This window comes from Mustela lutreola, chromosome 13 (genome assembly GCF_030435805.1).
Source record: "Mustela lutreola isolate mMusLut2 chromosome 13, mMusLut2.pri, whole genome shotgun sequence".
Classification (NCBI taxonomy): domain Eukaryota; kingdom Metazoa; phylum Chordata; class Mammalia; order Carnivora; family Mustelidae; genus Mustela; species Mustela lutreola.
This window is the reverse complement of record NC_081302.1, coordinates 57,952,476-58,237,827: the sequence shown is the minus strand read 5'-3', so window position 1 is coordinate 58,237,827 and position 285,352 is coordinate 57,952,476. Positions and strand designations below refer to the sequence as shown.

The 285,352-nt window shown below is 40.8% G+C and overlaps 2 protein-coding genes and 2 long non-coding RNA genes across 16 annotated transcripts; 3 read left to right on the top strand and 1 right to left on the bottom strand.

Moving 5' to 3' along the window:
• Positions 1–28,792: 28,792 nt before the first annotated feature.
• ESD (esterase D) lies at positions 28,793–54,451 on the top strand. Of its 9 annotated transcripts, XM_059144121.1 has the most exons (12): positions 28,825–28,913; positions 30,760–30,925; positions 32,908–32,957; positions 33,738–33,894; positions 35,065–35,183; positions 35,866–35,954; positions 40,045–40,143; positions 41,816–41,940; positions 43,088–43,207; positions 44,681–44,779; positions 47,201–47,368; positions 53,545–54,451. In XM_059144121.1, the coding sequence occupies exons 5-12, from the start codon at positions 35,086–35,088 to the stop codon at positions 53,623–53,625; spliced, it is 879 nt and encodes a 292-aa protein (XP_059000104.1). In that variant the 5' UTR covers positions 28,825–28,913; positions 30,760–30,925; positions 32,908–32,957; positions 33,738–33,894; positions 35,065–35,085; the 3' UTR covers positions 53,626–54,451. The 9 variants fall into 9 exon arrangements, with proteins under 9 accessions (XP_059000101.1, XP_059000100.1, XP_059000105.1 ...); XM_059144118.1 differs by lacking the exon at positions 30,760–30,925 and having other exon boundaries at positions 28,793–28,913; positions 33,811–33,894; XM_059144117.1 differs by lacking the exon at positions 30,760–30,925 and having other exon boundaries at positions 28,793–28,913.
• A 12,024-nt stretch (positions 54,452–66,475) lies between these two features.
• On the bottom strand, positions 66,476–267,728 carry LRCH1 (leucine rich repeats and calponin homology domain containing 1). 4 transcript variants are annotated; one of them, XM_059144226.1, is made up of 20 exons: positions 267,112–267,724; positions 170,559–170,703; positions 147,955–148,081; positions 134,615–134,720; positions 130,274–130,410; positions 129,399–129,526; positions 128,027–128,090; positions 125,099–125,204; positions 123,125–123,252; positions 120,616–120,683; positions 118,471–118,557; positions 110,636–110,725; positions 110,501–110,537; positions 106,200–106,253; positions 105,444–105,516; positions 102,558–102,662; positions 93,927–94,036; positions 90,356–90,493; positions 85,932–86,009; positions 66,476–68,908 (listed from the first exon to the last, which is right to left on the bottom strand). In XM_059144226.1, the coding sequence occupies exons 1-20, from the start codon at positions 267,419–267,421 to the stop codon at positions 68,798–68,800; spliced, it is 2,202 nt and encodes a 733-aa protein (XP_059000209.1). In that variant the 5' UTR covers positions 267,422–267,724; the 3' UTR covers positions 66,476–68,797. The 4 variants fall into 4 exon arrangements, with proteins under 4 accessions (XP_059000209.1, XP_059000211.1, XP_059000208.1 ...); XM_059144225.1 differs by lacking the exon at positions 66,476–68,908 and adding an exon at positions 76,634–77,205 and having other exon boundaries at positions 267,112–267,728; XM_059144228.1 differs by lacking the exon at positions 102,558–102,662 and having other exon boundaries at positions 267,112–267,721.
• Positions 131,367–134,332, top strand: LOC131813764 (uncharacterized). Its single transcript, XR_009346957.1, has 2 exons — positions 131,367–131,789; positions 133,171–134,332. It is a non-coding gene; the product is annotated as an uncharacterized LOC131813764 (long non-coding RNA).
• LOC131813763 (uncharacterized) lies at positions 176,011–179,434 on the top strand. 2 transcript variants are annotated; one of them, XR_009346956.1, is made up of 3 exons: positions 176,011–176,207; positions 176,804–177,032; positions 177,861–179,434. It is a non-coding gene; the product is annotated as an uncharacterized LOC131813763 (long non-coding RNA). The 2 variants fall into 2 exon arrangements; XR_009346955.1 differs by lacking the exon at positions 176,011–176,207 and having other exon boundaries at positions 176,623–177,032.
• Positions 267,729–285,352: the final 17,624 nt, after the last annotated feature.

Below are 285,352 nucleotides of genomic sequence, written 5' to 3'. Positions count from 1 at the left end.
GCCTCACCTCTTCCAAACTCTACTTTTCCCTTTCCATATGCAAAGATGATCAAAGAAGGGCCCACTGCTCTATAGTTTATCTGGCTTATTTATTCATATAACCAAAAATATATTTAAATTGGTTTGAGAGACCAGTGCCACAAACTCACTTATTCTCTCCATGTGTTTGTTCGTGAGGGTCCACTATGTGTATCATACCTCAGGCATCATTAAGTGTGGGAAATCTTCGGATGAAATTGCTCCTTAAAAATATTAAAAGGACATGTTTGGTGGGGAATGATCCTATCCTCTTTACAAAACTCATGTTTATGTTGCTGAACCTACTGGCTTTGTCACAGATTGACCTAGTTGATATGGGGATGGATAACTCAACACACTTACCCAATGATGCTTCTTAAGACACTGCATCCGAAAGACGTCCCCGCCACAAGACCTCTACTCTCCTACTGATGTTTTCACAGCTGCAGATTCTAGTGAAAGCAGATTCATGTGGGTCAGTGGGAAAAGTGTTTAAAATATAGAGTTTGTAAGTTAGTTCTAAAGGGGGAAAAATCAGGGCGCCTGGGTGGCTCAGTGGGTTAAGTTTCTGCCTTCCCCTCAGGTCATGATTTCAGGGTCCTGGGATCAAGCCCTATATCAGGCTCTCTGCTCAGCAGAGAGCCTGCTTCCCCCTCTTTGTGTTTCTCTCTCTGTGTCAAAAGATAAATAAAAGTCTTTAAAAAAAATAAAGGGGGAAAAATTAAAATTAGATGTAATGTTCAATATCACTAACTCTAGGCTCCACTATCAATGTTCTGCTTTCGGTAACGCAAGCTCACATGGAATATATAAAGAAGAATATCCAAAATATGGGAATTGAGTCAACAGAGATAACCAAACCAAGAAGAATTTTTTTAAAAAAGAGGGAAAAAAAATGTTAAAAAGAAATAAAACAAAGTCATAACGAATTTGCTCAGCATGTACACATTTAATAACTTACCTCTCTGGGACACTGAATATGAGAAATATCTCTAAGTATTTAATTTCTAAAAATGAGATGGTGGGTTTTTTCCAGAACCAGCAGGAAACCGGAAATGTGACTTATTCATGAGTGATTATGAGTGTGACAAATTTAATTCAACTAAACATATTCAAGACTGAAGAGCAAGAAGAGCAATTTGCATGAAAATGTCACGCTATTCTGAGCCTTCGGTTCAGTTGTCTTTGATAAATTCATCCCTATACTTGTCTACGGTAGAATGTGGAAGCTCTGACTCACATTTGGTCCTCCACCTGTCCACCAGACAGACCTGACCAACTAGAACCAATCAAAAAGAATAAATCTTGTCAACCTTAGAACTATAATGATAATCATGATGCAGGCACATGTTATCTCAATTTATGTTAAACACAATAAATAAAACATTGGAACTAGAGGTACATTTAGGTAATAGTCTACTTTACGAAATTTACTTAATGAATTTGAATCTGAAATACAAATCTGAGGGGCGCCTGTGTGGCTTAGTCGGTGAGAGTGACCGGCTCTTAGTTTTGGCTCAGATCATAATCTCAGGGTCAAGAGATGGAGCCCTGCATTGACTCTGCAGGAAGTCTGCTGGATAGTCTCTCCCTTTCCCTCTCCATCTATTCCTTCCCTTGCTCACTCTCTCTTTCCCTAAAAATAAACAAATAAATCTTAAAAAAAAAAAAAAAGAAATATAAATTTGAATTTCCTGATAAATTTGAAAGACAAATAATTTCCCCCTTGGGGAAGAATATTTTTTACTTGAATTCAGTAATAACTTCTGTTGCTATTTGTCCTATTTGCCTCTAAGAATTCAGGCAAAATACAGCTAGCTACTTGTAGGTAGATGATAATGTGCATATAAACATAAATTACAATGTTCTGATATTTTTTTGAAGTAGTGAAATTAAACCCAGAACCATCCAATCTACCTTCCTTACAGAAAGAGAAATGTAAAAGGAAGACACTGATGTTACTATTTATTGAGCAACTATTTTATGCTAAGGGATTTCATATATGTAAGCCCAGTAATAGGTCTACCTGTATCTCATTGTAACTGGTCAAGAAACTGTATCTCAAAGGGAAATTTGCCCAATTTGCCTAAGCTAAGGAAGAGAACCAGAATTGAAATTCGGATCTGTATGACTGTTAAGCTTTAACAGTTTCCTAATTCTGTTTCCTAATTCCACTATGCCAAAGATTAGAAAACACTGTCTACAAAGGGTCAAACAGTACATATGTTAGGTTTTGTGGCCCATACAATCTGTCACAACCATTCAGCTCTGGTGCTGTAGTGTGAAAGCAGACATAAACAGCAAGCAAATGAGAAGACATGACTGTCTCCCGTTAAAACTGCATTTACAAAAACAGATGGCAGGCCAGATTTGGCCTCTGGGTAGTAACTAGCCATTTCTGGGCTACATTGTCCAGCATCAGTAATAATTACAACCAACACAACAACTAATAACATATTCTACCATCCCAATGATTCATTTGAACCCTTATTGAATGCTAAATATTTTACTCCATCTTTTAAGATACCATTTCATTTCATTGTTATGGTATCAACACTGCATTCTGTACAGAAGAAAACTAAAGATTAAGGGACTTGCCCAAGCTCACATATAGTAAAGTAAAGCTGGATTTTGAATCAACAGCCATGTTCTCAGCCACTTGCTCTGTTTCTTCCCTACCCCAGAAATGTTAGCGCACATTTCCATTATGCCTGCATTATGTCCAAGACTGCCCAGCCTAAGTTAACCGAAGAAAGAAGCACAACAGAACTTCAACCTTATTTAAGGGAGAGCTCCTCCTCCTAAATGCCCTAACCTACAGTGCAGAGTAGATTAGACATTGCTGAATAAACATAATTTTAACCTGTAAGTATAGTTCATCATAATATGACTAATTCTTTTTTTTTTAAGATTTTATTTATTTATTTGACAGACAGAGATCACAAGTAGGCAGAGAGGCAGGCAGAGGGAGAAGCAGGCTCCCCGCTGAGCAGAGAGCCCGATGCAGGGCTCCATCCCAGGACCCTGGGATCATGACCTGAGCTGAAGGTAGAGGCTTTAATCCACTGAGCCACCCAGGTGCCCCTTAATATGACTAATTCCTGATCTTGTAAGATATAGCCACCATATACGGATTGCTGTCTCTTCTCTTAGCTCATCTTTATGCACAGAAAATATATCTAACATTAATTTCCTCTTAATGAAAGCTAAAATGAATAAGCCTACGTCCTTCACACCAGTCAAATGATGCTCAAAAATCAATTTCTGATATTTCCTTTCTACTTCTTGCACTAATGAATAAAAGAACAAATTTGAACAGAGGAAAAAAATACTATTTAAATTGAGTGTTAGAGGGTGCCTGGGTGGCTCAGTCAGTTAAGCATCTGCCTTCAGCTCAAGTCATGATCCTAGGGTCCTGGGACTGAGTCCCGCATTGGGTTCCCTGCCCAGTGGGAAGTCTGCTTCTCCCTCTCCTACTTCCCCTGCTTTGTGTTCCCTCTCTCACTGTGTCTCTCTCTGTCAAGTAAATAAATAACATCTTAATTAATTAATTAATTAATTGTTAGGCATGTTGGTTCATTGAAAAAACTCCTCAAGGTCCTTCAGAGAATGCGGAGTTTATTATCAGGAGACAGTAAGAATGAGTAAGCAGTAATCACAAATATCAGAGACCTCACAGAAACCCAGAAAGAAAAGCCCAGTTTCATACCAATTCTAGGACCTAAGCTTACACATGCACTAGATCTTCCACTTGATCATCCATGGGACCCAGCTATGCCCTCTCAGTCTATTCCTCTCTGTGCCTCTTTTACTCTTCCTGTGTGTCCCACTTGGCTCCCTTCTGGCTTCTTTTTACTTATAACACCTTCACTCATGCTCCACCATGACCTCTCTCTACTTCATGGATTTCTATCTTCTATATCTGCCACTAGTTACTGGATCTTTGCTATATTCTTTGTTCAGATTTCTTAAAGACGGTGATCAAGTTGGTCCAGATTCTCCCTATTTAGGCAGAGATTTTATTCTGAGCTCCTCTTATAGTCCACTACCATAGTATGATGAGATGCCCTTCCCAATCCAATTAGCTGTGTGGTCTGTGCGGAATGGTCTGTGCGGTCTGTCTTCTCTCCCACCGGATCCTTGGAGAGAAGAAGAATTTTCACACAAGGGGTTAAGAAATGCTCAGCACTGTGTCTATCAGCACCTTATAGGACAAGGCAAAGAATCTATGGACTTACTATTCTGGTAAGAACAGCCATCTCTTTCAAATAGCACTCCCATTTCTCACCTTACATTATTTCCCTTGTAATACAACCATTTCCAATTTCCTATCTGTTACCTAGACTATAAAATACAGTAGTCACATTTTAAAGAATGTTACCACGAAGCAAGCCAGCCAATTTTCTTTTCTGGGGCAATCTGCAAGACAGTCATTGCTAAATAATACAGAAGCTTAAGTACGAAATCCAGGAAATACAATAGGCTGTAGATGAACCAAACTCAATGACGCTTTTCCAATACTTGCCCTGGGAACTGTGATGTGATGACCTCTACAAGTAACACCATGTACTGTGATTAGAATAGTCACGCTACAACCTAAAGAAAATTAGACAATTCAGAAGGAAAAATGTGCCAAGCCTCAGTAGAGGAGAAAATTACTTAGTAGCTGAGTTGGAAACATTTATGTTATTGGGCATCCAGAGTCCTCAAACCATCTGACCCCTATGTTATAAAGACACACCTAGGAGAAGAAAGGCACAGAACAACACAAGTAGCCTGCAGCCCCCAGTAGGATGCCCAGTTTATACCCGTGATCAGAGAAGAGCATGGATTTAATTATCTGTAAACCAGAACTCTAAGAAGAAATGAGGGAATTAACTACAGGATGTTAATAAAAATAAGTTAATATATATTTCCTGCAATGCAGCAAGAATTATTTGAGTTATTCCATATTTCTTAGATTCACAATAAGAAGTTACATTAGAGATCCTGAAGGCTTTATTTTATTTTAACAATTCCTGGTTAGGCCATTATGGGAGGCTGTATTTTAAATATAATGGTAAAAGATTCAGGAAAATATTAGAAAGGACATGGGCTTAGGAGCTACATAGACACTACTTTAGATTCTGCCTCTACTATTCACTGGCTATATGAGAAAATACTGAACCTTTGTGAGCCTCATCTGCTAAATGGGGATGATAGTATTTTGTGGAGTTGTAAGAATTAGAGATAGATCGTTGAACAGCACTGGACCTATTCTAGATGATGACTATTCACATTACTAGCTAGAGAACAAAGGCACAACTCTACTTGTTACAAGGACCCACCTGATTGTCTCCCACACAAAGGGGACAAAAATGAAGGCAAAGGGGCCTCCAGAGCTAATAAGTCATCGGCAAAACTTACACATGAGATCTGGCAAGCATCTCAATCTATTCTATCCCCATCTTGTGTTTCCCTTGGTGTTTATATAATAAGGTGAGTTATCAAGGAAAAAAGCAATCAACTATTGTTTGGGGCCCTCTCACCAGTACGGATTTAAAAGGAGTCATCTCCTTTCCCTACCTCCATGTCTCTAAAGGTCCGAAGGCTTCCTTCCATGAGGGGGCTGGTGAATAGGCCTGTTTCAGACACACCAACGTCATGTCTTTCAGAAGAAAAGAAGACAGAACTAATGCTTTAAACTGCAGGTGGGGATGATGGCCTGAACTACAGTTCCCCTGAGATTTGGAAAATTGCAGGTTGAGCACTTCTACAAGTGAAAAGAGCTGCCCTCTACCCCTTCTAGGACCCTGGGACTTGGTAAGTCTTCTGTGGGGCTGCCAGAAAAGCAGATGCCTTGGCAAGATGCGGGGGTGGAGGGCAGAACCTTCCCACTCTTGCTCCCCCTCATAGCCATAGCCATAAACATCTCCACGTTTCAGGACTATGACCTTTGGATTCTTACAAAGTAAAAGAATGGACTCCCTGACAACAGTGACCAAACAGACTTTTCTCCAACCTTGTGGGTGAGGGAGGACGGCTCGGGGAGAGGAACTCAGGCCCAGATTTATTTTTATTTAGAAAAATAAGTAACCGGGATTTGCTCTTGAGGTTCATTATATAAAGTAGCAATAAGAAGGTAGAATGAAGGAAAGTTCCATTTCCTTTTCCAAGTCTGTCCTTCGATGACATGAGAGACTATCAGTCTTGCCTGCCCGTGCAGAGAAAAGGCCTCACTCCGTTCCCAGGAAGCCATCCTTGGGTAGAACGATCCTGTCCTAACAGGGGAATTCGTGTACCACTCACTGACATTTGCTTGGCACCAGCTCTCCAGCAACCTCAGCTCTCCAGAACAGAGTTATGGAGAGAAACGAGTGGAAAGGGCTTCTGGGGAGCCAAAGTCACCTTCCTCAAGGCCATCAACACAAGTTTCTTCTTTATTGCATAGAAAAGGCCCTCAAACCGGGAAGCAGAGTCAGTCTGTTATGTAATAAGCAACATTACAGCCCTCACACTTTCATGAACGTTCAGTATCACTCAGAAGATGAAGCTCAGAAGATGAGGTGCTCTTGACTGTTGTCTGGTTTCTTGTCACAAAACTGATTAGGAACTGAAGAGGGAAATCGGGAGGAAATAGGTTCTCAAGAACAGCCCATGAATGTGACTAGATAGTCATCATCTAGGTCCAATACAGTCAAGGGGTAGACAGTAAAACCATAAAGTGGATAGTAGAAGAAAATCACCTTAGGTCTAACAGTTTCATTCTGCTACAAATCATACATGCTTCTAAGGCCCCCAAATAACAGTTTTCAGTGTTCAAAACACCTGGCAAGTTGGTTTAAAGTGCAGATTTCACTTATGAGTACTCCTGGAATTTTCCTCAGGGCCATCCAGGGTCCCGGGAACTTGAAGTTTTTTGGAGATTTCGGTATTTCTGTAACAGTAAGTCCTTGGACCACTCTGCAGAAATACGGACTGAAGATATGGCGGCACCCCCGGTATCCATTCCTTCAAAGGTCCTGAGCTGGATGCTGGGAATTCAGAAAATGATGGAGTCATCGTGTCTGTCCTCAGGAGGCCCACAGCCGAGGTGGAGATACAGACAGGTAGGTAAAATCTGCAATAATGGCATTGATGCTATGCTGATGCATATTTGTACCTACATTAGCCACACTGGCAACACACAGAGGACAGGAAACGACCTCAGTGGAGCTGGGAAACCTTCACTGGTGAGATGTATGAATTGCATCATGAACAAGTATGGAGTCAACAAGCTGACCTAAGGGAAGGGCATTTAAATCACAGATGAGCTCGGAGGATGAAAAAGCAATAAGCTTTTTTGGTGAACTGTAAGTCTGACCTTGACAGTGAAGGAGGAAGAGAGGAACAGCTGTTGAGGTAGAATTGGACAGGAAGGGGCTCGGTCAAAGAGAACCCTGAATTGCAAACTTCTCATGTGAGGAACCTCTCCTGTGGGCAGAGGGGAGCCATTGACAGAATGAGCAAAAAAATAACATGGAATCAGATTTGTACCTTTGATCTTTCGACACTGGTAGGGAGCCTTAAACGGTGTAAGCCTGAGCCTTATCTAAAGCAATTAAGCAATAAGGGTGGAGAAGCCCAAAATTTGAAATGTGCTAATGTAAGGAACAAATTAGAGACGGGAGGACTATAGCATCAAGCTCTCCAGGAACTCTTAACACAACATGCACACCATCTTTTAACTTTAAGTCCAAAGTCCTTTACCATTAATTCCAAAACCAAAAAGCTCTAAAAACTAAAAAATAATTCTTAGTACCTGATGTGGCCGCAACGCCTGACCTGACCTAGAGTTATTTGTGACAAAATCTTCCCTGACCTTATATGAGACTATGCATAACTTTTGATTATCCCACTTATTATATCTGTGTGTTTGCTGCAGAAGTATTATAGGATAGGATTCTGGGAAATTGCTAGCTCCCGCTGGTGATGTTATGGGATGTATGGTTCAGGGTCCAGACTTCCAGTTTAAAATCAGAACAATCTGAATTCACGAACACATTTGACCCTAAGAGGTTGGGGTAAAGGGCTGTGGTCCTATGAAACCAGAGCCAAGAGCCTGTTGTGGGGGCGCCTGGGTGGTTCAGTTGATTAAACATCTGCCTTCAGCTCAGATCATGATCCCAGGGTCCTGGGATCGAGCCCTGCATTGGGCTCCCTGCTCAATGGGGAGTGTGCTTTTCCCCCTCCCTCTGCTTGCTGCTCCCCCTGCTTGTGTCCTCTCTCTCTCTCTCTCAGTCAAATAAATAAATAAGTAAATGATCCTGTCCTGAAAAGCAGCCACAGCATCAGAAAGAAAAGGAGAGCAACAAGACTTAGACGTGATAGAGACAAAGAAATCCCATTTCTGGCTTAGGTCTTGGATAATAAAAACAACCACCATCCAGAATGAGGAAAAAGGAATCAAAATATTAAGGAACACTTTATAGGAGTTCAGAAACTTTCCAACTCAAATTATTATTTTTTACAGTGGGGCACCTGGTTGGCTCAGCGGGTCAAACCGCTGCCTTCGGCTCAGGTCATGAACTCCGAGTCCTCGGATTGAGCCCCGCATCGGGCTCTCTGCTCAGCGGGGAGCCTGCTTCCTCCTCTCTCTCTGCCTGCCTCTCTGCCTGCTTGTGATCTCTCTCAATAAATCTCTCTCAAATAAATAAATAAAATCTTTAAAAAAAAAAAAAAAAACAATGGTGTTTAAATGGGTACATTACAAATATCTGGACATCCATGTGTCTGGAATATTTCATACCTCTTCAAACCTAGATAAATGAATTCAAAGCGATTATTCCTTATATCGCTGTGTGCTTCAGAGTACACAGAGCACCACTCTATAACTATGGGACTTAGCCATCTGAGCAACCCCAAGGCATGTACTCATAGTCTTAGCTAAACTTTAATTTAAAAAAAAAAAAAAAGCAGTCAGTTTATTTTTGCATATGTAATGTTTCAAGACATATACTCAGTATCAGAAAGGCCTCTGTGGTTCAGGGAAAGGCCTGATAATATGGGGGGAAAGAATCTAGAGAGCCGCATGAAGTGTAATTAGTACCTCCATATCAGTGCAGAAAATGTTCAGATCTATTCTGAATTAATCAAATCGTACATGTAGCATTATGGGATTGCTATGGGAGAAAAAGAAGGCAGGCTGTACCTGTTTCCCCTCAAGCATCCTATCAGTGGGGTCTGATCACTATTTACTTTCAATCAGCAAATTTTTCTCCCTTCCAAAAAAATGGTTTATAATTGTACATCTATTAACCTCAACTGTATTTATATCTTAATCTCCTGAGTTAATAACAAATTGAGTTATTCATTCTTGATCGCATTTTTCTTTATAATCCTGCATTTATCAGATGGTCCCATGGCATTTTGCACTGTCCTTGCCAACTGTAGATGCTAAATATTTGTCTCAATTAATCTACATGTCTGATAAAGTTCATGTTAAGTCCACATACACCTTGCCTAAATGAAGGGAAATGTGTCCTTGACAAAAGTTGTCAGTCTCATCTGTAACTTTTTTTTAATGTTAAGCAAGTAACATAAGACTATTTTGTTGTTGTAAAAGATTCAAACATACAGCAGCACACAGCAAAGTGGGAAGGTTCCCTTCATGGCCATTTAGGCTCTCCTAGGCATGCTACTGACAATAGTTTGACTTAAGTCATTCATTCAGTTCAAAGGGAGAATTCAATTTTTTTTCTATTTAGGTTCTCATTCTCTCTATCTCTGTCTTTCTCACTCCCTCTGTCTCTCTCTCTCTCTTTCTCTCTCAGTACATTTAATATCTTCTCCATCGGGAAACCCTGTTGGCTCAATCTTCAAAATTCATCATCCCACACTGTTACCACCTTGGTCCAAACCACCATCATCTCTCACCTGGATAACTACAGTAGCCTCCTTCCTGGTCTCCTGGTCTCCTGGCTTCTGTTCTTTCCCCATTCTAAAAATCTATTCACAACACAACAGTGAGAAGGATCCTTATGATAGCATTCTGCTCAAAAGCCTCCAAAGACTCCTCACAGAGTACAGGTCTTGTCCTTTTGGAGTCCAGAAAGTTCCATACAATCTTATCTCTCTGAGTTCATCTTCTGTAACTCTCCTGCCTCTGAACATCCACACTGGCTTCCCTACTCTTCTCAAATGTGCCAGACCTGGAGCCACTTCGGGTCTCCGGAATGAATGCGGCTGTACCAACACTTGAATTTTAACCCTGGAGACTCACTGCGGATGTCTGACCTCCGGAAAGGAGAAGGCAGTAAATTTGTGTTGTTTAAGCCACTAAATGTGTGAAAAATTGTTACATAAGTACTAGGAAACTAATATATAATGTGCCTTTCTTTTATAGTAGTCCCAGGCAAGCACCCCTTCTCAACACAAATGGTGAAAGTACTTTCAACACTGAAAATTTACTAACTTCCCAGTGAATGTGTGGATTGCTTGCTTACTTATTTGCTTATGTATCTGTTTATGCTTGTATAATATATGGAAACTGGATACCTAGCCTATTCAGTAGACATAATGCATAGAAAAACAGTCATTCAAATAGAGAAAGGTTGGAAATCTAAAAAAAAAAAAAAAAAAAAAAAAAAATTCTATTGATCCAAAAGTTACTGAAAATCTCTCATGGGCCAGACATGGCAGGCAACTGTGTCCCTGAGAGTGTAAAGGACACTAATTCATTCAATGAACAAATCTATGACTATGATTCTTGATCACGTATAGGCCATCTAACAATTACTGGCTGATCATCTACGACACAGTACTACTGTAGATGCTGAGTAACACAAAGAAGTATCAGGACTCATGATTATGTAGGACCAGACTAGCAGACCAGAACCGGTAAGTGAACAATGTGAGGCGCTACAGAGTTTGCATTAAATCATAAGGATAACAGGAGAGCCCTGTATATGGACCAGAGTGAGGGCTGCATTCAGCAGGACCTAAATGGAGGACTGGCAAGATTAGAATAAGTGAAAAGGGAACATGAGGGCATCTTAGGCAGGAGAAACAGCCGGAGCAAAAGCGTGAAAGAGAAAATGAGCATAACAGAAGTGAGGGAGAGTGAGGAAATGAGCTTGGTTACAGCACAGGACTTGACAGGGAACAGTGGAAATCAAGCTAGACAGGTGTGGTGCAACTTTTTATTTCTGAGCTTTAAAAGCGATGGTAGAGGCCTTTGGACTTGATGTAAGAAAAGTAGGGAGCTGAGGCCTATGTTTTCCCATTTTACTTGGAAACCTTTCAAACATCAAAAACAGTTGAAAGAATTGTACATAAACATCTTCTATGCATCATGGGGTTTCTACAAGTCACCTGTTGACACGTGTGCTTTATTCTTATCTAAGCATCCCTGTACCTAATTATTAATCCGTCTCATGTTTTAGGACTTTTTAAAATTGATTGATCAATTTTTTAAATTGATCAATTTTAAGTTGATTTTTAATTCTTATTCTTCCAGATGAATCTTGAATCATTTGCCAAATTCCACAGGAATACCTTTGGAATGTTGAGGGACATTACACAAAATTTGTCAATCAATTTGGAGGGAATTTATATTTTTTAACTGTTTTCCTTCTCAGAAAACTATCTCAGTAACATTTTGTATTTTGTGCTTTTTCCTTGTATAGTTTTCACAAATCTATGATCAAGCTTGTTCTTAAATATTTTATCCACAATGTGAATATTCATTCCCCCATTTTATGTTTCTGATGGATGGCCCAGATCTTTTCTTTCATGGTCATGCTTAGCCATTCTTTGTTCATCTTGCATGTTCCTCTTATCTGAGACCACATTATACCCTGGGCTCACGGTGCCAGACACAGGGCAGAGAAGGGGGGGTACTGCTAGTCTTCTCAACAACCATTTAAAAAATATTCGTCAGATAAGACTTGCTTCTCAGTACTTCTACACTCTTTCGCTAACCTAACATTTGGGAGAACATTTTTTTCAAAAACATTTAAGAGTTCAGGGAATAAAAGACCTAGCAACTGATTAAAAAAGGAAATCTATATCCCTCTTCAATAGTTGGTAACATTCATTTCCTAAACAGATACTCTTCAGAAGAATCAAAAGCCAGGGTACAAAAGTGAGTTATTTGAAGTCAAAGAATTTGGTGGGTGTGATAAAGTGAAAAGTAAGTGGAAAGCTACATGGTACATACTTTCAGCAGCACAAGCCACCCTTCCCTGGACTCTTAGCCTTTGACTCAACTATGAATGAGCAGAACTTTTAAATAAATGATGGATTTATTTTACAGTTAACCACAGAGAATAAATATTTTTATTTTGCTTTAAAATTAATTTTATAGTTAACAGATTAAAGTGTTTCCAAAAAATCAAATGAATATAATTAGGAATCTCATGGCTCCCTGTTTGCTCATATCTAGACCCAATGATTTATTTATAGATAACATACTTTATTAGATTTGTCTATCCTCCCAGTATTACTTCACACAAATCCAAATACCCATTCATAGCTTCCCACCTTTATATATAAATGGTGGCATGCTGCACACATTGATCTGCACCTTGCTTTTTCCTTGAACTAGAGATCATGTCATATTTACACATTAAGAACTTCCTCATTTTCCTGAAGGCCTCATAGAATCCCATTTTGTGATGTGTCACAGTGTATTTAACCAGCCTTTTACTGATGGAGACTTCGGTTGCTTTCTTTGGTCTACTATTATAAACAATGCTGCAATTAATTACTTTGGATGTATAATATTTCATACATTTGCAGTCATATCATGGAGCTTATAATGTATGTAGATGAAATATTAATGATACAAGATCTAAAATGATGATGGGTTAGGAAATGAAATTGTGCTGTTACAAAATTACCATTTTCATAAAGTGGCATAATATTAAGTCATGGTAGACCATGATAAAATAAGAATGTATATTATAATTCCTAGAGAAACCAGTTTGAAAAATATAGAGGTTAAACTGAAAGGCAATAGGAGAATACTGAATATCGAACATAGAATACTACAAATATTCAATGAACCCAGAAGAAAGTTGAGAAAAAAAGATCAGAAAAATAAAAACTACAGGGGACAAATAGAAAACAGCTAATGCAGAGACCTAAATCTAATTATATCAATACTTACATTAAATGCAAACAGACTGAACATTCCAATGAAAAGACAAAACACTTCAAATGATAAACAGTCAATTCATCAAGAAGGAATAACAGTAACGAATGTTTACCAGAGCTTCAAAATACATGAGGGAAACTGGTGGAACTAAAGAAAGAAGGTAAGTCTATAATCACGGCTGTACATTTAAATACCCATCTCTGAAAAATTAATGGAACACCTTTAAAACCTCCTACACAAAAAATTAATAAAGGTATGGAATATCTGAACATTGCTGACCAACTTGATCTCACCAAAATGTATAGACCGTATTCTCTATGACCACATTATACATATTATTTTCAAGTGCACATGGAACACTCATTATACAGACATTATGCTGGGTCATAAAATGTCTCAATAAATTTCAAAAGTTTGAAACCCTTCACAGTATGTTCTCTCACAACAAGGAAATTACATTAGAAATCAATGACAACAGACAGCTAGAAGATGGAAAGGAGAATTATAAATATGGAAAGCAGGGAAGACAAGACTGTGGTGTTGGATAGGAATTGTGGGTATCAAGGTGAATGCATTAATTTTAATATGTACAGAAATAAACACAGGTATGTATACCTACAGGAATGTGTGTGTCCATCCAACTTTGGCCTCCTGAAAGGTCCCAGAAGCAATCACATGCCAGAAACAATTAGCACCCTTAACTCCCAGATCTTAAATTATAAAAATGGGCCTCCTTGGAGAAAAGCCTGACTCTAGCTCTGGGCCAGGGATAAGCCTACAGCAGCTTGTTGCTCCAAAAAGTAAGAAATAGCTCAAAGAATAATCGAAATATGTAAAAAAGACATGAGAGGCCCTGGCAAAACCTGGGACAACTCCAACTTCAAAATAAATAATCTTAGCAGTGGGTTACATAATCCATTAAAAGACAAAAATGCACGAGTACATTTTGATAAAAGTGAATAAATGAATAAGCAAACAAGAAAGGAAAGATCTTCCTTTTACTAGTAAAAGGAATAAATAATAGAAGAATAAATAACAGAAAGAAGATGTCCTAAAATAAACTGGCCTGTATTCTTCAAAAAAGATGAAGAAAACTTAAGGAACTATTCTAGATTAAAGGAGACTAAAGAGACGTGGCAGTTAAGTGCATAACCCTGAAAAGTGAGAGGTAAAATACACACACACTCCTATACACACACGCTTTGGACAATCAAAGGGAAAACTGACAAAATTCAGATAGAAACTGTAGGTTAGATAATAGTGTTATATCAATGTTAATTTCCTGATTTCAGTAATTATACTAGGTTATCTCAAAATTTAAATATTAAGTGCCTTTGACAGAGCAGAAGTGATAAAGGATGTATAAGAGTTATTTGTATTACTTTTTGCAATTATTTTGTAACCTTTAAATTAGATCATAATAAAATGTTACCCAAAAATGAATATCCTGAGCTTGATGAAATTCCTTTAAAATCTTTTCTACCATTCTTGTAATATACCTCCATAGTCTCCACTATCTGCTATTAAAACAAAATATAAAACCAGTTTAGATGTCCATTATTCTCTATGGGCAACATAGTTATCAATCTATCCTACACTAGTTAAAGTAACACACAAAAAGCAAACTTATTTGCCATATTGAAATTTTTACTATTGATATGCACTATGTTCATTCGAAGCATGCATATAGGCATTTTATATGTGGGAATAACTATGTGATTCAATGTTTAATTTACTTATGAATGTGGGATTTAAAAAGTTAGTGATGATTATCATCCATTCATGTAAATATATTCAATAAATGTTTCTTATAATTATGATTTTTTCCCTCATGTCATCCAGATTATATTTACTGAAATGCAATTTATACGTGTTGACTCTACTAATCAAAGTTGGAACTTATATTTTTGCCTTTGTGGTGGTTTTCTGTTTCATTTTTCTAGAAATTCATTTCTATTCTCTTGGCTCATGACATTGGAAGTCATGTGTGTGGTTATTAACCTCAGATAACTGAGGAGGCACTGGTTAAATTCATCTATAAACAATCAGCCTCCCAGAAATATTTGCTTTCTAAAAGGACCTGATCTATTTCACAAAGAGAATAAAGCATCCAATGGATTGGTAGGGTTTTTTTTTTTTAATTTGTTTGATTGATGCAAACAAGTATTCCCTCTGTAACTGAATTATGCTGTCACTGACACCCAACTTTTGGTAATGGAGGAACCCAAATACGTGGGTTTCATCTCTGAAAGGATCAGCTATCCTCACGCACAGAGGAATCATTCAAGACCACATCCTCATTCAAGAGCACACATCTTTACATCATCTCACGTCTGCAGTATGCAGTAATTAACAGGGGACTATACACTTAGCTCAGTATTTGGGCGCTGGGGGATGGAAATGGGACACCCTAAGGAGGTTAAAATCCTAACTAGCTATATCACGTGGAAATTTATTGTTAGTTGTGTTTAACTAGAAGTTTTTCTCTCATGTTCTCATGGAAAGCCTTAAAATTCCTTTCTTCAGTGGAACTATGCTAGGCCTTCACCCAGCAAGCTAAACCCACACAAATCCTTCTCTAGAAGTTACAAAACCCAAACATGTAGCACCACTGTAGAAACATAGTAACATGTAGTCCGATTAAACAAATACGGTCAGTGAATAATTATTTACTGATGAAAAAAATTACCCAATACTTAGAAATAGGCAAAGAGATTACTGGGAGTGCCCTTGGTGGAGACTGGGCATTGTCTAATGGACATTCTGAGTATTATCCGATTCTACAGGAGTGCGCATCTGTGACTGACTTTCTATTGACTAGGCTATTCTACAGCCCTATAGGGGTAAGTAATAGGAAATTTGCAGCAATCAATGCAAATTATTCCAGTTAATAGCAGTGCAAATTATTCATATTTATAGTAATGCAGATTAATTTTATCTAAAAAAGAATATAAATCTCTATAACTGAAGTTCCCATGTGAACCAATTTTAACATCTTACTAACCTCTTCTTTTGTTAATAAACTGAATAGTCTTTGATTCATGTGCACTTTTTATTTGTATAAGGATGATAAACATGACTTTTAAAAAAAAAGTACACTTAGCAGTACTGTCAGGTAACAATGTTTCCTCTAAGGAAACCAAAAAGGCAGCATGGTCAAAAGAAGAGGGAGAGGTGACACCTTGATCAGTAATGAAAAAATTTCCTTGGAGATGGGCGCCTGGGTGGCTCAGTGGGTTAAGCCTCTGCTTTCGGCTCAGGTCATGATCTCAGGGTCCTTGGATAGAGCCCCACATCAGGTTCTCTGCTCATCAGGGAGCCTGCTTCTCCCTCTCTCTGCAGGCCTCTTTGCCTCCTTGTAATCTATCTTTCTCTCTCTCTCTCTCTCGGTCTCTCTCTCTGCCAAATAAATAAAATCTTTTTAAAAATTTTTTTCTTGGAGAGAAGTTAGGTCTGTTGAATGTGCTGAAACAGCCTGGGCATGTGTTAATCAAAGCCCCCTCATAAGGATGTAAATCCAGAAAAATAAAAAGTGAGAAATATTTGTGAAATTATGGGAAGAAAATGCAGGAGGATTTTGCAATTGGCTGGGAAAGTAGAATAAAAAGCTATCAAATACATCATTGCTTGGAATTTCTTGTTTGAGAAATTGGTGATACTAAGATTATTAAAAACTAAGACACATCAAATCACTAATGGAATGTGAATGGTTAAGGACTTAGAAAAAGATTATCATGGGGTCTGATCCAATGGGAACATGACCAAGAGCAAACTAGATGGGTATTTCCCAAATTGTATTTCAGATGAAAAAAATCTATCAGAATGTTGTAAGACAAAAACAGTACTATATCCCCCAAAGGGAGATATTGTTTGCTAGCACCTGACAGACTCAGTGAAGTCCTTTGCTCAACCTACCATTCCTACATTTAATCTCAGAAACAAGAATCTAAATAATTTCCTAAGGAACTGGAAGTTTCTCAGGGTTGAGAAATGTGATACCATATTTATAGAGAAAGTCCATTTATTAAACAAGTTTTGTCAAGTGATGACAAAATTTAAAGTGAGATAGAAATTTTTATGTGACCTCTGACTTTACCTAAGTGTATTCCTGAAACATCCTTGCCTATGGTTTTACAGAACTACTTCATGAAAATTCCAGAAATCTGACAGTTTTGCAAGAAAGGCCTTTCATAATTCTAGGCAATTCAAGTATAACAATAAAATTATCACTGATTTTCTTACCATTTCCAGTAAGACCAAAATGATCTCAGTATTTTTTTCCATTCTTCCATTTTAAATCAAGTTCCAGTCTATAAAAATCTCTAATAGTCACACATTTATTCTCACATTCTTATTCTCCACTAACTCATCTTACTCATACTGTTTTAAAACTCTGCTCTCTCCTTCTCTTATGGATGCCAATAAAAACATTTTTAGATATGGCTCATTACCCCTGTCTCCTACTCGCAGCATAATGTTTTTTGAGTGTTTATATAACATCGGTGAATTTCAGGTCGTGTGGTTTAATTTAGTAGAAGGTAGAGTGGAAAAGACCAGAATTTACTAAGAATCAGGGGATACTGGCTATGTCTTCTCAAATTCAACCAAGCTTTACAGAGCTGAAACAACAGTCATTTACAAACTCATCAGATTCCATTCTATGGGACATGTGTTGCCTCTCTTGCAAACCCTGGTTTGGTTTAAGGAATTAGATTCACTTAGTATTTGAGTTGAAGTCACATTACTTGGGTTCATGGCAATCGAACCTTAAACTCAATTTCTAGGTATGCTAATGTCTTGACCCACGTCATTTGTCCCCTTATGAATCAGTTTGTACTCTGTTAAGACCAAATTAACTATATCCAGAAACTCTTGATTCTGCTAACTGAGTTCGTATGCAACAATTTGCTTTACTAATATAGAATAATATTTTTTAGGCTTCTAGAAAAAGTGCACTCTGTAAGAGCAGAGAGTTTGATTTGTCCATTTATGCATTTCTAGTACCTTAAAAGAGTACCTGGCCTATAGAAGACAAATAGTAATTATTGGTGTGTGAAAGAATGGATGAATGGAGGGCCCTTGAGTGGCTCAGTGGGTTAAGTCTCTACCTTCAGTTCAGGTCATGATTTCAGGGTCCTGGGATCCAGCCCCACATCCTGCTCTCTGCTCAGCGGGAAGCGTGCTTCCTCCTCTCTCTGCCTCTCTGCCTACTTGTGATCTCTCTCTGTGTCAAATAAATAAATAAAATCTTTAAGGAAAAAAAAAGAGAATGGATGAATGGATGACAGTATAAGGAGAGATCCAGAAGGTACAGCAAATGAGTTTACTCTGTCCAATGATGTAAAATAAACCCATGCCCTTGCACCTACTATCTTATATTTTAAAAGTCAATTCCTTATTGTTTTCATAAGATGTAGCTTGAGGATGACATTGGTTTGTTCAATCTACAATGCTTTGATAGCAAAAATAGAGTGTATAACACTATCTTCCTCATTATTATTACCATGAAGCAGTGTGGAATAGTAATTAAATACACACACTCTGGATTCTGACTAATGGAAACAAATCTCAGCTCTGCCCCTTACTAGCTCTTTGTCCCATGTTAAATAATTTATCTGTGTGTCATTTTCCTCATCTACAAAAACATAAACATAAAAATACTTATCTCATAACTTCATGGGTTAACGCATGTAAAGATCTTAGAATAAATAGTACTTGTTCGTAGGAAGCACTAGATAAGTATCTACTATTAATAATAATAGTACTGTGCACTCTTGTTAAAAGATTTTATTTATTTATTTGATAGACAGAGATTACAAGTAGTCAGAGAGGCAGGCGAGAGAGAGGAGGAAGCAGGTTCTCTGCTGAGCAGAGAACACGATGTGCGGCTCGATCCCAGGACCCTGAGTCCATGACCTGAGCCAAAGGCAGAGCCACCCAGGCGCCCCAGTACTGTGCACTCTTATCTTAGAAAAATGCAGAACAATTGTTAGAAACGTCAAAGGCCACATTTCATCCTCATCTTTAGGTACCAAAACACAGAGGGTCTCTGTTAGAGTAAAAATAGTACTGCATCTTTAGTATCCACCCTCTTAGCCTTCTTTCTTTTATGGAAGCCCACCAAGTCCCACCTCAGGGCCTTTGCACTAGCTATACCCTCTACTTAGAATGGTCTTCCACTGATCGTTACAGAAGGGAACTACCCCTATCATTCTGAGCTCAGCTAAAATTTAGTCTCCTCAGAAGTCCTTCTCTGACCAATGTTTCTAAAGTAGAGGCTTACTACTATATCCCTACTTACTCTCTAAGTAGTAGTTAAAATTAACTGAAATTTTCTCACTTATTTATTTATTTATTATTTTTATTTTACCTTCTGGATCCTCCTTCTAGGATTTAAGTTTAATAAGATCAAGAAACTTGCCTGTCTAATTCACCATTTTATCCCAATAATCGTACATGGTACATAAAAGAAAATAAATAAATATAGCCAATGCATAAGTGAATCAACCTCAAATTCTTTGAAATGACTCATTGCTGTCATCCGTAACTTTTATTCCAATTGTCTCATCTCTTGAAACAGCATTTTTGAGGATAAAATTACTGTTTAATTAGCTAAAATTGGAATTTATTTTACATAGTTCATAAAACATTTTATGAATTAACACAAGAAAATTAACTCAGTAGCAAAATAAATATATATGTAACTATGAGATATAAATAATATTTTCCCGTGACACTTGGAAACTTGACCAGTCTCCCATATAATATTTGCAGGCTTACATATAATAATAGAAAGCTAAGATACCGAACAGAATAATGTTTAAAAAATATAGAATCAGAGACATATATTATTTCAGATGTCAACCTAGGGTTGTTAGATCTATAATCTGTATAAATGTAAAATGTTAAAATGTGCAAAACTCTTTTCTATAGCTAGTTCTGTGTTATAAGAGAATCCATTAGAAGTTTTATTAAAAATAGTTTATAAAAATAAAATCAGATTAAGCTTAAAATAAAGCCTTTGATTACTCCCAAATTCCTAGTTTCTTTTGCCAGGCACAGAAAGGTAAATAGCAAAACAACTCACTCTAATTTTTTAAACTGCCTCTAGGTCATACACAGAAACTAATACAAATTTAGCCCAACCCTCAAATCATCTATATTACTAATTAAAGATATCATTTTTATCAACTGACATAATTTGAACTTTCCTCTCCACCTTCTAAAAATGATCAAAGTTAGATTAATTGTAGTAAAAACTGAATGTTCCCAAACAAGAGAGAGAAATAAGAAATAAAAGAGGAAAAAAAGAAAATTTGTATTTTAAAAAATCTTGCTTAAAGTGAACAATGCTATAGTAATTGTACAGAACTTAGCTCTTTATTCTGATCATCCTAAAAACCAGGATAAAGAAGGAAGTACAGTACGTAGCTCTCACCAACAGACAGAAGTGTATTAGTTTATTGGGAAAAACACACTTTTATCCAGATCCTTAGTGCCAAGAGAAAACTGTAGGAGATTTTGTAAAAGGGCATTGAACTGCTTTGTAAGTATTATAAGGAACTCCTTCAAATGTTACATGTTTTCATTTCTGCCATCTATATCAGAAAATAACACCGAAGCAGGGTTCCATCAATGCAGCCACCATGGAGGCAGGGAAATGTGGACAGATGGTGCAATGCAGGTATTGAACTTCCTATTTTAACACATAGTGCACTTGAAAAAGAAACTACATTCATCAAAACATCCCACTCCTAGAGAATTATAATTGGAGTCCTATGCTATGTGATTTCTGAGTTCACATTGGGAATCTGTAGTATATGTGCTTCAGGTTATACATCACAAAATGCAAAGTATCCCACTGAAGAACAGTGCCTAATGAGAGGATGTGTTGAAGGAATGTAAAGTAACATAAATGTCTGTTATTTTGCAAATATGTATCAGGCAGCTTAAAAAAGGGGGTAAATTTTAAATCAGCAATTCTACTTCAAGGACTATGTCCTTAGGACATAATTAAGAGGAGCACCTGGGTGGCTCAGTGGGTTAAGCTGCTGCCTTCGGCTCAGGTCATGATCTCAGGGTCCTGGGATCGAGCCCTGCATCTGGCTGGACATAATTAAGAAAGCGGGCAAAGGTTTACTTACTAAACACCCAAACAATACAAGAGTGGAAAAATACATTATATGGAAAACCATTTTTTTTAAAGATTTTATTTATTTATTTGACAGACAGAGATCACAAGTAGGCAGAGAAGCAGGCAGAGAGAGAGGGGGAAGCAGACTCCCTGCTGAGCAGGGAGCTCAATCCCAGGATCCTGGGATCACCACCCGAGCCGAAGGCAGAGGCTTTAACCCACTGAGCCACCCAGGCGCCCCTGGAAAACCATTTATTCATTAAAAATTCTTTGGCAGAAAAAATTTTATCCTGGAAAAATGTTCAAATACAGGTTAGTGTTAGGAAAATGGTAAGGAAGTAGCTTCTTTCCTATGATGGAGGGTGCATAGACTTGACAAAGTCTTCGGGAGAGATACTACATAGATGTACCAAAATTCTAAATGTGCATCCCAATGGAACAGCACTTCTATTTATGGGAAATATGCCAGGCAAGAATCTTCACTCTGTGCATACAGATATATGTATGCACAGAAAAATATCGTAAAAATGCAAATATTGCAAAAACTGCAATTTTCTGCAATATTTGAAAATGTTGCAAAAATTGCAAATATTATAAAAATTGCAAAAATGTATGCAAAGAAAATATAATATATTCTTATATCACAACAATATAAGAATATCTTATGTTGGGGCACCTGGGTGGCTCAATCGGTTAGGCGTCTGCCTTCAGCTTGGGTCATGATCTCAGGGGCCTGGGATCGAGCCCCGTGTTAGGCTCCCTGCTCAACGGGGAGTCTGCTTCTCCTTTGCCCACTTTGACCCTCCCCGCTCTCATGCCCACTCTCTTTCTCTCTCAAATCTATCTACCTATCTATCTATCTATATATATATAGTTGTAATGAGCAAAATCATAAATGGCCTAAATGTTCTTTTTTTATTTCTTTAAGATTTTTCTTATTTTTTTGGCAGAGAGAGACACAGCAAGAGAGGGAACACAAGCAGGGGGGGTGGGAGAGGGAGAATAGGCTTCCCATGGAGCCGGGAGCCTGATGGGCTATGGGGCTGGATCCCAGGACTCTGGGATCATGAACTGAGCCAAAGGCAGGTGCTTAACGACTAAGCCATCCAGGCACTCAAATGGCCTAAATGTTCTTAATAGGTGTGATGGTTTTATCCAAAGTCTGTGACCCTTCCCCCATCAAGAGATGGGGATCTCTCTGTCTGCTCTCCTGAAATCTAGGTAGGCGTGTGACTACTATGACTGAAGGAGTGCAACAGGGATGACACTAGGTCAAAAGGCTATGCAGCTTCTGCCTGATTCTCTGGGGTCATTCACTTCTAGGAGTTATTGCTACCGGGAAGAACAGTCTAAGGACACTCAAGCCCCCAAACTGTGAGGAAGCTCAGACCAAATACAGAGGTAAGTGGTCTCAACAAGAGCCAGCAACAACCACCAGGCATGTGAGGGAAAATGCTTACTACAGTGATTCCATTCCCCAGTTGTCCTCTGGCTGTTGAGTGTCCCCAGCTGAGGCCCCAAACACATGTATGAGAGTAAGTCATCTACACTGTACTAATTCACAGTGAATTTCTAAACCAGCGAAGCACAATGAAATGCTATTTCACATGATTAACTTTTAGAGTAGTTTATTATGCAGCATTGCTAACCAGAATGGTAAGGCATTGGTTAAGTAAAATATCCTACATCCATTGAATGAAACTCCATACAGCTGTTTAAAAATAAAAGATGGTGTTGTTTTTGAAATAATACATATAGGACCCTACTTCATTTTGTATTTTTTAAATTTAGTTTCAACCTTACTGAGGTATAATTGACAATTGTGATCCAGTTCATGAAAGAGAGAAATAAAGATAAACAAACATTGCATATGAGTCTTATGAACTTTCTAGAAACCAATTTAATAATATATGTATTTCAAGAGCAGTAAGAATCCAAAACAGTTGACCCAATAATACCTTTCGTAGGAATATATATTTTGTATTTTAAAACTACATATATAAATCTAAGAATGATTCTTTTAAAAGGTCAACTAAAAAAAAAAAATCCCCTTTGAATGAAAGACTAAAGCAAAAAGAAAAAGAATACAAACATTAACACTTAAAAAGGGAGAAAGTATGATAACCACAGGAGTGAAGATTTAAATTTTCTTAATGATACAAAAAATATAAAACCTGGATAAAATAGATAGCCCTTTTTTTTTTTTAAAGATTTTATTTATTTATTTGAGAGAGAGACAGTGAGAGAGAACATGAGCGAGGAGAAGGTCAGAGAGAGAAGCAGACTCCCCGTGGAGCTGGGAGACCGATGCAGGACTTGATCCCGGGACTCCGGGATCATGACCTGAGCCGAAGGCAGTCGTCCAACCAACTGAGCCACCCAGGCGTCCCTAGATAGCCCTTTTTAAAAACATAAATTTTCAAAAATTTTAAAAGGAATTTAAAAATCTAATCATGATAGAAGGTGAAAAAGATTTCACTGCTGCTTCCAAAAAATTGTCAGGCACAAAAAGTTTTGCATGCAAGCGTGTTCAAATCTTAAATGAACAAAAGCCCTATCAGAGAAATTAAATTAAATTCTCTCTTAGCCAATAGGATTACTGGTGATTTAATTTTCTTTTTCCATTATGCTCTATTTTCTAAGTGTTCTACTTTTCAAATGTATTTTTTCTATTACTAATATAATTAGTATTATATATAATACAACAAAAATGTATTAAAAATTTGGATGAATCTAACTGAAATCATGAGAATGGGAATATGTAATTTTGTATGCAATGTTGAAATCAGAGAAAGGCAAGGTGAAGGTGGTACTAACTTGGCTGGGGACGCTGAGATCTTGAGAAAGCAGTAAGAACAGAAATGTCGCCTGCTCCTCAGGCCAAAGCTCCTGGACCCAGAGATAGGCCCCTTTGTCCGAAAGACAAGGCTTCAATCAGTGCAGTGCCCTGGGGGTGCAAGTCTGGTTCTCTGGGCTCCAGAGCAGAGCCAGACAATCAAGAGGCTCTCCCTAGGCTGTCACTGCAAAAAACTGGGGCACCAGACCGTGTAAAAGCTCCCCTCTTCAGATCCTGAGGCTGTGGAGTGTGGCAGAGGGAGAGCTCCAAGACGGCACCCACCGAAGAAAGGTGGGTGCCAAGAAAGGTCTAGAGAAAAAAAAATCTTGGAAAATGGTGCCCACCAACAGCTCTGTCTCTAAAAGTATCCCAACTGGCCCTCGGGAGGTGCTTTAAAATTAGCACATAAGGGGTGCCTGGATGGTACGATGGTTGGATAGAGTCCCACCACAGGTTCTGCGCTCTGCACCCTCCCCCACCAACTCCACTTGCATGTCGGCGAGCGCACCTAAAATCTTTAAAAAATAAAATTAGCAAATGAATCCCCTCCCTCAAATTCTGGGTACTTTTCAAAGAGCTGTTTCTGCTCTGGGACCTGGGGCCCCTGAGTCTGTGGAGCCCATTTAAAGCCTGTTCTACCCGGCGCCTGAGTGGCTCAGCGGGTTAAGCCTCTGCCTTTAACCCAGGTCATGATCCCAGGGTCCTAAGATTGAGCCCCTCATGGGGCTCTCTGCTTAGCAGGGAGCCTGCTTTTCCGTCTCTCTCTGCCTGCCTCTCTGCCTGCTTGTGATCTCTGTCAAATAAATAAATAAAATCTTTAAAAAAAATAAAATAAAATAAAATAAAGCCTGTTCCTCAGCTCCATTCTGGCCTCATAGACTTGAGCCGGTTCATTTTCTAATCCAGATGTTTTGCGGGTTCCTTTCTCAGGTGCAGGTCTTAAAAGGTGGGGGTGCCTGATGTGGGGTAGAAACTCTACACTCCTAAGGGAGACACTTCCGGCTTGGGGGAGTCCTTCTGATCGGGAAGCGCTGTGGGAGGGAGGGGAAGGGTGAGATTGGGTCTTAGCCTCTCCTACCTGTTCCCATGTCTTCTTTTGGCCAAGTGAACGGAGTTGCTCAGCTTGTTTTCAGGTCTTTTTCAAAGGAAATTGCGCCATATGTAACTGCAGATTCCCTGTGTCTGTGGGCAGGAAAGGAGCTCAGGTCTTAATGAGGTCGCCAGCTTGAACCATTTCCCAGGACTTTCTCTAGGACTGGAAGCTTGTATCTTTTGATCCACTTCACCTTTCGCCCATTTGCCAGCCCCCAACAGCTTAACTCTGGCAACTACCAGTCTGTTCGGTATATCTATCTATCTATCTATGGGCTTGGGGGGGATATATATATATATATATATATATATATATATATATATATATATTTTAAGATTCTACATGTAAGAGTGTGATCATATGCATGTGAGACAGTCTTGGCCTTTCTCTGACTTATTTCACTTAGGATGATGCCCTCAAGGCCCATCCATTTTGTCACAAATGGCAAGATTTCCTTCTTTTCGAGGCTAATTAGTAATTCCATTGTGTGTATATATGCACCACATTTCTTTATCAATTCACACATGGGGCACTTGGGTTGTTTTCTTCGGGTCTTAGCTGTTACAATACTGTAATGAACACGACAGGGAGGGGACGGCAGGTGCAGCGGTGTTGCACGGTGCAGATATTTTTTCAAATTAGTGTGTTTCCTTTGGGTAAATTCCCAGAAACAGAATTGCTGGATCATAGGGTAGTTCTATTTTTAACATTCTAAGAAACCTCCATACTGTATTCCACAGCAGCTACACCAATTTACACTCCCACCAACAGCGCACAAGTGTGCCTCTTTCTCTGCCTCCTCACTAACACTTGTTACTGCTTGTCTTTGATTCTAGCCGCTCAAGCCTTGTGAGGTGGTATCTCGTGGTTTTGATTTGCATTTCTCTGATAATTAATGACATTGAGCACCTTTTCATGTACCTGTTGGCCATCTGTATGTCACTCTTGATCTTTCCAAGACAAATAAGGAGTAACAGGTACTTTGAATGTGTGGTAGAAAAAAAAAAAATACAGGTTTTAGGATGTAAGCAAGTTAAAAAATGACATTGGGAAATAAAAAGGAAAACGGTCTGTGGGATTTAGACATTTGTCAATATGAGCGTGGGAGTTAATAATCTTTGCTTAGGTTCATTTGTACTCATTCTACTGTACTGTGTGGTTAGAATTAAGAAAACAAAGTTGAGATGTGATTCTGGCATAGGGCTACACATTTGCAATACTGGGTTATGTTTCCCTGGTTCAAAATCTGTTCCTCAGTGATACACGTTTAAAAACTCAATTTTGCAAGGTGGGTATCACATTCAGAGGTGACCAGTCTCTTAGAGAATGAATCACCCCAGTTAGGTTCTCCAGAGACTAATGCATTTTTAACATAAATTCTGATTTATTAAATAATAATGAAGGCTCTTCTTCTCTAAAATGTCACTAGATGAGAACAGAATCAGAATAAAAGGAGTTTTGAAAAACGTTTATCTAGGCCAGCTTTTCTCAAATAGGAGCAAATTGTTTGGCAGTATCTAGAGACATTGTGGGCATCACAGCTTGCGGGTAAAGGAAGTCCTGTTGCCCTTTAGTGGGCAGAGGGCAGGGATGCTGTTAATCATCCTACAATGCACAGGGTAGCTCTCCACAGCAAAGAACTATCTGGCCCTAAATGGCAATTGTGTCAAGGTTGAGAAACGCTAATCAAGTCTGTGGAAAAGTCGTAAGAACACTTCACAAGTAGGACAGTGCTGATGCCCTATAGATTATACCATTCTTCGTGTATAGTGCCTTTTCCAGGCTCTCTAAAAATCATCTTCTTTCTCAAAGACCTTAAGCAGAATTGAGTTTTTCTCATTCATTACATTTCTTTATTGACTCCCTAAGATTACATCCTATTTATTTTAGTTCAGAGTCCTTAAATATTCTCAACCACATATTTACAGAGAATTTTTGGTCTATTTCTTTAAATAGTTAATATTCATCCATTTTTAAATACCAGATTCATTTTAGAAACATCAATCTTGATTTATTATTTCAGCTTAATTTGCCTCCATGCATACACATATATATGTGTATGAATATATAGAAAATATTCCAAAGAAGAAACAGAAATTTACTGGATCTATTGTAATAATATTTATGTTGAGCTAAAGAAATTTTAGTCCTGGTTATGATCATACTATATTTGTAACACAAGAACTCTTTCATAAAAGACTATATGCTCATAATTGTTAGGCTGGTCTGTATCCCACAACAATCATTTTATTAAATAAACACCCTTTAACTTTCTTCAAGTATATCTTACCAGTTCTAAATAATTTGCATACATGGGTATTCTTTTCAGTTATGAAACTCAATTTGAAGAACATTCCCTTTTCAGTGATTTATATTTAAAAGTAATAGAAAGCAAAAAGAAATTTTCACTTCAATAGTTTCTCAGAATACAATCTTTATTTTGAATAGTATACATTATTTTGGGACTAAGTCGCAACTGATCCACAGTTCCACAGGTTCAGGCCACAGGTTAGGTCAGTTCACAGGTCATTATGGCAAAAATGGGCATGAGCCACAGGACATTGTCTTGCATCCATGTTTATACTGTCAGCTCCCACAAAGGTCGTTTCAGCTACAAGTCCTTTCCTCCGGGTCAGCCCCATGATCTGCAGGGCTCAGTGCAATAAGAAAATATGGGAACACTTTGTTAAAAAATTATTAACAACGTGGTACAGGAAATAATTACACCAAGCAGAGAATTAAACCAAGTGCAGGGTCCTTCTGAGATAAGCACCTTGTTCTATGGCTTACACCCCCATGAAACCAGTCCTGCCTTTCAGATTGTATTATTTACACTCAGTCTAGCTGTTGGGTTTAAAAAAAAAAAAAAAAGTTTTTTGTGATCACATTTAATTTTCTCAAAAAGCAAAGTACACACATGATCAGTTAAATAAAGTCAAAGAATAAAAAAATTAAGCGATTTGCTGTAAGTTATCAACCAGCAACTATTAATTCAGAGAAGGGAGAAAAGGAAACATTGGTGGAGTGTGTCTCCTATGTATCTGCCACTGGAGATTTGAAAATGACGCTTCATGTGGATGCGAGGATGAATGAAATAGGTGAAGGGGATTAAGAGTACATGTCTCCTGATGAGCACCGAAGTATTTATAGAACTATTGATCATACTGTACACCCGAAATTAATATAACATTATGTTAACTACATTGGAATTAAAACAAAATAAAAAATTAACAAAAAATTAAAATGACGCTTGCTGAACTCCAGCTAAGTAGGTGAACTAGAAGGATTTATGGGTTGGGGGCTCCCAGACACTATAACATAATCTTGTTTTAAAATAATCTCAAAGACTACTTGGAAGTGCTTTCCACCACTTAACTGGGGCCAGACCTCAGGCCTCTGGGAAGAGCCTGAGCCCGCGGGGGCAGGCTGGTCTCCGACCGGGAAGTCCACACCAAGAGCAGCAGGAGGGGGTCTCGAAAGAATTGGGCCAGGAAGTGTTTGGTGAGGCAGGATGGAGCCTTGGGGGCGGAGCCGCAGCTGGGGCGGGGCCCCGGAGAAGGGACGCAGGGGGTGGGACCCGAAAGTGGGCGGGCCTTCTGGGGGCGGGGTCGAGACTGGGCGACCCCAAACGTGGGCTCCCGGCGGCCATGATGAGGCCCCGCCTTTCCGCGCCGCCTGGGTGCTGCTTGTTTTCCCCGTGCCACCAGTCGCCGAGGTAGGACTCTGTCGGGCTAGAACCCTGGGTATCCTTGGTTCGTCTGCGGCTCTGGCTGCACCCGGGACCCGGCGGGGCCTGGTCGGGGCTGGCGCTGAGGCCAGTGGCGAGGAGAGCAGGCTCGATCGCTGGAACTGGGGGCCGGCTCCCGATCGCGACCCAGAGACGCTGGAGGCCAAGGGCAGGGCGGCGAGGCCAGGATCTTGGCTGCAAGCGCAGGCCTCGGGCCGAATCTCTTTCCTTCCCTGAGCTTCCACATTGGTGTAACGCTGGGCGCTCGGGCCTGCGGTCTCCGAACCCGCTACGTTTATTTAGCTCTTTCCATTTTGCCCAGATTGTCCCGCCCTTTGACCCGATCGCCACCGCAAGAAGTAGCTCTGTACCCAGTTTAGTGAAAAACAGAGCCCAGGGCGGTCGTAGCACTTGCGGGAGCGCGTTTCAGGCCCCCGGGAACCGGGGAAACCCGCACCTGCTCACGCACGTGCATGCTCTTTGTTAGTCTGTTCGTGTTGTAAATGCTGTCCGAGTTCTGGTGGCGTCTGGAGGTCACTGCCTGATGGCGTCGCCGAGCGGACTGTGGGGGCATTCGAGGTTGCTGGAGTAATTATAACTAACATTTGTATGCGTAGCTTGCAGTGTTATAATCGATAATAAATTAACTCACTTAGTCTCGGGAGCAACTCTGTCATATTATATTCCCATTTTATAGTTGGGGAATGAGTCATAGAAAGATTACCTAGCTTGTCTAAAGTCATGTAGTAGTAGTAGGTGGTGAAGCCAGAATTTGAAACTGGAGGGTCTGGCTCTAGAACCTCCTCTGAAACTGTTAACACCATGGCATTGAATAGAGCTGCCCAGTGGAAACATCCAGACTATCCTTGGATTCTGCATAATTGAGTTTGAGTTACTTAAGGTAGTAGAACGTTTGGCCAGAAAAATAATGTGGGACCATTGGAGACAATTTTGAAAGCCAAGTTAAGGTGTTTGGTATTCATGGGTGCTATATTTTTTCCTCCATGGTGGCTTAAAAATTTCTCTATGGACCAGCCATGTGAATTTTTAGAAAGGAAAAGAGACACTGGCTTGAAACGGTTAAAATGTGACCAAAGTATATGTGGAGTTTTCTTCATCATTATCTTTCTGTCAGTTCTTCATAGTTTCAATTTTAGGAAGTTTCTATGGCATCACACCTGAAATAAAATTATAATTAGTTACCTTTCATTTCAGTGACTTTCATTCACATTAAATTTCATTTCAGTGACTTAGTGATTTTAAACCACTAGGTGAGTGGGATTCCTTCTACACCTATAGCAGCAGCAACAGCTTGGAGATGGCCAAGATTTCTCCTCTGCTGGTGTTGTGCGCAAGCTAACCACGTTTTTAATATTGACAATATACTTAACACCACTGAATTATACACTTGAAAATGGTTAGGTCAGTAAATTTTATATGTTTTTTATCACAATTTTTAAAAATCAAATAATAAGTCAAAATGACTTAACAATTGCATGTAGGCCACATTAGGCCTGAATATGTAATGTGTATAGGTATCCATTAAACGGTAAGCTTATGTGTATTAAAGCCCTCAGCTTCCATGCAGGATTGATTTTCGTGGGACATACAAGAGGCAAATGAAGTAGGAGCTGAAGTTCTAACTTCTTTTGTATAATTAGCATGGTGGCAGTGGGAATTCAAAGCAGTGGTAACTTTAAGAGATTTTACACATAGATTGGGCAAGACAGGCATGGATGAACAGAGAGGCAAGAAAAGGGAAGAAAAAAATGATTTGAAGGTGGGAGATAGACAATTTTAAATTTATTTTTTATTTTTATTTTTTGAGAGGCAGAGTGCGGGGAGGAGAGAGAGCATCTTAACTTAAGCAGGTTCCAGACCCAGTGCAGAGCCCTACATGGGGATGGATCTCAGGACCCTGAAATAATGATCTGAGCCAAAATGGAGAGTGAATCAACTGAAAGAGTGAAGAGCCGAAATCAACCAAATGAGCCACCCAGGTGCCCCCACACTTAGTTTTAGATGTGTTGAGTTTTACTAGCTGGTGGCATATCTTGGTAAAAGGGTGTAGCAAGACCTTTGAATTCTGGCACTAATGCATGAGCATGATTGGGTCTAGAGATGCAGATTTCAGTTCTTCCACTTAGGAAATGTGGTTGAAACATAGGGAATGGGAGTTAGGGAAGGAGTGCATGCAAAGAGAAAAGGAAAGGGAGATGGGAGGAGTAGAAGAACCCAGATCGTAAGTTTTCTGTGAAGAGAGGATTTGAACAGAGATGTGATGGTCAGCAGGGCCATAATCCAATAATGCTGGGGAGACCTGTGTAGGTTATAAGAGCTGGTGGAGTGAGACCCCTGAAAGTGAAGAAATGGGTCAAAGTCCAAGGAGTCAGGAAGAATGGGAACAAAACACAGAAAGAGACAGACACCTTCTGGGGCTCATCAAAAGAAAAAAACAAAAAAGAATGGATGAATATATAGAGAACACAGATTTCTGGAAGAGGATGGCATTTAGCCTGAATAAGGAAAGAAAAGAAAAACTAAGATTTTTGACAAGTTGGCCTTCTGGGGGAATAAATGCTTCATGAATAAAGATGGATTTCTCTTTAATATAGTATTTACCTGATTGGCTTGGCAGTGCACTTGAGAAAACCTTTCTTCTCTGAAAAATACTGCTGTTCATTTCATTGACTCTCTAGAAAAATTGTGTAACACCCGCTGTCATTATGAAGTCATTATTTGTTTTTGTTTGGGGTTTTTCTTGAGAAAGGGATTTGTTTGGTGTTTTGCTGTTCTGCCCCACTCTTTCAGTCCATTTCTCCTACAAAATATCCAAGAACCGAAATAAGACATCCAACAGACAAATGATAGTGACAGGCTTTCATATGTACTAAGTTTCTATTTCTTACAGTGTCGCAGCAGTCCCTTCAGTGTCGTTCATAAGCCCTCTCATTTTTCTCAGCAGTTCATCCTTTCTAGCCTGCCAGCCCAGCAGTTCTGAAGTCCTGTTCTTTTCCCTCTTTTCTCCCTGCACGACCTGTTCCATCTGCATGTCTTAGCCAGACAGCTCAAGGCTTTCTGTTTCTCTCTACTCTTCTAGCCCCTAGAACAGGAACAAAACTCCTGTTTTGTTCCCCCTCAGCGGTTGATTATATTTCATACTAATAAATGACACTTGAAAAAATTTTTTCTGTTTAATTAAAAAGGAAAAAACCCCACAGCTTTCTTTTTTTTTCTTTTCTTAAAGATTTTATTTATTTATTTGACAGACCTGTCACTATCCCCTTTGCTGTTAACTGGGAGCTGGTCATTCAGGGAGGTCACCTGACATTTTACACAACTTGACATGCACACATTGAGATGGATGGGCCTCTGGAAAAACATGTTTAGTCTTCAGAAGTAACATTTAATAAAAACTTCATCTTGGGTCACTGTAAAATGCCCTATTAGATGCTAATGGAATGTCCCAAACAGCTTTCTGGAATGATCATTTGAATCTGAAGATTATTATTATTATTATTTTTTAAGATTTTATTTATTTATTTGACAGAGATCACAAGTAGGCAGAGAGGCAGGCGGAGAGAGAGGAAGGGAAGCAGGCTCCCAGCTGAGCAGAGAGCCCGATGCTGGGCTCCATCCCAGGACCCTGAGATCATGACCTGAGCTGAAGGCAGAGTCTTAACCCACTGAGCCACCCTAGCGCCCCCCCCCCCACAACTTTCTTCATAGGGATCTTAGTCCAGCAGAAGTTTTTGACAGAATGACCTGTCAAAATAGGTTCTCAAGGTAGTTAGATTAGGGGCTGAGATAATGGAGTGATGCTGTTCCCTCAGCTTTTGCCACGCTGCCTTAGCCAGGGTAAAGACAAGAAAATGTCTCTGCTCAGAATGTGTTGTGCCCTGCACGTGTCTGTGTAACCTGTGTTGTGAAAAGTATGTCCTGTTTATAAGCCACTTGGTCTTAACTTTTTTAATTTTTTCAGGATCATCTATCCTTTGGTACAGGCAAATAAAGCAAATAGCAATTGATCAGGTAAATTTAAGTTTTATTTCTTAGGTGTTACTTTGACATTTGGATGAAAAAGCTAATAACTTGCTTTAAAATATGTTATTTTTCACATAGAAAAATTTTAATGAAGAAAGTAGTCACCTCGTATGTTATTTCATATATCATTTTGTGTCTAGTTCTTAGCTCATGTCATATTTTTATTGAGTGTGTGTTAAGTTTTTTCTTGATTTGTAATCAAAGGTCCTTTCTAAAATGGGTGATTAGAGGGGGAAAAGCTTCAAAATCTTTGATTTCATTTTTTTCAGCTTGTTCTATCAGTTGAACACACAGCATTTTAAATTGGTTTTCTCTGACCAAATGGGGAGTATTTGATTTTGAATTTTAATTAAAACACATTAAAAAAGTAGAAGTAGACTAATGCTTTACTAAAAAAGATAAATAACAAAGCATAGAACAGAAAAGATGAAGGACAAGCTGATTTTTAAAACTTTCACATAGTTGGTAGTCAGAAGTGAATAACATAAATTATTCATTAATTCAACAAATAATTATTAGTTATCTCTTAGGTGCTAGATATTTACTCAGTGTGCCATGGCTTGGGAAAGCAGACATATCCCTTACTAAAATTAAGAAAATAGGACTAATTTAGCAAAAAATTTCTATTCCTTCGTCTCATGTAAATATGTTAAAATTACATGTGTGTGTTCGTGAATTATTTAAGCCAGGATCATGAGCAAGAATAGCTGAAGTTTATAATAATTAGTCACCTGTGTAAGCAGTTTGTTACGAATTGATCTCTTACAGATTAAATGCATAAACCTGTGAATAGAAGGTAATTTCTCTGTAATCGTAAGCCCTAATCCTATGAATTTAATAGGATTTTAATAGTCCCTCTCAGAGCATCTAAAGAAGAGAATATGTAAAGACCCTCCAAAGAAGCAGAAGAGCACAGCAGTGAAAGGTAGGGGCTCTGATGTCAGGCTTCCTGGCTCAAATCCCAGCTTTCCAATGCAAAGCTAAATATTTAGATTTACTGAGTATTTAGTATTTAGATTTACTGAGGAACTTACTAAAATGTAGGCTTGAAACTAATCTTATTTAGAATTTCGCAAAGACATTTCCAAGATTAACTTTTTAAGATTATTGTTATGTATTTTTTTAAAGTAACCCTAACACCACAACTGGTCAATATACTGTTACTGAGAATGTCAGTAGAAATTGTGTGGAACTTATTCGTAGAGAAGACCACAAGAGTGGTAATACCTGTCCATAGTGTCTGAGGATTTTTCTATTTCGTGTGTACGACTAACTGATTTATAATAAGGAGGGGAAGGGAATCCTTCCTGAGGGATCCACATCAGAAACAGGCTGGTTCCTCTTTGCTAAGCAGGCACTTCTGGTAAGGATAGTTTACTGACCTTTTTTTGTATTATTAAAAATTAATAAAGAGTGGTATTTTAGCATTCACCTTTAAAATTATTTATGAACATTTAAAAGATTTGTCTCAGAGAAAAGAATTACCAGACTTCAAAATTTCCCATCGATAAGCTACACTTTTAATTCACCAATGTTTTACTTGTCGGTTCATTTTAAAAGGAGAGTTATTGAATCTAAAAGTTGGGCATCACTTTCTCAGAAACACTCTTATAGCACAAGGAATTCGATCTGGGTGCACATATAGCTAAATGGTGATCACAGTGTAGATGCCCAATAAATGTTACCACTTCTTGTTACCAGATCATTATGGTGACATCATTTTCTTCCCATTTTAAAAAATCAGCAATGAGTAAGACGAATTCTTTGATTCCTTTGCTACAGTTGACAGGTAAACTATTAACAGTTTTTGATCTTCTGAGCTATAGTAGTTAATTAGTATATATTCTCCCTCTTTCTGAAAAGAATTTGGGGTAGTCCACAAAAAGAAAAAGCTTGTTACACTACTGGATAAATTAGTATTGACATACTAAAGTTTCCTAAAATGCATAACAAGCATAAGTGTGTACACGAAAGTGAGTCAGTTTCTTAATGTTATTTATCAGGAAAAATTAGCAAGTGAAAAAAATAGTCTCAGTAGAAAACAGTTGTATGTTGGGTAATTCATCTCAAAACAGTTTTGTTTCAAAATTTTCAGGAACGAATATTCTAGAAATTAATGAGATTAATCTTTACTAATAAAGGAAGAATGGCATTGAAGGAGATTTCCAGCAACAAGTGCTTTGAAGGGTTGCAGAAAGTTTTTGAACATGACAGGTAACTACCAAGAAGATAAAATTTTAGGTATCTCTCGTTCTGCTTCCATCTATTTGATTTCTTAAATAGACCCATGGAAGATAATTGTTATACACATTACCATTTACATGGAAAAATACCTGTGGTTTTTATCAAAATTACCTCATTGTGATATTAATGATTATAGTAAGGTATTAATGGCAAAGAACAAATTAAAGATACGGTACATTTCAGTCTCCACGAACAAACATGTGATACAAGATCTTTAGGATTTATTTTTTATAAAACTGTGTTATTTCACACATCTCTTTATAAACAAAAGCAGTTTTTCTTTTAGTAATATTGGTGCTACATTGGGAGTATTATATTTGTTCTTTTAATTTATCTCCCCTCCACCCCCAAATATGTGCCATGCACAGCAAAGACCCAGGTTGGTTAATAGATCAGTATGCTAATTTGGCCCTATTTTTTCTTCAAGGGCCAAGGTATATTCCTTAAATGTTGATGGAATTACTGATTTTGGACATTAAATCACTTATTTTATGTTTCTGTCTTTAACCAGTGAGAGGCATTGTTTTTTTGTCATTAAAATTGAATTTATTAAGTAAATTAATAAAATTTATTAAATTAATTAATAATTATTAAATTTTATTAAAATTAATTTATTAATTAAATTAAAAATTTTTGGTTGTTAAAATTACAGTGTTGAACTGAGCTGCAAAATGAAATTTGGTATCTACTTACCACCAAAGGCAGAAACTGAAAAATGCCCTGCACTGTATTGGCTGTCTGGTAAGTGTTACACATTTGAGTTTTAGGAAGGAGTTCCTTTTTCTTTTTAACGGCCTTATCTTACTCTTTTATCTTGACTTACTGGTGTGCTTGCTGAGCCATTTGTAAAAGACGTTAGGAGCCACTTACAGTTTACTCTTACTTTATCCTGAGAATAATTTCAGACCTACTGAATTATATTTATTTCACTTCTTTTAAAATTAAACCAAGTAATTTAATAGAGAATAGAAAACTCTGGACTCAATAGCAAGAGCTTCGAAAAGTTAATTGGTACTTAGCTAAGAATTTCTGAAGTTTGTAGAGATTTTACCACTCAAATAGAACAATATTAGGTAAAACCAGAATACCCCTGATACGCTAATTAGAAACTGTAGACAGGTAACTTCTTATAGTCTTCTCTAGCATGTTTTAATTGGACTCCATCAGTCTTCTCTGGTAACAGTCAGGAAAATCACAGAAGAACACTAAAGCTTCTTAATCAGTGGTGAATATTAAAGACTGTAGAGTGAATTATGAGAGAGTTAGTTTTTGCCACCAGTAGTTTGAAGCTATCTGATAATTTTTTCACCAAACATTTTTGGCATTTTATCTTTAGAAGCAAACATAAGGAGAGACTTGATAGATACCAAATTATGTCATAGAGTGCTATTTGTGTTACTTTAAAATTGCTTATAGCTTGGATTTTAATAAATCCTCTCTTATGTGTGCTTTACCAAGGAAAAGCCCCAAATACCAGTCATTTAAAATGAGAATAAACATTTCTTTTTTTTTTTTTTAAAGATTTTATTTATTTATTTGACAGAGAGAGATCACAAGTAGATGGAGAGGCAGGCAGAGAGAGAGAGAGAGAGAGAGAGGGAAGCAGGCTCCCTGCTGAGCAGAGAGCCTGATGCGGGACTCGATCCCAGGACCCCGAGATCATGACCTGAGCCGAAGGCAGCGGCTTAACCCACTGAGCCACCCAGGCGCCCCTAAACATTTCATTTTAAAAGGTAAAAATTTTTTTAAAATAAAAAATAAAAATAAATAAAAGGTACATTGAGTATCTATCTGATTGTTACCAACAACCCACTTCTGTGATTGAAAAAAGCAAACTGGTTTTGCAGGAAGAGCATTGGGTATTGCCAAAAGTAACAAGAACAAAAGTGCATGCTTGTTTTAGAAACAGTATTGTGTAACTGATGGTGGCCTTCAAAGTCATGTAATCTGTAGAATAGGTAACGGTTTCACAGGCCTCGAGAATTTATGTATTGACCAGTATCACGTGACAGAGTGAACAAGTTTTCTGACTGTAAGTTTTCTGTCTACCTGGTGACAGCTGCTGGAATCCTTTCTCCTGGCTCTAAGTATAATAACCTAGATCAGAAGTACCAGGATATTGTGTAAGAGGTACTAGAATAATAAGACCTATCTTCTGAGCTTTGTGAGTAAAAAACAGAATTTGTGTTTGTTTATATCACATGACAGGACAGTTTCCATAGTGAGATTCTGAAGAACATAGACCTTGGAACCTAAGGCTTGATTTTCTTAAAAAAAAATAAAAAAAATTAAGGTTGTCAGACTATATACACTTGAGAAATAATAGCAAAAGAATTTCAGGATATTAATTTCCTGATAAGGTGAAGGAAAACAATGGCAGAGAGACTGACCTCAATTGTTATATTTCTAAAATTACTAAGGTAACTGAATTAAAGCTTCCAAACTGAAATTCTAAAAGATGGTCCTGATGGCATGGTTTGCATCTCCCAAGTCAAGGTGACCATCAGAGCAGCCCTTCCTTAGCCATATACCCAAGAGAATTGAAAATATGTGTCCATATAAAAACTTGTACAAAAATGTCCATATATTACGTTATACATTATTTAAAATAGCAAAAAAGTGGAAACAAACCAAAGGTCTGTCAACTAACTAAATAAGTAACGTGTGGTAACAGTGGAATTACTGCTCAACAACAAAAAGTAATGAAGTCCTCACAGATGCAACATGCATCATGGGTGAACCTTGAAACCATGCTAGATGAAAGAAGCCATCCACAGAGAGATGACATAGTGTTAAATTCCACTTATGTGAAATGTCCAAAACAAACATCCATAAAGTCTAATTACCTAGGGCTGAGGAGGCAGGAATTAGGAGAAAATAGGAAGTGACAGCTGATGGGTATGGGTTTTCTTTTTGGGGTGATAGAAATGTTCTAAAATTAGATAGCGGTAGTGTTCCATAATAGTCAGTATTCCAACAGCCATGCAGCCGTACACTTCACATGGATGAATAGTATGGCTTCTGAATTCTACCTCAGTAAACTGTTAGCCAAAAAATCCCCAAAGCTCTTCATATAAAGTAAGCTTAGTTGATAAAGATTAGTATACTAATACTAATATTAATTAGTAACCCTCTTTATATTTTTGAGAGTAATTCTGCTAGTAGAATTATCTTCATTTCTATGAGTCTGCAGTTCATTTCCTAATACCTTCATCAAGGAATTTGTGTTTTGACTAGGAAAAAAAGATGAATTTTTCTCTGGTTGCTAAACATTTACATTTCCCAAGTGTAAGACACTGTGCACTGGGTCTGAGACATGACTCAAGGCTTTTTACATTATCACATTTAGTCCTCATAGACATGCTATGAGATAATCATAACAATATTATCCCCATTTTACAAATGAAAGAACTGAGGCTCAGAATATTCAAGTTACCTGCCTGATTTTGGTTAGCCAGTAAGTGAGTTACAAATCTAGAACCAGATCCTGTCTGAAATCCAAAACCCATTCTTGTTACCCTTTTACCTTGCCTCTGAATACATTTACACTAAGGTCATCAAGACCACTGACCTTTTATCAGTATTTGGGGTAGTTCTTCATCATGATGAGGCATCTGTATCTCTGGAAGATGCACTAGGAAGGAACATTATGGACAACCAAGGACTTTGTTCTCCTGCCAGGACTCATGAAAGTATGTGCATCCTAACGTTAAACGTGAACACTTCATCCAGTGATACTTGTAACTTTGTATCTTGTAATCATGTATTAATTTAGTCTTCACTAGCAACCATTTCATCAGGCCCTGGCTGGCCGCTAGGGGATAAATGGAAACTATAAAAGTGTCTCATAGTTAATTCATACTGCATTGTGCATACTAGTAAGCTTTGATATCACTAATTATCAGATGTAGGGGGATATTTAGCATTGGCCACTGGGAAAAGGGTGTTGGGTTATGTGATACTTAGCTCATCCATCTATTGCTGGTTTATTCTTGGCCTTTCTGTAATGAGAGGATTCAGTCGTCTCATTAGGTATTAGGCAATACCTAGGGAAAAAGGCAGAAATAGCTGAAAATTTAAGGAAGGTATGTGGTGACCATTTCTCCTTAAAATAGCAAGGAATACAGAGATGATCAAGCTGAATTTTGTTGCTGAGGACTACTCATACATAAAAAAATAAAAATTGAGTCATTTACAGTATTATGATGACTTATCATGAATATTTATGTTTCGATGCAGGAATAGTGACGTGTTTCATTAGCATGTTTGACAACACTCCACTAGGCTTGAGAGCACATTGGCTTCCACACCATATTGCCATTCCACAGTTTGAAAATTTCTGAATTCCCAAATATCTCTGGTCCTAAGGATTTCGATAACTGAAACTTTAGTGAGTAACTTTGAAAGGACAGCTGTGGGAGCATTTAACGTAAGATAGTTTTCTTAGATTAATATTATTGTAAATTTTATGAGAAAGGGAACTTTATCGTCTCCTTTAGAATTATTATTTTTTTATTTTTTAAAGATTTTATTTATTCATTTATTTGAGAGAGAGAGAGAGAGCACAAGCAAGCAGAGAGAGAGAGGAGGAAGCAGGCTCCCCTCTGAGCAGGGAGCCCGATATGGGGCTCAATCCCAGGACCCTGAGATCACGACCCTAGCCGAAGGCAGAGGCTTTAACCCACTGAGCCACCCAGGCGCCCCTAGAATTATTTTTTTTAAGAAGTGTTTTAATAATACCAAATGAGCTTATTTTCCTGCATTATAAAAGGTTTACATCTTATAAACCATTCACAGGGTAGCATGAGATAACACTATTTCTGATCCTCAGGTTTGACTTGCACAGAGCAGAATTTTATATCAAAGGCTGGTTATCAGCAAGCTGCCTCCGAACATGGCCTCATCATCATTGCTCCAGATACCAGCCCTCGTAAGTGTTCTCAGTCCAGAGATCCTTTGTAGAAATAGCAATCTTTCAGACTAAGTCATAAGTGGTATAATGTAATATTGCCTTATTTTTTATTTATTTTATTTTTTGGCTACTATCTCTATTAATCTTTCAAATGATATCAGTACTCTAAAATACCATGCTTTATATTTTCCTCACTGTGAATCTTGCTTATGACATCACTCTTATGAGAGTTTTTTTGCTATTCCCATTTTGTAGATTAAGACACTGCAAAACAGACTGAGCAGCTTAGTTAATATATCATATTGGCACTAGTGCCAAAATGCATAAAAATATTTCTATTCCATAGGTTAACTCTCTTGTCGCATAAAAATTATGGTCTTTTCTCATCTGCTCACCAGACAGCTTAATGTGTATTGGCTTTAATATAAATAACTAGCATGCTTACCTTAGAGAGATGAAACTATCAAATATTTGAGAGCTCAGTCCATTAGAGAGTTAGAACTTACATTGTGACCCTAGAAGTCTCAGGAAATATAATTTATTAAGTGGGAGCTAAAATTATCTGGAAGATAAGTGGCTGGCCTTCGGAAGTAGTGCATTTCCTTCACAGGACATATACACCAATGCAAGACTTATCTCATTAGAAATGTGATAAAAAATTTAATTCTGAATAGCATCAGAATATTAAATGCCTAGAAATAAACTTGTAAAATGCGAAGATTTATTTTTTTTAAGAAATATAAAATTTGCTAACCGTCCTAAACGAAGACTTTAATGAATGGAAAAATGCCATGTTCGTGGATGAGTGTACTGAATATCATGAAGAGGTCATTTTCCTGAAACTACATATTACTGTAATTCTATTAATAGTCCTGATAGTTGGCTTTTTAACCACCTGCAAGCATATAAAATAAAACCTAATAAATTTTTAAAGATTATAAGAAAATCCCACTGAGGGATGAATAAATAGGGGAAATATAATGGAATGATTCCAAAGTTCATAGGAAGTGTTTTCAGTGCAAGATAGTGATCTGAGCACAAGCATTTGTCTCCCTTCCCTTCTAAGAGAAAAGAAGTTTTGGTAATAGTGGGGGGTCCTCAGGGAAGGAATCTCAACACATTTTAGAAGAATAGAGAGAGGGTATAATCCTTTGACAGGTAAACAGTGAAGAAGCAGATATTCAGAATACATAGGAGGGCACTTCATCAGCAAAGAAAGCCAACGTGCCTGACCTTAGTAAAGTGAATTCTCTGGCCTGGAAGGGTATTCCCTCTCACACCTTATTGGCTAGAACTAGTCACGTGGTCCCATTCAGGGACAAGAGGGCCAGGGCGTATGTGCCCCAAAAGGCAGAGAATTGCAATATTTGGTGAACAGCTCAAATACAAATGAACTGTCAGGTTCATTTATTTTATTTATTTATTTTTTTTTTAAAGATTTTATTTATTATTTATTTGACAGAGAGAGATTACAAGTAAGCAGAGAGGCAGGCAGACAGAGAGAGGAGGAAGCAGGCCCCCTGCTGAGCAGAGAGCCCGATGCGGGACTCGATCCCAGGACCCTGAGATCATGACCTGAGCCGAAGTCAGCGGCTTACCCCACTGAGCCACCCAGGCGCCCTGTCAGGTTCATTTAAAAGAGTGTTACTAAACGTGGAGTAGATGAGACCACAGGATATGTCCTTGCTAGGGGGCTGCAGTATTAAAGGAGAAGATGAGAGCTGGGACTTCGGCACCGGTGCTGGATTTTATGTGGATGCCACTGAAGATCCTTGGAAGACTAACTACAGAATGTACTCTTATGTAACTGAGGAGGTAATTTCATTGTATTTATTAATCGACGATTTCCAGTAGTTTGGTCCCTCTAGTCCTGAGAATTTTAAACCAGGGTATGGAACTGGTGAATCTATTTGGTACAGATTTATTGATTATGTTAGTGAACATTCCAAAGTTTCCTTGTATGGCAATCTTATTTACTATGGTTTAAATTAATATTAAGTACAATTTTAAAGAGGGTAATAATTATATTGATACCTATGTACACTACCCAGAGTATACACAGAAAACAATATATGAAAAAACTCTAGCGGCTGGTTTATTCAGATATATTTTATACTGATTAACCAAAGCTTATTTAGAAAGGGTAAAGGTAAATATTGCTTCTGTTAATAATATTTTTGTACAGTTTGTTCATTTTTCTAAGTTTTATTATTTTAATTATTAATATGTATACCATAAAAACCCAGAAACAATAATATAAAATTTTTTTAATTTTTTATTTATTATAAACATATATTTTTATCCCCAGGGGTACAGGTCTGTGAATCGCCAGGTTTACACACTTCACAGAACTAATAATATAAAATTTTAATCACACATTATTCCATGCCCCAAATAATAACTATGTCTTGGTATATTCTAGGCTTTTTTTTGTATGACCAGTTTTCATACAGTTGTAAAATTTTTTCATCTTGTTCTTTTTTTTTAGTTGTATAAAATAGATAATTTTGAGTACTCTACTTGTAACATAGCCATAATAATTGCATAATATTCTGTCATATGTCATACTTTAGTTTTCCCTAATGTAGGATGTTTACATATTTACATATATTTCTTATCACAATAAATTTTACTACAATGACTGTATGTATAATTCTTTTTCCCTATAGACTTTTCCCTTAGAATAGATGTCAGGAAATGAAATTACTAGACCAAAAGTTAAGACATTTTTAAAGGCTCTTTCTGCATCATCCTCTTTAATTTGCTTTCTGAGGATTCCTTTTTTCCAATGATATATTAATAATCCTTCTCTACCTGAGATTTTTTTTTTCATCTTTATTAGCTCATAGTATTTTGGGACTGTGATTTGGAAGTGTTAATTGTGTAATTATTTTATATGACTTTGAAAAAGTCTAAACTTGTTTCTTTCATACCTTTTGTCACACTATTAAATTCTCTCCAGCTTCCCCGGCTCATAAATGCCAATTTTCCAGTGGACCCCCAAAGGATGTCTATTTTTGGCCACTCCATGGGAGGCCATGGAGCTCTGATTTGTGCTTTGAAGAATCCTGGAAAGTACAAAGTAAGATTACCGAAGCTTTCAGTGACAAGTATTTCTCTTGGGTAATAGAAGTCAGGAACTTTCGAAGAGTGAAATTAAGATACTGTTATTTTATAGTACTGGGACTAAACTTTCCTAGCGTTGGGAGTTTCAAGGAGCTATAAGGGAAGAGTATAAAATTGGACCACACAATTCTATGCTCCAGAATCAGAAGTATAGGAATTCTATCACAGTTGGTCTACTAGAAATATGATAAAACAATTTTTGTTGCTTCTATTCAAACTGTAGTCTTCTAGGCTTTTTTTTTTTTTTTTTTTTTTTTTTTTTTTTTTTTTTTTTTTTCATAAAGTTGACTTTGATTTTCTGAGGTAGAAGAAGATATTCATGATTTGTAACAGTTTAATTATTCTCTCTTCTCATTGCCTCTGATGAAAATTGGATTGCAGCTTAACTGGAAAATAACACTCAGTCTTTCCATTCATTTATTTTAAACTATGTAGCTTTTCTTTTTGTTGTTTAAAGAAGCCAAGTTGGAATAGCCACCATATGTAAAATGTCCTCCTGGGCAGGGCTGCCTACAGTCATGTTGAAAAAGGAAACGATGAAATAGTGATAATCTCAGGATTGCGTCTGTCTTTAACATCCCAGGACTATCAGATAGCTCAAGATTTCTTTAATGCATTTCTTTCCCTTAGAAAGAACGTCTTAGCCATTTCAGGTGTGTCCTTGAGAAATGACAGTATTTCTTAGAGCAGTTTCTTATTGTGGCACCAGATATTTTTCTCTTAGTAGGCATTATTATAAAGTTGAGCTAATTCATGTCTTGACAGTAGGTTTTTAAATTAAGGCCTTATTTTCTATTTTTTTGTACATAAGGCAATTAGTTTATTACATCCAAGGGAGAAAATCAGATTTGGTTGTTTTTTGTCCTTTAAAAAAGTTAGTAGACATTGATAAATACATACTTTGATAAGCGCTCTGAAACTGAACGTTTCCATCTCTGCCACTTATCCAGTGAAAAACAGGACTGCATAGAACACAAACATTTAAGGGCTTTGCTCAGTGCTTTCTTGGCCCTGCTTAAGAGAAATAATGTGTGTCTGATTTAATAACATGTTCACAAAGGTGGTTATAAACGGTTCTGTAGTATTACTCATTAATTTTAGATGGAAAAAGTGAGTAGAAAAAATACAAACTTGTGTTTGTGTCTTATTTAATAAAAATGTAAGGTATTGCTTTACAGTCTGTTGGCACATATGGCTAATTAGCTCTTAACGGAACACACACAAGCTGTATAATGGAGAGGCCTGCAATCTGAGTGCTTCATCTAGCCAACAGAAAATTGTTCACAGGGAAGTTTTCATGGCAAGTCAGTTTATAAGCAAGATGCAGATGAACTTCTGAGTTTTTAAGTAAGTTGCAAATGTTCATTTTTTTTTTTTTTTTTTTTTTTGCAAAATATAACTTGTTTTTAAATTTCCTTTCTTTCTGAAGTCTGTGTCGGCATTTGCTCCCATTTGCAACCCAGTGCTCTGTCCTTGGGGCAAAAAAGCCTTTAGTGGATATTTGGGAACAGATCAAAGTAAATGGAAGGTAGGTACTGGGATGGCTGTCTTCATACTCATTCTTAGGTTTTCAAACCTGTGAAAAATCTACACACCACAGACATTATATTCCTAACTCACTGAAAGATCCAGAGCTAAAATAATTAACAAAAGCATATACATAGAACGATATCAACAACAAAAAAGCACTATTTTCTAGTTGTATTGAATTGTGGTGGATGTTCCGAAACTACATTCTTTTTTCTGAGAGTGATTAATGTTTATGTTTGTTTCTAAATTAACATTGCCAGAAAATACCACATTTTATTGCTGACTTTAGAATTTGCCTCTTATTAACCATGTACACAGGAAGCATGAGTCCTAGCCTTTTAATTATTTCACATATCTCTTTCAAAATCCAGCATGTCTCAGATTTGGATTTTAAATTCCAGGCTTTAAAGTCTTTAAAAATAGATGCTGTGTGATGTATATTTATGTGCGCATTCCCAATAGCAAGATTGCTTTTTCAAGCAGGGGACCAGATGCTTCAAAATGAAAATTAAAAAAATGGCTCTTTCTCTCGAGACCTGTTTGACTTTTGTGCAGAAATGCAAACATCGCCAAGAGTTTGAATATTTTGCAAATGCATGCATTCATCATGTGCATGTTAACAAGTAGAAAATACTTGAGTGGAAGGAAGAAAAAGGCTTTTCTGTCCTACTGTTGTGTGTTCAGGGTCATTCACACATGGATCCTAATTTTATTTAAGATGGGTCATTAAAATTCTTACAAATTGGAGGGTTAATCTTTAGTCACCACACTAGAATTCTATTTCGTGTAGGCTTAGATTTGTAGGGGCACCTGGGTGGCTCAGTGGGTTGAAGCCTCTGCCTTTGCTCGGGTCATGATCCCAGGGACCCAGGATCAAGCCCCACATCCGGCTCTCTGCTCAGCAGGGAACCTGCTTCCTCCTCTCTCTGCCTACTTGTGATCTCTGTCTGTCAAATAAATAAAATATTTTTTTTAAAAAAGTTTTATTATGTTTAGATTTGTATTATAGTGGAAGAATGCAGGAAGTGATTACTGTTAAGTATTTTGTGAGCTGACAGTGCACGCACTTGGGTGTTTAGGGTCCTTACCAACTGTGCAGAGCCTGTGTGGAGTTTGCAATGTTAGGTCACGAAGGTGATAACCTTTCTCCTTCACGTGGGGCTTAGGTTCTGATGGGAGTTGGGTAAAAGACCAACTGGTGGGGTCATTGGGTGGCTCAGTCAAGCGTCTGACTTGTGATTTCAGCTCAGGTCATGATCTCATGGATTATGGGTATAGCCCTGCATTGGGTTCCCCACTCGGCAAGGAGTATTCTTGGGATTCTCTCTGTCCCTTTGCTTGAACTTCTTCTCTCACTCTCTGTCTGTCAAATAATAAATAAATCTAAAAAAAAGGAGAAGAAAAAGAAAAAGATGAACTGGTTGGAAGAAAGGAGGGGAGAGGTAGAGGCACAGGTAACCTCTAAAGAAATCTAATTATATAATTTTTCTCTAAGGGACAGTTGATTTTACCATCTTAATTATGTTGCATTTAGGCTGTCATTTAAATTACTGTTGAAATAAGGAGGCCATGCAGAAGTATGAAATCACGGAACTTAGCACTAGTTGGACTTTATAGATCCCCTTCCATTGTCTCCTTATAAATAGTTTAAAGAAAGCAAGTCTTAAAAAAACAGAATACTTTAGAAGGGAAATCTGGGGTTTTGCCTGTCTTATTTGGTGCATAGAAGTTATGGGTACTGAATATATATTAATAATCAAGAATACTTAAAGGTGGATGGTAAAATATACACTTGTATCTAGTGGCAGCTCTTCAGATAACAAATGTGAGGAGCTGTTTATATGATTCAGATTATTTAAATTAAATCTTCCTGAAAGCTCACCGGGACAGCAGACATTTGGTGCTGTTCAACAGACCACAGAAGAGAAGGCTGAATGTATTTAAGTCTGGAATTAGAGCCAAAAAGAAGAGGCAACAAAATAGACTATTTGAAATCGATAATATCTGGAAATAGAAAAAGATATAAATAAAGAAGTTAGAAGAAATAGTCAATTTGTGGAGGGATTTATAAAGATACAAAATTACAATTTTGTTTTTGTTCTTTTTGGAGTGGAGAGGTGATTAAGAACCTCAAAGGTTTAGAAGAAAAAAGTTTATTCTGTGAAGAGTGCTGAGATACAGAATTCTTGCCACTAGCCCAGGACTGCTTAGAAGTAAAGAAGAGGCTGTTAGTGTGGGGCATAGATTTCTGAAGACCTTATAAATAAAAACCAGGCAAGACAAGAAAGCATTTTTCAGATTTAATCATCCTTAGAGCTTAAATAACATTAAATTTCTATTTGGTTTTACTGCAGTCTATTTTAAAGAACATCTTTCTGGGCACTTTCAAATTTATTTTTCAATATTTTTCTTTTTCTAGGCTTATGATGCTACCCACCTTGTGAAGTCCTACCCAGGTTCCCAGCTGGACATACTGATTGATCAAGGGAAAGATGACCAGTTCCTTACAGATGGACAGTTACTACCTGATAACTTCATAGCTGCCTGTACGGAAAAGAAAGTCCCTGTTGTTTTTAGACTACAAGAGGCAAGTACTAGGAAACCTCAGCTTGTTCTAAGTAACTATAAGACAGAACTCCAGGGGTGCCTGGATGGCTCAGTCAGTTAAGCATCTGACTCTGGATTTCAGCTCAGGTTATGATCTCAGGGTTGTGACATCAAGCCCCATGTCTGGCTTGTGCTCAGCTCCAAGTCGGCTTGAGATTCTCCCTCTCCTTTGCACCCCCCTCCCCGCACTCACTCATTCCCTTTTTCTAAATAAATAAATAAATAAATAAATAAGCAAGATTCCACAATACTTTATATTTCAGAATTTGAAAAGCTACCTCTAGTAAGGAATTTTTTAATTATAACAAGACACTTAAAGTGAAAGCCTTCTTACTAACCTATGATCGCATCCCACAGAAAGAGGAAAGCTTTCAGAAGTGAAAAGTATTTATAATTTTTTGTCCCACCATAGAACCAGTGAAAAACAAGAAGCTTCATGCTTGAATATGACTTCAAGAGCTTTACTGGCTGTGTCTGTCTTGACACAGAGCTGTTTACACAGTAAATAGCAAGTATAACCTTCTATCTTAATTACTCTTCACTTTATATACACATCTTAGCCTCAGGAACTGTGAACTGTTTGTCTGAGGAACACTTAGGCACTTTATACTGTTTGAGTTAGTTGCTAATCTATCCATTGTGATGCTTGGCATTTTTTGTGGTTTAAGAATAATTACTGAATTTCAATTGGTTTGTAAGTTTTCTTTGACTAAAAGACTCTTGACTCTCTACTACTTACGTACCTCAATGCTAAATCGTTAAATTAAAGAAATTCTACTTCTAGTTTTTTAAAATTCCTTATTCCCAAGCTTTGGAATATAATATAAACAAAATATTTCAGGATGAAAAAGTGAACACTGTAAATTACAAATGATTATGATTTTAAAAAACATTTTATTCATGTTCTAGGGTACTGTGTCAGGCACATTTATCTAAAATGTATAATTATGATATATGTCCAGCTAAATCTAGGTCAGTGTGTAGAGTGGTACATTTTGGTTTACAAAAAACGTTTTCACAGCATTAGCTCATTTTATCTTTATGGGACCAAATGAGCGACCATTGCTGTCCTGTCTATCTGGGGTGGTTTTTTTTTTTGTTTGTTTCTTTTCCTCAACATTTTTATTGTGTCAGAATTCTATACATAAAATTTACCACCTTAGCTTTTTTAAAAAAAGGGTTTTGTATGTTTATTTGGGCGTGGGGAAAGAGCACAAGCAGGAGCAGGGGTAAGGGGAGAGGAACAGGGAAAATCCTCAGACTCCCCTCTGAGCACAGAGCCCCACAGGGCTCCATCCCAGGATCCTGAAATCATGACCTGAGCAGAAATCAAGAGTTAGTTGCTTAAGAAATCAAGAGTTAGTTGCTTAACTAACTGAGCCCCCCAGGTGCCCCTCCGTCTTAACTATTTTTAAGTGTACACATCTGTGCTACTAAATATATTCATAATGTTCAGCCATCACCACCATCCATCTTCATAACTTTTTATTTTGTAAAATTGAAACTTTATACCTGTAAACACTAATTTCTGTTCCTTCTTCCCTGCTCCAACGTTTGGCAACCATCATTCCACTTTCTCTATAAATCTGACTACTCTTAAGTATCTCATATAAGTGGAATGACACAGTTGTTTTTATAACTTTCTTTTTAGATTGTTCATTGTTAGTCTATAAAAATGTGGCTGATTTTTGTGTGTTGCTTTTGTACCTTACTACTTTAGAATCCTCAGGGTTTCTGCATATAAGATCATATCACCTATGAACAGAGATGATTTTATAGGTTTCCAGATTGTATGCCTTTTATGTCTTTTTCTTGCCCCCCTGTTCTAGCTAGGACTTCTAGTACTATGTTGAACAGAAGTAGCAAAAGTGGCACCTTGTCTTGTTCCTGATCTTAGAGGAAAGGCTTTCAGTGTTTCCCCATTAAGTGTGATGTTTGCCGTAGGTTTGCATATATGGCTCCTCTCTGTGTATTTTATAGGCTCAGAAAAGTATTAATGTATCTAAGGTCACACAGCTAGTTTACAGTAGAACCAGAATTGGAAGCAAGATCATTTGAATGGGAATTCATGTCCTCCTGTAATCAGTCTAACCATTCCCAAGCAAGGTGAAGCAGTGTTCCTGAGGAGCATGGAATTCGCTAACACAAGGAGAATTCATATATAACCTGCAGTCTAATTTATACAACAAATCACAGCAGTCTCCCTATTTTTTTTAATTCCCCTAATATTTTGATCAAGTAAATAATATACATATTATATATAATAATATGTAAGATTACGTATATAAGATTATATATAATTATATATTATATATAAGATTATATGTATAATAAAATAATAAAATTTAATTTCCCTAATATTTTGATCATGTAAATAACACACACATATATATGATATATTTATTTACATATATGTTTACATGTATATATAATATTTACATGTATATGTGTGTGTGTATATAGATCATGTGGGAAAATATGTCAAAAACCAATATATTAAATTTATCTTATTTTCTCTGAGTGTCCATCTTTAAGTAATAGTATTTTCTTAGGTTAATTTAAACACTTACCAGAATTACAGGTTTTTAGTCAATAACCAACTTTGAGAAATCCACATTCAAATTTGATGATGAAGTAGTGTGTTATAACTACATTAACGATAGCTATACATAATGTAATAAACCGTTTTTCTTTCCGAGTCGTCTCTTGGCACCAGCAGTGTTGGATGCCTCTTCCTCCCCTGAGGCGGTGCCAGGAAATTCTGTTGTTACTATCAACAATCAAGTTTTAGCCTGCCAGCAAAGACTGAAAGATCTCTGGAGTTTGTTATAAAATCAGCATCGAAGTAAAATACTGATGAAATTCTTTGAGGGAGACAAAATAAATCAACTTATTTATATCTGAAATGCTTATATCCTAAGCAACTTAAAAAACACAGCTGGGTATATTTAATGAGTCAAGACAAAACATTCAGTTCTAAAAAAAAAAAAAGTGGGACAGTATTGAAATTACCAGTCACAATCTTTAGGTCAGACAGTTTGTTGTTCACTTTTCCTTCCAGCAAGTACAGGTTAAGAGCAAACCACACTGTCCAAAGTTGGAATTGAATGAGCAACTGAGTAGATATGACTGGGCATGGCTCCGGAGAGGCTGCCTTTAAGTTTTTCAGACCAGCTTTGACTGACTTCAGATGACCTCAGGTCTGAGAGTCGTATCTGCCATATCATTGACATATAAGTACAATAGAACTGTTTTTCCTTATGAAATAGGAGCAGTAGGGGAACCTGGGTGGCTCAGTGGGTTAAAGCCTCTGTCTTCGGCTCAGGTCATGATCCCAGGGTCCTGGGATCAAGCCCCACATCAGGCTCCTTGCTTGGCAGGGGTCCTGCTTCTCCCTCAGCTCTTTTGCCTCTCTGCCTACTTGTGATCTCTGTCAAATAAATAAATAAAATCTTTAAAAAAAAGAAATGGGAGTGGTGAAGCATTAAGTAGACTGAGAAAAACAGGGACTATATGTGAACTAAGGAGGAAGATCGAGAATTATTACAATCATGTACATGACTTACCAACTTGATTTATTTACCTCTTTTTGGAGTTAAGTGCTCACCGCCTATTTTTATACTCTACTGTCCGAAAAATAATTGAGAGGTAACTGTGGTGCATAGGGATATTTGTCTGTTACCTCATAGAATGTTACTTTTCCTGTTTTGGCTTCAGCAAACCTAAATTGAAAAAGCACTAGACAGCAGAATTCTGATAGCATTCAAAGATCAGATCTTACTTCGAAGCCTCATATGTCTTATTTCCAGTTAATTGAAGTTACATTGTGAGGAAGAGATTTCAGTGACCTGACAGAAACTTCCAGAAACAACACTGAAGCAAGGCTATCCCTCCTCTTCAAGTCTCAGGCCCTTTTCGAAGACTCAGAGACTGTTTTGGCCGCTGCAACACGTGTTAGAGAATAGTAGGAACATGGCTGAGAATTCTAGAAGTGCAAGGATCTCATGTGTCCCTGTGTGCTCCTGCTTAGCGCAGTCACCCAGCACATAGACTCTCAGGATGTGCTTATGAAATAAACAAGTGAGCACCTTTCAGGGGTCTTCTTTGTATCCTGAAGAAACTAAATAACCCAGGGATTCATATCGGAGCTTTTCTAACTGGGTCTAGAAAAAGTTGGGGGAAAACGTGGTTTGTTAGAGTAAGTGTTCATCATACTGCTGAGGCACTGCTGCTTTTTTTGAGAGCTGAGGGAAGATTGAAAGAATGTGTTCATTTATTTTTATACTCTAAGAGAGTTTGCTACTGATGATTTTTCCATTTAAAGTGGGAGGTACAAGACCAAACCAAGGCTCCCTCAAGGGTCAGTGAATCTATGGAATTGCACAAGCTGCTTAGCAAACACAGCATACCAGCTCAAAGAAGTCAGTTAAAGGACCTTAACCCATGTAATAATATCAAAAAATAGAACAGGAGAACCAATCAAGAATGACAAAATTAGCTCAAATTATATAAGCATCTTTTAGGCCAGTAGTTTAATGTGTTCTCCTGCCTTTAAGTTGACATTTTAAAAACTTGGGGTGCTTCAGTGGCTCAGTCAGTTGGGCGTCTGACTCTGATTTCAGCTCAGGTCATGATCTCAGGATTAAGAGGTCAAGCCCCCAATGGGCACTGTGCTCAGTGGGGAATCTGAGTTCTCTCTCTCTCTCCTTTTGCCCCACCCCCTGCTCACGTAACGCATGCGCACTCTCTTAAAAAAAAATCTTTCTCAGTATGTTAGGATAGGCCATTTGCTATTTTATCGTAAAAGTGGATCTTCTGTTAAATATCACTCTGGAAGTTATGGACAATGGCTTTGTATCTTAGATAAAAATATACCATAATCTTGGAGTACACTCCTGAGAGCTCAAAATTATAACTTTGTTTTATCCTGAGACTTCTCTAATAAAATAACAATAATAAATAATAACTAGAATAGTCGTAGCTATCCCTTGTGTGCCTGAAACTGTGCACTACATTAAACTGTGAAACTACATAAGGTTGGCAGACTCGGTCACGTTAGGGACTGTCGTGCACAGGTGTGGGGGCAGAATCCACATTTCATTGTGTTTTGGAAGGAGGCTGCCCCCAAATTACCTGGAGTTTAACCCCTTTAGGTTCTTCCCACCTTCATTTTTTCTTTTTCCTTTGAAAGTGTCTTCATATACTCAGAGGACACCCCAAGGAAGCATCTCCTCTCCATTTATTTAGATGTGGTTTTTATTAACCAGATAGTATAAGATGTGTTTATTACATTTTCTCTCTGTTTCAGAATAATTTTCAAAATAGTTAACTGACTTTACCCAGTGTGGTTTATTGCTAAGGGATGTCAGGGTTTGATGAATTATTCCTTTTTCCTTGAATAAAGATGCGATATGCTTTTCTTGTGTAGGAGGTGAAATTCCTAAGTAGACTTACGATGGCTGTGTTTGACTTCCCAAACAATGTTTAACCATTTTGGTGGATTTTTGCTCTTTCTCTGTATTGTCTTTGTTTGCTTTTTTTGTATTTTAATATTTTCCATCTTACCGATGTTAGTGTGTTTCTTCTGTGAGTTGAAACCTCTTGCTTATGTTCCTGACTTCTTTAAAGAATTTTTTTTTTTTTTTTTTGACAGAGATCACAAGTAGGCAGAGAGGCAGGCAGAGAAAGAGGAGGAAGCAGGCTCCCTGCTGAGCAGAGAGCCCGATGTGGGGCTCGATCCCAGGACCCTGGGATCATGACCTGAGCCGAAGGCAGAGGCTTTAACCCGCTGAGCCACCCAGGCGCCCCGTTCCTGACTTCTTTAAGTTATTTTATTCCTTGTTGATAAGATCACCTGTTTATACTGTACATTTAGCTGATGTGTTATTTCCTCTCTTTGCATATTAATGGCAGCATCCAGAAACTAGACTATGCCGTGTTTCTTTTTCTTTCTGTTTTTGCTGTTCTTGTAGTGTTCAGTGAAAATGTTGAAGTACAAGTACTTATAAGCTTGATTTTGATTATAAACCTTCCTCATGCTGTAATAATTTCAGGATTTACAAGAAATTCAAGTGACTTGAGAGATATATTTAACATCCTTAATATCGATGTTTCTGACTAGTAAATATCTTACCATTTCTTTCTTTTGTCTTCTAGGGTTATGATCATAGCTACTACTTCATTGCAACCTTTATTACCGATCACATCAGACATCATGCAAAATACCTGAATGCATGAAAAACTTCAGATAAGAAAATTTGTTCGAGATTACACAAAATTTGCTCAAGATTATAGAAAGGGAAAAATGATTTCAAGACATTGATTTCATAGTGCTAAAAATGCATCATTCCATAGTTGAATCACTTTATGGATAAATATGTAAAACCTGCTTATGATTTAAAAGTTATCCTACCAGTGTTTGTATGGGAAATATTTAATATTTTACAGCTTTGTCAAGGTCATTTGAAAATCATTGTTGTATTAACCTCAAACCACAGAACATATGAATATAATCCCATTTTAATCTTAGAATACTAATTCAGGAACAGGTGTTAGAAGTAATTTAGCCTAAACCCCTCACTTTGCCAGACTTGAAGTCTGTGAAAGCATGGTCTGTCTTCATTACGTTCACTGTTAGATCTCTAAGTGGTTAGCAACTAGTTGGCTTTTAATAGGCATTTAATAACTATGTCTTGTTAAATAAGGAAGTAGGCTCAGAAAGGTTAAGTAAATTCCCCATCATTACACATTTATTTGTGAGACAGCTAAGATTAGAAGTCAGATTTCCTAAACCCATTCCACTGAAATTTCTTATCTCTTCAACCAAACAGATTTATGGACCTTGATTTCTGGAATCTCCTAAGAGACAAGAATTAAACAATAAGATTCAATCTGAAAATAGCTATATAAGAAAAGTTGTTTCATATGTTACTGTAAACACAGTATTTTCCTTCAGTTACACGGAGAAATTTAGTTTGGTGAGTGCACCAAGAATAGTAACCAATCTCTGTAAGTACCCTATTGTGTTCCTTTAAGAACTTAATGAATAAACTTTTGAACCTGATGCAGTCTGATTATTTTAAAAAGATTTTTCTGTTGGAGACGCATGAAGATTATACACTTTTTAAGTTTTAATTCATGTAGTTAACATAAGAGTGCTATATTAGTTTCAGGTGTGCAATATAGATTCAACACATCCATCTGTTACTCAGGGCTCATCAAGATTAGCGTATTCATCTAGTTCACAAAGATTATACAAATTAAACATTCAATAAGACTGTCTATTGTAAAATAATTGAAGAAGCCATCAGATTCTTAAAGCTATAAAATTAGTACTATTTATTTATTTAATATATTTTTTAAGATTTTATTTATATTTATTTGACAGACAGAGATCACAAGTAGGCAGAGAGGCAGGCAGAGTGAGAGGAGAGAGGAGGAAGCAGGCTCCCTGCTGAGCAGAGAGCCCATGACCTGAGCTGAAAGCAGAGGCTTTAACCCACTGAGCCACCCAGGGGCCCTTGGTACTGATTATTTAAATTTTTTGTCATTTCCTCTAAAGGTCAAAGCAAAAGATTTCTTAGAATTTGTGCCTGCTTGGCAGTATAACTCCATTATTAAAGAACTAATCTAGGTATTGCTATTACTGGATTTGGCAGATATAATGAAAGTCCCTAATCAACTGATATTCAAATAAGAAGATGATCTTGTATACAGTGTGTTCTCACCCAATTAGGCCTTAAAAACAAGGCTAAAGCTTGCTCCATAGGAAATCCCACCGTGGGCAATAGCCTCAGCTCGTACCTGTGGTGTCCTCATCCTGTCACGAAACTTTCTGTTGGCCTGCCCAAATGCATGTGGGAGCTGTATAAACAATCTAAAATGCATTGGGCAGGCCAACAGAAAGTTTCGTGACAGGATGAGGACACCACAGGTACGAGCTGAGGCTATTGCCCACCGGTGGGATTTCCTATGGAGCAAGCTTTAGCCTTGTTTTTAAGGCCTAATTGGGTGAGAACCACTGTATTCAAGATAATCTTCCTTATTTGAAATCAGTTGATTAGGGACTTTAATTATATCTGCAAAATCCAGTAATAGCAATACCTAGATTAGTGTTTTAATAACTGGCAGTTATACCCTGCCAAGCTGGCACAACATTTTAAGAAAATTTTTGCTTTGCCCATTTGCAGGGAAATGCAAAAAAATTTAAATACTCAGTAAAGGGCACCTGGGTGGCTCAGTGGGATAAGCCGCTGCTTAACCAGAGAGCGGCATCGGGCTCTCTGCTCAGCAGGGAGCCTGCTTCCCTTCCTCTCTCTCTGCCTGCCTCTCTGCCTACTTGTGATCTCTGTCAAATAAATAAATAAAATCTTTTTAAAAATAAATAAATAGATACTCAATAAATAATTGCCAACACATAGGCAGTGATAACTCTAATAAAGACAAAGGCTTTCGGGGCACCTGGGTGTCTCAGTGGGTTAAGTCTCTGCCTTGGGCTCAGGTCATGATCTCAGGTTCCTGGGATGGAGCTCTCTGCTCAGTGGGGAGCCTGCTTCTCCCCCTCTCTCTCTGCCTGCCTCTGCCTACCTGTGATCTCTGTATGACAAATAAATAAAAAAGAGAAAAAAAAAAGACAAAGGCTTTCAATTTCAACACAGAACTGGCTGTCAAGGATATATATATAGGAAGCCAGTAAATTAAAGCTTGCTATTGGGCTGCAAAGACTAGCCTGGGAGGGGTGAATTCTTACATATGCCTAAATGTAATATGTTTCCCCCACCAGAAATCATTCTCAAAGTTAGTTATAAGGAACCACCTTGATTATTTCATAGTAAAAATAACCCCCAAATGACCTCCTAATAGCTCTGTGTGCTTCTAAATGGCACCTGACAGAATCAAATATAAAAGGAGGCAAAGGAATACACACACACTTCCTGGGTTATAGATGTTGTAAAATCCTCTTTATGATCCTCTTAAGAAAGAATACAATACATGGGCGCCTGGGTGGCTCAGTTGGTTAAGCTGCCTTTGGCTCAGGTCCTGATCTTGTGCTCTCTTTATCTTTCTCTTAAATGAATAAAATCTAAAAAAAAAAAAAAAAAAAAAAAAAAGGGAGTGGGGAGAAAGAGTACAATTCATTGAGGCCACCATTGAGGGTGAAAAGGCAAACCATGTAGTGGTTGAAGTTGCTTGCAATACACATACCTAATAATGAATCTGTATCTAGAATATTTAAAGAGCTCCCACAAATTCACGTTAAGAAAAGATATAGACCGGGGCGCCTGGGTGGCTCAGTGGGTTGGGCTGCTGCCTTTGGCTCAGGTCATGATCTCGGGGTCCTGGGATCGAGTCCCGCGTCGGGCTCTCTGCTTAGCTGGGAGCCTGCTTCCCTTTCTCTCTCTCTGTCTGCCTCTCTGCCTACTTGTGGTCTCTCTCTGTCAAATAAATAAAAAGAGAAAATCCTCATCTTACTTTTAAAAAAAAAAAAAAAAAGAAAAGATATAGACCAACAGGGAACAAAAAAATTGAATGGGTAGCTCACTAAATATGACGGAAGTATGCCTAACAAACCCACGAAAATGTGCTTCTTAAGACCAGGAAAATGCACATAAAAACTATAATAAAATACTACTGCACACTCACCTGAGTGACCGAAGTTAGGAGAGCAGGAATGCTGAGTGTTGCCAGGCTGAACAGTGACCCGCTAGCAGGAGTGGAACTGGCAGGGTCTGTGGAGCTGGAGCATGCATGCCCCTACCCACAGTTCCACTCGAGTTTCCCCCCGCCGTAGCACGTGCATACAAAGCCTGCCTGAGCACATCCTTAGCAGCACTACTCATAATAGCCAAGGACTGGAAACAACCCAAATGTCCATCTACATAGAATGGGTGAAACGGGCGTATTTTCAGAAGGCGGAATATTCTCCAGTAATGATAATGAGCGTGCTACTAGATGCGGCCACATGGAGGGTTTGCAAATGTCATATTGATAAAGGAATCCAGACAAAAAGTTACGTCCTGTGTAAATCATTTTGTGCCATCTCATGTAAGGTTCCAAGCCAGGCAATTTTCATCCGTGGTGTTAGAAGAGTCAGGATGGGTTTACCATAACGGGGAGGGGTGGGACCCTTGGGAGAGGTGATGGGAAGGTGGCACAAGAGGGAGCAAGAGAGGCTTGTTATTACTTTATCTGGGTGCTGGCTTCCTGAGTGTGTCCGCTCTGAAAATGCACCATGCACTTAAGATTTATATGCTTGCCAGGTACAGATTCATATACTTGCAAAGCCTTGCAGGATTGCTTGTGGTCGGGAGAATATGAAAACACCCCAAAACATTTATGAGTAAAAATGAGCCGCTGAACAACGCACGTAAATTCAATACTGTTAACATTTTTAAAACCACCGACACAATATGTATATTTTCTATAGATAGAAATATTTCCTAGGAAAAGGTACAAATGAAAATAATGGCCATTACTTCTGGAAAGGAGACGAGCTTCAGAACTGAGGATGATAGGCAAAGGGCTTTATTTTTGATGAATGGCATCATTTCTACAATCGGAAGTTATGTGTATATATGTTGAGTTGTAAAACATTTATTTTAAACCTTCATATTTAATAAATATTGGAAGCCAGAGAGAACCAACAGTGCAGACACCCAGCTGTGTCAAGGCCCAGAAACACACCTTCATGCCTTTTCCTTTCTTTATACTCCTAGGACTTTAAGTTCTGATTCAAAAACACTTTTAAAAAAATAGAATTATCATAACTTGCTCTGCGAAATAGTGAGATTTCCAGAATAAGAGAACCAGATGTAATTCCCACATCCACAGTGTACCTTGGACCTGATTCCTCATTTGCAAATAGGGCAGACTAGAGCCTGGCACCAGCTAACTCACGGGTCTGTGCCCTGTAGCAAAAGGGCACTTCGAGATCACCATCATCCCATTCAGCTGTTAGTGACTGGGCCATCAGTGGCGCTGGACTCCACAATGAGGTGTGCTCACCTGCAAAGGTGCATAAGACCATTCGCTGGAGTGTGAGAGAGCTTCTGTCTGTATTTTTAGCTCATCTCCCTCCTGTTAAAATGTATATTTTTGTGCGTTCTTTGTAATGCCTGTAGCACACTGCTGGGGTGATACATACAAGGATATGTGAATAGTTAGATATTGCAGATCATGTGACATGTGGGAGACCTCTCCAGCTGAAATTCTCTTAACACAGCTTTTTGAGTAAAAGGAAAGAATCATGGGGGTCAGCACACTGAGTACAGCTGTGCATTCAATGCCTACCCTGTACCAAGGCTGGTCAGCTGTGGAAATAAAATTGTCTCCACTTTCAGTGGCCCCAGCCAGTCCAGGAGAAAATGTCCTTTTGGTCTTCAGAGAGGAAATCAGAGGGATCTATACCCTCGTAGTATTTCGTCCGAGACCAGAACTCCAATCCAAGAGCATTAGATTTCCGATTTCATTCACGTCTCTTTGGCACCAGGTGCCAGCCTTCTGTCACTGGCGATGTTTAATGAGAGGTTCACTTTCTGGTGACAATAGGTAAAGAAGAGAATCCCAGCACTGTCTTTTTTGGATGACAATGGTATCTACTCAACCAGTCAAATATCTTAACATGTTTCATGTCATTGGGTTTATTAGGCAAATTCAAATACTATTAGAAATGGGGGCCTGGAGGTGGGAACTAGAAGAGGCAAGAGACTTTGATCAGGATGGTAGTTCTGGCATCCTGGGGAGTGTGTGTGTGTGTTTCAAACACTGCATTTAGAGTCATAATTTCACCACGGGCTGTTCCCATGGGGGATTGATGGTGTACTGTCTTTTTGTTCATTACTGGTTAAGCAGTAGTATTCTTCTCAGAAGACGGAAACCTACTGCTTTAGGGGCTCTTGTGAAATCATTTCAGTAAAAATACTGCCACCCAGTGTTTTCTCAGGACAATCACAATAGGCCACACACTAAAAAGTAAAGTTTTCTAGCGTGAATAGCAACTAACTCATTTTCTTAACTATATACAAAGAAGGCCTGACAGACGATAGAATGTTCTGGCCTTAAACGTAGACTAATCCAGCCCATACTTGCTGCATAGTGCAGACAGGCTATCCCAGCTGCTGGGATTATCATTTTGATTTTAAAATATGAATTCTAAAAAAGGAAATAATCCTGAACAAGCCTTATTCAGTTGTTCTATCCTGAGGGATTTCATAATTTGGTTTGTCCCACTGCCTTTCTGCTGCAGCCATATTCCACGCACCCCCACAAACACAGAGCAGTTCCCTCATGCGGGGTTGGGAGACTGTGTCTGGGGAAGCCTGTGTTCCGTCCGCACCCTAGGGAGGAGCACAGTTCATTCCTAGGGCAGCTCCCTTCTCTCCTCCCTGCCACCCCACAGGCCAGAGTTCAGATTCCAGGCCCCTGCATCAGAAACTCCAGAGAGCACACATCAGCCTTTCCAAATAGTCCCTGTATGCCCATCTACAGAGGCCTGAGGTTGATAGATAGAACACACTCCCCTTTCCCATGGCAGGGCAAGACGGGAAGTGCACAGCACCGCACATCTTTGAAAAACTTTGGCCAACTCAACTCTTCTTAGCCCCTTCACAGAGGATGCTAGACAGAGCTGGGATTCACATCCCTTTTGCGAGTGACCTAAAACCTCCCTTTCGAAGGTGACCGTACAGAGTACCCACTATTTGGGGCCCTCCATCAGAGCTGGAATATAAGGTAAATATAAGGTATAGCATGGAGGACAGTAGAGAAGGAAGGGGAAAATGAGCGGGGGGAGATCAGAGTGAGAGATGAACCATGAGAGACTATGGACTTTGAGAAATAAACTGAGGGTTTCAGGGGGGCTGGGGTGGGGGCATGGGTTAGCTCAGTGGTGGATATTAAAGAAGGCTCATATTGCACTGAGAGCACTGGGTGTTACACACAAACAATGAATCATGGAACACTACATCAAACACTAATGATGTATTGTATGGTGACTAATAACATAATAAAAAATAAAATAAAATAATAAAATAAAATGGTTGGAAAAAAAAAACTGGGGTAGAGAGAGCTCTATGACAACTTTTTGTTGCCATCATGAGCAAAAGAGGGATGATAATAATGGAACCTACTTCTAGGATCATTGTGAAGATCAAAGAAAATAACCCAAGTAAAGGCTTCAACTATTTACTCTTATTTTTATGATTGCAGGTATTTGGTCAAGGGCATTCAGGCAGTAGAGCAAGGATTAATAGTACCATGGAAAGAGCATGCGTTCTGAGACAGACTGCAGGGCATCTGAATCCAAACTACACTATTGCTTAGCACTTGGGGGGACCTTGAACAAGTCACCTCCGTGCAAAGTGGGAGTTATGGTTGAGATCATCTGGAGGGAGTGCAAAAAGCTTACCCCAAAAAGAAGACATTGACTGTAAGTCTTGAAAGCCAGGTAGCACTTCACAACTTTAAGAAGTAAGAGGACATTCCAAGCAGTCACCGCAGCACAGAGGACAGAGACATCAGAGACTGAAGCAAGGCCGAGGAAGAGAGGAGACAGGAGTGGTTGGCCCAGAGGGCATTAGCCGGCAAACCATGAACAGATTGTAAAGGCAGGTATGGTGCTGAAATCTACCGCATAAATAATGGTGAGATACTGAGGGTGTTTCCAGCAGGGAAGAGACACGAGATTTGTGTTTTATCAACATGACCGTAGTAGCAGGGGCAAGACGGTAAGGAGCGGGAGACAGCGAGACCAGAGAGAGAGCCCTGGAGAGCCATCGCAGGCTGGCAGTAAGGTGGCAGGGATGGAGAGGAGATGCTGGGGCTGAGATCTCCCCTTTCGGAGGGAAGGTCTACACGGCTTACTGACCAGCTAACAGGGACAGGGGCACACTGGTGATGAGCCTATAATGCCTAGCTCAGGAGACGGGGAAGGTGGTAAAACCACTGAGTCAGGAAATGCAGGAGAAGAAGACGGGATTTGGGAAGGTAGACAGGGAGTTAACTTGTAAATGCCGCGAGATGGAAGGATCTATAGGACTTCCAAGTGAAGATACCCAGAGCTACATCATGCTAGAGCTCAGATGGGAAGTTGGACTGGCAATTGCAGAGATTTGTAACATTTGTAAGTTACGACTGCTGGTGAGTGCCCCCAGAGATCTTCAACATGGAGAAAAGAGTGCCAAGTGCTCCTTAAAAAAAAGAACAAGAAGACTATGAAGAAAATGAAAAAAAGAACAGAGAGATAAAAATGTTACCAGAAGAAAACTCTTGGGTTTCAAGAAGCAAGTGTTCAACCATCCCATAGGTTTCCCTCCACAGGGATGGGACCCATGACTTTATTATGACTGTTTTCAATAGAGTGATAAGGATGGAAAGGAAAACGAACAGAAAGCAAAGGCATTTGTTCAACAAATATTTATCGAGCAGCTATTACATGTCAGCCACTATTCTGGGTCCTGTGGATACTATAGCAACAAAACATAGACCCTGCACAAAAGATGGAGCCCCTGGTTGGGCTCTGTGTTCAGCAGGGACTCTGCTAGGGATTCTCTTCCTCTCCTTCTGCCCTTCCCCCGCTTATGTGCACATGCTCGTGTGCCCTCTCTCTCTAAGAGAGAATCTTAAGCAGGCTCTGTGCTCAGCATGAAACAGATGCAGGGCTCAATCTCAGGACCCTGAGATCATGACCTGAGACAAAATCAAGAGCGGGGCCCTTAACCGACTGAGCCACCCAGGCGCCCCTTGAATATTCTTTGCAGAACATTCACTGAGGATTTGGGAATAGGAGACTAGACAATATTTTGAGGAGACAGGTCTGCCTGTATGGAAACTTACTCAGGCAGTAGCATGTCTTTCCCTATGTCCCCAACCCCAGCTTTAATGGCTCTAGCAGGTATTTATGTGGAAACCACATTCTAAGAGATCAAGAGCTTTCTTTTACTTCTCAAAGAAAAGTGATAGCTCTTAGGCAGCTTCTTGGTCAAGTCCGTTGACATTTCTACACAGTGGAAAGCAGGCAGCTTGCCCATCCCTGCTTCTCCTCCCTAAACCCACCACCACCTTACCCCCATGTGACCTTGTAAAATACCTAGTCTGCCCCCACTGCCCTCTATAAATCCTCAGCAGCTTTGTTTTTCCTGAGTGTTGCTGAGCCAATCGACCTTCAGGTCCTGCATACAAAAAGTACAGAGGGGCCAGATGGATTTTCAACGGTTAACTGCTTCCCATCCCTTTGGTCTCATCACCTCTTTGACCTTATCAGAAAAGTCCTCTTTACTGTCCTGATGACGTCTGTCCTGCATTCTCCATGACACTTAAGGCAACAATCCTCAGCCCCAGACCTGTTTGCCAGGACAGTGTCCACTCCCCACAAACAAGTGTACTTCTTAAGACCTTCTGGTTGGGCACAGCTGCCTCAGCCCTGGATGTGGGCTGACACAGATTTCCAGTCCCGCTCGTGGAAGATCCTACTTACCTTTTCAGATGGTTGTCCCCGAGTGCCTTTACCAAGTGGAACGCCTAGCCATTAGAAGGCAGAATGAAGAAATCTGAGGACATGTCTTCATTTTTTAGGATCGCTTTTACCGGATCACTACAGATCGAGATGTATTTTTACTTATCCTGCTTGCAATGTGTTGTGCTTCCTGAATCTGAGCATTCAAATGCTCTATCACTTTTGGAAAGATCTCAGTTACCATCTCTTTATATCTCGCCACTCCTGTGTTGTACTTACTTTCCTCTTAATATCACACTAAGATGATAAAGCCTTGAATAGCTTCCTACCAGCTCCAATCGGGTCTTGCCCGATTGCAAAAAAAACTTTGAGGCTTCAACTCTCAGAGCTTCTTTTGTAGTTTTGCATGGGCTGCTCGTACATGGCCGGGTGTCACCCGGGGAACCTGTGGGGCCTGCTTCAGTAAGGAACTGCTTTGTCTTCTCCTTGGTGTCCTGGAATGTGGCCAGCCTGAGACACTCTAAGTGAATATTCTTCATTTTGGGGGTTCCAGGCCACAGTTGCAGTAGAAATTCAAAGCACAGATCTGTGTGGATGAGAACTATAGTGACAGGAGCTAACATTTCCCACTTCCTCTCCCCCAAGGATGGCTACTCTCCTTGTCATCTCTCTTCGTAGACAGACTGCTTTTCTCTTTATCCTCTCCATGAAGACTCAGCCCTTGATGGAGGCTGGCTTTGCTCAGAGATTCCAGGTCCAACTCAGGACTCACCTTGACCGGGTCACAGTGTATTTGTCACCATCACAGAGTTCCTGTTAGTTAATACACTGTCTCTTGGTCAAGAGGATGGACTGGTGCTCCCAGCAAGGTCATGGCTTCACTTTCATTACAATGAAGTATTACACCTTCATTGTAATACTCTGACCTCTACCTCCCTCTCTCCTTAGGGTTTCTGGAGATTTCCTTATATTCTTATATAAGCAAAGCATTTAAAGGGGCATATGTTTATTTCTTTAAGCATTTCTAGGCATGATGTGGAAGGAGGTTTGGGGGGGATATAAATACTTCCTGGGACTTGGGCTGGGAGGATTCTGAGGTATGAGATGCTCTCTCCAATACTGAACTTCAGTCTTTCACTGTGGGGCTGGCTTAAAAACATACCTCCTATTGGCCACTTTCCCTTTTGAGGGGTATCTTCTGAACCCCCTGCAGACTCCCTTTGTCTTCCAAAGACCTAATGGCCCTTAACCTTATTTCTGGGTCTGCCTGCTTCTTTTAGGTACTGCCCACGTAAGACCATGTAATTCTAGCAATTAGATGTTTTTAGAGGGGGCTTCTAAAATATTATTAGGGAACTCCATTTTGTCGTTGAATAAACAGTATTACCTTGGGGAAAATGTACATACTTTAGTATTAACAAGGGGGGAAAAAGTATGTAAGGTTGTCCTGTGTAAAAATACATAGGAATGTCTCAAAGAAAAGATTTCAAAAGTTTAACAGTTCCCTATAAGATGGGATTACAGGTTATCCTCTCCAATCTCTTCATACTGTCAAAAATCTCTATGATAAATATGTATCACTTTGATAAACAGATAAAAATTCCAAAATTAAAAAAAAAAATCTATAGTAATGTTTTACCAAACTGGGAGAGAGAAATGGCAAAGAAACTGGAAGCATCCTCCTCAACCTCATTCAATGTGAGGAACACTTCCTCTCCACTGGGCCTGTTCTGTCAACCTCTTTTCCTGGCCTTAATCTGTCTTAGCTAGCATTCAAACCAGTCCTAATAGGCTCAGCTTATCAAGTTTTATCCCACAAATTTGCCTTCTCTTGTATCTCTAAATCCTAAAAATTGCCTAAGACCTTTTAAACAAACAAACAAGCAAACAAACTCTAGGAAATTCAGTTGGTCAGCTCTACTGGGATGCTCTCTGTACAGTGAAAAGGACACACGCTCTGAAAGTTGAACTTGAACCTGCCTTGCCTTCTATTTTACCTGACAGTCACCAGTCACCAGAAAAAGAATGAAAATCTTGGGGAAAAGATTTATTGGTCAATTGAGTAAGGAGGCTACTCTTGAATCAATAAACAACAGCCATGTGGGCAATGTCAGGTAAGAACCACAAACACCTCTTGGTATAGGAGGCAGGGTTAGTTCCCTGACATAGGTGGTATTGAGTAGATGTCCACAAGTCCTTTTCCTGATAGCGTTTTGGCAAGAATTTTGAAAATACTGTATGCAAAGTTCATTAACTCTTCTAACTGGCATCTTTTCAGTGCTGACGAGCACTGGTCTGGGCAATAAGGAATCAACAGAGAATAGACAAGTAGCCTTGTTTTAATGAGGTTTAGAGTTCAGAAAAACACTTGACCCACAGTAGCCATTCAATGAATGTTGGCCATTATGATGGCCCATTAGTATGTGGATGTGAGAAGTAAAGGTAGTGGAGCCCTGCTTTACACACAGGCCTCCCACACAAGGAGCACCAGCTCCTAAGAGAACTCCCTGAGTTCATACATCCCCTGAGACCAGACTCAACTGGATCTGGTCCCTCCGAGCTAACCTCCTGGGAGAGATGGCAGGTTAGTTAACCAGCCCCACTGGGGTCATTACTGCCTGGATCTCTTTGACTTGCCCAGGAAGAACTGGGAAGCTTCCCCATGCAACTGTTGGCCAGAACTCGGTCTCTGGGACAGTCCCCTGCTGCAGCCAATGCCATAGGGCTGAGCCGGATGGATGACCCCAGTGCAAATGTCCCCCACCCCCTCTGCCTGCCAGGTCCCCCCAGTGCTCTGCTCCTGTGGCCTCCCTTTTGCTTGCCCTTCACACGTTCCCCAGGTGCTCCAGCCAACTGACAGGGCCAAGTGTCTGTGAATGCTAGACTTGCGTGACATGTGACAGACCAAGATACCTAAGAGCTTGAGGTTGGGCACAGGAGTAGCATTGCCCATTGGAACATCGACGGCCATGCCTTGGTTTTCTCAACTCAGGAGGAACGGATCTTGAATGCAGAGGCCCTGACCCTGATCCCTGCTTACTTGGGCTGTTGGTGTCCTGTGTTGTGTTTTCACCTGAATTCTTCAAAGCAGCTACTCTTCCATCAGAGGCAGGCTGCGCGTGTGGGAAAAAACCTCCGTCTTCATGGGGGCACAAGCTTGTCAGCCACTTCACTCCCTGCTGGTCAGATCCCACTGGGGGCAGCTGAGGAGAGAGGACCAGATCCTGTGGTTCTACAACACGCACCACACAGCCCTCGCACTTCCTCAGTGACACCTTCTGGAGCCACCACCCAAGGGCCAGGTGGAGGGTCCTACGTCTAACCCCTCCACTCCCCCTCACCACAGCAATGCTACTTTTAACTGCTGTGTGTTCTCCGCTTCCAGGGAAGATTTTAGTTCGAGGAAAAAAAAAAAGGTTGGAAGATACATATATTATAGACGCACACACACTAGATAATTGCTACTCTCTATTTCAGCAACAACACTCTAGGATTTCTTTTGTGACTGGTCAACCTTTGCATTGGATGGGTAAGTCAGGCAGAAGAGGGTTTGTACAAATTCAAAGTTTTAATGGCTGTTAAATAATAAAAGAAAGGATATTTGCACTATGTACATTCTGTCCACTTACGGTACTCTCAGATGGCCATGCACATTTTATTGCACATATCAACAGTGTACAAGGATCTTGAAGACGTCTTAGCCATACAAGGACTGCATTTAAAAGGAAAAAAAGCCATTGCACAAAATATGGAAGCCATTTGTATTATACAGCCAACTTTAAGAAAAATACTGAAGATTAGTATCAAAAGAAATATTTTTAATTTGGAGGAAAAAAAATCTCTCAGAACAAGGATTACAGAGCTTCATGTTTGCCATATATACATGTAAAAAAATATTTCAGGACCCTGCGTTCTGAATGCCCATCAAGGTGCAGCAGTCAAAATTCCTATTTCTATATCGATCTTGGCATGTTGTTGACATTGAATACGCTCTTTGCCCAAGATGCCTTTCTCTTTTACATCATTATGCTGTTTGACAAAACAGGTATTTGTGCAGTACAGAAGAATATTAAAATATATTTTAAGTTAGGTTAAAGTGCACAGTACATTTGATAGGAAATAACTACTAGCTGCCAATCCAAATGACCATTTCCAGTGACTGCCCCCCATCTCTCGCCCAGCAGAGGGCAGTCTTGGCATTGACCGAGGTCGTCTGTGTTCACCGCTACGGCCCTCCTGCTGTCTTGTTTTGCATTTGCCCTTCTATTTCTCTTATGAATTGTGGCGGCTGCTGCTCTCAAAACTTACAGTGGCTTTTCACAGAAGTGAAGCTGCCGTCAGCCTTCACAAGACTTTGAAAGACGAATGACCAGGCTATCTGTAACTGCGGGGTCAACGCGCATGCATGTAACCATGTCTGTGACACCGTACGTGGCTGTCTCAAGCCAACACGGGCGGTCCCTTTCCTTTGCTGGCTCTTCTCCAGTCATGTGTTGACGGAACTTCCTCCTTCCTAAGCTACTCAGTCTTTCGGACACCACTTACCTAAGCCTTCTCCTAAGCCTGCCTTGGTGTAGCAGGCAGCTGCCCCACCAACTGGCTAACTCATTTCTGTGGTCTCACACCAGAGACCATGAATCTCACAGCGTTTTATGGAAGCGCCAACTAAATTACAACACAATGAGCACGTCTGCTCTGAATCGTTTCCTCTTTTAAGACTGGCGGGTGTGAGGAGGGCCGGTTTCCTGATCCAGGTCCCATGTGCCGTCCGCCATTCTCACTCACTCAGTCAAAGCTGTCCTTACAAAAGCTTTTGATCAAACAATGCACTTTTTATTACCTCTACTTACCTAGACCATTTCCTTGCTATCTACCTTTGGTGCTAGACTTTCTTTCGTTAGCCAAGTTACAGTGCAAAATTATACTTCAAGACACATGATGCTAACACTTACTACTTCTTTGTGTTAAAACGTGAATGTTTTGTGCATACCAAAATAAGTCTGAATCCAAAAAAATAATTGTTCACATTTCATCTTCAAGTTTAATATGCCTTTTTTTTTCATCACAGCTATTTACAAATAACTTTGGGGTGCTCTCTTGATTTCAGTCAGTTCGTTATATGAGAGGATAACAGGGCTGCTGGAATGTAGGAAACTGGATGGAATGCAGAAATATAAATAAAACCAATGTTCCATAAACCAAAGTGTAAATAATGCCTCCCCAGAAAACAGTTCTTGTTAAAGAAGCACCTGTTTTTGGCTTTTTTTTTTTTTTTTTTTTTGGCTGAGTCCCATACACCAGAAAACATGATTACTGAGACCTAGAACTACTGCACACCAAAGAGGATAGAAAATAATTCAATATTTATAATATTAAAATAAAGTGTTTAACCACAAAAAAGCAGTAATAAAATAGTTTCCTAATTTACAATTTGCATCCAAAGGATGAATAACAACTCACTAATAAATAATATTTATATAAATATTTTGTATGTCGAAAATAGTTTTTTAAAAGGCAATGGTCTCAAGAAACGTCTTGAAAAATTTGGTGGTGGAATACCTGATTGAGTCCCCCTCCCCCCACTAAATACACAAGAAGTTTGGTTGGAATAAAACGAGTGCATCTTGTTGCAAAAACGGTTGTGCTTGGTGTGTTGGTAATGGCAGTAGGTGAGCGGGGAAGGGATGAAGGAGGTTGTAAAAGGCATTGATGTGCTGCTCAGTCCTTCAGTGGCAGCTCCCTCACTGGCTTTAAGGTCAACATCTCTCAAATCTTAACAATGGAAGTCAGTTCTGAAAGGCGGAAAATCTTCCCTTCTGTCCTCCCCTCAATGCAGCCAGAGCCAGGGAGCTGACAGGCAGTGAGCGGGAGGGTAGGAGGAACAGGTGCTGAGAGCAGAGTTCAGGATCTCTGACGAGACAAGAGTCTGAACCGACCCAAAGGAGAGAGGAGCTGGTTTCATGTGAACAGAGTCTTTGTTACCGTTACATCTAGTAAGGCTTGAACGGTAATGCCCACTTTGACCAGGCCTTTCTCTTCAAGGATGTGGTGGGGTAGACACAGTTTTTCCTAAAAGGAAGAAGAAGAAAATGTCAATTTTTAGATGACCAGAAACATAATCATAAAATCTTAGAGGACACCACTGACAGGAGTTAAGTTGAGCTCTGACATAGGCCTGTCTGAGTATCTCGGACTGTGCTCCCTCCCTTGCTTTCAACCCATTGGCAAGGATCTTTTCCATCTTTGCAGAGAAAATGACGATTTTTCACAAGTGAAGGTTGTTTCAGAAAGTCTCCCAAGCATCTTGAAATAAGCAATAGTTGAAACATTAAAAAAAAAACAAAAAAAACAAACAAGGGGCGCCTGGGTGGCTCAGTGGGTTAAAGCCTCTGCCTTCGGCTCAGGTCATGATCCCAGGCTCCTGGGATCCAGCCCCGCATTGCATCAGGCTCTCTGCTCAGCAGGGAGCCTGCTTCCTCCTCTCTCTCTCTCTCTCTCTCTGACTGCCTCTCTGCCTACTTGTGATCTGTCAAATAAATAAATAAAATCTTTAAAAAATCCTTTAAAAAAAAAAACAAAAACAACCTGTATGCTAAATAACTGAGCTAAAGAGTCAGGTGGAAACCAAACACCAAGACTATATTAGATTACATTCTTGCAAAGCAAAATGGCACAGAACCTCTCACACGTTGTAAAGGAACTAGTACACTCATTTATACAGACCATGTGCCATTCTACTGACCATAAACCTTGATTTTATTTGCTGTGGTCTCTGAAATAGAGGTATGCTGGTAGCCTTGGTATCCTTTCTTCATGGCTTATGAACAGCCTTGTAAATAAGTAATTTTCACCACAACCTTCAACAGTCTCTCTTTTAGGACTCTTTCATAAAACTGTCAAAGACACGAATGTCTTGTTACTTTCTCATGTTGTATTTTTGCTCTTGGGAAATGGCCGGTATATATAAGTCAAGGAAAATAATCAACGCAAATCACTCCTTGGGTGGAGAACCCGCAAGCTCAACGAAGCAGTTTATAAAAGAACACAACCAAATAATCTCAGACCTTTGTCATCTGGCTCTGGAGTGAGGGGAGTCTCCTTGGCTAGGAAAACACTCCCCAGCAAATACTTACTCTTGTCTACAGATCACAGTCTGTCCTCCACAGCCCAACGAGTGCGGTTTTTAAGGACAGTTTAAATGAGACAGTTTAAATGAGATATGTGTCACACCCCAGGCAGTGGATGCAGGGTTTAACATGAGCCAGTTAGGGTCTTGGACACTTCTGCTTCATTTCATGTGACTCTTGCTTGAAGAACCAGATCTTCCTGCCTCCTCAGTGCAGAACTCTCCATAAATTACTGCAGATATAGGCATGCCGCTCTTAGAAAAATCTTCAAAGGACATGCCGTGACATCTCCAGTAAGTTGTTCCACCATCTGAAAATGTCATCTCCTGTACTCTTTCCATCACTTTATGACCCCTATCCCTCGTCCTTCCCTAACTTGTGGTAAATGCAGAGTACCTCAGACTCTGTCTGGCACCAGGTCTTAAGAAATGGCCACGTCAACATAAGGCAACTGATTCTTTAGAACACAATTTTAACCATTATTTTGCATGTCTGCTCTGTACCATAATAGGATTATCTTGTCAATGGCATAGTTGCTGGACACTCATTCACGCTGCTAGACAACCTAGTAGCCCCGTGTCAGCCTGAGGAAGAATGGGAGGCTCTGTGTGAGCTGGGCATCACGAGCCATGCAAGAGGCCAAGATGGGCCATAGCCAGATGTCAGGGTAGATCCTCTCCCCATGCCACCTGTCACAGGCTTGTGAAAGCACCTCAATCTGGCATTTCATTGCTAAGGTTGGTTCCACAGGGGCAGGGGTGTTTGTTTAACCCATTCTTATGATCTCCACAGCACCCCAGTTGACATCAGGCTTTGTTGGAAATTACAAATGGCCATTATTATGGTTAAGCTTCTGGTATGAGGCATTACTTGCGGGGGGGGGGGGGGATTAAAGTCTTCTATTTACATCATATTCTAAAAGCAATTCAAAATGAATTAATAAAGAGTTAAATGAACATCTCTCCTAATAAAACAGAGATGAATCGTTAGCATTCTCTCTTATAAATAAATGGAGAATTTTCTAAGCTAAAAAATGATCCAAAATTTACAAAAGATAAAAACAATTGATTGCCTTAAAGTTTAAAGCTTCTAAGTGTAAAAGAAAAAAAAAAAAAAACCCAGAAAAACCCAACCCCAAATTGGGGCTCCTAGGACGCTCAGTTGGTTGAGCATCTGCCTTTGGCTCAGGTCAGGATCCCAGGGTCTTGGGATTGAGCCTAGCATCGGGCTCCTTGCTCACTGGGGAACCTGCTTTGCCCTCTGGCTGCTGCTCCCCCTGCTTGTATACTTCCTCTCTATCAAATAAATAAATAAAATCTTTTTTAAAAACCCCAATTAATTAAAAGATAAACAACAAACTCTAAAGAAGTATTTGGATCAAATTACAAAGGGTTTTATGAGACATGTTGATTCAATGAATCATCGAGAAAAGCAGTAACAGATCAATAGAACGCTCGGTGAGGAACGCAAATAGAAATCTTAAAAGAATAAATACTCCCAAGGCATTTTGAAAGATACTTTGCTTTTTGACCACAGTGTTGAAGTCCTAAGTGTGCCTGAATTCACGAATTAATATTTCCACAGGGTCTAAACTCTGTGTACAGCATAGCTTTTATGGGGCTACATGCCCTAAACTCGGTCCTGCTTGAGATGCAACATGGCCCCATTAATGGCTGCACTGGTCCCTCTGAGGAGTGCTGGCTCCAGGGTTCCAAGCTAGTGGCCATGGTTGGGAAGGGTTGGGGGCTCCAAAGAGACAGGGAGGGGAAAGTACTGAGATCTCAACCTCTCACTGATAGGACTTCTGGAGACGACACAGACTGAGCTACCTTACTTGGCCTTTAGTTTTCCAAGTGGCATTTCTTACCTTCTTGGTCTCCTCCTCACTCCTAAATCCAGTGTGGAGCCCACGAGTCTGACTTACACCCTCAGAGCTGGCAATGAGAAGTACACAGAGGACATAAAAAGGTACTTCTCAATTCCTTTCTGCCTTTCTCCTTTCATTCAGATGCCCTGAAGAAACCCGGAAGTGCCCTCAGATTACTTGGATGGTGTCGGAGGTATCTACAAAGACTGGACTAAGGTAACAGAAACATAAAAACGCAGCAGTTCTGTTATTTTACCACAGGACTGGAATGAAGACTGATAAGAATGATGAGTTGAGGCACTGGCTGACAGGCTGAGCGAGGGGAGCCTGCTGGAAATGAAGAGGGTAGCCAGGATGGCCTGAAGGCCATCTTCCACCACACTAGTCCTGCCTCTGCATAGGCCAGGGGGTTTTGGGGGGAGGGTCTCAGAAGTGACCCAGAATTGGGAGAGAGAAGGAATGGCTGTACATTTATAATTGATCAGAAGTGACAGAGAAGGGCCACGTAAACCTGGATGAAAGGGATTTAAAGCAGAGATGACTGTACGTTCACACTGTCTTTAAATGCATTTAAATTTATCCATCGTTAGAGGAGCCTAGCGGCTTTCCTGGAGAACACAGCACCACTGCTGTGTTTCCTTTTAAAACACAGGGCAGAGTCATAAAGGAGTATCTTGCATAAACGCAGTGCTTCCCGTGGCCCCTGAAGAGCTCGTGCTCTGTGTTGCTTCTCCAATGGCGGAATCAGTAAAGGTTCCCTCACAGCCCGTCACCCAACTCTTTCTAGAGCCCCAGCAAACAGGGAAGCCATAAACAGTAAATGAGAACTCAGAAAGATCTCTGGGGCCCCTCCTACATGCTGGGGGCCAACACTACGGATCTGCACCCCGGGCTCTTTCTACAACATCAGGCAGCTGCCCAGAAATTCCTTCATCTGAAGGTGAATCTGTGCCCTGGGGACAGAAAAGGGCCTCTATCCTGAGAAGCGCCATCAAATTTCACATTGGGTGGGGGGGTCACAGAACCCTCGATTCGGGGACAGGCGTTAGCTCTGAGACCTGGTTTGTTGGGCTTCTTCTCATCAAGAGCAACAGACCTCTGGGCAGGGCGGAAGAGGCCTTTTGGGAGCATGGCCACCTGGCTCTCCTCTTTCTACAGTTCCTTGTGCTCCCACAGAGCCAGGGACTTCCTCCCGGGCCAACCGGTGGACTATGATGAAGTCACTGATGCATGCCGTAGTTCAGATCTGCCAGTCTGTTTCTCAAATGCCCGTTCCTGCCCTTGAAGTGACTGAACTTGAAGCAGGACCATCTATGTTATTTTCACATGAGCGAGCTTCAAGTTCCTGCCATCTGAGCATTCTGGAGTCGGTTTCTTCCCATGTAAAACAGAGACCACGTCCCACTCCTAGAGACTTGGCACCTTCCATTCAAGTCTCTGCCTTTCCAACCCTGCCACCACCTAGTGCGTCCTCCCTCGGGAATACTTCATTCTCCACACGTATTTACTCGTTTCCTCACTTCCCGAACCTGCACCCCTGTCCCCTGGCGATTCCTATATACCTTTCAGGTCTCGGCGTAAAAACATCACAGTTCCGGAAAGGCTTTGCAGACTCCCCAGTCCCCACCAGGTCTGATCCCCTGCTTTACAGAATCTTGTGTCACCCTGAATTCCCATTTGCTTTGTCCACTAGGTCAGGGGTCCAACACCCACTGCCTGCAGGCCAAGTCAGTTCACAGCCTGTTTTTTAAATAAAGTTTGACTGGAACACACCCATCCCTGTTCACAGGGGGTGCTGACGGCTGCTTTCAGACTGTTATCAGCAGAGCGGAGTGGCTGTCCCATAGACTGCAGAGCCCACAAAGCCTGCCATATTTATCATCTGGTAAAAATGTTGCTGACCCCCGGTCTAGACTGCAGGATTTTTGAAGACAGGGTCACGTATCCCCAAGGTCTATGACAGAGCCTTACTCTAAGAGTGCTCCTTTGGTATTAGAAGAACGAATAAATGAACACAAGCACAAATAAAATCACACTGAAGAGCCAAGGAACTGGACCCTGATGGTCTCAAAGAAGGAAAAAAGTGCACATTCTCTATATATCTGATTGTTTATTGAGAACTACTTCCAAATATGAATCCTAATTTTAAACCCAAATCCCCTGAAATAAAATGGTATTAAAATATTTTTCATTTAATCCAAAACTACTTTCAGGCTTCTGAAATTTTAATCCGTTGTCCAGTACTGGACCCTATAAGGTGAGACATCCTTTGCCCTTAGGATGTCTTGTCCTTATAGAGCAACATGGATTTTAGAGAGATAACCCTAGCCACCATGCACTGAATTTAATTTCTTAGTCACAAAAAAAGGTATCAGGGTATCAAGCACCTTTTTTTTTTAAAAACTTATTTTCATTGATGAAATTCCTACTTGGTTGTCTTACTCACATTCTGTGAGTGTCTTGCCCCGAACACTGAGCCACATGTGAATCATAAATCCATAAATAGAAGGAATGAATAGATATTAGCTGTGACATATTGTGGAAATCCTTATACTGAGGGGCGAGCTGTCACCAGTTGGAGGAGCTGGAGAAAGAGAACTTTCTCTTTCAAATAGATCTTTCTATCTCAATGACAGAACATAAATAAACAATGGGTTCCTTTTATCAGGCACTGAAGGTACTGGAAAAATGGTCCTTCTTGTGTGAGGAAGGAGATTTAGGATGCACATATAAATCATGGAACTAAATCCCTGCCCACCGCTCAGATGACACACACGTCAGCTTACATCCCCAGTTACGTTGTAATGGCGGGCCTCATGCGAGCATATGGGTTGGTGTGCGGGTACCTCAGGGAAGAACCGTGGAGAAGCTTAATATTCTAAATAGAAATGAACAGCCTGACAATGGGCAAGACAGTTCATTCCAACTTTTGCCTAAAGGGCTAAATTAATTGTGTTCTGCTAGTTACCATACCACTTGATTGAAAAAAAATATATATACCACCCCACAAATCCCAAGAGGAGCAGCACATTAGGGAACAGACACATTAATGGCATGAGAAATGAAAGCGCATCCAAAGGATCCTTTGATGCCAGGACTGAAATATGAACACAGCCTAAGAATGCCATCAGGTCAGCACTGAAAATTAAATCTGATCTCACATGATTGCTCTACTCGGTTTTTATCGATAGAATTTTCTTTTAAGTGCCACCCTGTAAGTCATAACTCTTCTTCCCTTTTGCCTCCCCACCCCTCCCAAAGAAGAAGAAGAAGAAAAAAAAAACCCAAACAGGGATCATTAAGGGAAGCCACAGTGCACTGCAGAGCTGGGTGGAGACCCAGAGAGCTGCTCTGGGGTAGGGGGTGGAGGCACAGGTCAGGGCATCAATGGGCTGATTGGAACCTGGAATAATCACCCGCAATGTGTTTATTAAACAACTTATGGCTCAGGGTGCTCATTAGGCTTTGCACAAAGGGCTTTTATTGTGTTACAGATTGAAGAGTACAAGATAGCACCAAAGCAATTCAGTACATCTGTGGGTTATTTATACACAGCCGAGGTTAGCTAAATGGCGTCTGCATACCCTGTATTTCACCGATCCACACAAAATCAGGAGGGAACAGCTCAGGTAACTCAAGGTATTCTTATGTAAAGAATATTCCCATTAGAAAATATAATTTAGCAACAAAGAATATTTATAAATTTACTTTTCTGTGTGGTTCTTCCATATTCTCAAGTTCCCTGGATTCATGGAAACATTCAGAAAAATAAAATTATCTTCTTAGAAGCCATTGATGTAGACCGTTTGCATCTGAGTAAACTAGAAATTTATCTTGAGGAAGTTAATGTCATCATCTCCCAAATTTAAGAAACAGTATTTGGCAACCAGATGTAATGTGAAGCCTAGGGGAAGCTGTCTGAACCATGGGGCAGGACGTTCTCATATTAGAGAAAGACATCCCAGAACCAGGAATATCTTGGCCAAGAAAAGATTCTAGTGGGTTTTTTCTTTTAGTTATAAACTGATCACATTGCTCCAAAAGTTATATATTAACTATATATAATCCTGTAAGCTCACTTAAGGTAGAAGCAGCTTGCTAATGTCACTGGAAAACAAAGGCTAAATAGACATTTCAAGTCATTAGGGACACTACATTCTTCTAAAATAAGAGTGTTCTTATTGTTGGCTTCTGCCATAGTAACCCAAGTGCTAGGGCCAAGATGTTCCATGACTCATGGCTTTATTTGAAAGCAAATACAGTCAAATCCATCACATTCTTGACCTGAAGTTATGATGTGATGTAGCAAAAAAGAGAAACGACCCATTACATTATTTAAAAATATAAATCCCTTCTGGAAAATGCTTTCCTAAGAGCTCAGAGTAGACCTAACGGAGCAAAAAGTAAAAATATGCGCCAAGTGATGTGCAAATGAATCCTCCAGGTGGCGCTCTAACAGCGATGGACCCTCCTTCCAGCGACCCCCTGCACAGCTAGGTCTCATGCGGCTGGGCAGGGCAGAGGGGCTTCCTCCCTGTGGAAGTGGGCAGCAATGCTCCCTGGTGCCCCTCACAGCTCCCATGGCAAGCAACAGGGAGGAAGCCAACTGCATGGCCAGCAAAGCAGTCATTTGCCGATGGCATTTTTCAACTTGGTCAATAATGGTATTGCTAAAGACTTTAATAGGCCAAATAGGGCCCCAAATGCCAGTTTTCTGTCTCCTCTGCAAGGTAGCCCTTCTACACAATTGCCCAGTCCCGAATTAGGATCTGACACTGACCCAAAGGAAAGATTTCCATACCCTAAATCCCCTCTGCTCCTGTTGTAGAATCTTCCGCTCTACCCAGGGCAGAGGAGCTCCCTGGGAGAGAGAGAAGAACTGCAGTGCACTGCTGCCGGCACTATGGGAATGAGAAAGCGTGAGGTCTAGATACACAGGTCGCTGTCTTCCAGTAAGTGGGAGAAATTCTTTAATGGCAACTGCGTTCTATGAAATAGTTTGTGCTTTGGGAAAATCGGACGCATAATGTCCGGCTTCAGAACTCCAGAGATCACTCAAGAGATGACAGGGAGGGAAGCTGGCCAGGCAAAGGCTCAGATGGCGGAAGGGGCCTGCAATGGATCAGGGTGACATAGCAGAGGGAGTGTGGGCACACATGCAGGCGTTAGGCGGACAGAGCATTCCAGCGGTAAGTGATATAGATCAGCACTATAAAGAGAATATGGACAAGACAGAAGCTTAGAAGGTCCCTGGAGCGGAGGGCAGAAGTTGGTGGTGGGGGTTTCTCCCCAAGTGCCAGCAGAGTGTCAACAGTCTTTCGAATGTGATGAAAGTCCGACTGCAGGATGTCATACGGAGAGCAGAGGTCGGCCTATTCCGTGGGCAGCCATTAGAACAGAAAGAGACAGTGCATACAATTAAAAATACACAGAAGAACAGCTGGAAAGAAGCACACATTTCTGGTTACTAGCAAATGGCAAGAGTAACCCCTTATTTCAAGCAGGTAAAACCCATTCCACCATCAAAGATTTTTCTTAACCCATTACAAAAGAAAAGCAGCATACCCAACGTGTTTTCTGCAAACAGCACAAAGAAATCCTCTACTAAGGAATGCCATCACTAAGGAATGGCACATTCTGCAATTTATAGGTCATTCTGGCATTGAAACGGTTTGAATATTTCAGTGTTATCACATGCTCACCAAGGGCATAAAAATAAGAGCTTTTCACTAGGGACACTGAGGACATAACCTTACCTAAGGGAAAAATATAAACTTCCAAGTTGAGTCCCCACCTGTCCTCACCATTCTCAATGTGGTTTTCAGCCTGGTTTACGAAGACTGAATGAATATAAGTGAGTTCTCGCTGATAGGTGATACGTACATCTAATTTTTTTCTTGTTTTAAGGGTTATTGATTAAACTCTGGGGAATGCTGGTTTTAATTATGTTCCTAACACGTGTCAGAAAGTACATTAAATTTCATGTTTTTGCAGCCACCCATAAGCCAAAGTCTAGAGGAGCCTTCCTAGATGTGCAGTTAGAATGAAAGTGCACGCCCACATGGGGCTGTTAGGTGAATTTCTTCACCACTAAACAGGTACAGTGGGGCACAAGTCTTCTGAGTCGGCCTCTGGATATCTGCAGCTGGATAGCTACAGCAAACCGTTTCCTGACTCAATGAGTTCCTCAACTGGAAACGACCACAGTTTACCATTCATTAATAGTGGTTATAACTAATAGGTCAGTAGGAAAGAGAAGTAGTTTTGTGTCCAAATTAAAAAAAAACTGAAAATATTTATATTTTATAAATGCAGCTTTATTTCAAAATTGGCAAAGCATTTAAAAAATATGTAATCTATATTTTATAACATATTTTGCCATAGTTTTACCCTTTATTTTAGCCTCATTGCGAAGGCAGATGCAAATCGTGGAGCCACTGAAAGATTCTAAGATATGAGATGCTGTCTTGCTTATATCCTCTGAAATTAGCTTGATGCCCTCAGATAAATAGGAATACTACAATAGCAAGTGGGATGAATAAGGTGAAAAGCATTCAACTCTTATTTTAATTTATGAAGGTAGAGATGCAGCTGTGAAGGATAGACTTTTTAAAGATATCAAGTCTCCTTAATATTCTATACAGATAATGCATCTTTTCTAAGTGGATTTGGAGGAATCAAATTACCACTGTTACTTTCCTAAGAATTAAAACAGCTACACATAGATTTGATTTCACTGGGAGAGAGAGGCGGGTCACGGACGAAGCAGATGGGGAAACATCTAAAGAAAGAAGTTTTTATTGCAATCAGAATTTTCTATTGCAATGCTGGGCTTTAACCAGTGAAATCTGAGCAAAGCAGACTAAGACAGAAGGCATCGACAGACTGAAATGTGATTTTTACAAAAGTGGGTATTTCCATGTTAAAAGCAAATCATTCTACCTCTAGGGTGTATTTTAATACATTTCCTGGAACCCTGTGGGAAATGTCTGGCCTGCAACCTGGCAGTACCATCGAAGAACTTGAATCAGATTGTCCTTGTCGTGTTCTTCAGGAGCACACGTCTCAGACGGGGAACCAAAACACAACACTCTTCTCTGCCTGGAATTAATTTCATGATGCCACAGATTCTGGGGTTAATTCAGATTAAAGTGGGTAGGGGCTAGACTCACAGTCCACAGTGGCTGGTTTAAACTAAATCATCATCTCTAAAGGAAAAGGCATGGGTCTAAGGTCATCTGGTAGGCAAAAACTGGAATCCCTGTAACCGGGAGAGTGCAGGCTGCTGGGGCCCTCTCTTACCTGTTCTCTGATTCTGTCCCTCATCCCTCAGCAGCCCTTGGGGCAGCCTCTGAGGGAATGCTGGGGTAGAAACCAGGGCTGAAACCACTGGGAGAAATGAATTTTCTGACCCTTATGCCTACCAAATTACAGTCGTAATGAGAGGGACTTAGGGATTATACATTTCTTATCTTACAGTTAAAATAGGAAAATGCTAAAAAGGAAGAAATTTTAAAGAGACAATTAAGGAGGCCAAATTTCACTCAAAATTTTAGTAATGACTGCAGGCATTTGAAAAACACAGTTAACATAATCAGAGTCCTCAGAACAAGTGTGGATGCTAATTCCCACTACAGAGAACAGAAATCACAGTCGCCAGAGGTTAACTGATTCTCTTAGAGTCAACTCAAAAATGTGTGACTAAGGTTACTATTAAAAGATTAGCCCAGTTTCCCCGAATACTATGGACACAAACAGAAATGTAGACAGATCAGGCAAAAGATCTGGTTTATAAACGTTGTGAGCGTCATATAGTCTAAATTCTAGGAAATTTAGAATATATTCAATTTATTTAAATATAATTTTAATTTTTAAGGTCAACACCTAAAAAGTATTTTTTTTTTTTAAATCCAAGATAACAAGGATCAGGAATGTTGATAGTAATTCTGAACATTTAAAGTGCTGATGAGGGACGCCTGGGTGGCTCAGTTGGTTAAGCAGCTGCCTTCAGCTCAGGTCATGATCCCAGCGTCCTGGGATCGAGTCCCGCATCAGGTTCCTTCCTCGGCGGGGAGCCTGCTTCTCCCTCTGCCTCTGCCTGCCATTCTGTCTGCCTTTGCTCGCTCTCTCTCCCTCTCTCTCTGATAAATAAATAAAATTTTAAATAAAATAAAATAAAATAAAGTGCTGATGGACAAGGTATAAAATCTGGAGGGGTGGGGTGAGGTAATGAAGGATTTCTAGAATTTTCTCCAAATATCTGAGAACTAATCATCAATTTTAAGGACTTATAGGAAAACTGTTATTATCAGTAAACTACTTTATCTAGAATTGTAACTGAAGGTGCTGCTTTTAAAATGTTTTTTCTTGGGGTGCCTGGGTGGCTCAGTCAGTTAAGTGTCTGCCTTTGGCTCAGGTCCTGATTCCAGGATCCTGGGATTAAGTCCTACATCAGGCTCCTTGCTGCGTGGGGAGCCTGCTTCCCCCTCAGCTTGCCACTCCCTCTGCTTGTGAGTGCTCTCTCTCTGACAAATAAAATCTTTAAAAAAGAATAAAAAGGTTTATTCTCAACAATGCGCATATGAACTGCTGACCACAGGCGACCCTGCTATCAGGAGACACACAGTGGGAAAGGAGTCTTATTTTCTCAATGGTAAACACATACTACTTGTTAAGAAATGCACCTGATTTTACACACTGGAGACTGACCCTTTTTAATAAATTATGAATTTAAAAACTGCTGTTAATAAAATAATAAATGTGCCAGTCTACACCTCTGGTTATCTGACCTCAAGACTAACCAATATAAATAGAAAATTAAACTTTGTAATAATAATCTCATCCCATCCCCCCAAAATTATTTATTAGTTATGATTTAATTGATGCTAAAGTTACTGATTAGGGGGAAGAAAAGAGGCATAAAGCTCAAAGAGAAAGAATTCATTTCTCCTATTCTCACAAGATTAAAGCAACAACAAAAAAGAGTTGCATATTCAATTTATAGAATGTACGTCAATTAAAAAAATTCAGAGTAGTTACAAATTTCCTAAAACCTCACTGACAGTAGGGAAGTTACTACTGTTACTTTCAGATATCACTATCTCGTTACAAAAAAACAACAAAAGGCAAATATGAAAGGTATTGCAAAGAAGACTCGGCCACCATGTCAACTCTGTCAACTCAGTCACAATGTCAACTTGATCAACCACTTAGGTCAACATGATCATTGTCAGAATCTGAATGTTCTCTAGGATTTTATTTTTAACTCCATTTGGCCCATGCAGAAGCTGAGGGATCCCCTGCGGTCTCGCAAGCCCCTGGCCTCTGTGCTGCCCAGGCAGGCGGGGGCCCAAGGAGTCTTCCACTAAGAGGAGCTGCTGCCCAAATCCTCTTCTCTACTTCTCCTCTGCAGACAGTAATGACTATGAAGTTCCCTCCTCCTCTAAAGAGAGCAAATGTCTTAAATTAAGAACCTTGCTCCTTAGAGAGGTCTGAGGGCAAGGCTACTTATTTAAAACCGAGTAGAAAAATGTCCCTGGTGAGCCAAACAAATACCTATTTTCTAATACTTTTAATGCTTCATAAATCAGATGTTTCTTTGGACCTGCGACAACACTAATAAGAGCCCCACACTGCCCTCAATTTGAATCAACTTGGAAACCCCCAGTTGCCAACCACGAATCTTCTACAAGTTTACAGGCCAAGGAAAGAAGCCTCAGTGTGTTCATTAAGGGCCTCACGAGTCCGAGGGTTAACCAAACTCAGAGTCTTGGGTGATGCAAAGAATGTATCCTCAAGAGTTTGAGAGCCCACCAAGGGTAGTAGGCCTGTCTTCAAGGTTGAGCTGATGCTGCAGCGCTCCAGAAGTCAAAGACGGCCTGCACCGTCTGACCACTGGCCTCATTACGGCAAGGAGCTCTGGGTGGTGCCAGCACCACCACCCAACCCCCAGATTTCCCCAGGCTCCCTGATGCACCCGCGGTTAATCCTTCTTTTTTTGCCGAATAGGCCCCCTAAGCAGGGGAAGCAATTACAGAGCTGCAGGATACCGATGAGCTTTCATGGAATCTACAGCTCAAAGCACTCTGGGAGTCCGAGGATTTCCAGACTGTGTTTAACAATAGGATATCTTTCTCCTCAAAGAGAATGGTAGCTGGGAATCCACTATAGAATATGGGCAAAGGAGAAACTGCTCTGGCGGATGCAAAGGAGCTGGAATGATCTGTAGTCTCCTCCCCTGCCCTTGGCTTTCCCTCACCTGTGCTGGCTACTGGAAAGACTCCGAGGCTCTGAAGAACGTGGTTGGAATTTACTGCAGCACCTGCTGTCTGCAGAGGGGGGCGCTCAGGCACAGAGAGCAGGGTTCCAACGCCAGATCCGCAGCTACACAGCTGCTAGCCTGAGCTTTGGAAAGGGGTTCACCTCTCCCCACTTTAGTTTCCTCAGAGTGTAGCCATCAAACATTTACCTCCAACCCTCCACAGTGAGCATGTAAGATGACTGCCTGCATGAGAAGTCCTCAATGAATGGTTAACTGCTGCACAGTTTAAGGAGCTGGCCTCAGGGCACAGAATTTGTTACCAGCACCTGTAGAGGTAATTGACCCCAAACCTCTGTATTCTCTCTCTCTGCTCACAGATCCCCTTCACCCACTCACTCTTCTCCTTCCGGGTTATGTTTGCTCTGTTTGTGTCCCTTTTGTGGAGGAAGTGGTCTCAAAACCAAAACCCCAACGCACCCGAAATGAGCAGCAGGAGGGAAAATGACTTACACTGAAATAATTATTGGAAGGGATGTCATCCCCTCCACTGAGAAAGAAACTTGCCCGCGAGTGCTACTTCCGGTTCATTTTTAAGGACCTCTCCTTGGCAATCTCATTAGCAAGCCTCTACCTCATAGCAAATTAATAGCAAGTTAATTCTCCTGTTATCCTAACAGAATTGCTCCAGGTCCCCATTGCTAATATCTTTCTGTGATATCTTCTCTCCATCAGTAGCAGCTGCTGTTCCAAATTCTGTCTGTTCCCCTGACTATGGAGCCAAGGGGACAGAGCTGGCCTTAACCAGACATCACAAATAACACCCAGAGGTCTAGAGTTGCCTTACCTGTCCTCATATGCTAACCTCCTGCAAGTATGCTGACCGCAACCCATTTGAAGAAGGCACATTTAAAGGTAATCCACACCAGAGTGAAATGCTTCATGAACCTTGACCCACCCTGCGGCACAGAGCTAGGACTGTGTCCACCGGGACTTCTAAGGAAAATATAATGAACTAGAACAATTGGAACATTTTTAGAATGAATTCCATCCCTTCAGATTCTTTTTTTTTCAGATTCTTTTATATGTAAAAACTTAACTACCCAGTGCTCAGCAACCACATTCCACAAAATTGTATCAGGGGCCAGTACTGGCCTTTGTCTTGGAGCTTCCAACAGTGATTCCATGACAAAGGACACCAAATGCAGAGCTTAGAGCACATCTGTGACCTTCTAGTCTCTACCGGGTGATTCATCACTGTCAATTAGTATGGAGCTTATTTATAAACTATAGAATTCACCACCTCTGTGACTTAAGAATGTCTGTGAGAAGCTAAGTAATGGAAGAAAGAAAGCAGGAAAAGCTTACACTGAGGAATTAACTGTCTGTGACTAGGAAATCAATGACTATTTTGTTCCCCAAATATGAAGTGTGATGCAATTAAGAAAATGTAATGGCATAGGTTCTCTCTCTTTCTATCTTTTTTTTTTTTTTTTTGGTACCAGTCTTTTCAAATGTCTGATCATATATGGAGAATTTCTGCACTTAGGCTTGTGATATAATTTTTTAATGCAAATAATTAATTGTAGTGTGCCACATACACATTATAACATCAACCCCCTTCAGTAGTGCAAGAAATGTATCTGAAGGAATCATTCCACCCCTCCCCCAACTCACTATCCTATGTCCAGATGACAAGATTTCCTCATTTCCAATCATGTATTCCTCGTTACTTCTGTGAGATGAAAGCAAGCTCCCTTGTGTGTACAGGGAGATCTGCCAATTACCTTCCAACAGCATTTCTAGTTTTCCATGTGAACACTCCTTCCTTAATTTAATATATGTCCTTAAGAAGTTCAATTGCTAACTAACCAACAGAATTTTTCTGGTAGCAAAAAGCTTAATGTAACTGTAGTCACTGGTAAAATGCTATTGGATTATCCATCAGGATGGATATATGTGTACACACACACACACGCAAGCATACATACAACCACACATACACATTATACAGGATGAAAACTTGAAGGTCTCCTCAAATCTTAAAAAAAAATGTCAAAAATGGCATAAGTAATGTATTTGTTACTAAGCATAGCTGAATGGGACCCTGGCAAGAAAGGTTATTTATTCCCTGTAACTCAATCTTCTCAGAAATTATGAACTGCTGATTAGTGCCATGGGACATGGGGCTAGAGGCATATTTCAGAAATTATGATACATTTTTCGGTGCATATTATGTTAATTTAATTTCCTTTTCCCTACTTTAAAAGAAAATTGCAATTACCAATCTTTACTCATAACACTTGGTTAAGGGCATCTACATTTCATTTTGTACCACCAGAAGCCAAAAAAATTTTCCGAGTTTAAAAACATCACAAGGGATTAGGTCATAACTCACCAGTGCTTTCTAGCACAGACACAAATAACTTCTGAAACTTGGTATGATAGTTTTGATTCGCACATGGAAATCTTATTACCCCAGGATGGGATCACATTATTAAAAATAGCATGTATAGGAAGTTTTAAAAATATTTGAAGCCAACAAATAATACACAGGTAATACGGACACACAGATTCACACTGTTGAAAGACATCTGGATTGATCACAAAGACATTTAGTCCATCATATAAAGATTATACTCTTTTTAAACATGAATTTACAAGACTTGTCTTTATGGATATAGTTCTGACATAATGATGCTTTAATAGGTCTCTCCTTGTCTTCAAATAAGATGAAAAAAAATTACACCACTAACCCCTGACCTTCGAATCTTAACAAGCTAAAAGAGGGAGGGAGGGAAGAAGGAAGGGGGGGGAGGGAAGGTGGAGGGAAAAGGGGAAAAATGGGAGGAAAGAGAATAACCCTTTCTTAATTCCAATACCTAACTCCAATCACTGAAGAGAATTATGTTACAGTGTAATTCCTTCACATATTCATAAACAGTATTTCATGACGGAATTTGTAGTTACTTTGTCTTTGGCAGACAGGAAAACACAGAAGAAAATTTTTTAAAAATGGAATTTTCTGTGCATTTCCGTTTATCACAATGATGATGAATTTCTCAACTTACCCCCCAATACTGAGTGGACTGGCTTTTGTCTCCTGAAGAAATCATTTTATGTTACTCATAGCGAAGTCCTCTAAAAGCCCCAAATTAGCCATCAGGCTGAGTGAGGCCAGGACTGAGCTTGGGAGAAAGGAAAGTAGCCAAGTATAGTTGGGCTGCCTATAGGGAACGCCAGTTGGGTCGACGGCGGACTAACGGGGGGAAACGGAACTGCAAACAGGTAACAGATTATAAAGCAACATGCAAACATTGTTATTATTATTGGTAAAAATTAATTATAATAATAACAATAGTTATAACATTTTCAACATTGATCATTTGATCCACACAACCAAAATGCAACTATATGGAATGGAAATCAACAGATTAGTAGTCAACTACAGGTCTGCTTTGCCTAAGAGCTGTGGATAAGGAAAACCAATAGCTCCAAAATTCTTCCCTGTGGAACCTGCTAGAAGGCTCACCGAAGCCGCAATAGTTTCTGCTCTTGGAGTAGAGATTCAAGCTGACTATTTTGCATTTGTTTCAAAACCTTAAGGAAATTATATTCTCTTTTCCCTCAGTATTGACCCTACCACTTCAAGCCATTTTAATTTCATTTCAATAGAGGAATTTAAACTAAAATTTTATATAACTTATTTAATAGTATTCCTTAAGAAAGACTGAGACTAAAAAGCATGTGCAAAGCTATACATCCATTCAGTGGATTCAAACACGTTTATTAAAGGAAATCTGCACCAAAACACAGTTCTGGGACTAAGTTTGACGTTACCTCTGGTACTCCTAATTTTCGGCATGCTTCCAAAAAGTTTTCCACATTTCTTCTGCATTTGGCCATGCTAAGTTTGGGCTAGAAATACAAATATGCAGAAATAATGAATTATTAAGAGAGAAATAATTTTATTAACAGGTTAAATTTTAAACTTTCTAATGCCACAACTAACACATGTTCATGGGAGGAAAAATATATATGCAAAAAGAAGACAATAAATATCATCTAGAAACATCTACCTAGAGATAAGAATTATTAAGATTTTGGATTCTATTCTTCCAGACATTGTATATGCTGTGATGTGTGTATATGTGTGTGTGTATAAAGATGTAAGTAAATGGGGCACCTGACTCATTCTACGACGTTGCCTGGGTTTAGGGTAGAAAAGCACTTGCTATAAATACAATAGTTAGAGATTCAACCACACCATGGGCTGAAGAGTCAAAATGGCACCAACCTGGTATACAGAAAATGGACAATAGTAGTTTTGCGAATGAAAAATTAGACTGCTTAATGTTGACAATAATGTGGTTAGAAAAGGCACCCAGTGCTGTCAGGGCAGTGATGATGGTGCAAACAGAGGGTTTCCCAGGGGTCAGATACTCTGCTCCGGGCTAAGTGTGTACCTGTGGAAGCCAAACATGCAAGCCACATGGTCGCTTAGCTCTAGTCCAGTGGGAACTATTGGTAAGCTGAAGGAGATTACAGTACAGTATGGTATAGGTCTTGGTTGTGACATGACGATAAGGAGGGTAAAAAAAAGCAGGGAAAAGAATCTAACTCCGTTCTATAGGGTCAAGAATAGCTTAGCTCCGGAGATGTTGAAGTAGGGAGAAATGGGAGCCTGCATGGTGAGCTTCAAGGTGAGGGGATGTGGAGAGAGGGTAGGGAGCAGCCTTCTGCATTAGAGAGCACAGCCTGCGCAGACACTGCACGGACAGTGAGGGCTCGGACCAGGACCCAAGCAGGCTCCAACGTGCAGCACGGCCAGGCTGCTCAGAGGAGCTCTGAGACACTCACTCAAGAATGTTTGCTAAGTGGACATTTGGAAACAGCCCGTATCTCTAAAAAGGAAAACTGTGATATGAAAACATAAGCTAAAATATCTTACAGTTATTAAAATGGGTATTTATGAAGGAATTTTGATGGCATGAGGAAACTCTAGATTTTGGTAAGTTTTAAAAACTACTAAAAGGTATCCACGAGGAGCTCGGAATTCAGGAACAACTTAAATGCAGAAAGGATGCTAGTAGTTTGTAGAGAATCCAAAATGTTAACAGTGGTCTTCGGCTTATGGAATAAAGACTGCTGGGTTTTTTGGTTTTTTTTTTCCTTCCCCCGGAGTTTCTGTATTTTCTCTTGTTGGGCATTATTTCCCGTTATTTTTTCAATTAAAAAAAAATTATTTAACAAGGGAAATAGGGGCTCTTGAGCAGCTCAGGCAGTTAAGTGCCTGACTTCACTCAAGTCATGATCTCAGGGTTCTGGGATCAAGTCCCACATCGGACTCTCTGCTCACTGGGGAGTCTGCTCCTCCCTCTGCCTCGGCCCCACCCCGTGCTCCCACTCTCTCTCTCTCCCCATCTCAAATAGATAAGTAAAAATCTTTAAAGTAAATAAATAAAAAAGAAAATAGGTCGACAATCAAAAGATTTCTAGATGAATGCAGCATGTCCTGAAGGCTTAATATAAAAATGCTTAGTACACAATTCAGATTCACTATGAATAATACAATTATAGATTCAAATTGGAAGCTATGAGGAGTCATAGTTTCTCATAATTTGGGAACAATTATGAAATAAGAATTTGGCATAGAAAACACTGGAAAATTTCATACTGGATTCTAGGACAGAATTTGCTGCCCAAACTAAGGTAAGCTTGAGACAGATTTGAAAGAGAAGACAAACTCATCTTTTTCCCCCTATGATTTCCTTTTTTTCTTTTTAAGATTTTATTTATTTATATAAGAGAGAGAGCGAGCATGCACATGAATGGGGGGTGGCAGGTGGAGGGAGAGGCAGACTCCCTGCTGAGCGTGGAGCCAGACATGGGGGGCTCAGTCACAGGACCCTAAGATCATGACCTGAGCCCATGGCAGAGTGACTGAGCCCCCCAGGCGGCCCCCCATGCTTTTATGAGGTAAATGTGGTAAAACTTTTCAAAGGGAAAATGTGTTCCACAATATAGAAAGGAAACTGACAGCTGGAATGAGATCCTCAGCTACCTAATGCCAAGAGAAAAGAAAGCACAAAAAATACCACTATGACCTTCTTAATGCCCATCAGCCAATGTGATGAGCACTGGGTGTTACACACAACTGACGAATGATTGAACACTACATCTGAAACTACTGACGTACTATGTGTTGGCTAATTGAATTTAAATTAAAAAGAGAAAAAAAAAAGGTAATGCTATGGTAAGGCTTTCCTGGGAGGAAGGCAGGGAGAAGAACGTTCATCATGTGGTATTCTATGAGCACTGGGCCTTGAAATTAGGGGCTCCGAATTTTTCGAAAATCTGCTCTACAAACACCAATAACAATGGCTTGCATTGTGCCTTATTTTATCCTCACAGGAACATTTCCATGACAGAGAACAAATCAAGGTAAAAAGAGGTTAAATACTTGCCTGAAGGGGCACCTGGGTGGCTCAGTGGGTTAAATCCTCTGCCTTGGGCTCAGGTCATGATCCCAGGGTCTTGGGACAGAGCCTGAACCTCACATCCAGCACTCTGCTCAGTGGGGAGCCTGCTTCCCTCCCTCTCTCTCTCTGCCTGCCTCTCTGCCTACTTGTGATCTCTGTCTGTCAAATGAATAAATAAAATCTTTAAAATAAATAAATAAATAGATAGATAGATAGATAAATAAATAAATACCTGCCTGAAGTCATATGGCTTATAAGTAGATGTGGCATTTGTACCCAAACCCTGCATTCTTAGCCCTTAAACTCTTCCTCCTTTCTTTTTTTTTTTAAGATTTTTTTTTTTTAAGATTTTTTTTTTAAAATTTATCAGAGAGAGAGGGGGAGAGAGCGTGCACAGGCAGACAGAATGGCAGGCAGAGGGAGAAGCAGGCTCCCTGCTGAGCAAGAAGCCCGATGTGGGACTCGATCCCAGGACGCTGGGATCATGACCTGAGCTGAAGGCAGCTGCTTAACCAACTGAGCCACCCAGGCGTCCCAACTCTTCCTCCTTTCTTAATGAACAGTGAAGGGTGTGGACAGAAATTCTTCTTTCTTGTCCTCATGCCTGAACCTGACCTAGCCTCCAGAGACAAGCTGATCCCTGATTCCCAACCCTCATCTGAATGACCATAAAATGGACTTGGTAGCTCCCTTCAGGGTGGAAAGAAACACGCTATGTGATCTCCAGGCAGAGGCTCCCACCTCTAGCTTCATCTCCCCTACAGCAGAGATGAGGACTTTTTTCTTTTTAAGGTTTTATTTATTTATTTGACAGAGAGAGACAGTGAGAGAGGGAATACAAGCAGGGGGAGTGGGAGAGGGAGAAGCAGGCTTCCCGCCAAAGCAGGGAGCCCGACAAGGGGCTTGATCCCAGGACACGGGGCTTGATCCCAGGACTCTGGGATCATAACCGGAGCTGAAGGCAGCTGCTTAACGACTGAGCCACCCAGGCACCCCAGAGATGAGGATTTTTAAGCCATTAGCAGAGTCTCGCAAATCCGCCTTTCTCACTACTGTCCTGGCAACTCGTGTACCTTGAGCAAAGGGAGGCATTGAGGAATCGTTGAATTAATGCCCAGCTGACCAACCTCTGGCTTGATGGGTTATTTAAAATGTCATTTTACATAGAACCCACATCTTTTCAGAGTCATCCTAAATTCTTCAGTGACTAATAAAGGAATGAGAGTCCACTTATTTTTATTTTTTATTTTCTTAAGATTTTATTTGAGAGAGCGAGCGAGAGAGCAAGAGCATGACAGGGGAGAAGGTCAGAGGGAGAAGCAGACTGGAGCTGGGAGCCCAATGTGGGGATGAGACTTCAGGATCATGACCTGAGCCAAAGGCAGTTGCTTAACCAACTGAGCCACCCCAGCATCCCAAGACATTCCATTTAGCAGAGAAGCCACCAACCAAAAAAAGCTGTCTGGAAAGACTCCTCACTGTTTAAGTAACCCCTAGTGAGAAATGAATCTTTACATCCGTACAGCCATAAAAGTTAGCACCCCAACCAGTAATTCCTTTAACGTGATGTGCTTTATCTTTGAAATAAATTCTTTTCTTTTTATTTACATATTTATATATTTTCCCCTTTTTGGTAGATTGCTGCTTCATTTAGAGCTTTTTCTTTCCTGCTCTTCTATGTTGAGATCCTGAGGGACCCTGCTGGCATCTTTAACAAGCAACACTGTACTCCAAAATTTGTCTTATGTGGATGTTAGTTTCCCTTTATCTGGTGTTACTTACAACTGCTGGCGAGGGGACGTGGATGCTTGCAACTGAACGCGGGCGGATGTGATTGACCAGGTGGCAGAGAACCACACCGTCCATGAGTGCGGCCCCCAGGTCTTCATGCAGGCTGACCTTGAGTCTCATCTCGATGCTCTGGGAGAGGAATCAGAGGGAATCCAGTTGTCAACAGGCAACAGAGGGTCAAATACAGTGTTTATGAATTGAGACATTAACTTCATTATGAGGAGAAGAATAGGAACACTTAGAAAACACTTTCATTATCTAACTTTTTCCAACAGATATTGTAGTAAAAATCCTGCTGTAGAAAAACAAATCCAACTGTGCCTAATATTTTTAGTAGGTTGAGTGAATGGGATAATGGAATTACTTCTGGAGTTCAATGTTGCCTCAGCCTTGGCTATGGAAATACAAAACCAGAATGAGGTGATCAATGGAAAGCAGGTCCAACTGGTTCTGACAGTCTGCCAGGAGTAGAGGAGGGATAAAGGGATACTTTTCTCTTAGACTTTGTTTTTGCTGAGAATCAATTTTTTGACTTTAAAAAAACTGAATTTTCCGTTTTGAGATCATTACAAATTCATACCTGGTGACAAGAAATAATAGAGATCCTGTGGACCCTTCACCCCATTTCCGCTGAAGGCAACAACTTGCAGAAACATACCAGAGTACCACAGCAGGATGCTGATGTGGATACAGTCAGAATCTGAGCTATTTCCATGACCACCTTCCTAATGGTGCATCTCTACAGCCACACCCACCTCACTCCCACCTGGAGTATTGCTTCAGCCCTGCTGTCCTTTGCCTTTCCTTCAAGGCTCCCATGACATGAATATTGGCCATCTGCTACACTCCCTCAGGTCCCTGAGGCTGCTCAGTTATTCTCCATCTGTTTCTCTCTGTTGTTCAGACTAGGCAACCTCTATCACTTCACTGTCACCTCCATTCTGCAGTGGAGCCCCTCCGCTGGGCTTTTTGTTTGGGATAACATGTTTTTCAGCCCTTTACTTCCACTGGGCTCTTCTTTAGGTCTTCTCTTTCTTTGTTAAAGAGTCTCTCTTTCTTTACTGACGTGCTCTACTATTCCTCTTTGTTTCAACCATGTTTGTAATTGCTTGTTGGAGCACTGTTATCAAGCAATTTTTGTCAGGTAATCCTAACATCTCTGCCGTATTACTGCTGTCAGCTGTTGACTATCTTTTTGCATTCAATTTGAAATCTTCTGGTTCTTGCTAGGATGACTGACTTTTTTGTTGAAACTTGGACATTTGCCTATTATGTTAGGAGACTCAAGATTCTATTTAAACCTTCAGTTTTAACTGGCTTTTGGGGACACTGCTCTGGCAGGAAATGGGGGTTACTATCTTATTACCACTGGGCAAATGCAGATATCTATGCTTCCCACTTGATGTCAATTAACTTGATGGAGGGAAGTTCTAACTGCTGGATGCAGGTGGAAATCCCAAGTCCCATGTAGTCTCCATTGACGCCATGGTAGGAGATGGGCTTGTTCCCAGCTAGCATGGAGGAGACTCCTGGCTCCTGTTTTGGTCTTCTCTGATACCACCAACCAGGGGTGGAAGTAGAGCCTGCTCCATCTTTGCTGCTGGCATGGATAAGGGAGGAGCCACAGAATTTTTGGATGTTTAGCTGGAGTAAAGCATTTATTGTCTAAAGGTTTTTATCTTGCTAGGTTCTTCCTTTCTTGGTACTTTGGCTAAGATAAGCAAGCTTTTGGGTGGCCTTTTAAAAGAAATTGTGCCCAACAGCATTTCTGGGTTTCCAACTACTTCAGCTCCAGGTCTGAGCTATATGAGGCAAAAAATGAAAACCCACAGAACTCACCACTGTGTCATTTCTATTCCTGAGGGCCCCTGGCCAGTCTGCTGTCTTCTCTCTACCTTTCCGAGTATCCTTATGTTTATTTTGTATGTTATGTCCGTGGTTTTTACTTGTACTTAGTGAGGGAAATAGGGAAAAGTAGGTTTGTTCAATCTTCTCAGAAGTAGAAGTAGAGAAATTAACTTTTTAAACTTCAAATACAAATTTCTATTTTGTAACAGTGGTTCCTATTAAATGGATAACAGCCAAAGAAAGAATGACTTAATTTGGAGATTTGGAATAAATGAAGTGCTAGAAAACCAGTGCATAATACAGCATCATGTAATTCCTTTTCAGAACATTCTTGTGTGTAGACACCTACCTTTCTTCTCCATACTCTTTCAGTCCCTTATTTTACATCATAAATGAAAATGTAAACAACAAATATAACCCAAACTTTAAGATAATATCGTGTCACTCTTTGAGAGGCATCTCTCAGTTTCGATCTTATATTTTACCTACCTCTGAAAATTCACCTCCCAAACTTACAGCATATGCAAATGCTCTAGGCATACGACAGAGGTCTGACTTTTTCCCTGTGACTAATAAGCCACCCACAGTGACTTAAAGTGGTGGTAAAAGGTTTCTGCGTTTTTAATTCTTTCCTCCTGACTACCTGCTAAATCATATATAAAGAATCATCTGTAACAACACAGATGGGGACCTACCTTAATTTAGTTTAATTTTATTTATGGGATTCATTTCTCATTTGCAGAACTCACTGCCCTCTGAAATTATGTTTATTTTTTTCCTCCTTATTTACCATCTATTCTCATAGACTATAGGTTCCCTAAGAGTAGGGACCTTTATGTTCTCTCCTCTACCCATCTCCTAGAATACTGCCCGGCACACAGAGGCAGTCAGTAACCATCTGCGAGTGAAGGGAGAAGATGTTACCTAAAATCTATCCCCTCTAGCCTTTCTTACACTCTTCTGGGTCATGGCTACGGTACTTCTCCTTGAATATAAAGAACTTATAAAGCAATTCATGACGTACTGACTTTACTAACTAATACCAATGTGTTCTCTGACCCAGGGACTGCTATTTGATCTCTCATATGTTCATGTATGAGCTCTCTCGCTAGATACAAAGACCATGAGGATAGACAAACAGCTACAGAATGCCCACCAGAAGCTGTGTGGGAACAGAAATGCAAACAATAAGGCAGCCATGTTCCCTGCCATTGCCAAGCTTAAAATCTTCATTGGAAAGACTAGTGCAAGACTTCATCCTGGATAGGAACTCAAATGCTTTGCTTGAGTAACTAATTACAAAGTTCTCATCAGTTGGGATGCAAAGTAGGGTAACGATGAACATCTTTAAATTAATGGAATATTATTGCTAAGCAGAAGAATGACAGTGTATTATTTTAAAGCATACCTGAACTGAACCAGTACTAGGTTTAATCCATATGTATTTCTACTTCCATTGTCTCATAGATTCCCCCACAAAACCCCACTAAGATGGGAAGTATTTTTTTAATACGTGAAAAAACCTGAAATCAGGGATGTTATGTGAGTTGCCCAACATCAGTCAGGAGGTGACCTGCATGAAGCCTTTCTGCAGTGCTTCAAAGTCTTATTTTTCAAAAGTAGAAAATGCTGCCTCAATTCTGAAAATGGGTATTCAGTGATGGGCTGTTTCCAGGGGAAAAGCCTGTTCAGTGACGGACTATTTCCGGGGTACCTCACGGAGCTGTTCCACCAGTTCCTTCTCTTCTCTCATCTGTTCCATTTTCCTCCGAATTGTAAACTGTGGGTCTATAGATTCCAAATTTCTCTGAGGTCTTAGAAACACTGTAATAAAAAGGGGGGGAAAAAAAGCCTTTACTGAGTGCCCGCTATAGGTTGCCTTATAGGACGACTTGTATGTAGTTAAGTAAATAAGGCACTTACCACACAGAAACAAATTCTGACTTCACACGGAAAGCTCGATTTGAACATTCTAAAGATTATATTTTAAACTGTACCGAGTTATGCAGACTAACAACAGTTATATTTTTGGTGATAATAGACTGAATTCAGGGAAGGGTGTGGTTCATCCTTGGGACCATGCCAGGCCACAGCTCTGACTGGTGCCCCCTCTCTCATGTTCCCCTGCTTTCATCCTAAGTGTTCATTTATACATGGGGCTTTATGGTCCTTTCATAAATTAAGATAATTTTATTCAAAGAAGAGGACTCTAGAATTGCTTTACACATTAAAAATGTGCACAGGTTAATATTTCTGTTGGCCAAATTTTTTATAAGCCTGAGTTAAGGACAAGAACTAAGTGATACAAGATTACATATTTTAAGTGTGAAGTGGAAAAACTTTCCCTTCTATCATGTCACTGACATTATATCCAAAAAGTTAGTTCTTTAGAAATGACCACAGACTCCTTTTAGAAAAGCTGGCAAGATGGGAGGCAATTTAAAAGATCATCCGTGGTTTCACGTCTTTAAAATTACGACCTTCAAGAACAGCGACTGACCGCGGAGCTCCCTCTGAAAGGCAGGGGAGGGGGCCTCAGGCTCCAGAGAAAATAAATCCTCGAAACCTCCGAAGGCTAACATTTTGTTAAAGACTAATAAAGAAGGTAAACAATATTCTACATAGGGCAGGGTGATTCCGGCAAGGATTTTAATCACTTTTTATTATGATACAAAGCCCAGGGCAGATTTAAATTTTAATTGTTTTTCTTCCTTGAGATTTTTATCCCGAGACCGTCAACTTCCCATTCACACAGGAGGGAGCAAGGTACTGGTAAGAGTCATATTTGCTCCCCCTGTCCCACAGACCTTCATGGGGGTCTATGACCCACAGACTGCATGGGGGTTTTAGGAGGGTGAGGTGGGTTGGGGAGCCCTCCAGGAAATTCTGGGCAGACAACTTCAGTTTTAAAAACCACGGCCACAGGGAAGGTTGCATGACTACTGCAATTCCAGTAATTTCAATCACCATAATTTAAATCATGTAAATAGGGGTGCCTGGGTGGCTCAGTGGGTTAAGCCACTGCCTTCGGCTCAGGTCATGATCTCGGGGTCCTGGGATCGAGCCCCGCGTCGGGCTCTCTGCTCGGCGGGGAGCCTGCTTCCTCCTCTCTCTCTCACTGCCTGCCTCTCTGCCTACTTGTGATCTCTACCTGTTGAATAAATAAATAAAATCTTTAAAAAATAAATAAATAAATCATGTAAATAAGAAGGTCATGCAACTTTTATTCTATTCTGACAAACACTTCCTACAGGTCACTTTACTTATTTTTTTTAAAGGTTTTATTTATTTATTTGATGGAGAGAGAGGGAACACAAGCAGGGGGAGTAGGAGAGGGAGAAGCAGGCTTCCAGCAGAGGAGGAATCCCAATGCGGGACTCCATCCCAGGACCCTGAGATCATGACCTGAGCTGAAGGCAGACACTTAATGACTGAGCCACCCAGACACCCCTTTATAGGTCACTTTAAAAGCTACCTCAATTTGCTAATTTTTTTTCAATTTACTAAGTTTTAAAAATTAAATATACTTAGAATAGAACAACTTGAGTCCACTCCCTATAATCAATTACTCCATGCTCACCCAACTATGTCATCTTATTCTCAATGTATGGTCCAAACCAAACGACCTTAATAAATGACTTGTGTGGGGGTGCCTGGGTGGCTCAGTCGGTTAGGCGTCCGACTCTTGGTTCTGGGTCAGGGCTTAATCTCAGGATCCGAAGACTGAGCCCCGCATTGGGCTCCGTGCTCAGTGTGGAACCTGCTTCAGATTATCTCCTTCCTTCCCTCTCACTCTGGCCCTCCCGCTTATGGGTGCACTCTCTCAAATAAATAAGCAAATAAGCCAGTAAGTAAATAAATAAAATGACTTGCATTAAGCTTCTCACATCTCAGTATTTTCTAAGTCAGTTGCAGGGTATGTGAATCAGCATTCTGATACTCTATAGAAGATTAGAAAGTTGTCTTAATATACCCTTGATATACAGTAAATGGAGAAAGAGGGTGGTCTACTGGATATAACACCTTCTGGAACCTCAGGGAAGAGTCAGCCTGGGGCCTGGGTCACTGTTTCAAGCCATCCAGGAAAGTCACCAGCAAAAAGAGCCAAAGACATGTCACCAAAGGGCTGTCACCAAGACTTACAGAAACCAAACCCCAGGAAGTGAGACCGATTATTTAAAAAATCAAGGCAAGTCCAGCAAAGGAAGTAGGGTAGTGTAACCCAGCAGAGAGAGATGAGCAGTTCGCAGAGCTAAGGGAAATGAGAAAGCAGACAAACTGGGGAGAAGGGAAGAAACTGGAAATGCATTAAGCTTGCCTTTGCATCCTTTCAAGACCAAGGAAAAACTCTACCCATTTAACATAGCATCCAGAAGAGATATGTATTGAAATGTAAATCCACACCCTCAAAGAAAAGAAGTCAACCAAATTTACCAAAAAAGTCAAGGAATGTGAGCAGAGTTGAGTAATTTATACACTAGCCAGCAAGGGGCGCCCCAACATTGTTTAAACAAAGCTAATGTTTTCTTTGGAGGTTTTATTTCCCTTTGCCTTTTTTCTAGGGGGCAATCTTATCTAATACAGCATGCTTAATATTTTCAATATGTTTTTATTGGCAGATTTCTTTCTGAATACGAAACTATCAGGAAGTTAAATTAACCGTGAGCTTTGTTTAACAGCACACAATTCAAGTATCTACACCTTGTTAGAGCCCTGTGTGAGATAAGATATTATAATGGTGTCTGGGTTTTAATGTCCCAGTATCCCCTTTTCATCTTAAATTCCCATGCATCTTAAAAATATAAAATGCATACTTGAGTATTTGCTCTATGAATGTTGAGCATCACAAAGTGTTAAAACACATTTGAACTGTGTTTTTTTTTTTAATGAATACTTCAAATGTACCTAAAATTATTGGAAATCATGACTATAATACTACTAGTGTTCTAAATGGATTAATTACTGTGGACTATATGAGAAATTAAAACAAACTCTTTAAGCTAATAATAAATCTACAGAGCACATAAGTGCTTGCTTATTTTGTAAGGTCTGTTATTAGAGAATCATTTTAATGGGAGCATTATGGTAGCTCCAATTCTATGGTAATACTGTTGGTTTTTTTTTTCTTTTCTTTCAAATCATATTTAAATAATATATGACCAGTAATAATACGTGATAATATGTGACAATAATATGTGACCAGCCTGAACCAAAGATTTGGAAAATTGATCTACAGAAGAATTATTGATTTTCCCCCCTTAATTTCAATTACTAAATTTTAAGAACCTCCTTACTTAATTTGGGGGGCAGGGAGTTTAACTCAAGGCTACCAGACAGTATTAAGAAGAGCAGCACTGTCTGTATCTGTTTCTCGAATCAAATGCCACCACCCTATTTAAGTGTAAGTAAGAAGGAGAAGAAGAGGAAGAAGAGAGCAGAGTGAGTGTGTGGAGGACTGTGTGTGTGTGTGTGTGTGTGTGTGTGTGTGTATGAAGAGATGAAGAAGTAGGTGATTTAAGGGTGAATTAAGATACAGGAAAAATTAGTCTTTCTTAACTTTAATAAATAACATAATTATATAATATATATTTTTATAAAATTATTATATAAATTATATTTATATTATAAATTAATATTATAAAATTATATAATTATATATAATTATAATAATATAATTTCTTAACATTTAATAAGTAACTAATAAATAACATGCAATGAATGGAAAAGATGATTTGCTCTTATTTGTAATTTTTTTAGCAGAAGAGACAAATCTCAAAGCAAAGCCCCTGAAAGGAATGATGCATATGTTTGTGCAGAATGTCAAATTCATCTTTGTAGGTACAGGTCAAATTCCGCAGATTTTTCCATTATCTCTGGTACTTCCTTTACTTTTCTCCTCATCCCCGACCTGGGAGTGATCTGTCTATCAACGTACAGAATTCTTTATCTGTGTCTCTCTCATGGCACTCATCACTTTCTCTCCTACATATAGTATAGATCTGTTCCTCTCCATTATGACTGTTTAAGAATTTATGTCTGTTTCCAATTTGTATGTCTCCTCCTGCCCCACAAAGCAGTTTGAAAAATGAAACAAGTCTTTCAAAAATCAGCCTATTTGGAGAGTATTTCTGCAAAGATTATCCCACCCTGATAATCTGTCACCTCAATTTTTTCTGTCATGAAAGATCTACGAAAGCTTGGTTTCTAGGTCTGAATTCATTAGACTCTGAAATAAAAGTTCTATAAAAGCAGATACCTTGTTTGTCTTTTTCAGAGTTATACCCGTAATAACGAACATCATGCCTAGCACAAGGTAGACAATAGACATTTAAGAATGTGCACAAGAAACCATTTCTCTGTTTAAGAATATCATTTTAGGGGCGTCTGGGTGGCTCAGTTGGTTAAGCCACTGCTTTTGGCTCAGGTCATGATCCTGGAATCCCAGGATCAAGTCCCACATTGGGCTCCTAGCTCTGTGGGGAGTCTGCTTCTCCCTCTGACCTTTTCCTCTCTCACGCTCTCTCTCAAATAAATAAATAAAATCTTAAAAAAAAAAAAAAAGAATATCGTTTTTAAAAAGGTTCATTTATTTATTTTAGAGAGAGAGCATGGGGGGAGAGGTGGAGGGAAAGGGAAAGAGAATCCTAAAGCAGACTCCTCGCTCTAACACAGGGCTCAATCCCAGGACCCCGAAATCATGACCTGGGCCGAAATCAAGAGTCAGCTTTTCAATGAACTGAGCCACCCAGGTGCCCCAAGAATATCTTTTAGTTAAACCAAGAAAGCTCACTGCTCTACAAGTTGCTTGAAATGCTTATTTAATTATTATGTGAAATGACACTCTTGGTATAGAATTTATCAGTCTATATTATTAAACTTTATTACTTAAATTCAACTCAGTGAGAGATTGCTTCTCCATGGATGTATAGGGTTTTGAAATTTAGCTCTCAGTTTATCCTCGGAAGTTAAGAACCAGGACTGGGAGTGATGTTTAAGATACACAAATACAAGGGCAGCAAAATAAAATGAAAAAATATTGAAAAAATATCCGGGGCTTTAGATCCTGGCTAATGTGAATTAGAAATCTGATTAACGCATTCATTTATTCCCTTCTGGTGTCCCAAAATGAATTAGATACACTCTCTCTCTGCCCTCAAAATGCTCATATTTCCTCTCTATCATTTTTGGGCAATTTATTCTAACCTAGTGACTTTCCCCTGCTTGAACATAACATAAAGACCAGTAAAAATGTAATCAATGTGTCGAGTCCATGTGACACCGAATAAATTAACACCTCTGAGTGTCGATCTAGACAGCTACTGTCTTAAAAACTGTCAGATGATTCTAATGCAAAGCTACAGCTAAGAACTGCTGAAACACCGCACACAGCCTATTTCCTCATTTTTGTATGGGGAAAATAATACTAGAAGGGCAGGATTATTGTAAAAACTTAGTAAATGTCTGTAAACTGACCCAAGATGGAGATGTCCATTCATTCATTCTCCAGTGATAATACAACGGCCAATTTTAAACAAGTATAAATTGGCACCCATGAACTAACTGTAAATGAAAAAGGGACAATGATTCAAAATAAGATAGGAACAAAAGAAAAAGGAGAAAAAAAGGAAGATAGGAACAGTTTTCACTTCAAAGTGAAGGGGAAAGGCATGAAACGGGCAGAGTCGTACTAGGGCACAAGAGCAAAAGAAAGAGACAAAATTGTTCCTAAGAACCAGTTGGCGTGAATCTGCCCCCTCCCAGTGCCAGGAGTGCCCCACGGCCCTGCACACACCCACCCATCCTCCCCACAGATCTCAAGGGGCAGAACCCTGGGGCCTGTGGGAATTCAAACTTCCAAGGACCTTCTAGCCAGTTTGCCGTTTTTTATTTCTTTGAAGACAGAGTTTTAGAAAAAGATGGGGAATTGAAAATGAGACACGGGAATAGAATACTAAAAAGACTTTAAATAAAGGGGAATTTTAATACAAAGCAAGACAGTGTACAAGGTCTAAAAATGCCAACTTTACCTAAAGCTAAAAAAAAAAAAATATAAATGAAAGAAAAACTGCATTGCACACTGGGTTGAGTCAGGAATAAGATGCTGTTTCTTGACAAAGGTTGAGACAGGTGCAGACAATGGATACCAGCAGTAGGAGGAAATGAAACTGATGTGCTTATCAGCTTGGAAATGCCAAGAATGGCCACTGAACAGGATCTCCTACTTAAGAGGAAGGAGTAAGAACAGCATAAAATCGCAGGCTGTATTTCTCTTGCAAGATTAATTTGTATGCTTGTGAATACGCACAGGGCAGCTTCATTCATTTAAAAAATGTGTTGGAAAATATATGGAAATCACAAGGCCAAGTGTAGCACAAAGAGAATGAAAACGCATGTGAAAAATCAGATCTGGGAACCTGCACCACTATTTTTCAAGGATATTTCTGCACAGAAAATTTTCTGTTGTCCACATTACATTCTAGACAAATTGCAAATAAGGGTAACTGAGGGAAGCACATGAATATTGGAAGCAATTCCTTTATTATGATTGTGGTACGGCATGATAGCTAACACATGAATCCCTGCAATTTGCACTTGTACAAAAAATAACAAGTAGAGAGTGTGAGATTATTTTATTTTCTGAGAGAGTTGTACAATTATTAATTTCTATGGAAATTTTAGGATTTTTAATAGAAAGAAGACAGGGTGGCTTAGAGCTTTCACCAAGAGTCCTCGGTAAACAGCTGCAGAACGAGTATGGAAATGGTGCAGTGTTGGGACCCTGGGTGGCCTCCCTTCTGGCGCGAAGTTGTGGTGTGACCTCACCTTTCTGGTTTTAGTTGGCACATCTGTATAGATAGAAATTCTACTGCTACATAACATGACTAGATCTTTCCCAGCTTAAACAAAAACAGAAAAAAAGTCCTTTGGTTTCAGATATCACTCCTAAGGAAATACCAAATCACACATAAATCTTTCATTTTAGGCTTGATTTCCTTTAAACAACAGCAGACCCATAAATAGCCATGTTTTCTGAAAAACAGAAATGCCTCTCCCCCTCTTTTTTTTATTTTTGAGTAAAGGAACAGTTTCTCAAGAAAGTTTCCACTGAACCCTCTTCAACTTCCAGAATTTAAAATAGGGACGATGTAAGGAGGGCTTCTGTCTCATTGCTGTTGTTGTTGAAGTGCATATCCAGTTAAAAAAAATTTAGAAATCTGTGCAATGGTAAAACTCCTTTTACAACTAACCTGACAAAATATACATGTGTCCTTCTTTATAAGGAAATTGGAAGAACTTTTTTCTATTGAATTTTGACCAGAAATCACAGCAAATGTTTTTAATATATTTTTCCTATATAACATACTTCGGTTAAAAGATAATTATGACTGGAAAATTTATTTATTTTATTTTCCTAAGAAATATATAGGAAATAAATAGGAAAACTTATTTTCCTGTTGTCTTTGCACTTTCATATCTCACTTCTCTTCCCTATAAATCATGCTGTTTCATTTAGCATTATTTTTGTCATTTTCTTCCTTAGAGCAAAATGTTTAAAATCTTAACTAACATTAGGTGATATGGAGATTCTGACCTATGTGGCATGTAGACCTAGATAACTGTATTTTGTTTTCATCTTTTAGGTTATTTAAGATATTTAATGGCACAAAATTAAGAGATACTCATAATAATCCAACGAGCTGTCTCCAATTTTTTATTGGCATATTTGGTTTTCAGGCCAATTTGAATATCATCTACATGAATGGACACTCAAAAAGGTAGAAGGTATCAAAAGTTAAAAGTGTGCAAATAACCAGAAAAAAGGGAAGAAGGCAAGTGATTTCTCTTCACTTTTAGAAATTTCTCAATGTTGACATTATTTTTAGTGTACCACTCGGGGGTCAGCCACGGTACTCATTACCTTAAAAATCTCATACGGTTAATCATAGATAATAAAAGATCGAACTCTCAACACACTTTGGGGCAGATGCAGGACCAAGCACAGACACTCCACATGTGCAACCCCCGGTTTTCATAAACAAGCAAACAAACAAACAAAAAACCCCCCAAAAAACCAAAAAACCCCAGTGGAAAAGGTAGAGAAAGAAATTCTTGTAAAGTCCTCCCGAAATCCAGAGTTTTCAAGTTAATTAAATGCAGTTCGACAAACTGCTAGAGAACAACCCCCATGCACTTTTCTGGACTCTACTTTCCAGCTTTACTCATTGGTTCTTAGAGCAGGCATGCAGGCGAATATCATCTACCCTTAGCTGCACCGAAACAAGCGTTCAGTACATTCATTGGCTTATTAATGAGCACATCGAAGAATAGGTACAAGGCCACCTACCATTGTCACTGTCTCCTTCAGATGGAACACTGTAGCTAGAGCTGTCCCATGTTTGTGCCTGTGTAAGTTTGTTGAAGGAGATAGGAGGAAGAGTGAGGGCTGGGTCTGCAGGAGAGCAAGAGAGCCGGTCCGCGTACAGTTGGACAAGGACCAGGGAAAACCAAAGGGGCAGCAGCATTTCACAAATGGCATAAGGTTTGTATGGAAATGAAGCGAATTTCGTATTATGGGATTTCAATTCAAATGTACAATATAGGAGAAGAATGAAAGATGGCGCATGAAATAAAAAGAATGATAAAAACCGAGTGTTAGTACTTATCAATTATATACTTTGCATGCAGTTAATATCGTTAAGCTTAACAGTTCTGCAAGCCCACAGACTCAGAGCGCTCATGTTTCATGTCAGCAGAGAGGAAGAGTGCCCACAGATAACACAGATACAAAGCGGAAGACCTACCAGACCCCTTTTTCAAAAACCTTCTAAGTAACTAACAATCATAGCAAATACGATTCACACAAAAAAATGTGGTTACGTAGACAAAGCTTAATATGTGCAAATACATCTGTTATATAGAAATGAGACTATTACAGAATCAGTGTTTACCATTTGTCAATTTTTTTCCATGTCAATGCAAAATTTCTATTTAAAGGCTACTGGCATGCTTTATTGATAGCTCTAACTAGCCAAAATTCTGCTCAACCCTGGACACAGATACCGCTTCATGCTGTCTTTGGTACTGATCAGTAGAAGAACAATTGTTCATACTAGCAGAGTATTTTGAACAAATCTCATTCACCAAGAGATGTCAATCATTTTCAAGCACCTCTGAGTCAGGAATGAATATTCGAGTATGTACAGTTCTCTCTCTTTGGAGAAGAACACAGAAGAGAAAAAAAAATTTTCTTCTGAAGAAAACTATCAACCTACTTTAAAAATCTAAGTTCTTATTCCAACGTGCTGATTTGAGCAGTCTGTTCTTATTTATAACACAGAAATCACATAAATCCATATACTTAACTTTAAAAGAAACATCAGTTGGCATTTAAAAGTTCCAAAGCTAATCAAATAGAATTTCTTTTTAAATCATGTTTAATTAAGATTGCTATGTATTATTGTTTTTAGAAAATGTGAAAAGTACACACTGAAATATGTTTAAATGACTAAATAAAATGAAAATATCCCCAATATATAATGCAGTTTTATAAAATTCCAACATGCCACTCGATGTTCCTGAAGATAAATCATCATTATTTACAGCAACCAAATTCCACAAAGCTTTCAACAACTAGAACAATTTCCACAGTGGTTAGTCTGCATTATAGAAAGGTTAGAAGCTTGGAGAGGAAATCATCTTTGTTTTCTGCTATTCAAAATAAATACCCCATTTCTTTTTCACCACGATGATGAATTTGAAATGGTTCAACAGTACGAGTACAATATTGATAAGCCGAGTTTGGACTCCATAAAAGAGAGAAAAAGAAATCACTGAGACAACTTTATACCTAAACTGTAAAGATGCACATTCAAAAGAATATTGTTCTTTGGAGATTCATTCAACTTTTGATTGCTCAATGATTAAATATATTTAAAATTCCTTAAAACTACATGTAAGGATTAGAAGCAAGTCTGTAGCCCAGTCTGTGGTCCTGAATGCACAGAGCTACCTCTTCTGGCAGGCCGGCACTGAAGGCACAGAGGAGAGGTGCCCACCAGATCATCTCTCCCAGCACACCCCTGAGACCCTGGGGAAATGGAAGCCTAGCCCAGATCCGACTGCATATGCTCGATGCCATAAATGAGGAGGCCAGTCATTTGAGCCTTATTTCACACACAGTTTGGCTTTCCATGAAACACCTACTAACCTTTGCCGTACCCTAGCATTTTCTCAAATAGCTTTGCCTTATAGCCAGCCCATCCAGGATGTCAGGAAACCATTATACCAGGCTACATGTTACCCATCCATCAACTTGCTCCTCAAACAAAAAAGTTATCTTCATGAAGGAACTACATTTGGGTTTTTTATAGGTACCTGTTTACAAACTATACCCACGTATACCTTCAAATCTTGCCAAGATGTTTTACTGAAAAATCCAAGAATATCTAAGTTCTTTACGAGATTTTTGCTTAAACGTGGTCTGTGTCCTTTCTTAGCACTTACTTAAAAGCATGAGGGTCGTGAATGTATGCAAAGATCCAAAAGTATTAAAACAAAAAAGGACCTAAAAGAAGGTAGATCTGGCCAGAACTGTAGTGGAGAAATCAGAAGAACTGAATTTTTCTATGCATCGTCCTTCTTTTTAAAACCAACAGTTAGTTTTCACATGGCTGTAATTTACATCTGTGACTATACTAACAATAAATTAAAAGAGAAATGGCTAATAGAAAGGGTAATAAGAGAAATGGGGAATAGAAAAGCTCTTTTAAAGAAATGGCTTCTGACCACTCATGTGAGTTCTGAAATGATCGCCCTGTTGTCGAAGGAAATGCATGACCGTAGGAGGGTTAGAAAGCCGACAAGGGATATTCGAGAAGAATCATCCTGTGGGAGGCTGCTCTTGAGCTCAGCAGCTTCCTGGGAACCACTGGGTAAAAAACTCCTTGGACTATTTCTTCCCTGCTTGCAGGCCCCATGCCCTTTTCTCTTTGCTTGGACTAAAAAGGAGGGAAGATGTCTCCGACTGATAACGTGGGCGGAACGGGCGATTCACTGGAAACAAGGCTCCAAAGTCTGGCCTCCCCATGCGGTGGCAGAGCCCTGAGGCCCGGACACAGTGTCTACCAGGGTGCGTCTGCAGGGCTGCTCACGCTCACACACACACATGTCGGAGGCTAAAGAGAAACCACTGAGTGTTTACAAGCGTCAGGACGCTGAGGTCTTAATTTACCTGATCGAGGCTTCAGGCCAAACGGAGCGGTGCTGTTGGTGGTGGGAGAGATGGCAGGCGAGTTCGCTCTCATCTGCGGTATCAGAAGGAAAGGAGGCTTTTGAAAGACGAGCAACGGAAACAGAACTACACATGCTTCTCTACGTTCCAGAATTACAGGGGACCACTAGCTTTTTGACCGGCTGCTGTGTGATGAAGCCCCTGACTGAAAAAAATAGGGTGACCGGGCAGAGGTTGCCTGGGGGGAGAGCCAGTCAATTTTTATTTGCCCAATAAAAAATATTCTTTAACCATGTGACACGGGCGATCCTTTTCTGCTCCGGAAGAGACGTGTGCATGTGCACATACACACGGGCACACACTCAAGTCCCCCTCACAGCGGGCCCAGCTGATGAGGAATGTCATGACACAACAGGGGAGGAACACAGGTCACACCGACCAGTTTCACCTACACGGACACCACACACTGCACCACTGATGAGTCAAAGGACATTCGAAACCTTGTCTGTTTGAGCCATTACTCTGTTTTCTATAAAGATGCTGCCATATCTGGTTTTCAAAATATATCTTATAAAGTCAATCTTCCATTATGGATAGGGCCAGTTAAGACTATGATAGCTAAGGAGAGACACTCCCCCAGAGAATCGGCAATGCAATTAACTCATGAATCAAGACAATCTGATTATTTCTGTAAAAGATATTCCAGTTCGGCCTTCACAAACTACCTCAGCTTACAGGAATCTTCAGGAAACTTACCTCATTTGGAGAATACTCGCTCCCATTGCTCTGTAAAGTGAGATCATTTTGCACCTTCAAGGAAACATAATGCATGGAGTATTCCATTAGACCTTAAAGTTATTGAGACAGGAACAGCATCCATCTGACTTCCCTCATATCCCTGGCAGCTGGGCACTCAGTGAATATACACTGAATTAATCAATTAGTGTGTTAAGTAGTTAAGTGGATCACACTGACATATGCAGCTGTACTCACACTCAAAAAAATACATCTAAAGTATCACACAAACTAGAATAGGATCTCCCAGGGCAGAGAGCTCAGTCCAAAGTACCTGTAAACATAACCTGACTTGCTAGATTCCCAAGCCACGTGAGGGCTCCCACTTCCTCATTTGAACTACAGGTTTTTGGAAATGATACAAGGCAGTATTTCCCTAATACACAGAATCTCACTGGAAGCTTTTAATTTTTTAGGACTTTATTTATTATTTTAGAGAGGAGACAGACCAAGCTTGGTGTGCTTGAGCCTGGGGAGGGGCAGAGGAGAAGGGAGAGAATCTTGAGCAGACCCCAAGCTGAGCACAGAGCCTGATGGGGGTGGGGGTCAATCTCAGGACCCTAATATCATGAGCTGAAACGGAGAGTTGGGGACTTAACCAACTAAGCCACCCAGGCACCCCTCATCGGGAGCTTTTAATAAATATACATGCCTACACTCCAAATTACCTGAGACAATCTTATCATTCGACACCAGCTTGCTTTGGCAACCAGTGAGGAAACTCTAGGTTATTTCACTCAGATCAGCCTTCTTTATATGGTCATCACGGAACCAAATGATTACCCTAGTAAAAAAACTTGCTGATAGCTAGTATAAACATCTTCATTTATAGTACACCAAATTAGTATAAATTTAAGATGCCTGAGAAGGGCTATTTAAAAAATACTCCAAATTTTGACACATCCAAAGGAAAAACACATTTTTAGAATAAAATGTCATTAAATCCCTACTCAGTGAAATGGCTTTGTTAGAAATACGAACAAGTACCCCAAGGTTCAATTCTCTCTATTAAGCAATTCCTTCTGCTAATTTTTTCTTGTTGTCCCCCCTTCACCTTCCCCAATTTGATATTATTTATGGAGGAGGCTATAATTTGCAGTTCTTTCCTGAATGGATGCCAGTGCTACCCAAACTTAATACAGACTATCATCTCAAGTATATTAAAAGTCAGACATTGTGATGTAGAAACCATCTCGGCCCTACCTATGGTACTGGGGAAGGCCACAGTTCACACCCCTTCTCTGTGTGTCTGGCTGGCTCCCACACTGTGCCGATTCTACCACAGCTGTGTGCTGGGACACTTCCAAATCCAAACAACCCTCCCAAATCCAGGTTTACTTCCATCTCTCTAAAGCCCACCTCTTCCCCAGTCTCCCAGAGTACCTAAAATACTCAGGATCACAGACCATCTCAAATTCTTTCAATTTTCTCAATATCCAAGTCTTCTTCTCTCCACATTTTTAAAGACATCTTAAAAGTAAGGACAACTTCATATCCTTCATAGCCTAGTTCCCGACACCCAAAACAAGACCAAACCCAGCATAAGTACTCAACAAAACTGGCTTATTGATTCAAGACTTATGCTAAAGTTATTCCTTTCTTTCTGAATGAGACAGAAGAGAAAATATAAAAATAACCAAATCATAAATGAGGACCACATTTAGATTCTGTATAATCATTAGCACTGGCCTTGCTAATCCACTACTTTCTCTTCCTCCTCCTTGTGACTTCCAGGGCCTGCTATCTGATCCCTTCTTTTTAAAGTCATTGAGATGGGCCAATCATGGACCGACAAATGCCCTAGACAAGGAAGACCATGAGTAAGAATTTTCTACACCAAACAGGAGTTCTCATCCAACCAAAAGGAAAAAAAAAAAAAACCTGACGTATATTAATACAAAACATTACAAATCAGAGATGGAGTGGAGGTATCTTTTTTCTAGAGGATCTGCATCTTAAACTGATACTCCTGAATTCATGCACCCAGGTGGACATCTGTTTTACTAGAGTCAAAAATGGGTCAGCAGCAGGACCCTAACCAGTCCTAAAGTACCTCTTCATTGAGTGCTTATGGGTTGCAATGGAAAAACAGAACAATGATTACACAGTGGACAAATCAAGTGACACAACAGATGGGCAATCAAATTAACATCACCAACAGGTCCATTTCCAGACACGTGTGACACCCTGAAAAGGACACAATTTCACTTGTGCAGTGTTCCAATCGAGAACACAGAATCTCAACTCAGCACAAGGAAATATGAGGGACTTTTGTCTCACAAAATAAGGGGCACGCCATTCAAAAAGAGGAGAGCTATATTCTTCAAAATTTCAAGGTGGTAAAAACCAAAAGAAGGTTACAAAAATGTTCCAGAGTCGGGGCACCTGGGTGGCTCAGTGGGTTAAAGCCTCTGCCTTTGGCTCGGGTCATGATCTCAGGGTCCTGGGATCAAGCCCCGTGTTGGGCTCTCTGCTCAGCAGGGAGTCAGCTTCCCTTCCTCTCTCTGCCTGCCTCTCTGTCTACTTGTGATCTCTGTCTGTCAAATAAATAAATAAAATCTTTAAAAAAAGAAAAATGTTCCAGAGTAAAGGAAACTATAGATACCTCCTAACTAGATACAATGCCTACCACTAGACTGGATCCTCCATGGGAGAAGAAAAAAAACACCGTGAAGAACACCATGAGATCAATCAAACAGTTTGGAATATGAATGGTCGATTAGATGAAAACAGCTTATCAACGCAAGTTTCTGAATTTGATAACTGCAATGTAGTTATGTAAAATAAAAGCTCTATTCTTAGAATACACACAGTGAAATATTTAGGGGGAAAAGGACTATGATGAATAAAACCCTCAGATGTTTCCGAAAAAGAACTTGTGTGGAGAAAGAGAGAGAAGAAACCATACCACAAATGCAGTAAAACATTAATAATAGGTCACTCTGGGTGAAAGGATGCAATTTTTGTAATCTTCTGTAGAATCTTGCAAATTTTCCTCCTATTTTCCTAAGTTTAAAATGATTTCCAAATAAGAAGCTTAAAATAAATTGTGGGTCAACTATAATCAATCAACAGTCAAATAGGGGTGCCGTACAGAATCACAAGAAGCCTGCTTCAAGGAGAGCCTGAGGTAATGGGCTGGGGACGGCGGCAGCCTTCACAGAAAAGTCTTCCTGATGTTCCAGGACTGGGTAATTCAGGACTGGGCAATTCAGTGATGCCTCTACCAGCGAAGACACAGTAGAGCAATTCTGGCTGAGGAGCCCACCAATAATAACAGAGTGGTGGAGTGAGAGGCATAGCTAACATCTAGGAGCCCCTGGTTGTGGGGCTGTTCCCAATTTACAGAAAATGAAGGTGAGGTGTAGAGAGGTGGCCCATAGTTAGAAGTCTTTGAGGTGGGATTAGATCTCAACATAATTCTAAGTCATGGCGCTAGACAATGAAACGATATTGGTTCTCTCTCATCTTGTTTAACACAGAGACGCAGCCAGTTAAGAGTGTGAAACTGCTTCACTACACTTCACATAAGGTGTGGACATAAGGTGAGGACACACCTCAGGGACATAAATTGGTATGTCCCAAATTTAGCCATCCCAAACCCACTCACTAGAGCGGGATGAATTATGGTGTCACACAAATGTCCCTCCCAAGCCACTGGCTCAAACCTATCTTTACAACTGTTTCTCTGGAACCTTATAGGCTCATCTCTAGTTTTATGCCAAAACTGCTTTCAGTAGCCACCAAAATTCCACCTAGTGTAACGCCACCCTTACTCTGCCCCCACATAATCCCACCAGGTCTCTCCGCCAAAGTTCTCCTAATTCTCCCAGGTGCTTCCCAAATCATTTGTTCTTGCCTCTCATGTCTTTTCTAGCTTATTTCCACCAAGCCACTTCCTAGGCTTTGTTCTTGGCTCTAAAATATACACTGAGCTGTCCTACATCTTTCTGAAGCAGCAGGTTCCCTAGCTATCTTAGTTGCTACTGTCTGGCTTGGCAGGACTATCTGACTCCCAGAATTGAGAGAATTTAATGGGAAGGGCAAACTCTTATCTTTAATGAAAGATGAACTAGGATAGGCAGGAAAACTAAATAAGGTAAAAATTTAAAACATGTGAAAAAACAGACCATGAACAAAATTGAATATTAGTCTCACTAATGAATGTTCTGCCCTATGATCAATCTTTTATAGACTATGGTAGCCACTATTCTGTGGCAGAATACTGCACGGAGTTCTGGTTAATCCAAGAGCGGCCTTACCTCACACACCGGAGAGGTCTCCAGCTGTATTTGACCACTGTAGGAATAAAGAAAATGACAAAAAGTAGAATTTAAAGCATACATATGTCAATGTAGAAAGAGAAAATATATTCGGTTACAAGAAGGTCAACATACTTTAGTGAAGAATCTTGTAAGTCTAAGACTTCTGCTGATTCCATAGGATAAAAGTTTACAACATTTCTCTCTGTAATATTGGTGCTTAATCTAAAGAGAAGGGGGAAGAAGATGTTAGCAAATTTATTAAACTTTTCATATGTTCTAAGATTTTAATAAATCCAGTGTTTTGGGTCATATTTAGTTTATTGTTTTAGTATATTAAAAAGTTATATTTATCATTAAATTTAGTAATCAAAGATTTATGGTAGAACTTTCATGGTATTGAAAAGACCACATGGTATTCTCCCACCCACCCTGGGCCAGATTTTATACAATTTTAATTTTCAGTCTGTTATTGGTATTGAAATCTAACTTACTTGCAATATAACAGTAATTTCTGTTAAAGTCATAATATTCCTAGATAGCAATGCTGAGTTCTATTCTAGAAATTGATGAATTTATAGAAGCATATAAAATTGCTAAGAGTACTATATGTACCAAGAGCATTTTGTTTCAATGGGAAGATATCTTTGACATACATGAATACTCTCACTTCAAAAATTAAAATTCATAAGCTATTCGATATGCAATTTTATTTGTGTAATTGTCTTACAGATAGTTTCAGAATTTCTGCAATTTTGAGTTGAATTCTTTCTAAGATCTGTAAAACCAGGAATTGCTGAGTCATAAAAGTTACAAGGCTATCTTTAAAGAAGAGATGAGTCACATTATATATGCTTACTGAAAATGCTATCAAACAAATAATCAGAAATCCTGAAGAAAATAAACCAAGATAAAGGCAAAATACGGTACCAATATTCAACTAGATTTTCTAATGTTAAGGCTGTATGAAAGGTTAATCCTATAATCAACCGCTTCATGCAAACAAAAAGTTTGGATTATGAAATATGAGATAAAGGAAAAACCCAATATGCATGTAAAGTTTTTATTATTAATAGTCAGTCTCAAGCAGCTAGAAATAAATGACCCCTTGAAGTGCTCTCTCTTTATAAAAACAAACACAAGACTCTTTTTAAATTACCATTATACTGGCTCACAGAAACATTATTATACATTAGAACTGTCCTATTGTGATAATTATTTCAGGATGAACAACAAAGATAAAAAGCAGCCAAAGGAGTGGATAATTTTAGGGAGGAAATGAAATCCATACAAAATTTTATGCGTTTTAAAATGACACTCCATAAAGATGTAAATCAATTAGCTCTTGGAAGTTTACTCAGGGCTCTTTTCTCCCAATTCAAGCACACACCCACCATTCCGACTTGCTGGACATTCTTGGCAACTCATTGCCTCAAATGTTTCCACACTGGAGAGGAATCTCGAGGTCCTCAGTTCATCCCACTTCTCATGAAGGAAGACGAAACTAAGGCCCAGAGCTGGGAACACTCCTCCAGGTCCCTAGGATTTTTACTACTGGGCTCCAGTCCCACATTCCCAAGCCACTTCTATTTCCACCAAACTAGGCTGTTCTTTTTCCCTTTGGGGTTCACGTATTAATCAATCTCAAATTTGTAAGAAAAGTGTATTGGAGGAGTGATACAAAATATAAAAGGTGGAAGTATTAAAACAGTATGAAGTTTGAAGGCCCCGATTGTGGCCTTCTCTGTGTCACATCATGTCTTCAAGGCTCGTTCCTGGACTCAAGCTCCCTCCCCATCGATACACTTGGCCTTGGGACTCTCATCCTCCTTAGAAGGCTCTGTTACTGCAGCAGAATATGAAAATGACTTTTTTTTTTTTTTAAAGATTTTGTTATTTGAGAAAGAAAGAGCATGAGAGAAAGAACACAAGCAGGAGGCAGGGGGAGTGGAAGAGGGAGAAGTTGGTTCCCCAATGAGCAGAGCGCCCAATGTGGGGCTCAATCCCAGGACCCTGAGATCATGACCTGAGCCAAAGGCAGAGGCTTAACCCACTGAGCCACCCAGGCATCCCTGAAAATGACTTTCAAACCTAAGTCTCGAAGCCCCAGGACTGAACACCTAGCAGCAGAATGGACATTGCCATCTTGAATTTTTTTTCAGTGCGTCCTACACTCACCCCAACATCCTCCTCTTCAAACCTGCTGCCCCTCCTTGTTCCCCACCTTAGGTAATGAGAAAGGGCTCAGATCTAAACACTTTGGACAGTTCCTTCCACTGTTCTCACCACCCACTTCAAATGATCACCAAAGAACTACAACACTACCTACCACTAAGTATCTCCAATTTATAAAATCTAAAGAAAAATATTTAGAAATACCTACAGAAAAAACACCCATTGTAATATATTTCCTTCCAGTTTTAACTTTTTCTAGGTTTCTGACGTGACTGAGACCCGATTCTGTCTCTATAATTGGAATCAAACCTTTGCATTTCATATACTTTTTGAAGTGAACATTATAAAATGAGCATTCTAAAATATACTGGAAACTTAAAAAAAAGTTGTATCAGACACATTATGGTCCATTTTATTAATTAATACTTATACTTAGTTATCTCCAAACTATTGGATTATTTCTTTTTTCCCAAATATTTGCTATAAAAACACCTTCCCCTTCACAATTTTTGTTCATATCTCTTTGTCTCTCAGGATAAATTTTTAGAATCTATTCAGAATGTTCATATATTTTATAGGCTATGGCCACATACTATAGGATGTCTTCTAGAATGGTTTTGCCAATTTACCTTCCTACTAATTTAGATATTATTTTATTAATATTTTAATATAAATTATTAAAATAATTTAGATATTATTTCAAATCCTCACCATCCTAAAAGGATAAGTACTTGGATCCAACCTTCTAGATGAGGAAACGGGCATGTAGAGTAGTTCTCTCTTACCCAGACTAACGGTGTGGGAGCAGAGTTCAGAATCAGTGGCTGGCAGATCCCAAGTCTGGTCTTCTTCTGAGATAGTCTGTTTCCCCATTCTTTATAATTTCATGTAAATACACAATACACACACACTCTCTTGTCCCTGTTTCCTCTCATTGACTGCCCTGGTTTAGGATGTGAAGCTCACCTCTTTTAGGAGTACACCTCGATTAGGCATTCACTAATAAGCTAAGCTCTGAGCCAAACATTAGGGACAACTGGTAACATGAAGAGTCATATTTGGAAACCACCACTACATATAAAATAAGGCCTGGGCTCCTCAACGCAGCATTCAAAGGCACCCCTAGCACCCCCGCTGCCCTGCTGTGGAGTCTCAGTCCTGGCTATCCATCAGAAACACTGGCAGTATTTTTGAAAAGTGCAACAGTCAGGCCCCAGCCTCACAGGTGGAGTGGGGTGTCTGGGTTTTGAATGTTACACAAGCAGTACTGAAGCACAGAGAAGGCAGAGATTATCACTACCCAAACCGTTCCAAGCTCGCTCCACTCCCTGTTGACCTCTGTGCCTTTGCCTAAACCTTTAATTCAATCCAGGATTTCCCTTCTTGAAAGGGCCAGTTATTAAAGGCCCAGATGAACTATCCCAGGCTTCACAGAGGCCAGCCCAACCATCTCCCTGTTTCCATCTGGGGCCAGGCCTTCACTTCCAGCACTTAAATCTATTCTGCTTAAAAAGAATTGAAAAAAATCATGGAAACAAATGATAATGAAAATACAACGGTTCAAAATCTGTGGGACACAACAAAGGCAGTCCTGAGAGGAAAATATATAGCGGTACAAGCCTTTCTCAAGAAACAAGAAAGGTCTCAGGTACACAACCTAACCCTACACCTAAAGGAGCTGGAGAAAGAACAAGAAAGAAACCCTAAGCCCAGCAGGAGAAGAGAAATCATAAAGATCAGAGCAGAAATCAATGAAATAGAAACCAAAAAAACAATAGAACAAATCAACGAAACTAGGAGCTGGTTCTTTGAAAGAATTAATAAAATTGATAAACCCCTGGCCCGACTTATCAAAAAGAAAAGAGAAAGGACCCAAATAAATAAAATCATGAATGAAAGAGGAGAGATCACAACTAACACCAAAGAAATACAAACTATTATAAGAACATACTATGAGCAACTCTACGGCAATAAATTTGACAATCTGGAAGAAATGGATGCATTCCTAGAAACATATAAACTACCACAACTGAGCCAGGAAGAAATAGAAAGCCTGAACAGACCCATAAGCAGTAAGGAGATTGAAACAGTCATTAAAAATCTCCAAACAAACAAAAGCCCAGGGCCAGACGGCTTCCCGGGGGAATTCTACCAAACATTTAAAGAAGAACTAATTCCTATTCTCCTGAAACTGTTCCAAAAAATAGAAATGGAAGGAAAACTTCCAAACTCATTTTATGAGGCCAGCATCACCTTGATCCCAAAACCAGACAAGGATCCCACCAAAAAAGAGAGCTATAGACCGATATCCTTGATGAACACAGATGCGAAAATACTCAACAAAATACTAGCCAATAGGATTCAACAGTACATTAAAAGGATTATTCACCACGACCAAGTGGGATTTATTCCAGGGCTGCAAGGTTGGTTCAACATCCGCAAATCAGTCAATGTGATACAACACATCAATAAAAGAAAGAACAAGAACCATATGATACTCTCAATAGATGCTGAAAAAGCATTTGACAAAGTACAACATCCCTTCCTGATCAAAACTCTTCAAAGTGTAGGGATAGAGGGCACATACCTCAATATCATCAAAGCCATCTATGAAAAACCCACCGCAAATATCATTCTCAATGGAGAAAAACTGAAAGCTTTTCCGCTAAGGTCAGGAACACGGCAGGGATGTCCATTATCACCACTGCTTTTCAACATCGTACTAGAGGTCCTAGCCTCAGCAATCAGACAACAAAAGGAAATTAAAGGCATCCAAATCGGCAAAGAAGAAGTCAAATTATCACTCTTCGCAGATGATATGATACTATATGTGGAAAACCCAAAAGACTCCACTCCAAAACTGCTAGAACTTATACAGGAATTCAGTAAAGTGTCAGGATATAAAATCAATGCACAGAAATCAGTTGCATTTCTCTACACCAACAGCAAGACAGAAGAAAGAGATATTAAGGAGTCAATCCCATTTACAATTGCATCCAAAACCATAAGATACCTAGGAATAAACCTAACCAAAGAGACACAGAATCTATACTCAGAAAACTATAAAGTACTCAGGAAAGAAATTGAGGAAGACACCAAGAAATGGAAAAATGTTCCATGCTCCTGGATTGGAAGAATAAATATTGTGAAAATGTCTATGCTACCTAAAGCAATCTACACATTTAATGCAATTCCTATCAAAGTACCATCCATCTTTTTCAAAGAAATGGAACAAATAATGCTAAAATTTATATGGAACCAGAAAAGACCTCGAATAGCCAAAGGGATATTGAAAAAGAAAGCCAACGTTGGTGGCATCACAATTCCGGACTTCAGGCTCTATTACAAAGCTGTCATCCTCAAGACAGCATGGTACTGGCACAAAAACAGACACATAGATCAGTGGAACAGAATAGAGAGCCCAGAAATAGACCCTCAAATCTATGGTCAACTAATCTTCGACAAAGCAGGAAAGAATGTCCAATGGAAAAAAGACAGCCTTTTCAATAAATGGTGCTGGGAAAATTGGACAGCCACATGCAGAAAAATGAAATTGGACCATTCCCTTACACCACACACAAAAATAGACTCAAAATGGATGAAGGACCTCAATGTACGAAAGGAATCCATCAAAATCCTTGAGGAGAACACGGGCAGCAACCTCTTCGACCTCTGCCGCAGCAACATCTTCCTAGGAACAACGCAAAAGGCAAGGGAAGCAAGGGAAAAAATGAACTACTGGGATTTCATCAAGATCAAAAGCTTTTGCACAGCAAAGGAAACAGTTAACAAAATCAAAAGACAACTGACAGAATGGGAGAAGATATTTGCAAACGACATATCAGATAAAGGACTAGTGTCCAGAATCTATAAAGAACTTAGCAAACTCAACACCCAAAGAACAAATAATCCAATCAAGAAATGGGCAGAGGACATGAACAGACATTTCTGCAAAGAAGACATCCAGATGGCGAACAGACACATGAAAAAGTGCTCCATATCACTCGGCATCAGGGAAATACAAATCAAAACCACAATGAGATATCACCTCACACCAGTCAGAATGGCTAAAATCAACAAGTCAGGAAATGACAGATGCTGGCGAGGATGCGGAGAAAGGGGAACCCTCCTCCACTGTTGGTGGGAATGCAAGCTGGTGCAGCCACTCTGGAAAACAGCATGGAGGTTCCTCAAAATGTTGAAAATAGAACTGCCCTATGACCCAGCAATTGCACTATTGGGTATTTACCCTAAAGATACAAATGTAGTGATCCAAAGGGAAACATGCACCCGAATGTTTATAGCAGCAATGTCCACAATAGCCAAACTATGGAAAGAACCTAGATGCCCATCAACAGATGAATGGATCAAGAAGATGTGGTATATATACACAATGGAATACTATGCAGCCATCAAAAGAAATGAAATCTTGCCATTTGCAACAACATGGATGGAACTAGAGCGTATCATGCTTAGCGAAATAAGTCAAGCAGAGAAAGACAACTATCATATGATCTACCTGATATGAGGAAGTGGTGATACAACATGGAGGCTTAAGTGGGTAGAAGAAGAATAAATGAAACAAGATGGGATTGGGAGGGAGACAAACCATAAGTGACTCTTAATCTCACAAAACAAACTGAGGGTTGCCGGGGGGAGGGGGTTTGGGAGAAGGGGGTGGGATTATGGACATTGGGGAGGGTATGTGATTTGGTGAGTGCTGTGAAGTGTGTAAACCTGGTGATTCACAGACCTGTACCCCTGGGGATAAAAATATATGTTTATAAAAAATAAAAAATTAAAAAAAATTAAAAAAAAAAAAATAACTACTCAAGGCAATCTCTACCACCATTTAAGTTCTTAGAAGGCAAGAGCTGTGTCTTATTCATTTCCTTATCCCCCAAGGTGCACACGGTAGATCTTCCCATGCTCTAAGCACCCAACTAATATCTGCAAAACCAAAATGCCTTTCAATTCAATTGCTTAAGGTTTCAAACCACACAAACTGACCCATCACTCTTGGGGTCAGCCGATGTTGGTGGTGACCCATCATTAACACTCTGGGGACGCATGAACCACCATTTTCATAAATTTGCAAAATGTGGTGTGGTTTCCGTGTTCAACATATTCTAAGAAAACATCATCTTCTCATCTGAGTCCCTGGGACCCCTAAACAATTTACCAGGAATAAGTTTGGCATACATTTCTCTAGTGATAAAGTAGTTAGGACCTGACACCAGGTATATGGTATTTGTGAAAAATATTTTGTCCGTGGGAATTCATAATCCTTTGCGAAGAAACCAAAAACTGTACCTACCGTATACAGTGTCTGTTACTGACAATGGCCAATTCAATTATAAAATTATCTTGTGATCCCAAATCTTCAGAAATATATTATTTAGTCAACATATATTTAGCATCTCAGAAACCAACATAACAGTACCCGATAAACCAATTCTTTCTTTTTTGGAAAATCTCCCTGATATTTCTCTAAGTTGGGAGTCAAATTTTAAGCCGTATCAAATATGCACTTTTATCGTATTTCTGTTTTCTAAGAATTATACCAAAAGCTTCCATAAGAATTTCACGAAGGTGCCTAAATTTCATTAAGGAGTAGCAAAAGGAGGAAATGATCGCAATCACTCCAGAACTGTGACTCTTCTATTTGCGGATCTTGTGAGAACTCCTCTTTTTTTGGTGCTTAGACTAAGCTCAAATGGTGTGAGATAACGTACTCAATAAATTAGGACACATTATTTACACATGAAGCCTGGCCCCAGGAAAGACGCCCATACCTGTTGGGATCTTGCAGCAAATCTACTGCTTCTCTCAGTTGTTCAATCATTGCTATATTCATGTCCTGGTCTTTGGACGAATTTACTCTGCAGCATGAACCGAGAGGTAAGAACAAAAAGGATTACTGGAATGTGGCTATTGTCCAGATTCTTAAGAACAAATGTATAAAAAGCCAACTCACATATAAAAAATGATTTTGACCAGCTCAACACGATAATGAACACGTGTCAGTCCTCTGTGGAGTGGGCTGCTAGAAGGTAGCAGAGGTGGAGCTTCTGGGTGGGGGAAGCCCAGCTTTGCTACAATCCAGCAGGTCACACAAAGTCTCAACGTCATGGGCCTGCCTCTGCTCCTTTATAAAACCAAGGCAGTGGTCCAATCGAGTGGTTCTCACACTGAGCTTTCCTGAGCCCCGGGAGTTGGGGGGGGATGCACAGGGTACCCAGCTGCAGCAAGTGTGCACCACTTCTGGGTCTTCTACCTCCGGAGCAACCAGTGTGCCCGATTTTGTTGCTTTCACACAATACAGGACTTTACTGGGGGATAGTTGTTCTCAGTGTGGGTTTTTTATGCAGCAAAATCATCTGTGGCACTTAAAAAAAAAATGCCAAGATGGATACTGGGGCTTGGGCTTTTTATTAAGCTCTATAGACAGCGTTGAGAACAACAGATATAAGATTTTGAATGGGGTTTCCAAGGCTTTATGCACCGCTGGCCCTTGAAAGACACAGGTGTGAATTGCATGGGTCCACTTATACATGTTTTGTTTTGTTTTTTCAATAAATATTGGAAAATTTTTTAAAGATTTGTAACAATTTGAAAAAATTCACAGATGAACTGCATAGCCTAAAAGTACTGAGAAAGGGAAAAATTAGTTATTATTCTAAGAATACAGTATATAATACATATAAGAATATGTTAACTGTTTATGTTATTGGTAAGTCTTCTGGTCACAGATTATTAGTAGTTTAGTTTCAGGGAGGATTGAAAATTAGATGCAGACTTTTGATTGCACCCAACCCCTGCATTTTTCAAGGGTCAGCTATAGTTTAAAAAAAAAAATCCTCCCTATATAATCTCTTTCCCCATAATCCTATGATTCTGTAATCAAACTAGTCCTCCTTGACATTATAGCAATATATTCAAAGAATAGTTGATAATACTGGACAGTGATTTGAAAGGAACGTAGCAGTGTTTTTAAAAGTTAAGAGAAATTTGATGATGGTTACTGCTTTCCACTCCAGAACATGAGCCAATGTGTTTCTGAGTGGAGAAACTTTTCAACAGTATAGTAAATCCTCACTATGGGGAAATGTCTCCCAAGGTATAAAGGAGGATCCAGGCGCACATGCCAGATCATGGAAAACAAAATCCTGAGAACCAAAAATCTACTTATTCCACATGGTTCAAGCTCAATTCCCCTGGAAATCATTTATTGTCTGATAGATGACTCATGCCCTCCCCTGTAAAGTTGTCAAAGTAAAATCTTCAGATGCAATAGAGTTGGAGGGATATCCACCTGACGTGAGATTTCTTGGGTTCAATCCCACCCTCTGTGACCTTGGGCATCTCTCTGTGTCTCAGTTTTGTCCCATGCGAAATGGGGGATAATGATAGAACTTATAGGATTGTTGTAAAGACGACATGAGTTACTACCTGTGAAGTATTTAGGACAGTGCCTAGCACACAGTATTTAATAAATGCTAGCTATTACAACTGTTAGACATGGGACCAAGACATGAGAGGTATATGGTTTTCTCAGACCTTGAATCTGAAGACAGTTCAAGGGAGAGGGTGACGGGGACTATATAGTGCTCGGAGTCCAGTGGTTGGTTTCCTCAGGCAAATAAATGGAAGTAAGCTAGAATCTCTAACATAGGAAATTTATCTAATTTCCTGAATCAAATTCAATCCACAGCCTCTAGTCAGATAAAACTCCCTGCCAAGGAAGAGGTTTAGCCTTCCACTATGACAATAAGCATCCGACAGAGAAAAACTTGCAACTTATCGATATAACATTAGGTGAGATTATCAGCTTGCCCAAAGAAAAGGAGACCAAAATTCTATCATTTTACAGGGCTGCCTTCAGCTTGAACCATGAACTTTACAGGACAGTGGCTCATAACCAGGCCCTGGGGACTCACATTCCCTCAGACTGCCAGTGCGTGTCCTCTTCTATCCGTAGCAGTTCTTCACAGTCCTCAGCCCTATCCTGTGGACAGAACATACAGATCTTCTCAGAGCCACTGGCTGTCAAGAGTCAACAGTCAAACCCTGCCTTAGTCCATGTCCACAGGAGCATTATTCTCAACAGCATTATTCTCAAGTGTCCACCTATAGACGAAAGGATAAGCAAAATGTGGTCTATACATACAATAGAATGTCACCCAGCCTTCAAAAGGAAGGAAGTTCTGACACATGCCATAATGATGGTGAACCCGCAGGACATCCCGCTTAGTGAAGTCAGTCAGTCACCAGAAGCCAAAGACTGTAATACTCCAGTTCTATGAGCTGCCTACACGGGTCCCTCATAGAGACAGAAAGCAGAATGGTGGCTACCAGGGGTGAGGGGAGGAGGGAAATTAAAGTTGAACAGGTACAGTGTTTTTGTTTGACAAGATGAAAAGAGTTCTGGAGATGGACGGTGGTGATTGTTGCACAACAATGTGAATGTACTCACCACAGAACTGCACACTTCAGTATGGCAAATGGTAAGTTTCATGTTACATGTATTTTACCACAATTAAAAAAAAAAAAAAAAAAAAAAAAAAACCTGACCCAGGACCACAGCACCTGTTAACTTAGAGTCAGAAATGTAAAGCTTAATTCTATTTCCTATTGCACTCTTAGCACCTCCAGACATTCAGATGTCTCTGTTAGTTGGGCCCGTTGGTCACATGAGGAAGCACCTTCTACTTTTTTTGAGAGGAGGGGAGTGTGTGTACGTGTGCATATGTGTGTAATCTTGGGGAAAAAGAAAGTGCAAAATACTGAACAGAAAATGCCTCAAATTGTATCTAATAGTTTCATGCATACCGCACTCAGATTTCACTGAAATGTCTCTCCCCCCACCAACACACCATTATTATTCCAAATAAATGTGACAGGATTAGTTAGCACAATGTGTCTCTCTGCCAAGACTTCCATGTGCTCCTGTCCACTGTCAACTTTGACACAGAGTTCTGCTGCTGTAACTCAGACTACAGCCAGCAAGGAGCCACCCCTGAATGGTGGTACGTTCCTTGGGCAAGGAAGAAACAACAGACAGACACAAGGACTGACACACTGTTAACTAACTGAAACCCAGCCCATTCTCTAGATATATCATTGAGAAGAGTCTTCTTCTGAGGAAGTAGCTAGCACTGGATGCTAGCCTCTGGCTTAAAAAACACTCAGGCTTTTCTTTATTAATTATAGATATAGTGCATAGTACAGTAAACACAGAAATTCCTGTGTCACTATCCAAATAACAGTAAGATTCGTGGGTGAAAATATACTACCAGAAATGAGCAAAAGAACATGTTCTAATCTCTCTTTGTTGGGTTTCAACTATGGGATCCATGCGTATTTCCTTCCAATTCTCAATGTCATGATAAAATAGCCAATAATATAAAATACCAATTTTTTTCAATATGCAAAATAGGACTAATGGATTTCTTTTGCTAAGTTACAGGGTTATACAGTTCATTCTCATTATTTGTGGGTTCCATTTTTATAAATTTACCTACTCACTAAAATTTATTTGTGAATGAATCAATAAATCGGGGATTCTGTAGAGCAGTGAAAACCTTGGGTCCGCAATGGGCATATGTTCCCAGATGAGGCAAAACAAAGCAATGCTCTGCCCTCATACTGACCCAGCCCAGCAGCCATCCCAGCACCAATCTCAGGAAACAAGGACAAGCACTGAGAGACCTCACCCCTGCTTTACCACAGTAAGCCCGAGACCATCATCTCTCATGAGTCTCAGTGAAAATGAATTTTATTCAATTACCCTTGTGATTCCTGGGGGCCCCAATCTGAGCCAGAAGGACTGGCAGAAACACACCAATCATATCTCAAAGTGGAACCTTCACTACCAGTGTCAGTACAGGGCTAGGGTTCTTCTATTCTCTGTGTCGCAACTGGGATGAAAGGTCACCGGAGAATGCAGTGATTTCATCCAGACTTTCAACACCTCAGTGCAAGGATGAGAGCTCAGGTGTAAGTATCCTCAGAGTGACCTTCCCAGAAAGAGAAGACCTCTGTTTCTAGATTTTCAGTCTCTCCGTTTTTTCTCTATACTACAGACATACTCCCAAGAAAAGCATTCACCTAGAATACATGGAAAAGAACGTAAAATTGTCTATTTTAACTTTTAGTGATGGTAATGCTGACACGTCTGCTAACTTGTCATGCACTGAGAGGTGGAAAGCTAACTGATCACTGAATATAAAGGAAGTAAGACACATTTACAGACACACGAGACGTATCACAGGGACCAGCTCCTAACATCAGGAAATAGACATCCCATGCTTTGAGAAGATATTTTAGAAACCTGAGGAAACTGGCAGTAAGCTGATATTTAAGGTGATTGACTAGTAACCTTGAACTTAAATGCAAAGGCACCAAACAGAAGAAAATTTTTTAAAAATTAGCAGATTTTCAACTTGCCTTAATATAGGTTATAAATTCTGAATGGAGAACATCTTTTCCATCAGTAAATTGGTCTCTTTCTTCTCCTGAGTTGTCATTGTCACCCAAAAGGGAAGGCTCTGGTTGAAATTCCTGATGAAAGTCCCCTATTAGGAAAACGTAGAGAAAGACAAAAAGATGGTTTCATGAAGAGATGAGCAAAGCACAGATAACCCTCATATACCATCAGACTACTTTCAGACCCTGCTCTTGCTTCTTCTGGAGGTTTTATGAACGACCCAACTTGTCTCTTCCCTGAAGAGTGGGATGAAAAGATGAATGAAGGAAGAAAAAGAGAAAAAAAAAATAGAAAGCTCCCCCCACCCCCATGGCAAACTGGAAAGTCTAAACTTCTCTATGGCTTCATCCCTTAAAGAAATGAAATCTCTTATAACTTTCTTAAGAAACAGAGGAAAGCAAGTTTGAAAGAGGCAAAAAAAAAGGAAGTTTGAAAGAGGCAAAAGGAACACCAAGCAGATCTCTTCTTCATGATTTGCAAACTGAAAAGAAGTGAGTAGGGCACCCTTTAAGGACTCCTACCCAGAATACCCACTTCTAGAGTTCTAGAGCAGGGAAGAAAAAACTCACTGGTGACAAATTACATATTTCTTTTGTTTTAAAAATTTGCCTGCACTACCTTGTAGACCATGTCATGTTACATAGCTTATCCAAGTTAATAATATGGCAATTATGTTTTTGCATAGAGTATACAGTAATTTTGGGGGGGGATAATGTAAGGTTCCAACCAAAACCTCAGATACATGTAAGTGCTAAACTTAAAAACCTGAAGGTAGAAAGTGAAAGCAAACACTAGACATTGATTTGGTTCACACGGCTCTCCCATCACTAATGAGAGCATTTTCAAAGATTTAGGGAGAAAATCTGCATATTAATCTAGTTCTATACTGTTCATATATCATGAAGTCATCTCTGCCACAAATCATTAAACACTAAATTTTATTATTTTCTATTAAAGTCATTGAATAAACAGGAGCAGTAAAAAAAAAAAGAAAGAAATACTGCCCTAATATAATCAAATGAGGGCTCCTCACCAAGATATGAAATACACTGCTAGGATTTTCAAGAGAATGAAAATTCTCTTGGTCATAAAGTACTTAGTGATCACGTGGTGATTATTAGAGAACCACAGAATTTGACAGCTACTGAAGATCTTATGTATTAATTAATCTAATCACCTCATTTATAGGTAAGAGAACTAAGGTCATTTGTCTTGTCCAAAGTCAAGTGTATTCCTGGGCACACATCTCAACTACATTTCCCATCTTCATGTGTAAGAGATGTGGCCATGTATCCAGGCCTCCTTGTAAGTGATGGGCACTTCTAGGCTCAGTCCACTAAAAACCCCCTGTGAACAAGGTTCCGTGCTTGGCCAGCTTCTGCCTTAAAACAGGACTTGGAAACTTTGGAAATCTTGTGTTTCAGATGCTGGAGTCACAACTTGAAAGAAGTCTGGGCCTTTGAATCATTTGCATAGATCATTGCTTGGAGGGGAACTGCCTTTCAATCATGAACTCCCATGTACACTTGATTTGTACTGTGTTAAGCCAATCTAGTGTATCAAAGTGGAACAATCACTGGTGTTTCCTAATATATCTATATGTCAATATATGCTTTCCAAGAATGGATTTAAAGACTGTTTTAAAATCTTCACAATGAGAACCACTCTACTACTTACTTACTAGCTGTGTGATCACTGCCAAGTTAAAGTCTCTGAGCCTTGGTTCCCTCACCTATAAAATGGAGACAATTAGAATATCCATCTCAGAGTTCTGAACTTTAAATGAGGTCACCTTCACAGATTAGCACAGAGCCTGGTGCGCAGGAAACGCTCAATAAACTTAAGCTAATACCATGGCCCTATTTGTGTAGATTATAAACAGAGTATTTGAAACTTAAAACAAACACTTTTCTCCCCGTCTTTCATTCTCACACCTTTAACGGGGCTAAGGCGATGGCATGAGTCCTCCTTGATGATCTGTTCTTCTTCCATGATATTTGACATTGGCACATTGAGGCTAACAGTGTCTTCATCAGAAGGCTAAAGGGAAACAATGCACGGCTTCATTCAAGGGACAAGCATTATCAATGTAGATTAAGAGAATGCTATGTGATTAAAAGAATACTGCTGATTCTCAAAAACATAATATTGAGTAAAAAAACGAGATACAAAGAACCATTCCACTTACATAAGTTCAAATCCTAGCAAAAACTAATCCGTGCTATTTGAGGACTCTAGCCACTCTTGGCTTGCATGGTGGATGCATGTGTGGGCTTTCTGGGGTGCTGGTAAAGCTCTGTTTCTTGCACTGGTGGCTGGCAATGTAGGTGTGTTCACTTTCACAAAATTCATTGAGCTAACACTCAAGTGTTTCTCTGTACATATGTTTTGAGCCAAAAATTTGTCAGGTACCTGATGGCATTGCCAACCTAAGAGCAACTATCAGAGCACTAAGAAGGACTATGTTATCCCTGATGGAAAGAAGGAGTAACTTAATATACTATCACACTAGCCCGAGGACTGGTACTCTGCAACTGCACACCACCACCAATTTCCCAAAACTGCATTAAGGTTTCATGGTGCTAGTCACAAATAGCAGGCAACAATTTATTCACAGGGCAACAGTAAACTCCAGTTGATTTCCCTGTGGGAGACTGAGGGATACACAGGCCTTTGGGCTGCATCAGATATATAAAAGTGCTGAATGACCATAAGGCTTAAAAGGACATGTGTTCTGCGCAATTTTCAGAATAAAGCTTTGATTTGGTAATCAAAGTGAGTTGTCTCAGGGGTGCTTGTTTCCCACACTAGCTGATGAAGTTTATTCAGATAATCTACAATTCTGTCACGAATGAAATCTGGAGCTTCCTTTATTCTCCTACGTCTCCGTTTTCATGTTGTTATTTAGTGAGCTTTCCAAATCCCAGGGATCCTGAACCTCCACAGAACGCATTTCAGGGAATCGTGGGCTGCTCCTAATTCTTGAAGCCGTGGCTTTCAGAGTCCGGTGTTCGTTTACTTTTGGACACGTGCACAAACTGTTTGGAAACTGACACAAAACAAGTGTGCATTTCATCCACTCAACAGATATTCAGCCGCCAATTTTTTTGTTCATGTTTATCTTGACAAAAATATGTTTTAAACTTCTTGGAGACAAACACTAAATCAATCAGACAAGGGCAACAGCCAAAGAAAGGGAATGAGACGTGCTTTCTGAACGCCTCAGTGAAACAGAAGTGGGGAGCCAGAGAAACTGACCATAGATGCTAACGGATTTGCCAAAGTGAAAACAGAAAGCTATATTGGATAATTCAGGGCCCTTTTCTTTCTGAAAAACAAATTGCTTGGAGGGGTTCTCAGGTAAGGAGGCTACACCGTGAGACCAAAAAAAGGCCAAAGGGAAGATGCTGGCACTGACTCTGTTGACTAGAGCCCTTTTTATGGTCCTTCTTGCCACTCTCCTCCCATCTGAAAAGCGTAGCAAAATTCCAAAGATAATGCATCTAGTTAAAAGGGAGGGAATAAACCCTTGGCCTCCTTCTAGAATGATATTAGCATCCTACTTGTATTAAGTGAGAACAAAAGGATAATGAAGTTCTTTGTGTGATATTTTATTAACGAACTTAATTATCCTTAAAAAACAGATACAGGATAAAGCAGAGTCTGTTTTAATTTCATAGAAAATAAGCTTAGGGTGAGTAATTTCTGAAACAATGGGACATTTCAGGGGACTTATGAGTTTTAATAAAACTAAGGGGGCTGAATTAAATACAACTTATAAAGCAATGTGTTGAGTAATTTCTCCCCCAGGGAGTCCCAGTAATCTATTCATGTGGCTTCATGAGAGCTATTTTCTTTTATTGAAATTGGCCTTCTTTTTCTGCCTATAAGCTCCTTTTGAAATGTTCTGTGTTAGAAGTTTTTTCTTAAATTTACCTTAAAATCTTTAGGGTATCCTAACTTTAATACACTGCTTTATAAAGCATTTCCTAGGACATAAATGCAAATATTAACCCTCGAAGACCTGACGAGAAGAGAGAAAAGGCATTTTTCTTGGGAGTCACACACAGTACAAATGTGAACTCCTTAAATGGGGTAACTGACTTATTAATTACATCTTCAAAGTAGTATAATGTTTCAAAACTTAATAACCACAAAAGTCAAGAAATTTCCTCAGAAGGGAAGCCATAATACATCCATCCCCTGCCCCAGGCATTCCTTCTAGCTACCCTGCTCAAGAAACTCCATTTGATGGTATATTAGTGAAAGGTTGGGGGGAATCCAATTATAAGCGAGATAAATGAGCTATTTATAACCACTTCAGGAAGCTCTAGTGTGGGAGGCCTCTGAGCTTACAAGTAACCCAACTTTTATCCAGTTGTCTGAAAAGAGCACAATCAAAAAGTTTCAGGAAAACAAATATTGCTGTAAAAATTATGGCTACTCAAAATGGCATTTCCTGTGGGTAAACTGCTAAAATCCAATGCACATTTGACTCCTTAACATTTACGCATGCAAATAACTTTTTTCTTAAATTATTCTGTCACTTAAAAACAAATGGGTACTTGAGTACCACTCTTCATCATTTCATAATATGTGTGAAATATTCAAGAACATGCTAGGTAATGTAAGGAGTGTGGTGGGACGGGGAGGGGATAGGGACATTTACAAAATATTAAATACGCAGCAAAAGCTAAAAACAGCTCCTATTTATATAACGCTTGGAGGGATTTCAAATTGCCTTCATGAACATAATCACACATTCTCACACAGATGCATTAATGCCCTTTACCGCAGAGGGGTTTAGGAACAGGCGGATAGATCTACCTCAGAAAGGAAAAAAAGCTAATCACAAACTTTACCTCTGTGGCAGATAAACGCTTATCTCCATTATCACTTCCAACACCCGAATCTGAATCCTTCTTGCTGGGATAGGTGTCATCAGTATGGAATCCATTTAGAAAAAAATTGAAATCACAAAGTTCACAACAAGATACATTAATTTATATTCAAATAATGGCTTTTGCTATACAAATTTTATTATTACCATAAGACAACAAATCAGCCCCATATATTAATAATCAAATAGTCTTTCTAAACAGAGGACAAGATAAATTCTTTGTGTTTAGGGTTACTCTAACCAAGTAGTCTGTTCTTGAAACAGTTAAAAATTTTCTTATCTTATGAATTATACTGTCTATAAAAGCAAAAACTGCCTAATTGCTTTTATCTTTTATAAGAGGTGTTTGCCTCTTATGTGGTTACTCTCAATAATTCTGTAAGCTTTTATCCAGTGACTAAAACAAAGTTGATGTCTATAAAACTAAAATAATGAATACATATTTTAAGTATTATATAAAGGTACCATTAGAGTAGGCTGAGATTCTAAGTCACCATGTTTTTGTTTTTTAAAGATTTTATTTATTTATTTGACAGACAAAGATCACAAGTAGGCAGAGAAGCAGGCAAAGAGAAGAGGAAGCAGGCTCCCTGCTGAGCAGAGAGCCTGAATTCGGACTGATCCCAGGACTTTGGGATCATAACCTGAGCTGAAGGCAGAGGCTTTAACCCACTGAGTCACCCAGGTGCCCCAAGTCACCATGTTTTTCAGTAGAGAGTTAAGCAAAGGTCTCTGCAATAAAGACCTCTCAAAACAATGTGTTTCTATACATGTGTCCAGTGTGGGAATTTTAATCTTTGAAAATTCAAGGCCCAAATTATACCACAAAAGGCCAAGGGCATGTGAAAGGATTCTAACCCTTCCGTTCCAAAAAGGAAATGGCAAAAACTATGCACACTGCATTTCTAAAAGACAACTACAAAACAAAACCTGCAGTTTTTCTTAACAATGTTCTGGAGGCAGATGAAAAATTAATAATTAAAAAGACATGCCTGAGCTTGATACGGTAGTTTTACCTGGTAAGTCAAAAATACCTGTATTTATATTATAGATTACATTTATAAGGAGATATATGAGTGCATATGACATACATGCACACACAGTATTCAGGAAAGACGATTATTGATTAGAATAGGGAAAACAAGATTAGCAAGATGTCAAAAGGTTATCAACAGTAACAATTTCCTCTCTCTTATTCCAAACTGTTAAAACACTTGAGTTACAAATCTGCATTGGTTAAGGGAGGCAAAGGAATTTTTGGAGTTACCAACCTGGCATGCCTTGGCCGAAGCAAATTCTAAACGGGGGCTTTGAGTGACTGCAGTCACACTCACCTGTCTTCCACGTGCTGGTGTAAATGTGGCCTCTCCATCGTGTGGAGATAAAGGGAATCGGTTGTCTTAATCTGACATGCTTGTATACTCAGATACTTGAATATGTGCACTTTGCCCTTTGTGCAAATCTACGGAGAAATTAATAATACATATTTGTTTTCCAATGGCCAAACAAAATGTAAACACTAGGCCTGTGACTCTGTATATTTTCATTTCTGTGTTTTCATTTTAAGTAACACTTCAACAATACACACCAAATTTGAGAATTTAAATCTCCAAAATTTACATTTTAATCTCCAAAATATATAAGTATTTAGGCAATTATGTCTTCTAGATTCTACTTGGAATAGAAAGCCATCCTAACAGAAATGTGTCAAAGTCTAAACAGTGTAAAAAAGTAGAGAAGCCGAATCCCTGACAGAGTAACATTCCAATTCTGGAAGCATACGATTTGTTCGCACACAGTTTAACAGCTGAACTTGGAACTTCTCTCTAAATAACCGATAGTGTGTGAAATGTTTAAACCCCGTTTCTCAGCTCACGTGAAAGTGAGGAATATATTACTCCACTGATAAGCCATACACCCCATGAAGGAGTTTCCAATGCGTGTCCAAATGCTAAGCCACTCAAACTTTTAATTCTACGATTGCAGTGATCAGAACAGGGAGTCAAAGGCCGGTAAACAGACTCAATGTAGCAGAAGACACCTCCCTGTGGTCGGATTCACCCACGGTTTCATCTTTCAGAGGTTGTGATCATGTCCAAACCAATATTAATTCAGCAGAACATCCAAGGCCCAGCTCTGCTGGGAGTTGCCCACACGCTACTGAGAGTACGCCCCTCTGGGGGGGGGCAGCTCTGCCGTCATCCCTCACCTGCGCTGGAGGAGACTGCAAAGGGTTGTTCTCAAGCAGTAACACTTGCAGCTGTTTCATCTCTCTAAAACAAATGGGAATCACGAGCACTTTATTGCAGGAAAAGTCAAACTTTACCAAGGGAAGATCTACTAGTTCTAAAGAACAGGGAAAAGAAAAAAGAGAAAAAAAAAAAGAAAAAGAAAAAGAACAAATTCAGAAAGCAACAAGATTATGTGGCTAAACATTCAAAAACTCATTCTCTGCTTACCAGGAAAAACATCAATTAGCATGATCAAAGCAAGTTATGTGCCAGGAATATGTGGTATGCGTATAAAATATTTTACTAAAGGGGAGGGGGAAATCTTTCATCGGGAGGGCAATAATTTTAAATTGTTGTGAGTTCTGACAAGAGCTAGAAACACTCTTGACATTTACAATATCTATTGTTTAGAAAGGCCTTTCTTCCAGCAAAACAATCACATAAGCCATACCACATAGGACATGTTTATGTTTTAACTTCAATTGTGAGCTGATGAACAATGAGCTAATCATAAAATATTCTTATCTAGTCAACGTATCTGGTTACAAGAAATATGTTCATGGTTTTTAAAATTTCACGTTAAGAACTAAATGCTATCTAATTCGGAATGTTGCTGTGGACCCTGTAATCCTGATTTGATGAGGCTCAATTCTACTGCTTTTTCACCGTCTTCTGCAACTCCACAAACAAGACAGAACATTATATTTAGCTTAAAGTCCCCACCCAAGGGCATAGTAAACACTCAGTAATTTCAAGCATTCCAACCGACATTGGCAGCTGCAAGGAACAAAGTCAAATATGTTCCATGGAGCAAAGGGGCTGAGCAACACCAGACATGTAGGGTGACACAGGGCAAAGCGCTAAGATCTGTGCGTCAAACACTTGGGTGGGTTCATGTCAGAAGGGTCCACAGCGTTTATTACAGGATGTGGGAAAGGGTGAAATACAGCGCTTTCGAAGACACAAGGAGCTCCAAAGCGGAGGACAGGCAGGCATGATATAAAGGGACCCACAGGGAGAATTCCCACAGTTCCTCCCCTCCCCCTCGTATGCCTGAGGGTTGTCACTGGACTCGCTGTGCTACTTCAGGTTCCACAAACAAAGATGCTCTTAGCAACCGGTATCTCTTCTCCTGTTCACCTGGCTCTGGGCCTCTGGGTGTGTAAGGGACTTTCCTTGTTTCATGCCTTAGTGAGTTAATTCGTATTTAAAAAATGGAGTCAAGCGGACTCAAGTGCTGGAAGAGAGGCCAAAGAGCATCCAATTTGGCAGGTCCCAAGCTCAGCTCTGTGTCAACTGACCTGAGTAGTTCACTGCCCAAACCCAGTCCCCACCCTCCGCCCCCAAGAGCAGGGCAGATGACATGTCCAGCTCCCTGCTCCTCTCGGACGCTGCCCTGATGAAGGCTCTGCGAGCGGCGGCAGGTGAAGGAGAGAGGGAGGAAGGGAACCCGGACGACAGCATGGAATCAAGAAAATCGAAGGAAAAGGGAAAGTAAGATCCCTCTCACTTCGTAGTTTGTTTCTAAAACAGGACTAAGGCTTAGAGGGATTTATATAGGAGAGGGAGATCTCCTTGCGCTAACCCTTAGTGATATTAATCCATCTCCGAGACTGTTAATTTTATTCACCAAACTTAGGTTGGCGAATTCGTGGTATGGCCGTCCATACCAAAATTTAACTGGACTCCAGATCTTTAGCAAGTCTTTGCTGCTAAAAATGAAGACCTTTATGCAAGACTGAGGGTTAGTTCCTGGCAGTCGTACCAGGAAGGGGAGGAGAGGCAACTTAAATAAGGTAAATAAAGTAAGAATGGTTTTTATAATGACTATTCTTGTTAATTGCAGTTTGGGACACAATTACCATCTTAGTTTGGGAAAACGAGAGCCTGGCAGTTTCACAACAAGAAAATGGGGTGGGGTTGGGGGTGGGGGATGGTGATGATAACTCCAGCCCAGGAATGGTGAAAAGAAACAGGGCAGGAAAAGGGAGAAGAAAAAGAAAATCCAAGGGATCTTCTGTTGCAAAGAAGGTCAATGACTGGCTCCTTTAATCTTAACTCTGTCCATTCTGGTCCTAGAAAAAACAAAATATGGTCTCCTCATTGCAGTATTTATAGTAAAACCACCACAAAATTGATATGGGTAATTAGGCCACAGACTTGTTCTCCCTTCTCAGATTGAAAGCATATGGGGAGGGGTACTCACAGAGGAAAAACAAGTAAATATGGAAAGTCTTCAAATTCACTGCCTGAAAGCACTATCAATACTCTTTTGTTAATAGAGTTCTCTAGAGTGAAGCAAAAAAGAAACTTGATATTCAGGAAGTTATGTTTAAAAAAAAGAGAGATTTTTCTAGTAAACTGAAGTTTTAGTTTTGAATATATTTTTAAAATATTAAACCTGGGAAAACACAATTATAAAAAGGATAGAAATGGTGTGACTGATCTTTTCAAGAGAAAGGAATGCTCTTAAGGTAAGAGGGTAGGGAGTGCTGAGAGCAAAGAAAAACCTCGGTTTGCAGACACAACGTTGACACATTTCTAAATATTATAGGCATCGGTGAAATGACTCTACTACATTTTTCCTTTGAAAATGAGAGTTTGATGATCTGTAATGATTTTTCAATGATTAGCATGAGGGCTACAATTAGAGGCTAGTTTTCTTTAATGTCACAAAAGGTTTAAATGCTTACACATGTGTAGTTAGTAAGAGTGTTTCCCTTTGTGCTTGCTCAAACCAAGAAAAACCATTTCCATACAAAAGGGGCTAGCCAATGACAGAATGAAAAAAACCAGTTTTCATACCAAATTATCTCAAGTAATAAATTAATACATCCTTGTGCCAAAAGAGTTTCTAATTCAACTTCTTTAAAAGGCAGGTCAGTGCAGGAAAAGCGACGGATGGCAGGTAGCCACTCAAACCTCCCATCTATAAAGCACACCGCATTTTATAAAGTTCTTTCCTTTCCATGAGCTTCATCTGCTTGCCTTCAGGCCAAAGATCAAGATGCAGGAAGAGAATAATAAAAGTCAGGCAGTTCTTGACTAGCTGCCGTTCTATCACATTAACCAACTGCTTTCGTTCTTGTTTCCAAATACGTGCTTTTGCTCTGAGGTATAATTTTAAATATATATTTGAAACCCGGTATGCCTGGTGGCCTTAAATGAAACTGAAAGAAATCAATGCAATCTTTGGAAATGAGAAAACGTGTTTGGGAAAGCATTCAATATTTTATGGCTCATCAACTCATTCTGATGCAAGTCTGAACAAGAATCCCCAAAATAGGCAATTCAGATCCACCACCATCTACAAAGCTGCTAGTCAAGGTTCTGAAGGGTGCACACTTTCTGAAGAAATGCATCTTTCTCTCTGAACTCAGAGACGAAGTATCGGAGCAATGTACTGTAGAAGCCCACAGATGCAGGGAAGAGTCTGCCTGAGGTTGGCTCCAGTCTCACTGCTGAGGTTCTGGAGGATCCTTCCTTCTAGCCTTTGGGAGACTCACCAAAACTACCAGTGACATTCGTCCAAGGACCACTCAGCAGGGCTAGTACCCTCACCTGAAGCATAGGGGGTGGCTCCCAACCAGGGTGACCAGGTGTCCAAAGCCAGAAGTCCTAAAAGCTGGGGCTACAAGACCAAGCACATCACCTACAGTGTTAGCTCGATGTTCCAGAACATCACACATCCATACCAAAACAATTCATGCCGCCTTGGGTTATGAGTTGAATCGTGTGTCCCCAGTTTTCCTACGTTGTTGGAGTCCTAACTCCCAGGACCTCAGAATGTGACTGTGTCTGGAGATAAGGCCTTCAAAGGAGTCATCAGGTTAAAAGGAGTAATTTGCGTGGGCCCTAACCCAATACGATTGTTATAAGAAGAGAAGGTTAGGACAAAGACACAGAAGGAAGATGCTGTGAGGACAGAGGGAGAAGCAAGCCATCTGTAAGCCGAGGACAGAAGCCTCAGAAGACACCTTGGTCTTAGATTCCTGCCTCCAGAATTGTGAGAAAATAAATTTCTGATGTTCAAGCCACTCAATCTGTAATACTTTGTTACGTGAGCCCGAACAAACCAACATGCACACACAGCCTTAAACAGGAGAATGATCGCATTGACGTACTCCTTGAGGAAAATTAAAAGTTGAATATTAACTTTTTGTTAACTGCATGTGAAATTTATATATTCATATTCATACAATTAATTAATAATTAATATCATTAGGCATACACAAACATGACTAGACAAACTACCTTCTTCACATAAGTGAACAAAAAGCAATAAAAAAAAAAGCATCTCCTGGTTTATTGCTTTTTACCTTGTGGTAAAACTTTAAGGTAATTTCTTCTGACATTCAGTTCCCGTAGAGATTTCAACTGACCTATCTGCTGGGGCAAGGCCGTGATCTCGTTGCAGCTGACATCCTGCACCAAAAGCAAAGGCAGAAATGATAAACACCCTTTTCCAGGAAATCAAACATTTCATGTGAAGGCTTCTTAAGGAATTTACATATGAGGACAACTATTCAAGTACCTTTTTATCTTGGTCAGTACATCCCTGGAGAAGTAAGGCTTAGCACAGAACAGAAAAAGAAAGTGTACCATTTTGAATATCCTCTGAGCAGAAAAAAAGAGGAGAAAGGAAGGATGTGTGAAGTATTTGGGCTATTCTGAGGGCCTTGTGTCTGCTGTGCTCATGGGCTTCAACCTCATAATTCTCATGACGGACACATGAGGCAGCATTCACAGCTTAACATTTACAGTCAGAAAAACGAGGCTCACAGAGGTTATGTCAGGCATCCAAGGCAGTCAACACTTAGAACGAGTGCCCGCCTACTGTTAAGCCACCATCCCACAGTGCCTTGAAATAGAAGGTTACATATCCTACTTACCGAACACATTTTACAGTGAGAAACTGTGACTATTAATGCATCTTTTGGATGCACTATTTAGATAAAATGGAGCTCTTACTGGAAGGCTGGGAACTTGATGGACCTAAAAACCTTTAAGTACATTTTACAATCAAGACTGTGGGGCATGTGGATGTCCTCTTTTTTTATACTGAAACTCTAATATCCCATTGATCGTTGATTGGAACCACCTCTCGACACAGGCAAAATGAAAGTTACGACATTTACAATCTGCTTATTCTCTCCCTCCATCCCACTCTTCCTCCTTCTCTGGAAGCTCTGCTCTGTTCTTCCCCACCTCATCCCAGCTACTCTCCAGTCCAGAGCCACACTCCCTCTCCTGGGACACTATAATGGTCTCTTTGATGGGTTCCTTACATCGGTCTGCTGCCCAGACCCATCTTTCCCAAAGCTACCAGAGTGTGCATTTCACTATGTCATTTACCAGCTCAGACATTTGCAACAGCTCCTGTGAAACCCACCAAACTCCGCGGCAGGGCCCAGCAGCCACGGTTCAGGTCTACTTCTCCAGCACCATCCGTCTGAAAGCCTTCCCTTGCATCCTCAAGCCATAGCCTTACCAATTGCTGTCACCAGCGCAATGCCCTGGTATTTCACAGTCCCAAACCTGGTCAGGCTCCTCCCTGTCTGGTGTGCCATTTCCTAATATTGTCCTCTTGTCCCACCTATATCTTCCAAGATTAATTCAAGGATCACTCCTCTCTGAGACCTCTTACCACCCCTCCACCCCCGCCAAACTAACACCCAGGCAGAATGACCACTATTTCCTCTGTGGCCCTATGCATAATCTATCACTGTATTCATATGCTCACACATTTGCCTTCTCTTATGAACCTGTGAGATCCTAGAGGGAAGATACTGGGTCTTATTCACTCCATCTTCCTGGTGCCAAGCAGAATGCCAGGTATGAAGTAATGGATCAATAAATATTGGACGAAATTTCTAAAGTCCATTTCTGTTGACACTCTCACTCTGCCTCACGGCTGGAACCCTGGGGTGCTCCAACATAAGACACTGATCCTTTGCAGGTCCTGCTTGAAAGGGAAGAATCACAGATATACTTGGGCTAGGTTTGATCCCATTGAGACTGAGTCTTTAAATTCCCCCACATCACTTCTGAACCTACCACCCACCCCCTTCACAAGGCAGCAAAGCAGTTTCACATTCACTCAGAGGAGAACTCACCATCGACCCAATCCCAGCAACCCCTGGGCTCCATGTAAGAGCAGGACTGTGCAGGACAAAGGGGATTGCTGGCCTCTTATCCCTTCTCATCTGAAAATCCTCAGGTGACCTGCCAATCTGGAAGGTCACAAGGCTGCCAACTGAGGACTAAAACCACTCTGGCTACCGGGAAGGAAGAAGCCCTCCGCAGAGACTGAGTCTACTACACAGCTCGATCAGCCGCGGTGCTGCTCCGAGCTCCACGTCTGACCCAGGCAAGGCAGCGTGTGACAGGCTCACAGCGTTGGGTGTGCAAAGGCGTCACCCCCAGGCTGGCTGTGGATGCAGCCCTCCTAGCCCAGAAAAGTCACATGGAATTCCATGAAAAACATCCCTAGTGTTTAAAAACAAAAACCCATGAGTACATCTGCAGAGAAATAAGAGTCGGAGGAAGGAATTACAGAATTAAAAAGTCCAGAGATGTGTTCTGTCACTGAGCCTCTCATGGAGTCAGTAAATAATTCTGTGTCTCTGCATATACTTCCATACACCAGAAGGAGAAAGTGAAATGCTACCTTTTCCCGACGATGACGGCATCTGATCAGTCACAGATACCCACAACCAAATCTTTTCAAAAGAAACCTTTATCTTTCTGTCAGCCAAGTCACAGATAAGCAAGAGGTGCCATTCTATTCTCTTTGAGAAGAGCCCTCACATAAAGGGTACACAGGTAAGTGCTAGCAATGTATGACAGTGAATCATTCTATGAACTCGCAGGCAGGCACAGTCACACTGGTGATGGCTGGCGGGAGGGAGGGGTCGTGAGGGAAGAAACAGTGGGAATTTTCCATCTCTCTAGAAAAGTTATGTTACTGACATCTATAGTAAGTTTTTATAAGTCTGTGAAGGAGCACATGAGAAAGACCCTTTTTGCAGTTTATGGTAATCAAATTTTTTTATACGAAACTGACAATTTTCAGAAGTTTCAAGAACAGAATTTTTTTTTAAAAGATTTTATTTATTTATTTGACAGAGAGACACAGGGAGAGAGGGAACACAAGCAAGGGGAGTGGAAGAGGGAGAAGCAAGCTTCCTACCAAGCAGGGAGCCCCATGCAGGGCTGGATCCCAGGATCCTGGCTGGGCTCATGACCTGAGCCAAAGGCAGATGCTTAATGACTGAGCCACCCAGGCACCCCAAAAGGACAGAATTCCTTAAAACATCATTCTTTTATTATTTACTTTGAAGGGGGAGGGGCAGCGGGAGAATCCCAAGCAGACTCCCTGTTGAGCACGGAGCCTGACACGGGGCTCGATCCCAAGACCTGGAGACCACAACCTGAGCCTAAATCAAGATTCAGATACTCAACCAATGTGCCGTGCAGGTGCTCCCCAAAAATCGCTCTTTAAAAAAATAGAGGGTAGAGGGAAACAGATAACAGATATATTTAGGCAATTTACGGCCTAAAGGGCGCCTGGGTGGCTCAGTGGGTTAAGCCGCTGCCTTCAGCTCAGGTCATGATCCCAGGGACCTGGGATCGAGTCCCGCATCGGGCTCTCTGCTCAGCAGGGAGCCTGCTTCCCTCTCTCTCTCTGCCTGCCTCTCTGCCTACTTGTGATCTCTGTCAAATAAATAAATAAAATCTTTAAAAAAAAAAAAAAAAAAAAAAAAAAAAAAAATTTACGGCCTAAAGTCTCATTCAGTCTTATCCTATTTTGGGGGGGGGGGGGGTACTGTATTCACCTTGCATTTTGTTGGTTACCCTCTGGTTAGCCAGAAAGGGTATGCTTGTTTCCCTAAATATAAGGTAGGTTTTTTTTTTTTTTCTAACATGCATTTCTTTTTTTTTTTTTTAAAGATTTTTTATTTATTTATTTGACAGAGATCACAAGTAGGCAGAGAGGCAGGCAGAGAGAGAGAGAGAGAGAGAGGAGGAAGCAGGCTCCCCGCTGAGCAGAGAGCCCGATGCAGGACTCGATCCCAGGACCCTGAGATCATGACCTGAGCCGAAGGCAGCGGCTTAACCCACTGAGCCACCCAGGCGCCCTCTAACATGCATTTCTAACATAATGGCTTTATTAAGGAAAACCAAGCTCCTTCAGCTATATTTAAATGCTTACTTACTAGTAAAGAAAGCCGTTACCCAATTCACACTTAAAATAAAAACAAAAAACATAATGATAAAGAGTTTTTCCTTCTGACCTACAGGATAGGACATCTGTAGACAATTAGAAACACAAAGTCCAATTGTCCATTTACATTTAGAAGGGTGTATAGTGAGGGTCAAATTATTTTAATAGTACTCTGCTGTCAGTAATTTCCTGTCCTGCCAAAATAATGAGGGGGGAAATGCCCAGGCAGATTTATCATGAAAGCAAGGTAAAGACTTTTCACTATTGTATAAACAATATTGTAGAAACTATGCAAAACTCTATTGCCCCCCAGTTACTGAAACTTGCTAAATTTTAAAGAGCTATGAATTTCATCACAAAAATAAAAAAATCCATGTCTTAATTAGCTGGGGAATGAGGAGTAGGAAAGAGAGGATAATACTCTAAATGTTCTAGGTAAGATGTTTCAGTTCAGAACATGAAAAAATAATATTCTTAGAATGGTCTGGTTCTCTAGTACATGTCTGTCCACATTTAGCCTAAGGTATGTTTTTTAAAATGTGGAGTTCATTTTAAAAAGATAACATTTAGGAAAGTAAATTTAATAAATAAATAACACCAACGCCTCCTACTTTAGTGAGAATTTGCCAAGCTATGAATTCCAGATTCAGTGGCTTCTTAGAAGGGCCAAATGAATCCCTTCTGAATTTTCTATTAGCCCCTAAGCTATAACTCAGAAATACTTATTACAAGCTTCAGTGAATCAGATTATCATATATTTACCATTATAATATTACAAATGTTTTCAGCGAATCAGATTATCATATATTTACCATTATAATATTGCAAATGTATAGGCAAGCCAAAAAGAAATCATAAGGATGTCATAAATATTGACTAATTCTATTCTTTTTTATACAGAAATGAATCTAATTATTAAATGTTAACATAAATACTCATACTTCAGTTTTTATGGCCAGTCTAATTTAGTCATTGAGATAAAAAAAACAAAATGGAGAATTTTAACTATGACTTAAATATACTTTTTCTCACTGGTTTAATCAACATGTTTTTGGGTAACCGAAGGAAAAACTTCAGAGTCATTTCATACCAGCTCTTCCAAGCAATAAAGGAAATATCTAGAAGTCTTTAATGCACATTGGAAACTAATATATTTTTGTTATTAAGTGCTAGTTGTCAATTTACCCTTCAGGATGCAAAAATGACAAGGATTTAAAACATCAGATTAATTTGGATTATTAAACTAGGTAATGTTCACTTTCAGAAAATAACACTAAAAAAAAAAAGAAGAAAAAAAATGTTTTTTTTAAGGAGTAACCTCTAATGAAAACCAACACAACTGCTACATACTGGGTCAAGATGGTCTTGGTTAGAAAAGATATCCAGTGAGACTGGGCCACCCTGTGGAAAAGCACATGGTATTCTCATGAGCTACCTTGCTCTGACTCTCTGGCTTTCAAAAACCTAGTATGGTTATAAAACTGCTGAAGTCATATTTTTGTAATCAATGTAACTCTTTATTTAACTGAAGGAAATGCAAACATTCTGACAGGAAATTCAAGCTATTAGCTCCCATCATGGGATCATGTTGTTTTGGGGGGGAATGTCTGTTGTATGATTCACTGTGTAACTTAAGGTAAATGTCTTAACCTCTCTGTGCCTATGTAAAAAGAAGTGGCAAAGATTTAAAAAATCCAAATTTCCTTGCAATACTAAGAAAATGCATTTATCACAACAGAAATAATGAAGAGTTTTTGAAAGATAGATACTTAACTCCCTTAGGAATAATGTCAATTTAGATTTCTTAGCAATCAGAAACCTCAATGCTTGTAGCCAGAACTTTTTTTTTTTTTTTTTAAAGAAAAATCAATATGTTCATTTAAACTCAAGACTTTCTCAAGAAACCACTGGTATGATAAATTACCACCTCTCAATGCTTACTGGAAGCCTCCTTCCATATAAAACTCTATTTCACACCCTTTCATATACCCACAAACATCTGTCCCACCCCATTGCTCTTCAACAGAATGGATCTTACACAAGCCAGGGATTTCTAACTGTCACACAGAAACTGGAGACATTAGAAGGCATCTCCAGAGACTGCAAGTGGAAAAATGATTATGGCAAACACAGGAATTTATGTCTCCCCTACACCTAGCTCAGAGACTGGAATGCTATGGATGGAAATGAAGAAGGGATTTTCCTCAGAAGCAGGCCAGTACACCCTGTGTCTATAATCAATCCTTGAATTCAAACTCCCCACACAAATAAACATTTCATGAAAAGAGAATAAAAATGAGATGTCTCATCCCAGTAAATGCACCTTTCTATCAGTTATTACTTGTGTCAGACCCCGTTAGCTCCTCAGTGGTCAGAGTAGGTTTCTGGATCATGGATACTATGTTCACTTATATGGAGGTAAAAGCCGGAAGCCATAATTTTCACTGCCTGAGTTGGGTAAAGACAAATGGAAAGAAACCACATGACGGCTAGAGCATCCCTGGACCCCAGGATGTCAGCTTGCACAGAGAACCATGAGGAAACTCACCTTCACTGTGCTCTAACTCAGTGTGCTTGTCTTCACAGCTGTCTGGAAATTATAACATAGGCCATTCACCCAGCATCTCTTACCAAATATTCAACATGCCTTTTCCTTCAGGCATGGTTTGACAGTAAAGGAACCATGTCTCCAAATGTTAATGTGGTTTTGATGAGTAAAGCAAGGTTTAGTCAATACCAGAATGTTCTACTGACCTTCCCGACTGCCTTTAGTTCCTCCATGAGGAAACTTCCACAGAGACACTGCCCCTATTTTTGTAACATTCATTCTCTGGTTCACTTTTGGCTGTTTGTGCTCTGCCCCAACTTTAATGGGAAAACCACTGCAAGGTGAACCAGGAACTCGACAAAGAAAACATGAGACTTGTCATCTAGAAGAAGATCTAGCAAGCACAGCTGTGTGGCGCTGTTCAAAGGGTTGGGGCTTTCATCATACAGAACTGGTTTTCATCCCAGCTCCACCACTCCATAGTCCCACAGCTTTGGGAAATTCTGAAACTCAAACTTATCTACAGAATGTAGACACGGTATCTACATTGCTGAGTCACTGTCAAGATTATATAAAATACTCCAAGTAATTTACCTAGTAGAATGCTGAGCATATAATAGGTGCTCAGTAAATACCAGGGCTTTTTCTCTTTCTCTTACAGAAAGAATACTCAGATACAAAGACTTAAAAAGCAACATATAGATTACAGCTACAGCTCTGAGAGTACAAGAGGGACAGAAGTAATTCAAAGTGGCTAAGAGACTTGGAAAGATCTAGATCATTCCCATCAGCAATGACCCTAGAGGGGTTAGCGCCACAGTGCCAGGATTCCTTAGATTCTCTTGCATCTGAAACAACATGGAACTAACTCTCTGCTGTCCTCTCGTTGATTCAAAAAGGGACATCTCCATAGGTATTTCTTAATGGCTTCTTCATGGAAGGAAGATCAACTTTGTTCTCTGCATAATCTCAGATGGCTGGATGAGACAGTCACTGCATGGCAATGCTTTTTGTTTTATTTTCAGATAACTGTGATATATTTAAGATGATAAGATGGCGTTTTCCAATTTTAGTTCCTCTTAAAAATTAGAGAGGACTCCCCCTTTCTTGCAGAGAGCTACAGTTTTTTTTGTTTTTGTTTTTCTGACCGATGAGGACTCTGCAATACTCCCACTTGGAAGAGGAAAGGGTTTACGACTCCATTTAGTATATTCTTCAAGTCTGATGTGCAATTTAAAAATATTTCTTCCAAAAAAGCTAAACAATGCTGAGAGCCTGATAAGCAGAGTGATTTTATCAGCACTTAATTGCCTTCAGGTACTCTGAATCCTTGGGTGGGGGAAGGGAGCTGACTCCCAAATTTTTTGAGTTGGTTACCATGTAACTATAAAACAAAAGCCCCAGAAGCAAGTCTAGAATTACTTGAGACTCTCCAGGGAATTTCTTTCCAAATGATAACTAAAAATCATTTGACATGGTTACCTGTAGTAGCACTATTTTTTTCAAGATTTTATTTATTTATTTGACAGAGAGAGACACAGCAAGAGAAGGAAGAGAAGCAGGGGGAGCAGGAGAGGGAGAAACAAGCTTCCTGCCAAGCAGGGAGCCCAACGCCGGGCCTGAACCCAGGGCCCTGGATCATGACCTGAGCTGAAGGCAGATGCTTAACGACAGCCACCCAGGCACCCCAGTAGCACTACTATTTTAAGCAAAAAGAGATGAAAGATAAATAAGAACGGATGGAAACTAATCTTTTTTTAGGCTGTGACCTTAAGCAAGGCCAGTCACCCTTTGTGGTTAAATAAATGGCAACTGATTAAGTATTCACCAACGTCAGAAATAAATGCTTTTCACAAAGATCATGCTTGCTCACACAGTTCAAGAACACAGGCTTCAGAGCTGCCCCAGCCATACATGACTACTGAGCATGAGAAATATGGCTGGTCCAACCAGTGAGGTGCTGTCCATGTAAAATATATACTGGACTTCAAAGACTTAATATAAAAAAAATATAAAAGATCTCATTAACTTAATATTGCATACATGCTAAAATAATATTTTAGCCATTTTGCATGAAATAAAATATATTATTAAAATTAATTTTACTTGCTTTTTTAAAAAAATGTGGCTACCGGTACATTTAAAATTAGATTTGCTGACAGCAATTAGGCAACCAAAAGAAATAAAGCCATCCAATTTGGCAAAGAAGAAAACTGTCACTATTTACACATGACATGATATTCTATATAGAAAACCCTAAAGACTCCACCAAAAAACTACTAGAACTGATCAATGAATTCATTAAAGTCTTGGGATATAAAATCAATGTGCAGAAATCTGTTGCATTTCTATACACTAATAATGAAGTAGCACAAAGAGAAATTAAGAAACTAATCTCACTTATAATTATGCCCAAAATAAAAAAATACCTAGCAGCAAACCTAACCAAAAAGGAAAAAACATGTACTCTAAAAACTATAAAACATGGATGACAGAAATTGAAGAAGACACAAAGAAATGGAAAGACATTCCATGCTCATGGACTGGAAGGATAAATGGTTAAAATATCTAAATCCAAAGCCATCTACACATTTAATGCAATCCTATCAAAATACCAAGAACATTTTTCACAGACCTAGAACAAACAATCCTTAAAGTTTACATGGAACCACAAAAGACTCCAAAATTGCCAAAGCAATCTTGAAAAAGCAAAGCACAGGTGAAGGCATTACAATTCCAAACTTCAGGTTATATTACAAAGCTGCAGTAATCAAAACACTATGGCACTGGTACAAAAACAGACATGTATATCAATAGAACAGAACAGAAAATTCAGAAATAAATCCCTGATTATATGGTCAATTACTCTTTGACAATGTAGGTAAGAATATCCAATGGGAAAAAGTCTCTTCAACAAATGGTGTTGGGAAAACTGGACAGTTACATGCAAAACAATGAAACTGGACAACTTTTTTACACCTTACACAAAAATTAAAAAATGGATTAATACCTAAATGTGAGACCTGAAACCATAAACATTCTCAAAGAGAGCACAGGTAGTAGGGTCTCTGACATGAGCCATATCAATATTTTTCTAGATGTCTCCTGATGCAAGGGAAACAAAAGCAAAAATTAGCTATTGGAATTTACATCAAAGTAAAAAGCTCTGCACAGCAAGGGAAACAATCTACAAAACTAAAAGGCAACCTACTGAATGGGAGAAGATATCTGCAAATAACATATCCGGTAAAGGGTCAATATCCAAAATACATAAAGAACTTATACAACTCAACACCCCCAAAAACAAATAATCCAGCTTAAAAAGGGGGCAGAAGACATGAACAGACATCTCTCCAATGAAGACAGGCAAACATAACTAACAGACACACGAAAAGATGCTCAACATCACTCATCAGGGAAATGCAAATCAAAACTACAATGAGGTATCACCTCACACCTGTCAGAAAGACTAAAATCAAAAACACAAGAAACAAAAAATGTTGGTGAGAATGTGGAGAAAAAGGAACTCTTGTGCGCTGTTCCTTTCTCAGTGGAGTGCAAACTGGTGCAGCCACTGAGGAAGACAGTATGGAGGTTCCTCATAGAGTTAACAGTAGAACTACTCTATGATCCAGCAATCACACTACTGGGTATTTACCCAAAGAATATAAAAATACTACTTCAAAGGGCTACATGCCCCCGGATGTTTACTGCAGCATTATTTACAATAGCCGAACTATGGAACACACACACACACACACACAGGAATATTATTCAGCCATAAAAAAGAATGGAATCTTGTCATTTGCAGCAACATATGTGAAGCTAGAGTGTTATGCTAAGTGAAATAAGTCAGGGAAAGACAAATACCATATGATTTCACTCATATGCAGGATTTACAAAATGAGCAAAGGAAAAAGAGAGAGAAAGAAAGAAGCCAAGAAACACTTTAAACTAGAGAGAACCAATTAATGGTTACCGAGGGGAGGTTGGTGGGGGGACAGATGAAATAGGTGATGGGGATTAAGGAGGACACTTGTCATGATAAGTACCAGGGGGTCTGTCAAAGTGCTGAATCACTGTTTTGTGACCTGAAACTAATAGAACACTGTATGTCAACTACATTGGAATCAAGAGAGAGAGTAGAGTAGAGTACAGTAGAAGAAGAGAGGAGAGAAGAGGAGAGGAGAGGAAAGGAGAGGAGAGGGGAGGGGAGGGGAGAGGAGAGGGGAGGGGAGGGGAGGGGAGAGGAGAGAATAGAGTATCATTTGCAGCTTTGCCTTATCTTCCCATCACACGGTGCAGGGTGAAGGTGCTCAAGCTCAGGCCACAAGCTCAGCTACACCACAGGGACCTTCCATACCTCACACTGTCTCTCTATCTTGGGGTTTTGTTTGTTTGTTTGTTTGTTTTTTCATTTGTAAGATGTCAAGAGCTTGGACTAGATGCTTGTGAAACCCCTGTGGCTCTCACACTCTAGGATTCAAGGATTCAACAGTGATTGCTGGTGGAGAAAAGACAGCAGGGGCCAGTCGATGACCGTGTAATAGGTGATTAGTCAGCACTGAGCAGTTAGTGTAATGAAGAGGCAGGGCGGCCTTTGCTGGAGCTGGGCTCTGTATGGGCTGCCTAAGGAGAGTTCAACGGGTCCCTTATGGCCACCCCACAGCTTGGGGGTGTCCCGAGGCTGCAGACGGTGCCATTCCACTGCACTTCCTGCCGCAGTGCTAGCCCAACAGCTGCAGGGAGCACCTGAGGAAAGCCCTGCTCTGTCTGGTGTAGGGCCGGCTCCAGGCTCAGCACTCGGGCTACCTCGTCACAGCCGGCAGCCCAGCAGATGGGGGTACGTGCTATCAGCTTAAGCCCAGCATGCCGTGCGACAGCGTCCAGGCTGCCAACAGGTTCCAGCAGACTGACCATGTTCCATGCGCCACCCAACTGTGGGAGCCCAAAGAGTGGGAAAAAACCAACCTGTGATTTATATTGTGTTTGTATGACTTAATCCAAATTCTAGCAGATCTGGATTTTGTGGTTTATCAGACTCCTAAAAAAAAAGTATTTTTTAAAAAAAGAAAAAAATGTATCTGACTAGCAGGTTTTTTTAAATTTTTAATTATATATATATTTTTGTATTTTTTATATTTTATTATAAAATTTTTATTATATACTTGATATATAATATATCATCTAATATATTATACTATATTATAAATATATTTATAATTTTATTATATAGTATATATTTATATAAATTTATGTTATATATTTATATAAATTTATATGTTTATATTATATAAAACATATATATCATATATATAAATTATATATGATATATGCAATATATATAATAAGTTAAGTATATTATATTTAATATATATAAACTCCTTATTGAACAAATCATTTGAGGATACATTCTCCCATTCACTAGGTTGCTTTTTTGTTTTGTTAATAGTTTCCTTTGCTGTGCAAAAACTTTCTATTTTGGTGTAGACTCGATATTTAATTTTGGTTTTGTTTTCCCTTGCCTTAAGGAGATATATCCATAAATACATTGTTCAGGCTATTCAGTGTCCAAGAGAGTACTGCCTATGTTTTCTTTTAGGAGTTTCATAGTTTCAGAGCTCACATTTATGTCTTTAATTCATTTTGAGTTTATTTTTGTGTATGGTCTAAAAAAGTAGTCCAATTTCATTATTTTACATGTAGCTGTCCAGTTTTCCTAATACCATTAATTGAAAAGACTATCTTTTCCCCGTTGTATATTCTTGCCTCCTTTGTCATAGGGGAACTGACCATCTAAGCATGGGTTTATTTCTAGGCACTCTGTCCTCTTCCACTGATCTGTGTGTCTGCTTCTGTGCCAGTACCATATTGTTCTGATTATCACAGCTTTGTTAGCTATCTTGAAATCTGGGACTATGACACCTCTGGTTTTGTTCTTTTTTCCCAAGATTGCTTAGCTATTTGAGGAGACCCCTGTATTTTTACGACCAATTCCAACTATGGTGTGAGCTAGTTGGAACAGGTGTCAGATACTACTATCACGTAAGTCCTGAAGAAGATACTCTTTCTTCACCTTGAGGTATTGCCTTTATACAGCAATACCTCATTTCTATGCTAAAACCAAAGCTGATCCAAATATGATATGGGTGCTGTCACTTTCCTAGTCAACTCCCCATGCAGACATGATGTAAGAGTCACAGCACTCTCTATCTGGGCCTCATAAATCATCACCATAGTGTTCTACGTGGCCCCAAAGAAATGAACTGGAGTTGGCACACAAGAGAAAAGTTATTGGCCCTCAGTGTTCTAGACTCAGGTGCACACTTACAAACCCATGTCCACCCATCTATAAAGTTTGCTTTTCTTTCTTTCTTTCTTTCTTTCTTTTTTTTTTTGTCTCTGGGGATTTGGTCACATTTTAGAGTTTATCAATTTGGGGCAATGGCTACTAAAACCCTTAGAGAATCAGAGCACTCTGCGTTTTCTGAATTAATTATCTATATTCATAAAGTATGGCCTATTAACTTATTTGTACATTATTTTGCCAGTTGAACCATAGTTTGTCACAAATTTACATGCAATCTGAAAAAAAAAAAATAAAATGATCTAACAACCACACGATAACCTGCAAACTTCAGGAAATGTAAATCCTGTGAACTTCAGGAAGCGTAAACTACCGGAAACCTCTAAATTGCAGGAACTGTGTCTGCTACAGCAAAGCCAAGACTGTTCCTCTCTCCACTTAATGACTTTATCACGCACAGCCTTCCAGCAACATAAGTGCCGCCCTGTCCAACTGTAGTAAAGAGTCTTTCTGACTACCTTGATAGACTACAACTAGTAAGCAAATAAAAAGAGCATCTTAAAAATCAGTAACATACCAACTCCATCAACTGTTTGAGCTGACCTATCTCTTCAGGCAGCGCTCCAAGTTTGTTGTTACTTGCGATTAAGACTTTCAGAGGCAGACCACACAGGCAGGCAGGCAGGGCAGACAGCTGATTTCGACTGCAAAGACAATACCAGAACACAGGTGAACATACGGGCCACGTCATGCTGTTTCTGAATGTGAGTCAGCAAGAAGAAAGGAGTGATCCAAGAAGACATTTTACAAATATAAAAGGTCCAATAAAGTTTCTGCATGTGTCATAAATCCCAAATACAGAAGATAATAAAGTATATTTCTAAGAAAGAAAGACAGGGGCGCCTGGGAGGTTGGGCGTCCAACTCCGGATTTCAGCTCCGGTCCTGATCTCACGGTCCTGGAATGGAGTTCAGCGGGCAGTCTGCTTTTCTTTCTCCCTCTCCCTCTGCCCCCTGCCCAACTGTTGCACATACTCTAAATAAATAAATAAATAAAATCTATATTTAACAGAAAGAAAGAAAGAAAGGCAGGCATAGGCAGTTCTGTGGGAAACAATTTTTTCTGGCACCAGGAAAGCCCTTGCAGAAGCTGAGTCCTTGGCCAGCCAAGAGGCAGACGGGCATCACGCCCTGTGCCACCAATAGCAACAGGAAGCTGGTGCCAACTGTTCTCTTCTGACAATGTGAGCAGGAAACTCAGCAAGATCCAAGTACCATGAAGGCATCCTCCCATCCGTGTTAGTAGTGATGGGGAAGGTCACTGTGCTGCAAGTTATAAAAGACCTCTAGCCTGATTTCCAACATTTTGACTCTGCTTCCTTTTGCTAACACAAGAGCCACTGTGGTTAAGGTCTATTTGGATGTCTGCAAGGGAGCTAATTAAGAGAAGAAAAACACTGGGGTGCCTAGGTGGCTCAGTCAGTTAAGTGTCTGCCTTTGGCTCAGGTCATGGGTCACGGTCCTGAGATAGAGCCCCACACGGCCCTCTCTGCTCAGTGGGGGGCTCCCTCTCTATATACCCCTCCCCCAGCTCATGCTCCCTCATGCTTGCTCTCTCTCTCTTTAAATATTTTAAAAAATAAAAGAAAAAAATAAAGTTGGCCTTCTGCCAAAACGAAAGCTAGGGCCTCGAGGGGTTCAGTTTCACAGAGTACCCAGAAACTGCTCACATTCAGTTTCACAAAGGACCCAAAAGTCTGGCTCCAGGTCTCACTTCTGCTTTGCAGGACGAGGTTTTCTACCGAGAAGTGTCTGAACTTCCTAACCTCCTATCATCAATGCCTAGTTTTTCTGAGAAATGGGAAAATAACGGGTAAGTGAAATCCATGAACCATTTTATGTATGTCAGTCATTTATTTCAACCTCCTTTCCCACAAAAAGCCCCTTCCTTGCCATCAAGTAAGGAGACAGAAGGTTTTTAGTTTCCCTGCCTTTCTTTCCCTGGCATTCTGCTGATGAAGCCAATGACCAGGCTGTGAAATATCTAAAAATCTGTGTGTCGAGTTACTACAACTATTTAGAACTTGTTTTGTGTGTATGTGTGCACGTGCACGAAGCTTCCAAGGTTGTGGTACAGTGTGCATGTATTTATGGACACACATAAATCAGTGTGGGAGAGAGGAAGGGACAGACAGCCTGAAAACACACCAGTGTTATTAGTAATCCTTCAAGTGGGATTAGGTACAATGAGTGTCTTTTTATTTTTCTTCCTTATACTTTGCTGAATTTTCCAAAATTCCTACAAAGTGCTTTCATAATTGAAATAAATATCACGGGGCACCTGGCTAGCTCAGTCTGCTCCAAGTCCAACTCTTGGTTTAAGCTCAGGTCATGACTTCAGGTTTGTGGGATGGAGCCCTGCATCAGGCTCAGTGTTCAATGGGGAGTCTGCTTCTCTTCCTCTGTAACCCCTCACTTGCGTGCTCCCTCTTGCGAGCTCTCTCTCTCTAAAATAAATAAATCTTAAAAAAGAAATAAATATCACTATAAAAAGATAAACTTCATTTGCATACTGGTTACATGGGGGTTTCTATTTATGAAAATTCATTGAGATGTATAATTATGAACTATGTACTTTTCTGTATGTATTATATTTCAGTTGAAGGTTTTAATCCCCTACTCCCCCATATGAGGAGGTAGGAATCATATGGCTAAATAAAGGACATCTCTAGCTGATGGGCTGAGAAGAAGCAGGTGTTATCCCCTGGAAAGAACCTTTCTAGTGACGTGTGGGTGGCACAGTTGGTTAAGGCTGCCTTCAGCTCAGGTCATGATCCCAGGGTCCTGGCATCAAGTTCCACATTGGGCTCCTTGCTCAGCGGGGAGTCTGCTTCAACCTCTCCCTCTGCCCTTCCACCCTCACTCACGTTCTCTCTCTCTCTAATAAATAATAAAATCTTAAAAACAAAACAAAACAAACAAAAAAAAAAAAACCTTTCTCATGTGGGTACTCCCCTGTAACTCCCCTGATATCTCTCCTGTTCCAGGTACTCAATGCCTGGGTAATAGGGTTTATCAAGAAAAGACATAGTCAACCTTCCCTCCATTGCTGAGATCTGCAAATAAAGAGATTTCCAGAAAGGAGCGGGAAGGAGAGAGGTTTCTCTAAGAGGGTCCAGCAGAGGGAGGGAGGAGATTGAAAGCCATCTGGGGGTGGAGGGGGGTTCTGGCACTGGAAGGACCAGCTGCCTCTTCACTTCCCCCTGGTTAGAGTGATAGGGAGAGTAAGGGGGTTGGACACACCGTGGCACTTTCTCCTGTCTCTGAGGGCAGCAGAAGGGCATCAAGGGCTACCAGCCTGTCCTCCAGCCTCTGACATCCACCCACAGGAGCCCAGTGGGGCTGCTCTGACTGGCTGACAGGGACTTCCTGGAGCGCTGATGGGAAAGCTTTCTCCAAGCTCCATAAACATCTCCTTTGACACTACCTCCGGAAAAGAGAACAAAGTTTATTGAAAGGAGGCAAGCAAATAATTTGGAATGTAATTCGTGGTTATAAAATATTTATTAATACATAATTTCCTAAAATGAGGATTGGTTACTTAAAATGTTAATAAGGTAATTTTTTTTTTTTTTTAAATTTTGGAGCCACATTTAAACTTCTTTTTGGAGAAAAGATAAGGAAAAAAGATTAATTGGTATTTTCAAAAATTTCTACATTCCTGTTTTCATAGAATTAACAATTGCAGTTGAACATTCTTCCTGTGTTTCTTTGCTTGGAAACTCAGATCTCAGCTACTCCCAGTCTCACCATAATGCAGGGATCTCCTCAGATTAATAACAGATACTGAATGAGGAGAGCCACTTATCATACCATTTAAGCAATGCAATAAGGACTCTTCTCATTCAGAAGCACAGTATTTGAGATTACATGGGATTAGGCTCATGGGAATTCTAGGGTGGGTACTAATTTAAAATAAAATAACACTGAAGCATTTTAAATTTAAAATGTTAATATTAATTTTAAATGTAAGCATTTTAAGTTTAAGCATAATTAAATGTAAGCATGATTTCTTTGATGGGGGTTACAAGCTTTTTATGCTAAAAGTTGTTGATGGAGTAAGCTATTCATTTATGCCTCATGCTATACTATAGTTAGTCACCTGCAGATAAATCCAGACGCCAGAACTTTAGTTATAACACAGCACGCTACAGACCCAGGTCACATTTCTTCAATTTCATTGATCCAGTCTCTCAGGCTCAACTTCATATATTTTATCACAGGATGTTCCTATATGACTTGTAATTTCCCCGAAAGAAAAAGGAAATACACATGCACACAAAAACCCATTAGCTGTCCAGCAAGTATTTATAAAGGACAGGAGAAACTCCATTCCCTTTAATCCTCTACCCACTAAAGACCACATGGGTAGCCTGAGATTTTTCAAACCACTCATCTGGCAGCAATTTTTCTCAAGCAAATAATTGCCTCAGGCCTCAAACAACTGTCTTGCTCCCCACTTGTCTCCTGCTGGCCTCTCGGCTAAAAATGGGCCCTTTGCAGAAAGAATGTTTAAAATAAGGCTGTATACAATCTGATAAGGTAATGGTCAACATTTATTTTCAAATCTACCTTGCAAGCTCTACCTGAAAGCAAAATCTAAAAAAAAAAAATTTTTTTAACTCCCTCAGTACAAAGGATTAAGTTAGTGGGGGAAACAGGGCCACTCATTCAGAAGCAGAAATTACAGATTTGGTCGCAGCAGCCTGACTCTTCTTGCCCAGCATCTCTTCTCACTGCCCCTGCCCAGTCTGTGAAGACGATGATGGCACAGGGAGTGAGGTGGAGAGGCGGAGAGGCGGTAGGTCTTTACTGGGCTGTGTTTACTGCTGACGCTTCCTCTTCCATCCTTCTCAATCGAATGACTCCCTATTAGATTTATTGGTCTATTTCCTCACGTCAAGATGAAACAAGGCAACTCAAACATAATTTGAACACTTTTGATAGCTTTAGTTTACAGGATAAATTTCTCTTGGCTTCAAGTATCCACTATCCCGAACTTAACATAATTCTTAAACTAAAGAATGTGCAAACCATCTCACTTCTGTACGGTTTTACTGCTAGAGAGTCTTAATTTAATGTGTTTTGACTATGACACTTATTAATATCCATGTTTTTAGACTTAATGGTGGTATTTAACCTTATTTATTATTGGTTTATCAGTAAGTTATTTTCCCCTAACATATGTGATGATAAAAAAAAAAAAAAATACAATAGGGGCACCTGGGTGGCTCAGTTGTTGAGCATCTGCCTTTGGCTTGGGTCATGATCCCAGGGTCCTGGGATCAAGTACCACATTGGGCTCCCTGCTTAGAGGGATGCTTGCTTCTCCCATTAACCCTGCTTGTATTCCCTCTCTCACTGTGTCTCTCTCTGTCAAATAAGTAAATAAATAAATAAAAAGACTATATTCTTACATGTGATTTTATTATCAGGGTATCCTATATATATTTTTTTTATTCTACTGGAATAATATATGGGTTCTTTTTAGTGTATGGGTTCACTTGATAATTGAGGGTAGAACCCACTCAGCAGAAAATAATTTATAGGAAGACTTCCATAACAAAGTCACCCACTCAACTGGTGAAAAGGTCACCAGCTGTGGAATTAGAAGGCCTGGCTTCAAATCTCGTCACTGCCACAAACATTTGGTGTAGGTAAAACATTTAACTTCTCTGTTTTGTTGTCTTTAAAACATAGATGATAACGCTTATCTAACATGAGACATGAGAGTATGGAGGCAAAAGTGCTTGGCCCAACATTAAATCTCCACAACAAGACAAAATGATACCTGACCACTAACGTGGCAAAAGCAGTGGGAGTGTGACCAAAAAAAAAGTGTATGTGTGCTTAGCTCCGTTTTATTTATTTCCTAACTGCTAAAATGTCAACCACTTTTCAAATATGGTTTCATGTTGCATTCATTGAAAGCATAAACCCCTAAAACATAAAGATGATCACTCCGAGACGTGCAGGATAGGACCAGGCTGGGCTACACAACTTCAGCCTAAGAGAAACCAAGTGAACTACGACCACTCTGGAAACCCTAGACGAGCGCCTACAAGCACTTGGACGACTTTCTCTCCCCCACCTTCTCCAAATGTCAAGTTCCTACTATTTATCTGGGAAAACATGAATATCCAGGGGTCACCATCTTCATTTACTGTTTGGTTCCTGAAGAGTAACTGAGATAATGGTGTGAAATAATAACCATCACAAGCCTAGCCGAAACCGTCCGAGCTCACACCTCAACAGCCCCAGAGAGATCAGGGCAGGTTTTGTGGTATGAACACTCCAGGCTCGCCTTCTGTGAATCTCGGCCGGGGTGGGGGTTTGGGGGCAGGAACGAACACGTATGCTGTAGCTATTGCTACTGTTTGTGCAAAGAGTTTCTCTGTGCGTGGTATGCGTCCTTTCAAAGGACATCTCACTTAATTTTGTGTTTATGGGTTGTTCTTTTTTGTTTGTTTTTGTTTTGTTTTTCTGCATACCCTGTTCACCTTTCATTCAAGGCAGAGTAACATTTTTATGGGTTTTTTTTCTCTTTTGCATATGACACTTGGCTGTTAATGGTCTTTATTACACATACACATCAGTGAACAATATCTATAGAGAACCATTTCCTTTTTCTTGCTGGCTCCATTCTGAAAAACCCACCATGGTAAAATGTCTCACCCTCTCTTCCCCTGGTGACAGAGTACTTCCCCTTCACGGCCTGTCCTCCCCTTGCGTTCCCGCCATCCGCAGATGCCCGAGACTCCTCCCAACAACCACCAGCACCTCGCTTCACATTGCCTGGGATCTCCTGGCAGACTTTAATGCTACAAACACAAAATTACATGACTATCACGTTCACCCTGTTTGACATGAGATCTGTAAAGCAGTTGTGCGATTGAGATTTCGGGCATGCATAACATGTGGGCAGCCACACTGAACCTGAACTTTGAAAGCACTTAGGCTGTCTGCAACTTGGGGGTGGCCATCACCAGTCTCAACTGCTTGAGACCAGCAACGCAGAATCATCCTTCTAAACCTGCATCGTGAACCAGCTGTTGAGCACTACATACCGATCCATTTCCCATTCTACATGTGTGAAGGCCAGGTCTGGAGAAGCAAAGCAGTCAGCTGCAGAAAGGAGAACCAAAAGAACAGCAAGAAGCAAAAAGGGAGTGTCTACAGCAGCTCAGAGTTCAGGCCAGTGGCTGCACCAGCCCTTCTGCTATGCCTTTGTGCGTGCATACCTGCACCATATTTGGCCACTGCAGCTGAAGCCGGTTCCCACAATAACAGCCTATCAGTCTCCTCCTGAGTATAAATAAAGCCTGGCTTAAAATACTCCGCTTTTTTATACTCTCCATGGCCGGCAACCACCACTGCCGATGTCTGTAATTAGATTTCAAAGTGTAATTATTGATAACTCGCCCCTTCTCAGTTACTTCCTGTCCTTTTTTTTTTCTCAGAGCTCGTCATTTCTTAAAGGATGAGGCTCTAAAAACTGTGACCTCAAATTTCCTCTTTAATATTTTATTATGCCCTCCCTTCACTCTAAAATGGAGCTAAGTGTTCTAAATCACGGAAGCTCTGGATATTCAAAGAGAAAGCAGTATCAGATGCCAGCCAAGAATAATAACGGTCAAACACCTTCAGAGGAAAGAATGTAGACTTGGGGTTTTAAGTATTAAGACTATTGGGGCACCTGGATGGCTCATTTTGGTTAAAATCCAACTCTTAATCTCACCTCAGGTCTTGATCTCAGGGCTATGAGTTCAAGTCCTGAATTGGGGCTATTTAAAAAATAATAATATAAACAAAATAAAAAGTATTAAGACTATAGAAGCATAAGCCCTATGTATTGAAAAACACCACTCTGCAAAACACCGTTGCTGGTACCTAGGGAAACCACCACTAAATGGCTAAGAAAAATGTCTTGGCACTGAGGATAATTCTCCCACTTTTTGGAGCCATGCTCCAAGTAGAATGGACACTAGCTTCCTATTACCAGGCAAAGATGCTTACCTTACCCACCTTCTCCTCCATGCAACTCCACCAAGCCAAATGTTACTCTGACATTTTTCCTCCACCCAAAAGGAAAGGGATATCCATACCAACTTAGAGGAGAACAGGCTGTCCAGATCAAGTTAGGCAGACGGACCCTCGAGTCCTAAGTGAATACAAAATATTCTACCCAGGGACTCTGAGGGAATACAAAATATTCATAGTAAGATTTAAGATGCCTGAATATTTTTGAACATTTTGTCTATCATTTAAAGACATACATCTCTCCATCTATTTCCAGGAATTTTTAAGTGCAGGTGGAATTAATTGTATGAATATTTCTATATACATCCTTCTTTTTTCCTACTTATTCTTCCAAGAAAATGAGTCTTCAGAGAGCTCCTGTCATGTAACTTGACTGCCTATAATAACACGGTTTCATTTAACTGTTCTAATACTTTTACAAATCAGCACCATATCCACATTACTAACAATACTAGAAAATCCACTTACTTTACTAGAGCTTCTGCACTCTTTTTCTTAACCCATATGGCAATAGATGTGACATAGCACACTACAAAACCTGATTAGACAATTCCAGAAACATTTCTTGGGTAGTTATGACGTATAAAGCATTATGCTCGGCACTTAGACAACTATTATTTTATTTATATTCACAACAGTCATGTAATATAAGCAACAGTCATGTAATAGAACCATTAAACCCCCGACCTTTCAGATGCAAAAACTGATGTTGTTCAGAGAGTTTAAAGAACTTGCTCCAGATTGCCTAGCTAGTGCTCTGTGATGTGTGGTTTGAAACTAGGCAGGCCAGGCTTCATAGTAATGTCTGTGATCTTCTTCAATACAACACTGCCTATTTTCATTGACTTTGGAATACAAAGTGAAGGGAAACCCGGAAAATAGTAGGAAGAGGACCTCAGATTCTAAGCTGGAGGCAATGAGATGTTAGACTGGTTTCTCAATGATTAATTTCTATGAAAAAGGGTGGAGGACAGGGTCAAAGATAATTTCTAAGGTTCTAAGCTGGGGGGGGGGGGTGGAGAAAACTGGGAACATGGACAGGAACAAGGATGCTAATTTGGGAAAGAAGAAAATGAGCTTAGTTTAGAAGATGCTTCAATTTTGAGGAGTCAATAAGCATCTAAGAGGACCTGAATTTTTGGCAATCAGGAAAAAGGGGGAGAGGATATATTTGAGACACCTGAGGCATGGGTCTGAGAGAGAAGATTTAAGGACCAAAGACTGACCTTTGTGGAATTCTAGTGATAAGGTGCAGAAAGAGAAAGAACACCCAGACAGGGAAATAAAGAAGAAACAGAAAGACACAGAAAAGCAAGGATTCCTGACCAAATCCAGGAAGGTTGGTAGCATGGTGTCAAACACTGATAGGAAGCCAATTATTTTTCTAAATTTCTGAAAGCCTGCTCTGATCAAGAACCTGTTCTAAACTCAGAGAAAATATGAAATGGATATGAATCCTCAAACCTAGCCCTTCACAGGATTAGGCAACATCTCTCTGAGCTGATGTCCCACTGGAACACTGGACATTTATTTTAAAAATTCTGAAGCAGCAGGTATCTCCTACTGGGTTTCTCAAGACATAAGATAAAAAAATTAGTGACTTGGGGCACCTGGGTGGCTCAGTGGGTTAAAGCCTCTGCCTTCGGCTCAGGCCCTGATCCCAGGGTCCTGGGATTGAGACCCAGGTGGGGCTCTCTGCTCAGTGGGGAGCCTGCTTCCCTTCCTCTCCTTCTGCCTGACTCTCTGCCTACTTGTGATCCATCAGATAAATAAATAAATCTTAAAAAAAAAAAAAAATTAGTGACTCTTAGCAAATAAAGTGAGACGTCCTTTATGGATGCTCTCTTGTAAGGGGGACTGAAAGATGCCTGGCTCACCCTAACAACTCTGTAAACAAGGGTCTGCAGACTTTGGACCCCACTGTCAACTACTCAAAATTTGTCTCTACAGAAGATTCTAGGCTGTTCTCTCCTCTTGGTACAGAGGTCACAGTGGTCTCGCCCTCGGATTAACGTACAGGAGGGAGGACCCTCTACTCCTAACAGTTCACTTACATTCCCTGAAGGCCACCCATTCGAATGCCTGGCCAGACAAAGGTCCACGTGCTGCGCTCAGAGCACACACTCTCCTCAGTCTTGCCCAACAACACACCTGCCCGCACCGAGCCTCTCACAGTCTTTGGGACACAGGCTGTTGGAAGAAGAGTTTCACAATCCCCAGCAAATACCATTGCTTATATTTTTCTTCTTATAGTTCATAAAGCTGCACAATTCCTGCATACAGTGATGCAAATGGAATTATTTAGTATATTAGGAACATTGTGATTGACTTTGAAATGGGTAAAATCAGTGCTCGGGGTCTTGTCTAATATACCCTTCCAAGTTATCTCTGCCTTTCATCGTCTTTGAGCTATCTTACACCCCTATAATTTGTTGTAAAACTGAAAACGGACAGTAAGGAAAATAATTTTAGTACACAGATGCACAGACAAATTGTGGCCAGTGGGTGGAACTGTAAATGATCACGGCGCTCTTGAGCTGTTCATAAATTCATCTCTGCCAGCCCACTAGTGTGTGGGCGTGTGCACATTAGCGTGAAGTCTCCCTCAAACAGGCTATGACATCTTACTGGCTCCTTTGGTAATTAACCAATTATATACAATCTTTGATGGCTGTCATATTTGTATGAGAGTCCTGATTTTACCTTTTTAAAAGAATTATCCTTTAATGAGTGATTATTTCAACTATAGGGATGTGGCATTTCTACAACAAAATTTCAGTGCAGATAATTTAAAGACTCTTTCAGCTGTTTCAGACTTCTGGTCAAGGTCATTCTTTTCTTCATTATATAATATTGAGCTCTCAGAACCTCTGGAAAAAAAAATCCTCTCATCCCCTACAAAGAGTTCAATCCTATAAAAAAAAAGGGGGGGGGTAGGCTGGGAAAAGGAAAAGGCTCATAAGCACACATCACAAAATATTAACAATTGTGTGAGTACTGGTGTGAACGACTGATATATCGTTTGTGCTTTGCACTACTTAATTTTTTCTCAAAAATCGTTAATTTTACTTGATAACTAATAAATAATAATAAACAAATATATATGTATATATATTTTAAAAGCACTAATTAAAAAATAAATCAGCTTGGATGCCAGCTCTGTGTAACACAATTTATGCTTTAGTGTTTCCTGGGCCCTTCTGTCTTCTACTTATATTTCATTTTTCCCTTCAATACATCTAGCCCATACAGATTACTGGGCCACTGAATATAACATTATGTAGGGAACATACCTTTTTTTAGTTATTTTTATTAACATATAATGTATTATTTGCCCCAGGGGTACAGGTCTGTGAATCATCAGGCTTACACATTTTACAGCACTCACCATAGCATATATCCCCCGCAACGTCCATAATCCACTCCCCAGCAACCGTCACTTTCTTTTGTGAGATTAAGAGTCTCTTATGGTTTGTCTCCCTCCCGATCCCAAATGAAACATGATGGGATCACATTTTTTAACCTCATTCTCTTTAAGCATGAGGTCAGTTCTTAAAGGAATGAATGAGTGATAAAAATTCTTCTAAGTTAGTGTTTATAAACTGATGTTTTGGAAAGCACCACCCTGGGAGATGCTAATAGGGAGGCCTCTGTGTTGCTTGGAGATACACAGCGCAGATTAGTATAATACACGGTTTCATTTGTGTGTGTGTGTGTATGTGTGTGTTTAAGTATACCTATATCCAACAGAACATTTTTCCATAAAACATACTCTGAGGAAACGATGTTCTACTTATTCCTTAATTGATCCAATGGCATCACTGAGATTAGAAACAAACAACTTTTTTCTCCAATGGAGTCTGGCAGGTAACTTTTCTCCAGATCCTTTATTCTCTATTCATGAATAGACAAATTAATCATTGAGTAGAACGGATCAATTTTCTTATGTTATTTTCACATTCCTTTCTGCTTTGGCTTGCCAAATGGAGTATCAGAAAAACACTGCTTGATTTCATGAGGTTAAGGTAGATATGCTTAGATTAATAGATAACATAGTTCCACATTATCCAACCCTGAAAGTGACCCAAATCTTCTGGTTATTTTCTCACTGTTCAAAGAGATTATCTCATTCCATCTGTCCTCACAGTCCATCTGGTCCAGAGAATGGAAAGGTGTTCCAGGAAATGGCAAGAGATTAAAAAAAAAAAAAAAAAAAAAGCCCCACAGACTCAACGGCTCACATCCCAATTATACCCTTTGTTGCCTAAACACTCAATCCCTTGAATGCTTCTAGATAAAGAACCACAAATATGCATTTATTCTTGACTTAATTTATCTACTGCGGAAAAGTGCTATTTAGGACTATCACATATGCTGAAACTCTTGGCTACATTATTTTGTCAAGATTTCCCCTCCTTGAGCTCTGAGCACTAGCATTCCTTTCAGAATTAAGATAATACTATTAATAACATATTCTACAGTTTTCCAGCTATGATAGCATATGTTTTTTTTTACTTTGAAAATGAAACCATGCATCTAAATTTGAATTGGGAAGCTGAGAAAAAAAAAATACTGTCTCTTTTCTCAAAAGCAACTCTTATAAAAACTTTTGTATTTGCCCTGTTACTGTAATTGTCACTAACAAGCAAATAAGAACACCAAGAAAACCAAAGTAAAGCCCTGGCTTGACCCTTAGGCCTCCAGACTGCAGTCAAAATCTACTCACCTTTATAAAGCCCTAATTCCATCTGACCCTCAATTTAAGACACCAGGGAAGAAGGCATGGAGGATGTGACAAGACAGAAAAGGCAGGCAAAAAAAGTCAACAAAGTCAACAAAGAAAGGACTGAAGATTAAGAAATCAAACTCTCACGACACTTGGGTGGCTCAATGGGTTAAAGCCTCTGCCTTCAGCTCAGGTCATGATCCCAGGGTCCTGCGATGGAACCCTGAATCAGGCTCTTTGCTCAGTGGGGAGCCTGCTTCCCCCTGCCTTTCTGTCTACTTATGATCTCTGTCTGTCAAATAAATAAAACAAATATTAAAAAAAAAAAAAAAGTCAAACTCTCATAGGTTCCAGTTTCATGGATCAAAGGCTTTAAGACTTGTTCTCAACTCATTTTATAATAAAATAACTTAACTCATAGAAATTTAGTACCAAGTGAAAGTTTGTCTTTAGCCAACCAAGAAAGTATACCATTTTAAGGATAAGAGAGTACATCAGATCTCAGTAATAAGCCAAAATACCGAGTTCTTGTGCTACACACTCCAATCACTGGGAGTCTTTTCAATTGAGGAGCCCACAGTACTACAATTTTTCCTGCTTTCAAAGAATTACTGTACTTCCACTCTCGATATGCTTAAATGCATTTTCATGTTTGACAACTACCTCAAATATAAAGAAATAAGAACTATATAAGATACTAAGAAAAGAAGAAGAATGAAAGATCGAAGTTAACTAATAGGGAATACCCAAAGAAGGCAGAAATAATAGAAAAATGGAGGAAGGGGCAATATGAAAGAAGACAATGACTAAAATTTTTCTAGGGTTGATGAAAGACACGAATCCTCAGACTCAGAGAGCAAAACAAAGTTTACAGCGAGGTAAACCAAAATAATATACCTGTACATATTATAGTCATAAATATAGAGCAATCAAAGATAAAAAGAAGGTATGGGGAGAAATCAAAAGGAAAAGCATGGAAAATGCTCTACAAGCCTAAAACATTTAACCTAGTAAAGGATTATTTTATAGCAAAACAGAGGTCAGAAAACACACTATCTTTGAAATACAATAGAAAAGAACTGCAACTTAAAATTTTACACTAATACAACCTAAAATTTTATCCTAAGAATTGAACCTTCTTTCAAGAATGGGGGGAAAAGATAGTTCAGGAAAAGACTATACTTACCATAAGCATACCATCACTGAATAAACTTCTTAAGAATGCATGTTAGAAAGAAGGAGATTGAACCAAAAAACAGTGAGATGAAAAAGCAGAAAATCTGGTTAAAAACAAAAAACAAAAACCAAAAAACATATATATATGTGTTTTTTGTTTTGTTTATATATATAAAACATATATATACACACATATATAAATATATATACAAATATATATATACATATGTGTGTGTGTATATATATATATGTAAGTACAAATAAGTATCAGTTGACTCAATTCAAAGTAAAAAGCAAGATGGACCTAAAATATAGAATAAAAATAATATACAAGTTTGCGGAGGGACACTTGCAATATAAGCTTTCTATGAATATTATTACTTTAAGGAGGATGGAAGAGATATTTTTTACCTTTACCTTCAGGCTTTTGTAAGTCAAATATTCATGGTAACAATTTACATAAGCAACCTTTCAATTCAAAGTCTAGAGATATAATGACTAACCTCTAAACCAGAGGAAGAAAAAAATTAGAATAAATAAAACTTGGAATAGTCAATAGAAGGGAGGAAAGGTCGGGGGGGAAAGGCAATAATAATCTTCATTTAAAAAAATACAAAATAAAAAGAAAAATGTAAATCCACATACATACATACCGAAACTAAGGCTGAAAGGTTGAAGATGAAAAAAATGAAAAAATATGTGCGAGCAAAAGCCTCAAAAGAAAGCTAAGACGTAAGTATTAATTTCATATACAATAGATGGTAAGTTAAAAAAAAAAAAAAAGCATTCTCAAGATAAAGTGAATCACTACGTAATGATAAAACCTGCAGTTTGCAAGAAAGACATATAATTTTGAACTTGGGCTCAAAATACTTGGCCTATAACTTGGTCTTAAAATACATAAAGAATTGATAGAATTACGGGGGGAAAAAGCAAATCTATAATCATCCTATTTTGCTTAAAGCACATCTCTCAGTAACAGATATATATGAAGCAGACAAAAGATGTTTTGGGGTAAAAAAGATGTGAGCTTCCAAATTAAAGCTATATTTAATGGCTTTACTGGAATCCACATTCAACACTTAGAAGGACATACATTCTTCTCAAGCACAGGCTATAACATACATCTCAATCAATGTAAAGAATCAACATCAAATAAAATATTCCCAAAATGCAATGCACTAATATTAAAAATCAATTTTAAAAGGTATCTTTAAAAATCAATTCTAGCAAACTCATGAGTCAGAGAAATAATACTGAAAATTAGGGGCACCTGGGTGGCTCAGTTGTTAAGCATCTGCCTTCAGCTCAGGTCATGATCCCAGGGTCCTGGGATCAAGCCCCACATCTAGCCCCACATTGGGCTTCCTGCTGAGCAGGAAGCCTGCTTCTGCCTCCCCCACTCCCCCTGCTTGCGGTGTCTAATAAATAAATAAATGAAATCTTTTTAAAATAATAATAATAATAATAATAATAATAATAAATAAAAAAAAGAATAATGAAAATTGTAAAAGTTTTAAGAGTGAGTTTAAGAATATGACATCTCACAACTTTAAGGAATGAGCTAAAGTGCTACACACAGGGAAATCCATAATCTTAAATGCTCCTATGAGGGAAAAAAAATAAACAGAGATTAATGAATACACATCTCAAACTCCAGAAATCAGAAAAAGAACAAACATATAAGAAAACAGACAAATGGAAATGTGATAAAAATCGAAAACTAATAAAATAGAAAATAAAAACCTAAAAAAGTTGGTCACTAAAATTAAAAGTTGATCTGACAAAAATATACAAGTCAAAACAAACTTTTAATTTAATTAACTTAATTTAATTTAATAAGGGAAATAAAGGAATAATAAATAATAAAGGAAATAATAATAATAATAATAATAAATAATAAAGGAAAAAAAAATTCACAGCACCAGGAATTAGGAAGGCAAACCAACTTACAGATACAGTAGAAATTTTTTAAAATTTAAAAAAGCCCTCGTTATTTAAATATTTAGGTTGGTCTCCTGGACAATTCTCTAACAACTATTTTTAAGACTATGAAACTCTCCCAAAGGGCAAGGAATACAATAAGGCATCATTAATGTTAGACAAGGTAACAAAAGTGAAAATGCCAGGCAAACTATAAATGCCACAGAAATAAATTTCACCAATTTCTACTACTCTTATGTATGAACTGGTGTGGCTGGGGGATAAATCACTTTCCTGTTTCCCACCGAAAGTAAAGGGTTGTTGAAGGACCCAAATACGACGGAGTACCAGTTAAATCCTCTTTGGCTATTAAGAGATGATGATGGGGGACCTGGGTGGCTCAGTTGGTTAAGCAACTGCCTTCGGCTCAGGTAATGATCTTGGGAGTCCCAGGATCAAGTCCCACATCAGGCCCTCTGCTCATTAGGTAGCCGGCTTCTCCCTCTGCCCCTCACCTCTTTCATGCGCTCTCTCTCTCTCTCAAATAAATGAAATCTTAAAAAAAAAAAAAAAATGAGATGATAATGATGATGGAAATCCACACCCTCCTTGTTGTATATACACTCCTTTTCTCATTCCCTCTTCTTGATGATAGTACTTGTTATAAGACCTGGCAAGCTGCAGCATTCTTAGAGGAAATAGAATAAGTTGATTGCTGATGGAATGGCAATGTTTCAAAGGGTCTTCATCTGTCTAGTTAGAAAAATAAATGTAACTTGCATCTTGCTCCTTTGGGCTTACAGAAAAAACTCTGAGAATTACTATAAACAAAACATCTGTATAGTCAATTAGGAGTAGGTATTTACCCCATTTTTGGAGGGAAAATCTACAGCACAAAGATTTTAAGTGCTCCACTAAGATCAGAAATAGACCTAAAAAAAAAAAAAAAACAACACATTCTGACAGTGCTCTAGCCATCAAAGCCATAATGTCCCTTTTGTGTCTCTCTGTTCCTCTGTTTAATACAAACACTGATCTTAAACAACATCTGTGATCAGGTGACATGTATAATGGAAAAATCCTCTTTGGAAGTCTTGCCAAGTATGAACTCTACTAAAAGGAATGGGATCTGGTAAGAAATATCCTACTATTAACTCATTCACGTTTAGCAAAACCCATCAACTACCAATGCCAATGTACATAATTTTATAGGCACTGCAAAATGTAAATTTTTAGGGACGACTGTCTCTAGGTTCTGCCTTGAGAACAAATGCTCAGTGAGCACACTAGAAAAAACAAGGCTTAACACACACTGCTGCTTGTGCAACCAATTACCCAGTGGTCACTTCCAACTACAGCATTCTACAAAAAAATTTTTCAAATTTTAAGATGATGCTTCCAAATTCCAACATGGTTCACTATGTTTTGGAATCTTCCTTCTGATCTGTCATTTCACAGAACACAACCTAGCTACCCCAGACCGGTTCCAAAATATATCATTTTTCCTTTGAAAATACAGTAAGTTCTTCATAAAAGGATTTGGAATAGAAGTTTGTCTTGAATTGAACAAAACGGGTAGGAAGACACCGTCAATTTTCTCAGTTTCTAGAAAGAGTAAGTGCTATCTCACAATTGAGACCTTCAGAAATATCAGTGCAAGAAGAGGTGCGTTTCTTGGGGATAAAACTAAAATTCTTAACAAAGAAAATCAATTTTTAGTTTACAACAAATACATAAAATCTGTGCTTTCTGAGACAACTCTTATATGCTAGGTGCTCCTCTGATCTTTCAAATAGCAAGATGTCCTTAGGATTAAAGACTATTTCTCAGAAATGACCCCCCCAAAGGAATGTGGGGATACAGGTTACATGGCGATCAGGAACTTGGCTCTTTCTGCACATTGTTTAGCAGCCAAAAAGGATGCCAGGCTTCAGAAAAAGCATCCAAACCAGATTCCTTTTATGGTGTGATAACATTTTGTTCAATAGGCTGCCTTTTTCTTTATAGGCAATGCCTCAGAAACTACTCCTAGAGACAGGAGCTCCTTTGTACTTTTTTTTTTAATTTTATTTATTCATTTGAGAGAGAGAGAGAGAGTGCAGGGGGAGGAGCAGTGGGAGAGAGGCAAGCAGACTCCGTGCTGAGCACAGAGCCCAAAACGGGGCTCGATCTTAAGAGCCTGAGATCATGATCTGAGTGGAAACCAAGAGTCAGACGCTTAACAGACTGAGCCACCCACGCTCCCCAGGGGCTTCTAATGAAGAACCCAGCTCCTGTGCTGTGTGTTTCACTGTCAGGAACTAAAACCACTCACCAAGAGTTCTAAAAGTAGTATGATCAAAGGCAGTAAAGAACTTTCATTTTTTAGCTGCTTCTATTCCTGAACCTCTCCGAGACCTAACTTTTCAAAAGCTGAAGTCCTTATTCTAAGACTCATCGCACCTCTCTGGTCCTAGCCAAGAGTTTTGCTGCCTTGGGTTGTTCTATTTTCCCAAGGTACCTTTTCTTCATGGGTCTCATCATCAACAACCTCTCCAGCACCTTAAAATAGATTTTAAACTTTGTAATACAGCTTTCCTGTAGCGCTCGGGTTCCAAGTGTTTGTTCCTATGTAGGAATAGGTCTTGCTTAATCATTTTTATTGTTCTTGGCCACATTTCTGGGATTAAGACACTTTACAACAGGAAGAAACACAGTGGCACCTACACTAAACACACATAACCTTTTGTTGTGAATACCAAGACGCAAAGATTAAAAGCCCAGAGCCTTCAAACTCAGGCTACGTAAACAGCAATAAATTAGTGTTTTCCATGAATCTGATATTCCTACCGTGTGGGAACACACCGAAGTGTTTTTCACTGTATTGCACAGCAAAGGGGTTTATTTTCCAAGTGTTAATGAAACCCATCTCTGGTCTAAGACAGGACTTGGGTTTCTGGCACTAAGTAGCCATCTGACATTTAAAGATAGCATCTCTGAGAGATCCGACCAGCCGAGAAGCCGTATAGGCAGGGGCATATCACCACCACTACCATCAGCTTCATTGTCATCGGTATCATCGCGACCATCAAATACTTCTGGTTATTTACCCCACCGGAATACCCACTATCGATTCACAGTAGCATTACACAGCATCCCACCTGCTTTGAAACCTACAAAACTAGCAATTCCCACATATGACTTATTAAAAAAGAGAAAAGACTAAAAATACAGCAAGACCATGCTTAATTTTTTTTTTTTAAGATTTTATTTATTTATTTGTCAGAGAGAGAGGGAGAGAGAGCAAGCACAGGCAGACAGAGAGGCAGGCAGAGTCAGAGGGAGAAGCAGGCTCCCTGCCGAGCAAGGAGCCCGATGTGGGACTCGATCCCAGGACGCTGGGATCACGACCTGAGCCGAAGGCAGCCGCTTAACCAACTGAGCCACCCAGGCGTCCCAACCATGCTTAATTTTAAGTGTAGAAATATGAAATCGGGGGGCACCTGGGTGGCTCAGTGGGTTAAACCCTCTGCTTTCGGCTCAGGTCATGATCCAGGGTCTTGGGATTGAGCCCTGCATCAGGCTCACTGCTCAGCAGGGAGCCTGCTTCCTCCTCTCTCTCTGCCTGCCTCTCTGCCTACTTGTGATCTCTGTCAAATAAATAAATAAAATCTTAAAAAAATAAAAAGAAAGAAAGAAATATGAAATCTGTGAACATTTGAAAAGCAGTTTCTCTGCATTACTTTATCCCACAGTTCTTTATTTGTAGTTAATAAAACAAGAGGAAAAACCCTAAGTACCACAAAAGAGAAAGTATTTCCAGGTACTTATTTATAAAACCTAATGAACTTGCCTATTTGTTAAAGCTGTTTCAGAACATGCTATGGTTGATTCAGTCTACCTTAAGTGTATGCCTAAAAGCAATTTCATTTTTCTTTAATTTTTTGAAACTTATACAGATTTTCTCTGATTCATCTAAATTGGTGATAATGCCATGATTTGATGATATGCTTCTGTCTAGAAAATAAGCTCCTTTCCTTGGCAGAGTATGCAACTTATCACAAAAAAAAAAAAAAAAAAAAAAAAAAACCAAAACCAAAAAGCCAAAAAAACCCCCAAAACCTGCACTGAAGACAACCCGGTAATTCGTCTATGAGTTAGTATGTCTGCAGCATCCTGAGTCCCTCTGCTTCCTTTTCAAGTAAACCGATGGGCAGTCTACCACGCGCCTCCACCATACCCAAGAAGAAATACATATTATTTCACTGACTTAATTCTTATAACAGGCAGAAAAGACCTGAAAAGGCCGTAATACCTGGTCCTGGATATCGTGGAGGGGACATGTATCACGATCACACACAAGGACAATATTCTACATGTCCCCCGGTCAGCAGCTGGAGGGTGGCTGGAAGTGGGGGAGTAGTTTGAGACAGAAAGAACTCACAAAGACACCACTATCACGTGAATAACACTGCTCAGCATCTTAGAAGAGTTAACAATTTTGTTAGATGCCACTGGTATTTTCTAGACATTTATTACATACCTGCAAATAAGCAGATGTGACAGCCGTCTACTATTTTATAAGCAATAATGGATCCTTTAGACAAATAAAACATCCCACTTCAAATCACTATCAAACAGAGAAATAACTCAGTTCCAAGGGTCCAATTCTCAGAAGACATGTTCCCACCAAACCTATAAGTCAGGAGTTAAAGGTTTTACAGCTGAACAAGATGCCATCTTCGTGGTCACTTCAAAGCTTGCCCTTTGTTATTATTTTATGTTACACATTTATATTCATGAAATAAACTCAAAAGAGGTATCAAAAATAATTGTGTGTGTGTGTGTGTGTGTGTGTATAACTTGTCTTTGAAAGAGTTTAGAGGATATACACATGCCTGCCTGCCTTCCTTCTTTTTAGGAAGAGAGAGAGAGTATATGAGCAGTGAGGGGGGCAGAAGGAGAGGGAGAGAGAAAATCGTAAGGAGGCCCTAGGCCTAGTATGGAGCCCTTCAAGGAGCTCAATCTCATGACCCTGAGATCATGATCTGAACCAAAATCAAGATTTAGTTGCTTAGCTGACTGAGCTACCCAGACACCCCAAGGATGTCCATACATTTTTCATATACCCTGACAGAACTCCTCTGAAAAGAAAGAGATAACATATTTTTAAATTTTCTCCAGGTAGTTATCAATTCCTTTGAAGAGTCAGGATTCAACAATACAGAATATGTCTTAAAGCACAGTAATATTAAAGTAGAGATGTGAGCAAAGAAAACACAGAATAAAAGTGACCTATATAAAGGGAAGGAAAGATAGAGGCAAACAAGGAATTAAACAAAACACTGCTTAAAGAGCTTCAACAGAAAAAACAAAGAAAAAAGCTTCAACAGTCCCTTTATCTATTTCTTCTTCCTATCACCTAGGAATTCACCAAAAATTGTTTACAATATACCTACACGGTTCCTCTTCAGCATCCTCAGTCCCAATGGCTCACTCTGTTCTTGCACTAAAGGACCCTGAAACCCACACATCAATATATCCTTCCTACCATCTGAAGACAGCAGTATTATTCCACTCTCGACAGAGCCCAACGTGAAAATCATCACACCAATACCAATCATATTAGTGCTTTTAAAGCATAATATAAATTTTAAGATTAGATTACCTCATGTTTGTAGAATTTTATAGTTCGTATCATACCAGAAGAGAGATCTCATCTATACCCAGCAGCTTCTCATTGTGTATGGACTTGGTATAACAGTACAAACTTACATCTCCCCACGTGTTGCATGTAGGACTACTGGAGGTGAAAAGCGTCACAGCAGGACAGACCTAGGTAATTAAACACATGCACAACTGCAAGTGCTCTTGGGATACTGCCTCTATGCAGATTTTGAATTAGAGGGCAGATGATTCAGGGAAATAGTGAACCAAACCCAATAGACACCACTCTATTGGCTCCATCAGTCAACTCCAAGGTAATGAACATTGTGCTGTTGCAGAAATAATTTAGATTATCTTATTCAGGGAAACTCAAAAGGGTCAGATGAACTAGAAACCTGGAGAAGTAGAAGGTAGTTCTATAAGCCTCTAGGCTATGCTAATAGTAACTTACATCCTATTCACTAACCCACTTCAAAACATGACTAGGATTGTTTTTTCACTCCCAAGAAGGATATGCACACCTAATGAAGCACTGTGGAAATCCATTTTTGACTGCAAAGAACTCCAGAGAAGACCCCAACTCTCCGTGGCCAACCATAAGCCAACCAACAAACCAGAAAAAAAAAAAAAGAAAAAGGACATTATTATCATAAGTTAATGGCTCCATTTCGTTCATTGGGAATTTGGCATGTTTGGCATGTTTGTGACACTACACCAGCCCTGCTAATCAGGTGCTGCTCTTCCCACACCAAGATCATGTCACTGACATGGGGAGAGGTTTTGCTCCAGCTTGAACTCTGGAACCTTGCATTTGTAATAGAGATAGATTTGATTTAACGGTTCCTATTTCTCTCCTGACATCCTGTGTGAGTCAAAGATTTAGGAGACAAGGAACCAAAATCTGTCCAGAGCAGCAGACAGTTACAGCACAAAGTCTAAAACCTGGGTCTTATGAAAGTTGATTTTCTTAACTTCAGGGCTGCTCAGGGGAGTTAATATGTTACACCGTGCGTGCATAATTAGGGAATCAGTACAGTCCACTGGTCTGTCCTCAGCAAATGCTGACCTAATTGAATGGGGTCAAAGACAGCAAACATTGTATCTTGCTGCAGTTGGTCAGTGCTCTTGAATTTTCCCAAGTGGCCAAAAGGGAACAGGCTCAGACAGTACTAAGTAGCAAATCCAAAGGTACAAAAACTCCCAAAGACCAGCAGGGCCCCAATTTGTCACAACCCTCAAGTTCTTTCCTCCTGTCCTTTAGCCTTCCACCTCCAAAAACTACATCAATACATGAAGACAATATACCAAGCACCAAAAAACCCAAAAAGTATAAATGATACCACATAAATTACCCTAAAAAAAAATAAAAATATCTTGCCATACTGATATTCAGAGAAGTCTAGCACCGAAAACAATATTAATAGCCCTACTAATTTATTATGACAGGTAGTTCTTAAATAATCTTAAATAATAATCTTAAATAAGTAATCTTAAATAATCAAAGGGTGATCAGGATTTGCAAAAAGAAGAAAAAAACTTATAGATATGAAAGCACAGTTAATTGCGGTTTTGTTCACTGAATTTGATTACAATCCTTAGAAGTCAACCTACCTCAAGTTTAAGTAGGTCAGCATCTGCAGATTAATGATGGCCTCAGGAATGACTCTGATGCAATTATGATACAGATTAAGAATTTCCAGTGATACGAAATGGCACAATTCCATTGGGACTTCGACCAGTCTGTTTTTAGATAAATCTGTGAGAAAAGGAAAGAGTATTTTGTCAATAAATCTTCAACATGACCCAGTACAATTACCCACTACGAATACTTTTTTTTCTTAACATGTTTTAAAATAAGCATAATCTAAATGTAGATGAGCATTTTCATTCCTTGTAGCTCTGTTACTCCAGGGCTGATTTCTTTTTCCTGGCATATTACCCAGTTCATATGGGAAAGCAAAAATATTGCTAAAACAGTTTTATCTCTATATTAATTTGTAAATATAGGCCAGATATAGAAGAGTAACTGAATCAATATTTACTTTCCATTCTATCTAAAAATTATTTCAAAGTCATTCTCCCCTAGGCAAGAATGAAAACTGTATCCTTCAATCTTCTCTGAATACATATCTTTACCATAATATTTATTTAATTCAATTTTGCTTTCATAACATATGTTGTCTCTTGGGACATTATATCCTCTGCAAACACACACATAGTAGATACTAAATAAATATTGCATTCACTGGAATAACTGAGAACCTACAATGAACAAACCCAAGACAGATCAACTGTGTCTCTCTTAAGGATAGGCAATGTGCCGGCCACATGACCAGCCATAAAACTGGGCTCCCTTCCTCAAGTGTACCAAAGACCGTAATAATGGAGGTCTACAGAGCAGTGTAAGCAAACATTATGGTTTACAATACCACCATCTCAACAATAAAAAATGGAACAGTCCTTAATGTCTAGATCTAGGAATGGCAGACATAACTGTCAAATACCATAGAACACCAATCATGAGAAAAGAGCTACCACTGTCAAAAACAATAAGTCAACATTACTGATATCACCCTTCATCAGGAGGGACTCAATCAGTATGACCAGATGTTTATTAAGTATCATGTTATATATACTTAAGGAATCACACTCTTTAAAAAAAAAAAAAATTTAAATAGGTGAATACAATAATGAAATAGAAGTCCAAGGGCTATCCTCCTGACTACTCTTCTGAGAAATAAATACATAAATAAACAAGGACAGACCTAGATGGCTTCAGAGGTGAATTCTAAGCAGGTTTAAAGGGACAATTCTGATAAAATTTAAACTATTCCACACAAAGTAAAAGAAGGAAAGTTTCTAAATACTTATTTAAACAGTAAGGTATAATATTGAAATCAACACCTAACAAAGAAAATACATAAAAAGAAACCACTTAGGCATCTCCCTTCTATATAAATACTTATGTAAATCCTAAATTTAAAAATTAGCAAATGGAATTGAGCAGTATATGAAAAGATAAACATACTATGAGTATGAGGTGAAGGCAGATGCTTAACTCCCTGAGCTACCAGCTGCCCCTAAATGATTAACTTCAAAAAGTGAAGCCATCACAGCACAGGGACAATGCGTGGGAAGTTTGCGTTTATGATCTTAGAACAGAGAAAGTCTTCCTATGAATGGCATAGTGCAAGACTGATAAATTCAACACATTAAAACAGAACTTACAACATTCTAAAACCAACAAAACTCCACCAAAAACATACATGACAATCAAGGAACGAGGGGCAAGTGAGCAGTCCTACAGTTCATAAGCCCAACAGGTTAATTTTTTATACAGTCAATGATAAGAAGTCTGAAATGCAGGGGGAAAAAAAGGACAGAAGGAAGCAAGGAAGGTGAGAGAGGAAGGAAGGGAGGGCAGGAGGAAGGAAGGAAGGAAGGAAGGAAGGAGGAAGGAAGGAAGAAGGAAGGAAAAAGAATGGATGGCTCACAGAAAAGGAAATAGAAACGGCTCTTATGCATATGAAAAAACGATCAACCTTACTCACATTAGAGCAATGAAAATCACAGCTACATGGGAGAATACTTTTCACCCATTAGACTAGTATCAAAAACTTTGGTGAAGGGCACCTGGGTGGCTCAGTTATTAAGCATCTGCCTTTGGCTCAGTCCATGATCAAGTCCTGGGATCAAGCCTCGCATTGGGCTCCCTGCTCAGCAGGAAGCCTGCTTCTCCCTCTCCCCCTGCTTGTGTTTCCTCCCTGGCTGTCTCTCCCTCTGTCAAATAAATAAATAAAATCTTTTTAAAAAAAGAAAAGTTGGTTTTTTTTTTTTTTTAAGATTTTGTTTATTTATTTGACAGACAGAGATCACAAGTAGGCAGAGAGGCAAGCAGAGAGAGCGGGGGGGCGGGGCGGGGAGGAAGCAGGACCCTGGGATCATGACCTGAGCCGAAGGCAGAGGCTTTAACCGACTAAGCCACCCAGGCACCCCCCCCCCCAAAAAGAGATTGATGAACACATTATAATGCTGGGGAAATGATGATGAAATGAAGAACATGTTAGCAATATCAATCAAAATTACAAATGTACATATTTCATTCAACCTAGGAATCCTTCTCATCTGCAGATAAACTCATATGTACAACTGACATATTTCTTAATGTGGTTTGAAAGAGCAAAAGATAGGGAGCAAGTTAAACATCAGTGGAGGTCTGATTATATATTAATATGGTATTAATAAATATAAATAAAACTAAAATTAAATCAATAAATAAATACTAGCATAATATTAATATTTCATGTGGTAGAATGTAATATTAAACACTATACTCCATAGTGCAGTGCTGATACAATGCAGTCATTAAAATGAACAAAGCAGCTTTATGTGTGCTGATCTGGTACAATCTCCCAGACATGTTATAAATTTCTTTTAAAAGCCTGGCATAGAACCAAGTATTTAGTATTTGTATTTTTAAATGAATATTTGCAGAGTTGTAAATAGATATGGAAATATAAATAAATTATCTGTAGAAGCTGCAAAAGGAACTGGTAGAAGGGGTCGTTTCTGGAGAGAGGGTTTCTTGCACAGAGGAGGGGCGTCAGAGGGAGAGCCCCCCACTGTACATCCTGCTGTACCTTTAGAAATGTGAATGCATCACTTACTTGATTTTGCATACAGAAACGGATTCAATATATAATAGGTACATGTGTTATATATATTACATATAAACACATATGTGCATATACACGCAGATACATGCACACACATAAACATATTCTCTACACACAGAATTTTGTTTCATTTGAAAAGAGAGCGAAGAAGCCAGAGCAAACCGTGAAGTCCCATGCTCTTATTGAAGGGAATACAGAGACAAGCATTTCGTGAATGTTTAGAACCTCAATGGAAAACAATTTCACAAGCCTCTTGCATTCTCTCTTCCTGAAACTCTATTAGACAGGGCAATCTGCGTGTGCTACAATGCTGGAAATCTGCCCAGAAAACTTTTATGGGCTGTTTCCTTTAGGTTAGACTCAAAGAAAAAATTTTACGGAGGTTCCAGTTTACATTCAAACTTGACTTTCCTGAGAACTGCGAGAACGAGACCATCAAGTTGAATGTTTCGATAACTGCTTTAAATAATAATAATGTTTTTATTAGTTTCAGTGTCACTCACACTTTTTTTAAACAAAAGGATATAGGGTTTTTTGTAGAAATGCTGTCATGTAACTATAAACCTTTTAAAAGATCATGGGATAGCAAATCAACAATAGAAACCGCTCCAATCAGAGAGCAGAAGACCAGCTCTAAATTTACAACCGCTTGAGATGTTTGTGGAAGTTACTCAGCTTCCCGGGTCACTGTTCCTGAATAGGTAAAACCCGAGTACATGCAACTGGATCAATTTTAACATTCTTTTCAGATTTAAGATTTCTATGAATAAAAAGTATTCAGAATTCAAGTATTTTCTGTCAAAATAGTCAGAATCCAAGTGATTTTGTTTCCTCGTGATAATCAATAGCAGCGGTTGACAAAAAAAGTTACAAAGTACAAACCCACATAATAATTACTGGCCCATCTTTTTGACAAATATGTCCTTTCATTGTAAAATCTATATTCTTATCAGATAATCTAATTTTAAAAAGCACTCTATTTTCAAACTTGCAGACAATGCTCCATGGTCCACTTGGAGCCTGACATGGGGCTCGATCTCACGACCCGACCTGAAATCAAGAGTTGAGGACTTAACCAGCTGAGTCAGCCAGGTATCCCTCTAATCCTTGTTTTTTTTTTTTTTTTTTTTTTTTAAAGATTTTATTTATTTATTTGAGAGAGAGACAGTGAGAGAGAGCATGAGCGAGGAGAAGGTCAGAGGGAGAAGCAGACTCCCCATGGAGCCGGGAGCCCCATGCGGGACTCGATCCCGGGACTCTGGGATCATGACCTGAGCCGAAGGCAGTCGTCCAACCAACTGAGCCACCCAGGCGTCCCAGTAATCCTTGTTTTTAACTTAGCTGTCCTCTATTTTTTCAGGAATCCTTTTCCTGAAAGGACTCTGGCTATTCATTATAAATGAAGTTACAAGCAATGGGCATCCGCCCTGCCTGAGCCTACTACATTGCTAGTCACATGAACAGAGCTCCATGTCCAACTGTGAGTGAGAATTTTCCCATGCACTGTGCTTCCTATCATCCTGCATTCGTGTTCCAGTTTCCACAAGAAAAGAGAAGAAATTGATTACAGAATCTGCACACAGCTCAGACTCTTTCAATGCCTAAATAAAAAACAGTTGCCTAAACCAGAATTGCTGAAGTTAAAACAAAGCTGAAAAATGGACCGAAAAAAAAAAAGAAAGAAAGAAGAGAAAAGAAAGAGAAAAGCTCTCCTTTCTTATTTAAGTTCATTAACCATATGATGGATTATTGACGTATTTATCAACATACACTCAGGACGAGGTTTCTGGAGAAGTGAAAAACACAGAGACTTACTTTTAAGGAATTTATCATTTGAAAAATGAGATAAAGCAAACCCAGAATGAACTATAAGGTAAGATGTTCTACTTGTGCTGAAAAGGGAAAAGGTACATATAAGGAGCTGAAAGCCAGGTGGGCAAATCACATTACCACCCATTAGGCATGTCTTTTGTGCCACACACTGTATCTGGAGTTTTGCATCTGGTACCTCATTTAAACCACCCCAAGGAGCTGTGCCCCCACCATCTGAAGAAACTAGACTCAGAAAGCCTGCGTGACCTGCCCAGAGCCACAGAGATAAGCAGTTACACTCACACCTAAGGACATCTAACCTGACAGAGGTCCTCACGTGAGACCACTCTTTCTCCACAGAACAATGCCAGCAAGACCATGATGTGTCCCTCAGCAAGATTATTAGGAAGATACGGCAATTAATCTTCACTGCATTTTTATTTGTCCAAAATACAGTCAAAAGAAAAGCAGCATGTTCTGTGTATAGACCCAGAGGGGAAGACAGTTATAAACACGATGTTCAAAAAATAAAGTACTGAAAACAATATGTCAGCTAATGGGCTAAATTCTGGAAACAGCTCCCGGAAACTTGGTAAGTAGAAATCCTGGCCTCACCCGGTAATTACGCTAACCCTACGTAAGCACTCTGTTCACTGAAGAGTTTAGAACGGGTTTTCAAAGACATGACTTACTTTCCCTACTTGTCTCTGAGTATCATTTAATTTTGAATTAACTTAATTATTGGAAGACAGAAAAAGGCTCCCAAAGCCAGGTAATGTGCTTTCCTGGGCTTTCCTCAGGCTAATGCAGACATCACTTTGTATCTCTGAGTGTCTGCAAGCACCACAGGAAAGCTGTCCAAAAGGGCTGAAGTCAGTCTGGATTATGCTGTTTTGACTTTGATAACCCAGAGCAGATAATCCAGTTATAAATACTGGGGGAGGAAGCAGGGAGTGGCATACCAATTTGATCAAAATCTTTCTGTTTGTGGAAAAAAGAGAAAACAAAATCTGATCTTTCTTGAAAAAGAAGAAGGAGGAGGAGGAGGAGGAGGAGGAAGAGGAGAAGAAGGGGGAGGGGGAGGAGGAGGGAGAGGAGGAGGAAATAGAGGAGAATGCGGGGAAGAAGGTGGGAGGGAAGGGAGAGGAGAAGAAGGGGTAATTAGAAGGAGGAGGAGGAGGAGGAGGAGGAAGAGGAGGAGGAAGAAAGAGGAGGAGGATGGGGTCAGGACAGGGAGGACAGGGAGGAAGAGGAGCAGCAGGAACAGAAGGAAGGAATCTAGGACTTCGCTGTAATTAAACAAGTAAGAGGACAGCCAGTTCACAGTGTGCACATAGCTGTGAGCATCCCTAACTTGGCCTTTGAAAGAACAGAGCCATGCCAGAAGCCTGGTCATCCCACCCACTACGACAGACGGACCAAGGTGGGGCCTGTGAGCGTTGTTGAACCCAGGAAGACGAAAAGAACAAGTACTCAAAGACAACAGGCAAATGTGAAGAAGGCCAATCCAATCTTCATCTTGTAATACGACCAAAACCAGCGGGGCAAATGGGTCAGGAGCTCTGAAATGACCCAGTTAAGTTCTGAGCAACGACAGGTAAGTAAGCTTTTAAATTTAGGAAGAGGTAACTACAGATGAGGAATTTGTGTTTATTTTTATTGTTTATTGGTCTAATTCTGTTAAAAATATAGAGAGGTACCACCTCTAGAGCAGGAGAGCTCGTGGGTTGGCTGTTTTCCTAAATAAAATGTTCGCCTAGTGTTTCTCAGCCTCGTGGGTACACTGAAATCACTTAGTTTTTTAAGCCGGGAAGCCCGAGGCCTATGGCCATAAATTTTAGGAAGTGGCTCTGGCATCAGGATTCCCCGGATGTCCAGTTGCTTCCCTCTATTCCAGGGGATTCCTTTGAGTAGATGATCCCACCTCTCAGGTTCCCTAGCTAAACCAAGCCTTTCCAACAGGTGGCGCTGTCCTAGGGCCAGACAAGGAGGTTCAGGAGGGGCCTGATTTGGAGAGCCCACTAGTACCTTTACCATGAATCCTAATTTGGGAAAGACAACCTGAGCTGATCCAGAGATAACTGTTAGTCAATCAGATTATTATTCTAAATTCCTCCGCAAATAGTTTTTGATACAATCACAGCAGCAAAAATCCGACCTGGAAGGGAGTTTTATGTATTATGAGTTGGCTATCATCATAGAAATTTAGATTTTTTTCCTCCTTGATTTCTCAGCATAACCTAGTAAGGCAGGTGTTGTTATAGCTTTCAGTTACGTGTGGACACTAAGGCCCAGAGAGGTTAGTAACTTGCCTGAGGATACAGAGCTAGGAAGCAAGAAATAAACCAGTAGGTATGATACTTTGGAAGCCTTGCTCTGAAGTGTTTTCGAAAACTTCTGACAAGATGCCAATTATTTTCTCCAGAAAGAAGGACATGTGTCACATGGGCACCTCATTTCCCATCCTGTGCTACGCTGTCCTTCGCTGCAAAGCCCCCCTAGGGGCCAGCCCTGCCCTGCAGAGTGGGGGACGCCACAGCTCCGTGCAACACAGCCAGGCAGCCAACCGGAACCCCAGAGCCACGTCCTCCCCACGTCCGCTGCTTAACTGAACCATCGACATGAAAGCCACGCAGCCAGAAATAAAACAATAAGTTTCACCCGGGCCAAAACAAGCTTTGCAAATCCCTAAAATAAAGTAGCCCACTGAATGAAAATAAGCAGGGGAGGGTGGAAAAACAGTCGCTGGAATCTGGTGTGCAGTCAGCACCATCAGAAGCACGATGTTGTTTTTGTATAAAAAAGGAAAGTGGTGCCTCAGGAGGACCTGGAGGAGGCCAGCGGTCCAGGAACAACATCCTGAGCGATCGGCCGCGACAGCCACAGAGCAGCTGCACCAGCAGACCGACGCTGCTGCAAAGCTCACCTGCAGGGTCTTGCTCTCCCGTCAGGCGAGAAGGCCTCATCTTGGAGTGACCATCGCACCCAGCTCCACAAGACCAAAGGATGTATTTTTCAAGCTGAACGATACACATGTTATCATGAAAGTTTAAAGTTTGGAATGTTAGCCCCAAGCATGACGCTGCAATAAAATCGGGTCAAATGGGTTTTCTTCACATAGAAATCTAAACTCCTGACCCACCAACTAGAGCCTGGGACCTATTGTCTTCCTAATACTGAGGAAGGATGCTCTGTGCCTGACCATCACCACCCTCTTGGTTGGTCATGCCTGGGACTACCGTGCAGGGACCATCCTTAAGCGGAAGCATGGTCTGGGAATATATGTCCTCTCCAGACAGTCCCTCTCTCCTTGCACCTAGGTAGGCAGGGATCTCTTTAGAAGAATCTCAGCTGTATCTTTCTGTCCCTTCTGAACTTCCCCCCATCTCCCCCGCTCCACAATGCCCCCAGCATCTGACTGCCCCTCGCTTCAACTTTTCTCTTGGCAGAGGCCGCCTACCCGGCCCCATGACTCAGCACCCATAGGGGTACTCCTGGGCACCTGCCCATTTGGAAATGTACTCAAGCAAGGGCATGCTGCTTTCGGTTGTGAAGCAGAGCCCCTGGGCTGACTCATCCTGACTCTGGAGATGAAACCACCTGATGCTTCCAGGGTTAAAGGGACAGAAATAATAAGCGGTTTCATGAAAGTTCTGAGGGAGTTGGTCAAAATCTCAGGCTACATCTCTAAAAGATCAACAGCAACAAAAACAAATCTTATCAAACAGAAGAGATGAGTTGAGTAATTCCTCAGTATGAGCCATGAGTCCTCCCTGACCATCTATTTAAAGTCTCAAATTCTGTCTTAACCTCCTCACTCTAGTCTACATTTTCTCCTTTTCTTAGCACTTAAACTCCTCAAGAAACATACCATTTATTCTAGTATTATGGTTACTACTTTTCTCTTTCTCCCTACTAGAATGTAAGTCCTGTGAGGGTTGGGATTTTGCATCGTTCAGTGGTGTACACTAAGGCCTTAATAAATATTGTTTGAATGAATGGAGTAGGAAAGCAGGTTCTTAGGTCAGACAACTTGAGTTCAAATCCTGGTCCAACCACTCAGCTGTGTGGAAATAATTATTTTAATTTCTCCATACCTCCATTTCCTCATCTGTAACATGAGGATAATAACGGTCCCAGCCCCATTGAATTATTGGAAGGATCACATGAGATGATTGATACCTCTAAATCTTCTGAGCAGCTCCTGGCACAGAGTGAAGGCCTCTAAGCAAAATCTCTACCATTAGGCTAGCTAACGCTGGGTTCTGAATATTTCTAGCCAGAAATAATACTGCTTGGGCTGGGAAGGAGTTTAAAACCTAACTGACAAGCTCATGAAGTAAACCATACACATAAATGCTTCATGATAACAGCAAATCTTAGATAACAGACTAAAAAAATATAGTGTATTTTGAGTGAAAAATTCGTAAGTTGGTTGGAAGGTTTCCCTTTCCAAGGCTGCAGGAAGAAATAAGAAACCAAAATTAATTTTGATAAGTGCCAAAAAGCATCTAGTGTCAGATTAGACTCCTGGTGCAGTGGTTTTATTAGTGGGTGATTCTTGTAAGCCCGCAAAGTGCCGAGAGGTAATGACGTGTGTAGGTGGCCTTTTACTAACAAATGCATTACTGACACATTTAGCGAAACCTGATATATTGTACCTCTCCAAAGCACTGCCCTCCCCCCCAAAAAAATCAGGTTATCGATTTTTAAAAGAACAGCATAGATGTGTGTGGTGGAGGGCAGGATGGGTAGGGAATTTCTGCTCCAAAGTATAATCATTTCACTTAAAGAACCTCTACAAAGAGGTTTTCTACTCTTCAACACAATTCTAACAAATGCTATTTATCACTGTTCCAGCCTCACAGCATTTTAGAAACAACAAACATGTAAGGAAAAGAGACAGCCGTAAGAAAGTACATTTCTTACATGGAACAGTAATGAATGGTGAGATCGATCTACATTTTCAATTTTAAGTACTTTTAAGTTAAAAAATTTAAGCTGCAATGGCAGGGACCAGAGACAAGGACATACTAATGACTCCAAACAATCCAGCAGTGGTTTGCCAACTTGAGGATTTTTTTTTTTTTTAAGATTTTATTTATTTATTTGACAGAGAAAGATCACAAGTAGATGGAGAGGAAGGCAGGCAGAGAAAGAGAGAGGGAAGCAGGCTCCCTGCTGAGCAGAGAGCCCGATGCGGGACTCGATCCCAGGACCCTGAGATCATGACCTGAGCTGAAGGCAGCAGTTTAACCCACTGAGCCACCCAGGTGCCCCTGTCAACTTGAGGATTAAACTGCATTTCAAATATTCCGTTGAAGACAGAAGGGAAGTGTGTCCTTAATTCTTTTTTTTGTTCTCTATAAAGTTACTCAAAATGAAAACATTTTAGGTGGGTGCAGCCTCTCTGTCACGACCCATCCTTTTGTGACTCTGAGGAGCTAAGGCTTCACTGCACCACGAATCACATCCCATTTGCTTGAAGACAACTTTGGTCTCAGAGACGTAATAACAACAGCCCCTTGATGGTAATCATCTTTAAAATGGGACCTACTAATTTGAAGGGGAGATACTACTTTTCCTATAAAACACGAATGCTTTAAGTAGCCTAATTTGCAATGTCCAAAAGGTGACAAGAGCCCAGATGTCCACCAGGGGAGGAGCAAAGAAGCAAAACGGGGTGTACGCACACAGTGCAATAGGATGCGGCCTTGACAAGGAAGGGGGGTTGGACACGCACTACAGCGTGCATGCAACTTGAGGACATTTTGCTAAGGGAAATAAGCCAGCCACAAAAAAGACAGACACCGTACGATTGCACTTGTAGGAGGGGCTTGGCGTGGTGAAGCTCAGAGAGACAGAAAGTAGAAGCGCAGTGGCCAGTGGGGAAGCAGAAGGGAGAGTCACGTCTCAGGACTACACAGATAAAACCCAGTAGATGGACGGCGGTGATGGCTGCACCCCACGAGTGTCCCAAACTACACCCTGAGACATGCTTAACGTGGTACTTTTTCCGCTGTAGGTTATTTTTATCACAGTTGGAAAAAAAACGCATTTTTTCAAAATGGTCATAAAAGACAAACATTATCCTAGAACATGAAATTCCCCAGAGTGCCAGAAATGACTAAGCCTACAGGGGCTGGCAGCCTGAGACAAGGGGGCAGCTCTGGGCAATGACATAGGGAAGGTGTCGTGGGCAGCGTCATGCAGTTCTGTGACCGAGCACCCCCTCACAGTTTTCTCCGGCTCCGTCCATCCACCTGCATGTACGTTGCCTCACTGGCCGCCGCCGCCAAATGTGTGCTTGACTCACTTGGGCCCCACCCATCCCCATTGGGAAGGAAAAGTGAAATGATGTGTATAGAGCAGCAGCACCTGAACTCGCAGAAGATGGTTCCGGAAGGAAATAGAGCTAGGACAGCTTCTGCTGTCATAGGCTCACAGCACAGAAAGGAACAGCCCTGCCTTTCACAGTAAGAGAGGTGTAAGAACAGGTTCCATTGCAGATTAGCACAGGAACAGGGATCCTCTGGGGTGCAGAGGAGCCCAAATGAGACACTGCATGGGGCTCTGCTGGGGACAGGGCTCCTGAGCCCCGGGGCAGGGGACAGGGAGTGCGGGGGACCAGCCCCATGGCAGAGCAGACAGAGCAGCTGCTCAGATGCTGTGAGGGGAGGGCAAGGACCTCAGGTTCTCTGCGCTGCAAGAGGGGGAGCTTTTCCTGGGGGGGGGGGGGGGGGGGACGGTTCTAGAGCTCAAAGACCCCTTCACTAAAGCACGTGGTTAGTATTCAAAACAAAGGGCTTGTTGCCCCACCAGGCTGAGCCGATAAGGACAGTCACTTAGCAACCAGTTCATGGGTAGTCTCTGTCTCACCGTAACTAGAGGAAGACGAGTTGCTAGTCAGTGAGGGATCTGGAAAGTACTGCCAGAGGAGTAATCTGGGGAAGGCAAAGGAGGTGAGTCCCAAGGGCTCTAAGTAGGGACTTCGCGCACGCCCGCCATCCACGAGAGTGCTGGAGTCGGAGGCCAGGAGCAGACTCCGCATCCTTGGCGGAGAGCGGGGGAGAAGAGAGAGCAGAAAACTCTGGACTCTGTGGTCCCAGACTTGCCTGAGTTTTATTATCATTCCAGGCTCGCTATCAAGACTGAAACAATTCACTGTTGTGAGTTGATGATTACATAAATATTGAAACTCTCAACCATGAACGAAAAGTTACTTGCTGGAGAAAAAGCCCTTTCTCATAAAAATGACCAAGTGGTAACATTTTTCTACGATTTTTACCTTTGTTGGAAGCTTTTAAAATCAAATTTATGGTGAAACAGTCCTCAGTTCACCATAACCATCAGTTCATCAGATTCTTTTATTATGTTCTTTAAAAATAGCAAACAAAACCATTAAGAAAAGTGAATACTACCCCCCAAAGATAAAGCAGACGGAGTGCTTTTGTACTTTACATAGTACTTTCACATATATTTTTGATTTGGTCTCTCCCATTAAAAAGAGGTTTTTAGGGGCACCTGGGTGGCTCAGTGGTTTAAGTCTCCGCCTTCAGCTTAGGTCATGATGCCAGGGACCTGGGATCGAGCCCCACATCGGGCTCTCTGCTCAGCAGGGAGCCTGCTTCGCTCTCTCTCTGCCTGCCTCTCTGCCTACTTGTGATCTCTGTCTGTCAAATAAATAAATAAAATCTTTTTTTTTTTTTTTTAAAAAAAGAGCCTTTTAGGGGTGCCTGGGTGGCTTGTTAAATATCCAACTCTTGATTTAGGCTTAGGTTGTGATCTCAGGGTTGTGAGATTGAGCCCCAAGTCAGTCTCCACACTGGTGTGAAACCTGCTTAAAATTCTCTCTCTCTCTCTCACTCTCTCTCATGTCCTCTGCTCCTGCCCCGAAAAGAGCCCTTTAGAGGCAAAACAAATGTTATTATTTTTTCTACAATTTGGTAAATAATCTCAGTCATGAGACCATGTAAGATCTTTAATTATCACAGATAAGATAACTGGGAGACTTTCTAAATGGCACGAAAATGTATTGGTATATTTTAAGAGGGTTCAAGATAAAGAAAAGAATCTTTCCTTTTATTAACTATGATGTAAACTGCAGCTCTACTAGCCAGACCACCCGTTATTCAAGTTTTCCAAATACTTGTGTTAAGTGAGTAGAGGGAGGGTAAGAGCCATGATGCGGAGGTATAAATCATACAGAATTCAAAATTTATACCATATGGTGTTATTAATTATCAGTAGTTGGTTAATCTCAAATGAGGCAAAATTTCAAAAGCCATCCACAAGTTTCAACATATGCTAGTGAGGTCGAAAGAGGACCACAAACTTGACCACAACCTATCAAAAAAAACCTCAAAGATACTACCAGTGATATTTTTAAGATATGACTCAGGAAATCTAAAGCTACTGTAACATTTAAATGGAAGTCGATATGAAAACGAATTTTACATTTGCATCTATTTGAAAATCCACAGGAGTTTTCCAGTGCATAATGGAAACAGTGTTTTTACTACCAATGATAGTTTATGTGTACAAGAATGTTCAGAGCAGCCTAAATTATGATTTTACTTGTATGTGCTTTTTTGAAAGCACACACCTCATTTTGCAGAATTTTAAATTCAACTTTGTTCATCTTTTAGATAAAACAAGAACTTGAAATTTCAAGTGAAACTTAGATACTATTAGGAGAGGGAAATGGACAATGAATTATAATCTTCTGTTTGGGAGAGTTTTTTTTTTCTCTACAGTCATTCAACAAATATTTGTGCACCAGCTCCGTGAACTCTGGCAAAACGCCTGCCCTCTGGAGCGTAGGTTCAGGTGGGGCGACCTAAATAAAACTAACAGGGAGAATACAGATGTGTTAGATGGTGATACGTGCTAGAGAGAAAGAGCGAGTAGAAAGTATGGAGGAGGGGGCCTGCAATTTTAAACAGGGTGACCAGGGAGGACTCACAAATGCGGTGATGTTAGGTGAAAGCTGAAGGAGGTCAAGAGAAGAAGTCATGGGCACATCTGGGGGGATGAGCCTTGCACTCGGGGTCAGCAGCAAACTGAAAAGCCTGAATCAGCACAGGATGGTGGACTGTGGGGACACCAGTGACGCTGTGTGGCTCCAGCAGAGCGAACCAGGGTGAGAAAATAAGAAACTGAGGCCAGGGAGCATGTCATAGGGGAGCAGACCAAGTGGGGACCTTGGTAAGGGGAAAATGCGGCATTTACTGGCCACTGGAAGGTTTTGCACAGGGTCTCCTCCACTCTTAAAAAGGATCTTACTAGACCTTGTGTTGAGAATAGCTTCGGAGGGAGCAAGGACAGGGACAGAAAGACCCTACAAAGGCTCCTACAATAAGCCAGGCCAGGTAAGACCATGTGGCTAGACCTGAGTGGGAGAGTGGAAGAAGCAGGAAGTGGTGGGCTCAGGTCATACCCTTTGAAAAGAGAGGTTAGCAAATTTTCTGATTGGATGTGATTTTGAGAGAAAGGGAATAGTCAAAGATGCCTGCAGATGTTGGTTCCAGAAGTGAAAGTGGCGTCATCATCCCGAGATGCGGAAGCCTGTGGGCAGACACTGTGGGGAACACTGTGACGGCTCGTTTTGGAGACATCAGTGTTGAGACACCCAGCAGGCACGCACGTGAAGGTATCAGGTGGGGAGACGCACCCGTCTGGAGCCCAGGGCACATATCTGGGCTGGAGATACAAAGGGCAGGAGTTGTGGGAGCAGAAATCACACTTAAAGACAAAACTAAGATTTCCAAGGGGTTCAGTGAAGGTGGACAAGAGGGCCCAGCACTGAGCCCCAGAGGCATCCCAAGGCACAGAGGTGGGAAATGAAAAGAAGACTAAGAAGGAAGTCTGTGCGGAAGGGGGAAAACCCCGGCAAGCATGATCTCCTGAAAACCAGTTCAAGCAACTATGTCCAGGAGGAGGGAGTGCATCCCCTGTGCCCTGCGCTACTGCTGGATCAGATCAGTCCAGAGCGGAGCAATGAGTATCTAGCCTGGTACAGGTGACCTTGAGGCGTGCTGGGGGCACGTGGGAACAAAAGCCCGATGGAAGTGGGTTTAAGAGAAAATGGAAGGACTATTTAAAGTAGTTAAACTCAGACCGTTCGAAAGTAGAACGGTGGTTGCCAAGGGCTGGGGGAAAGGGGGAAATGGGGAGTTACTATTTAGTAGGTCTAGAGATTCAGTTCTGCAAGATGAAAAAGTTCTGGAAAGTGGCCTCACCAGCAATGGGAATGTATTTACTACTGGTCTTTACACTTAAAAATAGTTAAGATGGTAAATTTTAGGCTATGTGTATTTTACCACAATTAAATTGTTTTTACTTTAAGGAATGAGAGAGAGTATGGAAAGAGACAAATAAGTTACAATGAGTTTAAGCAAATCAAAGAGCCTGTGGTAGAGGGGAGACAAGAAATGGGATAGAAGCTGGAGGGAAGGTCCTATCAGAGGAAGAAATACCAGCATGTTTGTATGCTGATGGGGATCACTTGGTGAAAAGGGGGAAACAGGAATCAGCAGAGAAATGAGACAATAAATACAGTGGTGTTTTTCAGAAGCGGAGGGGAGCTGAAGCATCAGTCATGGTCTTCCAAAGGAAAATGGACAATTCTTCTCTAACAGAGGGGGTGAGGCAGTGGGTATGGGCACAGATGCAGATAACTGAGTAGATGGGGCGGAAGGGAGACAGAGAAGTCTCCTCTGACTGTCTGTGAGCCCGAACAGCAGAAAGGGAGAGAGGAGAAGATATTAAAGGTTTAAGGAAAGACAAAGTATGAAGTAGCTAATAAGAAAGCGGGAAAGCGAATGCACTCAACAAATGCAGAATGACAGCCAGATGACGTTCAGGGCCCACTTGAAGTGTGTGGGCATGAACAGGAAGTGAGGCCACTGGGATGGCCATAGTCCTATGGATGCCTGAGAGAAACGTGTGTCTTTCACTATTAACTCAGTCTTGTTCAACCTCAGTACCTCTGCCTATCAACAAGCTCAGTCTGGAAATGTAAAAGTAGTCCTGCCTTATATTTTTCAGCTCTGATCCCCAAGCACATATATAACTGGAAAGAGCCCAGCAAAATCACCCACGTAAGCTTGCTCAGCGGGAAGTCACAGATGCTGGAGGGAGACTCCCGAGGGCTGTGTGGCACCTTCCCAATCCCTTCCCACATCAGGGAAAACCCTCTACCCGGTCACTCTCTCACTCATTTACTGGCTGTCTTCTACAAGACAGACACACCGTGCCCAGTATTGTATGCAGTGATGTGAATTTAAGACTCAGTTCAGAACCTCGAGTGATTTACGGAGTCCAACTGGGGAGGTAGAGAAATGAACAAAAGAAAACATACAATGGATTAGACCTAAATTTGTCAGCCTGGTTAAAAATACCAATTCTGTATGAAAGCTTGAAAAAGGATTCAGGACCTAGAAGCTGAATCTCCAGACAGGTGGACAGAGATCCCCAGGGCAGAGGCAATAATTCACTCCGGGCTAAAACATGCAGCCTGGATGAAGAATGCATGGATGGAGAAGTGTGTGGAGGAAGTGTGACTGGCATTATGGCCGAGGCACATGGAAGTGATGTTGAACAGGGATCCACGGAAGCAGTTGTCCAACTGCAGCCACAAAAATCCAGGTAAGAAATGAGGAGGGTTTGAAGTAAGGTGAAGAAGTTGATACAGAGAAACGGACATCATCGTCACCATCCTCACCACCACCACCGCTGTCGCCATTATCGTTAGGACGGGATGGACAAGGGAGACACGTATGAGGTACAATTGGCAGAGCTTAGCGATCAGTTAAATACAGAAAGCGAGGAGAAAGAAAGATTGAGGGCATCTCGGGATTTCTGTCTTGGAGAAATGCCTGGAAACTTGCTACTTGCTCAAAAGGAAAGCTGGGAAAGAAACAGGGTAGTGGTGGGTTAGAAGAGTCACGGTGACCTTAGTTAAGATAAGTATGGAGTAGCCAAGCAGAGTGGTCTGTTGGTCACTGGACAGAGGGTCTGGAGCCATAAGAAAGGTGTTGGTTAAAGTGTAGATTTTTGTTTTTGTTTTAAGATTTTATTTATTTATTTGACAGAGAGAGAGAGAGAGAGATAACAAGTAGGGAGAGAGGCAGGCAGGGGAGGGGGGAAGCAGGCCCCTCACGGAGCAGAGAGCCTGATGCGGGGCTCGATACCAGGACCCCGAGATCATGACCTGAGCTGAAGGCAGAGGCCCAACCCACTGAGCCACCCAGGCACCCCTTAAGTGTACTTTTGAAAGACATCAGCATATAAATAAGGAGTTGCCATACATGATGTCATCCTGGAAAAATGTGAAAAATGAGAGAAGATGAACTAGAAAACAACCTTCTAGAAGCTTCTACCATAAAGCAATGCCTTTCTCTTTTCCATCACAACTTCTTGAAGCCTAAGGGCTTGGCTCCATGGCCCAAGCACAATGGTGAGTCCTGGAATTCAGACTTCCTGAACCCAAATCCAGTGTTATGTCCACGACAGCACTCTGCCCACATGTTTATTATACAATTCAGTGATAATAATGGTATTATGCTGATAACCTGACCAACTGAGTGTCAGGTGATAACAGCATTATTTGCTACGTTGTCACTCACTCATTAGGAACCAATCATGATCCATGCTTAAGAAATGTGTATTCCTCCTTAGGGTCACTACCAATTTCTAAAACAACAAAAATACCGAAGGCTAAACTATGAAGGCAGTTGAAAAGTTTGACTCCTTCCAGAAATACTTCCTTGGGCAATTTTTTTTTCTTAGCCCCCAAAAATACGAAACAAAGAGTGAACTGTCTACAAAGTGCCTGGTTTTCCCATTTTTAAAGTTCACATTTAGCTAGGACAGCACAGATAAGAAAGACATTTTTGTGATGGTGACTGAGTATAGTATATTCTATTGTAGGAACATGAATTTTAAGGCTGGAAATAGTTTATTTCAGATGATTTCCGCATCCTTTTTTACAGATCTAGTTGGAAGCTCCTTGTTGAACTCAAAAGTAAAAGATTGTTGTACAATCTTTATTGTACAAATTGAGACTGTTTTTATCACTTACCAGAAAGTATAACAGAAATGTGATTTATCTAGCTTATTTAAGAAAATATATTAAACTCGCATATTATTTTCGAACATATCATTTCTAGAAGATTTAAATGTAAACAAAATGTTTCTTTTCTGGAGACTTCCCTTTTCCCTCTCATTGTGATCACATGATCTACTCATCTAGACTTCATGAAAACTAATTGTTGCTATCATATTTTTTTTAAAGTAAGAGCTTTTATCAAAGGCTCTGAAAAGAGTTAGTGTTTGTGGAATACAGTCAGAAGTCTCCACCCTCTCTAAGCCTCTTGCATTATGCTTTAACCATGAAAACTAAACAGGTTTTATCTTTTCATTATTAATTGCTTTGTAAACCATATGAAATCTAAGTCTTGGAAAATCTCTTCTTCCCCTGCAGCTCCAAGTACATGTTAGTCCCATGCTAAAGTGGACACAAGAATGAGGAAAATTCCAGTGTCTGCACTGAGAATTCTCTAGGTCTCCACATGGATTCAGTGGGCGACAGTTGCCACCACCTACCCTTTCACATAATACACACAACAGACATAAGGACACCAAATGCAAGTCAACCAGGACGATGTGTTGTCATGGTGTGTAATCACCACTGAACACCTACAGTGGCCTGGAAACAATGAGTGTCTTCTAGAGACTCACTCATAGTCTCATAAAAACTTCATGGGTGTGTTATCCCCACTTGCAGATAAACAAATGGAGACACAATAATTCCACCCATTACACAAAGCCATACAGCGGCCCAGTCAGGAGTGTGTTTAACACGACCTAACTTCACACCTAAAAATGGTTAAAATGGTAAATTCAACGTTGTATATTTCCCACAAGAAAAATTCATTTAAAAAATCATTAAAAAAAAAAAAGATTAAATAGCTAGATCTGAATTTGACTCCTTCTAACAAAATTAATTCTAGGTTGGTTAAAAATTGGAGCATAAAAAGAAACAGGAAAGCAACCAGGAAAAAACTTTGAAAAGTTGGTGTTCAAACCAAAGTCATCTAGCTTTAGAGTCCCTTCTACATGCTGACAGTCGCTCACAAATTGCTATTTTATAGGGGAGACTGCCCAAAGTGCTCTATATAGAGCGCCATCACCATCATCAAATTGAGTTTCATGAGAGCGCGGCAGTACCTCTTGGCCCGCGGGAATACACAGAATGCCCCGGGCCCATCTGGCTGCGGAACACAGGAAGGGCATAGCCCAAGACGAGGTCAGAAGCCACCTAGCAAGCCTCAAAATTGCAGCAGGTTGTTCACTGCAGAGACAGTCACTCTCCAGAAGCTTCCAAAGGAGGCTGTATGTCACACGCACTCGGGAACCCACTTTTGGAGCCTGTAGTTTTGGGGGGAAATGTTTGCTATGGAAAGGACGCAGAAAATAAGCACACTTGTGTTTTAAGAAACCACATGCATACAGCAGAGAACAAACAAAATTACAGTTTTCCAAAATACCTCAGAGTTGAAAGCTTGCAAAAAGCCTCAAATCTTTCCTGCAGCTCTAAAATAGAGTCCAGAGGGAGGAAGGAGGGGGCAGGATCCCAGTTTTGAGGTCTCCCAGTGGCATCCAGACAAAAAGAGTCCCAGATCTAGGGAGCACATGTCTTCTTGAAGGCGGACCCAGAAGGTAGCTGGGAGGGACTGCACTCAGCCAGAGAAAACCTCACCTCCTCAGGCGTCTTACATAAACAACTGCCCACCTTGTTTATTTTACCATTTCTCATATACTATATTAATTAGTACTTTCCCACCATTGTTCTGAATATCAGTTTTAACTGCCTTCAAAAAAGAAGGAAAGTCAAAATGCCCTTCTTGTCCATGTAAAGCCTGGATGCTGAGTATCATTTCCACTTAACAAACAATGCAATCCTTTCCCCCCACCCGGTATCTTACTGCACACCAAAGCCTAGCAGAGAGCAAGTGAAAGAGAGACAGAACTGACTGTTGGGTGCGGCTCTCATCAAACTGTGGGACTTCAGAGATAAGGTAAACGTACCTTGGATTCTTACACATTGGATCACGGAAAAGACGACACATATTTAGATTTAGAAGATCCTGTGTTATGAAAGCCCAAAGTCCAACCTTGTTAAATCTCAATAATCAATGTCATTCTTCGATCCACTTGCTGAAGAAGTAGTCGTAATATATCGTAATAACCTTCCATAATCTCGGAATCCAGGGCCACAAGGGACATGCCCATTGATATAACTTACAATCAACTGTCATTGGGTAGGAAGAGAACAATATTCCTGCCCCATCCATCTGCTTTCTGCCCACCAATTATGCTCCAGGGATCCAAATCCTAGATAAGCTCTGAGACGTCCCATATGGCCATTACCATCAATTTTCAATAAGCATGCTCAGAGTGAGTGGCGTGAATATTGTAGGAAAGGAAAGGAAGCAGATGAAAGGAGAGAGGAGGGGAGGGAAAGGGACGGGAGAACAGAAGAGAACAACAGCAACAACACAACTCAGGAAAAGAACAGGACAGAACAGGACAGGATAGGGCAGAATGGAAAAGGAAAAAAAGACCCGTTGCCCTGTGGTTCTAGGAATGAGGTCTGTGGACATCGCAGGGACCACCCTCACAAGCCCCAAGGAAAGCTCTGTATCCTTCCCTTGCCCCAAACTCTCCCGCAGCCTCGCTCTCTTTCCCTAGCTTCACACCATCTCCACGTAACCAATCCTGTCCATTCTTTAAAGGGCCGCTCAATCACCACCCACTCGGGGACATCTCTGTGCCACCCAGCTTTGAGGGGTGTGTGCCCTCCCTAACTTCTGCAGGGTGGCCCAGACACATGGCTCTTACTCAGAGTCCTTACCCTGAGGTTAGTGCCTGAGAGCTCCTCTAGCAAGTTACACCCAGGCAAGAACACAGGACACACATTCCAACCTGCATTGCTGGCTACTAATTCATAGTCCTGGTCCTAGTTAGTCCCATTTTCCAGTCTCTCCTATCACATCTTGTTCCAGTCCCAGAGACTCTGAAAGGCACAAACCATCCCCCAACTTACCAGCCAGAGACCTCCATGAGGTCTAGGGCTACCCTGATCACCCACATGATGGGCCCTGAGGATGGTGGGAGGCGTGATGAGGACAGAATCAAGGTCACGTTAACTGGATTTAAGGAAACCCAGTCAATCGCCCATGGATGTTTCAGCCAGCCACTTTCCATCATTTTCAACCTTCTAGGAACTGTGCGGCTGGAGGCGTGAGTGATGTTTTTTCTGTTTTTGATGGACACAAAATGCATTTCCATGGGATTAGTATAAAAAAAGTTAAAACTAAAAATAACAAACAAGGTGTAAAATAAATAAATAGATAAATAAATAAATAAATAAAAGACAGAAAGGCTACAGATTCTGAGAAGACAGTGGCCATTGGTCCTGTTCTGTTAATTGAGGGAAAGGTGTCTTTTGCCCCCACAAAGGATTCTATCCCATCTCATCAGTTTGCCTTTCTGCTCACCGATTTTGGCCCAGGTTCCACACCCCTCAGAACCTCTGCAATTTTGTTATAGGCTTTTGTCACATGTCTTTCATAACCTACCAGGAAAAGGTATTAAATACGGTTCTCGGGAAAAGTCCTCTGAGATAGCTCTATTTACTTTCTAGCATTCAGGAATATTACTCAAACATATGAATTCTTTTAAATGCAGAATGAATAAGCGTTCCACAGACTACACAGTGAGGCTCATACTCCTCATCAGCACCAGAGCCCACATGCCCAGTCCCCTCAAGGCCAGAGCCTGCTGGGCCCTCAGTCTTGCAAATGCCCCTCTGGAGGGCACCTGGGTGACTCAGACGGTTAAGCTTCTGCCTTTGGCTCAGGTCATGATCTCAGGGTCCTGGGATCAAACCCTGCACGGGTCTCCCTGCTCAGCAGGAAGTCTGCTTCTCCCTCTCTCTCTCTGCCCCTCTCCTTCCTCCTCCCCCTCCCCTTCTTCCTTCTCTTCTTCCCCCCTTCCCTTTCCCCTTCCCCCTGCTTCTGCTCTCTCTCAAGTAAATACATAAATTCTTTTTTTTTTAAAAATCTCAAAATATTACCTAAAAAAAAAATAAGTGCCCCTCTACACAGGCATGATTCTCAGAGACCCTTGCTCACTTCCCTCCCATGTCCCAATCCTGCCAGCCTCAGAGCCTCCCTTCCATCCCCTTCCAACAAGCAGCCCACGTTTCTTAATAAGTTAAAGTCAAGTTTATCCAAATACATATGTATATATGTAATTCAACATGTCCTCTGAACTGTGCTACTATTTTTACTCTGGTTTTTACTGTCTTTGTAAAGTAAAGCAGCATAGATTGCGAATGGTCGGCCCAACCCTGTATTTCCCATTAGCCACATTCAGTCGCCTATGTGATTTTGCAGAAGGGGAGGTTTTCAGAATGTACATAATGTATATATGTAAATATGTATATTAGGTTATAGGAGAGATGCCTGTAATGGTAATTCGGGCCATGGAAATGGAGAAAAAGAGAAAATAATGTGGGTGCCTCAAGGATGTCACATGGGTCCAAAAACTACAAATGAAAAGGAAAAGCTAGAAAGAAGGAATTATATTTAGCTTTTCAAAATATGCTATTGTTGTAAGTGATCAACAGGCATCGACCATGTCTAGCCAGGAACAGCACTGGCAGGCTCCCGTGGAAAACAAGCTGGACACTGCATCCTTCTTGATCTTTGCCATAATGTGTGTGTGTGTGTGTGTGTGTGTGTGTGTACACACACTGCAATAAAGCACGGTGAACTGGGATTGAAAAAGAGGGAGAAGGAGGAGGAAAGATTGGGAAAATAGGCAGTGATCTAATAATTAATATAGTAAAACAATGGACAAAGTCCTGGGTTCTGTCTCCCATGTGCTCTGTGCCTTGCATCATTCATTTCCTCCTCTGGGTCTCAACTTCCCCATCTGTTAAATAAGAATCTGATCTTATCTCAAATGCCATGATACTAAGCAAAAAGGAAGGAATAGAAGCGGTACCATCTCTTCTCATCACCTTAGTTCCCAGAAATATGTTGGGTTCTGCTTTCACCATGTTCATGTTTATAAATACAGAAGCATACAGATGCTTAAGATGAACAGGTCACCTGGGTCGAACCGAAACTTTCCAACTGGCCAAGAGATCACTATTATCAGTCCTACTTTTCCCAAGTAGTACCTTTACAAGTAAATGACAGAACCAAAACCCAAACCTAAGCCCAACCAACTCCAAATCGAAAGCTTCTCCATTTTACCATACTGTCTAAATAAAAGATGTACGAGGCATGTGGTAACTCCAAACCATTCCTCAAACTTTAATTTGAAGAACATTTATGAAGAAGTAAAGGAAAATGCTACCCAGTAGTATTTATTTCATTTAGAATAAAACAGGAAGTCAGGATATTATGATCACTTTCATTTTTGTTTATTGGGTTTCATTTTTTGTTCTTTTTTGCATAAACTCTCTGATGGGGGTGGATAATAAAAGAAGACAAAGGAAAGCAAGGGTGGCTGTTTATTTGATATAATATAAGTCCTCCTTTCTCTCTGGTCTTTAAATTTAACTAAAATAAAAGAGGAGCAACAAAGCCTCTGCAAGAATTTTATTATGATCCACCATGCCATCCATGGTCACTATTAGTATCATGTGGACTGTGCTTCAGAAAGACCACCCAAGTCTGCATATGAAAAGGGCTAAAATGGCTGTAGTGAAAATCAAGCCTAATATTACACAATTTGCACATAATCTGTCATTATCAAGGTTGCCAAGCTTAAAGTATAATTAAATAGAAACTAATCAACACACAAAGGAAGTGTTCTACTTCACAGCTCCTTGAATTACCAAAAAAATTACTCAAGACAGGACCACATGTTAAGCACAGTGGAAGACATTAAATGATGAAAGATTATTAAAACATCTTCTTACAAGTTCCACTTCCCAACAGCAGTTTAACTCAATTCAACCCATATTTATAAAACGTTCACTCCGTACCAGGAGCTGTCCTATAGGGATACTAAAATAATGGAGCCCAACTCGGCAGTGACTGCTTTAAGATGTATATCAAGGGATGACCCCATCTTCAATAGGACACAATATAGCCATTGCCACACTTCAGAAATGAAACTTTTCATCTTCTATAGATAGTTGTCATCCATCCACCCACCCACCCATCCATCCATACATACATACATACATCCTTCATTTAATAGATTTTTTTGTGCCTGTGCTGGGCCTTAGAGATTTAAGGGTGGAAACACACTGTTCATGCTCTCAAGTACTCCCACTCCAGTAAAGAAAAGGAACCAAAACACAGAATGAACCATAAGAGCAAGCAGATTTTAAAAAGTATCCTTCACTGGAGAGCCATGTTCACAGCAGCCTAATTCACAATAGCCAAAAGGAGGAAGCAACCCAACTGTCCGCCTACAGATAAATGGATAAATAAGATCTACATAATCTATCCATACAATGGAATATTATTCAAGCTTAAAAAAAGAAGTAAATTCTAACATAAGCTACAACTTGAATGAATCTTGAAGATGTTATACTAAGCGAAATAAGCCTGACACAAAAAAGTCAATTACCATATGATTTCACTTCTAGGAAGTAGAACTCATAGAAACGGAAAGTAGAATGGTGGTTGCAAGGGGCTAGGGGGATGGGAAAATGGGGAGTTACTGTTTAACAGGTACTGAGCTTAGTTTTTTGCAAGATGAAGAGAGCTCTGTGGATAAGTATGGTGATGGTTGCACAATAATGGGAATGCGCTTAATGCCATGGAACTGTGCACTTCAAGATAGTTAAGACAGTAAATTTTATGTTCTATGTATTTTACCACAACTAAAAATCTAAAACACACACACACACACACACACACCCCAAAACCAAAAACCCACATCCCTCGGTTCTACGGCACTCCTCCCCATTGAGAGTTGGGGTATATGTAACTGCCCCACACATGAGCAGGCCCTTGTGACCGTCTCAATGAATATGGTGCTGCTAATGCAACTGTATGTGACTTTCAAGGCCAGGCAGGTTCTACCAGTCCTCTTGGGACAGGCTCTAGAATCCTCTATCATGGAAGAAGTTCAGCTACCTGAGGCCACCACGTGGAGAAATGAAGAGAGAAAGGTACCCCAGGAGCTCCAACAGTGGGACTCTTCCCTGCCCCAGAACCAGATGGTGAGCCAAGGAACCTCTGAGATGAAGTGCCAGCCACCCTAAGACATTAATCACATGAGATACCAGGCAGAACTCCCAAGATGTGCCCTCAGATTTACACGCAAAATAAAATGATTGCTAATGGTCTATGCCACTGTTTGGGATGATTGGTTCCACGGCAATAGAAAGCTGGAACACAGAGGTATGTAGAGGATGACGGTAGGGCAGTTTGGATGAGGATAGTCCTAACTGGGACTGGGGGAGTCAGGGAACGGGAGACACTTAAGCTTAAACCATGCCAAGGGTATCACTGAGCATTTGGGCCAGGGAGAGGGCTGGCAAACAAAACGGATAAAAGCATGGTTGCTGGTAATCAGGGGCATATGGATAGAACGTGGTCAGAAGAGGCTGAACAGATGGTCAAGGGTCTCTGCACACGTGACCCAGAGGCTGTGGGAGGTACTGAAGGTTTTTGAGTAAGAAAGTAACAGGAAGAGTTTCAGTGGTAGGAAGATCGCTGACCAAAATCAATCGGCTGGATACAGCATTCTATTCCACAAGGAAATTCTCCACAAGTAACTAGGGTTAAAATAGATCTTGAAAAAATGATTGACCTATTCAGAGTCATTGGATTAAACTCACAATATTGAGATTCTGTCATCATAACACCACTAGATCATTCCAAAGGTGTTAATACTGTTTTTCTTTTTTCTTCATCGTGGCTAAAAAAGATTGTGTTCCCAATACAAGCTGCTGAATTTTAACTTTGCAAGGAGCTCTCCTCGCCTGCCTTGTCTCCTGGGACTTTCCCACAACAGAATCCCTCCATGGTCTTTGGATTCTTGCAAGATTTTCCAACTCTCGACCAATTCAACCCATCATTTATGTCTTCTCATCAAAGAAAAATGAAAGAATACACTCCCCTGAAAATGGGAGATTTGTCAGTTGCAACAATCCAAGTCCTAAGGCGCAGAGAAGAGCTAGGAATGGGGGGAGAATGAAGGCATGCCAAAGCACTGTCATTCTGAAACTAAGTTAAATGTGACCTGGCTAGGGGCGCCTGGGTGGCTCAGTGGGTTAAAGCCTCTGCCTTCGGCTCAGGTCATGATCTCAGGGTCCTGGGATCAAGCCCCGCATGGGGCTCTCTGCTTAGCAGCGAGCCTGCTTCCTCCTCTCTCTCTGCCTACTTCTTTGCCTTCTTGTGATCTCTCTCTCTGTCAAATAAATAAATAAAATCTTAAAAAAAAAAAAAAAAAGGGGGGGGGGGGACCTGGCTAGTTCTCAGTGTTTTCCTTAGTAAGACATAGAACACATCTGTTCTTTTTTTTTTTTTAATTATTAACATATAATGTATTATTTGTTTCAGGGGTACACATACATTCTTAAACTCCATACCAATCAAATCAAGCACCAGAGAACAGAAATGAAGGAAGGAAGCTCTTACAATGGAGTGTGTCCTATTTTTGCCACCAAATCTTAAAATCTCATATAAACTCACTCCTGCAGAAAATTTATAGCACGTTAAAAACAGAGACGTGGTAGCACAAATTATTTTCTGAGTCAAGAAAAGGGGGCAGGGCAGCAGGAGTGAAAAGAATGATAGGATTGGCACAATCACTAATGGAAGATGATGGCCTTAATTAAACATATCCCTGGAGGAAAGGGTTGACTTTGAACAAAAGCAAGTGACCCTCCAAGGATGAGTAGAGTTTTAGAAAGGAAGCTAGAGATTGTGGATATTTTGCCTGGCTAGTATTGAAAAGCTCACATTTTATAAACATTTTACTTAAAACTCTTAAACTGATCATGTATTTGTGGCTTTCCTGATCCTATAAAATATCTGCTTTTATTAAATACTTGCCTTCCCCTACCACTACCATTCTTAATGCCAAGGCCGCTATTCCGTCTGCACATTCTAATAACCGCAAGCATTATCTTTCACCAAGACTGTGCATTATTATTATTACACCCCAGAAATTGCTCCCAAGATGAAGCAGGATTCCATTAAACACACCAGCTGACAGGTCCCAGCTCCCACGGACTCAGCAGCCCTTCACCAGCTGTTCTTGCTGGAAGTATAATGGAAAGCTCCATCTGAGATCTCTTGCTCAATTTCAGACAGGCATCTTTTAACTCCACTAAAAGCTTCCAGCCCTGCTTGCTCTGGGACACATGCCAGCGGGTTCAGCTATGACACCATGGGTCTCTCTCCAAATGGTGCTTCCCAAAAGGCTCCAGCTCAACGAGCAGGATGATAGAAAAACAGAGCCACTTTACTGAGATAACTAATGGCAAACTTTTTACAAAAATGAAACCAAATGTAAAAGGATCATAACGGTAAAGTCCAGCCTTACCACGGTGCTCTTGCGAGCACGACCACGGTGCTCTTGAATGTTGCTGGAAACTTCTGCAGACTGTGGAGGATGTTTAAATTACAAAGTAATTTTCTTAGCTTAATTTCTTGCATACGTTAGTTGTAAATAAGCAAACACTCAGAGAATTGCCAGTTCCCTTTCTATTATGCATTCTTTAATTCTTTGACAGCCTCCCTGGGGTTTATTTAAAAATCAGCATTGTTTGAGCGGTACTGGTCACTCTAAGTCTAAAAGGACTCAACTTTCACAGTGCAGGAATCCTCAGGAAGCCTTGTGGATAACTGGAGATGCAACCCACTGACAAGAGTTCTGCAAGTTAATGCCTGCTGCTTGTGATGTCATCAGGATTTGCACTGATTTTTAATGAGCTTCTGCAGGCAAAACACTTGCAGATGCTTGTCTGTTAGAAAGATGCAAATCACACCCACCCAAGCTAGAGAATTAAAAGCTATTTAATAGCTGATTTGGTACAACAGTAAATTATTTTATTGCCTTTGGAGAACTCTGGTGTCAGTGACTTAGTTAAGGGTATAATCTATTAACCAGTCAGGTGGTTGGCCAACTGGCATTCAATCAACATAGAAGATACAGGATACTCTGCCTTGGGACAAGCCATACAAATGAGAAAGTTCTTATTTGGATTTCAGTTTTTACAAGTTCTTCATTTCACAAAGGTTTCATCACAGGGTTTCTTGAAATAGCAACTTCTGTCTGCACATTTCACTTAATTCAATTTACTTGGGGCTGATTTATTTATACACAAACTTGCATAAATGTTTCTCTTACACAAAGTAGAATAATTCAATATTTCTTTTACGTTTGGAGTTCAATATCTGAAACACAGACATCATTACTCTGTATCTTATCCATCTTTTAAATCCTTCTAGCTTCCAAGAGCATAGAGAAGGGGCTAGATGAACATCTGCAGGAACGCAACGTTGGGAAGGCAAACTTCCCCAAGCAGCACCCTCATCCTCCTGATGAGTTTTCTATTTTATTATCATAATACAGTGTAAAAAAATACAAATTGTTTAAAAACCATTATCCTGGGGTGCCTGGGTGGCTCAGTCAGTTAAGTGACTGCCTTCGGCTCAGGTCATGATCCCAGGGTTCTAGGATCGAACCCCACATCGGGCTGTCTGCTCAGTGCAGAGCCTGATTCTCCCTCTGCCTGCCTGTGCTCGCTCTTGCGCTTTCTCTCTCTCTCTCTGTCCAACAAATAAATAAAATCTAAAAAAAAAAAAAAGGATCTAAAAACCATTATCCTTACTGATTACCAGAGAGTTACTAATGCCCTATGTTCCTTGATTATACTGGGCTTTCTGTGTCTTTAAAATATCAAAGGCATTTCAGTGTCAAATTTATTCAACTGTCAATACTGCAAACATCTAATGAAAGATGTACTCTTTTACTGAGAAATCTAGTTAAGGCAATGCAGAGTTCCATCATCGCTCACCTTTGTCAAAAGCTTTCTAACTAGCCCCTTACTCCAACATCTCCCCTCACCTAGTGCCCCTGGGAATAACTTGTTAAGATACCCATAGAAGCCTGTCAACTCTTCGGCCTCATCTCCCTCATTCATCTCTTTTACTGTTTCCTATTGCCCCCACCCAAAGTCTAGACTTGTTTACACAGCCTTCAAGTGCCCTACACCCAGAACTGAACTCTATAAGAGTCGGCTTCATCTGCCTTCATTCAGCGGGCATGGTGTCCTACCCTGTGCTAGACGAAGCAAGCACTGGATCTGAAGCCACTCAGAGCTACGTGGGAAGGACGGGTGCACGAATGGACATGGAAAATACACTGGGGCACCGCAGTGCACCTTCCACAGACTGGCAAGGGTCATTTTGCAGGTGGAGAAATCTCTGATTCACTCTACCCAAATGACACTGGAAGATCTTCTGTCTGGGCTAGGGAAGAGAGGATGGGAAAGCTGCTGGGTACAAGAAAATGGGCTCATACACAGCTCTACCACCCTCAAAATGTCCTGGGTGCTGAGGTGCAAAACATGAAGAGAAGGGTCTACTGAAGAGAAGGCGCATGGGCGGGCATGGCAGACCAACCCCAGTCCCTGTTCTCAGAGCCCCAATGTACCTTAAACTCAGTAAGAACTCAATGAATGTACCATATTTCTTAACCAAGAAAGATGATGAGTTCCCCATATGCAATAAAGTATCTCATATATTAATTAATTATTTACCCATGTCTCTGTAAAATGGGTAAAAAAGAAATGAGGGCTAATTGAGTATAGTTAGAACTAAAATTTAAATTCAATGAGAAGCATGGAAATGTCCAATTCCAAAGGCAAAATTCTCTATAAATAATAGGGCAAACAGCAAGTTCCTCCAGACGTTGACCACAAAACTCACCATTGCCTCACGAAAACATGGTGGCTCATACACAGGTCACTTCACCATGACATAGCTCCATGTTCCGATTAACTACCTAATCAAGGTTTTACGACTCTGTCATTTGAGCCCCTTTGTTTCTGGTGGGGATTACACAGGCTCCTGATTTACTCTATACATTTCATTTTTTTTCCTCAGGAATTAACTGAACATAAATGCATATACCACAGAACAATGAACATAGCACATCACCATTAGCATAAAAACAGAAAGAAAATTATATTCTTTTGTATTTTTGGTAGAGCTGGAAATATATGCAAGAAACTGATGACACCAGTTCCCTGTGAGATGACCTGCATGGCTGGGGACAGACATGGGAAGGAGTTTGCCCTCTGTCTCCTCTGTCAAATTTGGAAAAACATAAATGTACTAGTGAGTCCAAATATCTTAACAACCAGTATAGACAGCAGAATTACATTACCTCCATTCATAATTTAAATTATTCCTGAGCCAAAAGTAAATTAAATGCACTCTTTCTCTTGAACGTATATTTAATCCAATATTAAAAGGATTATAATGCAATCCTGCTATTTTAGAAAATGTGTTACTGGCAGCAACACAAAGACTGAGTATGTGGGTGTAGAATTTAGGAAATGTCTCAACATAAGGATCTATTTTGGCTAAAATTCTCAGCACATGAAATCCACAAGGCTCACAATTTGGTCCATCTTCCAAAGGAAAAACAGTAGTAAAAGTCACGCCAATCCACCAGCCTTTCATCCAAATGTTCACTTTCCTTTCTTCTGACTTCAAACACTGAGCTTTGTGTGTGATCTCTAAGAATAAATTACCCTGAAGATGATTTCTGTACTGAAGTAGCTTCTCTGTGTATAACTTATCCATTTCCTAGCTTCGGTCTTGTAAACCCACACCCTAACTTTGAGCCTGTTCTGCTGAATAATTCACTCCTTAATGGATTTCCTGGAAATACTTCGGTCACTGCCTCCAACACAACTTCTCAAACTAAAAGAAACCAGAAGAAATTGTTTAAATGAGAACTTAAGACATGAAGCTAGGGGTGCCTGGGTGGCTCAGTGGGTTAAGCCTCTGCTTTGGCTCAGGTCATGGTCTCAGGGTCTTGGAATCGAGCCCCAAATCAGGCTCTCTGCTTGGTGGGGAGCCTGCTTCCCCCTCTCTCAAATAAATAAGATAAAAAATCTAAAAAAAAAAATAAAAAGACATGAAGCTAAAGATCCCAGGAATCTGACAAGATCTTTCTAAAAATACTTGTAAACTAGAAACTACCATGTATAAAGTAGTTATTACTTTACCTAATAGTAATAAAAGAGTAAAACCCACACGGGGAAAACATAACAGAGGGAAAGCTACAGAGGCAGGAAAATTCTACTTTAATAACAGAGGTCAACTCCAAGCCTCCTCAGGGGCAAAACTAGACAAGAAAACATGGCTGACAAGGGAGAAAATGTACAGTCACAAGTGGAAAACAATCCTTTCATGTTACTCGGGATACACTAAGTTTGTTGTTATTACTGTTTTGTTTTATATTAAACTTGGGCTTCAAAGAAAAGTCCACTGAGAAACTTCACAAGGGAGCTGGTACAGTATGTCAGTGTCCTCAACATCATCTCCATGGTGAATGACAAAGATGACTCTGTACAATCATTTGCAGCAAACTTTCTTTTAAATTGAGCAAAATTCAGTGCAGTCAACACAAAGAACAATTTGCTGTGTACCAGACTTTGCTAAAATTCGAAGTAGCTGTAATTTCATCTATGTGAATACACACGTACGTAGCTCACATAACACACTGAGGGCATCACTACCAGGGCAGAAAGATTCTCAAAGGTAAGACCTGTGTCTGATTTCTCTTTGTGTCCAAGTGTCTAGTAAGACCCAGTGCTCAGCAAACTCTTGAAAACATTTACTGAATGAATGAATGAACCAACAAACAAATGCAAAATGAGGACATGAAACCCCATCATGATGAAAAGAAGATTCTGGGGCTTATCTTGGATGAGAGATTTTATTCTTCTTCAGGAACTTTCTTTCTAAAAGCTATCGTTCTCTATGGAGAATCTGAGTAAATAAGTAGAGACAAAAAAAGACAGCTTAATGGCAGAGAAAAGGCCTGGCATGTGTCTTTCAAAGAGAAAAGTTAGGGAAGAATTGGTGATGTCCAAGATCATGAAACTGACCTTCAGGGGGCTTGACGTGGGGACCTGCCCCATAAAAGTCTTACTCCGGGTCACACAGCTGCTTCTCTCAGCCGCCCTAAGTAGCAAACAAGACTACACAGCTCAGATGACCCCTTATGAGCTCCCACTTCAAATGTGCAGTCTCTAGCTCACAAAAACACAATGTTGGAAGGGACCACACTGATGAGCCAACATCCTGATTTTACAAAAAGAAAAAGGGAGTTTCAGACAAATGAAGTGACTTGCCCACACAGCTAGTAAGTAACTGGTCCGGGATGAGAACCAAGATCTCCAGGACCCGGGTCCAAAGTTGTGTCTAATTCGCCACACTCCCCTGCCTGAAATGAAAGGCTGACTCGCTGACTATTCCCGTCCAAAGCATCCAAGTATAAACAACCAGAAACAGCCCACAGAGCTGTTCACCTGACACAGACGGCCAGTTCAGTTCAAAACTGAACCCTGTGGAGGCGCCTGGGTGGCTCAGCGGGTTAAGCCTCTGCCTTCGGCTCAGGTCATGATTTCAGGGTCCTGGGATCAACCCCCACATTGGGCTCTCTGCTCAGCAGCGAGCCTGCTTCCCCGTCTCTCTCTGCCTGCCTCTCTGCCTACTTGTGATCTCTCTCTCTGTCAAATAAATAAATAAAATCTTAAAAAAAAAAAAAAAAAAAACTGAACACTGTGTTATGCCACTGCCGAAAAACACAAATTAAAAAATATTTCAGATCAATTACCTTCACAGAGAACACAGGAGATGTATTCTGGACTACTTTAAAAAAAAAAAAAATGAAATTTTCACTCCTGTTCTTCAGGATGATACTACTTAAAGTTCTCTGGGGAAAATCTAGAAGTAAGTGACTCAAGAAGTTACACTTACTTTCATTTAGGAAATGCATAAAATAATAAACATCAGCATCCACTGCCACTAGCTGTGGACACCCCACCACACTGTCATTATTATTTACCTTTTTTTTTTTTTTTTTTTGCATGTCAGGCTTACAACCAAGGACTGGAGTGACAGATACTGTCATCTGAAGGACAGAGGAAAAGCCATCTGTCAGATGGCAGTTCTGTTTTAAGCTTATTTTGATAGCAAATAGGTAATTTTTTATGCTTTAGTCTAAAAACCTAGTTTCAAGGTCTCTGTCTCTGTTTCATGCCATTTGCTTTCAAGTTTTATTTAAAAGTTGGTCTTGTGCCCAGGTAGACTCATCTGGGAAGAGAGAGTACTGACATCAGGGCACGGGGCTCGTACTGTTCCAATTCGCTAAATAAAGCCAGTTCCCTTATCTGCAAAAGTGAAACTCACTCCAGGATATTTTTCTTTTTCCAACACACCATTCCTCTGCCAAATGTGTTACCACAACTTAATTCTCAGTCTCTTGTTTGCATTTCCAAGAAATGTGTTTAATTACTCTAGGAGGGAAATGTAAGGCAGCTACTCAAACTGTTTACAAACCCTAAGTACAAGAGTTGCCTTATGGGGGGCATAGAGGGTGGGAGAGACAGAGAGGTCCCAGGAGCGGCTTTGCATCTCTGCTGATGGGTTTTCCTCACCAACACTCAGAATATAAAACTTCAGGGAAATGTTTCCATCAAACCCTTAATAATAGTAAGTGATTTCTTAAGACGACCTGCACAGAATACCATAGTTGGGCATGCGCTGGAAGAAAATACAATTGAAAAATATCCATTCTTGGGAACAAAAACATTCCTGAAACTCTCACGCTTGAAGTCTCTTTTATTCTGAGAAACAATAACACAAATGCAGGTCCCAGGACATATCAGCGAGGAAGGTCGGGACGACTGAACAGAAGGAAGATGAAACTGGGCTCTTACAAGGTGAAAATTGCTGTAGTTGTATCTTACACCCCCCAGCCATGGAAGCAGTGTTTTTATGAGTTAAGAACTAAATCATCAGAGCAAGAACTCAGGCTCGCTGCTACGCAGTGAACTGATCGGTATAGACGTGAGACCAGTAGAGCCCTAAAGAGAACAGCACCCTGACAATTACATTTATAAGGACGTGTGGCCATGGAATGAGGTCAGCGTCCCCGAGGCCCAAATGCCAGACAGTAATTCTGAACTGGTTTTCTACATTATAATACAACTCCAACAGGATATTCTGAGTCACTGTCATCTCTTCTCAGGACAGAATGTTTTGATACTGCATGTGATATACAATTGAGTAGGTCCATCTTGTGTCATTATTCATCTTGAATGTCCTAATACCCTTCCTTCCTTTGAGTTTGGCAGCCCCCACCAGAGAGTGTTAATGCAATATTAAACAAGGATGCTGAAACAAGAAGACTCCACCAATTACTCATTTTCAAAGGAAAAAGAAAAAGGCCATTCAGAAAACATGACTCAAGGTAACATTCTAGATGTGATTGGAAAATGGCATCTATCACTAGAGATCAGATTTTATTAAGACTTTCTTTCTTAAATGTTTCCTTAGTCATGGACGTTCTTCCCTCTAAGAACAGTTTGGTTTTATGAATTCAACATTCTTTTAAAGCTTTTTTTTTTTTTTTTTTTTTTTTTTTTTTTTTTAATTTTAGAGCGAGAAAGAGAGGGAGAGCAGGGGAGGAGCAGAGGGAGAGGGACAAGAAGACTCTGCACTGAATGGGGAGTCCGAAGTGGGACTTGATCTCACAACCCCGAGAATACAACCTGAGCCAAAACCAAGAGTCAGATGCTTAACCAAATGAGCCAGCCAGGTGTGCCATGAATTCAATTAAAAAAAAAAATTTTCTGTAATGTCCGTTGACAGATGAATGGATAAAGAAGATGTGGTATAGATATATACAACAGAATATTACTCAGCAATCAAAAAGAATGAAATCCTGCCATTTGCAAGACATGGATGGAACTAGAGGGTATTATGCTAAGCAAAATTAGCCAATCAGAGAAAGACAAATACCGTATGATTTCACTCATATATGGAGTTTAAGAAACAAAACAGATGGGACGCCTGGGTGGCTCAGTTGGTTGGACGACTGCCTTCGGCTCAGGTCATGATCCTGGAGTCCCGGGATCGAGTCCCGCATCGGACTCCCAGCTCCATGGGGAGTCTGCTTCTATCTCTGACCTTCTCCTCGTTCATGCTCTCTCTCACGGTCTCTCTCTCAAGTAAATAAATAAAATCTTTAAAAAAAAAAAAAAAAGAAACAAAACAGATGAACATAGGGGAAGGGAAGGAAAAATAAAGCAAGATAAAAACAAAGAAGGAGGGGTGCCTGGGTGGCTCAGTTGGTTAAGTGACTGCCTTCAGCTCAGGTCATGATCCCGGACTCCTGGGATAGGGTCCGGCATCGGGCGCCCATCCCTGTGGGGAGTCTGCTTCTCCCTCTGACCTTCTTCCCTGGTATGCTCTCTCTTACTCACTCTCTCTCTCAAATAAATAAAATCTTAAAACAAAACAAACAAAACAAAACAAAACAAAAAGAGGGAGGCAAATCATAAGAGACTCTTAACTATAGGAAACAAACTGAGAATTGCTGGGGGGTGGGGTAACTGGGTGATGAGCATTAAGGAAGGCACTTGATCTAATGAGCACTGGGAACTGATGAATCCCTAAATTCTACCCCTGAAACTAATGATATACTATATGTTACCTAAATTCAATTTAAATTAAAAGAAGTTTTTAAGAAGCCAGTCTACTTTTAGAGACCTCTAAAGTAGGGATAAAGGGAGACCTCCATCACCAGCATTCTGCGTTCTGATGTTTTATAGCTTGTCACATTTGTAGTTATTTCCATTATGCCCTTGCTTTTGGTATGCTTGCAAGTTTTAGGAGAAAAAATCCTTGCCGCCTTGTTTTCCACTGCACTCCGGTGCTCAGAACAGTGCCAGCAAATAAGTAACTATTTGTGGGGAGGAAAAAAAATATTCTCTGTACTATGATTTGTTTGGCAGATGTTTTTGACTTAAGTTTTATGATTTTGTTCAGTATCATCTCTAAACTCTTTTTATATTCTTCTTCTAGTCTTTCCCTAACAATTTCACCTCTCTGAAACCAGACAAAAGGACCCCAGAATTCAGTGATTGCTAACCATCGCACCACACTACTACCTCAAATGGCATAATTAATGAAGGCAGCATCACCAGATTAAAACCCACATAACCTGGCTCACCAAGAAAGGGTAGGCAGTATTTATGAAACAAAACAAACTGCTAATGTTTTTAATGCTGAAAAAGAATGTGTTTGCATGAAGCCATTTAAAAAAACCTGAGTGGGAAGTAGGAATTCTTAAGACATTTAGGAATGTATCGGACTTGAGTAATCAATACTATGGTCACCTTACTTACCTTGCATCTATAGGAATGCCTTCAACTACAAGTCACAAAGAACCTATTTCAAAATGGCTTAAGCCAGGCCCTGTGTCAGAACCAATTAAATCAGATTCTCTGTGAGCACAGCCCAAGCATCTGAATTTAAAGCTCTCAGCAATTCTAAGGAAGAGCCAGGGTTGGGAAATCAAAACTCTGGCAAATCATGTTTTAGATTACATACGTAAAGCAATGGAAGGGAGAGGCCTGAGCAAAGCTGGGTTTTATTATCAAGGGAAAAATGACTGGGATGGGGGAGAGTGATGGCTAATGCAGAAGGAGCAGAAAGAGGTAACTAAAAATATAGAGGCTGATGGTTTGATTTAAAGGAAACCAAAAATCTGCTAATACCTATTATGACAATCTAAAACAGACTGCAATGTAATCTATTTGTAATCTACAAACCTGTAATGTACGATTTACAGGTTTCCACAGTTTTTCATTGGCTTTCACTAAACTATGCCACCTGTCACTGTACATATACACATATCCATTCCACCAGGAACATTTATAGTTACTTAATCATTCCATCATATGATTTCAATAGGTCAAAATGAAAATGATTTCTTTAAATTTGGGGTCTTCAATAATTGAACAAGTACATCAACAACAAACTATATTGCCTGGGAGGTGAGTAGGATATATCACTGGCTTTCAGCAATTTACATGATCTACCAAGGTACATACATACACATATATTTACCCAGGGAGCCTCAGAAATAATCATCACATTGTGTGATTTCAAGAGGTCAAAATGAAAGTGTTTTCCTTAAATTTCAGTTCTTAACTGACCAAATGCATGAACAACAGAAAACACAGCCTTAAAGATAAGTAAGGGAACAGCTCTGTTATCTTCAAAACACTTAAGTGTTTTCTTGGAAATCATCTGCCTATCTAACAAGACCTACACACATAGTACAGAATTTTCCTTCTTCTATGACTTTGCATTGAAAAAAAAAAAAAAACAAAACTAAGCCTGCTTAAAATGAACAGCTCCATGCGTATTTTGGCTACTGTGGACATTGTTGCTATAAACATTGGGGTGGGGAGCCTGGGTGGCTCAGTGGGTTAAGCCTCTGCCTTCAGCTTACGTCAAGATCTGGGATCAAGCCCCGGGATCAAGCCCCAGATCGGGCACTCCGCTCAGCAGGAAGTCTGCTTCCCCCTCTGCCTGCCTTTCTGCCTACTTGTGATCTCTCTGTCAAATAAATAAATAAAATCTTTAAAAAAAAAAATTGAGGTGCAGGTGCTCCTTTGGATCACTATGTTTGTATCATTTGGATAAATACCTAGTTGTGCAATTGCTGGGTGGTAGCGTAGCTCTCTTCTTAACTTTCTGAGGATCTTCCACACTGTTTTCCAGAGTCCCTGTACCAGATAGGCACTGGTGTTGCATGTAACAACCGATGAACCAACAGCAACACGTGAATCATGAAACTCTACCTCTCAAACTAACAATATGCTACACGTTAACTAACTGAATTTAAATTAAAAAAATAAACAGCCATATGTGAGCTATCCATCTTCCCCAGAAAACACAAAGGTGAAAATCGAGTAGTTCTCAGACTGATCAAACGGGTCTTGTGCCAAGAGGGGGTGCCTCAAAATCAACACCTACAAGCCCATCTCTCTTAAGAAGTGGGAGTTTCAACAAAACCGTGAGCTCTTTTTAGGAATTTACACTTGGAGCCCATAATATAACAAGCCCAATACCAAAGCATTATGGTATAGCAAGTTCTTTCTTGCTTATATATATTTAAAACTGTGAGACAGAAAGATAAAACTAAACGAAGTTATTTTGCTCATTAATATGTTCACACCTTAATAAATATGCATATAAAATATACATTTTTATTGAAGGTACTCCCCTTAAAATGCAGGGTCTTCCTTCGTCTCTGGTCACCATCCCAGGGTATGTACTGAGCCTCCTAGTACTTAATGCCACAGACTACCATGGCAAATGAGGCCCTTGTACCTTTACTTCAGTAAGCCCTAGATCAGTGCCCAACAATAAAAATATGGTAAGCCATTTACGTAATTTTAAATTTTCAAGTAACCACATTTTTAAAAAAGGTAAAACTAAAAAAAGGTAAAACTATTTTAATAATATATTTTACTTAATCTAACATAACCAAACTGTTACCATTTCAACATGTATTCAATATTTTTCTAATACTGAGTATTCAAAATCTGGTGTATGTTTTACATATATAGTACATCTTGATTTGGATGCTGAATTCCTCCTGAAAATACTTTTATGCTAATAAAATTAGCAGTTGATAAAGTAAAGTCACATACTCAAGTTCTCTAATCATGGATTGGAATATCAGTTTTAAAGTTTAAATTAAAATTAATTTAAATTAAATTAAATCCAATTCCTCATTTGTATCACCACATCTCAAGTGCTTTTTAGCCAAATGAGGCTACTGGGTAATGGGAGCTACTACTGCACAGCTCTGGTTACAGGAGCACGATGGTGCCGGGATGTCACACATGTGTTCTCCGGAAGGTCTGGTCCATATCCCAGCCCTCCTATGTCCCAAAGAGCCCAAGGAAAGGAGCTGTGTAGCTGAGTCCAAATAAGGCTCACTCCAGTGTGGGCAGGCTGAGAAAGTCTGGCTCTCCCAAGTCTAAATAGATGTTGTCTTAGAAGAGCCGTGGAGGACCTCACTAGGTGACAAGTGCCAAGCCTGGCTCTTAGATGCAAACTCGACTGAGGACATGAGAGCCAGAATCTTATCCTAATGCTTCCCAAACCAAGGTTATCCCAATCAGGAGCAAAAATCTAAGCATCCTGGACTCTACACCTCTACAGCTGTTTCAAACTTTGGTTGTAAAACTGTCTCCCAAATAACATTTTGAAGTTATGCCATCTCTTAAATAGGTATATTAACAGGATTAGCAAATTACACTCTATGTCACTTTTCTAATCCATTTCCAGATCCTGCATGCCTAAATGTCCCAGTGTAATGGTTAGTGCAAATCATAGCAGATGAACACCTATCTGAAAAGATATTGTTATCACTTCTGGGGAGGGAGGTGTGGGTGAAGAGATTAATAAAATTTCACAGTTTTTTAAAGAAAAAATATAAATAGAATGACCATCTATTTTTTTTCTCAAATTAAAAAAAAAAACAGGATTGTATGGTCTGAAGTAGGCTAGATAAATCAGTATTACCCTAGGAAAGCTGACTTTGAACAAAAATAAGGTAGAAAAAATAGAGAAATGGATACAGTTAAGTGTTAAAAACAAGGTTTTAATGATTAACTTCTATAGCCATCCAAAGGGAGTGATGATTTTGGATTATCATTTCAAACTCTCTCCCAAATAATGCTGCACCAGAATTAAAAGTAAGGCCTAAGAGGTAAGCATTCCACTTCCTCCTCTTTTTCTTTTGTTTTATTTGACACTGGAGGCCATGAACAGTAAAAAAGAGAAGAACAAGGAAACAAAGACACTAGCTCGCAGATGTCTTGATGAATACAGCTTGTACAATACAAACACAACCTTTTCTCCTTTCTTCATGCATCTTCCTTCTAAAGGAAGAAGGAAGCTGTCAAGAGGGTCCTTAGGTAGCTGTGTGTATGCTCAACAACAGACAGTCAGATCACCTTCTCCCTCCTCTGGATTATTTCCCAGTCATTCTCCTGACCTACCACTCCCCTCCCCACCTATGATAGGGTCTATGATCTAGGCCACCTATGATGGGTTAGATCTGGTCCCCTCCCCACCTAAGCGCAAAGTCCTCAACCTCTCCTACAGTGGACTCACCATTCTTTTAGTTTCTGGTTCTGTTACCCCCTAGGCTGTGAGCTCCTTGAGAAAGGGACCACATCTGTTGTGTTCAACATGTAAGCACATTTCCTAGCACAAAATCCTCTACCCAGGAGGTGTTCAATAAGTCTTTCTGATTGGATGATTTAGCTAGATTAGCTAGTTAATCTGAGACCCCCTTCTCATTCTGAAATTCTAGAACTCTCCATGAGACCTTCCTTAAGGGAACTCTTTCCCTTTCAAATAAAGAGCAAAGATGAGTCATCAAGTGTTTATAAAAATACATGATTTCTTTCCCTGTACCCTTAGTTGCCAGCTTTCTCAAAATGTAGTTTTTTATCAGAGGGACCATGCAGGGGTCAAAGTGGTTCCCAAACTTGGAGAAAACTGATGTTCAGTTCTTCTTTTTTTTTCCCAAAGATTTTATTTTTGGGGGCACCTGGGTGGCTCAGTGGGCTAAGACTCTGCCTTCGGCTCAGGTCATGATCTCGAGGTCCTGGGATTGAGCCCCATATCGGGCTCTCTGCTTGGTGGGGAGCCTTCTTCTCCCTCTCTCTGCCTGCCTCTCTGCCTACTTGTGATTTCTCTCTCTGTCAAATAAATAAATAAAATCTTAAAAAAAAAAAGATTTCATTTATTTATTTGATAGACAAGAGATCACAAGTAGGCAGAGAAGCAAGGCAGGCAGAGAGAGAGAGAGGAAGAAGCAGGCTCCCCACCGAGCAGAGAGGCTGATGTGGGGCTCGATCCCAGGACCCCGAGATCATGACTTGAGCTGAAGGCCGAGGCTTAACCCACTGAGCCACCCAGACACCCTGATGTTCACGTCTTGTTAGCAAAACTATCACCCTCTAAGGATGAGGAATGGAGAGGTTTTGTCCAAGGCAACAGCCCTGAAACTCTACCCCAGAATAACGTCATGAAATGGGGAAGGCACACAGGCCTTGGGCCTCACGCTCATGGCCAAACGGGGAGCATGTGAAGGGCCTGACCTCAGCAGATGAAGTAGATTGAGGTAGCCCTCCATGTCCATTCTATGCAGGAATTACCAACCCCATTTTAAAGTGTGATGACAAGTTAAAGGTCATGAACAACTAACCTCAAGTCTCTGTGGATGTTAAGAAATGATTAGGAAGAGGCTGCTTCCACCTGGTTCACTCAACTGGTTCATTCAGTTCAGATCACACAATTACACACCGCACACTTCCCTTCATGAGATGAGCAAGTGGGGGAAAGCCAAGTTTCTAGAAAAGGATTACATCGTTTTCTGACCATTTTGCTTAAAGGAGGGATGTATACCTTGCATTTACTTTCCTGAAGAATTACAGAAAATATAAGCATGTTCATCAAATACTTATTATGAAAAGAATTTATAGCACTCTATGAAGCATTATTTCTTTTTTCCAGAATTTACTCCAATCGTGTGTTATGGTCTTTTCCTCAAACTGAGTAGAAATAAAAGTCAAAGTTACCCCAAATGACACAAGGCATTCTCAGTGGAAAATATGATCAGCCATAGACACAACAATGTGTAAGTCTCTTTTTAATTCCAAAGCAAATCAGCTGTCCTGACGAGAGTACCGTCTTCCCTTTCTTCCCTCTGAGTTTGTACCACATCTGGAAAAGACATGGGGACGTGCCTGCACTTTTCTTCTGCCTTGTGACTGCTGTTAATGCAAGAGATCAGGAAACAAAACTGGATTTGGACTAGGGGAAATAAATGTCCACTGGGCTCTAAGTTCTAGTCACTCTGGAAAGGCACCCATGACCTATGACCCCCCCTTCACAAATCCCTGTTTTGATTGATTATACAGTGGGGTCACAGTGCATCCAATGGCACCTCCTAGCCCAGCCTTTGATCTCAGAGTGACCCATCACCTTTCAGCTCTGGCTATAAAACGAGTATCTCATGGAGAAGGAAGTCAAGACTGCGCTACAAGCAAAGAAAATACCCTGCTTCAAAAGTAATTGGTAATTATTAATAGTATTAGAACTAAAGAGGTGCAACTGGGTGGCTCAGTCAGGTGAGCAACTGACTCTTGATTCTGGCTCAGGTCATGATCTCAGGGTCACGGGATCAAGTCCCACATAGGGCTCTGCACTCAAAAGGGAGTCTGCTTGAGATTCTCTTGCTCTCTCTGCACTTCCCCGCATTCCTCCGCTTGTGCATGTGTGTTCTTGCTTTCTCTCTCTAAAATAAATAATTTTTTTTTTAAGGAGGGGAAAGGAAATAAAAAGATGCACTTAGTGCCAGAGATCCTTCTCCCAGAGCTGAAGATCATCACAGGGAGAACCTCACCTCTCCATTAACCATCTCTACCCTTCCCTACCCCACCCCTCACTTGTATGGAAGCTGTCCTCCTGGTTGGTAGGCAATAATGACGGTTACCTCCCTAAGGTGTCTTGGGTCCCAACATCTTATATTATGCTGTACATGGTACTGGCAAACTGGTATCACAATTTAAATGTTTTGCTTGGAGAGTAGAAATATTTCAAGGGAGGGGCTGGTTATCTCCAACAGAAAATACCTAATGCTAAAGATGTTATTGAACAGTCTTGGTCTCAACCCCAGAGTTGCAACAGCTTGTACCTTCCTTTACCTGGGCATCTTTTCAGAATCCAGGCAGCATCTGCACATTCCACACACGCAGTCAGCTAAAACCAACTGAAATATGCATTATTTCTCTCAACTATTTCCACTGAAGAACAGTTGTGTGTATGTGTGTGCATGTGTGTTGCTGCTGAGTGTGTGCGGCAGTCAGCGTATGAGGGATCTTCTTGTGGTTACTTAAGAATATACAGAAATGAAAAGTTCTGTTGCCTGGCACCATGTGAGGACTTCTTCTCTTCATTCAGGTCCAAGTATCTGGGTACCTGTAGCCCAACAGGAGTCAAGAAACAACAAATATCTGAAAGCAGACTGTATTAGTTTCCTACGGCTGGTATAACAAATCAGCACAAACTTGGAAGCCCAAAACAACAAAAATGTATCATCTTACAATTCAGAAGGCAGAACTGGGTCTTAAAAGGCTAAAATCTAGGAGTTGGCTGAGCTGGGTTCCTCCAAGAGGCTCATTTCTCACCTCATCCAGCTTCAAGATACTGTCTGCATTCCTTGGCTAATGGCCCTGTGTCACTGACACCTTTTCTTCCATCCCGTCAATCACTTCTTCTCTAACTGATCCTCCCACTTCCTGTTTATAAGAATGCCTGTCATGGGGCGCCTGGGTGGCTCAGTGGGTTATGCCTCTGCCTTCAGCTCAGGTCATGATCCCAGGGTCCTGGGATTGAGCCCTGCATCAGGCTCTCTGCTCAGCACAGAGCCTGCTTCCCCCACTCTCTCTCTGCCTGCCTCTCTGCCTACTTGTGATCTCTGTCTGTCAAATAAATAAATAAAATCTTAAAAAAAAAAAAAAAAAAGAATGCTGTCTTTATGTTAGACTCACAGGGAAAATCCAGGATAATCCCCCCACCTCCAGACCTCAAGATCCTTCATTCAATCACATCTGCAGACTCCTTTCTGCCATGTAAGGAAATGTATTCACAGATTACAGGGATCAGGACTTGGACATCTGTTGGGGGTGGGGAAAATTTTTTGACCTACCACACTAATGAATTATATTTTAAGTAACTGAAAATGGAAAAGCCTTTTGAAAATTGGGGTTTTCATTAAACACACACACACACACACACACACACACACACACACACTCAGCCTACTAATGGATCAAATTGGACTGAAGTCTTTCTGTTTCAATATTTTCATTACCTAAATTTGGTTACCCCAAACTCTTTCTAATAGGACAAGTGGATTGTCCTATTAGATCCAGAAACACTGAGTGGGGCCTAATAGAATGTCTCGTAACATTTTCTGCATTTAGACAGATAGCCATCTCTTACATTCCTGGAGTCACTCAGCAGACAACCTCGATTATCAAGACAAATCTCAAATCCCCAAGGTAAGCAAAAATGGCAAATGGCAAGCCACTGTAGATGTCACTCCACAAATACTTACATCTGGATACCTGCTAAGCACATGGCTCAGCACAGACACTAAGGGGACAGCCTAAAATAACAGAGGAATACGTCCATGAGAGGACAGGAAAGACAAAGAGGGGGGTTAAAAGTTAAAATGTGGCAAATGCCACACCAGAAATACAAGAGCAATGTTTTGGAGTCGGAGCTGAGACAGGTCATCTAAGACAATGATATCACAGTAGAGGGGGCCCATGGGCTTGGTTTAAAACATACATAGAACTTTATATCAACCTCTCCAAAGAGAAGAAATAAAATGGATGGTGGTCTCCGGGCAAGAAAATCCTCACTCAGAATCTACTTATCACTCATGCATATTAAGTTTCCAAATAAAATAGCTTTGTTTTTTAATTATAAAAAATTTTAATCTTTGTTTAAAAAAAAAGTCCCAGTTTACAGAAAAGCACAAAAACAAATATCTTTCCTAAATCCCACCAGTCACAAAAAAGGTACCCACTCATCCAGACATCTCTCTTCAAAACTATAAACAAAATATGCATCCTTCCAAGAGATCTGGGATTTCTTGGTTCACCACAAAAATGAATGCAGCAACGTGAGACAGGGGAGAAAGGAAATGCTATTATAAATATCACCAGTGAAGGGAGCAAAAACTGAGAACTGACAAGGAGGAAGGATACCAAAAAGTGACAAAATCAGGCCTATGCTCTGAAGAGGTCTGTCACACTGGAGTTTTGTGTAACTAAGAGCAAAGCGTTCAACACTTCATAGCAGCAAAGGGCAACTATGTATTGGGCCACAAACACTGATGATCAGAAGATAATGAGGCAGAAGAGCAAACTGAGAAAAGGTTAAAGTAGGTTCCACAACATCAATTTAGACCTCAGAAGGTAAAGTATTTCAGAATGACTGCCACCAAAAAACTGTTAAAATTAGAATTGGGGAACGTAAAGGAATATTTCAATTACCTGAAAAGTTAAACCATCCTGAACTCCTTTTTTCTTCAGCAGCTGGGAGAAAGTTCTGCTCTGCAGCATAGCAACTCAGTTCCTTCTCACTCACAGCTTCTCCACTAACTCTGCTGTGTGACTCTGGAGAAGTCACTTCACATCTCTGAGTCTCCACTTCTTCCAGTGAGGCTAAGTGTTGAACTAGATCAAATCTCCTCATTTCAGCATCTTCGATTTTATAAGGAATGGTCCCTAGTGAGCCTAAAGTAAGAATCCCAATCACATCTCTCAGTCATTATCACAAATTACAGCTTGGGTGTTGGCCTTATGACCAGAAATGTAACATTTTTAGACAGCAAAGAAACTGAATGAAAAGAGAAAACTAAAAATCAAAACTATTCAAATCTCTCCACAAGGAATTTATCACATGAAGAAATACCCGACTTCCCCTATCAGGATGTTTAGAAATCCCAGTCAAGAACGCCCAGTAAAAATATTTACAGGCACATGAGGATAAAAAAATATGCTATGATTTTTAAGAAAAGGGAGGGGGAGGGGAGGATAGAAAGGAATGGGAGGAGGAGAAAGAAGAGGAGGAGTTTCCCCTCCCCCTCAGCACACAGAGTCTGTGAAGTCTCTAAACAGAAAAGACTTCACAATTTCTGTACCTCTGCTCTGAAAGCACACAAGCATGTTTCCAAGTGGAGAGCAATGGATAAAAAGCACAAGACTGCTGTAAAATAAATACATAAAGTAGCATGGAAAGAACACATTATTGTTCAAGAGTCAGGAAGCTCTGGAGCCCAGCCCAGGAAAACACTCTGTAACCTAAGGTGTGCCCTTCCAAGTCTTGGTCTATTTGTTTATAAAGGACGCAGAGAGATAATTCCAGACAAGTGTGTTTTAATGTCAACCCAACTTTTCTTGGAGAAAAACTGTTTTAAATCCAGGATAGTTAAAATTTGGAATGGGTAGGTGAAGATCTCTCTTTCAACACACTTCTAAGGACTGCCCTATGCTAACTAGATTGTCTTTCCTGACTTAGGACTTAACAGGTCAACTTCTTGAGGAATCAGCACCGTGACCTAATTGCCTGCCACTCAACCCAACATTTTTCTCATTCATCTGAGTTTTTCCTCACACCTCAGCTGATATCCAGAATGGCCCAGAACACTGTTGTTTGCACCTTTCCCTCTCCTCAGTGCAATAGGACTGAAAGTGTTTGCCTGTTGCTAATTTGACAATGGTCGGCACATAGTCTGGCTCCTCAGAGTCAGGGCTGAAAACTGTGGACAGTGTGGGATGAGATGAAAATACTTATGCTCTAAGTACACCTAACTCAAAGCGCATCACAAATTCCCAACAGACCGTTCTGGTACAGCTCAGTCCTTGGATCGTGAAAAAAAGAGAAAAAGAGAAATCTTGAAGGAAGTCAGAGGCTGAAGGCTCAAGCAACAAGACTCAAGCAACAACAATTGCTCTGTTCCAGCAATAGTTCATGCTTATGCAATATCAGGAAGGAGAAAAGGCAGACAAATTTAACTCATGCATATGGGAAATCCACACAACACAAAAAAATTCATGAGAGTTAGATTTGAAATTCAAATAAATAACCAATAATTTTTCCGTGTAATTATGTCCTAAATATTGTATGGGAGATACACTAAAACATTATTTCTTATTTATCTGAAATTCATATTTAACTCTTGCACAGGAGATACCTATACCAAAAAGAAATAATTTTTATGTAAAATTCAAATGTCATGTACTTTTTAAAAAGATTTTTATTTATTTATGTACTTATTTGAGAGAGAAAGAGAGACAGAGACAGAGAGAGAGTCTTAAGCAGACCCAGCTCTGAGTGCAGAGTCTTAGCTGGGTTCAATCCCGGGACCCTGAAATCATGACCTGAGCCAAAACCAAGAACCAGGCACTTAACTGACTGAGCCACCCAGGAGCCTGAGAGCCCTGTACTTTTACTTGCTAAGTCTGACAAACCCCATCCATAGCTGTTCTAATATTCTTTCACGGTACTCTATGACACAAGGAAAAATTTAATTGAAGCCAACAAAACAAAGTGGGGGGGGGGGGGGTGATGGGCAAGCTAATTTTAAAAGGAAAGTTTAACAATATTAAGGCAAAATGATTTTAGGGACTATCACTATACCTCCAAAAATCTGTATATCATTGTAATTAAAGGGTTTATTATCACTATTTGAAACAGAGTCATTGGAGCCTGAACACAACCTCTTGCATAGTACACTTAGACCATTAAAGCATCTGATTTTAAAAGGTGAGGGTTAAGATTAAAACGTGTTTTTAAGTGCTCAAAACTCACAATACTTAGTTTCTAATAGCATTACATTGTCCAAGATACATATAATTTTCAATTTATTAATGGCATTCGTGTACGTATCTATAATTTTCCACTTAAACTACACACAGGAACTCTCCCCCAGTTCTTTTCTACTAGACACAGAACACCTCTGCAGACACCAGCTCTGGAAACAACACATTTGGGTTATGTAAGGAGGCCTGCTGACAGAAAGAGAATGGAGCTGGCTGAAGATTTCAGGGAAGACCTGAGTCAGGGTCAGGCGGAGGAAACTGGACAGCTTCCCGATACCTCAGATCTCCACAGTGTGGCTTTGTTACTCCCATAGTGATCAGACACACCCGTGCTCCAAATATAATGCCATGCCAGAAAGAAGTGATCTGGAGACTGTCCATATCTCTGAGCATAAAATGAAGAAGATCAGGGTAACTGCAACAGGCAGTTACTTAAAAGATGGAGCCACAAAATGCAGTCATTTTATTATAAAAATACCATGTATTTGGTATGTATTGCCATGTATTCGGCAAAAAATAAACTTATTTAATGTATTTCCCTTTTTTTGTGGTTAATCTTAAGTACTGAACAAAGGCTATCAAAACCACTGTGACCATGGAAAACTTCAGAAAACATATTGCTGGAAGGGGATCAAAAGCAATGAGCCCCCCTTTTAAAGATTCTATTTATTTGAGAGAGAAAAAGAGAAAGAGAGAGAGCGCACACACATGCACACATGCATGTGAGCAGGGGAAGAGGCAGAGCGGGAGGGAGAGGAAGGGGAACAGAATCTCAAGCCAACTCCACGCTGAGCGCTGAGCCTGATGTGGGGCTTGATGTGGGACCCGATCTCATGACCCTGAGATCATTAGCTGAGCCGAAACCAAGAGTTGGAGGCGTAACTAACTGAGCCACCCAGGCACCACGAAAGCAATGTCCTTTGATTAGGAAAAAATGACATCGAGCATTTTCTGGGCACCAGCCCTTGTGCTAAGAGCTTTACATAAATTTACCTCATTTGATCCTCACCACACCCCTGTAAGCTAAAAAAAAAACAAAACCAAAACACTCTTATTATTTAATGCCATGGGAAGACTAAGTCTGCAGGAAGTTAAGTAGGTTGTCTAAGGTTACAGAGACAATAAACTGCAGGGGAATAATTTAGATCCACTATAGAATAATCCAGAACCAGTCCTCTTAATCCTATGGGCACTCTATTCCAGATTAAATGACACATGTTCTGGGTGGTGATATAGCACTACCACTGTCACAGTAAGGCACAACAAAAATGCACTTCAATCTCTCTGGGTCTCAGTCATACTACAAAGCTAGATCCTCTGCAAAGACCTTTCCACCTTCAAAATTCAAGGCTCTTTTTAATTTGAATGAAGGATTCCTCAGGGCCAACTATTCTTAGCTTAGGAATGGGCAGGTTAAGTGGCTTCCTCAATACATGGATAGAATGAGATTCAAATTCTGATCTTTTGAATCCACATCCCATGTAACCACTATTAAACTACAGCCAGATCCATGATCTCTAATTTATATGACAATGCCGTAAGTAAGGGAGACACAGAAACATCCAGGTTACAACAGACGAGGTATTCATTCTCAGGTTTACCAAAACAGGCTCTTTCCTCCCAATAAAAAAGAAAGTAGCTGAAAAACCTGGGCTCATTAGCTGATTTCCAGAGTTAGGCAGCAGTGTTGACACCAGGATGCCAGCTAAGCTCATGTTCCCAACACCCCAGGCACTGGTGACCTTGCAGAGAGACCTGTCACCCACAAAACGTCCCCTGGTCCTGCAGGATCTTCCCAGAGACAAAGAAACTCAGCAGGACTGGCCTTGGCAGGTCGGGGGCAGCCGGCCACCTAAACATGGTCCTGGAACTCCTTGTTAACCTAGGAATCAAATACTTTCATGGTTTTGTGACATTTCAGGGGGAACCAAACCCCATCTGGACTTAAAAGGATTGGAGAAGAAAATTCAGATTGCCAGAGGACATTAAAGCAATCTTAGGTGATATTTAAAAGCCAGCTAAAGCCCCTCTTTCCCTCTGATCAATTAGATCATTGCTAATCATCCCCTGTATTCATTTTTTAAAATTCTGTCATCTTACTTTTCCTTAATTTAAAGAGTCTTTTCACCAGCTTGCCACAAACATAAACTTTTACCTCTGGGCGGTCTCCACCTCCCAGGATAGTTACCGCCCAGGTCATTCCAGACAGTCTGTTTATCTCTTGCTGGATAAAACTATGTTCTCTGTAGGAAGGAAGAAAAGGCACTGCAGAAAAGAAGAGGGACAATTAAAGGGCTCTACCAGACCTAAGGCTAATGCATTTTCTCCACACATTGTGTGAGTACCTGTGGGAAAGAGAGAGAAAAGGGAATCAGAGCCTCCCCTCAAAGCATGCGCTAAGTGGGTGACAGGATGCTATTCCTATGCTTTTAATGCATGAACCTATGCTTTTAAGGGACAGGGTGGGCCGCTGGGCAATTTCCATCCTGCTGAGACTTCCTTTGTGAGCAACCTCTCCCTCCACACACTATGGAACCTTCTGTCTGCTCCCACCCTCCAAGGAGCAGCAGTGCAGGTAAAATTCAATAGCAACTTGAGCCAGCATGACTTTAGCGATCAAACTGCTTTAACATGGGACAGAATCCCCAGCAATGGGCAATCAGTCAAAAGCAGAAAAGTTGACTATCATGACAGAACACACAAACACAGAAAAGGAAATATATATCCTTAGCGAGAACTATTATACTCCTTACAAGTACTTTAAGTTCAGTTGTGCGTGTGTATATGTATTTGTGAAACTGGCTAGGATGTAAAGTGTATGTCTTACTGCGAGTCATGATTTTAAAAGCTTAGAAAACACTCTCTAGGCTCAGTAGTAAACTCAGTTTAAGGGAATAGCAGCAAAGGGAGAAGCAATAAGGATGGTGACCCGAGGAAAGGCGAACAAAAATGAATAAAAATAAATACTTCCTTGGAAGGGCTGATCCTGCAATTCATGGTCTTGAATCCCAACTCTGTTATCCTTGGCACGAAGTAATCCAACTATCTGGGAAAACTACTGCAAAACACCTGAAAGATTTCAAATGCAACTGTTCAGAAGGCATTTCCAAAAAAAAAAAAAAAAAAAACAACCAAAGAAGGACACCTGGGTGGCTCAGTGGGTTAAGCCTCTGCCTCAGCTCAGGTCATGATCTCAGGATCCTGGGATCGAATCCCGCATCGGGCTCTCTGCTCAGCAGGAAGCCTGCTTCCTCCTCTCTCTCTGCCTGCTTCTCTGCCTACCTGTATCTCGCTCTCTGTCAAATAAATAAATATAATCTTAAAAAAGAAAGAAAGAAACCCAAAGAACATCAAGATTTGAAAGACAGAAAGCTGCATTCCCAAACCCTAAAGACATTACTAGGATAAAAATGTTGATATTTTTGTGTTTAAAAGCCTGGCCCACATAGTTAAAGCACATCGCAAAGCCTAAAGATGGCCTTAGACACTACAAAGGCAAAATGTCACCCAGGCAAGGCCCTGGCGTGAGGTAATAGAATAGGATCATTTTCCTTTAAAGGACTAACACATTTAACATTCAACATAACAAGCACATTTAACACTTAATATCCAGAACATACAAAGAAGAATCACAACTCAACAACAATAAAACCACACAATTAAAAAACAGGCAAAAAACTGAAGTAGACATTTCTCCCAAGATACTATACAAACGGCAAGAAGCCCATGAAGAAATGCTCAACATCACTAATTATTAGGAAAATGAGAATCAGCACCACAGTGAGATCCCTTACACCCATGAGGAGGACTACTATCAAAAATGAGGCAACAACAGAAAATAACCAGTGTTGGCAAGGATGTGGAGAAACTGGAACCCGTGGGCACTGTTGGTGGGAATGTAAAATGGCACGGCTGCCATGGAACTCAGCACAGTGGTTCCTCAAAAGGTTAAAAATAGAATTACCATATGATTCAGCAATCCCACTTCTGGGTATATACCCAAAGAATTGAAAGCAGGGACTCAAACATATTTTTATGCCCGCGTTCACAGCAGCATTGTTCACAACTGCCAAGAGATGGAAACTACCCAAGTGTCCACCCACAGATAAATGGATAAGCAAAATGTGATATATACATTCAAGGGAATAGTATTCAGTTTTTAAAAGGATGGAAATTTTGCTATATATGCTACAACCTGGATGAACTTTGAAGACATGATACACTAAGTGAAAGAAGCCAGTCCCCAAAAGATGAACACTGAATGATTCCACTGATAAGAATTTTGGAGAGTAGTCAAATTCATGCATAACAAAGTAGAATGGTGGTTTCCAAGATCTGGGAGCAGGGAGAATAGGGTCCAGAATTTCGGTTTTGCAAGATGTAAAGAGTTGTGGAGACTGGCTGCCCAGCAGCACGAATATATTGAACACTACTACTGAACGGAACAGTTAAAGTGGATAAGGTAATACATTTTATGTGTATTTTTCCACAATTTAAAAAATACACACATACACACATGTACACACACACACACCAGTGTTTTCTTCTGGGGTGTAGACCACAGCGCCACCCACGGCTCTGTAAGCAGAGGACAGCTTGTTAAGAGCTGAACCATAGGCTTTGCAATAGCAGACATTTCTCTTCCTGAAAGCCCATCCCGGAAGTCCCGACACGTTAATTCACTGTCCAAAAACAGCCTCCCCAAACCATTTCCTCAAAACACAGAACAAGGCTGTTCTGTTTGTGTCCTTTCCTTTTTCAGGGGGTGCAATGGGGTGGTGCGTGGGGTGTGAAACTACAAAAGGAAAAGTTGTAGGGAGTATGGAAAGGGACTTTTTCCCTTTTCCCTTGAATTTTCTGAAACTGGACTTTTTCTTGAGCCTGTAGAATATCATCCATTTGGAGGCAGAAGTTTTCTCTAAATCTGCACCATCCCCACCCCCCTCCCCGACGGCCAAGTTCCTGGGCTGCCTATTTTTATACTGATTGTATGCTGAACTGGGACATGCAGGCTACAAGAGCACCAGAGAAAAACCACCCCCAGGTGGCCTGAAAGAGGCCATTTTACATATAAAAAAGTGGTGTTTCTGGAACTTGTGGAGAAAAAAGAACATAATACATGGGCTTACTCTGAAATGGCCTCAGAAACTGTGAAGTTTAAATTCTGCTACATTTTGCTAGATGTGTGGTTCCTGACCGGCACACCATTACATTTCCACACTGGTAATGACAGACCAACCCACCCCCCACCACAGTTTCCCAGAACTTCCTGTCCTGACAGTGACGTACTATGGTTGAAACATCTAGCTATGCTCTCGGAAATGTTAGAGAAAACAGGTGGGATGGATGGAAAGGAGCTCCCACATATGGTTGATCTTCATAATTTGTGGTAATTCTGTCCTACAAAGTCACCTTTAGCAAATACCAAAGCACTGTTACTATTGAACATACAGGGTTAGGGTCCTTGCATACCTCCAGTCACATTTTAGTCAACCCATCAATACATGACCTTGTTTTTGTGTTTCTGTTCCAGAACCTCTTATTTGGGGCACCAGGATGGCTCAGTCAGTTGGGCATCTGACTCTCAATTTCGGCTCACATCATGATCTCAAGAGTCCTGAGATGGAGTCCTGGGTCGAGCTCTGCACTCAGCGAGGAGTCACTTGAGATTTCTTTCCTTTCGCTCCTTCTCCCTCTGCTCCTCCTGCCCCCCGCGCTCATGTACTCTCTCTCAAAATAAATAAGTCTTTAAAAACTAATGAAAAGTAACAAAAATAAAACTCCATAGTTGATATAGGTTGTTGATCCATTAGTACTGCACCCATAGTATAGGAACTATAAACTCATACCTGAACAAAGCTGCCTAACATATACATTTTCTTGAAAAGACACACCACACCTTACTTTAAAAATTTTTTTTTAAATTCCAGTTAGTTAACATAGAGTGTAATATTAGTTTCAGGTATGAAATACAGTGATTCAACACTTATAAAGATCACCTGCTGCTCATCACTCGTGCCCTCCTTAATCCCCGTCACCTGTATCACCTATCGCTCCACCCTTCCCCTCCCCTGTAACCATCAGTTTCTTCTCTATAGTTAAGAATCTGTCTCTTGGTTTGCCTCTCTCTCTTTTTCTTCCCTTTCCCTGTTTCTTTTGCTTCTTAAATTCTACATAGGAGTGAGATCATATGGTATTTGTCTGTCTCTGACTGACTTATTTCAGTTAGCATAATGCTCTCTAACTCCATCCAGGTCATTGCCAATAGCAAGATTTCATTTTTTATTATGGCTGAGTAATTTTCCATTGTATATAAACATATGCCACATCTTTACCCATTCGTCAGTCGATGGACACTTGGACTGCTTCCCTAACTTGGCTATTGTAAATAATGTCGTTCTAAATATGGGGGTGCATGTATCCCTTTAAATTAGTATTTTTGTATTCTTTGGGTCTTACACTTAGAACACTAGGCAGCACTTTAGCACTAGCTGGGAGCACTTTTTTTTTAACATCTTAATTTTATTTTATTTTTGTCAGTGTTCCAAGATTCATTGTTTATGCACCACACCCAGTGCTCCATGCAATACGTGCCCTCTATAATACCCACCACCAGGCTCATCATTTTAAATAGTGACATCACTAAAAAAAAAAAAAAAAAATACAGAAACTGCAAAAAGGGTGGCCCAACTGTAAAGGACACAACATGAGAGCTGAAGCAAGAAGGTGAAGCATCGCCTAGTCCAACCTCAACCTTTAGCATCTCAAATTTTCTGCCATCCCTACACATGCCCACAAATGACCACAGAAGTACCATGGGTACTGATTGGCTTCATACAGGGGTTACAGATGAGCCTCAGCAAGTGGGAAAATTCACAAAAACAGAAGCCACAAGTGATGAAGATCTACTGCCTTCGCTGACTTGGGAACTTTCCCACACTTAAGCTTATGATAATAAATACAAAATCTATTCAAACCTATTAGTAGTGACCCTTTTAAAAGCCATTTGAAAATTCCAGTGTTTTGAGCTGCACACACAGGGCACAAGTCATTGGCTGCTGGGGGCAGGGGAAATGCTCCTCTTGCTCCCCAAATTCAGAAGCCCAAGCACTAGGCAAGTCACTGACCACCACAGACCCAGCAGTCTTGACTACCAGCACCAACCACTACATCTCTGTGACTTTGATCCAACAAACGGCCACTGGTCTACCCACGATGGGATTTCCCACAGTCTCCAGAAGGCACTTCCTCAAATCGTCCCCTTTCAAGTCTCATCTGAATGTAATTTGCAGTTAGAATTCATGGGCATTCTTTCACACTCTAACAAAGAGGTCTCTGTGCTTCTGCACATTTCATTTCCATATATATGCTAAAGATAAAATTCAAAATTGAAAAAATGCCCTACTTTTTCCCATTTACCATATCCATGGCAACACCAGGTGCACTACAAAAAAGGGAAATGTGCCAGACTTAACGCAACTGCTATAAGATCCTTACACAGTAACAAATTATTTTTTATCTCTCTGGAGAAGTCAAGACGCTGATTTACCATCACTGTCTGAGACTGGACCAAATCATGCCACCTCCTCCAGGCAGAAAACATTTAGGGGCACACAGAAGAGGCACCAGGTACCCTGGGAGTTCATCAGGATCACAACACTTCTTCAGAACTGCAGGAAAGTTCAAGATTCACTCTTTTACAATCAAAGAGATAAGCACTTGAGATGTGCCTGCTTTTAAGGAAGGAGCCTTTTTTTTTTTTCTTTTCTTTTTGGCTCCCTCCTCAGTTACAGCCAGACCGTTTTCAGCCCCCACCTCCTTGCCACTCTCCGACTAACATAGGAAACCCTGTTCCCTAACACTTCTGCTTTTTAAAAGTCTCAAAACTGGCTACCTTCTCAAAGACTTTTTGACATCACAACTAAAAAAGCTTTGGAGCACTAAAGTTGTGATTTACTGTGTTTAACTGTCATGCTACGCTCACCACTGATAACTCTTTATCCTCCCTTTCCTACATGAAATAGTCAAAGAAAAAACGTCAAGCCATGTTTTGATTTCACATGGCTGATTCTGCTCTATGCCCGTCGCCAGCAAAAGTCCGTGTCTGGGCTGGCCGGTATGTGCCTAGGGCCTTTCCTGTTCTTTTCGTTTCCTTGAGTCAATTCCTGTCAGGTGCGAATGCTCCAGAGTTACAGAATTAGGACACAGGAACTCACCCTGAGTCATAGCTGGAACCCATCTTCTCTTCTGAGCTCACAATGAAAAACAAACGAAATCTAAAACTACACTGAAAACAAAAAGGCAGGTGGAAGTTTAAAGTGCAGATGTGGCTGTGGCCAGAGCTAGGTATGATCAGGCGGAACAGATGTCAGTAATAAGCCTAGGAGAGCTACAAAGGTTAGTTTGTATCCATCTCCAGTCCTAAGTGAAGAGGCTGACAAGAACACAAAGCCACATGGCACCTGCTCTGCTACCCGTTCTGCATATGCAATCAGGGCATACAACCTGGAGGAGAATCCGAAAATGGTCTGGGAGGGCAAAGCATGTCTGGCCCATTAGTGGCGAGGAAGTGGGTCTAGGACCTGATGAGGGCAGCTTTATAGTTTATAGGCAGCACGATCAGTGAAGCTGGCACCGGGCCCATTCATCCTCTTGGCTCCCCAGAGAGAGAAAAAGGGTCACCCACAGTTGCATTTGTTCCAGTCTGCCATAAAGGAATATGGCTCTTGAAAGAGTCTGGGGCCAGAAATAATAGGAAGTTAAACCCTACTGTGACCAAGGAAAAAGCAAATCTAGAGATCATCATGAAGCTGGGAACTAACTAATGTCTGTAAAATCAGAATAAGGTAGGAGAAAATCCAGAGCCTAGAAAGTTCGAGGAAGGGAAAGCAGTACTGGAAATACTATCAATGGGACTCAGATCAAATCTATTTATGAGACTCCTTTTATAGATGTAGACTGAATAGCCACCTACACTGGAGCCAATCAGGTTTCCCTAAATTACATTCTTGTTATCTGATCTTACTACAGTCCTCACATTTCAGAGCTAGATAGGTTTTATTTTTAGAAAGCAGCAGTGATATACTTGAAAAGTAGGGGCAACTGTCTTCTTCAGGATTTGCAGCCATTGTAATTCAGTGATTTTATTCACCGCAGCTAACCGAAGCAGTCACTTATGAAGTCATAGGGACTAATTCAGTCAACCTGAGAAACCTGAAATATTAAATTCTATTGTCAGATTCAGCCAGAAGTCACCTCTCCCTCCACCAAGCTCCCAGGGCACCTGCTGTCTGTCTGAAGGCCCTGCCTCTCTCAAGGAGGTAGCATGCAGTGACTTGAAGTCCAGGGTCTTTATTCTCCAGGGAGATAAGAAATCACTTATTACTCTACAAAGATCTTCTCACTGAATTTTTCTTTGAGTTCAAGTAGCACTAGCACTAGTCCAAAAATAAGGGTCTCACATCTGTCCCAAGGTGGCTTTCTTAAAAACTTTATAAGTAAATAATATGTTTGGAACAATGCCTTATTTGTTTGAAAATTACAGTACATTCTTAATTTTATTTTAATTTAGTTAATTAACATATCATGTATTATTGGTTTCAGAGGTACAGATCTGTGATTCATTAATCTTCTATAACACCCAGTGCTCACGACATCACGTGCCTGCCTTCAAGCCTACCACCAAGTTAGCCCATCCCCCTACCCTCTCCCCTCCAGTAACCCTCAGTTTGTTTCCTATGATTAAGAGTCTCTTATGGTTTGTCTCCCTCTCAGGTTTCATCTTGTTTTATTTTTTCCCCTCTTCCCCTGTGATCCTGTTTTGTTTCTTAAATTTCACTTATCATTCTTATTTTGTTTCAATGTTAAACATGCACTTTCCACCTTTTTTTCTGAAATTAAGAAGGGGTCCAGGGCCAAACAGAAAGATTACAGGTAATACAGGAAAGAACTATGGATATCTTGACTTGTTTCCTGGAGTCTGACTGCCTGGGTTCAAATCCCAAATCCTCCATTTACTGACTGTGTGATCTTAGCCAAGTCACTTAAGCTCTCTGTGCTTCAGTGAGGATAGTAACAGTCATTACCTCACAGGATCACTGTGAGAATTAAATAGGTCAACCAAATATGTAAAATACGTAAAATTTTTCCTGTCACATAGTAAATGCCATATGTGAGTTAACCTTACTTTACTATTATGTATTACTATGTATTATTATGTATTATGCATTATTATGTATTACTATCACATTTCAAATCTTGAAACATTTGAAGTTATAATACTTATCCATAATTATATCCTTAAATTTTATCACATCAAGTTAAAATTGGCTTCTTACAGGAAATGATATATGATCCAAAAGATAGCTAACAAAAAGCAGTGTTTTTATCTCTATCATTACTGTGGGCCTACTGAAACAGAGCTACCACAGTGAACAAATATGAAATCAAACCAGAGTGAATTAAAATTCAGAAGAAGAGAAGAAGAAACTAAGAGAGACTAGAAATGAAATATGGGTCCACCAGGGGCAATTCAGTGCCCCCTGGACTTGTCATGGAAGCATCGGCTTCATCTCAAGACCTTCCCTCAGGAAGGATGGTCCCCACCTGGACCACGCTGCAGGTGGGGCAGTAGGCTACGGGGGCATTCTGTGAATGTTCCAGTGTGCCCACTGGTTTACTAGGCAGCCCCTAGAGAAACCAGCTCCTTGGGTCAACCCACAGAATAAAATTATTCAGAACACTGCCTCACTTTTCTGAGATTGAGCTTTTTTCAGATCACGGTGATGGTTCATGAAAGTCACGTTGGTTTCTCCCGGCTCTAAAATTCAGTGACTCTCTGTAAAGACTTTTTTACTCCTGCCTTTGTATTCTCCGGAATGACCTCATCGGCTACCAAGTGCTGGGATTCAAAGAAATGTTTGAAGAATAACATGTTCTGGTTAACTAAATTTGTCTAATCAATTCAGCTCTTAGGAAAGCAAGTTTAAAAAAAAAAAAAAAAAAGATAAAACAAACATTTTAGTTTCAATCCTTGCTGGAAAATGTTTGAAAATACAGCTGACCCTTGAACAACGTACGGATCAGGAGTACCAATCCTGTCCCACCCCCAACCTCCACACAGGGGAAAATTCATATACCTTGACTCCCAAAGAACTTATTCATAGCCTACTGCTGACAGGAAACCCTACTGGTTAATAATAACATAAAATAACATAATAACATAAACAGTCGATTTAACAACTACTTTGGATGTTATTTGTATTATATACTGTATTCTTACAGTAATGCAAGCTAGAGAAAAGAGAATGTTACTAAGAAAATTATAAGGAAAAGAAAGTACATTTACAGTACTGCACTGTATTTATTGAAAAAATCAACTTGTAAGTGGACCCTCACAGTTCAAACCCAGGTTGTTCGAGGGTGAGCTGTACACTGACAAACTTTCTTACTGAATAAATAGAAGTACTGAACACTGTTTAATATTATTAATGATTTGAATTCTAAATAAAGTTCCTTAGGGTTTTAAGAGAACTGTAAAAATAGGGTTAGCAATTTAGAGGAGAACGACATTATTTTCAGTCGGCAGGGAAACAGGAAAGCCTACCCTGGGGCACAGGACCCAGAAGGCACAAGGGGATTTGGGCAGGTGGAAACTGGAGGGGACAGGCCAGACGGAGAAGGGGCAGGAACACAGGTCATGAGGGAGTTTTGGGTGGAGAGAACCCACAAAATACGGAAGCTATAAATTCAGTGGCGTGTGTGGTATGGCCGCTGGTCCACATTTTCCATACAATCCAAGCAGGAAGGGGAAGCATGAGCCCAGAAAGGTAAGATGGGGGCAGATCACTGGGAGCCTCATATGACCAACTAAAGAATTTGGATTTTAACCCAGAAGCAGTAGGGAATCACCAAAGATGTTCACCTCTGAGAACATGGACTGGGGAGAAGCAGGACATGACCAAAGGAGGGGTTCAAAACAATAAAACTCGCAGAAATATAAGTAGTATTGATGAAGTTCTAGAACCTAGGTGAGATTCGGTGGGCTGAGATCCCGAGCCGATGACCAAGAAAGAATTCTTGAGACATCTTTGGTGCAAAATGGTGGTTTATTAAATAAAGCACGGGGACAGGACCCGTGGGCAGGAAGAGCTGCTGCCCCGGGTTGTGAGGGTCGGCAGGTTATATACCTTGCAGTTGGGGGGATGGTGAAGGGAAGGGAGGTTTCAACAGAGTCTTCACATGTTAAGGAGGGCCTACAAGGTGCCGGGGGGGTGGGGGGAGGACTTGCCCTTATGGCTTGATCAATGTCGTCTTTAGGTCAGGCATTAACATCAAGTTGGGAGATTCTTGGTGGGGTATTATGATCCTGCTGTCATTTACATTCCCTTCTACCTCAGCCTCCTCCAGTTTATGGTGGGAGGGAGACATTAGGGCTTCAGGAACTGAGAGTTATTTGCCTCTGGAAATTTGTGCTATCGATAAGGTAACCTCCCTGTTTAGGTCTCTAGGACATCTGTAGAGCAAGGGAGATTCCGGTTCTGCAGGATTGCGATCCCTGCAAGTTAACTATTTATCGTTTTATGGCAGTCAGGGGTGCCTGAGGAATGCTACACATATGGAGGGGAGCAGGTGAAGAGGGGGTTGCAAAGCGCCAGCTTTTGCTCTGTCCTCAGCCAGCCTCCTGCTCCCTCATCAGTATAAAGCTAAAGTGCCATTTATAACATACCTCCTAAATGTTTAACATGCTCTAGCAATTTAACCCCACCTTACAGATAAGAAACAGAGGCAGAAAGGGATTAAATAAATTCTCCAGATCAGTGTGACTCTAAAGGCCAGTGCTGGCAGCCACAGGGAACCCCAGTATCTGTACACAGGATACATCCCCTTTGTATAGAGAGAACAAGAACTCAGCACCCCTGCCTGAAATGGAAAAGGGAAGTCTAGCAGCTATAAGGATGGACTACAGTGGCACATATCACAGGGCACTGTCATGGGCGTGACATTTCCAGGAGCCGTAAGTGGTGAAATTGTAATGTTATCTCCCGAGACTGCGCCTATTAGCCCTGACAGGAGTCCGCAACGCTCCTCTGTTGTTAAAAAAAATTAGCAACCCAAAGCCAGGAGACCATGCTTCTCTGTGAATGTGAAGAGATGATACACTTCAAAAATCTATCCAACTACACATACCAGTAAGAAGATTTATTCGTAAGACCTCAACATCGCACTCAACAACACTATGTTCCAAATAAGGACTGAGTGGCAGAAAGTAAGGCTGGGTAGGAAGTGTTGCCCATCCTGCCGTTTTAAAGATTTTATTTATTTATTTGACAGACAGAGATCACAAGTAGGCAGAGAGGCAGGCAGAGAGAGAGGAGGAAGCAGGCTCCCTGCTGAGCAGAGAGCCCGATGTGGGGCTCGATCCCAGGACCCTGAGATCATGACCTGAGCCGAAGGCAGCAGCTTAACCCACTGAGCCACCCAGGCACCCCCATCCTGCCGTTTTAAAACAAAAATCCTCTTTTTTTGTTTAAATACCACATGACAGTAAGGAAGGCCTGAAAACCAGGGACATTCTTCATCTAGATCCATGACCAAGTTCAATGACACCATGGCACGGAGTTAAGCCGCAAACTGAAGACTGAACTCTCATTTCTCAAACTGTAATATTCCTTTCCTTGATATTGACCTAGCTCGTTGAATTGAAAATAAAACTGGTATTTTATTTTAACTATATTTAAACTATAAAGGAAGACAACCCAGCTTCGCCTGGGAAGAGGAGTTAATATCTTACTTGCCTGAAGGCAACAGGCCTGCCTTGCTTGCTGGCTGTGGCCCCTTCCTGGTGGAAGAGCTCTAATTTAATTAAGTTGGCTAGATGGAGAACTCCCCAGAATCCTGACTCTCATCTTAATTGCCATGAGGAACCTGGTGGCTAGCCTCGAGGCCTGCCTGAATAAGTGATACTTAAAAGTGAACGCGGAAAGCCACCTTCCCTTTTATCAAGTGCACATCCAGAGTACTATTTCTTTTTCTTCAAATTTGATTAAAGTCTTCATTCCATTATGCCTTTCCAGAAGGGAGTCACAATGAAATCATAATACTACTACTGGAATCATTTCTACTCCAACAAACTGGATATTAAGGAAGGCTTATTCTTGCAATTGAAGAAAGGAACTAATTCATTATAAAAATGAGTAACACACGCGCATGCTTATCAACCGCCCGTAAAATAAATATTTTCATGTGAAAGCTGTGTTTTTATATCCCAAAATTATTTCCAGCATTTGGCATGGGACCAAGGCAATTCAGAATCATTGCCATTTATAGCAAAGTTTAGGCTAAGTTGTAGGGCACACAAAAAAAGTGTACTTGCTCAACATTTTAAGGTCACAGAGTCAATCAGAATGTCCGTGCAGGAAAGACTTAGTCTAAGTGATACACCAAGCTCTGTGAAAAGGAAGAGAGTCTACATGTGTCCATGGGTATAGCAGGCAAAACACTAAGAGAAACAGAACCACAGGCAACAGAAACTTGGTTTCAGAGAAGACACACATCAACTCCTAAAAGCTAGCATACCCGCTGATAGGCAGACCTACCTTTTTAATTCACATGGGGGTCCCTGATGACCAGATGTGACTAAGTAGCTAAACTAACGACAAGAGAAAGGGTGAATCCATCTGGTATTTTGCAAAAACATCTATCCACCTGACAGAGACAACTGAGTGGTGGATCCAGAAAACTCCTTTCCCCATCCAATTTAAGAAGAAAGTTTTAAATAAAAATAAATTAGCAAAATCATGCAATTCAGTGTGGTTACTGAATTGTTCCAATAAAATCAACACTGTTCCTACTGTCAGACCCTCATGGGCTCGGTGCAAGACAAAAAAAGTACACACGACAGCTGCCACATAGAGCCAAAAAAAAAAAAAAAAAAAAAAAAATCTCCTAGTGACACACACTCTAGGTGCCATGGGAGTCCAAAGGAGAGGAGACGGGATGGGACTTCTCCTTCAGGTCTCTGGAAATGAAGAGACTCTAATCAGAAGACTATAAGTTTCACCTTCCAATAAAGTCATTTTCCTTCTCCACTCTACTCACTATCACAGAGGTCTGGGCTTTAAGGAAATTTGTTCCTAAAAGACAGCATACACTTTTTCTTAACCTCTAAAAGAAATAACCTCTAAACTTTTTGCCCAACTTCTAGTTTATAGCAAATATAGGAGTGAAACAGAATGAATGGCCCCAAGGGAAACAATCCATCAAAAACATCCTCAGTGCGAGGCATTCTCCAAGACACACAGCCTGGTCTCTTTCAGACGTCAAGGTCATACATGTAATGTAAGAGAACATTCTAGATTCTAGAATAAAGGGCCATAACATTATTGCAACGCATCAATACTAACTGGGTCTTAATTCAGAGAAAAAAATAAACAGTCACAAAAGTCATTTTGGAGACAATTGGGAAAATCCAAACATGAACTGGCTAGGAGATGCCATGAAAAAAATTTTTTTTAATTTATTTTTTTTTTAAGATTTTATTTATTTATTTGACAGAGATCACAAGTAGGCAGAGAGGCAGGCAGAGAGAGGGGAAGGGAAGCAGGCTCCTTGCTGAGCAGAGAGCCCGACGCGGGACTCGATCCCAGGACTCTAGGATCATGACCTGAGCCGAAGGCAGAGGCTTAACTCACTGAGCCACCCAGGCGCCCCGCCATGAAAAATTTTTAATTTTCACATTTTGAAGTTTTATTGTGGTTATGTAGATTGTCCTTTTTCAGAAAATAGATGTTTAAGAAAGTAGGGAGTCACATTGTATTCACTTACCCCAATTTACCTCAAATTGTTCGGCAACACACACACGTGTGTATACCTTCACACCCTCACACACATGCACGCATGTGCACACACACACAGCAAATGGCAGCACAATGTTAATAATGAATCTAGGCAGTGCATATATAGATGTTCTGTGTACTAGTCTTTCTTTTTTTAATTAAGTAATTAATTAATTTCTGTGAAAGAGAGCATGAGCGGGGTGGGGGCGCAGAGGGAGAAGGAGAACCTTCAAGCAGACTCCCTGCTGAGCCCGGAGCATGAGGCAGGGATCGATCTGACAACCCTGAGCCAAAACCAGGAGTCCGATGGCATAACACACTGAAACCCCAGGTGCCCCAGTCCACTGTTTTTTCAATTTCTCTCTGTTTGATCTCTTTTATAATAAAAAGCTAGTTGGGGAGCTGGGGGACAAACGCTGCAAGACCTTAAGCATGTAAAAACGAAGTAAACATGTCTATGCGGAAACTCAAAAGAGTGAAACTCAAAAAAGGAAAGTTATATATTACGTCTCCTGTAACTAGCAGACGTTTAATCAGACGAATAGGTTACTTATTTATCTCTGAAAACTGTTACCACTTTTCCTATCTCAGATCTGTAGGAGTTTCTACTATAATCTATCCCAGATTTACTATGCAAGTAAAAAAAATCTTATAACTTAATATGATCATTAAACTATGGTTATGGTGTTCACACTTTCATGCACAGCATGTTGTAAATATAAATACTCCAAGATAAGTCAGTAGGGAAAGATCAAATAGCTTGGCATTTACGATTCTATCAGAGAAACATGCCTAGATTTACATAAGGGAGAAATACAGCCTCAAATCTGCACATTCCTTTGATTTTTCTCATACTAAATTATACTTAAATGTCCCATAATGCAAATAATCACAGCCCCCTCATCCCTGAAACACTGTGGTATTGAAAATGAAATGGAAACACTAAAACTGAGTTCAGCAATTGAGAAGAGGAAGCAGAGAGATTATGAATTTCATACACTGGGAAGAATGATGTGATCTATGTGTTTCCACCTTTTCTCACAGTTCCTTCACTTACACTAAGACTCTAATTTCAAGTCTATACTGTCACAGGTGGCAAAAAGAAGGGTAGATTTGTTTCAACTTATCACCAAAAAAACTCGTAGCATTTAATGAAATTCCATAAAAGCTTGTTATGAAACAACAACAATAACAATAAGTCACCCCTTACCTGAGGGGGATCCGTTCCAAGTCCCCCCAGTAGATCTCTCAAACCACAAATAGTACTGAAACTTACAAAGACTGTGTTTTTTCTTACATATACCCACCTGTGATATTGTTTAACCTATAAATCAGGCACAGTAAGAAATTAACATCAACTTTTCTGTTTTGAGATTTTATTTACTTATTTGAGAGAGAGGGTGAGCAAGAGAGAGAGAGAGAGCACAAGCCAGGAGAGGGGCAGCGGGAGAGGGAGAAGCCGGCTTCCTGCTTCCTGCCGGGAGCCAGACCCGGGACTCGATACCAGGACCCTGAGATCAAGACCAGAGCCCAAGGCAGATGCTTAACATCTGAGCCACCCAGGCGCCCCTAACAACAATAACTTTTAATGAAACAGAACAATATAACAATAGACCATAATAAAAGTTATGTGAGTGTGGTCTCTCTTTCCTCAAAAGATCTTATTACATAGACTCACCCTTCTTGGGGTGGAATGAGGTTGATAAAATGCCTACGCGATGGGGAGAAGTGGGGTGGATGACATAGGCACTGTGATGCAGCGTTGGGCTGCTACGGACCTCCTAACGGGGCGTCACAGGGAGGGGCATCTGCTTCTGGAGCGGGGCGTGCCGACAACTGATATGGGGAAAAACAAAACTGCAGATAAGGGAGGGCCAGTGAACTCAGAAAGTTGCCTCTAATGCCTGACTAATAAATGTCACTAAAGGAAAAAACTGAAGTGTTGACTAAGAGACACATTCATAAATCAGGGACAACCTAAAATTTAACTGAGTCGAACATCTCCTCTCAGGCACCCACAATATGTCCCAATACCCTTATTAATTTTCTTCTGACCCTTCTTCAAAAATGCCTTTTGGCACTGCAAGGTTATCGGGAGCGTCCTAAAGGGCTGTCTAATCTGCCTTAATTCATCAATGCCAAAAATCAATGATCAAGTCTCAATATTTTTTCACTTAATCAGAACAATCTGCGCATTCTATTTGCAGTGCAACCTATCAGGCCTTTGCAGAAGGCATCCATTTGTGTTTTCTTTGCAGAAATTTGCCACTCCGAGACTACACAAAGTGGGGCACATAAATAAAGTCAAGAACAAAGATGGAGCCTAAGGCCATCCCTCCAGTCTTCTCTAGAATCCGGGCAAATGGAGATAAGCTTCACCATCAGCAAGCCGTGTGTCAGAACATTTACAAGGCAAGCAACCTGGATTGGTAAATAAAGGTCTAGAATTACAAGCTTCTTGGGGCAGCTGTCAGGAGCTGCTGGATCCCTAGCAAACCACACATCTCAAGGGTCTCAGCTAGAAGGTACAACTGAAGTCAGCGATGGCCTACCACCTTGATTTCCTGATAAAGATACTGAGTCCCAGTGGGAGTCACTGTCTCTCCTCTGTTGAAGCTAAAACAAAATCCTGAATGACCTGAACCAGATCTACACAAAACGTCTAACAATCGTTTCTGCTTGGGGAGTTTAGATATTAGGAAGAGCTGCTGGTGAGGACATGGGAGTCCTTCCTGAAGCTGGGGAAGGAAGTGAGGCAAAGCTGGCTGGCAGAACAAATGAGTGAAGCCCTCCTCAGCCTTGCTCAGGCTGTTCCTGGCTGCCAACCACATGTGACAGGCCGTCCTGGAACCCATGTGTGGCCTTCCCTAAGGCTTCCTAATCAACAAATACCATATTGAATTGAGCAAAACGCTCCATCTTTGTGGTCATACCCTCTGGTCTTCCTCCTGTCTGTCCTTCTGTTCCTCTCTCTTTATTTTTAAAATGATTTGTTTTGTATCTCCTATAGGTCAAGCTATTTCTAGATACTAGACTATTGATACACATGGTATCCTAGTGCTATGGCCTGTGAAAAGAATCCATGATGCTTTTAGAATTTCAAAGCTCTAAAAGAAAAGTAAAAGTAAATTTTAAAGTGCATTTTTTTCCCCTCAGTACTGGCCTGATTCGTAACTGAAAACCAGGAGAACAGGAAGTGAAGAAAATTCTTAAAAGCAGATACCTGCGAAGCATAACCAAATCTGAATGTATGGTTTACATTTAAAAAGGAAAAAAAAAAAATTTACAAAGACCTAAACCACAGTCTCTGTGGTCTGTTCTTCAGCTGGAAAGGATTTCTGAGTAGTGCAATTATACTTATCATACCAGTGTCCTAGGGGGGCGAAATGACAATGTTCATCCTTATCCCCAGTAAATCTAGTCAAAACCAAAAAGATGAATGCAAACTAAGAGAATGAAAATTAACTGCGTGAATGATACATATGCAGGTAAAGCATATTCAGGAAAACGAATGTTTGTTTTTTAATAAAGATTTTTATTTATTTATTTGACAGAGAGAGATCACAAGTAGGCAGAGAGGCAGGCAGAGAGGCAGGGGGAAGCAGGCTCCCCGCTGAATAGAGAGCCCGACATGGGGCTCGATCCCAGGACCCCAAAACCACAACCCAAGCGGAAGGCAGAGGCCCAACCCACTGAGCCACCCAGGCGCGCCAGGAAAACTAATGTGAAGGTCATACTGGTTACTACAACACTGTCGCAAATTACAGAAATGCTGAATGTGTTCTTCCAAATAGCAGAAATACAAGTGCCAACTGCTTTTAAAACACCTTACTTAAAAAGTAGATTGAAAATGTTGCGAATTGTATTGTTAAAAATTGTACCAAGTTGTTCCTACTCATTTCTAAAACCTTGCTAATAATAAGGGGGAAGACATCTGTTCATTCTCAAAGCTGGAAATGTTTCTAGTTACCTATGAAAAATGCAGTTCTCTTCAAGAACTACCTCTTCTCAATGTCACTGTTACCCCATAAATTTCCCTTTACTTTTCAGTAGTGAAGCAAATTGAGAATTCTCTGCTCTTGCCCTACGTAGCTGTGTGGAAGCAATTTGGGGAGAAACGTTTCTAGCGGACCAAAATATACTTCCCCGTCAGTTCCCGACTGACACACAAATTCCACCCACAATTCACACAGAGCTTCATCTCAGGACGACCCACTCTTTTTCATAGTAAGTAGTACTTTATAAAACATTATGAAACAGATACCGTGTGGGTTTTGACTATAAAATTGTCACCAGGCTGAAATGCCATGTTAAGACTAAGAATTAAAATGCTATTAAGTTTGGAGCACTCAAGGATGAAACCCAAGGGACAAAGTCTCAAGGGACAAAGGCACAGAGAGGCACAGTTAAGAAGAGGAACCCAGGTGCAGAGACCCTCGGGGGCCCTATGGTGCCCAAGGGGACCCTGCATCATCTTCAGAAAGGAATGGGCCTCTCGGAAGTGTTGGCAACACAGGCTACACCATTTGGGCAGATATGATTCAGGAGGTCTGGGGTGTCATTGGACTCTACTTTTCTCTGTGAGCTCCCAGGCGACACCAGGGCTGCTATTCCCCAGACCGTACCTTGGGTAGCAAGATCTTAAATCAAATGTGAAAGAATGAGATGAACATGGAACGCGTGGGAAGGAATGAGGTTATGTGTGTAAGGACCTGCAGGTTCCCTGGAAGAAAGCCACTCTCTAACTAAAATTACAATTACCCCAGTGGTAAATGGAATAGAGTGTAATTTAAATGTCTTAATTATCCTTATGTCTTCAAGTCCCAATGTCTAGAATTTCTGAATCATATAAACTTTGGATAAAGTTATAGACAGATTAATTTTTACTAACAAATGTAATGTTTTTCCAGTCTTATGGGGTCTTTCTGGTAGTTAACAGAAATTTCTAATAAAAGGCATGTGTTTCTCCTAAGATATTAGAAAATGGTTACCCTTGTTTCTACACTTCTTTTTTCTTTTCTAGGCTACACATCCAGTTTCTTCAATTATTCTTTGATTAATAAGGTTTTGTTTTGTTTTGTTTTGTTTTGTTTTGTCTTGAAGTAGGCTCTGTGCCCAGCGAGGAGCCCAACTCAGGGCTTGAACTCACGACCCTAAGATCAGGCCCTGAGCTGACATCAGATGCTTAACTGATTGAGCCATCCAGATGCCCCTGATTAATAAAGGTTTGATTTCACTGCTTTAGTTGCTCTATTCAAAAACTCAATATAGAGGTCTACATGTGTTACTCTCCTGTTTACAATTAAAAAACTACAAAATAATAATGAATAGAAACATCATAATATTAGTTGGCATTTATTGGATGTTTACTGTCTTTCAAGACAGTAAGTAAGTAAGTAAGTAAGTAAGTTTTAAGTGGATTATCCCCTTAAATCTCCCAGCATCTTTTTCACATCTCCATTTTGCAGAACAAGAAAATAGGGCCCAGAAAAATTAAGGAACTTGCCTGAGGCCACACAACTAGCAAGTGCACAGGCCACGATCTACATCAGAAGAAGAAAGTTTAGGGGTGCCTGGGTGGCTGAGTCCGTTAAGCATCTGCCTTTGGCTCAGATCATGATCCCAGGGTCCTGAGATAGAGTCCCCCATTGGTGTCACTGCTCAGCAGGGAGCCCGCTTCTCTCTCTCCTCCTGTCTCTTTCTCTCTCTCAAATAAATAAATAAATAACATCTTAAAAAATAAAAAAATTTTTTTTAAAAAAGGAGGAAACTTCAGAGGTGAGGTCCTTAACCACTACCTATATCCCCTCTAAAAACACACTTAAACAATATTCCTCTACATAAAGGAAAAACGCATTATGCAAAAAATTACTTTCCTGGCTCCATGCAGTTTAAAATCTTGGTAACCACCACCAAAACCAACAAATCTTGGTGGAAATGTTAACAAGTAACACAAATACAAATAGAAAATTAAGGGGCGTCTGTTAAGCAACTGCCTTCGGCTTGGGTCATGATCCCGGGGTCCTGGGATCGAGCCCCACATCGGACTCCCTGCTCAGCGGGGAGTCTGCTTCTTCCTCTGCCTACTGCTCTGCCTACTTGTACTCTCTATCTGTCAAATAAATTAATTAATTAAAAAAAAAATAGAAAATTAAGGTCAAAAGTTTGTAGGGATCGAGTCAGATCAAATCACATCGATAACATCTACTCCGTGACACAGAAGACAAACCCATGGGGTGTTATTGACTCTCAGTTGCCCAGGAGTGAGCACGGACTTTCACACGTGTAGCCAGGAACCTGAAGCCATCTTTGAAGCCAAACACTCACGAGTGGCTCCTGAATTAGCAGCTTTCTGTATGAAAGACTGGAAGGGAAGTTGAGTCCCAGAAGGTAGACAAAACTACACTCCCACATCCCAACCAAGACCTCCAGGGCGTGATATAAATCACTGACTTAATTCGGCAAAAAAAGTGTCTTGGTATGGTGAAATTCATTCTTTAAAATTTGGCTGGGATTCTCACTGGCTGTATGTATTTCTTTAGCACCCAGGAAAGAGCAGAATATTAGTGCTTTTAACACGGCTGACTGAGAATGGGCATGAGATTAGAGCACGGTCACCAACACCTTTTAAACAAAGGAAGCTAGAGCTGCTTTGTCTCGGTAGCTGTCAAAATGAAATGTTGAATGTGAGACTTGATAAGCTTTTAAAAGACAGAAAGGTTTGCAGTCTTATGACAGGAAGATCAGTCTTTGGAGAATCTGTGGCAGAATGTTCCTTGAGACTGCAATAAACAGACACTGGATGCCTCTGGCTTTGATCAACAGGGATTTCTTGGGAATATATTTTGGAGAAACGTATTCAGTTCCTAGCTCCACCCATGGCTGAACGGAACTGTCATTTGTTTTCCTTCTGAGAGAGCGAGCCTTTGTGGTGTAAGCTGTTGGAAAAGCTGGGGCAGAGCCTCAGCTCCTGAGCCCAACAACCCCTGTGAGAGCCTTGGTAACACTTACTAATTCCCTCAAACAACAACACACTCATCCCCTTGTTAAGACATCTAATGGACCTCAAAAGCAACCAGTCAGCCGCTGCAAAGATGAAATGACAGAAAAGATGAGAGCAACAGCTGTTTTCCCATTGGTGGAAAAGCCTGGTAACAAGGGTCCTTTGTGTCCAGAAGACACTCAGATTTTTATAATTGCCAGGGTCCTGTGAAATGAGCAGCTTTTAGCTCACACCCTTAACTTCATTCAAAAAAAAATTTTTTTTTTAATTATTTCTTTTGGATTATATAAAGGAAGGGCCACCTAATCAAGGGAAGGAGGAGAAAACCAAAAGAGGGAGTCCGTGGGCATGAAAAGGTGGCCGGAGGGCGGGTGGGAAAATCAGAAGTGCGAGGCAGCCTCTCTGGTTGTGATTTTTACCCCACACTTTGTTCAGTACAGTATAACAGTGAAGGGTATAAACTAGAGTCACACTGCTGGGGGTTAGTCCCCAAAAGGGTCACTTCACAACTGAAAAACCGCCTACCCTTTTGTGTTTCAGATTCCTCGCATCTAAGATGGGGATGATCGTGAGAGCACTTTGCCTAACAGGACCTCTGGGAGACTCTGATGAAGTAATCGGTCCCACGCACTTGGAGCCAGGCCTGGCACGTGCCACACGTTTGGTGCATGTCGCTGGTCTTTCTGCACCGCCCTCTCTCAGTTCCTGCGTCCAGATCCTGTGGGCCTGCCGCCTCTACCCCAACTCCCAGGTCCCTTTGTGTTGCTGTTTTGCATTCACCTCTGTCCCTGGCCTCCCCGCCTCACCTCCCCTTAAGCCTCTTCTGTGATGCTCCAGGTATAGTCAGTGCCATGTTCCACTTAGTGCACAGAGGTTGGAGGGCAGGGGGTATGGGACAGGAGGCAAAATCTCTCCAGCTGCAGTGGGGTTTATTAAGGCAACAAAAGAGATGAGGAGACCGAAGAACCCCACAAAACCCCACCTGCAAGTCTCCAAACGTCAGGAAGGAGATGGCACAGGAGCCTGCTTTCCGACACAACAGGGCCACAGCGGACTGTGTTTTACTTTATTTCATTAACCAAGTGAATGCTAGACCCCCTGGGAAAGCAATCTAGAAGCCCGCTCCATGACACCTCCATTAACAAAAGGATGAGTTCAGACTGTACATTTCAATATCTGACGCACCACTATACTGCTTTTCATCATCATCAACGACGATGACTACAACAACAATAATAACGATGAAGGCCTCAAGTCAGCCCTTGTGCACAAATTCCCTTTCCTAGAGCTTCATTAGAACTGACCCAGCCCCAGAAACTAGGGATTTTTACCAATTCCCCCTGTGCTCTGCTCGTCTTTGTTAGTAAGAGCTTTGTCCCTAAAGTTCTGTCCTTTCCGATGTCACTGAAATGCATTTAAGCTTTCCCATCTTGGTCCACTGCAGGTCAGAAATGTTGCTCTGGTGACATTAGGTTTCATCAATGGGTCTGTGCTAATTAATCCACATCTCAGAGAATCCAGAATGGCAACAAAGGAAGGGACTTTCCTTTTGGTCTCACAAGCAAGCTCCTCTGACAAAACTTGCTGCAAAATTTAAATTCAGTGGTTACTTATCAGTCTTACAGATTTGTCCCAGATCAAAAAGTGCGTGTCCCCAGTTTCAAGGCCAGTGCCCCTGAAACAGAGAGCAGTGTGCGCCCTCCCCTCCATGCTGGCATTACAATACAGCACAGAACTCTTTGTGTTTTGCGGTTGTCATTTCAACTCCAGGCTAAGATGCAAACTACAAATTACACTTTGTACAATTTCACATCCCACTCTAATAATACAGGATCCCAGCAAGAAGATGAGAAAAGGGCCCTATAAGAAAAAATACAATAACCAAAGCATTTATTATTATTTCAGATCTTTAGATATATCTGTAGTCAGGTTATAATTTGATTACATGTGATTAAAGTCATTTTAAAAATCTTTCTTCATTAAAGGCACCAGGATGGCTGAGCTGGCTAAGCAACTGCCTTTGGCTCGGTTCATGGTCCTCCAGTCCTGGGATTGAATCCCATATCGGGCTTCCCCTATTCTGCAGAGAGCCTGCTTCTCCCTCTCCCCCTGCCTGCCACAACCCCTGCTTGTGCTTTATCTGTCAAGTAAATACATAAAATCTAACAGAACAAAACAAAAACCTCTTTCTTCATTGAAAATAGTTCTATAAGGCTATTTCGCAGAGAAAGCTCACTACCAAACAAGAATGTTTGGGTTAAAGGAGACTTAATTTGTTAAAAATTGAAGGCAAGAGGGGGAGCCTGTGTGGCTCAGTCGGTTAGGGATAGGACTCTTTGTTTCAGCTCAGTCGTGAGATCAAGCCCCTGTCAGGCACAGTCTGCTTGAGATTCTCTCTCTCTCCCTCTGCCTCTCCAGCTTATGTTTTCTCTCCGTCTCTCTCTAAAATAAATAATCTTAAAAAAAATTTTTTTTGAGACAGGGGAATGGAGCCTAAGAAAGGAACAAATGTTATTTTAAAAAAAAGAAAAAAAAAGCCTTGGGCTAGAAACTCAAACATTCATGCCAAAATGTTCCAAGAGCTTCCCTTGGATAAGCTCCAAGAGCTTCTCCCCCACCTCACTTGCCCGAGGGGTCTCAGTCCACGAAGCCCCTCTCTAGACCTGCCTTTCTGAGGTACATACAAGACGGCAGTCTTATCAAATTACTCTGAAGCTACACAATATTAACAACGTATATCGCTGAGGTTAAGATCAGGCACCTCATGCTTCAGTATTTTAAGCTGCAAGATGACGAACAATGGGACAGTCGTTTCTGAAACTAGATTTGCCTGACAATTATTTTAATATTCGCATTGCTTAGGTACACGAGGAACAAAGAAGGATGCTGCCTTTGAGTGCATTTGCAGAAAAATTTACTCTGAAAGGTAAGAAGGTGGTGAAAAGTGATAAGGTGATTTAGGAAACTAAAGGTTATTTGCTTTGTTGTGATTACTGAGGTGTTATTATCTCTCTATCATTCACATCATCAGATCGATAGTGACGAATCCCAGGAAAGGAGCCAGATTTACCCCCTATCCAACTCAGCTAGAAAAATGATTAATATTAGGGAAAGATAATCTTTTTTTCCCACTAGCAATAAAATGAGCATATGTGGAAACACCATTCCCATTAAATTAAAAAAAAAAAAAAAAAAAAAAACATAGACAAAAAGACACAGAGCAATACCAATGCGTCTCATAATACTGGCGTCTCGTTCCATGGAGTTCTAAAAAGCCACTTTTTGTAGGGATTACTATTTCTCTGAAGAGTTTAAAAAAAAAAAAAAAAAGGATCCCCGACTCCACAAGGACCAGTGACAGTCCAGTCCAGGCTGGAGTTAAGTTATGTTCTGTGGGTTCATTACCAGGTGGCGGTCCAGTCTGCGCACCCTGCTCATAATTAGATCCTGCTGTCAAGTTCATGAAAACACTCCTGCTTGGCTGAATCAGCTGGATCAGGTCTCAAAAGAACAGCCCTTTGGCCTATTTTGTTTTTATTCCAAGGTCTACATATGAGTTCTTGGAAATGCAGCCCTTGCCCTGCACACAGCAAGTCCTCCACTTACACACCTGGGAAACAGCCTTCTTCAGGAGGGACAGAACTTTTGTCAGCATGGAGGTTTCCCTGCAGAGCTGGAGAAGGCAGTGTGGTCCTACCCGTTAAATTCATTAATAACCTAAGAGAATGCCAACCTCCCTCCCCAGAGAGCTCCCCTATAGTGTGCTTCCCTGTCCTTTGTGGCAGGAAGGCCAAGCCCTGCGCTTCTACCTCCCAAGATGTGAGCATCTAACGGCATAAGGCAGGTGTTCCCAAAGCCAGTCCAGTGACTGCTGAGTGATTCTGCCCCAGCTCCCAGAAACCAGCCACCACGCCATTTCAGCACTCGAGGGAGTCCCAAGGACCCGGCATATGAATTTTGGAGGGAGTAAGAGATTTGAGAAACAAGGACAGTCTGTTGTAAAGCAGAAAAATATATTTCTTCTGGCTGCAATGCTGGTCCTTACAATCCAGAAAGGCAATCAGAATGTATCCAGTTGTTAATCAGATGAGACAAAGACTCTCAGTGTTTGCACATTGCCAGACTCCAGTCTTCATATTTTCCTCCCAATTTTAATGAGATCCTCCGGCTGCTATTATTGTGTCATCCTTTTGCCTCTGCAATGCACTAAAAACAGCAATGTTTACACAAGGTGGCACCCATGCCTGGGAACTGTCAGGGAAGCAGGGCCATTGTCTGCACGGGAAGCTTCTAAGGCTGGGCAGAGCGGTATTATGTCATGGAGCCTTCTATACTACGTGGGCGCCACAAAGCACACATCCTTTCTGTTTTTCCAAATTAAACACAGACGGCCATAGCTCCATTTGATTTTTAAAGCCAACCGCAGCCAGGAGATTTGAAGTTAAGGCTTCCTCTCCACACCTAATGCATCTCGCTGCCGGAGAAGTCCAGGAGATACCGCATGTGCATGTGGTTGTAAGGGACAGAATAAAGACTACGGTTTTTATCTCAGCCTAAGGCAGAGGCTCCATCTCTGGAAATTAGAAGCCAAGCTGAAAGGGGTTCCGTTTATTGCCTTTACCCTGCTGCATCCAGAACGTCTCTGCCCCCGGGGTAGAACGGAGGAGACACCCATAGCTCCTAGTGTCTGACCAGCGTGTAAATGTCAGCAGCCTGGAAGGTGGGTAAGCTCCTCAGAACCGGAACCGCCACCTGAAATCAGCCCAAGACATGATTTCCGTTCTCTTTTTCCTTCCTTGCGTTTCTTGCTGTTTCTTCTCTCCTGCTGATGCCTTTACAGTAAGGTGCCAGAAAACAGCTCACTTGTGATAAAGAACCTGCTAGCAACCACATTTTGCAATAAGGACCCCAATGCCTTCTCTCACTCATTTTATACTCAAGTTGGTTGCTGTCTTGTCATCGATCAGAACTCATTCATTCATCCTTTCAATATTCTGGTAGGCTGAATTTTAAGATGTCCCCCAAGATATCTGTCCCCCTGTTATGTATACCTCATAGAAGCCTCTCCCCTTGAATGTGAATGCATCCCATGAATATGATGGCATATTATCGCTCCTGTAATTATGTTACCTAACACAGCAAAAGGATTTTGCGAGAGTAATTAAGTTCCCCAATTGGCTGACTGAGCTCTTAAACAGAGATGATCTCACGTGGGCCGACTTAATCAGCTAATGCTTTTAATTTTTTTTAATATTTTATTTATTCATAAGAAACAGAGAGAAAAAGAGGCAGAGGGAGAAGCAGGCTTCTTGCTCTGCCCAATGCAGGACTCCATCAATCCCAGGACCAGGAGCATGACCTGAGACAAAGGAAGACCCTAAACCCACGGGGCCACCCAGGCACCAGGCAATGCTTTTCAAAGAGGGACTGGAACTGGGACCCTCTTTCAAAGAAAAAAAAAAAAAAAGGCCACTGTGAGTTCTGTGAGTTCTACAACCACAAGAAACTGAATTCTAGTGATAATCTCATGAACTTGGAAGAGGATTCAGCCTCAGATAAGAGCAGCTCTAGCCAATACCTTGATTACAGTCTTGTGAGACTCTAATCAGAGGACTGCGCTAAGCTGTGACTTTACTCCTGGCCCAGGGAAATTATGAGATAATAAATGTTACGTTGTTTTAAGGAATTACATTTTTTTGTGGCAGTTTCTTATGAAGCAATGGAAAACTAACCCAAATGCTGATGTGGGCCTGGCACTGTGCTGGGATGCTGAGGACAGAGAAATTAAGAATACAATACAATGAGGCTAAGTACAAAATTCCATGGGGCCATCCAGGAGCCTCTAATTCTGGCTTGTGGGGGAAGGGGTGTTGAAAACATCCAAAGAGAAGCAGCATGCTCCCCAATTTTTCAAAGAGCACAAAGCTGATCGCATTTAAAACTTAGAGCTTTCGGGGCACCTGGGTGGCTCAGTTGTTAAGCATCTACCTTTGGCTCAGGTCATGATCCCAGAGTCCTGGGATCGAGCCCCGCTTCAGGCTCCCTGCTCCGCAGGAAGCCTGCTTCTCCCTTTCCCACTCCCCCTACTTCTATTCCCTCTCTCGCTGTGTCTTTCTCTGTCAAATAAATAAATAAGATCTTTAGGGGAAAAAAAAAAACAAACAATTCAGACCTTTCATCAACTAGAGCATTGTGTTCATGTTGTGACAGGACTCCTGGGTCTCAAAACAGACACGGACAATCAGCATAAAGAATATAATTATTTCCGTTGAGTCCAGCAGCAATTTGACAACTTGGGCCAGGACTCCAGGTTATCAGAAGGAAAGGAACTTAAACTGTCCCACTCAGGAATTTTTACACTGACAGAACCTGTATCCTATAGAAAAAAAGAAAAAAAAAAGAAAGAAAAGGGAAGAGTATTCTCATCTGGGGCCCTCATAAAGAGAGCACTGTGGTCCAAGCCTACTGCTGTGTGTGAGACCCTCGCTAACAGTGCCTCTCAGGTTCTTGTTTCTCTAGGTTAGGGAGACGTTACATGAACACAAGGTCCGTGGCAAATGTCTAACCCAGATGGCTTTCCCCTGGTCACTGGCATGCCTCAAGGCTGCCACTTTCTTTGGCCATAATCTGCATGTGCTTAAGGAATGCCAACTAATTCCCCTGTTCGTCCAAGCAGAACAGAGGAGGGAAATCTACTGCCAAAAGGGGAAAATATCATTCCAAAGTCAAATATTAGTTACTTCCGGATGATGTACTGCTTTGTATCATCCCTGCCAGGGCTTTCCTCCTTCACTCCTGTGTATCATGTTCGTTCCTTCGGAATTTCCCAAAAGATCTTTCTTATTACTTTACCAGAGGCATGAGCTCAAGGGCTAAGTGGCCAGCTTCACTCCTTCATTTCAGCCAGAGCTTCCTACAAGCATTTCATGAAAAATGGAGAGAGAAAGAATATAGGATATACTTAACATAAATTGAGCAAGTTTCTGCATCATGCAATTCGGTTCAGACAGATCTCATCATTCAGTACGAAATAAATGGCTCCCAGGAACACAGTGATCTCCCACTGTTTGCAAAGGATTGCACAGGGCTCACATTTAGTCCACCCACCAGCTGAAAAACACAAGCCCTGTGCAAGGCTTTGAAAAGAAACTGATGTGTCCCCATCTCTCAAACACACACACACATACACACACACACACATTCTAGTTCTGTAGATTTAGATTCTGGTGCCATGTCTCCTTTAACTTAGAGAACCATCTGTGTGCAGAGCATAGGGAGGCAAAGCCCTCCAAACTCAGTGCAAGCACCCTAACCACAAGGCCGAGTGATAGTGCTTTATTTAGATGGCGGTGCACACACCTCACGATCGTGTGAAGCTAAGCCATACAGTAGGCAATTTTGCTAAAGTCTGGAGTGCACAACTGAGCTTAAACTTCACTCCTGTAAGATCATTAATCTGCAGCAGAGAACACACTTCTTTGTGCTGGTGATGAGGGGGGCACGCAGCAGCACGGAGCCTTCCAGCAGCTCTCCGCTGCCTACCAACAGTCCGAGTCAGGGCCCTATCAAGGATTTCTGCCTCCTGAAAGAAGGTGGCTCTTGTCCATCAGGCATATTTTGATTTGATCTTTTCAGTAATCTCACCATCCAGTGGCCAAAAAGAACCTGTTATTCTAACATCCAAGAATATACTTGTAAATATTTCATGTAAATCTCATCCTAAGACTAAGCAGAATCTTTATCATTCCTGCTGCCAAAAAGAATTTTGCTGGCTGAATTTATCCAGTAGACAAGGAAAAGGTGAAGAAAAACCAATAAATATCCCATACACCAAAATGGAAAAAAGCAACTAAAAGTAAACAAGTGAGTGTTTATCATAACCAGTTTTTGAGTTACTTAGTTGACTTTCAAAAATCTTTAAAATTGTTGAAGTTTGTTCATCTTCCTTTTAAAAATCTTAGAACATGCACTTAATAGTCTATATGTTTAAAGAGAGGAAATAGTTGATACGGAAATGCTTTAAAAAGCAGGAAGGGAGACCCACAAATAACTATTTTAAGTCTTCAAAGAGATGAAGAGAAAAAGGTACGCCATGTATCAGTCATCCAAAATAGTCTCCCCTGGTTCTTTCCTTGTGTATCACTCATCACCATTGGCCATGATGTATCTCCAGTCTCCTCTCCAACAAACTAACATGGCAGCTTCATGAAGGCAGATACCATGTTCATTCTACGACTATAGAAGCACCCAGCATGAAGCCTGGCATTTGTTCACTTGTCCACTTTATTCATTTATTGAGCTCAAATATTTAATAAGATCCTACCATGGACTAGACACTGTCCTAGGAACTAGGGATACTAGTTACAAGAGAAAAAGAAAAACAGAGTCTCTGCCAGCATTTAATGATGGAGGGGGAGAAGGACAACAAAGAAGCAGACAAAAAAGAGATAAGTAATAATAATTATTATAATATTATTATAATATAATAATATAATATATTATATAATATTATATAATAATATAATATAATTATTAAGCTAATAATTATTGAGTATTTCTCAAGTGCCCGGCACTGCTCTACACTCCTTACATATTCAAGTTCCAAAAGCCCTCTGAAATAGGTACTGGGCAGGGCCTTCCCAGTGACTTGCCCAAGGTCACCATACCAGTAAGTGGAAAAGCAGGAATCTCAACTTGGAATGCCTTGAATATGGTTCCAAGCCACCATGCACACTGCTGTGCCATCTGTTTCCCACTTGATCACCTGATCTCCAAGCCTAATACCTAACCAGCCACCATAGTTTTAAAGCTCTTGGAATCCCCAGCAAAAAAAAATGAGGGAAGCCAGTGACAGAGGCATGGTGATCTGAGCACTGTGGTATTTCATTCTGGGAAAGCCCTCGTATCATGCACATTCTAGGAGGATCGATAGCCCTGGGAGAGGACATACCTGGCACATTTTGAGAAAACCCAGTATATGCAGCCAGCAATTCCGCTACCCATGGCACAAAAGGCCATGGGTGGAAGACAGAGTTTGTGTCCATCACTCAAGAATCTACACTTGAGTCTCTTCTGGCACTCAGGCTAACACACATCACTGTGAATACCACGGACAACTGTTTGCTTGGCATGAAGCACACTCAGCGGAAACACTCTGCTGATAGAAATGGAAGTGAAGGACCTATTCCAAGATCAGGAACTGGACCTGATGCAGACCTATCTTTTCATCCCACTGGATTACTTACACTCACAACAGAGATACACAACAAAGATACACTGGGCAGTTGGAGAATGTGTGCTTTGTACTGTAACATATATTCATGCTAAGTACTGTAACATATATTCATAACTGAAAGGATTTCCTTTTTCATTGTTTGGCTTTGGTTTTTTGTTTTGCTTTCTAATAGTTAATTATTTTTCAGGGTGCTCTCTGGGTGAATTTCAGGGTCTAAACATCCACCAAGGACAGGGCCAAGGGTAAGCACAATTGGCTTTTACTTCTGTCCCTGAGAAAGGTGGTGAGAAGTGGGAAAGCAGGCTGATTAGAGTAGGTTAACAACACAGCAACTTAAAAGTGAGAACAGAAATCCAAAGTCATCCTCTCCCGCCTTTTAATTTTAGACATTCCTGCTCCACTACAGTATAAGTCAGGAAGGCATAAAGTCCATCTCCCAAGATAAGTGTGGTTTATCTGTGGCTGCCATGCCCTTTAAGAATCAATTCCACCTCATCTTCATTCCTGTAGCGTCTCTTTTAAAAATCTAACTTCTTGGTGGATTCCACCCTGCTCTACTGGAAGATGCCCTATCCGTTCCTGCTCCTCTAACAGAATAAAGGGGACCTTGGTGTTTTTCAATCAACCTATAACTAATAGAAAAGTTTCACTAATATATAGCTGGGCCCTGGGGAGAATTTAAAAAAAAAAAGAAAAGAGAAAGAAAATGCCCTGGACAGAATTAAGAGAAAGAAGATTGAGTTTCTCGTGCACAGAGCGGTGTGTCCCTAGGGGCAGAAAGACCTGGTTTAATTTTGATGTCTCCACTTCTCAGCTCTGTGACCTGGAGCAAATTATTTAAATTAAGCCTTGGTTTTAGAGGCCATGAATCTAATTTTTAGCACTTGTGTAAAAACCATGTGAGGAAATGAGTTGACCTCCTCTGTGCCATGCCCTAGGAAAGACACAGGAAATGTCACTTTCTTTTCTTCTCCAGCATCTTCAAGGAGTTCGCGAGGAGTCAGTAAAGAGGAGATGTGAGTGCTCAAACTGTGAGATTCAAACTGGATTTGAATCTCAGTTTCTCCACTTAGGACTTGGACATTTCTCTTTCTGAGCCTCAATTTTCTCATCTGCCAAATAGGGAGAAAACATATATTTGCATATATTTGCCTCCTAGAATTGTTTCGGGGATTAGTTGAGAAAAACCCCCTGAAGTATACAGCATGACACTGGACTCTATAAAAAAGGCCGTTATCATTCTCAGTGTTGGGACTTGGAAAGGGAAGACATAAGATTAAAGAATAATTGAGGGACAACTCGATCCCGTGAACCACCTGCCTCAGACCCAAAGCCTGGAGTTCAGAAAGGATAGGAGGTGAACGGGGAGTGGGAGGCTGGGACTGGGGACATCCCAGAAGAGGCAGGAGTTGAGATTTGGGGGTGACTGTCAGGCACCAGAGTACTGGAGTTTTAGTTTTTATTGTTTTGTTTTCAGTTTTATTTTATTTGGCAAATGCAGAGAGGAAAGCAAAGGTATGATCAAAGGCGAAGGAGAGGCACTTAACCCAGAACATATGGGGACATTACAGGAAAAGGCAGCTGGAGCCCCAGGGGCCGAGAGGAGGGTGTGAGGAAAACCCAGTGGGATAAGCAGGGTGGCGCCAGATTCCAGGGGCCCATCAGATCTGCCGGCAGGCAGGCAGCTGACTCCGGGTGGGCAGGCAGGAGAGAGCCATGCGGGGAGGTTGGGCAGGGGACCTGCCAGTCACAGCTGTAACGATGGAAGTCTGGGAGTGATAGGCCACATGCTCCCAGACCTACAGGCTACAGCCAGGAAAGAGCCAACATGCTCCACTTTCTCTGGGAAAAGACAGTTCTTTCTAAATGACCATGTGGTTGGTGGGAAAGGTGAACTTAGGCAACTAAGATTCAAACCGTGGCTCCTCCATTTTCCAGGGAAGCTGCTTAACATCCAGGAGCCTCAGTATCTATAAATGACAGCTATTATATAGGCTGGAGAGAAGACTGGGAGCCTGTCTACACAGTGTCTGCTACCCAAGGGGTTTACAACAAATGCTCTTGGGTCTTGGACCTCATTAGCCAATATCATCCTGGAAAACCTGACTGGGCATCAGTTTTTACTATCAATTAAATAAAATGCCACTCATAAATGGACTTAGAATATTTTATTACTATGACTATATAGACAGACAGTTAACAAGCTCTTTCAAAATAAAGAAAATGAAGATCAAAGAATCTGCCCACTACAACGGAAATATCAGTCTTCTAGCAGGAGGCACTGACTCAGCCATGAAGTCCCTCTGTGTTTTGAAACAGCTTGTCCATCAGGGACACACCGCACACAGACAACTAAAACAAATATTGCAAATGGTCTACTTATAAGTTGAATAATGGGTCTACTTTACTAAGGTATAATTTTTATAAAAAAAAAAAAAAAAAAAAGAAAATATGCCCCCATTATTAAGAGTTTCTGAGTGTTGACCTGACAGCCAGGCACTCAACATTACAGTCAAGACACAGACTGCTTCCATCACCCCTCGTGCTTCTCCAGGCAATGACCTCCCCACCCCCAGCCCCAGCTTCCTGTCTGACCTCTACGTCTATGTTGCTATCATCATTTGAATCGTGCCTGCATTTTGTATAGACCCCTTTCTAGGCTGTATTTTAAAATTTTAAAATGAGTACTGCATTCTGCCCACTCAAATGAACAACAAATGCCAAACACCTTCCTGTGAGGGTTTCTCGGTTTGAAAGTTAAAAAGAAAAACCAGCCACTGACCGCCATTTCTTCAAAGGACAGCAGTGTGGGCGGTAGACAGAGATGGCCAGGATAAGCTCTTCTGATTCTAGACCTTACCCCATACTAACTGGCTGAGGGACAGGATGACGGGAAAGTCATTTGGTTTGTCTCCATTTCATTTTATTCTTAAAAGATGGTATCTATGGTCCCACATGAGTGGAGCGACCGTAGGATTTATCATCCAAATCAGGAGTGGCTCTCCTTCATTAAGCCAGGGCAAGAGGCTTAAACCAGACACGACTCAGCATGATCATCTCCAAGAGCACGTCTTGTGGCGTCCACCGTGACCAAATGTTCTCTTTCAAAACTGGAAGGGGGTGACACGTCACAAAATGACATGTTTGAAAGCTAAGGTCTTTCATCCCAAACTGATGGGGCCCATCACCGCAATCTACCATGTGGTGTCAAGAGAATACAAACAAGGCTGCCTGGCTGCCACAGGAGAGAGGGGGTCTGAGACACGGAAACCGGAGAGAGCGCCCAGGGCACACACTGAAACCAAGAAACCACTTTAGAGAGACCCAGGCTGCCTGATTATGCAAGCACTTAGCGGGGTTCTCCCATCTTTGTCACTCACTCTCCAAGGGGCAGACATCAGGGGCTCTATCAGGGCACATTACCCCAGAATGCCCACTGTGCAAATTTCCTCTGGAGATACCAAGTCCTCATTAACATATCAAGGACGTTGGAGGTGGAAGGGGAGCAAAAGCAAGTCTTTACAGCCACCAACTGAGTTTCATAAAATAGATCAGACTTGGCACATTAACACTCTCAAAGTTATAGCACAGCACCCTTTAAAGGACTGCACAGATACAAGAAAGCATGAATTGTAAATATCTGAACAAACCAGAGCTAGAGATTTTTGCAAGACTATAACCACGGGAATGACTGGTACAACTAAAATTAGCTTTGATTTAGCCAGGCTTTCTAAAGACCAGAAAAAACATAATTGCATAAAATTGCATGCAGAGATAAGCATCCACACCTCCAAGGGAACTGCACAAAGAGGTGTCTATTTGCCTTCAAATGCACAATCAGATTCCTTTGATTTGGATCAATTTGCATCAACACAAAAAATTTTGGTTATTCAGCCATAAACGGAGCTGCCATTTTAGCTAAAATGGGCTGCTGTTCGATCTTCTAAGACTCTAAGAGCAATCGATGAATGTATCGCAGGATCTGTACAACAAAATAAAATGCATTTTTAGAAATCAAGTCAATGGGGGCACCTGGGTAGCTTAGTGGGTTGAGGCCTCTGCCTTTGGCTCAGGTCATGTTCCCAGAGTCCTGGGATCGAGCCCCACATCAGCCTCTCTGCTCAGTGGGGAGCCTGCTTCCTCCCCTCTCTCTCTCTCTGCCTGCCTCTCCATCTACTTGAGATCTCTATCTGTCAAATAAATAAATAAAATCTTAAAAAAAAAAAAAAATCAAGTCAATGATTATCACTCAACAAAATGACTTTTAGAATATAAACACTTGTATTATAAAGAGAATGTTCTAGATAGTAAACTACTTGTTCACTCACCCAGTGGGTCTTCATTCATTTCTCATAGTTGGGAATAAAATGTAGTACAGTTAAAATGGGTTGTTCAATTAGGTTACATACTATAAAGTCCTTCATAATAAAAGACTGTAAGGTTTTTTAGGCTTAGTTTTATTAAATTCTTTAAAGTAGTTTAAATCAGTTTACAAAGTTTATAATGCACACAAAATATATGTAAATGTGTGTTTTATGTAAAATACATGTAAAAATAGCACAAACGACAGAGTAAGTGGAACTGAACTGAATACTCTGAGTATATCACATATTCTTACATTTTACATGAAGTGATACAACATTAACTCAAGAAGACTGTGATAAATTAAGGAAATATAGGGTAAGCCCTAGAACTACCTACACAAAAATACGAAAATTAAAAACCCTAATGTGTATTTATGTCTCTACACAACAGACACCTCAGAGAATTTTTAAAACCAGTCATTGTCACTTTCCTAAAAATGCAGTTCTCAGAAAGGGAGCTGATAAATGGCCATTACAAACAGGTGAGGATCAGAACGTGCCACATGTGTACCTGCATTCTTGGCACCCACTTTCAGATTAGAGGGAGAAAGAAATTAGTCCAGGGGTGCCTGGGTGCCTGGGTGGCTCAGTTAGTTAACTGCCTTAAATTCTGGGATTGAGCCGGGCTTGGGCTCCCTGCTCAGCAGGAGAGCCTGCTTCTCCCTCTGTGTCTGCTCCTCTCCGACCCCCTGCTCATGCTCTCTCTCTCTCAAACAAATAAATAAAATCTTTAAAAAAAAAAAAAAAAAAAAAAAAAAAAGGAAGGAAGGAAGAAAGAAAAGGAAAGGAAAGGAAAAGAAAAAATTAGTCCAGAATCTGAGTGCAACTCGAGGATCTGCTCTTCATTCTGTGTTACCCCAAGGACTACCTGTCAAAATGCTACAAAATCCCCTTCTTTGGCCGGTTCCTCCAGCGCTAGATACTCTGTGACTGCAGACTGCAGACTACAGCCTGGCAAGACTCTAGCATTTTCCCCAGGAGTGGACTCCAGTTCTGGTCATGTCTTTACTGGATCCACAAACCTACTAAGAAACATGTTTCCTTCTCAGCAGCAAGAGAAGAGACTACCTACTTAACCAGGTAGTCGTGACAACTAAATGAACGAATATTTTGGGGGCGCCTTGGTGGCTCAATGGGTTAAAGCCTCTGCCTTCGGCTCAGGTCATGATCTCAAGGTCCTGGGATGGAGCCCCACATCAGGCTCTCTGCTCGGCGGGGAGCCTGCTTCCCCCTCCCTCTCTGCCTGCCTCTCTGCCTGCTTGTGATCTCTGTCTGTTAAATAAATAAATAAAATCTTTTAAAAAAAAGAAATATTCTGAAAGAACCTGGACTCAGATGACATGCCCCTTTCAGTTCCCTTAGCAGGAACTACAGGATGATAATGAACCAATCACAAGGCTTTTAAAGAATTAACACCTGAATAAAGTTCAAAATGAATGCTGGATGCCAGGAAAGCAGTGAGAAAAGAACAGATACATTTAAGTCTACATATTTATTCTTAAAGATTTGCCTCCTCATAGACATCTTCTCACATCTTACAGAATTATTTGCTACACATCCTCAGAACAGCTGCCAAAATATAAAAAGATTCACAAATGGTTTTTTGCCAAGAGCATAAAAAGGCGATCTATTTATTTTAATCTAGAAAGCTTTTATGTATTTATTTTTCTAGAAAGATTTATTTACTTTTTAATTTTTTAGCAGGAGGAGGGGCAGAGGAAGAGAGAAAATCTTAAGCAGGCTCCATGCCCAGCACAGAGCCTCAACTCGGGACTCCATCTCACACAGCCCTGAGATTACCACCTGAGTCACAATCAAGAGTTGGACACTTAACTGCCTGAGCCACCTGGGCGCCCCATTCTAGAAAGCTCTTCAATCAGTGGCAGGACTCTTACACAGGCCAGAGAGCCACAAGGCAAGCCCTCCTCTGAGGACTCACCCCATAATTCCCACCCTTCCAATCCTGAGGCCAAAAATAAGCCTTGGGTCCTAGGCTCTTGGCATCGATACATAGTATGTGGCCTTGGTATATGGTTCCCCATCCTTCAGTGGGAGAATCCTGAACCCATTCTTCTCATCAGGCTTGTCCCCCTCAGGACTTCTCCATCATGGTAAAATCAAATCAGACCTAAGAAGGCTGTTGTATTAAAGACTGAATGGAAATCACCTAAAAGCTCAGAAGACCTGGTTCCCAGGCTCAACCACCCGCTAGCAACATAACCCAAGGAAAACCATTTCACCCTCAAGTCTGGGTTTTCTCACATGTAATTCAGTTCAGAATATTTAGAGCTGGAATAATAAGTACACCTATTCTATGCCCTTCCAAAGACTGTCAAAGACTATTGGTAATGCTTACACACACCGAAAGCATGTATACTCAATCTTTCTGAGTATTAAAATCATTTTGTAATGTCACAAAATTTCCAGGAATTTAGGTGGCTTTTTGTGTGTGTGCTTTATAAAATTGAATCTGTTTCTTAAAGATAGTGAAATATAGTAATGATGGCAAAGGTCAATGCCTGGCATTGAACTAAACACTTTAGACATATATTCATTTACTTACTCCTCACAATAATCCTATGATTGTTACACTTATTTTATGCTGCGGGGCAGGGGAGGATCTGACGCACCGAGAGGTTCAGCATTCACCACGTCCTGATGGAGCCAGAACTGAGACTCAGCCACTACTCTTAATGTCCTCTTAGCCCCAGACTAACAATATGCCAACAATTTCCAACAATTGTTTTTAATGAAGAAAACTATGGCATAATCCCAGAGGAACCCATGAGGGCCAGTGACATCTACTGACGGCTCACTGTGTGCCAGACTCACTGCACCTTCTCTCAGGAATCCTCACAGCCCTCAGGGGTAAGGAGTATTTTCCCTTCTCACAAGTTACAGACCTGAAGGTCGTGAGGTTCAGGAACTTGCTTCAAATTCTAAAATTAACAAATTGAGGAGATAATATATTTAAAAATTTTTATAAAATTACCAAAAAATTTATAAAATTACAAAAAAAATGTTTATAAAATTACACAGAGAAGGGTTTGAAGCCCTGCCCATCTCCCTCCAACAACATCTGCTGGGCCAGCCCCTCCTCAGCATGGAGGCCTCGAGGAGAGGGAGAGCCGACCATCTGACTTTTGCCAACCCTTGTCCCCATACCAGTGGGAAGGGACACCCACTGACCGAGGGACCTGGAGAAGGGGTGGAAACCTTATGACGATCAATCGGAAAGGATGAAGGGGAGAGAGTTCTCCCCATGAGGCAGGAGCTTCGTTCACAGCCTGATGCCAAGATCTCCAGATTCAGAATTTCATGTTACAACTAACGCTGCATTTTTCCAAAGAAACAATGAGAAACTACCGTAATATGGAGGCCCACCTCTGTCAGGGTTAAATAGAGGGTTGGCAGGAGAACCAAACCACCACTTACTGCTTTGTTTCCACAAGAAAAGGTATTCCAAGAAAAACACTGCAGTGAAAGACCACTGCGGGCCTCCCGTTTGTAGGCTAGGGAATGCCCCACACGCCCGCCTTTCTGTATTTTGAATCCAGTTCACCCGGGGCCCATGCATGTCCCCCAAACCACACACAGTAAAATCCTCAACTAACACGTTTCATCTATAACCGCGATTAGTTTTATAGCTTATTCTCCCTGGCTTTAAACCATACGCTATTAAAGGTTTCATAGTATTTTTTTGTTCTTTTAGGGACCATCCACATGGCTGGTCTGGATGAGTTTGACCTGAGAACTCTGTGGAAGGAGGGAGGTCGTCCATCTGTGCCACGGTAGTTTCGGGGCTCCACAGAAACAGCCCTTTGCTGCAAGGCTGTGAGACTCTGCCTTGGCTCGGGAGCCTACCCATGGCCCAGCTGTGTGATGTTGGTCAAGCAGCTTAAGCTCTCTGTGCTTTCGGGTCCTCAGTCCTCAGACAAGGGAGGGATGTGAACAGGATGCTTTCTAGACGTCTAAACTCCCTCTTCAAGCCACAAGAAAGGCATTTCAGAAGCAGATGCGCTTGAACCAGATATGGGAGGTTGAGTGGAATCCAGGTAACAGCTAGAAGAGCCAAGGGTTAGCAAGTTCCTACCGTGGTTGAAACAGAACCCTCGGCAAGAATCAAATGAGGCGATACCTAGTCTACATAGATTTAACACACGGATTTCCATCTAAAGCATGAGGAGCAGGACCTGGCCTGGAGAAAGCACTTGACAGTGTTCTAAGTGCCCTTATAACCATTGTCCTTGTAACAACCCTTCTGAGCACCTGTCATTCGCACTCTGCAGGGGAGGGCACTGAGGCTCAGGATCCCCATTACCTGGTCCGACCTGAGATGATGGATTACAAGTACACAGCCTCCAGGGGGGCGGCAGGTGGGCAAGGGCAGACACAACAGTCACCCTGACAGAGACCTCACGCTGTCTCTGACAGGCATAGAGGGTGCCTATGAAAATTAAGAAAACCCTGCCCGGCCGGACCTTCCAGGGCAGTAAAGGCAGAAACAGCCTAAACAAAGGAAAAGTACCAAAGGAGGAAGGTAATCATTAACCAAAAACGGCATAAGGAAATACTGCAAAGGTGCCCTGAGGGCATCCATGATTCAGGGCTCAGCTCCGCAGGGAGGGCGGCAGGGAGACTGCCTGTTTTAAGTTGGCCTGGGCACTGGAAGAAATGAGAGTGGGAGAGAGGCAGACTCCGTCAGGGGCAGGCAAGAGGGGGAAGCGAGGGAAATGACCTGGAAAAGCAAAATGAATGCAATGCAGAGGAAAGCCTAGTCCGGCAGTCTGCAGCTGAAGTCCTTCGAACAAGTCACTGTTGCCTGCAGAGGTAACAAGTTGAATCAGAGCTACACTGTTGGAGCCAGGTCAGACATACTCGCGCTGCTCCTAACACTGGACAGCATCACATCAAACACCGGGAAGAATATCGGAGGGATATGCTATATAGCAAAACCCTGGGTCTTGCACTGTAGGGGTCAGCTGCCAAAAGCAAGGCCACGGGAGAAACCAGAGGATTAAAAAAACTGAGATGGGGTCTCTTTCTGTCTGCTCAGAGACAACATGAAGAGGAAATTCAAGACTCACTGGGTTGGGGGTCTCAGGCCCTGATAATCTCTCAAGGTATTAGGGCCCCCTCCAGCAAAAAAGAGGGAGGAAACACAACTAAAGAAAGAAAAGCCTACATCAAAGAAGATTCCAAACCCATAGAGCTTGATGCTGGTGACAAAAATGTTCTGGAAGGGTTTTGGGAACCGTAAACCAACAGCATATTAACAGAGGAGCAATAATTTCTCATCATGCAAGAACACCTAACATTTCTGTTATGGCAATCAAACATTCTTCTATAGTTTTTCTCCCCCGCCCCCATCCACCTAAATCCTCCTCTGTGACTGGTTAAGGGGAATAGGGTGGGGAGAAACTATGAACAGAGAGCAATCTGATGATAAAAGCGCTTCCCCCCCACTGCACTGCTGGAGTAAGCAAGAAAAGCCAAATTCTCACAGTTCGTCGACTTTCTATTCATGTAAACAATCTCACTTTATTTTTGAATTACTTTGTGGGAACAGATGGTTTCCAAATGCATGACTTCTTACTATAGTAGATGGAAGCAAGACTACTGAACTCTTCAATTAAGATGAAGAAAACATAGGCGTGCTTCAAGCTTGTCTCCATGCGTAGACCTAGTTTTCCTGAACTAAGGCTTACTTAGAATTCTGACCTTTTTTTTTCCCTTTTGGTTAAACAATTCATATCATATAGAAAAAAAAAATCTTTATGAAATAGAGTAACTGTAAATTCTAGAATTAATTTTCATGAAACAGCACCAACAAAAACCAAGAGTATCAGTAACAGAAGCCTCTAGGCTTCCTATAGGTTACACATAAATGAAGGCATCAAATATGTAAATATAGTTGGGTTTTGTGCCTTAGATCCTTAAACCTTTTATGATAGATTATTATAATACCTTGAAATAATCACTGCAATTAACCCCAAATTACCTTAATCCCAACAACTGACTCAATCACTGAAATTGTTCACAAATCCGGGACCTTACCAAATCTCAACCCAGGGCAGTTTCCCTGATGTCTCTGTAAGACAGAATCCTAATTTTCCAAAGAACTAAACCAAATCTGGAAAGTAGCATCACAAACAGGTCTTTGTGAGGCTTAGATAAGAGTGCAAGTTATGTGGTCAGACTGATGAACCCACAGCCACCTTAAGTAGAATTAATAGCATTTCTATCATTTAAATTACCAAGTCTCTGGAAAAATATACTCTGTCTATGCCTGGTAGTGACTCAGGAGAGAAAGTAAAAGAATAAATGCCGGCCCTCTAAATGCAAAACATCTACTTATCTAACTATCTGTCACCTAACTATCCTCCTACCTATCTATACTTTTATGTACATTTCTCTATTTTGCATATTTTGTACTTATGTATGTTTATATGGATAGATATAAAGGAAAAAATAGAAAAGTACACACAAAGAGGGGAAAAACTTATGTTTAAAAACAAGTAATGATGAAGTTGAATAACAGGATAGAAAAAGTCTCCCTACACATCAGAAGAACAACAGTAAAAGGACACTGACCTGTGAATTGATCAAGATTGACAGACTTCAGGGACGCCTGGGTGGCTCAGTGGGTTAGGCCTCTGCCTTTGGCTCAGGTCATGATCCCAGGGTCCTGGGATCGAGCCCCGCATCGGGCTCTCTGCTCAGCAAGGAGCCTGCTTCCCCCTCTCTCTCTGCCTGCCTCTCTGCCTACTTGTGATCTCTCTCTCTCTCTGGTCAATAAATAAATAAAATCTTTAAAAAAAAAAAAAAAAAAAGATTAACAGACTTCAAAAGGGATCTACCTTTCAAATGCTTGCCACCAGAGTTACTAAACCACAGCATGAAAAAATTTAAGTTTGCAAGGGAACTCGAAATTTTTTTGAATCAATAATTTAAATTAAAAATTTTAAATTTGGGATCTGCCAAATTGTGGCTTAATGACCTTCACTCACCAAAAACCAAATTTAAGATGTCGCAGTGACCGACAAACAATCCAGAAGAATCATCCCAATGATGAAGGTCAAACCCTGGGCTGTTTCTTTATAAACCAGCACAGGCCAAAAATTCCCAGAGGTTTTGTGGCCTATAATTGTATGCTATTATTCTAGAGACTTGATTAGTGTGCTCCTGCCTCTTCAATAAAGAGCAGCCCACAGTGCAAGCACTGAGAATAGCAGGGTGTTTGTGGAGACAGCTTCTGCTATACACAGACACACAGATGAAGCAGATCTAGACAGGACCCTGAGCCACCATGTATACTGAGTTTTCGATATTCTAAAAGCTTTCACCATTAGAAGTCTTCTACACCTTAGAAGTCTTCTACACCTTATGAATTGATCAACAGAAGAAAAAATAACAATAGGAAGGAAAGGGGGTGCCTGGGTGGCTCAGTGGGTTAAAGCCTCTGCCTTCCGCTCAGGTCATGATCCCAGGGTGCTGGGATGGAGCCCCACATCGGCCTCTCTGCTCAGCGGGGAGCCTGCTTCTTCCTCTCTCTCTGGCTGCCTCTGCCTACTTGTGATCTCTGTCTGTCAAAGAAATAAAAAATCTTTAAAAAAAATAGGAAGGAAAGGCTGTGACTGATCATTTATGTATAGGAAAGGACTGATGATACATGTCATAAATGTAGACATTTACATATTAATGACCATAATAAATGATAGGCATGGCAATAATTAACAAATTTAATTCAATAGCAGAAAAATAATCTAAAACTAAGTATCACTATAAAAGAACATAAGTTTTAAGGAGGCACATGATTTCAAAAGTTTCATCACATTTGTAATGAAAACTCTCAGTTTATGGAACAGAATATGTTTTTGAGAACACATAGATTACTTTATCAAGTTCTGTATGAATTCTGATGACTAAAGACTGCTAACATCCCAAGGATCCCTGCTATAGGATGGGAATGGGGTGGGGAAAGTCAGCATTCAGCAGATAAGCCTGCCCACAAATCTCCAAGAAGATTCTTTGAATCTGCATAGACATTTGAGGGAGCTAGCTCAGACAGACTCGGGTGTTAGTCCCACAGACTGACAAGTCCCAGGCCTCAGCCATCTCCAGAGTCTCAAATAAAAGATCCTAAGAGCCCTAGTCTCTATGACGTCATTACATGGTGATAGTGGGCAGGCAGGATCTGACCAGAGGCACAGGCTTAAATGCCTCTCTTTCTGTTTTATTCACAGATCTCAGGCCATCAGGTTCTCACCTATATCTCAGAAACATCTTACCAACCACAGAATGTTCCTGGGCACTTCTATCCAAAACTAACCCATCCTGTAAAATCTGACCCAAACTATGCCTATGCTATGAAAGTCTTTCCTAGCCAGCTTAACTGAAAAGACCCCTTTTCTTTTTTAAATTTCACAGACACTGTCTATCTGTGCAATTCAGCATCTCAGCTTGACCTGCTTTGAGGCTCCTGGACTTCCTGAACTATTACTTACCTTCTCATGCATTCCCATCTTATCTTCACCTTGTAATCTCCTATAGCTTCCACTCAGGTATATACGGGACCACAGTGAGCATTTTTTTTGCGCCAGACTTCTATATTCCTGTTTGGGTAGGCTCTTCATTTCCTGTACATTCTTTCCTGCTTCCAGCCACCTCAAAAAGATACTGCCATGATACACTCTTCCCTCTTCTTGTTTTTTTCTTTTCTTTCTTTCTTTCTTTCTTTTTTTTTTTTTTAAGATATTTATCTATTTGAGAGACAGAGAGAGAAAGAACAATGGAGGGAGGTGGAGCAGAAGGACAAGCAAACTCCCTGCTGAGCAGGACTCAATCCCAGGACCCCGAGATCATGACCTGAGCCAAAGGCAAACGCTTAACCTACTGAGCCCCCCAGGCGCCCCTCCACCCTCTCCTTAATGGGACCGGTTCTCACCAAATGTCTGTGCATCAAGTCCAAGGGCTTCCTTTTTATTTTCTAGCACCTACTGCAATCAATCTGAGTCAGACACTCTACTCTCTTTTCTTACTCCTCTTTTCAATTTGCTTTTTCTCAGTCTTATTCCACACCACCTTGAACTTCTTCATCCCAAAATGACACACTTAATAAATCAGCACTAAAAAAAAAAAAAAAAAAAAGTTTGCTTTCTTGATGCATGTGTACTTCTTTTTATCAGGCCCAATCTTATGCATCAGTTTCTATTTCTTAAGCTTCATCCTTTGTGCTCTTGTTGTTACAAGCTACCTCACGTCACCTTAAATCCAGGCAGCATGTGTCTTTCTAAAACAAAGTATTATATTTATCCTGTAAATCTTCCAACTCATTCTGCAAAATCAATTTCCTCCTTTCCCTCCCCATCCCCCTCCAGATAGAATGGAAACTCCATATGAAGGGATACAGGAATTCTCTGATGATCCCCAGTGCCTGAAACAGTGCCTGGCACTTAGCACGTTCTTGAGGAATGAATGTTGGTTGCTTGAACCCCCAAACAGCCTCTCAGATTCCGCTCCTCTTGAGCTCTTCTCTGCTTCACAGGAACATGGTCAAGAACATAAAAGCCAAAGTGAAACCATCAGGGTCCGATCACTGGTTCACCATCTAAGTAGGGGTATGACCTTGAGCCTATTACCTCTTAACCGCAACCTCCCCAAACATAAATGAGGATATGAATAGGCTTCCAGTGAGGAATGAGCAGGCAAATGCAGATAAAGTACTTGGCACCCTGCAAAGTGAACACACCAAGGGCTTATCATGGCTCTTTTCTTCACGCTTCTCCCATTCAGTGTCACTTGTGCCACCACACCTGCATTAAGTCAGTCTTTCTTTCCAAACCTTCTCACCTTCAAAAAGGCTGGACCCTGACAAGATTAGTTTGACTCAAATATGAGCAAAATATAGGCTTTGGGCCTGAGGCACTATGAGCGAAGGCTTGCGAGTTTTGGGTTTTTTTTTTACCCTGTGAAAAATATGTATGCATCTTTGTGATAGAGTTTAGACATTTCCTGAGCGGCCCCGGCCTCTATGTTTCTGTGTTTACATCTCACTTTTCAACTCTGTTCAGATAAGTTACATTGCCCAAGAGTGGCGGTCTGCACAGGTGGCAGCCAGAAGAGTTTACTTTTACCCAATGGCCTGAATTATACAACTGAGTAGTGAGAAACAGCTTTCTGTGTCATTCCCTGTTGTACAAAATTTATGAAAAAGTGCACTTTACATCTCAGGTCTTTAAGAATCTTCATGGGCCATTCTGATTTTAAGAGCTTTTCTGTAAACTTCTGTAAACTCTAAACTAAATATTAACCAGGAGAAACCACTGTCTTTATGTATGTCTTACTCCTCATACTCTGCACTTTGCCAGAACTCTTCACATGCAGGAAACGTCAACACTGTGCAAACTGGGGGTGATTTAACTCTTGCTTTATTTTGATTTTTGCTCCCCCAAATAAAGAACAGTGATCAGTAATTACTTCTTCAGAACAAAGGGCAGAATACATTTGGTTTACAGCCAGCTTTTGACCTGAAGCAAAGAAGTTTTGCAGAAGCCACTCTGGAACACGGCAGGGTACTCACATTTCCCGTGAAATCGCTAGCTACCTTAAATACACTTTACCTTTTCCAAGTCGTCCTACATTTCTACAAACATTGGTGACATCCCCTAGCCCATACCTAATATTGCATTTTTTGTTGGGAAACTGGGATGTTAAGATTCTGACTTTTAATTCGTTAGAATTCTCTGAACCTTAAACACATGCAAGGAAGGGTCACAAATAAAAACTGGCAAAACTCACAACCTAAGTTCACCACAACCAAGCAAGAGAGGAGAAAAGGAATATTGTGGAGCATTTACCTCACGTGGCAAGGTCTTAACTGAAAAAAGATGGTCCCTGCTTTTAAAAGCACAGGTCTCAAAGAAATGCCAGCACAGCAGACCCACCAATTCCCAAATTCACTCAAATTTGGGAATAAACGTCTGTATCACTGAGTGGACCAACAACTTTCAAACCCCTCTAACCAACACTGACCCTGCAAACATATATAATTCGTCACCAGCTCCCTTTCCCGCAGTCCTACCCAATCTTACCATAGTCCCTGGTATTCTCTATGGCAAAAGGGAAGTAGAACTTAGCAACAGATTTTTTTTTTTTAAAGCTAATGATTCAGGCAATTCTTGGAATAACTTCCACTTGAGAAAATGTAACTAAGAGGTCCTATCAAGAGACTCCCCAGCTGCTGAGACTTCAACTCTGGAAATTCCCTCCTTTTTGACGATTCCTGACTACCCCTAATCCAAGCCACAAAGTTTAATGACCCTAAAGCGCCCTTTTTTGCCTCCAGCGAACTTGGGATTCTTTCTAAATATTCATTAAAAAGCTCAAACATGTTTACTGACTTGAAGTCGAAAACAGAAAGCACTGGAAACCTAACTCCAAAAACCTTGCTTCCCTCGCCCAACCCCCTCTCTTCCCCCAGGAGAGGAAACTGGGTGATCTGGAGCTGAGAGTTGAGCCATCCAGTATCCAAGGGGTCTGACACTCAGCCCAAGAGGTGATGACAGCCAGGAGGTCTGGGCAGTGGTTCCAAATTGGGGCACCCACTGCGCTGGGAAATGTTGGGCGCTTGCCAAGATACAAACCCTCCCCGGGGGGGGGGGGGGGGGGCTGAACCGGATGGTCGGAAACCAAGGCAGTTCTGCAAGGATCCCAAGGCCCACATCGAGTTCCACCAGCCTCCTTCCTGTTTATAGATCCCGCTCCCGTAACCCCAACTACCAAAGAGAAAGCAGACGTCTCCGAAATATGTCAATACATGACATAACTTGAAAGAGCTGGCTGCTCATTGGCGCGAGTTACAACTTGTCGGGTTCACACAGGAAAACCGGCTCGCTTTAATTACTTTTAATATGCCATGCCGTCCCCTCCTGGGCCCCCGCAAAGATCGGGTTACTGAGAACCAGGGAACCTCCGCGGTAGGACCGAACCGTGTGGGCGGCTCGCTGAAGGCAAAGAACGCGGGAGCCGAGCCGACGAAGTGGCTGCCCATTCGGATTGGCGACAACGGCAGCGACTCTCCCCTCGCACAGGCGCAGGCGAGGAAGGCTGGCACCTCCTCGCAGTCCGCATCAAGTTGCCCGACCGCCCGGTGATGTCGCGAGGGGGCCTAGCTGCTCCACGCCGCTGCCCTCGGGTCGGCCCCGGGCGCGCCACCTTTGTCTCGGCTTCCCCGTCCGGACGGGCGACGCCTGGCGCGAACCGGGCTTTGCCCCGGTCGGAAGCACACACCCGGCGCTCGGTTTCCCCGGGCTCCGCGCGGGGCCCGGGAAGCCGACACGGCCGCCCCAAACCTCCCACTTGCACCGCGCGCCCCCGACTCCCGGCCCGGCCGCCACTTCCTTGGCGCGGCCGCTGCAGGGCGGGGAGCCGGAGACTCGCGCGCTCGCGGACGCCGCGGCCCGGCGCACCCCGGTACTCTCGCCCAGGCGGGGGCCACCTTGCCCGCCGCGGCGCCCGCCGCTCCCACGCCCACGCGTGTTCTGACTCTGGAAAGCACCCGCCAGAGGACCCCCCGCGAAGCCGGATCCGACTGGCCGCGGCGAGGGAAAGGCGCGACAGCTGCTCACCCACACCCACTGCCTGCCCCTCGGCCCTTTCTCACCTGCCTGCACCGTGTCCGAGAGGTCGTGCCCGGGGGCCGCGGTCCTGGGAAATTCCTTCAGTTTCCTGGCGCTGAGGTTCAACCCCCCGGAATTGGCCGCTTCCTCTAGCGCGCGCTCCAGCCCCCGGTTCAAGGGCAGGTTGAAGCTGCCGCCGCCGCCACTGCCGCCGCCGCCTCCCCCGACCCCGCTGCCGGCTCCGGTTCCTCCGTGGTGCTGATGGTGGTGGTGGTGCGGGTGATGATGTGGGTGCAGAGTAGCCACTGAGAGGGCAGGGACGAAAGGTTGGGGTTCGCTTCCCGGCGTCGCCATCTTCTCCCGGGCCCCCCCACCCCGCCCCGCCGCTCCTGCGGGGGGGGTCACAGCTTTCCCCCGGGAGGGGGAGACTGCCGCGCGGGCCGAGTCCCTGCAGTGCCCCACCGGAAAATACTGGAAGAAGGGGAGGAGGGTGTGGCAGGCGCGCGGAATGGGGGGCAGTCGGGGAGGCGGCAGTGGCGGCTCGGTCTCGAAGGTTTCCTGTCCCCGGGAAGCTAAGCACTGCGGCGGCGGCGGCGGCAGGCAGCGCGCATGTGTCTCCTCCCGCCCTTGCTCCCTCCTCTCAGCGGCTCTCCCCTCCTCCGCGGCGCCGCCTGCTCTCTCCTCCTCCTATCCCAAGCTGTCAGTCCAGCCCTGAGCCTTCCTCCGCGCGGGAGGGAACCGGGCGGGTCCCCGAGGCTTCGCTGCGCTCAGCCTGGCAGACTGGGGGATACGTCGGGGGCCGGACCCTATGACCGGGGTGACCTTCGTATAGACACCGAACACCTCTGGGTTCTTTTTGCTGTCCAGGGCATTTGGGGGGACAAGAGTTTTAGAAGGTCTGAGAAGACGCCAGCGAGGCAATAGATGGGGTTTAAAATACAGTGAGATCAGGAGGAGGTGACAGGTTATCTCAATTCTGCGAACTGTATTGGCTTTTGGACCCACAGTTTCCCCAAAAGGCAGGTTTTCACTGTGGGATCAGACCCCTGGCATTTGGGCGTATGCAATGAACCAGTGGTGTCTACATTAATTATCTCATTAATCCAGGGATCCCATGAGCGGAAAAACTGTTTCCCCAGACTACAGAGGAAGTTAAAAAAAAAAAAAAACACACACACACACAACTTGTCTGAGGTCACCCATGCAGTCAGAAGCAGCGCGAACCTATAGCCCTCAGACTGTAGGGTTGCCCTCCTTCTGTATAGTCTCCGGCTGGACCCTAGGTCGAAGAGCCAAATAGGAGTAGAGCAGAAGATATTCTGAGCGATGGGGGGGGGGGGGGGGCTGTAAAGGCAGAAAGGAAGAACTTTGAAAAAGAGGGTAGTTTTGATGGTGGACAGAATCCACTGGCCTATGAGGGAGAGGGGCTGGCTATGGTTGGCTAAGCCCCAAAGTTGAGTGGTACAGAGAGAAGTAAGAAAACCAGTGACCCCAACTAGTCAGTAACTCAGCACATTTTGAGCCTGCGCACAGGTTCCGTCAAAGTATCCTCGTGCCGCTTCTTGCCCCCAAAGGACATGGGGACTGACGCGTAAGCAAATTCACGTTCTGCCCAGACACAGCAACGGAGCATCTGAATAGGGCAGACCAGCTGAAGACTGATAAAACCCCACTCCCTTCGCAGGACGGAGCTCCAACTCCCTAGAGCCTCCATTTCTGCGGATAACCGTCTTGACCATCACTACGAGCAAGTTGGCTAGGAGAGATGAGGATACAGGTAGGAAAAAACCACACCCCTGCTGGTAGACGAGCCGGTCTTCCAAATGGTAGAGCAGGAAGGTAGGAACTGGTGACTTCATGGACTCGGCACTAAAGTACGACATGATCTATGTCACTTGCGTGGCCTGCATGCCCAGTCGCCCTTAATTCGTACAGGATTCTAGGCGGAGTAAAATATTCTAATCCCGTCGGAGGAGACAAGCGCCACCTGCTGGTGTCTGCCTTCCAAACCGGCTCTCCAGCCAAACTCAATCCTCTCAAATTGCCCGACTTTTAAAAACCAGACTTAAGGAGCACCTGGGTGGCTCAGAGGATTAAGCCTCTGCCTCCAACTCAGGTTATGATCTCAGGGCCCTGGCATCGAGCCCCACATCGTGCTCTCTGCCCATCTCCTCTCTGTCTACTTCTGATCTCACTCTGTCAAAAAAATAAATAAAATCTTTAAAAAAACCAGACTTGAAAATAATAGCAATAATAATAAATAAAAGCACAGTTACATCTCTTGTAAAAACGAACCTACTTTCCCTTTTCCTCATTGGTCTTTACCCAAGAGGTGAGTGAGAAACAGACATAGGAAAAATTTTCACTTGATTGTCTTCAACTAAAACAGGTGGTACGTCTATGTGATCAGTATACAAGGTATGATTGAGGACATCTAGCAGATTGCAAATTTAGTTCAGACCACAAATTGTGGTGATGCACCGTAGAGAGCATCATTTCTTTTTTTAAAAAGACCACAAATTCTTTTTTAGGGGAAATGACTGAATAGGAGTTCAGGATTTGTTTTTTAACAAGTGTTTGGTCCTTATGTTATGGGCCCAGCATGCTTCTGCTGCGCTACTCCGCTTGTTTGGTCCTTATGTTAGAATGACATAGTCATTATAGTTTGTTTTCCTTCTCCAGATAACTAAAGTGTGAACTCCTTGGGGGCGGGATACATTCATCTTTGTAACTCTCACCTCGTATCTAAAATAGTACTTTGTGAATAAGGAATGCACAATAAATATTGGTAATTAAGCATTGCGCAACAGGCCAAGTGCACAATAAACCTGTCTATTGCACAATGGAAAGTTTACCATTTGTTGGTATGTCTTTCAAATTATGTCCCTGAGTGAAGGAGTTTTTCCTTAAAATAGAGGAGAATACTTGACCTTAAAACTGACTTTATTTCTAAATATGCAAGAACTTAACAAACTATTTTCTCTTGTTGTCTTGTTTCTCTCTCTCTTTTTTTTTAATTTGGACATCTCTGTTTTGTTAAATACTCTTTTTACTTCTTGGGAAAACAGTACCATCTTCCCATTCACTCTCCCCCTCTCCATACATACAGTTCTTCGACTCAGCCGGTCATCTCAGTTAGTCTAGAAGTGGACTTCTGACCAAAGGACAGCAGCCAGAGGATCAGAGAGTCCTGATTATGTTCAAACCCTGGATTCTGACTGTTCCTGATTTGTATCTTTAGTTTCTATGAGATATCTAGTACTTTTGTAATACATTCTACTGTTCACCTAAGTTAATCTTATTTGATCTTCTGTCTGTGTAACCAAGAGTTCTAATTAATACATGCAATTTACCATATTTTAGTTTTTATTCCCCCTTGTTTTCCTAATATAACTTCATTTGGGGATAGTCTACAAATAATCTTTTATAAACTATTTGGATAATGTTAGCAGATTTTTTTTCATGTTCTGTCTTTAGTACTTTCCAATCATCTTACAAAGTTAACAATTCAAATGATTGAGAAAATGGGGGAAATAGAATTATTCTCAGAATAAAATAGTGGCTATTAGAGAAAAGTGATCAGTTTCATCCACAAACATTAAAATTTTAGAACCCATTTAAAAAAAAAAAAATTCCTCTTGAGTTCCTTACCAGACTCTTCCATATTTAAGACACAGCTCTTTCATTCTTGCCTGGAAAATAGAGCTATGGACAAGCTTATGAAAATCAAACTTACTAAGAATGGCAGATAGATTTGAGCAGGGCTAGGGGCACCTGGGTGGCTCAGTCTATTCAGTGTCTGCCTTGGGCTTGGGTCATGGCCCGGGGTCCCAAGATAGAGCTCTACATCAGGCTCCCTGCTCAGCAGGAGTCTGCTTTTCCCTCTCCCTCTGCTCCTTTCCCATTCTTGCCTGCTCGTTCTCTCTCTCTCTCTCAAATGAATACATAAAATCTTAAAAAAAAAATAGATTGGAGCAAGCCTGTACAGCCTATACCACCTTCTCAGAAAGCCATGAAGAATTTTCTTTTGGTAGGAACTCAAAGCATATACTGAAGAGGTAGGCACGGTCACCCAGGTTTGTCCTTCACGGTCCTGACTGCCCCCTCCAGCCATAGCTAATTCGATAAGAGGAGCTGACACAAGATCCAGCCAACCCCAAGCAGGGGAGTTCACCCAACCGACTCTCCTGAAAATTGAAGCAAAACACACCGAGACCAGAGTCAAATTACAGCACGTATGTGACCCCAAAGGAAGCCAGAGTCGGGGCTTATTCCCATCTTTTTACCTGACTATTCTCCAAACTCTCTGCTTCAGTTTCCTCTTTCTTAAAAAAGGAGTAAGAAAATTCCCTGCATAACATCAACCTTTTTTATTATTCCTTCCACATGCTCTCAGACTTAAGTAGTCTCTTTGCACTATATCAGTAAATATTTATAAGTACATATTTATCTGGAAGTGATCAGAGTGTGTTGTATTCATGTGTATTTGAGTACTTTTTCCCTAGAGCCCAACGTGTGGCAGGAAGACAACACTCTGATCTAGAACTTCTGAGAGATTAATAGCATTTTTAAATTTTTATTTTTAATATTTTATTTATTTATTTGACAGAGCAAGAGGGAGACAGAGTATAAGCAGATGGAGTGGCAGGCAGAGGGAGAGGCAGAGGGAGAATGAGAAGCAGGGAGCCTGACTCGGAACTTGATTCCAGGACCCTGGGACTATGACCTGAGCTGAAAGCAGACACTTAACTGACTGAGTCACCCAGGCACCCCAATAGCATTTTTTAAAAAGATCTATTTATTTGAAAGAGAGAGAGAGCATGAGGGGTAAATGCAGAGGGAGAGGGAGTGAGAATCTCAAGCAGATGCTATGCTCAGCATGGAGCTCTGTGTGGGACTTGATCTCACAACCCTGCGATCACGACCTGAGCTGAAACCAAGAGTCAGAAACTCAACAAACTCTACCACCTGGGCGTTCCTAATAGCATTTTGAAAGAACCTGTAAGGGAGAGATCGCTTGGACCACCCAGCATCTGAAGATGATTGTGACAAAGAGTTTTTTTGGTTTAATTTGGTTGATACCTTTTTGAATAAGGTGTAACAAGAAAATGTCAGTGACCAATAGGTGATCCTCAGGTTCCTGTCAGAAGTTTCTCAAGAGGTTACTGGGGAAAGAGCCACTGGAAAATAAGGACTGAAGGGCACCAGCAACATAACTTTAACTTATAAAGAAATGTATTTTGGGGGCACCTTGGTGGCTCAGTCAGTTAAGCGTCTGCCTTTGGCTCAGGTCATGATCCTGGGTTCCTGGGATCAAGCCCTGTATTGGGGTCCCTGTTCAGTGGAAAGCCAGCTTCTCCCTCTCCCCTGCACCTCCTCCTCCCCTGCTCATGCTCTCTCTCACTCTCACTTTATCTCAAATAGATAAATAAAATCTTTTAAAAAATGTATTTTTGAGTAACTGGCCTTTTAAAGGTGTGAATGTAAATATTCAATTATAGATGATATTAGATAACAGCATTACCATGATCGGTCCCCCTAAATATTTCATCTATTTATTATATTGTGTGTTATTGGTTTATAATATAATGGCATATTAGGCTATTGGCTTGTAATACAGTAGTCTCCCCTTATCTGTGGTTCCTTCTTCTGTGATCTTGATTACCTGTGGTCAACTGTGGTATAGAAGCAAATGATCCCCCCACCATATCATTGGAAGGTCAATAACAGCTTACCTACCCCTACACCATAATGCCTATGTCATTTACCTCACTTCATGTCATCACATAGGTGTTTTGTCATCTTAAATCAACAGAATGGTGTTATAAATTTTTTATTCTTGCTAATACCTTCCTGTGCCTTATTTCTCTTTAAACTTTAGTATAGGTATGTATGTAAAGGGAAAAAACAGCATATATAGGGTTTGGTAACATCTGTGATTTTAGGTATCCACTGGGGCTGTTGGAACGTAGCCCCTATGATGAGTGGGGAGACTACTGTCTCCCATTCATGTATAATGAATACATGAAATATTTAGGGGAACAAATTATTTGTTTATAAATAAATTGCTCAACTTGCATGGATAAATGGAAGCAACATTCTTATCCAGGATGTGTCCTCTGAACCATAGTTCTCTAGGGTATTAATAGACTTGGTGCATAAAGGGTTTTATTACCAAATAGTTTATGGGAATAAAGAAGTTTACAAATTATTTCACTCTGGGACTTCTTAAAGTCTTTGCTAGGCTAGTGCACCTTGTGAATATGCACAAAAGAGAAGTGGTTTGCCTCCAGCTTTTCTCATATATATTTGAGAAACCCTAGATGAAGGTGATCTCACACTGCGAACCTCCTGACATTATCTATAATAAATCACAGTTGAACAGATCAAAATTGACCTTGAAGTCAATATTTAAAATGATGCCAAGTGTCACTACTATAACATCTCCTCAGCAAAGGTCATTCTAGCCCTGCTATTCATTAGGTGGATTTTAAAAGAATAAAAAAAAAAAAGTCTTCCTCTTTGTACTTAAGGTACTGTGTATCTAATCACAACACTAATTTATATGTTCCCCAAAGGCAGTTTTTAAGACTCCTGATGTCATTACAGGGATATTTTCCAAATGCAAAGCTGTCATTACTCCTTAGTCGGATGCAGAACTGGAGCGTGCCTCCCAGAGGGGCCGTTCTCCCTAGATTTAGCAGGAAACACTCTCTGGCCACAATGGCACTAAGCTTTCTGCACCCAGATGTTATCACTGTTCCTGTGCTCAGGATTTGAAGAGTTGATGTGAAGAACCTCAAGTTCTTTCTCAAAATCATTCCAGGGCATCATTAGAAGAGGGGTTGGGGCCCCTCGGTGGCTCAGTCAGTGAAGGGTCCAACACCTGACTTCAGCTCAGGTCATGATCCCATGGGTTATGACCTGAGCCGAAGTCAGGAGTTGGACCCTTCAATCATGGATCCCATGGGGTATGAGAGTGGCAGAGACTGTTGGCCATGGGACATGTAGGAAAATGGAGGAGATGAGAAGGATGGGATCCAGTTTCGATGGAAGGACTCAGATACTTCTTTTGGAGACTGGGGTGAAAAAGTCAGGAGACCTAATTGAGAACACTAATATGCCAAACTAGCAATTGGTCCCTTAAGAACTGGATGCCAAGGATCAAAAATCTAAATATATATTCTCTGCTAAGAGCAGAACTAGAGATTAGAGGTGGGAAGAGAGATTTATGAGCAATATTTCCAAATCAGAAACCATAGAGCAAGTACCCCATTATAATCGTAAATATGTGATCTTTGGTTTTCAGCCCTAACTAGCACATTAACCTATCACTAGATCTCAATGCTACCCACAAGTGATGGTTTTCCTCTTGGATGCATCTGTTTGCTTCTAATTCTTCTATGGATTGCAAAATCCAACATGTCTTAAAGCATACAGCTTGGCTTATAAGACAGAAAAATGAACTAGCTCCTAATAACAGACCACTTCTCTCCCATAACCTCTCCGTAGACAGAGCCACATCATGGACTTCATATATAGTCTGTCATGTCCTCAGCGAGGGATGCCTCAGGAATGCAGTCCAGCTTCCCCATTCTGCAGATTGGGAAACTGAAATAAAGACATGAAGGTGAATTACTCAATGTTATGCTGCTGGCCAGTTCAGAATGGGGACTAGAAATCAGGTCATTTCCTACCTACTGTTAGCTACTTATCTCTGGAGCATGATAGGCAATGTGCCCTCGGCCAGCTGAGGGGTGATGTAAGTACCCAAGGGCCAGGCAAAACACAGGCCCTAAGTTACCTGACATCTACTTCAAGTAATGATCTTTCAGGATACTTTCTGCCATGATTAGAAAGGCTGTGTTCCCTGGGGTCTATACAGTGGCTACAAAACATTTTGGGTATTGCAGATCTTTGAGGTACTTCTTTTTTTTAAGATTTTATTTATTTATTTAAGAGGGGGGGGGGAGAGCGCACAAGCAGGAGGAGGGGCAGAGGGAGAGGGAGAAGCCAACTCCCCACTGAGCAAGGAAACCAACGTGAGACTCGATCCCATGACCCCAGGATCATGACCTGCGCCAAAGGCAGATATTTAACCAACTGGGCCGCCCAGGTGCCCCCCTGTGATGTTCTCTGACAAGACATATACCCTCTTCTTGGAAAGATGAGCGTGAAATCCTATTTGCACCATTTTGTGTATAATTCCAAGGTACTAGACATACCCTGCACCTTCTAAGGCTGGTCAAGCCTCATCCAATGAACTCTGACTCTAAACAAACCTTCCCTATTAAAAAAAAAAATCAAGTGAGGTAGTTTGAGGCATAAGACTATCTCAGAATATATTCTAATTTATAGGTACTGCAAATATTTCTCCTTCTGAACCTCGATGTTTCTTTGGGCACAGAGGGAAGCTAGGGACATTGGAACTGCCTTCCAACACATAAGTAGAGGGGGCGGGTGGTTGAGGTGATTCAGATGACAGAAGTTCATCCGTGCTAACCTTGAGCCCCATCTTAAATTCCTGTTCAGGCTTCCACCGCCACACACCAGATTTGATCCCCGCCCAGTCTCTCCTAACAGCCTCCCACAGCCCAGGTTAGATAATTCATGTGTGCTCAGGTCCTTTCCAGCCTTTCTACCATCTGGCTAATGATGGGGCACCATATGTCAGCAGCGGGATACGGGCATCCGCCTATGGCTTGGGGCACAGACCTGCCCCGTGAACAGCATGGCTTCCCAGTGTGAGGCTCACTCCGGAATGACACCGGGCATCTCTTTTGCATGAGTCTGCAACCAGGACACAAACGACTGAGGTTCCTCCCACTCTGGGCTGAGTGTGAGGTAAATGACATAAATGTGTTTGAGTTACCTTTAATTTAAATCTTCATCCCCTGCCTCTTACCTAGCAACTTAGTGCAGTTGGAGTTGTTTCACTCGTGGGCACAGATATTATCTAACTGACCACTCATTACTCCTGCAGGGTTAAAAATCAGGAGGCTAGGGCTTTACTACTGAGTTCCGTGGAAATATTAAACAGATTTTCATTCAACATCATTCCCAAGGAGTTCCAGGTTACTCAGATCTTCCAGTGAGTGATGCCTGGGAGAGATCTCTTAACAGAAGCAGGTTAGATGCGAAACTGGGAAGCATGTAGATTACCTTGTGTGGTTAACACAAGTTTGCTAATCTTGTGTGGTTAGCAATTCTGTGTGCAAACCACGGAGCAAGAATGGGGCCACCTAAAGGTCCAGACCCCGGACAGTGGACGGTAGCTTCCTGATCAGATATGAGAGAAGCACACATCTTTCAGGTCCTTGCTACTGATCAGGTTACACTATTCTGCACGGACTGCTTCTAATTATACATGCCTCTTCTACTAACTGGGACCATTTGGGTCCAGATGGCTGCATTAGGCAGTACCTGTTTTTCTTTATCATGCCTGAAAGTCCAAGGGATCCTCTAGGCTTAATGTTTTCTAAGAACGAAGCCAGGCTTTTATCCACTTTTCCCCTCAAACTTCCTTTCAACTTAAAAAATAATTTGAATGCAAATGAGAGATATTAAATGCAGGGCTCTTAATAATGGACTGTTTTCTTAGTCATTAACTATTGAATTAAGTAGGCAAATATGTTTTTAGCATCAATTAGCCAGCCTTGCCTAACTTCAGCAAGCTAAGAGAAAAACCCGGAGGGCTTTCATAAATGAAGGCAGGTGGAGTGTGTGGCCGTCATACGACCGAGTCTAATATGAGATTTTCACTGTTAGTGAGAACAACAGTGAAAATCTCATATTAGGTTAACATTTATTTTTGCTAGTTGTAATTTAAGTGCAAATTTGCCACCATTGACCTTGCCCTTGATTTTTCCTTCAAATTGGTAAAACAATAAGCTTTTATAAATCGCATGATTTCATAAGATGGGAGAAGTTCAAGAAAATAATTCACACTATAGTTATTTCTTAACTATTGTGCTATTTGGAGTTCTTGAAGGGCAAGGTCATTGAAATGCTGTGTGTCATGGAAAGAGAACTGAACTGGAAATGAGGGTGCAGTCCTATTTCTAGCAAGGTCACCAGCCAGCTGTGTTACTGGGGCCAAGTCATTTAATTTCTCTGGAACTCAGTTTCCACTTGCGTTACATGAAGAGTTTGGATGGTTTGTGTCAAAGATCTTTTTTCTATGAAATGTCATGACTCTCAAAATTACAGTTTAATCACTAATTTCATCTTTCTGTTCTACCCAAAGTACTTCGACATTTCTTCTCACCCAGAGAAGGACATATCTCCTAAGTATCCCTTGCCTTGTCAGAGGAGAATAAAAGCATAAATGGCTCATGAAGAGCCCCTGGCTAGCAAAAGAAACTAGTATCCTGAAAAATCCACGAAACACATAATAATCTGTCATACAATGAGATGTGTGAAGTAGGGCAGGCAAATTCAAGTCTAAAATTCTTTTAATTTTTTTTTTATAAACGTGTATTTTTATCCCCAGGGGTACAGGTCTGTGAATCGCCAGGTTTACACACTTCACAGTACTCACCAAAGCACATACCCTCCCCAATGTCCATAACCCCACCCCCCCTTCTCCCAAACCCCCTCCCCCCGGCAACCCTCAGTTTGTTTTGTAAGATTAAGAGTCACTTATAGTTTGTCTCCCTCCCAATCCCATCTTGTTTCATTGATTCTTCTCCTACCCACTTAAGCCCCCATGTTGCATCTCCAATTCCTCATATCAGGGAGATCATATGATAGTTGTCTTTCTCTGCTTGACTTATTTCGCTAAGCATGATACGCTCTAGTTCCATCCATGTTGTCGCAAATGGCAAGATTTCGTTTCTTTTGATGGCTGCATAGTATTCCATTGTGTATATATACCACATCTTCTTGATCCATTCATCTGTTGATGGACATCTAGGTTCTTTCCATAGTTTGGCTATTGTGGACATTGCTGCTATAAACATTCGGGTGCACGTGCCCCTTTGGACCACTACGTTTGTATCTTTAGGGTAAATACCCAGTAGTGCAATTGCTGGGTCATAGGGCAGTTCTATTTTCAACATTTTGAGGAACCTCCATGCTGTTTTCCAGAGTGGCTGCACCAGCTTGCATTCCCACCAACAGTGTAGGAGGGTTCCCCTTTCTCCGCAACCTCGCCAGCATCTGTCATTTCCTGTCAAGTCTAAAATTCTTAATTAGGCTCCAATTGTATATTCCCCTTCTCGTAACACACTGTTTCTAAAGTATCAGTAAGCAGAGAATCTTAATTTTGCAGAAAAAGAAGAAAACGTTTCAGGGGAGAATGAGAAATAACATAGTGGTAGCACTGGAAAGAGAATTGACAACGGACCCTCTGAACCATCCATCTCAAAAGGTGAGATTCAGAGCTATCCAAACTCTCACAGCACTTTGTATGCTCATGTTTTAGGTCCCTGAGTTATGAAACAGAAACCACGAGATGGAAATAATACTGGCATTTTTTCTGATTCTACTGATGCACACACACACAAAATACATTCTGTTAAAAAATAATCCTGGGGCACCTGAGTGGCTTAGTCAGTTGTGATCTCAGAGTCTGGAGACTGAGCCCTGCATTGGGCTCCTGTGAAGCTGGAGCATGCTTAAGATTCTCTCTCTCCCTTTCCCTCTCTCCCTCCAGCCACTTCTCCACCCCCCCACCCACCCCCCAATACCCCCCAGGCTTACAGGGAGGAAAAAAGAGATAATCTTTAAGGGTAAAATCATGATTGTCATACCAGTATAAAATAAACACATGTCAAAGAATTTATCTAACTCCCTCATTAATCATTGAACCCATAAGATATTTCAGCTGGTTCAAAGGAGAATTCAAATGGATACACACATCTATGGCAGAGAGGGAATGCTGAAAGGAATTGACAAGCAGACACAAAGAGCAGTCTATCCACGGGGTAATTATCAATTGCACTCCACCAAAGGCAAGTAATTTACCACTCTGTGGACAAGAATCATTTGCATTGTTATCAGCTTTCTGTAATTTGCAGAGTGGTAAAATAGCTCTGAGACTGTGAAAAGGAAGATAACTAGGAAAGGTGCACTACAGAGGACACTTGGGGATCTTTTTCTTTACCTCCGCCTCGCTTCCAAGTCTTTCACAGTTTTTCCTGACGATGTGCTTTGAGGGAATGTAACGGGGTAGAATGTAATGAAGGCAGGGCCGGGTGACAGGCGACCCTGGGTTTGAATTCCTTTGTTATCTTGAACAATCTATTTGACTTCTGGGTTCTCAGTTTCCTTTTCAGCCAGATGGAAGTGATGCTAGCTACCTTTGAAGATTGTAATGGAGGTTAAATAAGATAAGCATGTAAAGAAACTATTGCAGTTCACCAAATAGATTCTGAGTAAGTAGAAGCCTGTCTTGGGTCGTACCAATGACACAGAAAAATCCATCCGTTTGTTAGAACATATTGAGGGGCTTTACTTTTGAAGAAATCTGTCTGTCTGTGATCCAGGCACAGTTAATATAAGTAAAAGCGCTTTGTAAATTATAAACGTCTATATAAAAATTAGTTATTTCTTTTTTTAAGTCTTTCATTTGAGTAGAGCTGACACAAAATGTTACATTAGTTTCAGGTGTACAAAACGGGGATTTAAAAATTCATTTTTTCGGGACGCCTGGGTGGCTCAGTTGGTTAAGCAGCTGCCTTCGGCTCAGGTCATGATCCCAGCGTCCTGGGATTGAGTCCCACATCGGGCTCCTTGCTCGGCGGGGGGCCTGCTTCTCCCTCTGCCTCTGCCTGCCATTCTGTCTGCCTGTGCTCGCTCTCTCCCCCTCTCTCTCTGATAAATAAATAAAATCTTAAAAAAAATAAAAAAATAAATAAAAATAAATAAAAATTCATTTTTTCTTATTCATTGCTGGTGTGAATGCAAAATGGTATAGTCGCCTTGGAAGGGAGTTTGGTAGTTTTATAAAACTAAACATACTCTTACCATATGACACAGTAATCATACTACTTACTATTACAGAAATGAGTTGAAAAAACCTGCACATGAATGTTTATAGCTGCTTTGTTCAAAATTCCCGAAATTTGGAAACAACCAAGATGTCCTTCAGAAGGTGAAAAGCTAAACAAACAATGACATATCCAGACAATGGAATATTATTCAGTGATAACAAGAAAAAGCTATTAGGCTACGGAAAGAAATGAAGGAAACTTAAGTGCATATAGGTAAGCAAAAGAAGCCAATCTGTAAAGTCTGTAGACAGTGTAATTCCAGCTATACAGCATTCTGGAAAAGGTTAAACAATGGAGACAGTAAAAAAGATTGGTGGTTGCTGGGGGAAGGGGGGAGGAGGGAGGGGTGACGAAGAGGAGCACAGAAGATTTCCAGGGCAGTGAGACTGTTCCGTGTGCTAATGTTGGACGCATGCCATTATACTTTGCCAAAAGCCATAGAATGCACAACACAAAGAGTAAAGGCTAATGCAAACTATGGCCTTTAGTTAATAATAATAATAATATATCAATATCAACTTATGAAATATAACAAATACACTGCACTAATATAAGATGTTAATAATGGGGGACACAGGTGTGCAGGTGAGGGGGATGTGGGATCTCCCCAACTCTCTCTCAGTTTTTCTATAAGCCTAAAACTGCTCCCTCCCAATCCTTGTTACTTCCTTGTACCAGCTGTGTGATCTTGGGCAAGATCTTTAAAGTCTGTAGGATTGCATTTCCTTCTCTGTAAAATGAATGTAGATGCAGGATCTTCCCTGAAGGGTTGTGTTGGGAAGAGGAGCTCTAGCACAGGGCCTGGCGGCTTTGAATGATATGCAGCAGGTGGACCCATCTGTATTATCTGTTATTCAAATATATAACATTTCCATATGAGTGCCCTCAACATATCCCCCACCTCCTCCCCACCAAAAAACACCGTGTCTCCTGCCAGGCTTCTACCCCTAGATTCGTCACACTTCTTTGTGACCCAGCAACTAAAGGGTTAGTGCCTAATGTGACAATAGGCCTCAGGTATCCTACTAGAGGTGTGAGACCAGTGATAGTTCTGACCGTCAGTGCCCATGCCATACTGTCTATGAAATGCTTTATCCTAATCCTAAGGAGTAGGAACCCCTGAAGACTGTTAGCTACTGTTATTAACATAATTAATTTTATTATTTAGATTTTTATGCTTTGAGCACTATCTTGTTTTTATCAAAAATATCATTAGCTTATGGCTATGAAAAGAATGAGTGTGTCTTAAGGCAATTTTTTTTTAAACTATGGAAAAACAATGCACACAGAGTAGGAAATGTTTTGTACTAGCTTGCAGCCTGGGCTCAAAATGCATACTGCAAAAATTTAACTGCAGGATGGCGAAAAGCAAGGTAGTCGGCTGATATAATCGTATTCCATAATTGCTTTAGCCTTAGCGTAGCATTCAAGACTTATCGTGCAATTGCTGGAAAGGAAAATCCTGTTGATCGGTTGACGTAAGTGTAGCGCTCCATATCTAATTTGGATGCCTTTTCTCAGGTAGAACCCTGAAGCTGTCCCATCCAGGAAATAGTAAGAGAACAATCAGAGCTTGGGACTTCCAAGAACAACATGAAAAGGGAGAGGTGAACCATTATCGGAGGAATGTGATTATCTGAAACTAGATTATCCTATCTAAGAGGCGTGGACTATGCTTGTTCCTTAAGAATGGCTTATTTGGCCTATGGTTTCGAGTCTGTAAACTGCCTGAACTATCCCTTCTGCCTTGTCTGTGCTGACGGGAGGCAGGAAGGGGAAGTGAGCACAGGACAAGCGGTCAGCTGGACAATGGGGCATTACTATAATGCCAGTATTAGAGTCCTCAAAGTGCTCTCTTCTTTACTAAACTCTTAAACAGTAGTGAGAGGACACTCTTTTTGGTTTGACTAGAAATAATCCACTGGATAGGTCAAATCCAGGTGAATCGACTCCTCATCCTAGGAGAGCTTGCTCTAGCACTAGGGGGAGGAAGAAACCAGCTGAGAATCCTCACAAGGTAGCTCACCCAGAAAGACTGGTTTAAGGCTCCAAGTGATTATTTGGTCTGTCCTTCTGGGTCCCAGATAACCACCACGAATGACAGTGACGTTGTCACTTCACACCTGCATATCATTTGTGTGACTCTGTCAAACAAGGTGGTTTAGCTTCCTTCTCCCCTGCTCTCCAGCCTGTTTCCAGAAACCCATCAAGGAACACAGCTGAACAAAGTCCTTTTTGGGAACACCATCTATCTTTTTCCAAGGCTCATGATGGTTTCAGAGCTGGGGTGGGAGGAGTATAGAAGTAAATTTGTTTCGTTTTTATTTCCAGCTGGGGAAAGATTCACAGAGATGCAGAATCAGAAAGAGAAGACCATCACACACCTGCATTCCTCCCCTGGTCCCTCTGGCTGCATGCAGGTCCTGCCCTGGCTTCTGGTCTAGCTCTCATCCATTCTTCCTGCCTGCCTGGGACTGCACTGTATTCTGTCCTTCATACTGTCCTGACCTTTGCTCAGGCCATCACCCGGACATGTTGTTCTCCTAGTTCCAAAGCTGGTACAGACACATGCTCCTAAGGAGGGGGACTGCCTTTCAGGAGACTATGGAAAAACCCTATGAGATTCTCACCCATTATTTATTTATTTGAATTTGTTTTGTTTTGTTTTGTTTTTCTCAACTGCAAGCATTGTCTGTCCTTTTCTAATATGTCGGTTTAATAGGCTTCCATTGAAAAGGATTTTGTTCTAATATGATCCTAAACAATGGAATAGAGTCAACAAACGCATTGTCTAGATACAATCATATCTCCCTTCTCTCCAGGGTATTTGCTGATTGTAAAGGGGAAAAACTCCCCACACCTTTACAACAAAAAGATCTGATAGTCACCTTTTGTCCATCTGCTAAATTACAGGATAGCCTGAACTGTATGCCTCCATGTGTCATGCAATTTGGAACACATCACATGACCTAGGGAAGTTCTCTTGTTAGAAATGTATACTCTTGGGGCACCTTGGTGGCTTAGTGGGTTGAAGCCTCTGCCTTTGGCTCAGGTCATGATCTCAGGGTCCTGGGATCAAGCCCAGAATCAGGCTCCCTACTTAGCAGGAAGCCTGCTTTTCCCTCTCTCTCTGCATACTTGTGATCTCTGTCTGTCAAATAAATAAAGTCTTAAAAAAAAAAAAAAAAGAAATGTTTACTCTGGGGGTGTCTGGGCGGCTCAGTCTGTTAAGTGATTGACTCTCGATTTAGGCTCAGGCCATGATCTCAGAATCGTGGGATCAAGCCCCACATCAGGCTCTGAGCTCAGCAGGGGATTCTCCCCCTCTCCTTCAGGCACTCCCCCTGCTTGTGCTCACTCTCTCTGACAAATACGTAAAATCTTAAAAAATAAAAAAAGAAGAAGAAGAAGAAGTCTATCTTGTGACTATCCTGCTGCATTTATGGTGTCCATCAAAACTACCTTACATATTTTGTTTTTAAAGATTTTATTTATTTATTTGGGAGAGAGGCAATGAGAGAGAGGAGAAGGTCAGAGGGAGAAGCAGACTCCCCATGGAGCTGGGAGCCCGATGCGGGACTCTATCCCGGGACTCTGGGATCATGACCTGAGCCAAAAGCAGTCATCCAACAAACTGAGCCATCCAGGCGTCCCTACCTTATATGTTTGATGCGATGTGGAAAAGAATGCAAGAGAAACAGGTTCCCAAACTTAACACGTTTTGGTCTTCCAAGCACATATTTTCTTGGGACCTTGTATCATGTTGTTACAGTATCCCACTTAACTCCCTGCCAGTTCTCTCAAGTCCTTGCTGTAGGTCTGGGGTTTCATGAGAGGTGATCAAACCTATTACCTAGTCTCTCCTCCAGATTCCGAACAAATTTTAAAAAGACTCAAGAAGCCAGATTTAATGATGATACAAAAGCAGCTATATTCAAGGACAGCTGGCAGCATAAAGGACGTGAGTTGGCCCAAAGCCTAACCTCAAGCTTCCTATTCTCCCTGACAAATTCAGCAGTCACAAGTCAAAAAGCAGAGGGCTGAAGGCTTCCCTTGCAGGAAAGGGCTGCTGTTCAGGAAGGCTGTTGAGCTGCTGAGGGAAAGGAAGAGGTGGGGAGGGGACTTTCTCTGTGTGTTGGCAGATAAAGGAGGCTGAGCGCTCACCCCACCATTCCTATTGGTCTCTCCACCATGGTGAGGAGCCAGAGAGAAGAAAGCTTCCCCCCAGTTCTCCAAGAGGGCTTAGGGGCCAGGGATGAATTCTTCAGCATCTGGAGAGGCCAGAAGTTTCCACTCTACAGTCAAGATGAAGAGCACAGGACAAAAATGAAAAGACATCCCCTCCGTTCTGAATTTGGTCTCACTCACATGCCTTCCTTCTTGGCTGACTGGTCGCCTGACAGAGGAACTGTGGACCTCCATGAGAAGAAGGCCTAAGGCGGGGGAAATACTTGGTTGAGCCATAGATGAAGACTTCGAGTGGAGCAGAAATAAAATCAAGCCGTTTTTTAATGTACCTGGCACCATTAGAAGGTTAATTATCTACATTGTAGTCTCTGTATTAAAGGCTGCTTGTAAAGATAACACAGAGAAATAGAAGGATTCAGAAACGCCTGGAAGTGAGGCTCAGGTTTTCCTCAATCTCAGTGAAAGGCTAGCTGGCTGTTTCAGCTGAAATGTAATTAAATAGCTAATCATTGTGATGAAAGCCAGGCATGTAAAATGAATATCAAATGGACAGGATCATGAACTTAAAATAGCGTGAGAAAGCCAAAGAGATTTTTATCCTGAAAAAGTACTTACCCCCGCCTTCTCCCCATGACCATTTTTATTTCAGGAAGAGGAGAGAGATGAGTATGGAGGAATAACACTTATACTATAGGGGAAGGTTTACCCAGCAGATTCAATTTAGCCTAAGGAATAACGCAACTATGAAAACATAGTTTTAAGCTCTTAAAACCCCTAACAAAACCTTAAATGAAATGAATCAACAAATGATTCATCAAAGAACTCCTTTTTTTTTTTTTCCTAAGAGTCCGGAAAAATAAAAATTGTGAAGTTGAATCAGCTAGGGACTTTAAAACATTCACCAATGAAAAAAGATTTAAGCACATTCATAACAGTTCATGAATGAAATTTAATAGTACAAGTGTTGTGATGGTTAAATTTTATGTGTCAACTTGATTGGGGCCACAAGTGCCTGGACATTTGGCCAAACATTATTCTGAGTGTGTCTGTACATGTGTTTCTGGAGAAGATGAATATTTGAAATGGGAGACTCAGTAAAGTC

Excerpts from the sequence above, each read along its gene's own strand:
- LRCH1 (XM_059144225.1), bottom strand. The coding sequence starts at position 267,421 with ATGGCGACGCCGGGAAGCGAACCCCAACCTTTCGTCCCTGCCCTCTCA. Across the intron at positions 110,726-118,470 it reads TTGCTGCAAGATCCCAACAG|ATTAAGCACCAATATTACAG; the intron begins GTATGGGCGTCT and ends CCTTCTCTTTAG. Across the intron at positions 77,206-85,931 it reads GAAAATTAGGAGTACCAGAG|GCCGACCTCTGCTCTCCGTA; the intron begins GTAACGTCAAAC and ends CCCACGGAATAG.
- ESD (XM_059144115.1), top strand. The coding sequence starts at position 35,086 with ATGAGATTAATCTTTACTAATAAAGGAAGAATGGCATTGAAGGAGATT. Across the intron at positions 35,955-40,044 it reads TGCACTGTATTGGCTGTCTG|GTTTGACTTGCACAGAGCAG; the intron begins GTAAGTGTTACA and ends TCTGATCCTCAG. Across the intron at positions 44,780-47,200 it reads CAGATCAAAGTAAATGGAAG|GCTTATGATGCTACCCACCT; the intron begins GTAGGTACTGGG and ends TTCTTTTTCTAG.